Raw genomic sequence first — 279,920 nt, 5'->3', positions numbered from 1 at the left:
TTATTATAAGAAACACAACACAACTTTAACAGCCAATGACATTTCCAGCTGGGGAGACTCAACTGATTTTCTACAGTTTAGTGTTAATCACCATCTAACTCAACCAGTCAAGAGCTACATTTAGCCTTAGATGTTATATGAATATGGTCCCTGAAGCATAGGTTTTATTAGCTGACAATAATAATAAACAAATAAACATTATAGGCACAAATACAAATGTACTTTTAGAAATTAGAAATGGTGTTATTGTTTTGGCAAGTTTAAATTTAAACATCTATGAAAACTTAACATTAACATTTTAGTAGAATATTTTTTAGAATAAAATGTAGAATAAAATATTTTTTAAGAATATTTTACTGTGCAATTTCTTACATAATTTCTTTGAGTTAGACCAATCTTTTATTTAGTGGGTTGTAGAGGGTTGAGTTTCTGTGTTTTTTAATAAACTATTATTATTATTAGCTGTTAGGCCTACTTGAAGTGTAGCATATTCTACTGTGCAATGGTACTATATTTCTGTTCAAATTTCTTCAAGTTATACCTAGATTTTATTCTGACAGGTTGTCGTAAAGACATTGCAGTTTCTGTCTGTGTATACGATACGAATGAATGACAATAGTTTTATCAAATGTAATGGTGAAATCCTCTCCTAGCGCGCTGGCGTGCACATGTGTAGCCTACATTAGTGGTTCCCAACCTTTTTCAACTCACAGCCCACACAACCACTTACACATGGTGACTACAAATCTCAGTTTACTAGCCATCACAAATGACGACTTCAGGTTTATGAAAGTGACTATAAAATGCATCAGGGATCTCGTCTGTTTTTCCATTGTTTTTCAGCTGAAGTGATTAAAGGTGTTGTTCAGTACATTAATTAAACTGAACAGCACACAGTAAGATGCCTGTCTTATAATTTCTCATCACTGTCCCGTTCCCCTGCCATCATCTACTCCAACCACTGTCTTTAACCCTGCTGATTACTGAAATCCTTTCATCCTGGTCCCTCTCCTGTTCATCATCTTATTCCCCCTACAATTCTCCTGCTCAGCAACCAACAGCCAGGAGGATATGTCTCCACGCAGCCACCTGACAGCTCTTTGATTCCGGTCTCATCCTGTCTGCAACAAGCTATTTGCCTTCAATCTTGCTTGTCCCATTTTCCAAACACCATCTTTGTTGATTTGTTTGTCTCACACAATAAGCAAGCTCCCTGGGGTAATCTTGATTTTTTTTTTTGGCATAAAATAAACATGTCTACAGTCCAAGTGGCAGTAAAACATGAAGTATTGATTTTGTTAAAGTCTGAACAAATGGCCTAAGATAGTCTTCAAACTAAATAGTTTGCTTTTGGCTTCATATTGTGATGAGACGAGATGAAAACAGAGACAGGAGCAGAGCATGGAGTTTTTATTGTATTGTATTTTTCTTCTTAAATTTACTAAAGTTTGCATCCCTTTACATGATTTATGTCATGTCAAATGAGTATTGTCTTTTGAGAAATTGAGATTGATTTGATACATTTAAAAATTCTCTTCTCCACTTTACTAAGATGTGCTACTTGTCTTGACAAATTACGAAGTGAAGAGAACTCTTTAATATCCACTATGTTTGACACTCCTTCAGCTGCAAATTAAAAGGATAATATAGCATTTACTCACCCTCATGTCATGCCAAGCCAGTATGACAGAAATTCCATTTTTGAGTGAACTATTTCATCCCATCCGTTCTGCAAACTGCTTGTCCTTTGTAGGATAACAAGAATGTTAGAGCCTATTCATCCTTGCTTTAATATTTATTGATTTGACAGGACTTTTATTCATAGCAACTGAAAGTGTGTCTGTCTGTACATCTCATCAGCATGCCTATGTGTTCCCTCAAATCCATGATTTTTTAATAGATTTGAATCCTTTTTCATGGTCATCTCTGCTTTCTATTTTCTTTGCTTTTATGCACAATTGGTTGTCTTGAGGTATGTCGGACAACATTTTGTTCAGAATGCCTAGGTTTCTTTTTTTGTGGGCTGTTTGCTTTATTTTGGAAAGGACAGTGAAGTGGATGTAAAGATAAGAAAAAAAAAAACGCTTTGACATGAGCTCAAAGTAGACAAGGGCTATGCACTACCCTATGGTGACATGGTTCTGACACCCCTTGTTTTCTTACACATTACATTCCCTCACATTTTTTACAGGTTTTCTTCATGTTTTTACTGTTCACTGTGAGCTTCACTTTTAAAAATAAAGATAACAGAAAGAACCAAAAAGGTTATTTAAAACCTTTAGTTGCCCAAGGAATCTTTTAGTCATACCTTCTTGAAAGAACCATTTTTTCCAACTCTTAAAAAGGTTCTTCATTGGCATTCCATGAAGAAATTATTTAGCATTTTTTAAAATGTTGCTGATTCTTTCTGGTAGCCACTAAAAGAATACTGTGCAAGTGAAATGTTTTATTATTGTTAAAGGTTCTTCTTGGAACTGTAATGCCAAAAATAACACTTATATTTATCAGTTTATTATTTATTGTTAATATTAAACTGTTGCATGTCATTTCTGCTTGTAGATTGCCATCGTGGATGTTAGACTTGACAGATCCTAAATAAGCATCTTAGTCTGTCAAAACCAACCCCACAGCTTTCCTTATCCTACATAAAGCTCCAATTGCAAGGGAGAAAATATTTTATTCTTTAATTTCTGTAAATCAGTTTCAGTATTGACTATTCAATATGTACAGTAAATGACTGTAAAATGCTACACTATCACTATAGTGCAGATCCATTCTGAGGACACTACACATAAAGAGCAGCATTTAACATACACAATCCCACAGCTTCAATGCAAATTTTATGCCCCAAGTGCTTCCTCCATTTTACATCACAGCTGCGATTGCAAAAGATCAGGCCATGGCTCTTTGATGTCTCCATCCTGAGACACCCACCCTCCACTCAGAAGTATAATAGGGAAGCTGCTTGAGCATTGCCTTAGGAGAAGAATGAATCACCACTACTGCAGCTCACTCACTTTCAGGGTCCTGCTGCCAGAGTCCTGCTCTGTGTAATTGAAATCGCACAAGAATGACCAAGTGTCAGTTGTAGGAATTGAAAGGGTCCCAGAATCAAAAGTACAATGTCACATTTTATGAAATGTTAGTGTCATTTAACATTTTATTTTCTTCACAAAACTAAAAAGAAAAGAACATTGGTAAATGTATTTGTCTTGGTTGCTTTGTAAGTGAAAGCAGAAAACACTGCACGAGTGAAAAGCAGACTGTTCCATCATATTTAATTTCAGCAGTTGAAAATAACACCAGAGGGAGGACTGAAGGGAAGGTGGGAGGGAGAAGGTGGACGGAGGTCAGCGTTGGTTTGGCAACAGCAATTTCATTTGAACGTGGGACCTAAAGCTGTGAAGATTATGATATAAAATTTTGCTCCAGGTTATTTTGTTGGATAAATTTTGGATGTGAGCACTAAATTATTAACAACAGACTGCATAGTTTGTACAGCTATTTTAAGAGGAAAGGCAACCATTTAAATGCTACAGTACATGAAAACCTCATGATGAAGGTACTGTAGGCCTACTCTATGCCTTCTGCAGACTAAACTTCGGTTTATGAGCTTGATCTAAGTTATCAGAAACTTCTTGTAAGTAGGGTAAAGCTTACTGTTGTCAAAAACAAAGTAAAAAAAAAATAAGCAAACAATCAGATGTGTCCAGAATTCCATAACTTGGACTATTTTTGAAATACATTGAAATACACATGGGCTATGAATTCTCTCAGCAACTAGATAAATATACACCGACTGTTTGATCTTGCTTTTTCTGATTTTGTTGAATAACATCCATGTCCATGAGACCATTGCCTATCCAGTGTTTTGCTTTGTTGTGCAATGAATGTGCACTTCATAAGTTTTTAGAGGTGAAAATTGCTATGTTTTCTAATGGAGTAGGTACTGGCAGTTTATACTTGCTCAGGTAATGTTTTTCACATACAAGTCTTTTAGGGATGGCTTTTCTTCATAATGTCATTGGGTCTTGGTGTAGAATGACAGATCTGCTCTGACATGGTTATCAAGGGCTAACATTCGATTACCTCAAACCACCAGATTTATGTAATTTAATATATATATAATTACAAAAAAAAACGTTCAACCACAGATGCTGAAAAAAAAAAGCCAAAGTTCGGTTGTGCATCTTTATAAAATGCTTATAATCATACATCATGCATCACTATGTTATATGATGCATATACTAATGTAACACTCTAAAGCAGTACATTTTACATAAAAAATAAATAAACATTTCAAATAGAATAGTAAAATTTAATGTTTGTGAGTAAATAAAATTATAATTGAATGTCACCACAGTATGTAATACTGCAGTTTTTCTGCATTTATGCAATTATGAAACAAGATAGATACTTGATTAAGGGATGGCTTCTCATTCACTCTAGACTTGACGCTTTACCAGGAGACAAGTGGATGGCGGGGAGGTCTTCCTAGATCTTACTAGGCTGTTTTAAAGTGATTGTGTATTGTAGAATTTATGTGTATAACCCTCTGAGGTCTGGCATTTTGAAATGAAGGATGGTTTTAGTGCTGAGGCCTGAAATGCAAATTGCCCTTTGAAGAGGCATCTGGGGTATTTCATTACTATGGCAAAGATAAACAGTTCTCTCCCTCTCACTGTATCAAGTGACCTGAACCTCAGAGTCCTTCACAAGGTCACATGCAGTGGTTGTTTACCAGAGTTTTGACATTTTTGTCTCACGTCGGTTGTAATTATACTGGGATGCATCAAAGTTGTAATTAAAAGTCTGAAGTGCTGCTATTACTCCATGCAATCAGTTCCAGTGTTACTCTAATTGTGTGCTTAATTTAACACAATGAGGCATGTTAAAACATCTTCAAACACTGCACTTACCTGTCATTCCTGCTTTGATTTATGGTTATACATCACGTGTAGTCTCTTTCATCTTGAAAGAACTAAAACACAACATTTGTAGTTTTCAGATTGTTTCAGAAAATATCACACTATCATGTAGGGTTGGGTATGGATTGTGTTTTTTTTGTTTATTTATGATACCGATGCCAAATCGATATATTTAAAAAAAGTAATTGTGCCTGAACCAATACTTAAGAAAAAACAAGAGCCCAAAATAGACAAATATACATAGCATTCACATGCTCTCATTTCCCGAGTTGTGCTTCCCTTACTCTAAGGCTAATAAATGTATTTCAAAATCTGGGTCATTATGTAATACAAAAAAATGTTTAATACAAACCCTTAGAGTAACAATGTTTAATACAAAATGTTTCTGCTGTAACTTAGCTCTGGGAATGCCTGTATGGTATGCCACATGCACTGTAATATGTTTTATATTAAGTATTACATTTTCAAAAGAAAACATGATCGTTTCATATTTTATTGACACCTGGAACTTGCAAAAAACTTCAAAGGAAAAACTTGCCCAAAATCCAACTTGATGGCTAGATGACAACATGTAATGGCTTCTTTCTTGAGTTTTTAACCTTGTTAAATGTTTACCATGGTACAAAACCTGTTCAGAGCCACATAATCTTTCATGACAACCAGAAGATACCAATAACACCAATCTTTCATTGTATTCCTTTTGATGATTTGTCTTTTGGAAGGGTTAAAGTCCCTTACCAATTTCAATGTAAATATTTAATGAGATGTTAATATAGTGTACAGGATATAGAAATGATTCTGCTGGCAAATTACAGGCCTCAAGCATAATTTCTCTCTCATCTTTTACTATGAGATCTCAACTAGGTATTTTTTTTTTCTTCTCTATGGCTGCATCAGTGTAAAACATTAAAGTCAGAGTTATGGTAATGTGTAATGACATAACACCCTCATGTTTTTACACAGCACATTATCATCTTTTGTTCCAGTGAAAATTCTCACATTTTAATTTTATTTATTTATTTATTTTTCTCATTAAAGGGGGAAATGGATGGGATCTGTGTGGAGTACATTTGCTGTGTTTTGACTTTAACTTTAACTGCAGTGACCATAATATCATATCCTATCATCTGCCCTTCTAAACTTTCTTTTTCTCCCTCTAGCCTAAAAAATCAGCTGTGTGTCCAGTGAACCAATAGGAAAAACAAGATGATTGGAATGATGTCAGACAAGCTGTGATCAGCTTGCCCAGGATTTTCTGCCTCCCTTTCTCTCCTTCTTTTACTCTGTTGTCTTACTCTCTACTTGACTGCAATAGAAGATTGAAGATCCTCTTAAAGTCAGCCTTTAGACATCCCAAACCCTTCCTCTTCCTCCCAGCCTCCTCTACAGCAGCTCTCTTCCTCAGACTCAGAATCTCTTGAGGAGATGTGACTTCATCCAGTGATGCCCATCTGATACTTATTCTGTTATCACACCTGAAGTTTATAAAGCTAATCTCAGTCAGTTGTTGTGTGCATGACTGAATACTACAACCCGAAATCCGGAAAAGTTGGGACGTTTTTTAAATTTTAATAAAATGAAAACTAAAAGACTTTCAAATCACATGAGCCAATATTTTATTCACAATAGAACATAGATAACATAGCAAATGTTTAAACTGAGAAAGTTTACAATTTTATGCACAAAATGAGCTCATTTCAATTTTGATTTCTGCTACAGGTCTCAAAATAGTTGGGACGGGGCATGTTTACCATGGTGTAGCATCTCCTTTTCTTTTCAAAACAGTTTGAAGACGTCTGGGCATTGAGGCTATGAGTTGCTGGAGTTTTGCTGTTGGAATTTGGTCCCATTCTTGCCTTATATAGATTTCCAGCTGCTGAAGAGTTCGTGGTCGTCTTTGACGTATTTTTCATTTAATGATGCGCCAAATGTTCTCTATAGGTGAAAGATCTGGACTGCTGGCAGGCCAGGTTAGCACCCGGACTCTTCTACGACGAAGCCATGCTGTTGTTATAGCTGCAGTATGTGGTTTTGCATTGTCCTGCTGAAATAAACAAGGCCTTCCCTGAAATAGACGTTGTTTGGAGGGAAGCATATGTTGCTCTAAAACCTTTATATACCTTTCAGCATTCACAGAGCCTTCCAAAACATGCAAGCTGCCCATACCGTATGCACTTATGCACCCCCATACCATCAGAGATGCTGGCTTTTGAACTGAACGCTGATAACATGCTGGAAGGTCTCCCTCCTCTTTAGCCCGGAGGACACGGCGTCCGTGATTTCCAACAAGAATGTCAAATTTGGACTCGTCTGACCATAAAACACTATTCCACTTTGAAATAGTCCATTTTAAATGAGCCTTGGCCCACAGGACACGACGGCGCTTCTGGACCATGTTCACATATGGCTTCCTTTTTGCATGATAGAGCTTTAGTTGGCATCTGCTGATGGCACGGCGGATTGTGTTTACCGACAGTGGTTTCTGAAAGTATTCCTGGGCCCATTTAGTAATGTCATTGACACAATCATGCCGATGAGTGAAGCAGTGTCGTCTGAGAGCCCGAAGACCACGGGCATCCAATAAAGGTCTCTGGCCTTGTCCCTTACGCACAGAGATTTCTCCAGTTTCTCTGAATCTTTTGATGATGTTATGCACTGTAGATGATGAGATTTGCAAAGCTTTTGCAATTTGACGTTGAGGAACATTGTTTTTAAAGTTTTCCACAATTTTTTTACGCAGTCTTTCACAGATTGGAGAGCCTCTGCCCATCTTTACTTCTGAGAGACTCTGCTTCTCTAAGACAAAGCTTTTATAGCTAATCATGTTACAGACCTGATATCAATTAACTTAATTAATCACTAGATGTTCTCCCAACTGAATCTTTTCAAAACTGCTTGCTTTTTTAGCCATTTGTTGCCCCCGTGCCAACTTTTTTGAGACCTGTAGCAGGCATTAAATTTTAAATGAGCTAATTAAGTGGATAAAAGTGTAAAATTTCTCAGTTTAAACATTTGCTACGTTATCTATGTTCTATTGTGAATAAAATATTGGCTCATGTGATTTGAAATTCCTTTAGTTTTCATTTTATTAAAATTTAAAAAACGTCCCAACTTTTCCGGAATTCGGGTTGTACTTGTTGTCACTTTCTCAGCTAAGCAATATTTGTCCAAAATCTGCCAAATTAATAGTTATAATCATAAACATTAACATAAAAAGAGAATGCACTCTATAGAAGTTCTATAAACTCTATAGTCCACCTTTATTTTTATGTCTCTCATTTTTAATGCCCTGTTTGTTGTTTGTGTGCAAACAATACACGTTATACAAATACCTGTGATTTTTGCCTGAAAATATGGGCATTTGGGGCAGGGTCCTATGGAAACAAAATGTATTAACCCCTTAACTGTCACCCCGTCCCGTAGACGGGGTGCCTACGTTAACTTCACTAAATCTTTATCTAATCATGACAAACTATATATCGTTGGAAAGGTCTAAGACTCCTAAATAGATATTTTACCAATCTTTTTTGTAAAAAATTATGTAGGAAAAGTAATAGATTAATTTATGCCAAGAGTGCACCTCAAAAATCTACATAATAACATGAGTTCTGACCTTTGTCAAAAAAAGTTGTCTTTGTTGCCTTTTTCTCTATCACACTTTAGAAATCATCAGAAATTATATATCACTTCAAAACTCAAAATCTCAAAATCTTCTCATCCTTTGAAACCTTTCAAACATTGCATTACCATGAAAATGGTAAATCAAAATCATGTAACAAAATGTTTTCAGTCATGAATTATAACAATTTACATCTACTATCTAAACTATCTTCAAAAATGTGAGTTACAGTTAAGGGGTTAAATGTGTTTATTGTATGTATGTGTGAAATGTATATAGCTGTTTGATGAATGGGTATTTGAGAATATTTGTAAGCTAATATGAGCCTATTCAAATTTCTGGTCTGGTTTTTATTACATTTTTAATGTTTTGAACAGAATGAAGTTATAAATGTCTTCAGAAGAAGATCGGAAAACAGATCAAGCAGCTAATCCTTCATACAGTTGTTCATCGGTTATTTTATATGCCTGTTTCCTTTTACATGTCACAGTGAAAATTAGAAGGTGTGTACAAATTTACTGTAATAATGTTTTTCGATAATATTCTAAAAATACTTAAAAATATATTATTTAAAAAGGTATTTTAAAAGATAATATAGTTAGTGAGTGATCATTATTCATTTACACTACCTGTAGTTATATTTGTTTAAAAAGTAACAATTTGAAGGTTTACTTAAAAATTTAATTTATGACTTTGATTGCACAGCTCTTTAAAAATACTTCATTCTGATTGGTCAATGTTTGTATTCCAATGTCAAATATTTCTGCATACTGCCCAAACGCCTACTCATCCAGGTTTTCTTTGCTCTATGATCTTGATCTATTTCTCTGTTGTCTCTACAAGTGAGCTAATAGAGTCATTTCAACCCAGATCAACTAAAAAATATGTATGCTAATGTAAGTACAGTTACATCATCATCTCAAAACAAGCTCCTTTTAAGGGGACATCGGACGTAATTGTCACTTTTTTTGTGTTTTTTATTTATTTATTGCATTTATTTAGGTTTCTGGCATGTCTGCCAGTTAGAAAAGCTGAAATGAAAACACACAGCCAATTTGTTATGGGCTGTCTCAGTTTGAAACTTTGTCTTCCAGCAAGAGGTAAAAATGGTGTTGTTTTAAATGACCACTGAGGAATTTTAACGAAATGTTACATACATTTCATGACGACCATAAATAATTAAACTTACTTGTGAAAAATGGGCATCCGATTTCCGCTTTAAAGTGATACAAAGACAGGGTTACATTTTTCGTGATAATGGTTGACTGCCCATCATCCCTTCCTTGTTTTACTCTTTATAGAAAGATGTCAATGTTTATTCCTTCATACAAGCAAGAAATAGAAAATTTTTAAATTACTCATAAAGTGAAGAAACAGTTAATCAAAGCCAGATCTCTAGATCAAAACGGAACATATTTAGTAGGATGTGATCGGTCCTAATATATATAAAGATTTTAATATATACAAATCACAATTCAGTGCACAAGTAATCTCCGGAGCTCCGTCACAAAGATGGAAGTATCCATTTATGCATAGTTTCATTGGAACTAGTGTGTGTTTGTGTTTGTGATCTTGGTCATGTGATCAACTGTGTCTGAAACAAAATAAAAGGCACTTCAAATTATCACATTTGCATTGTCTTGATTTCTACCTTCATCAGGGTGTTTACAGTAGATATGCTTTTACAGTAGATATCACTAGCGTAGCCAGAAAAGAGACTCTGAAAAACTTGGTGTGCCACATTTATTGATGGATAAATGTGCAAAAAAAACCTGACTCTGGGTGTCAATAATGATACAGAATAGACTGGGCTGATGTGTAAAACTATACTTGGGCTCGCCACATAACCATAAAACTATGTAAATATAAATATACATTACACTCATTGCCAACAACATTGTCACTGCCTTTAATAATGCTGTAACAATATAGCCTATGAATGAATGAAAATGCATATTTTTAATTAAAGAGAACTTTAATGGTGCTTATTTTTTTTTCTGCTTCAATAATGGGATCTAAGTTAAAATTTTAAAAATGTGTATTTTTTTCTTACTTACAATAGTGAAAAACTTCTTCCCTTAGGTAGATGCATGTAACATGCATGTATTATTGCCTATAGCTGGATGTTGTGCTCATGATCAGTAATCATGTTGCATTCACCCAAACTAATTTGCCGAAATCAAAATGTAGACGGTGAAGGAAACTGCCGTTAGCGCGAGTACCATTCGCTGCGAATCGGGAGTGACCATCCGGCAGAGGATTCCGCTTGGTCTTAAAGCCTTTCTCGAAAATCTGTGTTTGCAAATGAAACAATGACTACTTATCAGTTGTTATCCAAATGGTCTGGTGGTCATACAGCATATGCCAGTGAATACAAAAAACAAACTGCTCTACCGAATGCTTTTTTGATACGGGATGATTCCGTATTATACGGAATGGTTGGCAACACTACCTGTTGATGCTGGGCCAAGGCAGGGAAAAACATCTTCATCAGGGGAAACGTACAGTAAGGCCTTGTGTCCGGCTGTCCATCAAGTAGATTTTTTACTAAAGAATTTAAGCCGGGAGCTCAGCGACATATTGCTATCTAGCAAAGTTTAGTCAAAGATTTAGTCTCTATCATTTAGAATGCGTGCCAAACGTCTTGGCAGTCCAAATGTCGGCAGAGGTTTGTAATTCACTCTGTTGGGAGTACAAGTCTTCATCAAATATAATTAACATTCAGACATTCCATTTCTGACACTAATTAAGTTGCAGAATGACATAAAATTGCCTGCCAGAATCCCACTATGCTTCCAATACTTCACCTTAGATAATAAAAAATATATACTATCCTCCTTTTCCTCTTCAAAGGACCGATATTCAGACAACCATGTTTATTCCAAGCACCTCTCCACATTCAGTCTCTCTGCGAGTCAAAGCTATTTATTTCATAATGAACTTTTCTAATGAAACGTTCCAATGCTGTGCCCCCTTTCATGCATTCTGACCCATAGAGATAGATTATTCTAATTAAGTGATGCCGGCAATGGCGGCACCTCATCAGATGGCCTGAGTCATTAATTCTGCCCATGAGGAAATTTAAATAATGGAATGTAAATGGGGAGTTCTCCCAAAAGCGAGCTGACTGTGTGGAGATGTTAATGTGGGCAAATGACAGTGTGTAATAAAGCAGCTCTGTCCATCTCAAATGAGTCCAGTGACTGGCCTGAAAAAACTCATCCCTAAGTTCAATGTGAAAGCTTTGATGTGCTTTTAGTCTCACAGGTGTTCTTATAGAATGGCAGAGCTATCTACGTCTGCCTGATTGTTATTTTTGGTATACAGGTAAGTGCCTTTTAGGACCAATAGCCCACAGCTCACCAGAACCATAAATAGTCTATTCCTCTAAACCTCTGTTGTTTATCCTTGCAGTGAAAAATAATATCTATGGGTATCTGTTTTTCCACATTAGTGTTTGCAAAGGATATCCACTTTGTGGAGAGCTACAAAGATCGGGAAAGCAAGCCAACAGTGGATGTACAGTACATAACATGAAAAATCGTCCAAAACCATAGCATGTTTTTTCACTACTAAAAAACTGCATATGAGCATGCAGTATGAAACCATGACCGAAAGTGTCTTGCTGGGGCACAGCTCAACAATAAGAATGGCCTGAGGCTCCAGCTGATAGAATAGTCACGTGTGATTATGAATTCATGGAGTTACATTACAGCTTTGTACTTTTCACAACACAATATTGAAAAAAAAAATTTATATATATATATATATATATATATATATATATATATTTCTAGCAAATATATATATTGCAAAAAAATAAATATAGATTATTCATTTGTCATATAGGGCAAGTAAAAATTAGGAATTACTGGCTCAACTGGTTAGCAGGAAAAATAAATACATACAGTACATACTTGCTAAATAAATAATACTTGCTAAATATTGTCTCCACTGTACATTTCATTTCTATTTAAAAATGTTATGCTATTATAATTCCCTTTTTAAACAGATTTTGAGTATTACATTACAACCCATCGGAAATTAACATGAATCAGTTTTTAATTATGCATTAATGTTTTTTTTTTTTTTCCTCTTTCTGCATAAATTCTGGTGTGGTGGGGTGGGTGCTTGTGAGGAACTGCAGGGTTTGAAAAGATGAAAAGCTAATAATTAATGAAATCATAAAAATGTCAAATTAAAATAAATAAAATCATTCAAAATAAAACAATTATTAAATATTATTAAATATAATTTAAAAATTAACCACGTCATTTGAAAAATAAAATGTGAGCATGGAACAGTTTGGAGTTTGGAAATCCCTGCTCTGAGGCATTTCACTGTACATGAAGAAAATTCACCAGCACAATATCACAAAAACATAGTTTTGGATAATCGCCTACATAGTAAGAAACATAATTGGTCCAATCAGATGAAGACTCAAACTTACCCACATCCACATCTCATCCAGAGAAACTGGTTTTGATTGTTCCTACACAGAAGCAGCAACAAATCATGATTAACAGCTAACCCCTAATGCTCATACACAGTCACAGAACATAAATGGAATGAGTCATTTAGAGTAGGTTTATGAATGAAGAGAGTGGAATAGATTAGCTGCTGTCTGTTTCAGTTAGCTCTAGCATGACTGAAGCCCTGGTTTTAGCCATTGGGAGGCACCCAGGTTGTCAAGGTACATCCATCTGGACCATCTCCCACATTGCCCCTGTGCGTGTCTATCCGTTGCAGCGGTAGTGTCACTTTAATAATTAGCATTAATAATCTTTTTTAATGCTCCACCAGATCACAATTTATTCAGGATGAAATGCTCTACATGGCAACATTATTAAGCTGATTTAAACAGAATTATTAAATTAGGCAACTGAAGAACTGGCCATGTGTTCACTTGCTACAAGACTTGCTACAAGATTTGCTTTTCAAATTTGAAATGTTTGCATTTCAAATTTGTTTGTTTTGATACAATACTTAAAATGACACAGTATAAATTAATTAGTTTCAGTCCTAAATACATTTAATATAGAAAATAATCTTTGCAGCCTTAAATGAAGACGAAAACCATTTTTGATTTATCTAGTATTTACTTGGTGCAACTTATAACATCCAAGTAAAAGCTATAACACCAATATGTCAGGAAAAAAAATACAAAACAGAATCATTGAGTTGGAAAAAGGATCACCCCCTTGTGTCAGTATTGAAGTTGAGTTGAACCACCAATATTTGCCGACTTTTCTTTGCAGAAATGCTCAAGTTCAGTTAAGTGAGCGTTTGTGACCTGTAGTCTTCAAGTCATTCCAGAGATTTTCACTGGGGTTTAAGTCTGGGCTTTGACTAGCTACTGGTGGCCGTTCGTGCAATATTTACGGGACACATCGTGTCCAGGATTTCTATACTTGGCTTTGTTTTCCTGTTTTCAAAGTTGCTGAAGGTAATGACGGAAAAGTAGCTTGCCCAATAACGTGCAGGCATTGTACATAATTGACCAATCATGGCACATGATTAGTAACGGTGGAGTTAATGAGAATGCGCGACACCTGTGCCACTCCCCAGTCTCGAATCCCACGGAGGAGCTCCGGAAGGATAAAAGGAGGAGTGTCACCTGATCATGTTGTAGTTACATTTTCAAGTTGATTATTCAAACATTGAAAATCGGTCAAATGTTCTGAAAAAAAACTTTAGATCTTATTTTTTTGCCATATCATTCAGCCTTACCTCCCATACAAGCCAAATGTGGAGAATTTGTGATCTTCTTGTTACATGCACACAATGACTGCTCTTTATAATAAATTCCTGCATCTGCTTCAGAGTTGCTGTAGGACTCTTAGTCGCCTCTCTGACCTCCCGCTCTTTCATCCAGTTCAGAGTGAAGTCCTGATCCAGGGAGGGTCTGTGTTGTACCAAACAGCATCCACTTTTTAATAGACTTCACTGTGCTTCTAGGCATTGATTAAGCCTTTGAAAAAAAATCCAGCCATCCCCTGACTTGTGCCTGTCCACAACTTTATCCCAGAGGTCTTTTGACAATGTCTTGCCACCCTTAGATGATTGCTTGTTTCAGGTCCACTACCAAGGACTGAAATTCTCCAGGAAAGTGCTTTTCATGCTGAACTAATCAAAATGACCAGAGCTAATCACAATTAAAAGACAAATGGCTTTGTGTGGGTTACATCAACATGGCTTGGATTTGCACAAAACAAAAATTCTGGAATAAACCACTATAGCTAACTAAAATTGCTTATTTTGTTGATTCTTCTTACTTTAAACTATTGTTGTATATGAAAATATTTTTAATTAAATAGTTTTCAACTTGGTCAACATGGTTTCATCATTTAATTTTAGCATACGGTAGTAGTAACTGGTTGTAATGATAAAACCTTTCATATTCATCCAGAAGAAGGAGGCGGGAACCGGCGGACAATCAAAACAACATTTTAATAAAGCAAAATAAACACAAAACAGCGCACCAGCCCCTCACGGACGACTGGTGCGCGCAAATAAAAACCAAAACACAACTAAAAGCCCAGGCCTGGTCCTCTCTCGTCCTTCACTGTCGTCGCTCCAGTTTTATATCCTTCCATCTCCTCCGTGGGCCTCGAGACCGGCGGGTCGAAAAGGTGTAGCTCATCTCCAATCACTCCACCGGCCTCGCTCCCATGTCCCTCGGCCCCGCCCCACTCGTCACACTGGTTCAAAAATGTTGCTGTACAAACCAAACTATGTTGGCAGTCCACAAAATTTCACTACTAATTAGGTTTACTACTAATTAACTTTATAAATAAGAACATTACTAATTAGAAATGGGTGCAAACCCCAAAACATTCTTTCCTTTTTACTGACTTCATAACACACATTACTCATTCATAATCACTAAGTGAAAAACATTCAGCTTAGTCTATGAAACTTTTTTTCAAGCTTTAGGGAATAAATATCCATTCATCCATTATTCATTTGTTCAAAGGCAGGCAGCTACTCCAGTGTGCAGCTGCTCTTCCTTCTCCTCAATCCCCTTTCCATCATCCCTGTTGGATCAGTCTTACACGAACTCAAGCTGCAGTGGGTCTCCTGTATAATATAACCCAGTTCATTTCAGGTCTAACTGAAGAAGAACACAAGACATCTCACAAGCTGTTATTGCAGCAATATAATAACGAGAGTTCTGAAAAGAGGACTAGAGTCTTTCAAATCAAGGTCAAGCTTAATCTGTCAATCTGTCTGCTTAAGTATTCCATTGTTAGCATTCAAGAACAGATTCACCTAAAAGTAAATGGAATCACAATCTTTAATTTTTCTGAAGGCCATAATTCTGCACTGCATCCAATGTCTAACGTGCAAGTTTCAGCTGTCAGCTCGAGCTGCTTGTACCATGCTAGTGTTGAGAACATCTAAATGTGTAGCCTATATTTTTCTTCTACCTTTCTTCACCACTTTAATCCATCCACCATGTGTTAAGATGAACATCGAGCATAGAGTAACAAATGTTTTATGTATGTTCTCTAGACTTTCAACAACTTTTCAACAATTTACTCATATGCCTTAAATCATGCATTTCTGAGACACAATGAATCATTCTTTCACAAGCAAAGTGAAGGTCTACTTACATCAGACAAATGCTTTGATATGCACACATATCCAGCCCATCAATCCTTAAAGAAACAGTTCACCAAAAAAAATTATAATTGCTGAAAAGTGTCGCCTTCAAGCCATCAAGGATTTAGATGAGTTTGTTTCTTCATACAGTAGGAACAAATTTAGAGAAATTATGCATTACATCACTTGCTCACCAGTTGATCCTCCAGTCCATCAATTAACGTTTGAAACATATACATAAGGAAGTTTTTAACTTCAATTGTTAATTGTCAATTGTTAATTCTGGCTAAAATACTAGTCTTCTATCAGTAACATTGCCTTCTCCATTGAAAAAGTTTACAAGCAAAAACAAACCAAAACAGTTCTAAAAAAAAATGTAAATGTATAAATATATGTATATATTATATGTATATATATTATATGTATATATAATATATATATATATATATATATATATATATATATATATATATATATATGTATATATATAAATGTATATATATATATATAAGTTTTTTTTTTAGTTTAGTTTTTTTTTACTGGAAAATGACTAATTAAATAGAGTGTGTGTAAGAGCTCCTCTGGAAAGGTTGTTTGTAGGCGGCCCAGACAGAGCTATGTAACATTTGTGTGGGATGTTTTTAACATACATAAATTGGATAGGGTATAATAGAATAGGCATATCATGCACATATATAAATGAATAATGTAAAATGATCTTTGTCTTATTGCTCTTTATAGAGGGCCTTTGACCCTCTATCACAGCTGAGGGACATTTTCAGTTCATTGTAAATCAGACCCTTTAACCTGGCTCTGTCAAGTATCAGGTGGTCTTTAGATGTGAGGAGACAAGACAAGCACCGACCCTTATTAACTTTGCTACATTACAATGATGAGGCCCAGGTTCAAACAGAACCAGTTGCTGGATCTAATTGCAGGTGAAACTAAATATCAGATTCAGCTGAATGTTCAGGCAGTGTCAAGTTACAATGTATCATAAATGTACAATTATTCTTGCTGTTTTCAAAAACAAGAACTTGTTCAAGAACTCAAATAATAGTAAAATTATACTATTATTTGATAATCCCAGAAAAGGCTCATGCATGCTCATGCACTACAAATCATCTTGCACTGTTCCCCAGCCAGCTGCTTGACTTACAATGTTTATCTTTACACATGTACGGTACTATGTGAAGCATTCGTATAGTCTATATATATATATATTATAGCCAAAGACTGTCAGTAGGTTAGTTGTATATAGGTTTATACTTTTTCACTTCATTGTTATATGTCTGTATTTATGTAGCACTGTGGTCCTGTAAGGCATGGCGTTTCGTTCCATTGTATGTCCACACATGTAGCGGAATGACAACAAAGCTAAACTTGAACTAACTTGAACTTGAACAGATCAGACACAATTAGGCCAGGGGTTTTCAAATGTTTTGATGCCAAGTATCCTTAAATAAGAAGGCATGTACTAAAATATAAAGGCAGCACATATGTGAGAAAAATTTGAGTGTGATATTATAGAATGTTTTTTTGTAAAATGTTTAAATATTATATCCATTGACTGTAGATGTAATAAAAGGTTAAACCCAGTACTACTGTATCAGTTACAGACAGCCACACACTTCTGACCATTGATTTCAAAGCCTGGTCTCGTTGGTATGTAAAGTTTACAAGCAAAAAAAGTACAATTTTGTACATTTTGAGTGATGCTTTTTTTTTCTTCCACTGTCTATAATTGAAACGTACAATTTGTATGTATTACAACATTAAAAAAATTAAAATGATTTTTATTTACAGATAAAAAAAAGAAAATTATTTATGAATTTGAATCATATGAATCATTAAGATATTTGTATCAATTCATTTTTTTTTCAATAAGCGAATTCGATTTTAAGAGCCCTGAACCTTCCCCCAAACCTAAACCTACCCATTTTATAGCAAAAAAAAAGACATAAAACGTTAATTGACCAAAATATGGAGGGAAATTACCATTTTAGTAACAATATAGCATTAAAAATATTTTTTTTTATAGTCGCTAATCCCACTCCTACCTCTAAACCCAACCATGACTATTTATTAAAAATATGTACAGTATAAAGACAAAAATGACAGACAGATAAGTGCAAACACAATAATTTACTTATTGCATAAATGTCCAAAGACGTACCAAAAGCAAGGATGAGGAGTAAATCAGGATTTAAATTATTATTCACTGAAAACATTATCCAGATTATTATCCTGGTCCGCTCCGTGGAGGCGTGCATTTCTCATTCAAACATACCTCACTAGAAATACCACTGCACAAATACTTGATTTGGTTGTTTGTTGGTTTCAAACATCCTTCAGTCAAACAATCATCAGTATTATTATTTTTATTATCCTTCCAACTAAAATTCCACATGTCACTTCCATCTGTCCATCTGTAATATCTGCCATTGGCATGCATTCAGGCAAGAGACATAAAAGAGTTATAATGATTATAAGCTTATATTTATTTTCCTGAAGAGAAAATTGAAAAAACTTCCATCAAAAAATCTGGTCTTCTCATAACAATAAAAGAGCTGCTGGCCCTAGGGATGCTGTTATGCAATGGGTCACACAGTAGCTGGTCAGGGCCACTCAGCCACTCCTAGCTCTATTTGAGATGAAGGTTGCTTCAGTAATTGTTTACAATGACATTTATGTCAGCCTTTCCTTTACACAGCAGCTCAGGCAGTTTTGTGCCAGGAAAAGATTGTTAAAATGAGCTATAATTCCAGGAAGCTAGGATGTGCCATTGTGGTGGTTATATGACATAGGTGGGCCCCCCACGTGCTCGTAGAGGGTGAAGTGAAGCTTTTCTATTTGTGATGATGAGACAGAGGTGAAGAAAGAGTCAAATATGGACTTTCACTTTCTTATGTTCCTCCTGCACATCACAACAAAAGGAAACTATATATATATATATATTTTACCATGTTTTACTTGATTATGTAACTGAAACCAATTAATGTTCCAGTAAATCTCTACTTATTTAAAATGACTCATCTGGCCAATGTAAACACAAACTGATTTATGACGGAGAGTTCGCAGACACTTTTCTCTGCTTCTGGCAGCTTAGAAGAAGCAGTGCAGTGATAATAAATGAGACGAAGCTAGAGAGACACTTTATTTGGAAGCAGACAATTCCATGAATCAAATCTGAGATCAATCAGTGCTGAACACAGACCGATCAGATGACAGCAGCTGAATGATTCAGCAATTACTACAGTGTAAATTACCCTTTAAAACACATTATGAAACAAATTGGATGTTTCTTATCTTGTCTGAGCACTAGATTTCACTGACTGGCAGCATGTGGCACAGAATACTACTACTACAAAAAGTAAATAAATAAGGCGATTTAAATAATCAAACCTCTTTCCTTCTTAGTTTTGCTTTTCCAAGCCTCAGTAACAAGTTCTCTCAAGTGGCCTTGTTGGGGAGGTTTTGCTTCTCTTTCCAGTCTCATAGTGGAATCACTTGACATTTGGGATTTGACCATTCCTTGCACCCAATTCCTTCCTGCTGGCAGATAATTGCATCAAATATTCATGATGACCTATACAAGCAGGCTGCATTGAGGGCATGGCACAGCTGATCCACACACTTCAGCTTCACTCTGAGCCATAACTGGGATGGATTCATATTCAGAGCATGGAGACTGCTCATACTGGAACCAAAAAACTAGGGAAAGATTGGCACACTGATGCTTTTGTTATTGATATCACTCTAGGAGTCTGGACCACAATGGATTACCTCAAAAACTAACAATATTTTGTTATAGCTCAAGATTTTTTTTTCAAGGATGAAAAATATCTTTACAAAAAAAATGATTTAATTTTACAGTGAAAAATAAAATAAATACAGTACACTATATTTTATATATAGCAATTATGAATATGTGCTGTTAAATTATGCACCATAATTTAAGACAAAAGAGAGACAAAACCTATTATTGTTCTACAAATTTAATCCGCAAACTATAAAGGCAGAAATGGCTCACTGTCAGAACTGTCAGGTGTAATATAATCTATACTCTCTTTCCTTGTGCAACAAAAGCTCATCTGAAGTTAAATCTCTCTCTGTGTGATCTCAATGGCAAATATTGTGCTAATCAAGCAGAAAGGCTCTTGCATTTTTAATTAAGTGGAGAACGCAGAGAAAATCAGTAATTACAACTTCTAAATTAGTCCTAAATTTAGATAGCTGTTTCTTTGCTGTGACAAAAAACTATCCCCCTGCTGGTTTAAATGCAGTTTTGTTTGAGAACTGTGTGCAATATCTTGAAAACCTGAACTGTGGAAAACGTGAATAGGTGATGTGGAGCAGTGATCTGTTTTTGTGATCTCTTTAAGAGCAGGGTTTTCTTGGGAACTTGGGAGCATTTTGCTGCTGGGATCACTGACATCAACACGGGAGATTAATTTAGAAATAGTTTTGAAGGACTGCTGAAATTACAGTAGGCTATACATGCAGCAAGATCAGCTGATACAGGTAAGCATATGCTCTTACAATTGTACTGAACTTTATAGATATATTAATGCCTGAATATCTTCGTTTAGAAGGCAAGACCAAAGATGTCTCTGAGTACGGAAAATCCTCTGGGACTCTACAGTGCACCTGCACTGACCTTTAAAAAGTCACGGCTGAAGAAGTCCTGTTTAAGGACTGTTTCCATTACCTACAGTACAACCCATCATTTCCTCATCCAGTTTTAGTCTTAAAACTTAAATTCACCTAATGCTAATTTATACTACATAAAAAAAACCTAAGTACACATACAATTAATTTTAAAGTAGTTCAGTATGGTGCTACTGTTCTACAATTTAGGATTACCTTTTCAGAGCTGACAATCAAGTTTTACAAAGCAGGGAAGTTTAAGTGTGTGACCCACTAGAAACAGTAAGTGTGTGCAGACTGAAATAAAAAATAGCCTAAATCAAATTTAAATGAAATGCTTTTAAAACAAAAGCAAAAATAAAATGCAAGACATTGAATGTAAAGTCATATTCTGCTGTGCTGTTAGTCTTGGGGTACAGGCCGATATTTCTTTCATTTCTTTCTTCCAGTATGGGAGAGGAAGGAGTGGGGTTATTAAATTCTAACAGGGCTGTGCTGATACCCACATATCAGAGCTTTCACTTCAAAGGCTGCAACTTAAAACACCTTTCCATTGATCTCAAGGCCTAAGCAATTGAAATACAATTATACATGCTGACGGGGAAATTAATAAAGGAAACAGCATTTAAATGCACTCTCTGAGAACATGAAGGGAAAGAAGACTGCTGACCCTGACAAAAATCATCTTAATTTAGTTTGGTCAACCAGCCCCAAAGAAAGACTGACTGACTGAACTCCATGGCTATGACTTGACCAACCCAACACCAGTATTAACTAGCACAAACCATCCTGGTCTAAACTGGTCTTTTCAATAAGATTCTTCAAACTTCTGACTTGCTGTTTAAATGTTAATATTATCTCCAGTATAAATAGGAGGTTGAAGAGAGTGCACTTCTTAAAGGGATACTCCAACCCAAAATGAAAATGTTGTCTGACACAGAAGAGCGTACTTTGCCTGCGTACAGCTCAGATTCACCAAAATGGCGCTACGATTATGTGGAGTGACACAGAGGAGACAAATTGTTGAATAAAAGTCATTAATTTTGCTTTATTCACAAACAACAAGTATTGTCGTTGCTCCATAACGTTACAGTTGAACCACTGATGGCAGATGGACTTTTCTGACAATGCTTTTCATACTTCTCTGGACATGGACAGTGTATTTCACTTTGCAGTCTATGGGACAGTCACAAGCCTCCGTGTTTCCATCCAAAATATCTTAAATTGTGTTCTGAAGACGAATAAAGCTATACGGGTTTGGAACAACATGGGGGTAAGTGATTCATAACAGAATTTTCATTTTGGGGTGGAGTATCCCTTTAATGTAGATGAAACCACATGCACCAATAGAAAAAAGAGAAATATGGATCAGCTAATAACATTAAGTCCATGTGAGTGAATTATAAACAGACATTAAAGAGAATGTTCAGTCAGACCCCTTTTGATGCCAGTAGCCCCCTGATTATATATTCCTGAGGACAGCATATTCAATGAGGAACAGTCCAGTTTCCTTTAAAGACTTTGTGTTTGATCACTTACTAGTCATATACATTACTCAGTAGTGAAGAGATAACTCCATTTAATTTGCTTGTTTAGGCATTTCATTTTTTGTAGCCTCCCAAAAATAGTACTTCACAAGAATAATGATTGGGTGGGTACTGGGGTTCTTACTCGGACTGTGAAATTAATAATTGCAGTGAGAGAGAAGAAGAAAGGCAGGGAAACTGCAGTGCAGATCAAGATGAGAAATGTTGTGTCACATGTATCCTAATCAAGTTTTGAAGATTCAGCATAATCTAGCAGCAAAGAGGAAATGTGGGTGTTGGTCTACACTATTTCACCATTGCTTGACTCATAGTTCTGGGAATAACGTCTTCTGCTTTTAAATGCATGATAGACAAATTTTCTTTTCAGTTGGTTTTGTTTTACACAGTTTATTACCATCTCAATGAGTGTGAGAGAGAATAAATGTAGTTTGCTGGGCTATAAAATCCATGAAACAGGACCAGTGATATTAAAATCATTCATTAACCACATTCCATGCACCATATTAGAGATTTACAGGTACACATACACACAATATGATACTTGTCAATATTTCAAGCAGGCATGTACTATAAAAATAACTTGATAGGTAACCTAAAAAGTTTTTCACCTTTCGTGTATTTCAAAATTCTTTAATATGACCATATTAACCCAATTACAATAATCCACACTCATGAAAGTCCTTTCTAATGGTTAGACTGGTTAGAAAAAGCTCCTGGACAATTGCACAGTTTGAGGGAGATGTACATTTTAACAAGCAGGGAAAAGTGTTTCCTTTCTATTTTTCTACTGCATAGTAGCAAAATTCCTGTCATGTTACGCATCCTGTAAATAAATCTTGTTGAAAGTTAAACATCCAAAAGTAATAAAAATGTGTGTGGTGTGTTAGCATCTTCCCTCCCCCTACATAGAGACAATTGATTTGTGGCTTTTCAAAATTTGAATAATGGATGGATCTGGCAGTCAACAGTGCATGGCCATTAATCTTGATTTATGTGCTGAAGGGGCCCATCTGGCACATTATTCTCAGTGGAACCAACTGAACAGAGCATTTTACACTAACTCTAAAAGTGCCAGCAGGGCCAGAACATCATGCCCATTCAAACTGACTTTTGAGCCAAGTGGATTTTAAATGCAACTTCCAAAAAAAAAAAAAAAAAAATTCTAAGTTAAGTTGAATGATTATTGTAATATTATTATATTATTACAAAATTATTTATAATTTATTAGTATAAAAATCCAAGAAAAAAAATGTATATACGTGGTCAGTCAATAATATTTTACACTTAAAATTCATCTACACACCCCCATGTCACCCTCAATCTTGACTTTTTACCCATGGTTTACATGCAGTTTTGCTTGAAATATCGAATAAAAGTGAATGGGAGTAAAACATAATATAATTGAATGAAATAAAACAAAATAAACTAAAATGGAATGGAATAAAATGGTATAAGGGAGAAAGAAAAAAGAAAGAAGTCTAAATTTGACTGGTCAATAACATTTTTGTACTAAATATTCTGTTATCACCCACCCACCTTCATGTCACCCTCAATTCATATGTTTTTAAGCTTGTGAAAAAAAAATGACAAAAGTCAGTTCTGCCCCTTCCATGTTACCAGAATCCATTATAATCATTGGCTGTCAAGTTTAGTTAGAATTTTGCTTTGATTATTGAATAAAATTAAATAAAATAGAATATAGTGGATAATAGAATGTATAATATGCAATAGAATGAAATCAAATCAAATCAAATGGAATAAATGGAAACTCTTTTTCTCATACAGACAGTTTCAGCACATCTTCAGTAAGCTAATTTATTCAGATACATTTTGACTTCAAATCTATTTGAATTACTTTCTTCTCTGTGCCACAGTTTATGATCCTTATATAGATGCTCAAATTCATTTCTATCTAATAACATAATGTGCACTTCATTCTCTTGAATACAAATGTGGTTCACTCACTCATATACTGCATCACAGCAACAATTTTTCTTTTTTCTGCAGTGACGAGGATAAATACAATGACAAAGTATTGATCTGCTGTGAACACTTGATCTGCTGTCAGTCAAGAGGTCAAAAAACTGTGACGGAAGACCTTTGACACCATCATACATGCTAATGCTATTCATCATGTAGCTAGTTTTACAACAGAAAACCAAAGTTTTTTTTCAAAAGCAACACAGAATCTTTGGGTTCTGTTTGTTCCTCTACAGCTATGAATACTACACAAAACAAGGCATCTCTCAGACAGATTGTGAATAATATATTGCACAGGACTTGCAGGTGAAATTCAACAACATGTCACGCAGTTAGTGAAAGTAGTGTGCAAGCAAAAGGTGAGGATTTTAGACATTTAGAGTGAACTACTTTCTTTTCCGCTGAGATTTGCTGTCTTGACAATGTTTTCTTGTTTTGTTGCCTCTGGGCTGCCTGAAATGTTGTACCACAAACTAATACACAGGAGAGGTACAAGCAAACAGTGTTTCTATAATGATTTAGTGTTTACGCTTTATTTGCTACTCATGATGACTTAGACTTAATACAGCTACTGTCACAGACATTTCGGAAATACACAGTGAAATGGTGCAACTGAAAATGAGAAGACAACTACAGTGTTACACACTGCTATAGTAACTATGCACTGACCTGACTTTTCTTTTAGCTTTCAGAAATCCAATATAGCCCATCCTGTTTCTGAGGTTATAAGTAAATAATCTAAATTTTGACTTGTTTTGGGCAAAAATACAAATCATTCTCGTTCAATTATTATTGTTAAACAGAAATTTCAGGCATGATCACCACAAGCTTAAGTCTAGCCTGAGGAAAAGAAAGAAAAAAAAAACTATTTCCAGCATTAACACGGCAGAGAAAGATCTTGAGACTTCCTTTTGATCTTATCCTGGTATTCTGCATCTGAAACTAAATCCTCTTATTTTTATAATTAATCAACAGGGGACTAGATTATTATCTGAAACATTATTCCCCCAGCTCTATGCAAACTGAACCAAGTGTTCATCTGCCTCCCTGGTGATGGTTTTTAATAGTCAAGAGGGAAAATCAGAAAGTTAAACTAATGTATAGATGAATTAATGATTACTGTTATAATTAATCAAGAGGAGACTAGAGTATTATCTGAAACATTACATTATCCCTCTACACTATGTGCAAACTACATTCTTCTACCGATCTATAGCCACTTTTTACCTGCAGAAGTGACGATCAACAGGGAAAATCAGGATGTTATGCTAATGAACAGGTGAATGGATAAATAAACAGACAGCCATTTTATATTCACCCCACATCCCTGTGTGAGGTTTGATTGAGTTTCATGTTTTAGAGCAAGCTCTCCCCACAAGAAATACACTGCAATTACAGTATATACTGTATTCAAGCCATTTACTGCTGTTCCACTCTCAGATGCATGTATGCTTCATGCCTGGCTTACATTTATGAATTTTACAGACACTTTTATCCAAAACTCATGGCTAAAAGCTGACGGTTGTCAGACCCTGAAGAATATATGTTGACCTTGTTGCATTTGCTCTCATGCAGAAATACTGTCCATCATGGTGCTAAAAGTTGAACCAGAGGAAATTATTAGGTGCATTTGTTTCATTTAAATATAAATATTTTATATCAATCAAAAAAAAAGAAAATTTGCATATTTTGTTCTGACATGAAAATACAAAGTTTAAAGCACGTTTACTTTAATGTCATAATGTGTACTACATTATACATTTTGGGATTAGTAGAGTTTTTAATGTTTTAGAAATAAGTCTCTTACTTGCACCCAGGCTGCATTTATTTATTTAGTAATACATTAAAAAGAAAATTACTTTGAAACATTATTACAACATAAAATGTCATTTTCTTAAAAAAAAACAAAAAAAACAATGTAGTATATAAAATTGTGCATGGTATATATAGCATTCATGCAAATGTAAATATATATAGGTATAAAAACAAATTCATCACTTTGTAGAAACTAGTCATCCTCTTGATCCTTAAAAACATTAAAAATAAGCAAGGTAAAAAAAAAAGAAAACATAACCTAGATTATTAAATACAGGGTCGCTTGCAACAAGGATTTTTATTTTTATTTTTTATTTTTTTGTTAATATAAAATCTGGGTCCTGAAGCAAAACTTTCGAGAGTCATTGGTTTTGGTTGTCTGAGCTGGGGGCATCAAAAAGACAACCCTTAAAAGTCACAGCATAATTCTTCCATTGCTGTTCAGTCATTAATTGTTGTCATTTGGCCACTTATGCAGTCATGTTATCTCAATAGTTTTGAGCAGAGAGAGAATGTAAGTGGAAGCGAGATGTGGGAGGTTTTAGAGTGCTGGCCTGATTAGGTGACCTGGACCACGGGGAGGATGTACAATTATGTCTCGTTGCTGAGGGCAAATGAAGCTGAGGTTAATGGTAGGAGACAGATGGACTGGGGGTTGAAGGGCTGCATTACTGAAGTGCTGGGAGTGAGCTGGGGTCAAACTGAAAGATGGATAAAACTTCTGTTTATGTTACTATGATGTGTCGACTGGATTTTTTACATTAAATGTTAAGTGACCTTCATCTCCTTCTTCTTTTTCTGCCCTAAAAATATCTCAGGGCGTCACAGCATGTAAAGCACAGAGAAGCAAACTGGGTAGGGTGATCCAAAATCCAATGCACTACTTTGATAACGAGTGGGTGCATTCACATTTTCCAGACACTAGGAGACGCTATAAAAGGCAAAATTATATTTTCACGGCTTTGTCTAGAAGGGATACAGCAAAAACCCTAAGTTAACAATAAATTGAACTTTCTAACTATTAACATAATCCTTACAATAATGCAAAAAAATGTAATTGTAGTACAATGCAAAATAAAAAGATATGTTGATGTGCACATGTCCAGTATCTCTTGCTGTATGCCATCTAGCCACTATATTAATAATATTTGTTAGAATATATATATATATATATATATATATATATATATATATATATATATATATAATAAATCTGTGATTGAGTGTGCCAAGGTCTACAGGCAACAATTTCATTTTTTTAATTATTTTTTACCAATGTTCCCTTGGATTTTCAGCCAGAACAAAACTAGTGTAGCCACTTTGTTAATAATGATTAAAAACATGTTACCTTTTTAAATACATATGCATCCCCAGCAACTACTCTATCAAGCATGGCCTAATTAATTTAAATGGCTATAACTCCTGAAAGGACTTATATTAAAGGATTAATTTGTATGACATCTGGGATAAATACTGCACAGTCAAACTGAAATGTCAAAGCTTCATCTAACAGGAGCGTGGTTACCAGCCAAACCCTGACCCCTTGATCTGACACCGCTTCACCACAAGATAGTAGTATCATAAACAACATCAACAGCGGTTTATCACAAAGTGCATTGATTTCAATTCTAGTCAGAAATTATCTTGTGAAAGAGAATGTTATACCTCCTTCTGAATATTTGTTATTATTATTTTACAACCAAAACAAAAAAAGTTACTCTATACAATAAGAGAGCTTCAAAAAGGTGAAAACTGAGGATACAGTTACAGTACTGCAGCATTTTTTATCAGTTATCATTTTTATAAAAAAAAAATCTTGCTTTTTAAAAAAAAAGTGTACAAGAATAGAAAATGGGTAAACATTTTTCATATAATATACTGTACATATTGATGCAAAATTGGTCTGTTTTACTGATCATCCACTAGATGGCTCCCCTGACCATTTCCCAAAAGGAGTCAAGAAGCAACTAATGTTCTTTCATTTGTTTGCAGTCAGAACAAATAAGTCTGCACAGTACAGCAGAACAAAAGAACAGAATGCTACACTGGTTATCACTGACTGACAATGACACAAAAACACTCATCAGCATTCAGGACCATGGGATTCATGTCAATAAGATGAAAGATCAGCCTTATTTTGGACGGCATGCAAAATAAACGACTTCCCTGGTTTTTTTTCTGTTTGTGTACACTCAAAGCACATTTAGAAAGCACATGCCTAACCTGAGCTTAGTGCTTATTCTTTCTTTCTCTTCACACACAAACACACACACACACACACACACACACACACACACACACACACATACACAAACACAGAAATGTATTCAAACAAACTGGATGCTCTTAGCAGACGCCACGTGCCTGGCTGGCCTTCTACAAGCAGTCTACATAAACAAATAGCATTTGTATTTTTGGCACACTCACTTGGATAGGCTAAATCAAAACAGATGAATAGTCGATAAATAATCTGAATATCCTATTTTTGGCTTTTACTATATCAAAGCCACTCACTTTCATGAAACAATCTTTCTTTACACACTCTCTAAAGGACTTGAGATGACTTTGTTTGTTTGGTTTGTGTGGAGTTCAGTTTAGCACATGAACTTGTTGTTATTGTTGTTGTTGTTTTTGTAATGTATAGTCATTATCTTAAATTATTTTGCCCTTTTGATCAAAGACATGCTTCCCCAACCAAATTCTACCTGAAATCAGTTCAGTTACTCTGTACATTTAATCAATTATGAAAACAAGTTCAGTTCACCTGTAAACAGCTCTACTGAAGACCGTCAATACTCAGCTTGACTCAGCTGTGTTGATTCCGTCTGGTCAAGTCAATTCATATTCATACAAGCTTGATTTAGTTTAAGTTTTGTTCTCATCCGATAATTAATAATAATACTGAACAATGACTTTTAAAGTCAGAGGTTATATGCCAAACCAGCTAAATCAGATTCCAGTAGGAATGCAGAGAAAGGCTGAAGTAAGGATGAGTGTTAAGGTGACCTAAAGCTTCAGTCATGAGCAGATTACACTAGCATAGAGGAGATTGGAAGAAATCTACAAGCTGGACTGTCTCACAATTTACACTTATATAACAGATTCCATGATGTTTCTTATTCAGGTGTTACATCAAACAGTCAGAAAAGTATCAAAAGCAGTTTGTTTGTATGCTGCTGTATTTAACATGCTCAGCGCAGCACAGGTTGGGTGTGAAGTGGAGTTGACAGTGCACGGCTTGGATAGCTGAGCTGCTTATTAGCTTTAGATACCAGGCAGCAGAATTAAGCCCATGTGCTCTACTCTTGCCGGCCTGATGTGGCTTAAGCTGAACAGGTTTGAGACCGGTTATTTCACAGGCCCAGAGCACATGCACTCACTTATACTATGGGTGCTGCCCAGAAAAACACAGCCAGATGTGTTGGATCTCAGATGGCTCTAAAAATGTTACTAGGTGGTTAGGGCTGCGTCTGCTGTTTTGACACTTGATCATTTCAGTGTGGTCTTTTCTGTTGATGTTATGTATTATAATAGAAGTCAGCACAAGGTTTTGTTATGCTGGAACCCTTCCCAAGTACTAAACAAAAAGTAAACTTCAACAAGGCACTGCAGACTTATGCAACCAGTAATGTTAAATGATAGTGAAGGTAAGTTCTGTTTATGAAAAGTTCTGTTCTGTATGAAAAACAAAAACAAAAAACATGGCCAAATTAGTAAAAAAAAATAAAAATAAAAAAAAAAGGTTTATTTGAGACATGATGTGTGAAATCTTCATATAATTAACGACATTTAGTGCATGTGCTCATTTTTTTAACTAATAATATCATCCAGTTATATTATTATTATTTATTTACTATTATAATTTTTATTCATGTTTTGAATTTGCTTTTATTTTTCATATTTTTTGTTTAAATGTATAATTTTTGTTTAATTTTTAGGAAATTTGTTGTGTGCTTTTGTCATTTTTATTATTTTTTTAAATTGTTAAAATTTATTTTTATTTTTGTGTTAATTCAGTTTTGCTTTTATTTCAGTTGTAATTTTAGTACTTCAACATTTCTATCATTTATATATTATGATATCATTTATATATAAGATATTTTTAATATTTTTAATTTTTTGTACATTTTTTTGCCGTGTCCATTGCTGTGCACATCTCAAGTAATGGAAAAACTTATCTGAAAAAATCTTTTACACATTTCACGATACGAGTAAAAAAAAAAAAAAGCAAGGTACTGGAAGTTTTCATCCAGGACATTATTTGCTAAGTTTATGGACATTTCCTTTAACCCTAAAAGCACAGCACAATGTATAATTCTAAATACACTGAAAAGACCTGTGAAAAAAAAAAAAAAAAGGAAAATAACAGACTTTTCTTAAAGGATACCCAAAAATCTGCTTACCCCCAGGGCATCCAAGATGTACGTGATTTCTTCAGTAGAACACAAACTGAGATTTTTAACTCGAACTGTTGCAGTCTTTTAGACGTTAAAAAAAAAAAAAAAACAATATAAATACTGTTTAGGTTTCTTGCACAGACCGATTGATAGTAAACCAATGCAACTTAGACTGCATTCAAAATATACATTTTATCAGTTCTCTCATTCCATGGGAATTGAGCCCATGACTTTGATACAGTGCACTGCTCTTCTGTTTGTGGTACAGTAAAGCAAAATGAAGAAATCAAATGTATATTTACCCCAGAACTTAACCTTCACAGTATTGTCAAACAGTGGCTCTGTTTGGTTGAAAATGTAATCTAGTTTGACCTGTCTGAGCCATGGCTTCAAGATGTTCTATTCCAGTAATAAATACAAGAATTTGGTCAGCTGGTGCCAATTTAGGTCACATTGTTTTATCTATGCCCCTGATGTGACCTGGTTCACTTCCCACTGGTTTCCCAATCTAACCCTCCCCACTGCAGTGGTCATTCTTCCATCGAGTGGCCTCCTTGTCCTGCCAGGTGTCACCATCATCACCCAAACTACTACAGCATCCATCTCATCTTTTGCATTCATTCCCCTTCTCTTACTCGTTTCTCTTCTCCCTCCCCCCTCTCTCTTTGGACTGATTTTACTTTCTGAGAATAAACACAGAAACAGTGATAAAAAGCCCAAATGGATAGAATAAGCTAAATAGTCAAAGAATCCCCAAAAGAGCCCATAATGTTTCTTAAAATATCACAATTTATATAAATGACAAAAACAACTTGCAAACACAGACAGAAGATTCCGGAAAGTGAGGGGAGTGAGAGTTTATAGAGAAGAGTCACTCAGAACCAGTATCAACACAGATTAGATCTTTGCGACGACACACTGAGGAAACAGCCGAGCACTTCACAAAGGCAAGCTCACAATAGCTGACAATTTATGAAAGATTTTTTTTCGCGATGTTATCATAATGGCTTCACCTGAGTCTGCAACAATGAGTCCTCCCCATGACTGTGCGATAACATCATGTATAGGAAGTTAAGAGCATTTGCAGGGCCTCATAGTGTCGCAAGATTAAACTGGAATAAGGTGACAACGCCAGGCTCCTTACACTTCCTACCCAGTCGTTGGAAGGTTCAAACACTGTAAATTAGGATCTTATCAGCACCTGCTTCTCTTATCATTGTCCTGTCTTAAACTCTACAGAAAGCAGCTATTGTTTGTAGTTTTACAGAAGTCCCACCATAAATAATGAGAAAACTTTGTATTAGACAAGATCTTGATACTGGAAATCATTTATATTTTTCACATTTACATATTTCAGGTTAAGTGTTGAATGTTGCACCCAGATATAACATTGAAACACACCTATACTAAAATTATGTGTGCCGATATCAATACAGGTTGGAGTCATTATGCATAAATAAGAGGTGTCTTTTTTGTTTTGTTTTCTGAGGAACCTCTTTAAAAATATATATCAGATATATATTTTATTTTAAAAGCACAATTAATCCATTAACTAACATTAAATAACAATAAGCAACAAATCTGTTACATTATATAGTAATTTTTTGTAAGTTAGTTGTAACTGTTCATTGTAAGTTAGCTCAGGTCTATAGATACAACTTTTGATTATACTTATGTATTAGTAAATATAAGTAAACAAATGGAAAAATTATTTTACAAAAACTTCATTTTGTAATGTTTGTTTTATTATTTTGTTGGACACACAACAAAAAGCTCTACAGAAAAAGAAAAAAAAAGGTAGAAAATGACTCAAATAATTGCAGGTAACTTTCTCTAGGTTTCCACTAATGCTTGCACAAGATGTTATGCAATATAGACATGCCATATCATAAATGAGAGGGTCACAATAAGTCACCTGAATAAGTGTGATTTCTAAAGCTGCTTCCTCAGACATATAGATGACTGTAGTGTGAAGCCAGATGTACTATGAACTATGTATTATGTACCAGGGTCCCCAGACAACGCTCGAATCATTGAACACAGCCACGTAACAAGCGCCAAACTACAGCCTCTCTGATTTGTATAATGTTGATGCTATGTAAATGAAGACATCTGTGATTTAACCAGGATTCTATAGTATTGCAAGTTACTGAGATCTCTAAGAGGCTCTGAAATTCCCAAAAATGTCAGTCCAAAAATTAAACCATCCATCACATTTAATACCATCCACACCTTCTAACTAAGCCAAAATTCACTGGCACAGTGTATAGACACAGAATATAGACTTAGTGACGACTCCAAGAGTTCACAAATCTTTATATCCGTGTGGTTGACACAGTGCACTTTGCTAACAACCAAAGCTTAAAAGTCTTTAAAAGATTAACACAACAGCAGTCTGACGACATTTCGCCTGTCATCAGTTTTCAACAGACTGTTACCTCATTCGCCCTTGATGAAACACTGAAACACTCTGTGAAGTAGTTAACTACACTCACTCATTCTGTGTAATAAGGGCTAAGCCCAGATGAATAATATTATCAAGAGCTGTTACATCACAGGTGATTTCTTCAGGTCTTCATGAAAAGAGACTAAACCATCAAATAGGCAAAGGGAGAGAAATTGAAAAGATTTAAAGAGTTAGAAAAGATTAGCTAATAATGTCTTCCTGTAGAAAAAAAAATTCTTTTCTTAAAAGAAACATCTAGGGATGTACCAACATGGAAATTTTACACACACACACACACACACACACACACACACACACACACATACACACACATCAATTATGTTAATTAACAATTGTATTATTAAATAATAAGGCTAACTGACTAGAAATAAATGCATTTGTTTAAATATATCAGCCTATTTTATTTAGTGGACCAATACCGTTAACATTAAAAAGTAACATTTATTGGTTTGTCTATATGAAAAAAAAAAGTTATCTAAATTGTAGCCAATTTTATTATAAATAAATATTTTTCTTGCACTTTTGAGAATATTTACTGTTCTTTATTTTTCTAAAAAAAAGCTGATTCTGAGAAACGCACAAGAATTCCAATTTACCTGTACTGTGATGCACCTGTGCAAATGGCAATAAATCTCTAAATTTGCAACATATGACAAACTGTATACAAAAAGTTGCCAGCCACTCTATATTAAATAAATATAGTTTTAGCAAATTATTATTAAATCACAATCAACAGCACTCCAAAAATACCCACGAGAATAAATAAATAAGTAGAGAAATGGATATATAAATAGGAAAGCTGTTCTGCCATTGTGTGGTATCAAGAGGGCTTCCTTCTCAACACCTGCAGAGAAAAAGTAGGACATAGGGAGTGGGGAGAGAGGTGGAGAGGGGTGCAGGACAAAGGAGAGGAGGGTTTGAACAATGGCAAGGCCGGTCAGTGGAACTGTAACGAGACAGAGAGTCTGCAGGCTGCGACAGCCGCCCTGCTCCGGGGCAGCCGAAAGAGCCACACAGGAAGAGGCTTCACTCCTCTCTCCAGAACATATACGACAGTGAAAGAACAATAGAGAGGAGATTCCCTCCAGAGAGAACACGTGATGACGGAGTCTATCCAAGGTCATACAGGAACACAAGGTCAAAGTGCAATACAGGCCAATGAATTTAATTGCATGCTGCAAATGATGGCCTTCTTTCAGATTTACCTAGAACATATTAAATCACTTTCTTTCCATGTTACATTTTTTATTTTATTTCTAAACTTAGATTTAAAATCAAAAATATATATTTTGTGCTTAAGCACAATCTGAAGATTATTTTCCATAATTTTTCGTCACAGTAGTAATTCATTTCTATATTTCATATTTTTTAGAGTCAAATCCTTTTTATATTTCATATTGCTTAAAAGACTATTATTATTAACAGTGTTGGAAATATTTTTGTGGAAAAATAATTCTAACTCACTTAATTTTCTTTACTCATCCCAGACACTTGAATGATATAGTGTAGATCAGGGGTCAACAAACTCGGTCCTGGAGGGCCGGTGTCCTGCAGAGATCAGCTCTAACCCTAATCAAACTCACCTGAACCAGCTAATCAAGCTCTTACTAGGTATACTTGAAACCTCCAGGCAGGTGTGTTGAGGCAAGTTGAAAACTCTGTAGGAGACCGGCCCCCGAGGACCGAGTTTGGTGACCCCTGATGTAGATGCATAGATAGGATTTAGACTGATTAATAATGAACTCTGTGAAGTTAAAATATGCGTGTCACTTAAACTGTGTCTTTCTTTCTTAAAAAACTTGTACACATTTTTTATTTTCAATCTTACATTTTTATTTATCCACAGGAAATATCAAATAATCAGTAGTAATGGAGATATGTGTACAGGAAATTGCAGAAATATGTCTGAAATGTCCAAAATATTTTGCTTGGGATGTGAACTTTGTGTCAAAGAGTAAGCATAGCTGGTCTCGAGTGACGTCCGTCTGTAGGCGTCAGATGCAATGTACAATGCTGATATACCACAGATACACACAAATGCAGACATACACATACAAACAAAATAAAGAAGTGATTCATCCATTGGTAACAATGGGCTTTTCATCACCATTGTGAGCCATTTCTCACCCAGTGCCATCAAGGCTTGAAGTGATTTACAAATAAAGTATGTGATTTAAGGAAACAGAAAGTTATGTCTGCATGCATAGTGGAAAGCAGTCTGAACACACCACTTAACACCTGTCACACTTGTAATTCCTTTCCTGTAAAGCAGACATTTCTCATCCTGCCTGATGTTTGTTGGACGGCTGTAGTGTGGTGGAAGTTTCCCTATCACCACCATCACTGTCATTACTATCCGATGAGAATAGAGGAACGTGGTCACAGTGGGTATGAATGAGCATTCGTTTGTAGAGAATTCTGTCAGCAGCTGAGTTGGACTGGTGACATGACCGGTATAAAAACTAGACTTCTAACTAGTCAGCTGAGGAAAACTTGTTTACGGAAGCATCTGAGTGATGACATTGAAAAGCTTTCTGTTTCTGCTTTTGTGACAACTACACTTGCTTTTGAAGACATAAATCACTTTTATATTGCAACACTGCACAAAAAAAACAACTTTTAATTCAATGAGATCCTTGACATTTATTTGTAATTAACTGTGAAATGTACTAATGTGCGGAAATTTTTTTAAACATTTATTTTCAGCGTAAAATGAAAAATATGGTTGTTAGCAAGAAAGAATTTTAATTTAAAGAATTAATTTCTCAGCCTATAAAGGCACCAAAATGTAAGGTGCAGAAATCCACTGAACCCTGGAGGACAATAAACGCCTTATGATCACACTGTCCACAAAATTTATTATATGGGTTAAACTGGTGGTAATTGTGCAGACTAATTAAAATGACCTGTTTTAGAACATATTAGGGTTAGGGTCAAATCAAAATGAATTAAAATATTATATATATATATATATATATATATATATATATATCAGATTAATTTTCATCAATTAAACAGTCAGCTTGTTTAAAAAACAAATGTTTGAAAATTAGGTTTAAATACATAATACGCTAATATGAAAATAGTTCCACATTCCTTTAATCTGGAAACTATGTTCCACATGCCACTAGAATTTATTTTCTTGTTTACCTAAATTAACTTTTGTTCCTCAATTCCGATGCAACACCACAAGCAGTTTTAGTTCCTTTATCAGTTGTCAGTCTCTGAACTGGTTTGTACCAGATTGGCCTGAGTCCTGTGTAAACTGATAAAAGCAGCATTGCTGTCAGTTATACCTTGCTCTGTCTGTCACTATAGAAACACACACACACACACATTGCTTCCACACAATCTGTTCACTTCAAAGTTCCCTGTCCTGAACACAGTGAAAGACAGGAAATGGGTGGGAGAGAGAAGACAATCCTGAGTCAAGCATATCATACAGCTCACAAGACAGGCAGCACAATTGACTTAAATATTTTAGCCATAGTAGACCTAAATAAGCATGTTACTGTTAAAGGGAAAAAAACATGGAAATGAAAGCTGACAGACAAAAAATAAATAAATAAATTGTGGCTTAAACGGAAAGTTGGATGCAAACTGACAGCAAATGACTCAAACATTATACTGCAGTGTCTGTCTTTTAACAATTATCATGTTGCATGTCTTTATGTTACTAAGCTCCCACAGCTGATCTAGTTCAAAGGTTTTAATAATAGCTCACACTCCACATTTAAGTGTGTGTGTGTGTGTGTGTGTGTGTGTGTGTGTGTGTGTGTGTGTGTGTGTGTGTGTGTGTGTGTGTGTGTGTGTGTGTCCATCATTGGCAGGTGAATGTTTACATAGTACATTCCCTCTTGGCAGCGATGAAGAATTGGGTTCTGACCACCAGGTAGTCAGATGACGCATTTCCAGTCCATCAGAACTGAGCCAGTACAGTGACCGATCAGAGCATTCAGATTAACAGGCATCCACTGATCTTCCTCTCTGCCAGACCTAATCCTAAACCATGCCAAAAAACTGTCAAAACATCTGAATGCACAAAATTACTTATTGCTATAAAACTGACTCAGTGCAGGATCTAAAGAGATGAGCACTTGGTAAAGCATCTTATCGACGCACCACAGTAATATAATACCTTTAACAAACATGGCTGAATCAAACAGAAACTGGTTCATGCCAGTCTGGTAATCTGACAAGCCTGAATGAAAGTTAACCAGACCACATGGTGAGCGACAGGTGTGACCATCCTGCAAACAGCACAAAAAGTGAAAGATAAAAAAACAAATACTCCTGAGATGATGTAATAAACTCACAGTATGACTGCTGAAATGATGGGTTTGTGGGTTACACTTAACTGTAGCTAGTTTTGTAGATTAAACACAACAGCAATGTCACACTTGTTTCTATTGAGATAGGACCTTAACATTTCTAGTGTGAACAAGACACTCTCAGAAAAAAAGGTACCAAAGTTGTCAAAAGACACCTTTGTACCTTATTTAGCCCAAAAGGGTACATACTGGTTCCTTACAAGTAAATATTGGTAACTAAATAGTACAAATAGTACCATTTTTTTTTCCTTAGTGTGAAAGGTGAAATCAGTTCTAGGGACCCATGGGTCCAGGAGAACCCACAATTTCTACATTTTATTTAAAAAAATAGGAGGTGTCCAAAATAATTTTTCAATTAAGCAGGCAAGAGTCCTAACTGTAAATCACCCAACTCCATCCCAGTCATTGTATATTTATACAAATATAAAGTAAAGAAAGAGAAAAGAGTCAGAATGTTTAGTTAATAATTTATTATACAAAGAATGAAAAAGAATATTGTTAAAAATGCATAACAGGTGTCATAACATTGTGACAAATAAATAGGTGGCCAAAATGTGTTACAAAACATATCACAATATTAAACAGGCACAGAGACAATGCATTATGTTTAGGCAATTTTCAGGCAATACAATTTCTGTCTCCAGTCATAGTTCTTGTGCACCAACAAATACACCTATAAGGTGCAGAAAATTGTGATAAAGTCCATTTTTAAAATGCATAGAGTTCACGAGACACATTTCCGCGCGTCTTCATGTTGTGATGCACCAGGGGCTCCGCGTGCGCGAGCCGCGGGTTTCCTTCACACTGAGCGCCTCAACAGCTACGGTGCGTCCCGAGCTTCATGTCTTTTATCAAAGGGCTCGTGTCAGTTACGAGACTTTCCTTCATCTTGGTGTTACTTTTCGACCACTCTGGACATGTCCGTTATCGCCAGGTTGTAAATGTCACCGGCAGTCTGAAACGAACGACCACGCAGCCGCGGGTCATCGCGTGAAAACGCTCAACGCAGCTTCAGAAAGTGTCGCACCATCCCGGCGATCCGCAGGAACTTGTCTTTCTTCCTCTGCTTGAGGGCCATCAGAGCTTTGGCCGTCTCTTCGGGGTCGTGCGTGAAGGAGAAGATGCTTCTCACTCTCTCCTCGGCTTTCATGTCCCCAGTTTTCTGGAAGAGTCTCATAAGCGCGTCCTGGTTGACGCGCTCGAAGATGTTCGCTACCGCCCGCTTGCGGTTCGCCGTGTCAAACTTGTTGCCGTGGATCGAAGGGCAGACCCGGCGAGATTCTGAGTACATGTCGGTCGACATCTTGCAGCTTTCGTGTTGTTTAGCAGTGTTGGAGTAGCCAACTCGATCAAGCTGAGCCTCTTTGGTGGCTGTGAGACGAGTGAGGAGTTTTACAGTCACTGCTAGCTCTTTATAGCTCTCGCTTACGTAGATGACAACATCCGACTGCCGGGAACGCCTTCCCGTTTTCAGCCAACTTCGCCAACTTCAGTTTCGCCAACATGCCTCGAGCTTTGCAAATGGCAATAATTATGGATCAAAGCGCTGACAACATGAGTGCTCAACATAGAGGGTGCATTTGCAACCCATTGACTTTTTCTATTGATCTTAACTATAAGAAATATTAGATTACAGCTGTTAATTTAGATTTGAACACATAAAACACATTTTGTAGGAATGTGGGATTTTGGAGATGTGGGAACCCTAAAATCCAAACTATGCAAGTGACCTCTAAAAACATACACCACCATTCAAACGTTTTGGGGTCAGTAAGTTTTTTTTGTTCGTTTGTTTTTTAAGACATTTTATGTATCAGCAAGGACTAGTCATTTGATACATAGTGTACTCTGCAAAAAAATTCCAAACTAGCCTACTGTAATGTATCTTCGTGACAAGAACTCACTTGACTGTCATCATAGCATTCTGAATAATTATATTGTCATCACATTGGTGTTCTATTTTGGTGTCATTAACTATATTAACCTGTATAGCCAATTCTTTACTAATTATGTCATGGATGATGTCATATTTATTTGTATGTTTGAAAGACTAATGCAAGTCTCTGAAACAAAAATCAATATTAATATGTTGTCTATGGTGTAGTTATACAACTGTTAAGCTTGAAAATGGACAGCAGAACCCAACTTGTCTTTTTAAATATAGTAGCGCCCTTCAAAACGGCTTTACTTGATATGATTGCAAGATAAGTTTAAACTAACCGGGAGCTTTAAAAATTAAAAGTAATTTGAGTGAATATAGCTGACAACAAATAGCAACATTCTACTTTTTTGATAATTGCTAAATTGCTGCATGGAGACATTTCAGATAACACAGCTAGGAACTCATTTTGCATGCTGTGAGCAACTCCCTATAAACAAAACTCACATTTTATTCTCTGTCTGGTTTGTTTTAGAGCAATTCTCTTTGAACCTTCATCGCAGTCTTGGTGGAAAACAAGCAAGTCACAAAGGAATTTTTCTAAATACAGGTTCTGCAGCTACATTTTATTTGGCCTCCAAAGACTGCCAAAAAATGTGCCATTGTTGCAATAATCTTGTGGAATGCCCGTTAGTTGGCATCTATTGTGAGTCCGTTGCGAAACAGGATACTCAGGTTGGCATAAGTTATGAATGGAGTCAAGGAGGATGGGAAATATGCAGAAAGTGACGCCAGGAACATGTCATTAACATAAGCAGAGACTTTTCTGGAGTCTTGCACAGAGAGCACAATATGACCTTTTGACACGGTAAAGGAAACATTGGATTGAAAGCCTGGTCCTGCCCTCTCAAACACAATCTTAGTGTACTTCATCAATCCTAACAATGGGAAAACTAAATTTAACGTGGGTCAAAGGTCACGTCAGCTGGTCTGCCTGAAGGTTAAGTAGTTCCCTCCCCTGCACACGCCTGGAGCCAGTAGCTGATCAAAAGAATAAACCCAATTCTCCCTAACATTGAGGACCCGTACTTGATTTTGTGCACATACATGATACAGTAAATATATATAAAACAATATTTTAAAGTTTTAATTCAATGTTGTAACAAACAATATACGGTTTTGCATGATTATAAAGTGCATGTTTTTAATGAAAACAAATTCAATTTAAATTAAATCGATTTTAAATAACAATACTAATATATAAATAAGTAAAAATTTAAATAAATAAGCCAGCTTTTAAAATATAAACCACAGAGATCAAACTTGTAAAATATAATCCATAGAGATGAACGTCCATCAGTTTCTGATTATACTGCAGTCTGTTATCGGCTGTCCATATTCAAGCCCATAAAACTTCAAAGCAGAAGAGAAGCAAGCAAACACTGTGAGCAATAAAGAAGATGAAAATGAAGTAGTTTTACACATTTCATTTACTTTTCTGTTTCCACTGACGTTATGCAATTTGCAGACCAACACAATAAATGTGATTAGGATTGCCATGTTCACAGGTAATAATATTCATTCTGGCTCAAATGCAATTGTCTATAGAATCATGACTTCATTATTTACTATTTTATAAAACCACCTTTCAGCTTTCATTTCTGAGAGAATGACGTCATGCAACAAAACAATCTGTGACACAATGTTCACTATGTAATTATTGCTGCACAGTAAAAATCGAAGGAAGCAGCTGTGAAGATGTTTTAAAAAAATAGCATTTACCTCAGTGTGCTGCATGAAGTAGAGAATGTTGTTCTTTGTTTTTCGTCCCTTCCTGCATGCTTTGCTGAACTAAGCACCATAGGGGACCAGAGTCTTCAGCTTGTCAGATATGACAACATTTGTCCCTAGCAAATGACTCGATCTTCTGCAGTAGACCTATAGAAAATGACCAAACTTCATAAAAAATTTTAACTCGGACAATGAATTATTGATCAAATGTTGTAATGCTGTCATCATCATTTTATTTTTGCCAATGGAAATAATTCTGAAACAAGAAAACCCTTTGACATAAGACAAACATGTGGCATGGACTTTTTTTTAATTTATAGTGTGTAATAAATGGTCAAGACTTATTTGCAAAATAAACAGTGGAAATTAGCAATAATACCATATGCTTGCATTTTAATTTGATAAGTCTGTTTATTTTAAAATCAATGTTTCATCATTTATCAAACTGTGTTTCTGTATTGTGCAAATTGTAACCGAATAAACTATAATATAAAAATTCTCAGAAGCATAAGCACTGTTGCTATAATGACATCAGGGCACTGCAGTCAAATATGTCAAATCTTATAGTATCATTTGCATCAGAGTGTAGAGATTAAATATTTGAACATACTGTCAAAGTCAGGGCATTGATTTTTTTCCAAGGACTTTCATCCACAATGACAAACTTTAAGAGGTATTATTTAAATTAAATTAAAAAAAAAAAAAAAAAAACTTTTTAAAGACAGATTTCATGTCATATTATACAACCACTAGAACTGAATTTATTGAACTTACCACCATTCAAATCACAGGCCTCAGTCATCCAAACCCACAGCTATGCAGCTTAAGATAATAACTCAGCATTTGTTAGTTCACACACTCACAAATAGCACCTTTAAATCATGTCTGCTGCAGGCCACTTACAGGAAGATGGGAGGTTAACGGTAATCATCTTTTATGACAGCCTGATTCCGGGACTCAAGTCCTGTGCTTTGCAATGACAGTTTTGGCACTGAGCTTTATGTATTTACAATAAAAGAGAAAGAGTTGGCGTCTAACAGTTTTTAAAACCGCCATATACTTCTATTTATGTCTTGGCCTGAACCTGAACCATCATTAACAGTAAAACCAGAGTTAGATCTGCATGGAAGAGCAGCTTCTTAAGAAATAGCAATTAATCAAACACCAAAGGCACTATGTTCTGGTAGCCTTCCAGTTCTGCTAAATCTTGGCCCAAATACTATTCCCATTCCACTGTTGCTGTTGCCTGGCTGAGATTCAGGCCAAAATCACTACGGAAGGAAGTATCCTGGCCATATTAGGAGAGAAACGCCACAGGAGGTGATATTACTCAAACATGAACAATATCTTAATAAACTGTTTCACATAAACTCGATTCCTTTCAAAATGCCTAAACATCACTGAAGGATGTCTATTACAAAAAAAAAAAAAAAAAAAGCCTACGAGTTGCCTATTTTACTATTTTACGTGATGTACATTTTGTTTATATTTGATTTTAATGGTTAATATAATAATAATAATTAAAAATAATTATTATGATTATAACTATTACTACAGAAACAATATGTACAAAGTGCCCCTTAGGTAAGAGAAATGTATGTAAGCTTATTTCCACCTCATAGGAAAAAAAATCTTGTTTTTGTAAATCATAATTATTACTTAAAAATACACTATTATGAGATAAATAATAATTATACTTTTAAAAAATCAAAACTGGCATAAAAAGTAAAAAAAAATCGGACTTTTCATATTTCCACCTTTCATGTCAATTTTGCATGATTTAAACTTTATATCTCATAAATTTGAACTTTTACATTATAATTTTGACTCATTTGACTTGTATGTCATAAATTTGACATTTTATTTCATATTTAGATTTTTCTATCTCTTGGCAATTGATTTAATCATTAAATGCGTTTGTTAAAATGAATGACAATTAAACCATACACATTATGTATGCAAGCAGGGTCAATTTTGATATCATGGTGATTTATGAGAGAACCAAATTAATATCAGAGGGACAGCCATATTATGTTGGAGAAAGCTTCAAATGTTTCTGGAATAATCCATAATGATTTTTAGACAAAAAAAGTAATTATATTAATAAAAACTACAATAATAACTAAATAATCCTCTTTTCTCAGAGTTTTGCATAACCCAGTCATAACTAGAAAGGGTGTATAATTGGTCAATAAGGGCACAGAACACACTAGAGTGGACGCTGGCACACTTTCAAGACTGACAGCTTGTGTTTTCCCATACTTCCTCACATACGCTCAGCATCCAGGGACAAGCCCAAGCATGTGGATTACATGAGTCATCAAGCACTGCTTCCACGCAAACCCCCAGGCAGCATTACGCACTAAACTAGACAGAACCAGATAAAGCACCACCCATTCCCTATCTGACAGCGCCTTGCCCTCGGTTTATGTTTCCATATCTCTTTCATTCTTTCAACTTCTCTTTTCATTAAGCGTGATATCTCAAAATCATATGAAAGCCAGACCCCATGTGTCCTCACAAGCCGATCTGAGTTACAGTAGCACCGTGAGCCATAGCTTTACTAAGGTCTCAGTGACCGGCACAGACAACTCTCTCTCTTTCTCCCTGAGTGCTTTCAGTGTCCTATTCCACAAAGCCCCTCACTTGCTTAATATTTCACACCACAAGCCGCTTGCTCTGTACTGACCGTTCTGAACGCCTTTCTAATTACTCTGGATCATGAAGTGGTTAAAGGTGGATATGTGCTTCAGGACAACAATGTTAACGTAGTACAATATATGTTTATTAGGTCACCCTGTCCTGGAGCAAATTGTTCTAATCTAATTGTGCGTACTCACAAATAACAATAAAACTCACAGGAATATTTTAGGTTAAGCTCCATTTACAGCATCTGTGATATCATTGTCAATTCCCACAGACAATCATTTTAACATCACCAGTCAGTGTTACAATTAGTGTAGTGTTTGTAGGACAGTCATTATAAAAGAATAAACTAGGGATACCCATAAGCTGATAATTATTTTCACATTATGGCCAAAAACCAATTAAAGAATAACAACTCAATAATCATTTTACACTGCCTCTTTAAATTGGTGCTATATTATTTCAATCTTAAAATATAAGTAAATACATTACAAAAACTCAGATATTCGCCACATAACTGATATGGTACCATGGTATGTTGTGCATCTCTAGGATAGAGTTAAAAATCATTTTGATAATTGTTTGAATGTTTTTGAATGACGTCTCTTATCTTTATCTAGGCTGCATTTATTTGACCAAAAATATAGCAAAAATATTAATATTGAGAAATATTACAATTTTAAATGTCTTTATTTTAATACATTTTTATTATTATCAATGTTAAAAATTGTTTTGTTGCTTTGTGCGTGTTTGTGGGAAGCTTGATACATTGATGTTTAGGATTTTAGGATTCTTTGACAAGAAAGTTCTCATAAACATAACAACATTTATCTGAAATAGAAATCTTAACATTATACATGTCTTTATTGTCACTTTTAAACAATTTAAAGTGTCCTTGCTGAATAAAAGTTTCTTTAATAATTAATAAAAATGTATTTCTGTAAAAAAATTAGCTGACCTCCAAATTGTTGAACGGAATTGTATATATATATATATATATATATATATATATATATTTTTTTTTTTTTTTTTTTTTTTTTAATCTTTGGTGCATCGTAACTGCTGCTGTTTCTTATCACTGCTTTGGAGACTAATTCTGTTGTAAACACTACCAGGAATGTTCACAATGTATATGGTTACCGAAGAGCGTTGCCATGGTGTCTGGTCTGAGTAAGATATTGTCCCCATGACAGTGTAAAAGTGGGAGAGTGGAAGCACTGCCCAAATACAACTTAGCTAAAGCATGTGTTGACTTTGAAAACAGTTTGGCGCACTCTTAAAAAAATATTCTGAATCTGTGCTCTTAAATTACAAATGGGAAACTCACATGAACGTAACAGTTAATCACAGTAACAAACTTAAGCAGAGCGTGATTCGAAAGCAAACTGCGTCATCGCACTGCCACTATGACAAACATTCTCCAAATGACCCATTAGCAATGAGTAAACTGTGACTCCTTCGTGAAGCCACGTTAGCTAAACTAAGATTAGCGCTAGCCTATCGCTGAGGGCCTAGTCGTGTTTGTCTTCAAATGGTTGTCCAAACAGGAAAGAGAATTTCTTTTCAAACCTTGTGGTAGAGTTTACAGTATCTATTTTCGTCTGCTTACGAGAACCAACAAGAGGCAAACACATTGAGCTAATACAGTGGTTCCCGAGAATCTGATTCCTGTGTGAACACAAGTCTTGCTTAATTTAGATGGAAATCTAAACTGTTGTTTTGTTGATTCCTCAGATTCCTTAACTATAATTACTAAAACTGAAACTAAAATGTATAAAAGCTAGTAATAGAAATAAAATCATAATTAAAGTTTTAACTAAAATAAAACTGAAAGGTAAAGCGTTAAATAAACAATAAAAACTGAACATGAAAAACTATAATAGACTTTATAGTTTATTAGTATTCTTCAGTGGTTCAAGGCTAATATCCCAAAACCTGTCAGTCTGTCTCACTCTCTGTCTGTCTCTCTCCCATGACCTGACCATGACGGACAGAATCTCTTTGGAGGACCTCAGCCAAAAAAGAAAGAGAAAGAAGAGTCTGGAGCCTGCATACCGACATGTTATTGTTCATCCTGGCCGGGGAACAAGGTCGAGGAAGGCTGCAATTCCCTGCCTGCCAAAAAGCTTTGACCAACAATCCACACCCCCTCAGACGTTTCCTATGTTACTTAATAATAACAGGCCCATGCCAAAACACTAGTTTGGATAAACAGACAATAGGGCCTTTGTCAAATGGTTAAAAGCCCTTTGTTTTAATGCTCTTCAAATATTACAGACCTAACCAGGTCAAAAGCTGGCAGAGGGGATTTACATGTAACCAGTTCAATATTTAATAATAATAATAATAATAATAAAGAAAAGTGTATAGAAAGGAATTTAAGAGATCAGTTCGACTTAACTCGACCTAAACAAGTGTAACTCACTCTCTCTCTCTCTCTCTCTCTCTCTCTCTCTCTATATATATATATATATATATATATATATACATAAATAAGTAAACTGGTGGACAAAAAAGGAAAATGTTGCCAAGATTTATACCACAAAGTATTTCTTAAAAATAAAATAAAAATGGCAATGTATTCAATTTTTGGAACAGAAAAAAAAACCTATTTTCTTACTGGAAGTTACAGTTCATATTTCACATCTAGATGTATAAGATATGTACAGAAATCAGTTAAATCTAAGGTTATGAACCTCTTTTCCACATTGCAGAATTTAGGGAAAGAGAAAACAGCACTTGAGTCATCCAGGATGCAGAAACTGAAACTTCAATAACATCTGTATAAGACGCTCATAAAGAAGAAGCATAGCCAAATGCTAGGACATCAAAAATGCGCTTTAAGGATGTCCGAGAGACAGATATGAGTTCAGAGCCCCTTAAGTTTCACTCAACCCCAAAAAAAGGACAGGAAAATTAACTGTAATTAACCCCTATTCCCTCCACTGCATTATTGCAACATCCAATAACCCTTCTCAAATTAGCTTGAGAAAGCTTGGTTTAATTGGGTTTAATATGAATGCCTGGAACAGGCACTGTGCAGTGAGAGGCAAACAAGGCCTGGTAAGAATGTCAGCAGCCTTAAACCAGTCACCAAGAAAGTAATCAGACTTGCGGATGGTTTAACTCACCAGAAAAGCATTGGATACTCATCAGAAGCACAGATAATGGGGGAAGCAGAATGTTACCACTGAGGTAATATCAGAACTACAATATAAGAAATACCCACAACAAAGTAATTCAATTAAAGGCTGCAAGCTTAATTAAACCCAAATCCACAACCAAAGCACGACCTACTTACATACAAACTCGAGGTATAAAGAGTCACATCAGTCAATCATAGCATCTGCTGTGGCTGGAGCTGATCATTTATCCCTAGTACAAAAGGCACTATTTTGGCTTGCTGTTGTTCTGTTTCATATAGGCCTATGCTAATTTTCTTGTGTGTGCACAGTGTGCCACACTTGAATGAAAACACGTTTTCCTTACAGACAAGAACAGAATAATACACTGAATATGGACTGCATTATATATCAAAATATGACCATTGTTCCTAAAACAGAAACACATGGAAAATCCTTTAACATAAAGAGAAATATACAGCACATCATATTGCACAGATTAAACAAACAATAACAACACTTTCCCCACATAGACAGTGAATGAGACATTTGGACTGCATTATGAATAAAACCAGCCGCAGACATCACATTAATACATTTAAAAGCAATTACATCATCCAAAAGCTGACATCTGTGAGATGAGATCTCCATTACTTAATCTCTATAAAACTTAAAAGAGAAAAGGCTAAACAAATCATGTACAAAATCTGCCAGTCTCTTTTTCTCTTTATATAGGCGAAGTTCTTTCATCAGTGACAATGCAGGGTGATGCAGAATGACTAAAACAGATTAAGAAATTAAACACAACTGTTTCCGCAGGAGAACTGAGAAGTGAATTTCATAGATTTCCCATGATGTAAGAGAATTATTTTATATATTGAAATAGCATCTACAGTTTGCATAAAATTTAGCATTCACTCAGCGGTCATAGAAAGCCCTCTTGTGGCCGCAGCTGTTTCTGTTTTCAGGATTTAACAACAAAACACATCATTCATAGGTACCCAGGCACCCTTAAAAACAGTTATGTAAACACTTATGAAAAAAAATCATAACAATGAAAAGGGAGATACATCTAGATGAGAAATTTTATTTTAAATAAATCTCAAAAAGTACTATTAGGACTATTATGCTTACAACTTGGCTTTGAACAGGTTGGGGACATTGCCACCAAGTGGTCAGAAATTATAATTACACTCACAAGATATCTCTCTAAAAATATTTACACTAAACCTAAAATAGTCATCAGCAAAGTGAAGGTAAGGCAATATATTTTTAGTCATCCTATGAGGATTATAGAGGCTTTATGTATTTTGTCTATCCTTTTATCTACAAATGCAGGCAATACACTTTCTATATTCATTCAGTGACATTTTGAAATGTAAACATTACATTTCAACCAATGTATATCTGTCCAAAGCATTCTTTGCCAATTTAAGGTGTACTTGAATAAATCATGTAAAAAAACTATTTTTAAATAAAGGGTCAAAATAATACGAAATAACTTGGGAACATAAATGTTATACGTGAAAGAAAGTAGTTAGATTTTCTGACTGTTATTAGGGTGGCAAACTATTTACATATCACTGTAACAAAAATTTTGAAAAAGGAAACGTAGAATTAGATTGTGCTTGAATCGTGTTCAGTGGTGTGAGATAACAACCAAGGTGCTTGACCGCCTTGCTCAGGAAGTTTAACCATCAACATTTACCTCATTGTTTGTATGGATAATTGCATTTTTTTTTTTATGTGTGTGTGTGTGTTTGTTTGTGTGTATGTGTGTGTGTGTGTTTGACCAACAAATGTTAAAAGGCTTTTAAGAACACATAAGTGAAGATTTGCTTAGAGTGATCAATTTATATTGATCACTTTTTTGGAGCAGTTAAGGCCACTGAACACTCATAAGTGACCTCTAGTGCTTGTCCTCACTAAGTGCAAGTATTGTAACATCACGAACTTATTTGACACTTTCAAGGGCGTGTGCAATCATGTCAGTAATATTCTGTGTCACTTCCTGTAAGTGCACATGAAGAGCCAAAACAACACTTCAGCTGAACTATAAAACTTTGCTTAGCCAAACGATCCTGTTTCAGTTGTTCTGTACACTGACAATGGCCAAAAGACATCTGATGTTGTGGATCTTCGCTCTGTGTGTTTCACTCAATCCCTCAGGTAAGATACTGGATACACTAGTGCCTCTGCTTCACAATAACTGATTAACCTATCTCTGCACTGCTGTGGACTTTAATACTAGGGGAGGGCGCGGTCGAAAGTAACGTGGGACGAAAGTAACAAAGCGATTTTCTCCGAGCCTATTACTGCATTTGCATGCCAAGCTATGACGACATGTTCAACACGCAACCCTTCACAGAGCTGAGAAATATCACGTGATTTCATTTCCCGCAGTTAGGTCCATGAAACTGTTTTCGAGTACAAAAAGTAAATTATTGAAGGGATAATTTTTTTAATTAGTTGTGTTGTTTTTCTTGTTTCATGTGTCACAGTAATGATCAATCTAAAGGTTATTTAGTGCTTTAACACATCCTAAAGTTTGCATTATGAAAGTTTTTTAGTATAATAGTAAATCAGGTTTAAATGTCGGGAGTTTCTGGTTACTTTTGTCCCGCTACAGTGACAAGAAGTATTTATTTTGTTCCGGTACATGCTATTCTGTGAATTTCTGTGTCTTGCATCATTTATTAAAATGTTAATGTCATATTACACCAAAAGAATATGTCTGAGTGAAGGTCAGAAAGACAAACAGAGGTATGGTTTTATCCAGATGTTCCCTTTCGAGAGTACTCTCGTACTGCGTAAGCTAGCTTACGCTATGGGAAAAGGTCCCCTTTTCTCGAGAATATGAAGCCAAAAATTATCCTTAATTTTTTAATAATGTAAAACGCAGTGCTGCAGCACAGCAGACCTAAGCGAAGCGGCTCACGCGCTTATTGGCTGTGCTGTGGCAACTGCAGCAACCTATGGTGAGGCGGCGGAGAGGAACGAACCAATAGGGGCGCTATGCGCCCATTGGACGTCAGAGCGCGCCAAAATATGCATGGCTGGAACTATATAAGCCACCGCTTCGCCATAGGGATCAGAATTCATCTCCTTCAGCGATCTCACCTGCACTTCGCTGTCTTCTCCGGAGAAGCCTCTACACGCCGTCGAAAAGCCTCAGCGGGATAGCACTGCAACGCAGATCTGAGGACGTCGGCTCGTGCTTCATCTCGACGCCGCCTTCAGCACTCGCTTCCTGCTGCGCCATCCGGCGTGACTATATCCTTTATAAAGCTAGTGTGTTTGCCGCTGCATCACACTTTTTTCTCCAAAGTTCGAGGCGTTGTTTCAAATGCCTCGGGCCTGCGCTTCCTGCCGAGGCCCTCTGCCCAGCGAGGACCGCCACATCCTCTGTGTCTCCTGCCTGGGCCGCGAGCATGCTGAGAACGCACTCTCCAAGGGCGGCTGCCCTGAGTGCGACAACATGGCTATATCGACCCTGCGGGCTCGATTAGCTCAAACCAGCCACGATGCTCCACCCGCTCCGCCTCTTCTCTCTCAAGTGCCGCGTAAGAAACGCCGCGATCAGAGAATGCCTGAGCACACTGCTACACGCGAGCTCACGCCGGAACACTCCCCGCGTGCCTCGCCCGCTCTCTCTCCTTCGCCTGTCCTCTTCGTGGACAAGCAGCGCCAGTCTCTGCTCACCAGCGCCCCCTTCTCCTTCGGAGCGCCTGAGGCGGAAGAGGACAGACACGACAGCCTTTCTCTCGCCGCGTCCAGTAGTGAGGAATGGTCGGGCTCCATTGCGGACCACCCCCCCCCCCCCTACAGCCCCCAGCTGCACCGGACAACGCGCTGATATCGACGCGGAGCTTACTCGCGTGCTTACAAGGGCTGTCAGCGACCTTCAGCTCAACTGGTCTCCTCCAGACGAGCCCGCTAAAAGCAGGCTGGACGAATGGTTCTTGCAGGGGCGCCCTTCGGCCCCTCCGCAAAGAAACGCCCCTTCTTCCCGGAAGTTCACGATGAACTCACGAAGTCGTGGAAAGCCCCATTCTCCGCACGCTTGAAAACTTCTGTCTCGTCAGCGCTCTCCTCTGTCGACGGCGCCCGAGACCATGGTTACGAGAGCCTCCCCCCTCTCGAGGAGGCAATTGCTGCACACCTCTGCCCGCCCTCAGCCGCAGGATGGAGGTCGAAGCCTGTGCATCCATCCAAACCGTGCCGCACCACCTCAGCTCTCGCTGGCCGAGCATACACCTCCGCTGGTCAAGCTGCTTCGGCTCTACACACCATGGCTGTGCTGCAGGTTTTTCAGGCCAGACTTCTCCGTAACCTGGACGAGTCTGCCCCAGATACCTATGACTTTAAAGATCTCCGCAGCGCTACTGATCTAGCCCTGCGTGCGACAAAGACCACAGCACAAGCGATCGGCCGAAGCATGGCAAGCCTCGCTGTTTTAGAGCGACACCTCTGGCTCACGCTCACGGAGATGAAAGACGCCGACAAATCCGCCTTTCTTGACTCTCCTATCTCGCCTTCCGGCCTCTTTGGCCAGTCGGTTAAGGGTTTCGCTGAACGCTTCACTGAGGCTCAGAAGACGTCACAAGCAATGAGACACTTCCTGCCGAAACGCTCTAGCTCTGCTGCGGGACGCCGTAGAAATGCGCCGCCCCCTCAGACCTCGAAGCCATCGCAGCCAGACTTACAGTCTCGCCCAGCGACCAAAACCCAGCACCGCTCTCGCTCTACGAGCCGCAAACCGCCAGAGAGACGGGGACCTCGGCCCAGGATTGTGCTGAACCCCGAGCCTCCGAAGCCCTCCTGACCTTCGTGCTGAAAAGACCGTGGTTAAGTCCCGCTGCGGCCGGACCACCACACAAGAAACCTCGCATACTTCCTCCAATCCCCTCACTAAAGGCGGTTGGAGATGTCTATACTGCAGTAAACGAGCCTGTTACAATGCACGCACGCCTGCACACAAACGCTGTTTTCACGGCAACCTCAATAAAGCACAAAAAGAGCTTTTTCTATGTAGGCAGTGTGCCCACTACACAGTACGCACCCCTACATGTATACACACTCCCCCAAGTGTCACAAAAACACACTCGGGTTCCCTTTCATGCCCACCTTCCCGCTCGCGCCGGAGGTGCTCTAAATGTAGCGCGTGTGCCCACTTCTCAGTGCGCAACCCTACAAATAAGCGCTGTCACCACAGTGTCCCAAGCACAGCATACTCGAGCTACTGGTCCCCTCATAACAGGCGGCCAGTGCCCGAAGCACATTCAACCCATAGCCGCACGAGCCGCTGCATGGCAGGCCATCCCCGGCATATCAAATTGGGTTTTGAATATAATAAAACGAGGTTACTCGCTCCAGTTCGCTCGCAGACCGCCGTGCTTTCGCGCCGTGGTCGAAACGAAAGTGAAAAGCGAAATGACACACATCCTTCGCGCCGAACTGATAAACCTTCTTGCAAAAGGGGCGATAGAAACTGTCCCCCCTGCGCAGCGCGAGTCAGGCTTTTACAGCCGCTACTTCCTCGTACCAAAAAAGGATGGCGGTCTCAGACCCATCCTAGATCTCAGACGTTTGAACAAAGCGCTTATGGCGCGATCGTTCAAAATGTTAACTACCAAACAAATACTCGCGCAAATTCGCCCGAGGGATTGGTTTTTCTCAGTGGATCTGAAAGACGCTTACTTTCACATTCAAATAGCACCTCATCACAGTGAGGTGCGAGTATTGAACTACCTCGACGACTGGCTAGTTTTAGCCCATTCCGAGGAACTACTGACGACACACAGTTCCTGGATCCTCAGCCATTTAGAATGCCTGGGTCTCACGATCAACACTGTCAAGAGCGCTCTGTCTCCCAGCCAGAGGATTTCCTTTTTGGGGATAGACATAGACTCTGTGACGTGTACAGCGCGTCTGACGTCACAGCGCGCTCTCACTATTCAGCATCTAGCCGTGTCGTTCAAAGCCGGGTCTCTTTACCCGCTCAAACGATTTCAAGAAATGCTAGGTCTGATGGCATCAGCCTCTGCGGTTCTCAAACTGGGCCTGCTGCGCATGCGCCCACTACAACGCTGGCTGAGAGACCGTGTTCCAGCGCGCGCCTGGATTTCCGGCCGCGCGCGCATCAAGGTGACCCACGGCTGCATCACAGCTCTGGCCCCTTGGAAAATAGCCAACTGGTATCAGTTAGGCGTAAGCACGGGCGCTGTCTCGAAATGGAAAGTAGTCTCGACAGATGCATCCAACCTCGGTTGGGGCGCCCTGTACGAGGGCAGGTCTGCCTCCGGCCTCTGGTCGAGCTCGGAGCGACTGTTACACATAAACTGTCTGGAGATGATAGCGGTCGAACTATCCCTGAAAGCTTTCCTCCCATTTTTAAAGGGCCACCACGTTCTGGTCAGATCAGACAGCATGTCAGTGGTGGCCTACATAAATCGCCAGGGTGGTGTCAGGTCAAAAACCTTGCACACCCTGACCGAACGTCTTCTGACATGGGCACATTACAATCTGCGCTCGCTAAAGGCAGCGCATGTACCTGGCATCCTGAACCGGGGCCCGGACATGCTTTCCAGGGCGAATGTTCCCCCTGGGGAGTGGTCTCTTCACCCACAAACGGTTCAGTTGATGTGGAGCATCTTCGGCAGGGCAGAGGTCGACCTCTTCGCCTCAGAAGACAACACTCATTGCCCAATATATTTTTCAAAGAGCAGGGACGCGCTGGCCCTCGATTGGCCCAGACGCCCGCTTTATGCCTTCCCACCGGTCGCGATGCTACCGCAGGTCATCGATCGGGTCAGGAAGAGCAGATGTGCTATGCTGCTAGTAGCCCCACTCTGGATGACCCAACCTTGGTTCTCCGAGCTGATGCAGCTGTCCAGTACAGCCCCATGGCCAATACCGCTGCGGAAAGATCTCCTCACGCAGCTGAAGGGCGCGCTCTGGCATCCCCACCCCGAACTTTGGGCTCTTCATGTATGGCCCCTCAACGGGTACCCGGGAACCTCCCCGAGGGAGTGTTAAAGACCATTACGGAAGCCAGAGCGCCCTCAACCAGGCGCCTTTACGCGCAGAAATGGTCAGTGTTCTCCACCTGGTGCGGGACACGGAACCTAGACCCTCACTTATGTGACGTGACGGAGATACTCTCCTTCCTACAGGAGCGTTTAGATGCGGGCAGATCCCCGTCTACGCTCAAAGTGTATGTGGCAGCCATTGCAGCTTCTCATGCTCCGGTGGCCGGCCTATCACTGGGAAAAAACGAACTGGTCATTCGTTTTCTTAAGGGAGCTCGTCGGATGAACCCTCCCCGACCCCCTTCAATCCCTTCCTGGGACCTGTCTACGGTCCTAGAGGCCTTAAAGGGCCCCCCTTTTGAACCGCTTCAGTCTGTCGATATGAAGCTTCTTTCGTTCAAAACCGCTTTTCTACTGGCTCTGGCCTCAGTCAAGCGAGTGGGGGATTTACATGCGCTATCTGTAAGCGCTGACTGTCTCGAGTTTGGGCCTAATGACTCCAGAGTCATTCTCAGACCAAGACACGGCTATGTCCCCAAGGTGCTCTCAACACCGTTCAGAGCACAGGTCATCTCACTGTCAGCCCTTTCCTCGCAAAGCGACGAAAGCAACGCGAGCTTCATCTGCCCCGTCAGGGCTCTCAAAACCTATATTGCGCGCTCCGCCTCATTCAGGAGGTCGGACCAGCTCTTCATATGCTTTGGTGGGCGCACCCGAGGTCTCGCCACCACGAAGCAGAGCCTATCGCGATGGATAGTAGACACTATCTCGCTGGCTTACAAATCTAAAGGCCTTCACTGCCCGTTCGGCATCAGAGCCCATTCCACCCGAGGTATGGCCTCGTCATGGGCGTGGTCCTGCGGGATACCACTGGATGATATCTGTGCGGCGGCAGGCTGGGCCTCTCCGTCCACATTTATTAGATTCTATAATCTGCAAGTCCCTGCCCTGCAGGCCAGGGTACTTTCTATATAGACGTGCTAAGCCTTATCACGTCCCCCTTTTTTCGTTCCCTATATAAAGCTCACTAAGGTTGGCTGTTGGGACTGGGATTTCTCCTGCTATAAAGCCCCGGGCTCTCGCCTCGGGCTGTGACAGGTCGAAGTTCCCGAGCACGTACTCGGTTACTAACGTAACCTCGGTTCCCTGAGATGAGGGAACGAGTACTGCGTAACCTGCCGTGCTATGTGCTCGGACCGGGTGATCGCTTCAGTCGATTTAAAACCTGATCCCTATGGCGAAGCGGTGGCTTATATAGTTCCAGCCACGCCTATTTTGGCGCGCTCTGACATCCAATGGGCGCGAAGCGCCCCCATTGGTTCGTTCCTCTCCGCCGCCTCACCATAGGTTGCTGCAGTTGCCACAGCACAGCCAATAAGCGCGCGAGCCGCTTCGCTTAGGTCTGCTGTGCTGCAGCACTGCGTTTTACATTATTTAAAAATTAAGGATAATTTTTGGCTTCATATTCTCGAGAAAAGGGGACCTTTTCCCATAGCGTAAGCTAGCTTACGCAGTACTCGTTCCCTCATCTCAGGGAACCGAGGTTACGTTAGTAACCGAGTACGTTTATGAGAGAGCGTTTCTGGACATAGAGGAACATCTGGGCAGCTCCTACCTCGCATTTACCTTAGTTATGTTTAGGTTTTAGCCATATCTTAGCCTTTACACCTCCACCTATGAATTTGCAGTGTTTACAGATGTTTTAATGCACATTTTGAATTTATGCATAAAAACAACTGGATGAAAACATGAATAGGCCTACTGTTACATTATGTTTAGAATTTATATTATGCTAATGTAATTTAATTATTATATTGTTAATTATAAAAAAAATATATAAAAAAATCAAGTTTGTACAGTCGTGTTTTGAGACATTTGATGAAACTTAAATTTAAAATAAAAATATAAAAATGTAATTTAATATTTTTTTTGCACAAATAAAGGTCAAAATATGTTTGCAGTTACATATTAACAAGGCCATAGTCAGGTTTACTTAATAAAAATATGAGTAACAGAAAAAAATCTAGCTTATATTGTTGTGTTACTTTTGACCCACCTTTGTGTTACTTTTGTCCCAACCGATGGGGTCGAAAGTAACAATGTACAACTTATGTTCAAAGTGAAATTATACTGAAGTCTTTCTACATTTCTACAAAATACCACCTGGTATTGTTAGACCACACTTCTGAGTTACTGACCACAGCATAAATATATCTCTGTTTACAACATTATCTTTTAAAATTATGTTTTTCTGAAAAATGGTACTTTCACCCCTGCTCTCCCCTACACTGCAGTGCCATGGCTGCACTGCAAGAGTTCACGTAATGAAGGGTGTCTGATTTTAGAATAAAAGTATGAGATATTTTTATTTGTACAGATCCTAGATTTACTAAGGGTCAGGGAAAATTTACAACAAATTTACTGTTTGTATTATTTTATTGTATTATATGTTGAATGTTTGATGAATGTTTTATATAATTTATATAATATAATTTTGTATGAAACCACTGGTTACACATTAGATTGTAGTGTATTACATGTAAATGTAACAAAATATGACTGTAACTAAAAGGTGCATTCACAAGCAGATTTACACCAAACTCCATATTAATTTTATTCAGTACTTAAATATAATATAAAGTGTTGTCAGTTCACTGTCTTTTAATCTTCCTGTCACTTTTTGGTCAATAGCATTGTGCATATTATATTATTTGATTATATAAAAGGGATGCACCACACTTTTAGAAAAAAAAAATGTACAAAAGCTGTCACTGAGGCAGTATCTTTTTCTTTTTTTTACCTATTAACTGTCACCTGGCTCCTCGGTGGGCCCCCTACGTTTACTTCACTATATTACAATTAAATCCTAATCTAATCATGACAAACTATATATCGTTGGAAAGGTCTTTTCTGTTAAAATTATGTAGGAAAAGTAATAGATTAATTTATGGCAAGAGTGCACCTCAAAAACCTACATCATAACAAGAGTTCTGACCTTTGTCAAAAAAGTCGTCTTTGTTGCCTTTTTCTCTATCACACTTTAGAAATCATCAGAAATTATATATCACTTGAAAACTTGAAATCTTAAAAATTCATCCTTTGAAACCTTTCAAACATTGCATTAACATGAAAATTGTATCAAAATTATGTAACAAAATGTTTTCACTCATGAATTATAAAAATTTTGGTTTGGTTCATGCACTTTCAAGTCTATATTCAAAAAAGGTGAGTGACAGTTAACAGGTTAAGTACACCTTTGTAAGGGTTTTTAAAGGTACATATTAGAACCTAAAATTTACATATTAGTTTGGTACATGATTGTACCCTTTGAAAAGATAACGCCCCATTTACAGCTTTTATTTGGGGGTGGAGGGGGCATTAAGATTAGACTATCAGGTAGCAATTTAAAATGAGGGGGTGCATAACCTGCCAGGGGTGCAGAATTTGCCATAACACCGCAAGTTAAAACAATGAATTAAAATTCTGTACGTATTAGATTTATTAACGTTTACACCTACCCCAAACCTAAACCTACCCCTTACAATGATGCAAATACAGTAATTGTTGTTCAGCATGACAAAACCCGTAAAAAACTAAAATAAATCCAGCATTTGGGTTAAAAAAAAGCAACTAACATAACTAAAGACTATATTAAAAAAAAAATAATAATCATTACTGTATTTCTGTACTTTCTGCCTAATCTGTGCTTCAGTGTCTTTAATTCCCTCTGTTTGTCAATCTGCTATAGTTGGTCACATTCCTGAACTAGATGGAAAAAAGATTTATGAGATTGTTCGACCAATCAGATTACATGCCCTACAAAAAAGACATTTAAAGGTCAGTTCTCGTCTACCCATCACTAAATGTCATTTGTAAATATTTTAATCAAACTAAATAATTTCTTTCCTTGCAGTCAAGACCTGACACAGTGAAATACGCTATGAAACTAGGTGGTCGAGACATTAAAATGCATCTCCAGAAAAATGAGTAAGCTTGTCTGTCAGTTACTCCTTTTCATCATTTTGTGTGTGTGTGTATGTATGTGTGTGTGTGTGTGTGTGTGTGTGTGTGTGTGTGTGTATCTTGGGATACTTAAAATCTGCATGTTGCAATTTAGAAAAGTTTCTCATAGACAAACATCTGTTCGTATTAAAACGGCAGTTACCACAGTACACATTTTGATTTGTCAATTTGTCCCTTTTTGGTGACTGATCTGAGAAATGTGTGTTAATCAACAGTGGGATGCTGACTAAAGACTATAGCGAAACTTACTACACAAAAGATGGGATGCTTGTCACAACTACACCTAAAGATCTGGTATGCTACAACTAGTATTACTAACATATGACATATATAACATACATGTTACAAGCTAATCAACTATAAATCATTATTGTAATGTGATCCATAAAGTGAAATACCCTTTTCTTGCACAGGATTTATGCTATTATCATGGGAAAATAGTCAATGACAGTAAATCGTCGGTTAGCATGAGCACCTGTGATGGTTTACGGTAGGGAAAAACAATTTTTAAAGAGGTTTCTTTTGAACTTTTTCACAATGCATATATAACATATACACATAACATATTAACCCCCCCGCCCCCCCCCAAACACACACACAATCTCTACTGCTGTTTTTACACTAACTATTGCTGCATACTGCAATGCAAGTTTGTTGCCTAAAGTGTGTTTTATGAAATTAAAGGAAGCTACAGTGTGACTTGTGTTTTCTACTTAGATAAATGAGAAACATAAATTACACATGGTTTCCCAATCACCCTTGATCCCATGCCAGATGCCTTTATTTCTTTGTAACCAGGCCGAAAGACCCTACAAATGACATTGTGCCTATTACGTGAAATCTCTTCACAGAGGTTATTTCCAAACAGAGGAGCAGAGATTTCTGATTGAGCCGTTGTCTGAGGATGGTGATGGTGACCATGGTGTCTTTAAGTATGAAGATGTAAATGAAAAGAAGCCTAGGATGTGTGGAGTCAACAACACTAGCTGGGACGAGAGTGAGAAAATTGCTCCTCCACGCATTGTCAAAAGTCGTTCTCATTCCTCAGTAAGATTGTCTATTCATTTTACGTTAGCATTAAAAAAAAGCAGCAAATCACAATATGGTTAAGAATTAACCATATTCTGGCTTGGTTGTCTTAAAGTCTTATGTGTTGTTCTGCAATGTCAAGACAACCATCACAATAAATTGCAGAAGTCGAAATTGCAAAAAAAAAAACAAGAAAAAAAAAACAAGTCCCCGATTAACCTTATCCTGTACATTGTAATGTAGGGTAGATAATATTGTTTTCAAATTGATTTCACTGAAGAATTATTATATTGGCAGTTCTGTAATTTCAGCCTATTTCTTTTTGTCTTGATCAGGGGCCAACTTTTTTCCACCAACAAAAATACATTGAGTTCTTCGTTGTGGCAGACAACAGTGAAGTAAGAGTGAAGTAACAGATCTAAAACATTAATAAAGATAAAGCATAACAGATCTAAAAAAATAAATAAAGATAAAGTTTTTTCATTATTATTTATGTGTATATATATATATATATATATATATATATATAGTTGATATCTGATGTTCTAACACTAAAAAACCCTTACTGGGTTAGAGCAATATGTGGGATTTTGTGCTTGTTCAGCATTTCTGTTTTTATAGAATCAAACTGTTCTCACAGTAAATTTAAAATCACTGATGCTAACAGATTTCAGAAAGTGTGTCCAAATACCAGTGTGACTAATTAGTGACAAAATGCTTCGATTCATGATTCATTTGTTTTTGTTTTGTTTCCCCCTCAGTACAAGAAGTTAGACAGCAGCCATGAGAAGCTGAGAAAGAGAATATTTGAGATCATCAATTACATGAATAATGTGAGTCAATGATGACATATATTTTATTCAAAAGTTCCAGCATGCCAACATTTATGGATCATACAGGATATTACAACTAGGACCTGTGATAACAAGGATCCTTGAATGTGTTAATTAATCACATGACTAGATACAGATCTATGCCATCTACAGATCTTCTGATGAATACTGGTTTAGTACTTTAGTTAAACTATTTATGGCGACCCAATATGTTTTTGTCACACTAGAACAAAACACATATACAGTGGAATCCAAAAATCGTAAGACCTGTGATTTAAACTCCATTTAAAAGGTTGATTCAAGAGTGATTTAAAACAAAGGAACCTAATGGCATAAAATGAGTTAAAACATTTAAGATTATGCATTTCTATATATAGGTTTTTTTGTGACAAGCCCCATGACATCCTTGCTTCCATGAAAGCACACAAGATCATCCTGAATAACATTGTTCAGATTTTACCACAAGCTTGTGAGTCAGTTTCATCGAAAAGGGTAAAATGATAATTGTAATTGGATATACTAATACTAACTGTAACAACCTTTGATGAATAGTGTACTGTAGGTTGTTTGTCAGTTGAAAGAAGAATAAGTGTACTAAATGCATAGATTTACTAATTCTGTATTTGAGGAAATAATATATCTTTTTTTAATAATACAGTATGTTATTTAAAAAGGTATTCAATCAGAAAAAAAAATTGCTAATGGTTTCAGACTTTTGGACACAGATTTACACAATATACAGTAACATACAATACTCATCCTTTACTTTTTTTTTTTTCTGTGCAGGTATATAAAGAAATCAACACATTTGTAGCTCTAACTGGATTTGAAGTCTGGACAGATAGTGATAAGATAACAGTGTCTTCTGTTGCTAAAGATACCTTGAACGCATTTTCCCAGTGGAGCAACACCGATCTCATCAAAAGACAGAAACATGACAGTGCCCATCTCCTCAGGTCAGCTCACATGTGGCGAAAAAATGACAAACCTGATTCCAAAAAAGTTGGCACGCTGTACAAATTGTGAATAAAAAAAATGCAATGATATGAAAGTTTCACATTTCAATATTTTATTCAGAATACAACATCCATGACATATCAAATGTTTATAATTTTAAGGGAAAAATAAGTTGATTTTAAATTTCATGACATCAACACATCTCAAAAAAGTTGGGACAAGGCCATGTTTACCACTGTGTGGTATCCCCTCTTCTTTTTATAACAGTCTGCAAATGTCTGGGGACAGAGGAGACAAGTTGCTCAAGTTTAGGAATAGGAATGTTGTCCCATTCTTGTCTAATACAGGCTTCTAGTTGCTCAACTCTCTTAGGTCTTCTTTGTCGCATCTTCCTCTTTATGATGTACCAAATGTTTTCTATGGTTGAAAGATCTGGACTGTAGGCTGGCCATTTCAGTACCCAGATCCTTATTCTACGCAGCCATGACGTTGTAATTGATGCAGTATGTGGTCTGGCATTGTCATGTTTGAAAATGCAAGGTCTTCCCTGAAAGAGACGACGTCTGGATGGGAGCATATGTTGTTCTAGAACTTGGATATACCTTTCAGCATTGATGGTGCCTTTTTCAGATGTGTAAGCTGCCCATGCCACACGCACTCATGCAACCCCATACCATCAGAGATGCAGACTTCTGAACGGAGCGCTGATAACAACTTGGGTTGTCCTTTTCCTTTTTAGTCCGGATGACATGGCGTCCCAGTTTTCCAAAAAGAACTTCAAATTTTGATTCGTCTGACCACAGAAGAGTTTTTTACTTTGCCACAGTCCGTTTTAATTGAGCCTTGGCCCAGAGAAAATGCCTGTGCTTTCTCTTTATAAATGGCTTCTTTTTTGACCTATAGAGTTTTAGCCGGAAACGGCGAATGGCACGGTGGATTGTGTGCACTGACAATGTTTTCTGGAAGTATTCCTGAGCCCATGTTGTGATTTCCATTACAGTAGCATTCCTGTATGTGATTCAGTGCCGTCTAAGGGCCCGAAGATCACGGTCATCCAGTATGGTTTTCCGGCATTGACCCTTACGCACAGAGATTGTTCCAGATTCTCAGAATATTTGGATGATATTATGCACTGTTGATGATGATACCTTCAAACTCTTTGCAATTTTTCTCTGAGTAATCCTCTCTAATATTTCTCCACTATTTTTCGCTCCAGAATTGGGGGAATTGGTGATCCTCTGCCCATCTTGACTTCTGAGAGACACTGCCACTCTGAGAGGCCCTTTTTATACTCAAATTATGTTGCCAGTTGACCAAATAAGTTTCAAATTGGTCCTCGAGCTGTTCCTTATATGAACATTTTTTTTTTTAGCTTTTCCGGCCTCTTATTGTTACTTGTCCCAACTTTTTTGGAATGTGTAGCTCTCTTGCCATGAAATCCAAAATGAGCCAATATTTGGCATGACATTTCAAAATGTCTCACTTTCAGCATTTGATATGATATCTATATTCTATTGTGAATAAAATATAAGTTTATGAGATCTGTAAATTATTCCATTCCTTTTTTACTCACAAGTTTGTACAGTGCCCCAACTTTTTTGGAATCGGGTTTGTATATAGTATATAATCAATACTTTGTCTGCTCCAAGTTGCGTTATTTTGTGTTCTGCTTTGAAATGGTTAAGGAACTGAAACAGGAAGGAAACAAACTTTAACCACTAACTGATTGTAATCGAGCAGGATTCGTTGAATTTGGATTAAACATTGATTTATGTCATTCTCTCAGTGCACTTGACCTTGATGGATCAACTGTAGGTCTGGCTAACATTGGAGACATGTGTTATGGTCTTTCAACAGGGATTGTGCAGGTAATAATATTATCGCATAAAAAGTCACAAACATATTTGCCAAAAATATGTAGTGAAACTAACATGAATGAAAATAAATGATCTAATATGATCACAATAAAGCATAGTGATATAAGTAGAAAGCCAGTATGGACATGGTTTAGGGGTGTTTTATTAATTCATTCATCCACTGCAGTAAAATTATGAACAAATACATTAGCATGTATTGCAAAAAACCTTGAAGTGAATAATTTCACAATAATGGAAGAAGAGGAAATATTTTCCATTACAGCATATGATGACTCACCATGGTCTTGACTGTGGTGTTTTGCTTATTGTTGCAATGCCTTTATGCCGCCCTTAGTCACAATGCGAAGGCTGAGGTTCCTTTCTCACAGATGTTTAATGCACTCATCGATATAGATGCCAAACATAGACTGCAACATCAACAGTTACATGTAAAACAGGCATATAACATTAAACTCATAAATAAACAGAAAATACATCCACAAACCTTTGCCTGCTTGTGAGTAGAGTTGGTTATAGTATGAATTTTATCGATTCCAATTCAGATTCTGCTTATCGATTCCGATTCTTATCGATTCCTTGTTTTGATTCCAATAAGATAAAAAAATCCAATATAAAAAATTTAAGTCAAACATTTAGATGTCAAACATGTATTCTGTCTTTTTACAAAGCATTGTGTTGCAGATGAATAACATGAGCAAAAATCAGCAGCCTACAAAACACTGCAAGAGGAATTTTGACTGTGCTTAAAAAAAATACCATAGCAAAAACAGCTAAATTAATATAAATGTCAAATATCAAAGTGTTAAAGACAAATAAACATTAAGTAATAAGATACATGTAGGAACAAAAAAATCAATTAGTAATATCATAAATAAATACAATTGAACAAAATTTAAGGTACAGAATCTAATTAAAAGTTTTAAAACACTGCATAGTGTTTTTATAAATAAAATAAAGATTAACCAATTAAAGTATTGAGTCAAGGTCAGTGAATGATTTTCTTTTGTTCTTTGATTAACATTAATGACAGGCAGCGCGTTTATTAGGCTAATGGGCTCGGTGCACAAGATGGCGCGGGTGAGCTTCTGCAACGCGAGTGTGTGCATACCTACTTCCGGTCTTGCGATGCTGCATTTACTGCAAGGGAAACTTACATACGAAACTTGGCTAGATGTATATAATTAACGATTTTCAAATTTAACAGCGGATAGTGGTATATCAAAGACATGGGGAAACATCCTCCCTACATTTTTGCGTACCTCTGTGTGGAAATTCATCAAGATACAATGCGGAGATTGCTTTATTGTTCTGTTGATTATGGCGGATCAGAGTCAGCGTCAGGTTAATCAGTCCACAGGGATTTCTTCTTTCAAACACAAACCACTCAAATATGCAATACTTTACATTTTCGAAGAGCTGATTTTGTTCTGACTGTTAGGTCATGTTTCTGACTGTCAAACGAGACGCACAGAGATTTCTGATAAAAGCATGTTTTATTAACTTTATTTGATAACATATTTTATAAGTGTAACTGTACAATTAAACTTAATGTAATTATAGTAGGTTTGCATTAATTAAAATATCGCTTGCATTCATGTGTGTTTTTAACAATGTTTATTTGTTTTGTGAAAGATCTGCAGCATGAATCATTTGTCTATGAACAGCACATGTATATTGTTATTCTTTTGCAATAATTATCAGATAAAACGGATATTAAAATTAGTCATGTATTACTTTACTGTGTAAAATAATAAAATAGGTTGTGAAAATGATGAAACAAACTGATGTGTGCACAATTGAGAAATGGATACTTATGAAGATAATTCGCAGCCCACGAGGTAAATATTTTATTTAAAAAAAATCAATGTAATACAAACATTTTCGAGAAATTAGTTATTTGTACATTTAAATAATTGCTTAGATAAAAATACATTATGTAGCTGTGTATACACACCATGAGTTCAACTTTCATTTTGTGAATAGTATCATTCACCGGACCTAAACATATGTTTCAAATGAACTGGCTCAGTTAACATTTTATAGTAGCAGTGTATATCTTATTTGCATTTGAAGTGATATTATAAATCCTGTAAACATATAAAAGGTAATATTTGGATTTCTACGGTTCCCTCTCGAGGCGGTAACTCAACATTACATCAGCTAAGACTTATATGGGAACTCCTCCCTTCTCCACTTACGTTGAAATCTTATTGGCTAACGCCAGCTGGGGACAGCTGGCCAATTGACACGAAGCATGCAAATACTGACAGGTCAGCGGGCAGTATAAAATGCATGGGCGCGAAAATTACGTCAGAATCTCTTTCTTCACGTTAGAAGTCTTATCTAAGTCATCATGGAAGTTGCAATAGAGGACTACTCACCCCGTTTTCCTCTCCGCATCCGATGGCTGCTACTGCTAGATTCGGACCTTCACCAGTTCTGTGTGACCTGTCGGGGAGCCTCACACGGACCACACATGCGTCCACTGTGCCGAGCTGCCAGTGCGCGCCCTCAGAGCCAGAGTGGCTCGGAAAACAGTGGGAATGAGGCCCACTGCCGCCAGCGAGCCGCTGGTGGGCCCTCCCCCGCCCGAAGATGAGTTCGATGTCGGCTTGGTGGACGATAGCTTCTGCCCCGCGAACTTCGTTCTCTTCGGAGTTAGCGAGGAAAACGACTCCATGTCGCTTTCGACGTCGGAAAAGGTTTGGGCGTCTCAGTCGGACCGCCCCGACCAAGAGGGCCCTGCAGACCTCCAGGAGGAGCGAAATTTCCCCTCAGATCGAGCGGAATGCGCATGTTGAATTATCTGGAAGATTGGCTGATTTTAGCCCACTCAAGAGATGTGCTGATCAGTCATGTGGAAACAATGCTTCGCCATTTGGATACGCTGGGACTGCATGTGAATATGCAGAAGAGCGTGTTTTTACCGAGTCGGACTGTAACATATCTGGGAATATGTTTGGACTCAATGGCGATGCGAGCCCATCTCTCTCTAGAGCATTTCATCGACTCTGCGCTGTTTCAGACCGGGCAGGTCGTTTTCACTGAGGGAATTTCAGAGGCTTCTGTGACTGATGGCGGCGGCTTCTTCAGTGTGCCATCTGGGTTTGCTACATTTGCGGCCGCTATAGTTTTGGCTGTAACTCGAGTTCCGCGGTGTCCTTAGCCCTGCAAGCCTTTCGGTCGAAATTGGAGCGGCAATTACTACAGCACAGTATGGATAGCGGGAGTTTGCCATCCACGCTGAAGGTGTATGTGAGTGCTATTGCCGCTTTTCGTTCCCCGGTTGATGGGCAAACGATGGGTAAGCACGCTCTGGTAATCCGTTTTCTCAGGGGAGCAAGGAGATTGTGTACTTCATGGCCGCCCTCCGTGCCGCCATGGGATTTAGCTCTAGTTTTGAGGGCTCTATCTCTACTACCGTTCGAGTCCTTAGCTTCGATTGCAGTTAATGAGCTTCCCTGAAGTCTGCTTTGCTTCTTGCTCTCGCCTCGGCAAAGCACCATGGAGACTTTCATGAGTTTTTGGTGAATGATATTGCATCTGTTTCGGACCTGGCGACTGCAATGTCACTCTCTGGCCGAGACCGGGTTTCGTTCCGAAGTCACTCAATACACCGTTTTGTTTCCCTGCCCGCCTTATCTGCTGAGCCGTCAGCCTCGCGTGATGCTGATGCTCAGAGCGCCGGGACCCTGTTAGGGTTTTACGGATGTATATGGATCGCTCAGCCGCCTTTCGTCAGTCGGACCAGCTGTCCGTGTGTTTGGTCATCAGAGCTCATTCTGCGAGAACTATATAAATGCTTCCTCATGGGCCTGGTCTAGAGGTATGTCTATCCAGTATTTATGTTTTGCTTCTGGCTGGTCTTCCCAGAACACATTCGCCAGGTTTTACAAGCTGGATGTACCCTCTGTAACGTCACATGTACTTTCGGTGAGTTAAGTTTTATTCATTCTGTTATAACCAGCTATACAGTAGTTACCATGGCTGCTAACTCTGTGTTATGGTTTAAATGGTTTATGCAGTTGTCACCGCAAATGCCGTCGACTCTGTTTAACTCTCATGCTTGAGTGCTTATTGCGTTGTGTCTGCCCTGGTTAGTGCAGACTTCGATTTATTGCTTGAAGTTATGCAAATTTTGTTAGGGTCGGAGCAGATGTCTCATTGGTCTAGTTCCGCCTATCAGATGCAAGCACTCTTAGCGACACGGCCATTGGCTAGAACTGTCCTGCTTATGTGTGAGGGTGATTGACTCCGTTCAGGGCTTATCTTCACTGCTCTCACGGCGGGATTTTATACAGTTCCCATATACCTCTTAGCTGACGTAATGTTGAGTTACCGCCTCGAGAGGGAACGTCTCCGGTTACTATCCTAACCTTGGTTCCCTGAGAGGCGGGAACGAGACATTATGTTAGCCGCCGTGGTCGCTGTTTGATCAGCTGTGCTAGCGTTCAGTCGTGATTCTGAAGTAATTTTCACCCATGCATTTTATACTGCCCGCTGACCTTTCAGTATTTGCATGCTTCGCGTCAATTGGCCAGCTGTTCCCAGCTGTCGTTAGCCAATAAGATTTCAGCGAAAGTGGAGAAGGGAGGAGTTCCCATATACGTCTTAGCTGACGTAATGTCTCGTTCACGCCTCTCAGGGAACCGAGGTTACGATAGTAACCGGAGACGTTCTCTGCACTGACGTTTAGCACAACCAGAAGTATCTTTCATAGACTGAAAAAGAAAGGTATCTTTGCACATACTGGCAAGACCGGAAATCCAAGATGGCGGAGATATGCAACTAGCCCATTGTCTTATTTGTATGGTATTTTCTGTATATTGGTTGACAAATATGAGAAGTCATTTTCTACAGTGGAAATACACGGAATGCTCCGAGAACGGACACAAACTGGGAACCCGCAGCACGTGCGCGACCACTGATATCTGTGCACGCGCTTGCGCTTGCGATTCATGTGCGCTGCACACATACAGGGCGCAAATTCTTTCTGTTCCTGCACTTAATCGTTTTTATTCAAATTGAAATGCGAACGCAGGTATAAGAAGAATCGAAATGCAGGCGTCTTCAAATTCCCGGTTCCTCGAAATTTGGAACCAGTTTTCGATACCCAACCCTACTTGTGAGCTAAGAAAGGGGATAATATCTTGAAGATTCCTGATTGGATGACTTATGATTTTAGAGAAAAACACCTTTTAATTTTGCGATGATTAATTACATCGTCCCATTTTTCGTGCGGATGACAAAACAGGAAGTGACATACAAAAGCACATTGGGTATAAAGTAAATATAATCAAGAAACACTTAGAAAGATTCAGTCTTGCTTAAATAAACAACAGTTGAGTATAGAAATCACAATAAGTATGATAAACTAAAACAAAATAAAAAATTATACAAATTTAACTAATCAAATGTATATTAAATAAATGAGTGCTGAAGTACACAAGCGCCATCTAGAGGAAATATATCAACTCCCTTTGTGACAGGAAATAGAAACTTCTCAACTTTGCAAGTACACCTGGCTGCAGCCTGCAGATCAAGGCGGTTGCATGTGCAGCCCCGCCCCACACCTACTCTGATTGGTTCGATCGTCTTTCAAAGACTTACATGATAGGAAATGTGTGTGTAGTTGGTGTAGGACGGAGAATGCTGTTTAAAAAGCTAAAAACGCTGTACAGTTTTACAAAGCCTTTACTATAATGCAGTTTTTTATTGTTAACTTGACTCACTATGTCTGATTTATTGAATCAAGAGATGTTAAATGCTGCAAGTTTATTCTTCTTGACCAGATTAATTCACAAATGAATAATTGGGACATTCTAAAAGCACGCTTAACGTGAAAGTACATGGCTTTATGCATTAAAACAGTGTTTTAAAAAGACCAAACTCAGTAAACAAATTATTAATAAAGCATTCTATTCACAGACAAGCAGATATGAGCACAGAATACGAACAGCGTTTAATTTCCACCCATAACCTGCTTGTCTGTAAATAAAATGTGTTATTAAAAATGTTTACTGAGTTTGGTCTTTTTAAAACATGCATTACGCCACGTTACGCGTTTTCCTTTTATCTAATCGTTTTCTATGGGAGGAAAACGCTTAACACGTAATTAAACACATTGCATTCTTATTCTGGACTCATCTGCCTGTCAGTGAATAGAATGCTTTATTATTAATTTGTTTACTGAGTTTGGTCTTTTAAAGACACTGTTTTAATGCATTAAGCCACATTAAACATAGAATGTCCCGAATCATTCCAGCTGATTGAAAAGAATCGGCTCAATGGTCACAAAATGGATATCGGGGAAGATACCAATTTAATATAAATAGATGATACTTTATAAAGTTTATCTCAATATTTGACAGTGGCTGTGAGACTGCACTAAAATAAGAGCAAAAATTTAAATATGTTCGTTACTATAGCAACGGTTTACAGGTATGTCCTTTCAGAATCATCACTGGCCGATATAAATAAAAGTTTATCGATTTCTTCACTTTCAAATAACGAGGAGCAGCATATTGTCCTGAAATAAAGGGGAGAAAAAGTCTATGTTTTGCAATGTAGTAGTTTCATAAAAATTTAATTGGCAGACACATTAGGCTATTGCAGTGTCATTTATCAACTGCATGACGGATAATTATATGTAACAATAATTGTCTTGTCATGCTATATAAATTAAAACAGTAATGACACACCCCTTTCATTTTCCTTTCTCATACTCTGATGATATGAAATAATCATATTTTCTAAAATTATTTAATTCATAATTAATTTTTCTATCTGAAGACCTGATCGTCTTACTGTGGATAATCAACCCAATTAATTTACTATATTCGTATGTTAGCCTAAAGATCAGCTTAATTTAACAAAAATTTTTAAACAAATTTTTAAACAAAAACTTTGAGGCAGAAATTACAGTGTTGTTCTTTCTCCCAAATCATCTTAATACTTAATCATAATATAGACTAAATAAACATTTGAATGAAAAAAAATAAAAAATCTTTATTAAGCCTGCACTTATAGTATAAGTACTAACTGATTTTTCCAATTCAAAGGATCACAACTCTAAGGCTATATTGGTGGGGGCTACAATGGCCCATGAAATGGGGCACAATCTGGGCATGGATCATGACAGCAACACATGTGTTTGTTCTGATGACGCTTGCATTATGACAGCTGCCCTCAGGTACTTAATGCTTATAATTGTTGAACTCGATTAGTTTATTAAAATGTGAAATCTGCCATTTCTACTGTAAAGTTTTATTTTGAAGCTTATGGAGAGCCTAAAAAATGGTTCTGAACAAATACCACTGCTCCATGTCTCCGCAGCTATTTTATCCCACAACACTTCAGCAGCTGCAGTACTAATAGCTATGTGAACTACCTGGACAACCAAAACCCAAAATGTCTTCTGAATAGGCCCAAACCAAAAGAACTGATTCAGCCACCTATATGTGGAAATGGAGTTTTGGAGATGGGAGAAGAATGTGACTGTGGAACGGTACAGATAAGCAGAGGGTTTCCTAAATGTGACAATTCAATGATCTGGAAAAAAGTTTTTTGCTAGAAATATAAAAGCAAAGAACTTTACTTGGATGTTCATTCATTCATTGCTTGAAGAAGTAGAGCTTTTCTAGATACTCAGAAATGGTATTTAAAAATACAGTTTATTGTGTGCCCAGAACAAATACAGCTAAAACGCTAAGATATCTTAAGACATGCTCATTGTCTTTATTTCAAAACCTGTTTCTACATAGGAGTGTATAAACCCATGCTGCAATGCAATCACCTGCAAGCTGACAGAGGGCTCACAATGTGCAACAGGAGAATGTTGTGAGAATTGTAAGGTAAAATTCAAAGAGTCTGGGGCATTTTAATCAGATCATGAAAGTATCAGATTAACACAGCCGATTTATGATAGCCTACTACTGCATACACTCACACTCCATGCATTTCAACATTTCTTAAACCACTAAAGCCCATATATTTGTCAAAATCTTTATAACTGATGAATCAAGGGGAGTTCCCTCTCATGTATATTGATTGGAATAAAATTAAACCTCTGTTTGCACGGGATGAAACGAAATAGTTCAAAATATATCACCTTAATTATAAATAAAGTGTCTTTGTTATCAAGAATTTGAAACCGATATGTCAACATCTCAAAAAATTTATTTTATCATATGGTTCCATTCATTTATACTGGGAACTACCAACAAGCTTCTAACCTTTAAAGTATGCAGCCATGTTTTTCATTCCTCCCCATCAGATCATGTCAGCCACACATGTGTGTCGTCCAAAAAATGATGACTGTGATTTGCCCGAGTCATGTACTGGAAAATCAGCCTGGTGTCCTGAAGATGTCTTTACAGTCAATGGAATCCCTTGTGAGAATGGTAAAGGCTATTGCTACAATGGCCATTGCCCACAGAGAGAGGAGCAGTGCATTAAAATGTGGGGTCCAAGTGAGTACAATAATATATTGTAGCAACACAATAATAGTGAAAAATAATCTGTATTGAGCCCATATGACTGTTGAGCCTATTTTTTCTTTTTATTAAAATAAATAAAGCTGCTGTGGTAGCTCAAGAATATTGCTACCAACAAAACACAAAATCAGAATCATACGCCCACTGCAAACGTAGCGGCGATAAATATATTGCATGCCATGGAAAGTAAGTTTTTTCATCAATCTGTCCATTCATTAATCTCTTCTAATATCATACTGGTTCAATTACTATTTTTGTCCCAGCTGATCAAACACCAATCTTATCTGTCTGTCTACAGAGATGTGATGTGTGGAAAACTGTTCTGTTACCATGGCAATGGAAATCCCAATTATGGATTGCTGGTACAATTCCTTGAATGTAAAGCCACATTCTACAGCCATCCTGAAAATGATCATGGCCAAGTTGAAATTGGCACCAAATGTGGGGAAGGGATGGTAAGACTGGTCTCTCGCCAGTTATACACAAGCTTCCTTGTAGTTTAATAACTATATGCTCCTTTAATCACCTCTAATGGAAGAAAAATGAAAACATTGTAGGTTTGCTACAGTTGTGACATTCAAGTCATTTACGAATGACGTGTTTGTTTTTTTCAGGTTTGTTACCAGAATGAGTGTGTTGACCTAGAGACAGTTTATAAAGCAGCAAACTGCTCAGCCAAGTGCCAAGGCCATGCGGTATGACCCAAAATCTTTGACCATTTCAGGTCCTTCACAAGTTACAGGTGCATCAGAATTTGTAACTCGATTTTGAAGAATTAATGTAAGTGTATATGTTAAAGGTTTGTGACCACAGAATGGAGTGCAGATGTGAACCTGGATGGCTGCCGCCAGATTGTGAAACACCAGCAAGTGATGGATTGTCTAAAGGTAGTACCACAGATATTGCACTCAAAATATTTTCATATTCTTTTAGTTTTGAGGATCACGAATGCAATTTTTTTTTCTTTTGCCTTTGCATTTCAAGGTGTGAAAACAGCCATTATTATGTTCGTCTGTGTCCTGTTTGGGATATTTATATCCGGACTGGCCGTCTCCTTTTACAAGCACAGAAAGAGCGCACCTTATTCATTCCGGTAAGAGAATAGCAAACCAACACTTAAACACTGGGGAAAGTCAATGAAACGAGTGTATTTAATACTGCTGTTTTCTCAATAGCCCTCCAAGGCAGCAGAAAGTTCATGTAGTCGACATCCCTGACTACAGATTTCAGTCGACACCAAATCAGAAGCCATCTCCGGTAACTAGTCACATCTGTCTTTATTCCATAATTTAATTTATTTACCTAGCAAATGGTGAAAGCGTGATCAGGACTTTGTGATCTCTTCATTTTAGGCAATAAGGCCCAAAGTACCTCCTCCACCTCCATCAGTCCAGTCCAGAGTTCTACATCATGACTTTATAAATGCACGACAGGTAGCAAAGCTTGCTCTATATAATGTGTAATGATGACTGATGTTCACATCAGTATTTAAAGGAATAGCTCAACCCAAAATGAAAATTCTGTCATCATTTACTCACTCTCATGTTGTTTCAAACCAATTATGACTTACCTCTGCAGAATCCAAATATTTAGCACTTGTGCTGCTCTTGTAATATTCAACATCGACTGAAGAAGTGTGATATCTGTGTGTGAATGAAAAAAAAAATGACAGAAATATTTTCACTGAATTAAATCAAAGTCCTTTTAAGTCATGTCACTCGGCGTCCATCTTTGAATTGCCTCTCGGGCATGCGAGTGCAACTCCTATCTCTTTGAACGGGGAAACATCAAATTCTCCAAAACTGTTCACTAAGCTTACAATTACATTTCATATTTCTCTGTCACCATTCTCTGTATTATATTCTGCTATAAAAACTAAGAAGAACTGAATAAATATGGACGGAATTTTGGGTGTAGCTACCAGTGATGCGCAGGTCAATGTATAAACAACCCGCACCCATCCGACGTTTTCGACTAACCCGCCCGCAACTCGGACCGCAAGAAAATAAAAATAAAATACTTTACCCGACCTGCATTTTTTTAAAGTAGTAAATGCTCATTGTATAGCGTCATTGGGCCATAGACGTATGAACTAGGCAAAAAACAATTACAAACAAAACTTAATATATTCTAATTTTGTCAAGAATGATAAAAAAAAAATTGTCAATAAGCTCATAATTTGTACTAAAATAGTCTAGTTTGTCTATTTTGATGTTTCTGCAAGTTCAGCAGACTTGTTCGGGTTTGTTCCAATCAGAGCTCGTGAGCGGAGAGCGCATTTCTGAATATTCCGCTCCGCTCACTCATTCTGTGGGGTAGCTCTTTATTTGTTTAGTAATAAACTGTTGTTTTCTGTGTCGCTGTGACAATGTGGACTCGCCATGAACGCCAGAGAGAAACATTTCATATGGCTTACATCAGAGAGTAGCCTATTTATTTTGGTTTGAATATTTTCTTTTAAAATAGACATTTCAACCTTTCTGTAATATAGCCTATATTTCTAAAATCTGTGAGGCACAAGCTGAGTTTTGGCACCCTCCAGTTCACATGCAATGCAAGTGATCGTGTCGGTGCCTTATTACATTGACTGCTATATATTTGCTTCTTATATATTAAATACAGGCAACTGATTGATAAAACATTGATAAAAATTAAGATACAATTTATACAAAACGAAAATCTTTTAAAAAGTTTTCTATAAAACAAAACTTAATGAATTCGTCAAAATCATGTTTTACCAAAAACAGCGCCGTTGCTCCCCAGTCTTCACCTTTTCTCTTGCTGCCTCCTGCAGACTGAGCTTGTGAGTCATCTTCGTGCCAGTTATTCAGGCAATTAAGTGTAGCCCTATGTATTTCAAAATTGTATCTAGTACTATATAAATTACAAAGGTTTAATTGGCATTTTTATTTCAAATGACGCGACCGACCGCGACCCGAATATCATAAAAAATATTTTTGGATGTCTCGTAACCGCGGGTGACCGCAGGCACCCGCTCATTTTGGATCAACCCGCGCATCACTGGTAGCTACTATACCTTCACGCTCCCAGTCACTGAGTCCAAGAACATTTTGATAAAAAGATTCTGACAAGTTTATAATTCTCCCCATCATAGGCTCTTAGACCACCTCCTCCAAGGGTGTGATGTCTAGCAAGAAGTGGAACCATGCAGCAGACTGGAATGGTCAGTCACTCCAGAACCTGCAGAAGGGTTGCAAGTGTGTTAGAAGACTGAGGCTTAGTAAAATCTTCAAGAATAATCAAATGTCTGTGAAAGTAAGCGACATGATTAGCATAAATATGAGATAGCTATTTCTTCATTGCAATGTCAGCTAAGGTAAAAAAATGTTTTTTTTTAACACACACGTATATATTTAAATTGTTGCAATGCACTTTCAAGATATGTCAAACAAAACTGCTTAGAAAATAAAAAATTTTGTGTTTACTTAGTTTTGTATTAATGAAAATGAAGTAGAAGTATAGATACTAGGATTTTAAAAGACTTCTGTAGAAGTTGAAGTATCAACTCAAGCTTTTTACTTAAGTAAAAGTGTAAAAGTACTAGTTTCAAATCTACTTTAACGTATAAAAGTAATGGAAAAAAAAAGTCATTAAGAACAAACAAAAGTTTAGTCCGCACCACAGTGGCCTATAGTGCACTACCCCACCTCCTCAATGTTTTTTCTAAAGGCCACAATGACTATAATGTTATATTAAAATGTTAATGTTGAAAAATTTGGGATGTACTACGCTACCTGTTTCAGCCGCATATATGCCCATTGAAAATGAACGCATTTTAGTACAATGCAAATACATTAAAGAACCATATGTGAGATACTGTGCCTGAATTTGTTTCATGGAGCTGAAGATAACTAGTTGCCTATAAGTATTGTAATGGTGCAAAGTCAAATTTCAGAGGCATTTTATCAATAACCTTTATTGGAATATATTGGTAGCTTAGCTGCAGGAATCTGAAGGCAACAGACAAGAAATTTGGTGTAACTGGTCACATTTAACAACGTCACATTTAACTAGACGATGTAAAACACTTTGAACTCAATCCTGTATGTTCAACAACAGAGTTTAAGCACAGAACATGCAAACAAGATTTACCAATAGGCTTGGTTCAGTCGCAAAAGCAGCTGGTTCTCAGTTTTTGATGCAATGCATGCAACACTAAACAGTCTTTCACAGGCTGCTGAGGCAGGGAGTGCTGTATTAAGCTTAAGTGATAGCTGGCACACAGCTGGGAAGGACTTCAGTACCTCTACAGTGTCTCCTGGGCACCCCAGGTACGCATCCAACTGCTGGGTCGTTTCAGGAGGGCCAGTTTTCTTCAAGGAGGAAAAGAAGTCCTCTTCCTCAGATTACTGGGAGCGCTCCTCACTAATGGGATTCTCGGCCTGACATTCCAAATGGCTTCTGATATATTCAAAGCCTATGGTTAATAAAAAATGTAAAAAAATATTCAGAACAATTTAGGCCATATGACAGTATTGTAATTGTGTATTGGGGATATATATATATATATATATATATACACACACACACGTGTGTGTGTGTGTGTCATTAAATGTCATTTTAAACTCATTTCACTGTCTCCCTAGAAATTACATGCATTAAGGGGAAGTTGAGAAGTGAGACACTTACCAAGTTTGAGGATATTTTCGTCACTCGTCCAGCAGGTCTTAAATTTGGAAACTAGTATGGCGGCGGCTATCAGCTCTGGATCTGCAAGCATCTCTCCGAAGCGTTTTTCAAGGCCTGAAAGTAGTGCAACAATCAAAGGTTCACAGAACTTGGAGGTGACGTGAAGGTGCTGGAGCTTGGTCCTTAGTAGAGTTATGGTGGGGACCAACCATCCCATCTGCACACTGTTTTCTCCCTGAAGAACATCCAAGGCCATTGCAACTGGGCTCATTGTCTTTGCATATTCTGCAAGAAATGCAAGTTCCACTGGAGTAAACCTGTACAAAGAAAAGAAAAACAACATGGAACATTTAGCCTACTTGATGTAGCACCTTTAACTGGAGGAACTGATAATTCAAAAGGAAAAATATTGTCATCTGATACTTTTAGAAATGTAGTTGTTGCTACAAATCACATCCATAGTAAATATGGGGACTGCATACTGGCAGTGCGCATAAAAGTGTTCTACATTTTTCAAAGTATAAAACTATGACTTAATCTATTGTTAATCACTTAATTAACTGAAAGGCAGAAAAACAAGCACTTACTTTGGTGTATCTAGTTCACTGCAGACAGCTGCAAGGGCTGCTTCACCTTGTTCTCTTGTTATCCTCACTATTCTTTCTATGGCTGAGAAGAGTGAATTCCACCTGGTAGCAACAGGCCTTACGAGTTGTAGTTTGCAGTGGTCTTCGATTACTTCAGATGCGATGGTGGATCTTGAACTTTTGTTCCACAGGCTAGAGCATTTGGCAAATGCGGACCTTGACACACGTTTGTACAATGGGTTGGCCTCTGCTTTTGTTGCATCAACTGTGGACACTAAATTGAGGAGGTGGCAGGCACAGCGATGGTGCTTGGGTAGCTGGTATTCCAAGTAGTCATCTTCGTCCAACAGGGCTCCGGCATCAACAAATTCAACACCCTCAGTGCTTTCCTCTTCTTCACTGTAATCATCATTTTGACCATCATCCTCTTCTCCATCACCCTCTCCTACAGGTTCAGGATTGTTGTTCTCATCAGTCTGCCCAAAAACTCTGAAGGCTTTCAGGAAGTTAGATCCGTTGTCAGTTGTAGTACGAACGATTTTCTCTCTGATATTGAATTCTGTGTGAATATCATTTAGGGCACCAGCCAGGGCAGAAAATGTATGGGACCCTTTAAGTTGCTTGCATGCCAGGGCAGCACAGGATCTCTGCATGGTCTGGGGGTTAAACCAGTGCGCAGTGACACCAATGAAACCACGACGATGTGCGGTCCAGCAGTCTGTTGTTGTTGCAATGAACTCAATTTCACTAAGGGCAGCTTTCAGTTTTCTTTTCATTTCAACAGAGGCCTTTGTGACTTTGTTTACAACAGTATTGCGTGTCATGACATTTGTATTTGGCTGAAGATGTTTCACAAGATCAATGAAGCCCTGCTGCTGAACAATGTGTGGTGGGTGCAAGCCTTGGACAATGAATTTGAGGACTACTTTATCCACACTTGCCTGGGACACTCGTCGAGTCTCCCACAGCTTGGTTTGTTTGAAAGGTGGGGCCAAAGAACCTTCAGTGGATGACTTCCTTTTGAGGGCTGCTGAAGTAAGTTGCGTGTACCTCTCTAGATGAATGGGGTGTTTCTTCTGTGGAGAAAATAAATGCACAGGCACAGATTGAGATTCATATTATTTCAGACTATCTAGGACTTCCACACTGTATTAAAAGTCATGCTTGGAAGTTCATGAATGACGGTCAGATTACAAGTTAGAGAGCAGTTTCACTGGTCTATGCAATCATGTTGAGCAGACCAGAATAGCACTTAAAGCTGGGAAAAATATCTAATTGCGATTATTCTGGTTAAAATTGCAATTTAAAATGTTATTGTTTTTTATTATTATTGCTAAAAAAAAAATAGCAAAATAAGAAATACTACTAGTACAATAACATTGTCATTATTAAAAATAGGAGTATTTAAGAATAAATATAAGAATATAATGGTAATAATAATAATAATTATTATTATTATTATAATTTACAGAAAACTAGTTTTACAAAAAACTCCACATTTACCTCAGAGAAGTAATAGTTTTGAGTTTTCAGGAAATCCCTAAGCTCCTGCTGTAGGCTGAATAAAAAGATAGAAACGCTTTGACTGATTAAACAACGACAATAAACAAACAACTGTATCTGGTGTATTTGAGTTCAAGCCTTCTCGGGTATTTTCATAATATTAAAGTATATTACAATGCAGTGCTGATTGACAGACTTTAAACACTGTTAATGCTATAAAATAAATGCATTGTCTTCATCATTCTGTGATAAGCCACATCGGCTCAAACACTCGATTGACTATATGAAGGGAGTTAAAACGTGTTGATAAACGTATTTTGTTGGACAACAGGTTTATGAACACTTAACATACTAGATTGTGAAGATGTTTGACACGTGTTATTTTTTTTTCAAAAGTTTACTCCTGATCACAGAACCGCTCTTCACTGACACGCTGGGCATTTATTAATTTCATTAAAATCGCACATAAACCAAATCTCGATTGCGGTTCCATTTCAATTAATCGTGCAGCCCTAGGCATGTAACATTAGTATGTTCCCTTCCTATACTGTAGGTTTAGGTTACTACAATTTTATTGTTAAAACAAAAAAAAAGATAAAAAAAAACCTTTCAGCTTACCTCAATATGCTTTTTCAAATTAGACGGGGAGTTTTTGAAAGCCATTAGCTCGTGGTACTTGGGTGCGCAGAGCTTGCAGCGCTTTCGAAATGTATGGGGTTAGAATTGTTGCTTTATTCCAAATAAATAGATTATGATCCACAAATAAATGTAACAAGATTCACAAAAATATATCAAATTCACAAATAAATGTACAGAGTTTAAAAAAAATATATAAAACTCACAAATAAATAAAATCAGATTTGCAAATAAAAATATATATATTTACAAATGTGTTTAATGTCACAAACACAACTCTACCTGGTATTTATTTGTGAACCGCTGTCTGTGCATTTGTAAATCACTGCACGCATTTGTGGATCGGTTCCTGTGCATTTGTGGATTTGAAACACTTCTAGCGTCGACGTGCAGATAAATCCACAAATAAGTGGACTCCACCCACCGTTTACTCAAGCCAATCAAATAACGGCCACATTGAGCTGACCAATCGTAGCACGTTATCGCTTCAACCAATCACGTTTTGGCTTAAATCCAGGGGGGGGGGGCGTCTTGCCTGATCGGCCATGTTATGCGTACTTGTCTGTAACGTTACTTGTGGACTTGTGAAATGTCATCAGTCGCTGCCCAAGTACTGTTTCCCTTTTCAAAGTTCACATCTAGCCAAGTCCAGTTCAAATCCCCGGATGTGTTCTTGCTCCGCTCCTTTTACCGAGGATGCATGGAGAGGTGACTTGTGCGGACTTGATACGGGCCATAACCCAGAATTCAGCTCGAACCAGGTTAGCATCAATGGCGGAGGAGAAAACTCACAACTGTAAGTTATACATTTCGAAATACTATTGTTGTTTTATCACAAAATGTAACGTAGTTCTAAGAGTTTTGATGCCAGAATGTTGTTTAAACTTCAAAGCTACCGTCGAATTTTAAGGAACTATTTGAAAATTTGCTCAGACGATTTCGTTACGAGTTGAAAAGTAGCCTAACCCTCGACAAGTCCTCCAAAAAAGTAGCTAGGCCCTGTAACATTTTGTAAAATATGGGGCTGCCTGTGTTGATTCTGTAGTGGATAAACATTTGATATATTTTGCTTTGGGTATATCTAATGGGCAATTGTTTTGCCTGAGGGAAAAGTTTCCTAACTAACGTTTGCCTAACGATACTTATATCAAATGCAAACCTTATTTTAGAGTGCTCTTGTCATTTTAACCAAATAGTTTGCTTGTCTTTATTTAAATTTTTTTTACAAGTTCTTTTATAATTGTATTATTTTTCATCAACTTAAATTAAGCATTATTTTTTATCAAGGGACTGCTGAGGAAACTCGGGCCTTGATAGAGTGGCGGGCGGCCAACGAAAGGCTTTTCACCGGGAGGCGCAATTCCTCCAAAAGTTGATGGGAGTGAGTATTCATTTTGAGTGCTTGTATAATTCCCTGCATGTCTGAAGGTTTGGAGCTAGATTTGGACAGTCTTCATCCATAAGAATGAATACGTTATTGAAGTGGAATCATGTAAATCTTTATGGGTTTGTTTTGCCTATAGGCATTTTGTTCCACTTCTGGTTTGGCCATAACTGCCAAACAGGCAAAGAAAAAATTGAATAACCTAAAAGATAAATACAAGGTAATCTGCCTGTTTCTCTACTTTCTGTTACTGAAAGAGGCTTACCAAGATGTGTGTAAAGACTTTCCGGTCATATTTGAAACCTAACATAGATGCATTGGCCCTTACATTTTATTTTGTAAAATGTAGTTTACTCCGTTTACATTGTTTACTCTAAGACTGTAAAAAGAATAGTTCACCCCAAAATGAACATTCTGCCATTCACCTACAATTTTAAGTTGTTTCACACCTGTATACACTATTTATTTATTCTTTTTTTTTTTTTTTTTTGCTTTACACAAAGGAAGAATATTTGTAACCTAAGAGTTCTGGGGCACCACTGACATGTGTAATTTTTTGGTGCCTCAAACTGTTAGGTTACAAAAATTCTTAAGAATATCTTTCTCTGTGTAGAGCAAAAATAAAAAATGTCTAAAAGTGTGGAACAACGTGAGGTGAGAACATGACAGCATTTTGCTTTATTTCAGGAGCTTAGGGACCCACCCACAGGAAAAGGGGTAGAGGCCGGTAGTGTGACTGCTGCCACCTGGCAGTGGTACACTGCAATGGATGCTGCACTCCAAGGGCAGCACTCGGTTACTATGCCCGTAGTTGTTGCATCAAACCCACTGCCACTACAGGTGGCTCAGTCAGCACACCAGGTTCTACCCCTTCTGTGGAAGCCAGGAGTAGCCAGCAGTCAAGAAAGAGGCGACGGGACAGCCAGGCTCTTCTTGAGTTTCTAAAAGAACAGGCAGAGAGGGAAGAGAAGAGGGAGAGAGAAGCATTGGCGAGAGAAGAGGAGAGAGAGAGGGCAGCAACAGCCAGAGCAGAGACATATCTGTCTCTGTTTGAAAAACTTAATAAATTCTAAATTAATGTTGTATTTAATGATAAATGATTTTATATAGATTATTTGAATAAAAAAAAAAAAAAAATGAATGTTTCAATTTCAACCCTGGCAAATCATTGTTATAGCAACAGTGTATTCTTTATATTTACAACAAAAACACAAATAATATAAAATAATGTAATATCCAATGTCTATAGTGGTATACAATTATTTACAATCATGCAGTTAAATCTCAAGAAGAACATACCAAAATTAAGAAAACGTATAAATGTATCTGTACCCATCTACTTGCACATTTATTCATACCTATCTTTCTAATTAATGTCATAGCTATTTCAACTGTTTATGTTGCTCTTTTAATGAACATGACAACATCTGGAAAGGTTTACTGTCTAGATGTAGTACTGTTCAGTTAGACACCCAGGCAGTTCCACGGGAGAAGAAAGCTGCGCAGCCAGACGTCCTCGGAGATGGTTCCCTGATAGGTCCCTCTCACCCACTGCTGCATTCTCACCATCCTCGCGGTCTTTTTGTCCTTGGCTTTCCTCCTCCTCCTCCAAGAGATCACCTCCCATCACACAGATGTTGTGGAGGATACAACAGGCACCAATCACCTTTGGGGCGAACAGTGGCCTGATCTCCAGGGCCCGCAAGAAAATTGCACGCCAGTGAGTTTTTAACATCCCAATCATCGAGTATATATATCCCATCATCGAGTGCGCTCGATGATGTTCCGTGCTTGTGCATAATGCCTGTTGTATCGGGCTTCAACTTGGCCTGTTAATCAAAAATCGTGTAGAAAATGTGTAGTGTATTGCAAATTCATAACAGTAAAAATTTGGTTTATCGTGTGTGTCTGTCTGTCTGTCTGACATAAAAAAAGTGTTCTTACTTGCGACAGGCTGGCGGTATGGGGTCATGATTGCAATAGGATGCTGCAAGCAAGGGTATCCCCCATCTCCCAAAAGATAGTATCCAGCTGGTGAATACAGAGCCTGCTGGTACATTGGTGATCTGCGCAGCACAAGGGCATCGTGTACAGAGCCTGGATTGCCAATATACACATCTATAAATATGCCTTTAGCATCACAGGTGCACTGTAGAATGATGGAAGGGGAGATCTTTCTATTTATGTAGCATCTTTTTTGTGGCATTGCAGGAGGAACATTCCTGATGTGGCACCAGCAGCACAGCGGAATGCCTCATGGCCAGCAAGGTGAGCAAAGCCACCCCCCACCTCATCCATTTCCTCTGCTTTTGGAAAATGAATAATTTTGTGGAGGATGGTCATCATCTCCTCCACAACATTGTGAACAGTCCTACAAACTGTTGAAAGTGGCATGCTGAAGTCATCTGATGTGACCCTGTAGGATGCTCCACAGGCAAGCCAATAAACCGTAACAAGTACTTCAATTTCACGGCTCCATCCATGGGCTTTTTGACGGGGCAGCATCTGTACCAGCATGTTGATGCTGTTCCTGGAGAGCCTGAAAGCTGGCTTTAAATCCTCTCCAGAAAAAAACTTGACCAGGATTGGTACCTGGTCATTGATCTGTGAATACCTGCGAGTGGGACTTTGTTCCTGTTAAAATATATAGATAATATATTAAGAATGTTTTTACTTTTGTTGTATTATGTATTTGTTATATGTATTGCTTTTAAAAAGTTGTTACTATATGTACTGTCGTTGCATTGTATTTATTATATTTTTGGATTTAATGTAAGCTATATACTCAGTTGTTTTAAGGATTTTGTCTCAAATTTACTAAAATCTGCCATAATTAAATCTCCCTCTAACATTTGCTCTTTTCGTGAAGTATTTCTTTATACTCTATTTCGGTTTCATTCATTTATTGATAAGCTCTAGCACAACATTCATCCCAGAGTCTAAAAGTTGTAGCCTATATGATTATTATAGATATTAAATTGTCCTGTTTGTGTTAATGCAGTAATATGATGTGCACCTAGCTATATAAAGATGATAAACTATAAACTTATTTGAGCACCACAAAGACAAATAAAAGGTGTGTGAAGTGTAAGCTAGTTAATTTAAATGTTATCAACTGTCAAACCTATTGTACTTGTCAGTTTATTTGGTATACTGAAAAATCTAATGTAGTCTCATTACATCCCTGCAATAGTTTACATAACTTTTTGTGAGATAGTACTTTGTAGTCTGTAAATAGGGTGCCTATATGATACATTATAATACATTTTTATTATGACTTTTCATTTGGATATACCTAACTAAGTCCACATAAGTATATGGGCAGTTTATGAAGAAAGAATAATTAGAAAAACATACAATGCTAGAGAGACATGCTAATATGGCACCTCTCTTCGCCATCCTCCGCTGCATCCTGGCTTTTCTTTGAAGGATTCGTCTCCTCCGTTCGGCAGCCTCCTCTTCAGCATCTTGATAAATAGCAATTGCAATGGCAATCCTAAGCTGTTCCATTTTGATTTACACTTATTTACAATTGATTTACACCTTTCAACCGTTTTTCCCGCTTTTTTATTTAAATTGTAGCTGAGTGGGTTTATTGCTAGATTGTTCTTAATGAAAAGAGGCAGTTGTTTCCACATATTTTATTTATTTTGAACGACGTAAATATAATCACAGTATTGATGTTACCTGAACCACATATTAATGTTTAATAGTTTTTAAAATAAAAAAGAGACAGTCGTTTAATATTATATTCAATTTCATTATAAATATAAAGTGAAAATAATCAGAGTAGGTACATATTAGTTTTTTAATACTAATATATTTAATATATTGAAAATAAAAAAGAAGTTAATTCAAGTAAAACATGCATGCTGAGTGAAGCTATCAAGTACGCTGCCGTTCCATTTGTAGAATGACTGGACTCGCGTCCTCCCGTCCTCGAGAGTTCGTTCTTCTGAGTCCAACTTGGCATGTCCAAACTCGGAAGGACGGAAGTCCAGACTCTGCGAACTTGGTATTGAGAAATGCCCTGACTGTCTGTTGTTGGTCTCAAGTTCGGTGTCTATTCCCGCAGTTCCCCTGGCTGTAAGCCAAAACGTGATTGGTTGAAGCGATAACGTGCTACGATTGGTCAGCTCAATGTGGCCGTTATTTGATTGGCTTGAGTAAACGGTGGGTGGAGTCCACTTATTTGTGGATTTATCTGCATGTCGACGCTAGAAGTGTTTCAAATCCACAAATGCACAGGAACCGATCCACAAATGCGTGCAGTGATTTACAAATGCACAGACAGCGGTTCACAAATAAATACCAGGTAGAGTTGTGTTTGTGACATTAAACACATTTGTAAATATATATATTTTTATTTGCAAATTTGATTTTATTTATTTGTGAGTTTTAAATTTTTTTGTGAAACTCTTTATATTAATTTGTGAATTTGATATATTTTTGTGAATCTCGTTACATTTATTTGTGGATCATAATCTATTTATTTGGAATAATGCAACAATTCTAACCCCATAAAATGAGTTGTTTTTGCATCCACCCATTTCGAAAAATTCTTCCAGGTACGGCCAGGGATGTATAAGGGTTGGCTGGTCTTCCTGTCTACCAACATCCTCGCTGGTGCTTGGTTGGCAAATTTCGCTCGAATTCTCTTCTTGAGTCTCTGCCACAGACATCATCATACTTGGCTACAGACAGTACACACATATGTCCTTGCTTGAGTGATGAGTGTGACGTGATTTGATCATGTGCAGGTGCGATGGATCGCGTACAAGCCAATAGGGTGTCGGCATGTTGTATGTTTATACTTCTCATCCAACCACAATCAAATTCACTCTCTCCGGATGGCGCGATTTATCTGGATAGGTTTTTTTTTTTTTTTGACAAGCCGGAATGAAAACAAGCCGAAATGAAATAGGAGTAACGAGGCTATTTTTAAAATGTAAGGAGTAGAAAGTACAGATAATTGCCTGAAAATGTAAGGAGTAGAAGTAAAAAGTAGGCTGAAAAATTATTACTCCAGTAAAGTATAGATACCCAAAATTTCTACTTAAGTAAGGTAACGAAGTATTTGTACTTCGTTACTTGACACCTCTGGTAAATATACACTGTAAAACATTTTAAGCTGGTTAAACTTTAAAAAAAAAGTTCACCTGCTGCCTAAAAAATGTTAACTTAACTTAAAGATACTCTTTGTTCCTACTCAAGAAGTTAAGTTTTACAGTTTATTAAACTAATGTTCATTTGTTGTTTCAACTTGATGCTCTGAGTCAAAACAACTTACTATGTTTTTTTACTGAAATAAATTCAAGCAATTATCTCTGTGTTTCTGCCACCACAATGCACACGCAGCTGCTAGTGATGTAACTGTGACATCTACACGACATTGGTCTATAACCCAAATAATTTATATGAACTTACTTTTCATCTTTAACTCAATTTGTTATTTTAAGTTTTGGATATTGAAGTTTATATGTTATTGAACATTATACAAAGTAATACGTTGTCTTGACTAGTTTTGTCTGGCTTGTAAGAGTTCATTTAACTAATGTCTGTAAGTTATATGTTGGGCGAGTGGAGATACATGGGACTGCGGTTCTCCAACTTGGTAGATGGTGCTTTCACAAACAACTAAGGTCCTAGAAATACGTTTCTGAAAGTGCGGCCTCCGGTATTGCAGACAGATAATATTGGATATAGGCCTTAACTCAAAAGAATGACAAAAGAGAGTTGTTTTTTCTTATCAGTATTGTGAGCTATAATCTCAGAATTGCGAGAATAAAGTCAGAATTTTGAAATATTGAAAATTGTAACACTGCTGCCACTGCCATGCAATGTGTGTAAAACAACAAACTGACAATTTACATGCTTAATTATATGTAATTACATTGTTATAAGTAATTGTGGCTGGAATAGTAGCTGTAAAAACAGTTGCCTGCTGAAATTGAAATATGTGTATCTTTATGACTAAACAGTGAATTTGTCTTTACTATACACGTTAGATGTGAGTCAATCAACCGAAGGGAATCCTGTCAGATCGTCTATCCTTTGAGTTAAAGCATGTGCGGGTCGGCCAATCTGGTTTCGTCCATTAAAGTTAACCTTTTCAAATAACAATCGTGGTCCCGGACATTGAGTGACCTTACATATGCAGGTAAAATTTAACCGCAATTTCTCCAGTTATTGATAAAAAAAAAAAAACAAGCTAACAGACTTCATAGCTAACGTTAGTGAAGTGGTCAGAGAGATCTTAGTTTTTGCCACCACCTAAGCTTCGCCCACAGAAAAATGGCACAATGTTTACTAGCATAAAAAGTGACTATAGCGTTTTAGTGTATGAATGAAATATATTTTAATGTTGAATCACATTTAGGTGACTGCTTTTAAAAGAAAATACGACCAAACATGAGGTCCACATTATTTCAGTTTTTATTTGTCGTCATAACTGATACATCTACATAATATCAAGCACTTGATAAAATGGTTGTTCAATGAAATCCCCACATAGTATTTTTAATTATGCTATAGTTGTGCATAAACACTTCTACACATTCCCACAGATGTGTTTCAGGGACTTCATTGAATCTCTGAGCCTGTGAAGGCCTAATACTCAACATTTCATTGCAAACAGAAACTTAAGAGATTCAAACTTCCTCTTTCTTCCACTAAAGAAATTCAGGTTGCCAGTACACCAAGACTAGCCCACACGCTGTTTAAATTTTCAAGGTAAACTGTATACCTGATAATCTCAGTACTTCCATTGGTATCATTCGAAATACATGCAAATAAATGTAGCAAATTTTCCCTTTGGAGTCCACAGACATACTGCACTAGTTTGATCATGCAAAACACACATACACACTTCAAGAAATGCTGTATGCTGGAAGGTCGCACTGCAATCACATATTTATTTCTCATTAAAGCTGAATTCATACACCTAAAGATGAGCTTGACATATTAGTCAGTATTATAAGATTTGAATGCTTTTGGGATGAAAAAATTAACTCTTTTTAAATCAGTCTCATGTGAAGAACTGGTTCTGTATTTAAAAAAATAAAATCCACACACGCAAATACATTTTACAAAATTAACTGTTGTCTAAAATGTACATTTCAAATGCTTTCAGAAAATGGGGTGCATTGCTCGTGCATAGCATCAGACATTTAACACCATCGCAAAATCAAAAAACTAAAAACCTGCTTTAAAACCAGATGAACCTTCTTCTCCTGTTCAAATGAATAAAACATGCATTAAAAGGCTTAATGCTCTTCCTCCATAGTCTCTTAAAGTCCTGTATCTCAACAGTAGGTGGACACACACCACAATTTTCCCTAAACTTGTTTAAAAAAGCAGCGTTAAAAAAAAAAAACCTCCACAATACCTCACATAGTGTTACAGCTCAAACCACCAAGTCAGTTTGTGACACATTTATCAAACTCAACATGCTTTGTTAATGTCTCGAGCAAAAACTGGATGAAATCGAGTCTGTACGAGCAGTCTCTCAGTGAAAGATGAATACTTTGCATTAAGCCTGGAGGACATTCTTTAAAGAGAGAACAGGACTTCCTGCTTTTTACGTGTTACGTATAGGTGTTCTCTATTTACAATGACTTGCATTTAGTGCAATATTCTTCAGACTGTTCCCATTACCTCCTCATAATTCCCTTAAATGGGAAATGGGGTTGGATAGAGCTCTGGCAGCGAACTCATCACAGCACAAAAAAAGACTTTGGCTTTTGAGTCGATCAAAGCAACTTCACGTGTCCCACGTTGGCTGTTATACGTGTACATGAGCTTATAGGCATGCTAACAAATTTCACTGTATATTTTAACAAATAAAACTGGTTTGTTGCGTGGCAATCTCAACTATAATCTTTTTTAAGAAACAGTAATAAGATAAGTGTTGCAGACATGAAATAAGGAAAAGTCAGTCTGAAAGTTAGCCCAATGATCGTTTCATAAGAGACGAAAAGTTGCAGAAGTTTGATTATGTGATTGTAACAGTGCTTTCAAAAGACATGCTTTGCTTTTGCTTTTTTCGTTCATGCAAGTAAAATCAAACAACTCCTATTTAAGATCAATGTTATGGCTACTTACATGTGGTGTGTCATCTGGCTGTAATTGGACAAGAATTTATATAAATGCTAGTTTTTCCATGTAGAAATAGACATGTGGAACCCAAAGCAGCTAATATGTTCATTTAGTCTGAATCTTAATTGAACAGGTATATAAAATATTTTTCAGTAGCACTTATTTCCTTTAAGTTTGTTTTGTCTTAATAGATCCCTTACAGACATTTCTTGATAAGATACATCAGTATATTCAAACCATCCCTTGCCAAATACATTGTGACATAAAATATTATAAAACTGGGATTAACTAGATCTTCTGATCTGTACATCATCTTGAACCCATATCTCTGTTCTCGAGTTGCAAAACTGTAGTTGAACTTTAAAGGTTGACACATCGTGACTGTATACCTGTTTTTTTGCACACTTTCAAATGTTCACTCGTCTTTAAAATGTTGCTATCTAGTACATCTAATACATTTCATTCAATAAATAAAATCTCATGTTTGTACTTAGTTGTAAGTGATTTCTCTCTCTGTCTTGTGGAATGATTCCTCTCCACATCTCAGGCCCTCCTCTGCAGGATCCGGCAGTTGAGGGGTCTATCTTGTGGAGAACGTGGCAGAGAAAGAGAAAATGCTATGGAGCAGAGGAAGAGTGCAAAATCTCCCCTTACACATTGCCATCAGTGCCGTTTTTCTCGTTGGTGGCGTTAACTGTGGTACCGTCAGGTTGCTGGCCGTCCCTCCGAGGAGGCATCCGTTCGTTTATTCGGTCCAGGCCACGAGCTTCTTCGAAGTTGCGGATTTTCCTTGTAGGAGAGAAGCCTTGGATGGCTACCAGGAAAAAAAAGAAAAGAAAAAAATAAATGAAAATGAGGTAGTTAGGAAAATGTGCATGAAGATTTTTGATAACTTCAGTGTTAATAAAAAATAAAAATAAAATTGAGACCATGATCAAGTTGTACTAGCATACGATATGTCATTTACGGAAATAATTTAACCTTTGGGCATTTGCGTTGACCAAAAAGTCTATTCCTTGAATGATTTAACCATGAAGCATATGCAACTGTGGAGCTTTTTAAAATGAACTAAACTTTAAAAATCAAACATACATGTCACATGATACACAACACCAAGTGTCTACCTCATGTCTTTTTCTGTGTACACTACAGTTCAAAGGTTTGGGACTGGGACTTTTTTTTTCAAGTATCTTATGCTCACCAAGGTTGCATTTATTTGATTAAAAATCATCAAAACAGTAATTTTGTAAAATATTAGAATTTTAAATAGCTCAGTTTTTTTCCAAGTTAAAATGTAATTAACTGATGTCATGGCAAGCAGAACTTACAGCAGCCATTACTCCAGTCTTCACTGTCACACATATGCTGATTTGGTGACGTTTATATGAATTGAAAAGTCAAACGTACAGCATTTATTTGAAATAAAAATCTTTATTAACTTCTTTACTTCAACATTAATGTCTTTACTGCCACCTTTGATCAATTTAATGCATCTTTGTTAAAGTATTACTTAATTTAACAGATGCCAAACTTTTCAACAGTAGTGTACAGTATGTCTAGTAAATTAGTATAGCGATGTTTCAGCTACAGGAAATAGACCATAATATAGAAAAAAAATAAAAAACTGTAAAAACAAAGTCTTAGTAAAAAATGGTGGCAACAACTGCAATTTTACTATTATGAGATGCAGTTAAATATCTTTTTACATAAATAAAATCAGGTCATATGTAACATTGTACACATTTTATATTGTGCAAATACAGAGAGAAAAAAAAATAGTAAATTGGGACTGAGTGTATTATTTACAGCACTAAAAAAAATGGGGATTGTGTGCCAATCCATTTGAATATTCTGATGGAATATGACGTCTCATATCACTCATACTTTAAACCACAAAAAGAGCTGAACACGTATCCAACCAACCAACATGCACGAACAGGAAAGCTGATTCTTGCACTACTAACAGGCTCATTGTGTCCTATAGCATTTTTGAAAACACTGCCAAGGTGAATCATGACTGGTTACAGTTGACAATGCAAACACAGGATACCTAAGCAACACCAGTAAAAACGGAGTAGCAGCTGAACTTATAAAATCAGGTCAGCAACTCAACAGCAAGAGTGTCTCGCTCTGGCACACTTAACATTTCATGCCAGTGTGTTTATTTGTGCTTGCTTGCACAATAGCTTAGAGCCTCTGTACATTACAGCAGCAGACAAGAGGCCTTAGGCAAGAGTGTTACACGTGAACAGGAACAGACAGTCTTAGGAGCGCAGAGTCATAACGAGATTATAATCTTAAATTGCTTGGTGGAGGGAGGTCTTGTCCTCCCCGCCAATCGCATGGCAGGATGGGAATTAGCACGCTCTAGCCAGGGCCCGGAACTAACCAGCAAACTCATCTGGTCAACAGGAAACAGCTAATTAATGAGGTGAAGCAGAGCTGGCACTGAAAGCCTCATTCCTTCACTGCATGGACGGCTTCAAGTGTCCGCATCCACCATTTATCATTAAAAATGTTGACCTGGAGTAATCTCTGGATTTTTTGTAAAATCTGATTCTCATATGGGAAAGAAATGCCTTTATGGAACGCGAACCGCTTTGTTAGGCTGCTTTTGATTTTATTCACAAAAATATGGTGGTGCAAGAATACAGATTTTCCATGATTCATTTGAGACACACAGACAGAGGTTGAGGTGAACTGCAAGGCACAAAACGACACAAAGGAGAAAGAAGAAAGCACAGTATGTAGGGGCAGGATATGACACAGTACTGCCAGCGTACCTCGACCCTCCTTTGCTTCTATGGCTGCTGCATTAGCAAGCGCAGCAGGAAGTAGCCCAAAATGAATGGAGAGAGAAGTTATATCAGAGTGATTACATTACAACCCAAGCATGTTAAACCCCACACACCACAGCAATGCAGTAATATTCGCAGTTAAAGAACCCAACAGTAATATAAACAGTGCAAAGAGCAGTTAGTGAGAGAAAAGGCAGTAAGTTCTTTACAACCAGAGTGACTGTTTGGCCATTTGTAATTCACTGATTGTTCAGTAGTAGGGCAAAACAGGCTACAAAACTAAATAAATCAAAGTTTAGGCATCACTGAAATACTTGTTCAGATGTTTTAACATGAATTACAATACTCAAATAATGTGTTGAACATTATAAATACTGACACATACGAGTCAATGAATTGAACATTATTTAATTAAACAGACTACAGGACTGGACTCAAATTAATTTATAGTGCCATCTCTTGAATTATCACCACTTTCACACAGAAAACCTTAAATGCAGTAGACATTTAATGAAATTAGCTTTAGATCTCATACAATTTCTTTATCATTTCGACATAGACAACTTGACACATCATGCCTATGAGCACAATCCAAAATAATGAATTAAACTATATTGATATGTATATATTAAACTTAAACAAACAAACAAAAAAAACTATTATTATTATAAAATTTCAAAACTAGCCCTATAAACTCAGAAAGATGTAAAGAGGACCATAAGCATAAATGCTGCTTTTTAAATATCTGACATTCTTGACAAAAAGTAGGCCCACAGTTTATTTTTATTTGATTTATAAAATGTGTTAATAACACAAGACTAAACATTTAAATATATGAATATAAATATTTCAATATTTCAACTTAAGTATTTTAATCTTAATATTAATTTTAACACTAAATACAGAGATCTTGAATACAAAATATTATTTATATTAAAAATATGTAAATTGATCTCTGATTTGGAGGTTTTCTACAGGCAAGAAATTCAGGCAGACACAACCATTCAATGCTGTGTCGGCTGAAGTGAGAGCGTGGTAGTCAGAAAACCAAACCTTCTCCTAACATATTATTTTCTATATAACATAACTATATGCTTATAGCTGGAAATGTCCTATTGTCCTAAGGTCTTGTAGTACGATCAGGCTAACCTCTTAGTTTCTTTAATACTCCTCTCTGTTCTGCAGGTCTAGCTGGCTTGATGTCTGACCCATACAGACAATGAAGCCAGCCTCTTAAAGGTCACTGAATTTTCTATATGTACTTCGAATAGTGACATCCACCCTCTGTCTCCCTCTGATTTCCCTTTCTCACTCCATCACTGCTCACTTGTACAAAGTTCCCTACGCTACTGGCCTTTAATGACCTTTAGTCCTGGACACCTCGCCAACAGATTCGCCTACTCAGAGTGGACAGGTCAATCCGGAGTCATGATGCAGCTCTCATGACAATCAGCCTCAGAGAATCAGAGTCTCTGTAGCGCAGGTGGCTAAATCACATGGTTTAACATGAGTCTACAAAGGAAGGGCTTTACACTGCACACAGACAAATAATCAGTGTAAACATTACATTAGTTCATAGGTGGAAGACAGGATATAACAGGTGTTCATAGTGCAGATAAAAGCTCTACTGTGCTGTTTGTATAATTGTGATAATAGACAATTGAATTTGAGACACTATTTTCCTGACAATAAACCAAATTTTATAATAATAAAATGACTGATAATGAATGATAACCACGAGACTGATATGAGTAATGACTGCTAAAAATTTAAAGGAATAAACTACATTTTAAACTACTGTAATAAAAAAATAATAATAATATTTCACAGTAAGCTATATCACATACATGATCCTTTTGAATTTCTTTTGAAGTTTAAAATGCTTTAAACTTCCATTAAAGAAAGAAAAACAATGCAGATTTTCATTTTTGGGAGAAAATTAATAGTTGTGATGTCCAAATAAGGTCCAAATGCAAATATATATATATAACATTCCTAAAAGTAGTTTCCTTTTCTTTGTATAAAACATTGATTTTAGGATGGTTTTTGACCCAGACGGATTCATGAGATTTACTCATTTGAAAGACCAACAATATGGATCTGTGCACCGCAAAGTTGCTAAGAAGTGAATTAAGCAGCTGGATACAGCCCAGGAAAGCTCACGCGATGGAGATGGAGAGCACAGCCCTCACCAGTATGCCACTATGAGCCCTGATGCATTTCAGCACGAGGAGGTGAGGCAGATCATCATTATCATTAGCATCTCACATGCCAAAGCTTGTTCTAGCTGCTGCATACTGGTACTTTCTGCTTCTGTAAGAGGGTGATGAGAGCAGTGCTGGGTCACATGTGGCGATGATGATGATGATGATCCAGTACGGCTTCCGTGGTTGGATGAGAGAGGCCTGCAAACCCACTTTACAAACTTACCATTACAAAACCACAAACATGCTCACTTACCATTCTGTAAGGTCTGCTTGCCTCCAGACAACACTCCTAGAGGTAGCGTTCCGGTTGGGGTGAGCCCTTTGAGGGTCAGTACACTCTCGCTCTCTTCCCTGAGACATAACACACACACACACACACACACACACACACACACAAGGTATTAAGAGTTGTGTTCAAAGAACTAAATGGAACATAATCAATTAGGTTGGGGTGGGGGAGAAAGAGGAAATATATGGTAATTTGAAAACCAAAGACAAAAGACTTCAAGCTGTCCTCTGTTCCTCCATTATCTATGGCATTGTTCATCTGGAATAATGTCTAATATAATTAGACCGCTACTCCACATGATGACTCACTGACGCCAGCTCATTAATCCTAATGGAGGAAAGTGTGTGAGTGTGTGGTCGGTGTTAAAACAAAACTTCATTGTACATGGAAGGTTTTCCCAGCATTTTACACAATTTTTTTTTCTTTTTGATAAACTGTAATGATAATTACCAAGCAGCACAGGGAATATATATATATATATATATATATATATATATATATATATATATATATATATTTACATATATATATTTACACACACACACACAAAATTGCGTGCAGACTGACCTGAGAACAGAAAAGACTCTGGCCATTTTCCCAATGGCACGAATCTTATTTCTGATCACCTCCTTACGGACAGCTGGAGTTCCACCTGCACCAACACAAAACCAGCATCAAAACACTGTTAGACCTTATGATCTTTGACCCACAAAAAGCTAAGGAGGGAAGAACCAAAAACGTGGAGACGCTGAGAATCAGACTGACATCCTGAGCAATAACTGACCAACCAGTAAGCCCTGCTCCCCTTAGTTACTGTTGCTAACTCAGTAGGGCTGCACGATGTGTCGCTTAAGCATCAATATCGCGAAGTACAAATCCACGATAGTCACATCGCAGGATGTGCGATGTAGGCTGTCTTAGTTGATCTGTTATTCATTAACCGTACGGCTGCCAGCTGCTCCTCGGCCCTTGACGAATGTTTTTCGCGGATTAATTGCACAGCTTCATCATAGAGTGAAAGTTTATCATTTGAAAGGGTTTTTAAGTACTTTCAGTTTAACAGGGCGCATATAAGAATGAGCAGAGAGAGAGAGAGAGAGAGAGAGAGAGAGAGAGAGAGCCCCAGCTGCGCGCGAACGCTCACCTTCACCGTCTTCAAACAACACGAGAACTCTCTTGCTCTCTCTCCCTCGCGCATATTAATCAATTGACACGATGGTGTCAAAAAAAAAAAAAAAACTATCTAGTGATGAAATCTTTTCTGTGTTGTCAAATCTTGTGCGATACCCTAAAGTGCAGAGATAATTACACAATGGGACTGGCACGTAAACGTCTGATTCGCGAACTAATGATTCCTTTGAACCGATTTAATTTAATGAATGGTTTAAACAACTGACCTGTCCAACACTTAACTCACGAGACGTCTGAATTGGTGTATAAAAAAAATCTGTAACACTTTACAATAATGTTCTATTTATTAAACTATTTAACTACATTATTTAACATTTACTATTACTAAACTGCACTTCTACAACATTGTTAATTTCAACATTTAGGCTATAGCCTTCATTGTTGAAATCAAAAGTTGTACAGTATTTTTTAACATAGTTAATGCACTGTGAAGTAACATTACCAAACAATGAACAGCTGTGTTTTTATAAACTAAGATAAACAAAGATTATATATAGTTTTGCTCGTGGTTAACAATTCAAACCATAACCTAAAGTTACAAACAAACAAATAATTTACTATAATTTAAATAATAATCTGATGTTTAAAATGAGAATGTAAGTGTGCTCACCCCATTTTTGTTTGTAAGAAAAAATTAGATTAGATTTCATATCGCAATATATAATCGCAGAAAAATAAAATATCTCAATGTCATTTTTTCACAATATCTTGCAGCCCTATAACTCAGACAAACAAACAGAGTCTTACAATGACAGCTGTCAGTGTGAGAACCTTGTCCCAGGATGTTTTGGAATTTAGGACACAGAAGGACCATCACCATTCAAGCAGGACTTAAATATGCCATGGAGGGATATATATAAAAGACTTGAAAATAAATATTAACAAGATTAATTTGGAAGCGAGGGTTTACAGATCAAAATGCAAGCGGGAGAAATCTCATTTCGGTCGTCACAATCGCAGATGACAACATCCAGGATTCATGTACCGCAGGGTAAAATTTAATTAATTTACATTTAACCAGTTTATTATGGAGAGGCACTGAAATGTAGACCTTTGTTTATGTGTTTTTGACCTACACTGTACATGACGTGAGAACAGTTAGTTATTTAGGTTTGTACATTAGCATGGACTCACTAACGTTAATTTTAGCTAGTTTTAGCCAGAGATACCTTGCTAAAGCACAAGATGACATCAACATTCTGCTTGAGCAGATTAAAACTGTAACTTAATGAGAGTGACAACCAGAAAGTGAACGTTTTCATCTTCATTGGGATTGGGGTTCAATGCTTTATGTTTGGGTTTAGGAAACAGAATAAAATAAATTCCGTGGCCCATCCTCTCAGGATACCTGGAATCAGTGTTACAAGTACCCCAGGCACATCCTTTTTCCATTTTTTCCATCTTGTAAACACCATCAAACCAATGAAAGCTTTGGATCTTCCAATGTTTCTCTATGGTGCTGAAACTTAAAGCGTCTGCCATTGGCTCATCTGTGTGGCTCTACTCTTTAGTATGTACATCTTTCCACTTTGTCAATTACTACAATCTCTCAACCTTAACTATCACTTTTATGCTGATGATACACAGATTTATATCCATACTAGACCGGGTCAGCAAGTGAATAACTTGGGCATCTTTCTAACTGTATTGCTGAGATAAAGATTTGGATGTCCAATAATTTTCTGTCTCTAAATGGCTCAAAAACAGAAGTCATGCTCCTTGGATCTCCAAATCAACTGCGAAAGGTTGGGTCTCCTACTCTATCTGTTGATGGCGTTGCACTGGAGTTTAAGTCCAAATTAAAAAATCTGGGTGTCATATTTGACGCCACACTGTCATTTGAGCCTTTTGTCCAGAATACAGTTAAGACATCATTTAATCACCTCAGAAATATAGCCCGGCTACGTCCTATGTTATCCTTTTCGGTAGCTGAGAAGTTGATTAACTCTTTTGTCTTTTCGCGCATTGACTACTGCAATGGTCTTCTAGCTGGGGTATCTAAATCATCACTGGATAAATTGCAATATCTTCAAAATTCAGCTGCTAGAGTACTATGTGGGGTCAGGGCCAGGGACCATATAACCCCGGTCTTGGAGTCCCTGCACTGGCTACCTGTTAGGTATCATATTGATTTTAAAATCCTTATGCTGGCCTATAAATCTCTGCACAATCTGGCACCTGAGTATTTGACTGACTTATTAATCCCCTACACACCACGTCGCAATCTGCGCTCCTCTCAGAGTGGTCTTTTGGTTGTTCCGAAGACACGGCTTCATAGGTGGGGTGACCGAGCATTTTCTGTCTATGCTCCTAAACTCTGACATCAGGGAAGCAAATACATTAGTGACTTTTAAATCTCTTCTTAAAACATTTTATTTTAGGATTGCTTTTACATGAACTTGATTTTATGTATTTATTTTCTTGTATTTACATTGTGTTTATTCATTTGCTGTTATGCTTGTCTGTAAAGTGCTTTGAGAAAGCTACTTTTAAAGGCGCTATACAAAATAAATATATTATTATTATTAATACATCTAAAAATATATTAAAATAGAAAATAGTTTAGTATTGTGAAATATTGGAAGAATATTCTACAATACTAATGTTTTTATATAAGAGTGCACCATCATGTGAATTCTCCTCTCAACAACAGACTAAGCAGGAAGTATCAAGGGACAACATAAGCAGACATCAGACCTCCAGGGAAAAGCATCTTAGACAGCCAGAATGACATTCGGATACTTCTGTGGACCTGCTGTCTACACTGATGATGACCAGACAGACAGACACTCTCTCTCTCTCTCTCTCTCACACACACACACACACACACACACACACACACACACACACAGGCAAGCACATTCAAGCTGTTCTGCATTAAATTGTCACTGATTGTGAAGCAAGGGCAAATAATAAGTAAATAAAGTGGTTGTCAGCTTACCAAACTTTAAGTAATCTCAATTATATTATACATGCATTTGTGAACAACTTTACCTTCACATAAGTCGTCTCCCTCTGACATGAGTTCATCATCAGAGCAGATGTTTAAGACATTCACCAACATCTCAGTAACTGTTACAAAAAAAAAACATTGTTAGATCTACAATATAAGCTGACATTTTACAAGACATTGTCTGTGCAGTTCTTTATCTAGTGGTCCAATGTTCCTAGAGCTTCTCTTTAAAATTCCATTCTAAGTTCTATAACAAAATATGTGTGGCTTACAGCCATTTACACTTTAAACAAAACAAAAAAAAGATGGAAAGGCTCAGGAGGTTTCAAATGATTTTGTAAAAGGTGACCTTGAACACGCTCGCAAAAATATGACATTTTAGGTTCGAGTTTTTCTGTATTCTTCCCACTGAGAGGACACAGTCAGCCACCAAAGACACGCCATCAACAAGGTCGTTCTTGCCTCTCCTCCACATAACCGGTCAAATACTACGAACCACCTCAGTCTCACAGTCCCTAGAAATCACAGTCCTAGCTTCAGGTCTGAGTTTGGACACCTACCTTTCTCACCCACAAAGGGCAGCGACCACGTAAACACATCCATAAAGTTGGGTAACCAGTACGGGTGAGGAGAGCAGTTGAACTGCCTAATGTTCATGACATTGTTTTCATATTTCAATACAGCCGCTGAGGAGGAAAACATGGGGAGAAGTCATGCACAGTCATTTAAACCAACAGAAAACAAAAAAGAAAGGTTCACGAACTGTCTAGATTTTTAGACAATTTAGAGTCAGTATATGGCAACAATTACAGCAGAGTTGCAGTGTATATTTTTTCTTTGCACTGCTGGCAATTATTGCATTATCCTTCAGCAATCCAACAGTCCAACAATAAATATATGATATCAGCGGTCACAGTCCAACAATAAATATATGAAATCAGTAGTTTATCATAAATTATTTACATGTATAAATAAAAACTCATTCTTATTAGCTGAGATTATGGGACTGCTAAGTTGATTGTGCATTCAATGACATCACTCACAGGTGCTACGATTTAAGTTTCCAGAGTAATAATGGCGTTGGGGTTTTGAGGGTCTGAGAACAGTTTGAGGTTATGAAAAAAAAAAAAAAAAGTTTGCGAAAACCTGAACGAAATATGGCCTATATACTTAAACATACTTAAACATAACCTAACATACCTTTGTTGTTATAGACATCTAGGTAATTTGGTGCTGAGAAAATGGTAATTAATGAAGGGAAGCCTGTTGTCTGACTTTTTCTGTACATCCTGTACCTGAAACAGAAACACACACAAACCTCTTAAGATGTATATTAGCTCAGCGTGCCAAAAATGCATCTAGTGTAGATCAATCCAGGAAGTGCTCTCAGTCATTGTTAGATAATCTGCTCTTATACTCTGTTGCAGATGGGATTTTTCTTTAACTGGCAGACACAGATGGATTTAAATTAAATTGGCAAAAGATCATATTATCACAGAAAGCAAAACTTTTTCAATCTCACGTTCATGAAACATCATAATCAATACTTACCCTGCGTCCTGTGCTTCATGTGCTCTAATCACTGACAACAGGTTGTTGTTTGTCAGAAAGTCACAGACTGCTGCATAACTGTCAAACAAGAGAAAGACAAACTTCTGAGGGTCTCATAATGACAGACCACAAGCAAGCTTCCAGCCTTTTAAACATCTCAACCCCTCTTGCTCATACTTAACGAAGCACAGGCCAATGTACTGGATTATTTTCTGAATACGGCTTTTTGGGGTTCTCTTCAAGTCTCAACACAGTGAACTCTCAAGCTAACAGACCACCACCTGCACTTTGTTAGCATTCAGCTGGCGTGGCACAAACAAATGCCAGCTGGACAAGCAAACAGTGAATAAACACACTTATATATATACACCCAGAACGAAACCAGCTGGGTGACACCGATCAGGTTATTTCCAGGAGTTTCTGCATCGACTCACAGATTCCTGAATGACTCAGTTACACGTTTATGAGGCAAAGAAGTACAAAGAATCTGGTCAAAGAAAAACGCAAAAGAAAAAGGTTTTACAGTAATATTCCATGCATCTTTTTTCCTCAATACAATAAGGGCTTGAGTTTTATTTTTTATGGTTGTTAAAAAATAAATTAATAAAGTAATTGATTGCTGATGTAAACGTTACATAACTAATAAGTGTTTCAAAATAAGCGATCTTCAACCAATGATTTTTATTTGCGTAAATTACAACAATATGTATAAATGAAAATATAATTTGCATTACAAATTTCTATTTTGTTTTTATATGAAGATAACTTTTTTATTATTATTATTATTATTATGCCTTCAATATTTATTTTTCATACTTTTCAATTGTCTTATGTATAGAAAAAAATGGATATACAAAATGTATCATGAAACATTAATTATTATCAAATGTATTAGGTGTGAATAGAATGTGAGTGATGTTGAATAAATCTGTAATTTTCTCAAAAATCCGGGAGATCTAACCCATTGAACAAAGCTCAGCTCCAGTACCTGAAGAAATAGGAGCAGCCTCTGACTGAGTTGTGGTTAAAATGCTCTGCCGTCTTCTCACTGCCGTAGTCCTCTCCCGGGTCGGCCCAGATCAAATCACACATAGGCCCAAATGCCGGGGGCTCTTTAAACCTGTCTAACTGCAAAACACAGCAGACAAAGAAAGACAGAGGCATGAACACATCTTGTTTTCTTATAAAAAAAAGGCTGGAAGGAAAAGGACAGAACATAAACAGCTGCTTACTTTCCTAATGTCATCTAAGCAGTTGATTTCTGGTGAGAGGCCACCATGTACACAGAGGAACTGCTGGTTTAGAAGAGCTGCAAGAGGCAAGCAGTCAAAGGCCTCCATACATGCGTCATAAACCCTCTCTGAATACTTGATTTTACCTGTAGGGAAACAAAGACAGACAAGTATGACTACATTAAGAGTTCAGAGCACAGACGTCAAGAAAACCCCGGAGAGACCAATTTCTCCTTCCCTCAGCGTATCGCTGAAGAACAGATATGATACACTGAGCTGTACAGTTGCTTTTATTTCATTAAATAAATAATACTACATATAATAATAATAATAATACACAGCTTGAACATGAAGCAATCGATATTACAACATATTACATCGTCCGTTATATGGGCAGTATGTCAATCATTCAGTAACATTTTTATCATAGGTTGACCTTGACATTTAAACAAGCAATTAATGTAAGAAAAACAGATAAAGATCATAGGCTGTTTATGATAGGTAGGACATATCGTCACCATTTTTTGCCATGGCCGATTTTGTCCCAACCACTTTATGGAATAACCTTCAAAAAGGATGTGTCTAAATACATCTAATTAAAAGTGTGAATATTTGAGTTGAAAGTTCAATTCACTGGTTTTTGATTCAGTACAAAAGCAAAACGATTCAATTTGATTTCCACACACAATCCAACACAAACAAATGCATTTTTTTATTTTTCAATATTTGAATAATCTTTTGCTCACAAAGGCTATTTATTTGAAAGTACAGTAAAAGTACAGTAAAACAGGAACACTGAAATATTTTTACAATTTAAAATAACTGTTATCTATTTTTATTGATTTTAAACTTTCATTTATTCCTGTGACAGCTCAATAAACATTTCCATGGATCCATGATTTTTATCTTTTTTTTTTATCATAAAGTTCAAAAGAGCAATATTTATTTGAAAAAGACATGTTTTGTAAGATCGTAACATTTTTGATCTAATTCGTCCATGCTCCAAATAAAAATTATTTTCTTTAAAAAACAATTTACAGCTCCCAACCTCATAACAGTACCTGGAATACAAAATACAAAAACAAAACAAAACCTAAAAAATGTATTCCAGTATATTGCTTACAAAAAATGTATGTTATTAATGAATTTATCAAAGCTCTATGTGCTGCTGTTTAAATGAGTTTTGTACATTTCTCAATTGTATTATTTACAATTCTGTTTTACAATATCAAAGTCAATACAAAGTTATCATTATCAAGACCATGTTAAATTACTTGTGCATAATAATATTCCATGATGTCACATGCAGTCACACAGTAATAACTACACCTAAAGCGACAAACCCTGCCTGCCAGCAGACACAAAAGAAGCAGGGACTATTCAATTAAATTCAAATGAGCCTAATTAGTGCAATGTGAATCCTTAATTCAGCTGCTGATTAAGCTTATTAATACTTCAGTATCTGGACTGAAGTAGTCTCATTAGTCTTGTCTTCTGGTTTCCACTAAATACAGCCGGGTTATTCTACAAACCATATTACACATTCGCTCCTCGAACGAGGTCACATGGAGAGCACTTGGGCTTCCACTGAACATTCAGCCATGAAACCACCTCCATCTTTGTTATGCAGAGCACAATAGCAATGCTATTATGAGCTTAAGAGCAAACAGTGCTCATTTCAAGCACAACAGACTGAAGTGGTACCACTTAAATCGGGGATTTAATCAGACCTTCAAAAGAACCTTAATTTAATTTAATCTGGATTTTACCAAGAAGCAAAAGTATAAAACAATATAGCATAATATAATATGATCTGCTATTATATTAACAAAGATACAAAAAGGCTGGTATAATCTTGCAAAAAGAAAAAAAAAAACATTGAATGTGCTTCTGATTAGAGCCCTGCGCGGGACTGTTTTCTTCATCCCGCTCCCGCCCGCGTCCGCTGAATTTCTGACCATTACCGCCCGCTCCCGCAACGTATGTGTTACACTCCCGGCCGCTCCCGCAATATGTATGTCCACTCCCGCCCGCACCCGCAAAACTCTGAGAATTTATTCCCGCACAATAATAGAGATGCATTGATTTTGTGTCTTCTCCCGTCCCGCAGAAAAAAAAACACGTATTTGTATTGATATTATTAAAGAGATTCATGGGGTTGTTTGTTTCGTTTCCCTGGCCTGCATGTAAAAAAAAAAAAAAAAAGACAAAACGCACAATACATTCAAATATAATTTCGTTTTTATCAAAAACTTTGCACATAAAAATAGACTGCTTTGCAAAAAAAATATACATAATATGATAAACTATGCTACATGAAAAACAGCAGTTTTACAATTATTAGCCAAGTGTCGCAGGTATTCTGTTTGAAAAATACATATAAGAATAAAAACATTCAAACTAAGGCAGCCTGCTCAATAACACTGGCATCATCACGCCTCTTGATGGCAACAAGGGGCTGTGCTCAAAAAACAACACTAATAAATAACATAAAATAAACAACGTTAACGAATGAATTTAACAAATGAATCGCTTTGCAATATTGCTGTCAGGCAACCTCCCTATCCCGCGGTGGGTTTTTTTTAGCCTCACATTCCCGCCCGCAGCAAAACTCAAACCGCCTGCTCCCGCGAGATTTGCGTTGGGTCCCGCGGGACCCGGCGGGACTCAATCCCAATGCAGCCCTCTACTTCTGGTAGCAGTTGCAAGTAATCTATTAATGAAATCAAATTTAAATTATTGTTTTGATAATCTTAAAATATAATTTATAATAATTTTAATAGTCTCATACAATTGTATAACCATGTGCTTTAGGGGTGGCACGGTTTGCCGAACAGTTCGGTTTTTTTTTCAGGGAACCGTGCCACCCCTATTGTGCTTTGCAAAACTACGTTTTAAAATAATATAATTAAAGTAATATATTTTAAATGTACTTAAATATGACATCCAAGTTTAGAACAGATATTAAAGAATAATAATTGTAAACCACAAATGCTTCTCAAAACACTGAACACTTAAAAAAATAAATAAATAAAAAATAGAAGCAATCATGACATTACAAAGAAATTTAAATGGGTCAGAATAAGCACTCTAAAGCACTCTCACTCTGCATGTGAAAGCATTAAAGCATTCAGTTTGCACTTCAGTATTCTTTTATATTAGGACTCCAGACAAACAAAATGCATAAAAGGAACCCAATTATTTTTTTAAGTGCCACAAAATAAACACGTTTTATTTACTTTTTTAGCACTTTAACATTTCAGTCATATTGTCATGCGTTTATGCCTCATCTTTTAGTCTTTAGCCTCTAGTCTTTATCAGCATTTTAACCCATCTTGTAGACGCCCTGGGAGCTAAGGTTCACTTAAAGTGGGAACTAAACATCTTTTCCAACATGAAAAAATATACAATCACAAAGAATGGTGTATTATACAAAATCTGTGCCAATATCACGGACCATAACTAAATCAGCATCACTTGGCCATTGAGTGTAGTTTGAGCTCCTCCTACATGCATCCTATAAATGTTGACACATCCAGTCAAGACCAGTTCCTTCATTAGTAACATGCAATTATATAGGAGGTGTTAAATCTTATCTTTAGTTTCTTGCATTCTTTCTTCGTCGACAACAGGTTAAGTACAAATATACAGCGCCTAAATTTAGCAGATGCTCCTATTTATAGTTATTTCTAGCTTTCTAGATGAGCTTATGAACGGCAAATGGTTATTCTGAGGTAAATGGTTTGTGGCATTGTTTACAAGTTTTACTCATCTTCCGCAGTTTAAATCACTTAATGATTGATTACACGAGACATTTCAGTAAACTGTACTGCAGGCTAACTTATAATCTATCTTTTGATGTCCATTCAGCTTTATTTTGTACTATAGTAGTAAAGAGAAAAAACGACAGGTTTATGTGCCGCTTGAACTGATACTTGAGCACAAAGCTTATTGTGATTTTTTTTGGATGGAAAGTGTGCTTCAAATAATATAAGGTCACGCATTAACAGAACACATCACATAAACTAAAAATGTTATGACAAGAAGCCATATTAGTATTGGTTATAAATGAGAACTCAATGATATTGCTAATATCCACACAATTGATATTTACCTGTTGTAGTTTGTTCAAGTTGTGCACAACTGCACAATCTGTGGCTAAGACCATGTATTTAACCAAATACAAACCTATAAACTAAACAAAGATGTGACACTAGTTAATGGTAGCACACTAGCTGATATATTCCAGGTGACAAGCAGTTCAAAATGAAATAATAAAAAAAAAGTGGCTGCCGCTGCTATGACATAAAGGGTAAGGGCATGAACACTTCAGGTGTCAACAGCTGAAAATAAGTCCAGGTTGGTCATGTGATCTCATAACAGTGGCTTTAGGAGTCCTGTCATAACCTCCTGGCAGATGGGTTCTGGGCTCAGCAGATGCAAACCTGGCTCCACTACATCAGATGAGAGGAGAGAGAAGAATTCCTTATGTAGGAGTATTCTTTCGGATAACAAATACGTCTTTGCAAGCAACTGCAGCGTAAATAAATCCAAGCCTGAAAAGAAGCAAAACAGCTTCTTATGCCTCCATTCGAGATCCTGGCTGGTCATGCTGCATTGAATTAAGGCTTTAAATAAATTATTGTAAAAGAATGCTAATGAGAGGCTTCACAATGAAAAGACATTACCTCTCCTGATTTATGAGAGATTAATGCTGCATGTAGTGTACAGCGGATCATCGGGTTTGTCTCTTTGTGAACCAGATGAGCCCCGGCCACTTCACTATGCAGCATACTAATAACTCACACCTGGACACTTTCTGGCAGCAGACATGGTGCTCCTACAAACCTAACTCTAATAGAGCCGTCTGCTAGCCCGTTTTCTCAGAGGGACAAAGTACTGTTTGCAGAAAACAGAGCACGTAAAGTCCGTAAAACAAAGACAAGACCTCTTTATGAACTGCCTTTCACAGAAGTGGGAATATTCATTTGGTCTTTAAAAGGTTGCTCTAGATCTTAGGGAGAGTAGACACCAATTTCAGACAGTAAGAGACAGAAGTCTTAAGGTCCTAAAAGTGTCTGATTTTCCCAAACCATTGACATCCACTGGAAATATGTGGACAGATATTAATATATTAAAACTAAATATATTAAAATAATACAATAAGAAATATTAAAGTATTACTAAAACCACAAAGCCCGTGATTTAATTACATAAACATAAATGTGTTCTGGGAACACAACATGAGCCAATCTTCCAAAACATGAAGTGCTTATAAACAAAAAAGAAGCAAAACAAAACGATGGTTTAACATTTGAAAATAAAGAAATCGAGACTATACATTTTAGTATTGTAATTTCTTAAAAAAACAATTGCAGTAAAGCCAATAATATTTATTTTGTTTCAAATATTTATTTTAGTAATAATAATATTTACAATACAAATAATGATAATTATTATTATTATTATAGTCCTTGATATATAAATCACAAAACCTGTGTGCAAATTATGCAGCCCTACAAACAAGCATAGCAAGCCTGGAATTTGTAAACTGCATTTTAAATTGCAATTTTTTATTCAGAATTTTTTTATCTTCTTGGAAGATTGCTAAATTCAATCCAAAACTGTCAACAATGGCGCCACCAGGCAGTGAGCATATTGTGTGAATCTGGCATGCTGGGAGATTGAAACAGTAAATATGTTCCAGCCAAACTTGATGTAATAATACATTTCACAGCGTGAGCAGCTGCCTTGTGTAGTTTTAACCCACATTAAGTGAAAAATAATTATTCAAATCATTTAAACAACTATTGCTATTTTGCTGAAGTGGTTCTCTCAGGCATCAAGAAAAATGAGACCATACAGGCCCTCCAACTCCAACAGAACTGATGTGATGTTAGCCATAAGCAAAGCAGTAAACAGAAGTTACAGTCATGGAGTCATACAGTCATAAAGTCATGACACTAGCAGCTGGCCTAGTATACAAATCTGGTGCAGTTATATCAAGCAAATATACTTTAAGAAACACTGCAGTACGGAGTCCGCTCTAATAAAGCAAATCAATTTTGACCGCTTAACTGCTGGAGTAATTTTATACTGTTTGCACAGTAAACAAAAGTGCTAGCTGGTGACAGCTGGCTGAAAATGCAGCTTTCCAGACATCAAAGAAGCCTAAGGCTAAGGCTAGCCAACACATCACTTAGCTCTCAGCACCCCTAGATGCTTCATTCCCACAGCACTCACATTCCTGTTTGAAGGTGAAGTATTCTGTGAGGTGCCGACACTCATGGTTGCCTCTGAGGAGGAAGAGGGTGTTGGGGTGGTTGATCTTCAGAGTCCACAGGAACAGCACACACTACAGAGACACAGAGAGAGAGACATTGATTATTAATGTCAGTTGGCACAGCTATGAGAGGAAAATAAAGTCTTTTACATCAACAAACTAGGGAAAACATCCCATTTTAATAAAATAAAAACAGATAAATGAAAATATCACTTCTATACAATCTTACATTTTCGTATTTGATTAAAAAAAATAATAATAATAAAATGCAACATTTTCCCCAAGAGAAAACGTTAACAAAATGTTTATTGGTGTAATTTCTGAGTAATATAATATATCTCCTAATATAATTTATAGCAAGACACTTTAATGCATTTACATTTATGCATTTAGCAGATGCTTTTATCCAGAGATACTTACAGTGTATTCAGGCTAAACATTTTTTTTTAATTAGTATGTGTGTTACCTGGGAATTAAACCCACAACCTGTTGCGCTGCTAATGCAATGCTCTACAACTGAGCCACAGGAACCAGAAAAAATAATCAAATGTAATTATTGTAAATCTTCCTTTATTGTAAAAGAAAGGCAATTTTTCTATTGCATATTAAGGTAATCTGACGGTTTTCAATGCCCAAAGGCAAGATTATGGCACAATTACTGTCCTTTCAATGTTTGGTGCTCAACAGATGGCCAACTGGGTGCACGAGGGACTGCGTAATTGGGAGTGAGTGGTCACATGGTAATTATTCCCAATGACACATTATTCTAAACAACAGGTTTGTTTCGTTCATTTACACATCTAAAATTCACACTAAAGTATAGAACGTGCTTGGCAGCAAACAACAAAAAAACCTTGGCAATACACTCATCGTTTAAGTGAGATGCCTGATCGTCTAAGTACAGTACAGAGTACATGCACACACTCTTTTCAGCCTCATTAAAATCTATTTATCTTAATCCCCCCACCCCCTTACTTTTCATTTGCATGCAAAATCCTAGACACCACTCAATGTTGGGAGAACAGGACACCAAGGTAACCACGGACGACAGGTGTGCATTTAAATGACATGTGAAATAATAGACACGGAGGAGGGTGCGAGCGGGAGGTGGGATGCAACAGTGCCGAGAGCTGGAACCAGAGCCTACGCAAGAGGAATAATGTGCTGAAAATTGCAGGTAATCGTGGCTATGAGAAGAGGACCTGAACAAAGGTTATTTATCATTGCCGAATAGCAGATAACATTTTTTTCTATGTCGTTTCAAATGGGAGGAATTCACAGAATTCTGAGAACTAGGGGGTTTTTACACCTGGATAGATCGATTGCTTTGTTCCGAAACTGGGGGTTAAATCGCTACAATGTTGCAATTTCATTTTGGTTCCATTCGCATTCACAAGGCCATATTTACAAACAGACCAAACTTCGTTAATACAAGGCACATGAAAGTGAACTCTCCTTTGATTGTTCAGAGTGCATCTTTTTATTTTCCGGGATTCCGCTCAAAGTTGTCAACCATCAGGATGGACAGACAGCAGTGTTCACGGGATTATTGTGGCTTTTTTGGTCACTGATGTTGGTCACCATTATTTTGAGCAGGAATCAAAACTTAGGCGAAACAGCCTAATGTACCTATTGCGGAGAAGAGCAATTAGAATGCTGTTTGGCAATGTGTTCGCCTGACCAAAATTGGATTGGGTTGCTTTCACACTTAAAGCGAACTGCTACTGAGATCGTATGCAATCGGGCCGAGACCACCTCGTTCAGGCAGTATCAGAGCGATTGTTTTGGTGCGGATCCGAGTGCAATTGTCGTGTTCACATATGCCTAAATGAACTAAACCAAGGGAGAAAACACACCAGGTTCCGAAACAGATGCTCAGGTGTGAAAACACCCTTATTCAATAGAGCTCCAGTATGTTAATGTTGTGAATTAAGACAATTCAGACTTTAAACAACCTGAATAGAAACTGTTTTCTATTTTATTATATTTAAAAATAGCTAAATTGCAAAAAATATTTCTGTTTTTACTGTATTTTTTTATTTTTAATCGTTTTTAAAAAACCTTATCGACCCAAATTTTGAATGTTACTACACACATACCTTGTGTGTGTGTATATATATATATATATATATATATATATATATATATATATATAAAGATATATAAAATAAATGTTGCAATATATATTATTTTGTTGAGCAGAGCTACACTTATTTAAAAAAAGACAGGACTGACTCTTTTGAATAAAGTTCAGCTCTGCTCATGTCACTGGAAGTTTGTTAATGACAATAAATAACTGCATGCAAGTCACTGCGTGAATGACCCTTAATGTCCAACTAATAAACTCCTCCCAGGATCAAAGTGTGAGTGGTCAGTGACATCAGTCATGTCAGCGGAGACTCGCAACAAGCAGAGTGTTCCACGCTTTAATGCTCTATGACTCATCTCTTTTGAAAGGGTACAGAGTCTGGCAGGTTATCAAATAGCTCCAGTCAGACAACTCCTCCAGTGACACATCCAAATGAGACAGACTGAGAAAGAGAGGTCATTTACCATACAGCTTAACAAGGTCTCGGATACCTCTGTTCTCAATTCTTAAGCATCCACAGCTCCTGCATTTTCATGTTTTCTCTTTTAAGAGTGACATTTAGTGAACTTACACAGCCTGCATTTTAGGGCTGAAACTATTCCTCGAGTAACTCGTTACAAAAAATGATCGAGGCAAATTCCTCTGCCTTGAAGCCTCTTTTAATTTATTTTAAATCTCACGTCAGGTTCTTTCGCAATGATTTTTTTAATGTGACAATGCGTTTACGTTACCCACAAAGCGGAAGGAGACACAAGGAGTCAGCAGTGTTTTGATTTGAGGGCGCGGGCAAACGTAAAGAGAACGTCGTGGCGTGTGTCCATTGCAAGATAGAGCTGGCATACCACAACTAGGGCCCATGAACAACATCTCCAGAACTGCTCTGACAGTCACTTCATGAGCATTTGACCGATTGATTTGAGTAAAAATAGCGTCACATCGCATACACAGAACTGTAAAGGTACAAAAATAAATGTCCGGTTAAAGAGTATTGTTCAGCAGAATGTACATAGCCTACAAAAAAAAAAAAAAAAAAAAAAAAAAAAAATTCTTCCATGTTTTATTTTTAATAGTAAATCCCCTTTGTTTACCAAAAAGTTAAGTTAATTTTCAATAATTAAAAGATAAATTTAATTAATGTTTTGTGTGTTTAATGTTTAATGTGCATCTCAGAAAATGCTTTATTTAAAACCCCAACTGAATGGCACGTAAATGCACTTAATTAATCTGTCAACTTTATTGTCATTGTTCACAGTACAAGTACAGACAGAGAAACAATGGGCAATAATGAAATGTTTATTTTTGATGTATGCATTGCATTCTATGCATTTAAAAATAAAATTGTTATTTTTTCTAAAAAAGGAAACTTAGTTGTTCATTTAAAAGACCCAGGAGTCTTATTTTCTCTTGCATAATTAATATTGCACTTTAAGCAAAAACATTTTATCCGATTACTCGAAGGAATTTTTGGTAGAATACTCGATTACTAAAATATTCGATAGTTACAGCCCTACTACATTTACCAAAACCAACCAAACACATGAAAAGTAGCGGCTTGAGTAAACTGGGAGATTCAAAATGGACCTTTTTTTTTTACATTATGCAATGCAATGGTTTTTGGTTAATTAGAATATTATTTTATTATTCTTATTATATAACAACAATATCATATGCACACATATAAAGATAAATCCCCAGCTGCCACACTCAACACACTTCAACTCAATAGGGCTGGGAAATTATTTGTTGATCAAGAGGCATTAGGAATCATTCATCACACCCAAAGAAAAACTGCAGTGCTTAACAACTATAGGACAGCAAGAGCTAAATAAACTTATCACTGCATCTAAACAAACAACATGCCTGTTAGATCCTGTACACACTAAATTACTGAAAGAGGTGTTGCCTTCAGCAGTTTCACTTACTGTGTTTTACTGTGGTAAATACGTGCCCAAGTCGCTTTTGTTCTCGCGTTTGACTATCGCGGGACTCTCCAGTTTCGGTTTGCTATATAGTAAGGTGTGGCCAAAGCCTTAACTTGTTGTAGTCCCTACCAGCCATTTTTGTAGGAATTTTCCAGAATTTTAAAAGACAGATATCTCTGTTTGCACTGAACTTTCAGCTTTGTAAGTTTGCAGATAGTGTTATGCTCAAACAGTAACACAACATTACACACTAAATAAAGTAAAAAAAAAGGGAAGAAGAAAGTCATATACACCTAGGATGCCTCGAGGGTGAATAAAACACAAGCAAATTTTCATTTTTGGGTGAATTAACACTTTAATTGATTCTTCCGTACATTTCTGCCATATGTACATTAACTGACAGTCACCACTCATAAGCTCCTACTAAATATTGTAGAAACAAAATTTTCTGTAAAGTTGCTTCGAGACCATTTGTGCCGTGATAAGTGCTATACAAATAAACTTGAACAGAATTGAAGAATGTATTGCAAAGCTCAGAATCTCAGAATTATAAGGCTAATAGTGATGGGAAGTCTATCTGAAAAACGTTTCTTTCAGATTGTTTAAATAAACCGGTAAAATATACACATACAGTAGCCATTCTTTTACGTTATTGTGTCAACAACTCAGTGTGATGGTATGTCACACTGTAACATTCAATATTGCTGATTATTACCTTTTATTCACTTAAGTTAGAGATGTTAATTGTCTCCATTTCTTTCTGTGATCCTGCATGTAGAATAGTATACGACAAATTTAGATTAGCTTACGCAGGGTTTCTGCAGGATTTTAACGTCCAAACGTAAGACTTAAGTCCTTTTTTTAAAACCTGCACAGATAAAATTAATACAATATAGGCAGGGAAGGACATTATCTATGGTAACATTAAACTGTAAAATTATTGTAAAAAGCATGATTTACAGTTCAAATACAGGTTCACAAAAACACAAAGTTTAATGATCATGACCTTCACATTTCAGCCTTTAAACCATTTTTAAGAAAACGGAAGGGGAACTATTGTTACCCAGGGCTGGGGGGTGGGGGGTACGTGCAGACAAAGGAGTCTCGAGAGTGAATTTCAAGGGGGAGGGAGTGACATTCCAGTTCCAACTGGTTAGATTGTTTAACCATTTAAATAATTTAATCTTTATATTCATAAATGTATTTAAAATATAGGTCAACTATGTTCCTGGGGACCCAATGTCCTGCAAAGTTTATTTCCAACCTGCTTCAGCACACCTGGCCTGCGACTTTTCAAGTGATCTTGAAGACCTTGACTAGCTGTTTCAGGTGTTTGATTAGGGTGGGAGCTGAACTCTGCAGGACAGTGGGTCCCCAGGAGTAGGGCTGAAGACCTATGATTATGATAAAACATTTATCAGATAACATTGTTATAATGAATTTAAATGCTTTCATGACACCTCTAAGCCTCATTAAACAGTCTGTAAATATACCTAAATACCACCTTTGTGTTCTTCTGTGCCACCTCTGTAGTACAAAGAATTTTTTTTTTTTGATATTGAGTTAAATTATTTGGTACCTTATGCTTCCTGATTGTGTCTTATTATACTAATTGAAAGTATTGCTATAATTAAAAGCAAAATAAAATTTTATAAATATAACTACACAGGGTGCCTTTGATCTTGATACCTAAAAAGTATATGGTTTAGAACAAACATGAAATCAGTTTAATGTTATAGATTATAAAGTTTTTTATAATGAAATTAATCTGAAAGGTGGTCTAAAAGTTACCCCAACTTAGAGCTCCCCCAGTGATTTTTTGGCCATTTCCACCACTGACAATAACCATAGTTTACAAACATGAATTTGTTCTAGATGTCTAAAGTATATAAAAAGAATAAACCATGCTCTGCTGTTCACAAGGGAACATTTTAAGCTCTGGACTACACAATAGACATAATATGTGTTTATAAGAAACACTGAATACTAAGGAAGTTTAAAAGCAAGTAAGCCTTCATATCATGAAGCCACAGTGTGAAGTGAACATGTTTCTCCAATCTTTAAAAATAGAAAAAGAATCAAAAACAACACTAAAGAATTGACTCCAGTGTTGATGCTAGAGCCAGGAATCAAGGAGTCGATAAAAAAAAAAATGGAATTGAACAGCCCTACAACTCAGCTTTTTCCCTCGATCTGCTCAATGTTACAAAGGCATGCTTATTCCACGTTAAGGCAAAGCAAATCATAATACCTCATCTTTTCTGACCAGCCACTGTAACTATGGAAAAGATGACAGTTTCCCCCCCAAAAAAGTCTAGAAACTACACAACTAAATGCAATTGTTGACCAGCAAATCTTTACTGGAGATATTATGGTATAATCTGCTTTACCTCTCTTTTGTGCTTATGTGTGGCAGTTGATGCACTGTTGGTAATGTGGCAGTGTAGCCAGTGATAATGCCTTAACAGATGGTTCAGAGAAGATGTCAGATTCTCAGCCAAGTAAGAATGAACCCAGCCTTGCATGCAAATACATATCCCCACTGGAACTATCACAAATAACTCAAGTATCAGGAAAAACACTGGTGTTAGGGTAAGGATATTGTTAAACTGTGCATAGACTGAACAAGAATAATACTCTTACTAAGCGGCCTAGATAGAATATGCACTGATACACTAGCTTTCAAGGTTTGAGGTCGGTAAGTTTTTTTTTTTTAAAGAAATTATTCAGCAATGACACATGAAATCAAAAGTGATCGTAAAGGCATTTATTTAATAATGTTAAAAGGATTTTTTTTATCAGTGCTGCTCATTTGAACTTTGTTCATCAAGCAACCGTGACAAAAACTTGCCACAGTTTCAAAACAAATACTAAAGGTGCACTAAGCGATTTTTGAAAAACACTTTTGACTAGTGTCGGACCAAGCCCCAAAACAAACTCACAGCCAATCAGCAGTAAGGGGTGTGTCTAGTTATGATAAGGAGAAGAGAGAGCTCAGTGGGGGCGAGGTCCTGTTGTGGTATGGGCATGTTTGTTTTGGTGCTTTCAAATATCAACATCGTTTGGCAAAAATCGTTTGGTGCTCTTTTAAGCAACACAACTGTTGTCAACTTTGATAATAATAAGACATGTTTCTTGAGCACCAAATCAAATTTTTTACTGTATTTTTGAACAAATAAATGCAGCCTTGGTTTTTTCTTTTTCTTTCAAAATCATTCAAAAAGTTTTTCCATGGCAGTATATTGGCAAGAAATCAAAAACAATGCGTTTAAAGCTGAGGGTACTACACACTTAGGCGCTAAGAGGCTAAATACATCAACATATTAGCCTAAATATTAAAAAATAAACAAATAATTGCACAAAGGACTGTGGACATGTAGAAATCTTTAAATAACAGGGTTTCAGTGTCCAGACGGAAACTGTGAAGCGGATTTCTACAGGTGCAGATTCTATGTGGGCCTCTTATTTGTAGATCATTTAAGAACACGCACTCACCTCAATACTGAAGTATCCTCTGTCCACATAATCGCCCAGGAAGAGATAGCGCGTGTTGTCAGGGGAACCACCAACTTCAAAGAGCTTCATGAGGTCGAAGAACTGTCCGTGAACATCACCACATACTACAGGAAAAAAGGAAGCACAACAAAAGCTTAACATGATACATCACTTTCAGTGAGTGATACTCAATGCCTGCCTCATACTGAAATCAATGGCAACTGTAAGCAAAGTAAAACGATAAAAGGTTTTTTGTATCACGTCACATTAAAAACAAATGCCATGGAGATAATGGACTGGATGGAGACCAAACACTTCACTTAAATTCATCCTACCTGCATCATCTAGCCAGCAACGGCCACATGTACAAGACTGCACTGTCACTTAGCAACAACGACACTATATCTGAAAATACAGAGGCTGGATCCATTTATAAAACAGGCTGTATCTAGAGCCAGAGGGGTTTGTGACATCTATTCATTTGTGTTCAAAGGCAGCAATATCTGTAGAGGACAGATGAGCTCTAATTTATCAGCATCATAAAATACTGTGACATGACACACACATCTCGAAGAATTAAACCTTGAAGCACAACATCTTCATCAAATAATTGAGTATGTTTAACAGGCTCTGTTTGTCACTGATAAGACCCATCTGAATTTAAGATTACCCAGATGCGATGCAGATTCTTGAGTATAATCAGTAAATTCCCATTATACGATTTCCTGTCACTCTCTTCTATCTATCTGTCAAATAAAAGCCAATAACTAATTTACTATTATGCAATTTCTCAAAAACCAGTGACCAGATTGGTCAAAACGGTTGAGTAGTTTTCCAACAAATAAGCAAATATTGAGGTTGACTGATTTATAGATCCTAGACTTTCCTTATATATCAGTGTCTTTAATTAGTGTGCTTCTAAAATCTAATTTAAAATTATTACTACTACAATTATAGGAGATATCACAAATTTTTTTCATGTAAATTTAAAACTAAGGCAAAACTAAAGCTAGAGGTGAATTAAGGCAATACAAATTTACAGTACGAAAAGTATATGTAGTATGAAAAAACTAGTGCTGTCAAATCGATTAATCGCATCCAAAATAAAATTATTTACCTAATATATGTGTGTGTACTGTGTATATTTAAATACACACACACATACATGTATATATTTAAGAAATATGTTTATTCAATATAATATAAATGCACATTATACATACAGTAATATAATATTATACATAATATAAATTTAATAGGTTTATTATACATAAATAATATATATTTCTTAAATAGGCATGTATAAACAGTACACGCACACATATTATGTAAACACAAACTTTTATACCGGATGCAATTAATCGATTTGACAACACTAGAAAAAAACTGAAATTCATTTTAAGGTTTGTTTAAATTACATTTAACAGTGTTCTTATATCAGTAGTGTTTTAAAAAAAGTTAACTTTAGATGACAACAAAGGTATATAGGGGGAATGAGCATGCACAATTTAATATCTTATATTGCCCGACTGATAGAAAACCAATCGATCAATTATAAATCTATTTAAAAGCTGCAACCCTTAAATCATTCATCCCTAATATTTTAATAGTAAAGTTGAATGTAAACAGTAAAGTGGCAGGTGCACTCAAAACCAAACATAATATGAAAGTCTTCCTTTAGAGGTTTTGCACATCCCTCTAGAGTCCACTGAAGAATCACAGACCACATTCTGCTGCAGAATCCTAGACTGTTTCCTGTGCTGCGCTCCACTGATCTGCAGACAGTATCTCCAAATAAGTTTGCCACAGCTGATTCTCCACAGTGACGGTTTGTAACAATAAATCAGGTTTTCTCTGCAAAGAACTCAACAGCAATGCCAATATAGTGTGCCTGATGAAAACTCTTCACAGATGCAGTACGGGCCTACTTGAAAGTTACTTATCAACCAAACCAATCGTTTTATGATTTATTATTTTATTGTTGGCTAAAGGTACACACACTGATGCCAATGAAGTGTAATAATGAATATCTGAAATGTTGCATGAAGTTTCCATGAGGAAAAACACCTTCTTTTTTGGAGCATTTTTTCTTAGGAATCTTAGCAAAACAAAACCAAAGTCAGGTCATCTCCCTAAAGCTGTCCTAAAGATGCTCTTGCTTTCTTACCAGTGATTGGTGCCTCCACCTCTAGCATGCACTTCTCCTGCCTAAGGATGTTGGCACCCTCGTTTATGATGCGCAGCGCAACGTCCTCCTCCACTCGTCCCTCTTTGATCAAATGGTTCTTCAGTATCTCAGCATTGGGTTTACCATCCACAAATAGGTCCTTCACTGTCAGCCGCTGGTGAGGGGGCAGTGGGACTGCTGTAGGTACAATAAGAGCAAAATATCAGTTGACAATATGGGCCATTTTTACAAAATTAACAAGGCAGCTGCTAGTATGGAAAACAAGCTTCAGTCATAGCGCAAAAGAGTAGGTACAAAGTATGCCCACTACGAGTGATAAAGAGCCAATATAAAAGAGATAAGGAATAAAAGGTCATTTAATTATTCAAACAATATTAATAACATACACTCCATTTCACAAGTTTGGAATGTATATCACTTGGATGTATATCACAATACAAAAACGATCTGTCGTTTTACTGCGACTAACTGCATTTTAAAACAAAATATAAAATTTTTAATAATTTATCAAAAAAAAAACTTTACAAGTTATACAAAATGGTACATTATTAGCCATTTATAAGTTATTAGTCATAACAAGAAAGTAATAATCAGTTATTTCCTAAAACCACTGCACATGTTTGTTGATGAAAACATTAATGACTCTTGCTCCAAAGGATGCACCTTTGGGGGGGGGGGCTTAGTGTATTTCATATCTGCTCTTTATTAGTTTGAGCTGCTCTCTGGAGCATCATGACATTTGCTGCTGCTGGGGCTAATAAGACAAGTTATGGTATCGTGAGGATTCTATCGATTCAGCTCTCAGGTTTAACCTTCACAGACGTGAGAGGATCCTGAGATGTCTCGCAGTAATCCCTCACCTGTGCTGAACTGCCAGGTAATCTAACTTCACCAAATCCCTCAGCAAAAGTGCAAAGGCTGCCATAGAGAAGGGCTGTGGCTCAAGATGTGTTCAATAATGAGAATTCTGGATGATTCATGGTTCCTTAGAAGCTTAAGAACTTCTAGATGATGTATACAGATGTTTTTAAAAATAAAAAACATACATTTATCAAGAGTACAGCATGCTGCTAATATCGGTCTTTTCTGTCTCTGTTCCCTCTGAAGGGTTCATTACTGAATGAAGTGAGGAATGTGTTGAAGTTCTCAAACACCATGAAGAGAAAACAGGAAGCTGTGTGAACAGCCAGGGTCACTGGCACAGTCTTTTCCCCCCCAAGTCTGTCACAAAAGCTACGGTTGATGCTGCTGGTTCCACCGCGACCCCATTTGCATGCAACTGTCATAGTGTATTTTGGCTGCTCAGCCTCCGGCTCCAAATGTCTGCTTGATCGATAGCCAGTGAGAGCCCATATGTTTCAAAAGAAGTCAGAGCTAAACTTAATTTTATGGAAAGTGGGTTTTAAAACTATGGTGTGATTGGTGACGCTGAAGGACATGTAACTTAAGACATCTGCAAAGCATTCAGAGGGAACAGTAGCTGTCTGGCGGAAGTGCAAGGTGCACCGAGTCAGACTTTGACAACGCTCCCATTAATCTGGTGGTTCTATTAAACGTGCCCGGAATGCCAGAGCAAATGTCTGAGCCCTCAACCATTAGGGATTCCAATCAAGCCACTGGATCCCACAACCAATCAGTAGCGTATCTGTACGAGGACACTGAAATGTCTCATTAAAACAGATCAAACTTTTCCTGTTCACAGATGAAAATTCCCAGCATTCCAAAACAGTTTATGAAGGATCTCTTCATATGGCCAAAGTTCAGCCTTTATCTCTATTATGTGGCAACCAAGCGGCAACTTTCCGGTCTTTCTCTTGAAACCAACATAGAAGTGACTTAGGCTGCAATTCATAGACTTGCCCCAAAAGGAAGTCAATTTCACAGACCCCCCCCCCCCTAAAATTCCCAAATTTACAGTAGAAAAAAATAATTTACAGCCTGGTACAAAAAATTATCATCCATTTAAATTATATTAAGCCTTAAAGTTCTGCAAAGTTCTGCTTAATTAATTGTGTGGCCACTTGTGTGACAGGTGGATTGGCACAGCTGTCACCACCGTCGATCTAGGTGGGCGTGGTTTCAGTGACCAGCTCCACCCACCCACATGAAGTATTTCAGTTCAAACTGAATCAATGACATATCAATCAGTTCGAAGACGTTCTAATTAGGCTTTTCCAGTCTTCAGTTCAGTGTCACATGATCCTTCAGAAACCATTCTAATATTCTGATCTGGTGCTCAAAATGTGTTATTATCAATGCTGAAAAACAGTTGTGTTGCCTAATATTTTTGCAGAAACTGTGAGCAAGAAACAAGAAAGTAATAATCAACTTTTGAAAACTCTTGCATGAAAAGATGATACAATAGAAGTGAAAGTTTTTTCACTTAAATAATTGAGCCAAAATAAAGTGAGTGAGTGAGTGAAAGTGACATGACTTTCAGCCAAGTATGGTGACCCATACTCAGAATTCGTGCTCTGTATTTAACCCATCCAAAGTGCACACACACAGAGCAGTGAACACACACACACACACTGTGAACACACACCCGGAGCAGTGGGCAGCCATTTATTCTGCGTTGCCCGGGGAGCAGTTGGGGGTTCGGTGCCTTGCTCAAGGGCACCTAAGTCGTGGTATTGACGGCCCGAGATTCGAACCCACAACCCGAGGGTTAGGAGTCAAACTCTCTAAGCACTAGGCCACAACTTCCCCCTAAATATACTAAATTGATGGGATCTCATTTACTTCAAATGCATTTTTGCTTTAGATAGAAATATCTGTCAAAAGAGTTTATTGTGATTTAAGAAGAAATGATAACTAAAGACTATGGAGGAAGAAAATCTAACACTTCCGCTTCTGGCATGAAGACATAACCCAAACATTAAATTCATTATGATATCCTCTGTCAGGAGTAAGCATGATGGCTCCCACAGGCATAAAAAAAGAAAGTTGTGCTATCATGACGCAAGGCTGAACACAGTTGAACTTAGCACAACACAGCAGATTTACAGTCAAAAAACATTTTCAGCTCATGTTCAGTAGGTCACACTTCTCCACACTAAATAAAATACTGTAAGCAGTAAGGAGATAACACGGAGAGAGGGGTGAGAGCGGATGACTCCAACTGACCTGAGTTAAGGATATGTACAATACGAGCTCACTGTCATAATGAACATTATCTATACTCTGACTACTGAGGAGTATATAAATAAACCGTAAGCAGCCCTGGGTCCACAACACAGCCTGGGAATAGTGACGGTAAGCTGGGTACGAGCACTAAGAACAGATTAGGCAAAGCCTTAATTAGCCAGGGATTCCAGGTTCAGAGGCTGTTTATTTAGGGAGTCCTCCTACTGCAAACAAGATCCTGACCCTAAAGTTCAAAAGAGAGGGTGGAGGGTTAAGGCCAGTGTGGAGAAACATCAAATACAAAATTCTGTAGGATGCTTTAAACCTTCATAGTGGCATAAAACATACTGAGAAAGACAGATATGTGGCTAGAAGGGTTAGACAAAATCTAATCTCAATCTAAGTTTACACATTTGCATATGACAGTTCTGAACCAAACGCTTTGCATTTCAGTGTTACCAAGAACAGGCTCTGCCTCCGCTTTTTCAGCCCTGCATAAAACTAGACACTAGGCAGGCTACAAGTGTTCACTCTAGACCTGAATATTTGAAAGGCAAACTGGTTCCTGTGCTAATCTACTAACGTGCTATTAGTGTCTCTATTTTTTTCTTACTTCTCAACGCAACAAAATACTCTTTTCAAACCCATGTGAAAGCATGAAGCAAAAGGCGGACGTAAAACAGAAGATAAAAAAACAGAGAATAGAAACTAGTCACAATTTTTCAGCTTCTGTAACACTAGTCTTGGGTAACATCTGGGGATCAATGACTCAAATATGAGAAATGCCAACAGAAAGTGTACAGTTCTGATGTTAGTGAGCCCAGAGGTCTTATCAAATGTCATTTGGCTTAGTTTACTTGGTTTGACCTTATTGGGTAAACTGGTTACCTAGTAAAAATGAAGCATGCATACAGTGAGTCTTATTTAGATTATCACTATTAAAAAGCAAAAACAAATTTTCTCTCACAAAGCCAGAAATGTATGTCATCACAGATGGATCTAACCGAAAACAATGTCTGAAATCAGTTTCAAATTAAAAAAAAGGTGTTTGATGAAACAGGATTTAATTGTTCACAAAAAATTTAAACATAATTGGAAGTGACAGATAAAGATTCCAGTAAAGATTTGAACCTCACTGTTGCTCATTCAAATGGCGCGTTATTACAGAAAATATGTCTTTCCAAAGAATTCCTGGTGACAAACCTCTAGAAATACGTGTTGTGAAAACTATACAGTATTGCTTAGAATATAAGTCTATCCCTCACTGCCTCATTTTCATTCAATATATATAAACTACATAAAACATATTTAATATTACATATTAAATAAAATAAGAAAATATGAAATGTTTAATAAATATTTATATTAAATCAGTTAAATAACCCTGCTAGTGAAACATTATCTGATATTAAGAGCTACAGGAGGTTTGTGCCTTGAACTCCCTTTAAAAAGCACCAGTGCATGCTAATTCACATAGTTTTCTCCAGGAAAGTTCTCAAAGCTGATCCAAGCAGGTAATGTGAAGCATGTGTGGTTCAATTTACCCCATATTACTTATACCACAAATAATGCTAGGACCCTGCAAAGAATGGCTGACAGGAGCACAATGATGGGGAAAAAAAGCACTATAACCACTGATAACAATGCAATGATTATGACCTCATACACCAGGTGTGTAGACAGAAATATTCATATTTCATATTTTACATAACATGAGCCAGAATCAAGGGTCACTCCCGCCTTCATACTCACAGGCATGGCTGATCAATTTGATCAATTAACAGTTGAAAAGTAATCCGTTGTATATTAATATTTACAATATAAATTAGGTGTGCAGGTAGATAAAATTATGCCCTAACTTGAGTTGAAATGGGTGCACATCGTGAAAGAGTAATGGGACCATTTGTTGTCAATTCAGAAGGACTTGTGCCAAGATTACAAAATAATCTTTATTCAATTTAATTGCATAGTTGCATTAACTGGATGTCAGAATAAACCTGCAATTTCCAAGATGTTATTGTGATTTACAGTGCAGGCGATCAACAAAACCTGGAAATTATTCAATGAATCAAATGATTCACCAAAATACCAGAGTGGGAATCCATTAGAATCAGTAGTAATTACCTGTCTGGACACTGCATGAAATACAAACCGAAATGAACTTACTTTTAATAATTCGTTCAGTGGTCGACAGCTTTTCTTTCGGCTCTTTGGTCGACATCTTCTCAGTTCAGTTGGGATTTATTAGCCAGTAAATAACCAAATATATCCTCCCTGTTTGCTGGGGCCAGTCCGAGAAACAAGAGATCGCAAAGTGGCCAGAGATTCCAGAGGGTCCGAGAACAGTTCAAATTCAGACCAGCAGGCAGCTTTAACACTCTAACACAGCTAATTTAGTCAACGCTGACCAACAGTTGGGTACACGGGTCACAGGGTAACAGGGTAGCATAATAACATCGCCAGCTTGCCCTCGCTGACAGAAACACAACCACCGATCGTCGTTGACAAGCTAATGTTAGTAGAATCGAGCCAGGTCTTGGTGTTTTCCTGCTGACATTGATCTATCTATCAAGCGATCAGCCTTTCTCTTCCAGATATCTTGGGCTCGTGGCAGCGGGAGCCAGCGACACAAGATGATTAGGGTTTGGTGCGCAATCTTCAACGTTAATCCGATTTTCCACTTTTCAGAGTCAGAATGTCAACTCGTCAGTTTAGCTAGACACTCATAAGAGAGTTCGGCAAAATAATAACGTGCCGAAACGCGCCGATTTGTCTTCATAAACATATGTCCTGTCGTGTGAGAACAGCGATTGCGCGATCCACCCGCCCACTCGAGCTAACCATATGGCTAGCAGTACCTTCCAATCATACTTTCGTTCCCAGCTCCTCAGTTTAAACGCTAATCTCTAAACCTCAGACGGATTTCCTGCAATATGGCGGAGCTGTGGCTCTCGACGCGTTGGCGTGACGTAGCACGTAAAACAGACGCATAAGTGGGTCGTGCTGGAGGTCCCTCGGCGGTGCTCTGGAGAGAAAAGCAGAAATACTGCAAAGAGAAAGTAGTCCGTTAAAGTTAATGTGACGAGGATGTTTTAAACCCACACTGTAGGCCTGTTGCCACAAAGGATAAACTTTTAAGGAGCACCCTTTTCTTTTCTAAAGTTAGTCTAGCTAAACTGGTCAAGTGCAATAATTATGTGTTTTTATTTTGAACAATTTTTTGTCATGTTTATAAAAAAATATAGGAAATTGTTATTCTCATATTTTCCACATAATATTTTAGAGAATTATGTTTCAGCGTTAGCAAAAGCTGTAAATGATAAAATCATTTATCTACCGTATATGCATAGTGGTTACTAAATATAATGCAAAACCACTAAATTTGTTGTATAAACACTTGTTGTTTTGTATAATTAATTAGTTATAATTGATTATAAACTCTCAATGTGTGCAAAAATCAGCTATTTAACTGGTAAACAATATTTCAGCACCGTTTCCTCTATCCTAAGAGCATTAAAATATTCATAAAATGGTAAGATTCACATTAACTGCACAATGTTGCTTCTCTAAGGCCAACCGGGTGGTCTGAGCAACCTTTCTGCTGTATAATGAATGATGACAAATTATTAAATTATTATAAATATTCTCAGATAATCTATCTCTTCTGATAATAAAAAGATAAGAAAACAAGCAGCTTTGTCATAATTACAGCAGGAAAACCAAGTCGAAAAGGTTCAGAGAGGATGACACTACTTTCTGTACTCACTTGCATCCACTAGGGGGAGTCAAATTCTTTGTTAGATTTATACGTGGAACTAAAAATGAAAAAGAACATAACCCTCATTCCTGAATAAAAGATATGGAGTCTGAACTCACAACAAAGTGATGGGATATCGTTTATTATCTTTAAAATAGAGATTTCAGTTCCATTTACCATGTCTACCACTTTTGGAAGACATTACCTAGCACTTAGTCTGCATATTTTATATTAGAAAAAAGTACAAAGCACTATTTTATTTCCAGCAAACGCATACAGCCGAGTTAACTTTTACAGGCCTAGCGATCAGTATCATTTCTAAGAAAAGAAAGACCATGTTGATACATAAACAATTTTTAAGGGTGCACGCTTGTTTTTCCAGATTGTGTGCATTCCTGCCATAGTACATAATAGTTTTCACAGGTATTTAGTAAATGTCTAAACATAATACAGCCTGATTCATGAGGGACCCAGATAATTCCCTCTCTCGATCTGGTGCTCATAAGCATCAACATAATAAAGCAGATATCCAAACATGGAGTGATTTAATTCAAACAGAGCGTGCATATTAACATCATCTGGGTTCAGCTCATTAAATGTAGTAGCACCAGTGATTAAAGAGAGGACTTCCTGCAAACAATGTTTCTATCAGGTCAACTTCCTGAATTTGAAGCAACCTAATTATGGCTCTAACTGGTTAATCATGAACAACTGATATTTAGGTAAAGGGCACTTGAACAGACACTGAAAACAGATCCAGGGTGAAATCAAAAGGCACGAATAAAAGGTTATACTACATATTAAGGATAGAGATATGATATGTAACAGACCAGATGGTGTAGGTAAGTCCAATTTTACCACTAAAATTATGAGGGGGAAAAAGTAATATGGTATGGCTATATTAGTTTGAATACAATAAATATCATTTAAAATGTGGGAGCTTATGGAAAGGAAACACATGTCCAATTAACATCTTCACGCCAGATGGCAAAAATAAACACAAGGAGGATTATGGTGTTAGATATAAACATTAAAATGGTCAATTATGCATCAGCGACAGTTTAAGTATGCATGGTAATGACATTATAAGCACGTATGCTTCACAAATGTTCACATTCAATCTTTAAAAAAAAAAAGAGATTTGCTAATTTTTTCCACACATACTACCATTCACTTTCACGCCTTTCAAATTCTAGCCAATAAGCTCCATCCGTTAGTGCGTATTAGCTCGTATATGAGACATAAAGCCCCTCTTCATCACCCAGTCTCATTCACCACATCAGTACTAAATGACTTCACCCACATTTAACTCAGATTTGTATTAAATATGTTTGACTGCCACCAGCACAAAACTGGATCCACTGGTAAAACAAAGAGCATCTTTGGCTGCAGGTTTGAGAAAACCTGAAGAGCAAAAAATGGTTTTGTTTCTTCCCCCCAAAAAAGCTCAGCACAGTTCGGTCTCAGTATGTTTGCATAGGCACTACTTTTTTGTTAAAGCAGCTTTTTCCGGTATGAAATGTCAGAAGATGTTAAAGTGGTTGAACTGACATAATAGCATGGTCAAACAGAAATTAAAACATCAAATCGTAACTCTTCATATCTGTCTAGATGGCCTCACAGAACGCCTATTCTTGATCTTCATTAAGTATGTAGGCCCCTGATGCTCATGTCAACTTTTTAACTTGCTCTAACACCACTGAGAAGGGCAGAACGGTAACAGCATGACTCCATAACCAGTCATGACTGATCAAATACGAAAGTAGTCTAAAGTGCAAATTGAAGATCCTGTTGCAGATGCCCCTTTGATTGCAGAAATGTCTTGTTATTTTACACATGACAAGACTTCAACTTGGCGCAAAATTTTATAACATGCAGCTTGAAGGACCTAAAAAAGGCTTGAATGAATGTCCAGTCTTCACTGTGCTTTTTCTCCATAGAGCTTAATGTCCCTTGCTCACTGAATGATGAAGCCTGGCTGGGGTGCCATACGTGGAGGGGGTCTCTGGGGCACGGGTGGGGCATATTGCTGCATGTACATGTTGTGGTATCCCTGGTTAAGAATGGGTGGTGTGTTTCCTACTCTAGGGGGAATAGGGGGGTATGGAGAAGTGGGAGTGAATGGAGAGGCTGAAGTGAATGGAGAGGTAGGAGTGTAGGAGACGTCTGCGGTGGGCTGAGCAGGAGGAGTTTGGGAGACTTTAACAGGGGGAAGAGGAGGAGCCCGCCGGGGCAGCGGCACGGGGGAAGCATTGACCTCTATATGGAGAGCGGCTGGCCTGGAGTGAAGGTCCTGAGAGCGAGAGGGCTGAGGTGCAACCGGGGCCATGTGGTGTCCTTTCAGCACCACTTCCTGGAGCTTCTCTATCTTGACTCTCCTTATGTGCGCCAGCTTCCTCTTACTCAGATACTCATCAATGAATGTGTCCAGGGGGGTCGCACCATCGAGGAGTGATTCGGCCATGTTCTGATTTGAAAAGGAGAGAAATAATATAATTGACTAATGAGTAAATCAGATGTTAAACAATCCTCAGCAGATATCTAGTGCAACTCTGAAAAAGGGACGAGGCTTTATGATAATGGAGGTACCTCGGTTTCTTCCTCGATTTTGGCCCCTTCTGCTTGTAGGAGTGCGAGCAATGTGTCCAAGGGAGTGTTTCCAGATCTGTCGTCTGTGATGGGACAGAAAGAAAAGTGAAATGTGTTATAATTAAGATTAAGAAAAATTATGACATTTAATCACTGCCTTCCAGTAGCTAAAGCAGTAGTGCATGGTGTTGGTAATGCCACGTTCATGGGTTCAATTCACTAAGAAAGAAAGAACACAAGAATTCAATGCAGGTCACTTTGGATAAATGCGTTTGCCAAATGCATTACAGTACATGTAAACAAGATATTATCTGATATTGAAATGACAATATAGGAATTCAGTAAACTAGTTTTAGTTTGAAAAGGTATATAGCATGTTGGGGATTAAGTAAAGTGGCATCATTTGGCCTTAGCCACAGGGCAACATGAAAGGCAGCAATATAAATGTGCCAACTCGATGTGCATGCCTTAAGTAAATTTGCCAAGGAATCTACAGGGTGTGTTTCACCTTTCAGTTCAGAAGCCGTGGCTTCAGATTTCACAGTACAACTGGACACGCCTGTCAGAAATTCTCAGAGGTCAACAGACACTTGCGTCAGAATTTTTTTTTTTAATGTATGCTTAAATTACACAACTTCTTACATTACAGCCATTTATTATCAAGAGAGGAATGTGTAATATTCTAAACCTAACAGATTTGTAAAGAAACAGCATTACTGAGCCGTGTGCAGTGTTGTAGTTCAGTTGTAATGTGGTAAACATGTTAAAAGCAGCCTGTTAAGTGGTTGGGCGACATTTAGAATTATGGATGATCTAATACCACAACAACAAAGGAGGAAACAAGGAGGAAAAATAATAAACCATATACCAGATCATAAACCAATAAATGTATACCTATATTGGAATGCATAAATACACACAACTAAGTAGTAAGTCTGCAGAATGAAAATCAATATAAGCTTTGATTCAATCATAGATTGAGACTGTCGGACATCACACACAGCACTTTGATAGCTTGTAATTCATAACCTATGGCCACTCCCTTTACCGATTTACATCTATTTACATTTATTTTCCTGACAGAGGCATCTTACTAAAGTGTCATTATGTATTGTTGTTGTTGTATTAGACTGTAACAATATACAAACTTCATATCCACGGGAAGGAGGAGGCGGGAACCAGCGGACAATCAAAATGAACTTTAATTACAAAATAAACAAAACATCGCACAAATAAAAATCAAACACAAAATAAAACCCAGGCCTGGTCCTCTCTCGTCCTTCACTGTCGTCGCTCCTTTTTTTGTATCCTTCCAATCTCCTCCGTTCCCATGGCTCTCGGCCCCACCCCACTCGTCACATAGACCATCCATAATTCTACATGTCGTCCAACCACTTAAAGGGATACTCCACCCCAAAATGAAAATTGTCATTAATCAATCACTTACCCCCATGTCGTCCCAAACCTGTAAAAGCTTTGTTCATCTTCAGAACACAATTTAAGATATTTTGGATGAAAACTGGGACTGGGACTATTGACTGCCAAATAAATAACAGAGTCAAGGTCCAGGGAAGTATGAAAGGCATCGTCAGAATAGTCCATCTGCCATCAGTGTTTCAACCATAACTTGGTTGATTCAAATCAAAGCTAAATACACGTAGAAACAGCGTATCCTTGAGGAGAAGCTGACACAGAAGAGCACAGGCAGCATACGGTGACATAAAAAGAGACAGAGGAGACTGTTGACAAAGGAGTTGATGAATAAAGTAGTTATTCAACAACAATTATTTTTGTTTTCTTAACCTACAAAAAGTGTTCTTGTTGCTTCATAACATACTTTTCTGGACCTTGACAGTGTAACTTATTTGCAGTCTATGGGACAGTCTCAAGCCTCTCATTTTTCATCCAAAATATCTTAAACTGTGTTCCAAAAATGAACTAAGCTTTTGGGGGTAAGTGATTAATGACAAAATCTTTATTTTGGAGTGGAGTATCCCTTTAACAGGCTGTTCTTGCCATGTTTACTACATTACTACCGAACTACAACACTGGTTACATACACAAAATAGACTTTTTGTTTTTTTGGTAGCAAACATTGTTTTTTTTTCAGTTTAAAAGTTCTGTAATTAATTACATTAGCCAGCACAAACTGCAAATGTTAATAATTCGAGTTCAAATATGTAAAAGACAAAATTTCAAACTGTAACTAATATTATTCTACATGCAGCTGACATTCAAAGAAAAGTCTTATACTTTTTTGAACTTCACTTCTCACCACAATCCAAGTAAAATTGTTTAGAATGGAATTAAATGTTGTTGTATGGTCTCTTGGACAATAACTGGTCTTTGAACACAACACAACAGAATCAGTTACATACTTATCAACTGTATGAATCTATGTACTCGAACAGAGATCTGCATGCTTTGACAACAAACTGAGATTGACAGTAAACACGACTGTTCCTCTTATGATGACAGATGAAAGGGGAGCAGGAAAGAAAGCGAGGGCAAGGCCTTTTAAAAAAATTGTTTGTGTTTAATACACCAATGCAATCACTAATGTCCTATTACTGTGGGATAACGTAACACACTAAACTCCGGATGAAACAGGTTCTAGATTTAATTTAGAGATAGGAAGGTGTGGCCACCTGAATGAGATCTGTTTTTCCAAGTTAACAAGTACCCACTTTATAACCTCTGCCCAGAATAAAACCGTTTTTATGCATAATGAATCATCAGTTTGCCTGTTCTCTTCCATTTCCCAATCAGACTTTGGTGAAGTGCACATGCACATAATACCATACTAAAACATACTACTTTCTAAAATGGGCACCATATGCAAATTTTCCTATTATATTTGCCTAAATGACCTATTATATTTGCCTAAATAAACATTATACAACAAAGCATACTGCAGAAGTAATGTATCCCGCAATGCAATGCTTGAACTTCATTGCAAACATCCCGTATATCATGAGACTGCTATCGGTCTACAGCCAGCCAGGCTTACTTTCTGCTCCATGCAAGTGTGTGTGTGTGTGTGTGTGTGTGTGTGTGTGTGTGTGTGTGTGTGTGTGTGTGTGTGTGTGTGAGAGAGCAGACAAAGAGAAAATACTGAATGTGTGTGTCCGTGTTTGTGTGGGCATACCCCCTCTCCAAGAGCTGTTTCTGACATTACTCAGGGCACAAAGCCACACTGTTACTCCAGAGATCAGCTCCACAGCAGAATCAGAATGAACCGTCACGCTGTTGTTATGGCTCAGCTTTGGGAATGGCGGTGATGTGGGTTAATGTACACACAGGATTCTCACCACGCAATTTAGCCTGAATACTAGGGCTTTTGTTTATCTGCATCAAGTGAATGGCTGACTGGCCAGCCTGCCGGCAACCCTGTCCAGATGCACTGACACTGCTGCTGTGACTGCTGCTATTGCTGCTCAGATTCAGTAAATCCTTATCTGGGACAGATAACCACCCCAGCCTGGGAAAGTGGGTAACCTACATTTCACCGAAGCCACTATCTTTCTTTTCATTTGTACACAGATGTCAGCTCATCATGTTTATTTAATCTACACAAAAATAACAAAAAGAGACAAAAAGTGAAAAGTGACAGATAAATGTAAACAAAAGTCAGTTTCACAGAAAACTCATCTCAATCTGAAATGTAATACTGCTACACTATAAGGCTCAGCCACATCTTTTAAATACTAATATTTATTTATCTATTGTGTAAAATATTTTTTGCCTTTTGACAACATTCTATATTCAACTTGGTATTTATCTACACAAAAATGCCCACATTCGAAGGACTACTATTTCAATTTAAATCAATACGTATTTGTTTATTATCTAAATATAATTTTTTTTTTGTCTTTTTACAATATTTGATATACATAGTGCTGGGCGGTATACCGGTTCATACCGAAAACCGATGTTTCAGACGGACCCTTTACAATGTTGCACTTTTAAGCAGCGACTGCGAGGCTTGCTGAGGGTAAACACAGCAGGCGCTGTGCTCTGGTGTTACGTTATAACGCCTGTTTCACACATACTCCATCTGCAGTGCGTATGCAGCAGTGCAGCGATTGTTAACGTACTGAGTCCATTTTGTACTCGCAAAATAAACCCCTTCAGGCTGATCAAGTTCTGATCACCCTGTCGGGGTTTATTCTGCGAGAACAGGCCTCATAACAGGCCCCGACTTCTCTATGTCTCTCGAGTCGGTCTTCGGCCCAATTTTCAATTCATTGTTCAGACACGGACCGGGCCTCCTGCCTGTTTTAAACTTCTCCTTACTTGTATATTTTAGACATCCATCACAAGACCGTGCTACCGCGACTGTCAAGAGCAACTCGACTGTGTTTATCGTCCCACCAGCAGCAGTAAGGTGCGTGCCGTCAGTGCAGCTGAACAGTTCTGCATTCAAATACATGCAATTGGCTCAAGCTTGCCGCAAAGCACCGGCAAAAATAATTACCATAAATTTGACGGGGAAATAATAGGAAGATTTTTGAATTATTTACTAATAAACTACTGTTTTCAGAGTCTGTGTGGCAACGATGAAGTTGCCAATCCTGACTCGCCATCTCCTCAAATTAGCCTTTATAGAGAAGTATCTCTTTTTGGATTATGATTATAATAAAGAGTTTTTGTTTGTTTACTTTCGTTAAGTATTCATTTAAAGCTTTCTATAGATATATTTATCATGTCTGTGAGGCACGTTTTCACTGAGTTTAGGTTCATTTTTGTACTCCTGTTAAAGGCGAGACAGCATAAGCGCATTTGTTTTCTTTATTTTATAAAAGCACAACGTTTTGTTGACATACAAATAAATAAAAGTAGACCCTTTGCAGTTACGAATTATGTATTACTCTTATCTTTAGGAGCAAAAATTACGGTGTATCCACTGAAAAAAAATGCAAGTGATCACGCTGTCGCCTCCATGTCCTGAAGTGTCTTCGCACACTATTGGATAACTATTGGATATAGCGCACATTTATCTAGGTTTAACGTTTAAAAACTGTTATATCCTTGAACTGTTTTATATCTATAGATTTTATTTTAGGCAAGTCGTGATGATTTGAGAAGGCTAAATTGATCAAACATGTCTGCTCACTGTCTGCCGCTGGCCACTTGGTCATTACTTTAACTAAAACTTATATTTAACAAACAAAAAAATGTTCCAAACATTCTTAATAAAATTCATAGAAAAACGTAACGAAATATAATCACTTTGCTATTACATAAAAAACTGAACTATTTTAGTAGCTAAAACAGTAGTATAAGCTGTTTAGGGACTGTTTAGCTCTTCAAATCAGACACTAGAACATCCCTTCATTCAGACACAGTGGAAGATCTGATCAGAATTAGTGTAGAAGGGCCAAGTCTGGAGGATTTTGATGCTAGAGAGAGTGTGGCCAGCTGGTTTAGCCAAGGCCAAAGATCAAGAAGGACAAACTACAGGAGTTGGCCATCCGAGGGGCATGAGACTGATAGTCCATAAGACATTGAGCCATGAGATGTTCAGTTTGAAGCCCTTAAAACACTCAATTTAGATTTTCTTTTTATTTCATTTATCTTGAGATGTGAGCAAGGCACCGAGCCCCCAACTGCTCCCCGGTCGCCGCAGCATAAATGGCTGCCCACTGCTCCGGGTGTGTGTTCACAGTTTGTGTGTGTTGACTGCTGTGTGTGTGCTCTTTGGATGGGTTAAATGCAGAGCACAAATTCTGAGTATGGGTCACCATACTTGGCCGAATGTCACTTCACTTGTTTTTGTTTTTTTTGACCAGATTGTTAGTTAATCATTTACAAATCAATATTGCCTATATGGACAGCAATAAAAAAAAAAAGAAAAAAAGTGAACTTGAAAAACTGCACTGTTAAATGTGATGCGGCCGAAAGTTTGGGTGCACCTAACTTTTGTGTTGGTACACCTAAGAAAAAAGTTAGGCGCACCAGTGCAACCAGTTAGTCTAGACCCCTGAATATTAAGCATCCTTTCTTAAAAATAAATAAATAAATACAAGATAAAATGTTTATGGTATTAATTTTTTTTTGCTGATGCCACACAAGTGTATAAACAAAGAAGGGATTGCAAAACTACGCTAATGACACTTCAGAAAACTTAAAATGGAAAAAATCATCACATTTTATATACAATGGATACTAAATTAATCCCCCAGTCTTGCTCTACACCACAGATCAAATACAAGATCCAGCTCAGAGGGAGTGGGAGACAGCAAAGCTTCCAACATGTACTTCAGTTACATCATACACCATAAGTCAAAGCATAAGCCAGGTGACACCAAGTGTACAGATGGTAAAATGAAACAAGTGTTAGTCCGCTGTTTGGAATCGGCTTCCAGGCAACCGCCGTGTCACAAAGGGTAATCAGTGACAGCGTTTTATTCATGAAAACCCGAACACACAATGCAGAGAGGCATGGATGGACACTGAATACCATTCCCTGTTCACAGAACCTTTTCAGCTCTGACAATCATCTGCAATCATTTAGTTCTGCCTTCTGTTTCCATGAAAAGAGAGAGACATATAGTGGTGCACAAAGCCTAAGAATTTTTGAAAATTACATGTGAAACCTGACAAACAGGCCCTTTAGGGAGTTATCTTATAGCTGGAACAGATGACTAAGTTCACACGCCACAACAACATAAACATGTTAAAGCCTAGAAGGAAGCTTCACACATTTACATTGCTTCCACTGCACATTTACATTGCTTCTAGGGCTGTCACTTTTGTGAAAAAATCATTTTCGATTTTTAAGACATAAGTGTTCATTTAATTTTCCGGTTCCGATTCCACCTAACGGTTCTGGTTCTGATTCCGGTTCCATTAAAATCATTAAACAATTATTAAGAAATAGTGGTAAGGAAAAATGCACATTACTCAACTACTCAATGCTCAATACTGTTTATTACTTACTGTCAACTTAATTTAAAGGTTTGCAATGTCAAAATGCAACATATATTATAGTGTGCAGATCTTCATAAGTAGGGTGGGGTTTTTTCTTTTAGAAATTTTCTGGTTCGGCTTCTGGTTTCATTTAAATGAACTATTATTATGTTTTTTACTATTTTACCTTCACTGAATGTAGCGTTGCTGGAAGGTAGTAAGTAATGTTGAGTAATGCTAGTCCATCAATCAGCATGTGTTTCAAAGTTGATGTTTTTTACACTATCAATAATGTTTTGCTTTTCAAGCAGGAATTAGCTTGTTGGCCAAAAAGTCCCTTGAGGGCTGAGACACTAGTTAATTTCCCTTAATTAATGAAATATAAACGGTTAAACTTAAACATGTATACACACTCTCCATAAAGTCCCTATTTTACAAATAATAATGCAGTCAGGAGATGATGTGATGCAATGAGGGGTTTCCACATTTTTAAACATTTAAAATGCATTAAAATAAATATTTGAAAATCGATAATTATTTATTTATTTTTTAAATTACATTTATATCTGAATTTATGTCAACCTATAGACTGTCAAACATCAAAATGTCACGAATTAATATGTATTTGTGTACAAAATGCTGCTTGTTAGTGAGTTTTGTTACATCTACATTTTTTAATTGTTTAATTATTTTAAAATTAATAGTGTACATATTTGGTTAAAATCGATTCCCTATTTTGATTTTCTAAACTTTTTTTGGTTGGTTGTGCAATCGATTTTCGAACTAAAAGTTACAGCCCTAATTGCTTCCACTGCAGCTTATCAAAGTTACATATGGTAGAAATAGTCCCAGTCACATAAATAAAGGACATAACCACAATATACAAAACAAGTTTGTAAGAGCTATTGTAAGGGACATATACTATACAGAAAGGCTGAGAAATTTTAATCTTAGTATTAAGTAAGCATTAAGTAGTAAGTATTTTACCTAGAGTGGACTTGCGCAGTTGATAGGCCTCAAACAGCTCCTGTAGGCTCCGGGACCGCCTGGTCAGTTCATTCTTTTGGTGGTCAAGTCTGGGTTGGAGTTTAAGGTTCTGCTCAGCAAGATGACGGTTACTAGCCAGGGTCATCTCCTTGTTCTGCTGTAGTCCTTTAATCTAAGAACACACAATGAAATTGTTACCCAATAAACAGTGAGTGTATATGTGTGTGTGTGTGTGTGTGTGTGTGTGTGTATGTATATATATATATATATATATATATATATATATATATATATATATATATGGATTTTGACATACGTTGTAGATTACCATTTCAAAGGTTTTGGTTAAGATTTTTTTTTTAACCTTCATTTCCCAAGAACTCATAACATTTATCAAAAATTACAGTTAAGACTTTTACATTTTTACAAATAAATGCTGTTCTTTGAAAATCAATGCTGAAAAAAAAGTTTTCAGCATTGCTATAATAATAATAATAATAATAATAATAATAAAAAGGTTTCTTGAGCACCAAACAGCATATTAGAATTAGGGATGCACTGAATCCAGGATTCGTATTCAGCTGAATACTGGGCTTTTTGACGGGGTTCGGTTTTTGTTTTTTTTCACCGAACCGAACCCTAGGCTTGCGCTACGCTGGTCGACGTCACGCGGCCGTTGATTGCGTGAAGGAGGAACAAGGCCCAACAGTTTGCTCTAAACTAAACTGTTCAGGAATCTTGAGCAGCTGGGACGATTTATACCATAGCAATACAGAGCCAGCCAGTCACATCGGGTGCTGACGTGGAGATAAGCGTTTTTTCGGTGAGCCTTTGATTCCTCTTAGAGAGAATCCTCTTCAGTGGTGGAAGACAAACCAGCAGCGATTTCCAATGCTGGCAAAAATCTACCTCTGTGCGCCAGTAAACCTCTGTGCCCAATGAAAGACTTTTCAGTACTGCTGGGGACATTCTTGGGGACGTCTTGTTTTTTTTTAATGAAACTCATTTCATGTGAAAGATTAGAGGTTTTACGTAAATTTAATTATTCTGCAGGAGATGTGTGTGTGATCTTCCGTAATATTTTTCGTAATATTTGGCTACTGTTCTAATCGTAGCCTATCCTTCTGTTATAAACGAAAACTAAACGGCCTACTATCCATGTTTGAGTTGATGTTCAATAACATTAATTTCAGTTAATTTAATTTAATTAACATTAATTTCAAAGTCACCAAACATATTGATTTTTAAAAAGAAAAGAAAAACACTTTTTTTTGCATTGCTGCACTTTTATTGAAAGGTTTTGGTCGTTTACTTGGGTAAGCATAAGCTTGGTAATTGTCAAAAAAGTTTTTCTCACTTGTCATCCTGGCATAATGTTGCCTATTCTTTTTTTTTTTTTACAGTTAAAATAAAATAAAATGAAAAATACAGTGCTGTGGACGTCGTTTACTTCATTAAAGTGTTTTACAGTTTTAATGAAATAACGATGAGAGTAGCATTCGGTATTCGGATTCGACCGAATCTTAAACAGTGGATTCGGTATTCGGCCGAACCCCAAAAATCTTGATTCGGTGCATCCCTAATTAGAATGATTTTTGGAGGGTCATCTGACACTGAAGAGCTTCGGCATCACAAGAATAATTTATATTTAAATACAGTTTTTATTTTAAATAGTAATATTATTTTACGATATTTCAGATTTTAGTGTATTTTTGATCAAATAAATGCAGACTTGATGAACATATGAGACTTCTAATAAAAATGCATACTGACCCCAACGGTAGTGTAAATTAACAATCAAAAAAATGTCAGAAGGAGAATTTCCAGTGTCATTAAAATAATATAGTAAGACCACCAGTTTGCAATATCAAGCAGCAAAACAAGCTGTTTTGTACAGCTAAAAATAGCTGGAAGTAAATGACAGACCCATTAAATTTACAAAAGGCCGCAGCCGTTCTTACAGGTAAAAGGTGGATATTGAATAATGTTGTTGAAATTAGTTATTTTTAGCTTTTTACACTAAGCTAATTGCTACACCAGCTTATGTAGCAAAAAAACTGATATATGTTTGTACAGCCCATTTCGACAGTTTTCAAATGTCAAAATAACTAAGTTTTGTAAACCCTCTCAAAGATTAAATTATCATCAGCTATTGCTGGCACTGGACTTTTCCCTCATATCATTACAAAAGTAAAAAGCATTGAATCCAAAAACACCACGGAACCAAAAAGTTGCATAAACCCAAAATTCGCACTCATATGTAATCATTCATTTAAATCCAAAACCACAACCATTAATAGGGAGTTGGTCCTCCATTTGCAGCAATAAAAATTCCCACTTGCAGGTAGATTTTCCAGTAGATGTTGAAACATGGATAGAGGGACTTTCTCCCACTGAGGCACGAGAGCATCAGTGAAGACAGGCACTAATGGTAGGTGATGGGTTCTGGTTCAGAGTTTACATCATCCCAAATAGGGCTGCATGATTAATCGCATGCGATTGTCATGCGTGTCTTGTTCACAACAAGGTCATGTGATAGGAAATCTCCAGTACGTGCTTTCAGATTGAGCAGCATTTACTACACAGAGCTGTAGGCTAGTTCACTGACAAGCTACTTAAAATTGCGTTCATAACTTCAGACGATTAAATTGCGCGATTATAAAATCGAAGAAATTGTTCTGCGACTACAAAAGCTGTTTGGGTAGCTTGTCAGTGAACTATGGCTCTGTGTAGTAAATGCTATTATTAATCATGTTGAATTAATGAAAGCAGTTAAATCTTCTGTTTATTCAGCAACCGCTATAGGGTTTCTTCTGCGAGGCTTATTTGGAGTTTCAGCATGAGAGCATCCTCTGGCCTACAGATGGAGATTTACAGCTGATCACAGAACCTTGCTTCCCTGAAAAATATGCATGACAATCGCAGCTTCTGCCTAACGGTGATTTATTGCCTTTGCTTTTAAATTTCGATTAATCATGCAGCCCTAATTTGGAGTAAGATGTGCTTTCAGATGGAGCAGCATTTACTACATACTTTACAGCTTTCATAATCGCAGAACGATTTCTTTGATTTCATAATCGCACAATTATATCATCTGCTGGAGATTTACTACTAATCACAGAACCGACTCTACTGACGAGATGCCCATGACAATCACATTCGATTAATCATGCAGTCCTAATATACATATAAAAAAGATTCACCATTGAGAAACAGTTAAGAGGCTTAAAACTAGTTATACCCAGATTGATTTGAATCAGCTGGCCTTCGATATATAGGTCACTCTACCTTAAGCCTCTCCTTGTACCAGATGATCAAAATGTACTTACTGCTGCCGCAGAGGCACGTTACAGCCCCAAAGAAGGAATTATTAATAACCAGAGTGCAAATGGTAAAGGTTTCAGGCTGTACACAATGCAGTCACACATCACAAAAAACCTCTTCAGAAATCACATCACATTTCCAAGAAGCTCATATAAAAAACAATACATTGCAACATGCTACCTCTAGTGACTCAATAACCTATGACTGCCATGAGGAACCCTGAACAGTATTTAACTGTCCTCCTCTTTCAACAGGTGCACTTTTGCAGTTTCAGTTTAGAGATCATGTGTCAAAGTGCATAACAGAAAGAGGTGGGAGATTTCACATGTTTCTCAAACGCCTGCCTATGTCAGCAGGCAGGTCAGGTAGCATTTATTCTTCTGAGCTTTTACACGGCCTGTGCTGGGATGTCCTGCATATTAAACTGGGTCAAAATAAATACCCAAACAAGCACTCAAAATATACAAGTCAGTGTCTAACACAAAGAACGCTGAAATCACCAGTCATTTCACATTAACGTTGACAGACAATACTGAATCCAGTTCTCTTAGTAATGAACCAACATTGCTTGTGAAAAGCAAATCATAGCTCATCACTGTTTACACAAGGCTAGTTGTCTCCAAATTTGACTAAAAAGGATAGGTCCATTCATCATTTAACATTCACAACGCTTTTTAAAAGACATGTAGACCACTAAACATGTAAAAACCAATGTTTTATGTGGCAGATAATTAGTCTACATATCAAATGTTACTATATATATATATATATATATATATATATATATATATATATATATATATATATATATATATATATATATATATATATATAAATGGCTTCAGTAGCACCCAGAGCCATATAGAGAGAGAGTTGCGACAACTCCATTGACTCCAATGGAACGCTTTTTTTACAGCAATGGCGGCTCGTGGAGCCTCTCAATAGTTCCCGGAAGTAACAGCAAACCGATGCCGCGCCGTAGAGATGCAGCAGAACAAACCGTTTGCGACGCACTTTTAAAAGGTAAGACGTTTAAATAATACGATTGTAAATTATTAGTACATCTTAATAACAATAAACTGTAAGTTAAAACCTTTTAGTAGATTATAACTCATTAAATGAGTAGATTTAAGGGATGTTATCAGATAACTAACAGACAGTGTTGGGAAGGTTACTTTGGAAATGTAATAGGTTACAGATTACAAGTTACCCTGTTAAAAATGTAATAGTAGTGTAACTTTTTCAATTACTTTATTAAAGTAATGTAACTAATTACTTTTGAGTACTTTTTGATTACTTTTCTAAATTTGTGAAAAGATAAATAAAGAATAATAAATAAAAGCATATACATCAACTTAAATACAGTTATCTAATAAGCATGTGACGTATTCTGTGTAATAAACTCCTAAACATTGGTGTTTTTGCTGTCTCTTTGTATATGATGATAGTTTTCTCAAAATAAGTAAAATGCACATGAAGTGACACAGAGCAGTTCTAGAAATTGTGTTTATGTGCTCGTTTACTCCTATATTGAGGCAGCAGAGGTTGAAAACACTGCGAGCTTCAGTAGGCCTCTGTGTAGTAAATGAAACCATGTCTTTGGAAATAAAAACCATGGAAAAAAATTCAGACTGGAAAATTCAAACTCATACAAACAAATTCATGGACCAAACTATTTTTTATTTTATCTATTTCGTCTATAATCGTTTATCTAACGATCTAATTTTAAATCTTTAATTTGGGGACATGCAAAATAATTAAAAGTTTTCTCCTTAACTGCACCTTCACTTCCATTTTTCTCTTCAGTCTCTTTATTTTGCCCTGTTATCCATCTCTCTCGTGACTTTAATACTCAAGATTGAACAAAACTATACTTTACAATACAATACTCTACAATACTACAATATCTTTATAGAAAAATCCTAATACTGTACACGAGTCATATTTTTCCCTTACAAAAATTAACCATGCTTTTATTAGCCTATATAAAAGTAAAATAACCTTGTTTAATTTTTTTTTTTTGCAAATGGATTTGTATTTATTTTTAAATAAATGCATTTGTAAAATAATTTTAAATTTTTGGTTATCACAGTTAAACAATAGTAACCATTTTCTCTGGATTTATAGATAAATATTAAAATGTTAATTTTCGTAAGGGTTGTGTTGTTGTCTGTCGTAGCTCCCCCTAAACCTATAAAAAAATCTGAATTTTTTTCAGCTAAATTACTACTGTAACATTACAACAGATAATAATGATGTCCTTTATATAGTATTTTGAGTGATGACTGATGAGCAACGTGCTGCTGCTTGATTAAATAAATAAAAAAACAAAGACAAAAAAGCATCTTTACAAATGAAACTGACCTGAAACCCTGAACAGGAGTTCTGCTTCTCTGCTCCAGCAGTCCACACTCACACTCACACTCACACTCACACTCACACTCACACTCACACTCACACTCACACTCTCTCTCTCTCTCTCTCTCTCTCTCTCTCTCTCTCTCTCTCTCTCTCTCTCTCTCTCTCTCTCTCTCTCTCACTCTCTCTCTCTCTCTCTCTCTCTCTCTCTCTCGCACTCTCTCTCTCTCTCTCTCGCACTCTCTCTCTCTCTCTCTCTCGCACTCTCTCTCTCTCTCTCTCTCTCGCACTCTCTCTCTCTCTCGCATTGATTACTCCGAGTCTGATCCAAACCGTTTGGCGGAGGCGCGGAGAGCGCGCGAGTCATGATTCACACTTCATGATTTATTAGAGATTTAATTCTCAAATGGCGGATTCGCAAATGATCGCTTTAGTACATTCGGCAGGCAATTATACAATAATGATATTAAATAGTGGGGCAAAATCAGCTGCCAGGCCACCGGGAATTGTCCCGGTTCTCCCGGTGTCCGGTCGGCGCCTGATTTCCACAGACACGCAGAATGTGCAAGTCATATATTGCATTTTTGTGGCTTAATATTCACAGACACTAGTCCATGTCATGTTTTGATTCAAGTGTACTGACCTACTTTTGATTTAGTCATCCAAAATGTGGCATATTCCGTCCGCGTTAGGCATTTCGTTTTTATGACTGGATTCTACGAACCAGACTGTATTTCAGCATCCCAGAAATTATTAGGGCGGTATGTCTCAGAATAGTCAGTGCAATTTGGGAAAGAAATCAGTTAAATCTGTATGTGGATGCGTGTAAACATTCAAATGTAATCCCCTTTGTAATCGTTAAAAATTTCATAAGTAACTGTAATTTAATTACTCATTTTTTCGTAGTAACTGTAACTAATTACAGTTACAATAATTTTGTAATTAAATTACGTAACGCCGTTACATGTAACTAGTTACTCCCCAACACTGCTAACAGATTAGGCTAGGATTGTAGCTGAATAAAGTTAGTAACGAACACCCTATTAATTGTAAAATCTGTTCTCTTAATTCAGTTTCATCCATCGTGTTTGGAATTAGAGAAAAGGAGTCTAAACATTTTTTTTTTGCTGGGTGGGGAAAGTTAGCTAACGTTACATAGCCTATTAGTTCAATATTAACAGTGTGACAGCGGTAACTGGAAGTGGTAAAATTAGGTTATAAAGTTTTTTCCTTATTACACGTATTAAACAATTAAATTCCTTAATAATAAAATGCACCCTATTGATATAAATTTAGAGTGAGTTGAGTTTGCAAAAACATGGGTGGAGTGTTTTTAGTCATTGTGATTCATTGACTATTACCTGTCTATATTATATAACCTATCTATATTATAATGCTACTGTATTATATACTTAAACTTGTTAGTGTATAAAAGTAACATACTGTAACATTCTGTGGGTGCTGGTAGGTGGAGGATTAGTGGTGCCACTGGACTGTTCTGTGATGGAGCATCAGTGAGGATGCAGGTCAGGAGTGCTGAGGGGACCATCTTTTTTTTAAAGCTGCATTTTCATTCTTTATTTTTCTTAGTGCTGCCTTTGCATTGTTTGATTTTTTTTTTCTTGTCTCTTTAATTTTTTTAATAGACCCAGGTAACTGGCTGATGGTTCACTGGAATGCTGACCCTGTCCCTGTCTCTCCTCTCTAGCCATGTCCTCTATTTCTTCACTGTCACTTTCCCTTCTCTAAGTGTCCTCATTCATTTTTTCCACAACCTTTGAAACTGATAGAGTCAGAATACATAATATTGCTAATTTTAAATATTGAAAATATCACATCACTTCAAAATTAGAAATACGAGTTTGTACTTATTATATATGTATCACCTGAAATAATATAGCTGTAATCAGCAGCGATTTGCTGTATGTTTACAGGTCTAGGGGTGCATCATGGAGCAGGGCACTCCTCTTTTGACCACAAAGGTTGTCGGAATAGCACCTGGTCTCAGCCTACTCTTTAATTTTTTGGTCATGACAAATTGGTTTTCCTCAAAATGTGCCTGCAGAGTGACTTGAGTTTAGTTTCCACACACAACTTTTTTTTTTTTTTTTTTCGTCTACCCACATATTAAATGCACAGTTATAGGTAACACTGATGACTCCCTGCAATGTCTCAGCTCCCTGGGTTTAAATAAATGTAAGTATAATTACCTAACAATTTTTTGTTGTTGTTGTAATTTTTATTTATATTTAGATTGCTGATGCTGACTTGATCCAACCATTATTTTCTCCTCTCCATGTCAGCGGGGAAGCCATACATTTGCACACCTTTCTCTGACCGAGTGGAGCATCCCCATGCAGCACAGCAAACCATGGTGGAGACTATGCAATGACAACATGAAAGAAAGGACACATACAAAATGCTTGGAATGCTATTAAATTTATTAAAAATGTATTCATGAATTGCTGTAAATAGTTAATTGCATTTATTTCAATAAAAATACAAAGAAAAAGTCATCTCGTAACATATAATTACAATTTAAAATAACTGTTTTCTATTTTAAAATGTAATATACGCATGTGATGCCAAGCTGAATTTTCAGGATCATTACTTTTGAATGGCAGTGTACATGTTTGTATACGAGTATGCCTGGATATATTGTGTATATGAATAAGTACATAATTATATTAATATATGTAATTGTAAGAATTGTAAACAATAAGCTTCATTTTACATTTACTTAAAATGCTATTGACTGCTGCTTACAGTATAGTGCAGTGCAAGCTGAAAATCAACTGTCACCAGCCTGTCTCTGTACTATCTGAAAGTCATCAATATGACATTAGTTAACATGAGATCAGTGAAAAAAAGAACAATATGTAACGTAAAAAGGCAACCGCAACCCGTGTTTATACAACTTAACGTTAGCCTGAAATAAGTTTTTAAAATAACGGTAAGTTAACTGAACACTAATCCTCAAAAATTACCTGATTTGATATTTTAAAAACAACATTGCTATAACTACATATTCATGCTACATACATATGTCGGTGTGTTGTATAAATATATAAAATAAATGCATTTATTGACTCCTTATTACCAGAAATCGCAGTTTTGTCACTCTATCAGTTTGAATGGCCGCCAACGCACTTCCTGGAACTATCTGAAGTCTACATGAATCACATGACAACCAAACATTTCGAACTTCCGTTGTCGCAACTCTCTCTCTCTATGGCTCTGGTAGCACCATTCCAGCACTAACCCATTTCTGTCAGTTACCAATTTCAGTGAAAGCCAATAGTTAAGAATGTGTACTTTTCAAAAAGATTTTTATTTGAACAGCCACAGATAAGCAGTTAAGAAAGTTCCTTATAAATACATTATTTGGCCTGGTAAATAAAAATCACCTTTTATAGCACTAAATTTGAATACTGCCGGATCAAACATGCTTCCACGACACTGATACTGATTCAAGGCTAACATTTTTCGATGAATTTGGAGGTCAAATCAACTCAAAACTGTGAACATGCTCGGGAATACTATTTAATTGGTGATATGCAAACACAACTGAGCAAACTTGAACTTGCACATTAAGTCAGAAAGGTACTGATATTGTGTGCATTGGCAAGTCTCAGCATGTTGTTTCATGAGATTTGAATGTTTATGGTTATGCATCAGCAATTATAATTCACATGTATCTTTGATTGAAAATCGAATTACCTGAAATCACCTGTCAATATGGTATTTTTAATGATAATAATAATAAAACACATTATGATCCTGAATTACTATAGTATCATTGTAAATAAAAACAACAAAAATAATGTTCATTTTTAAATAAAAATATACAAGTTAAATAATCAATAAATGTTTCCAGAAAACATTGCTAGTGCCTGGCATCATAGAAATAAAGATAAAAAAGATCATGCTCTGATTCCTCCAAAAAAATGACAGCGAAATATGTTTTTATAAAAGTAACAAAAAGTGAAGCTCTACAAAAACACTAATTACTAATAAAAATGTAAATTGCACATGACCAACGTCAGTAATGATTTCTGCAAAAGAGGATCACGACAAAATGACTTGCATCACTGACGGGACAAATGCACATTCCTAATATTTCATATTCCAGTTTCTGCTTCAGTGATAAGGTCACCCTGGCTTAAGTAACTGAAAATTTGTTGTTTAACAAATGACATCATAACACTGTAGTTAGTCATATTCCGCGACGTCTAAAACACACCAAACTGAAGTCACGCGCAGAAACGTTCAAATTTAAACCGTTCCCAATAAAATGTATTTTTAAAACAAGTTCAAGCCATTTAAAATAAATAAATAAACACGACCTACATCTGTATAAAATTGTGCTTTTTCAAATGCAAATCAACTCGTCACGATAACTTCGCGACGCTCTTCACGAGAAAAAGAAACTTACCTCTTCCGACTCGTCAATAAATTTGTTGAGTTTTTCGTCATCTTCGAGCAGTTCGTTTAACTGAGTTAAGGTGTAAGAACTCAACTTATTCACAAAGCCAGCCATGTCCGGCACAGCGGTGTCTTTCTCACTTCGAGCTCCGTGGATCGCGGTAGGTCCGGGCAGTGGGCAAAGCTGTTGTTATTTTCAGCCGGAAGACGACAGAAGATGCGTGACGTCAACCTGCACATCAACGTAAGGTCTTTCATTTGATGCTTACAAACTTTCTCCAAAATGATGATTACATTTCTACTGTCTTTCAAAATTTGTAAAACATAGCTACGCTTGTGCGTCACACTGCATAAAACTGCTAACATACTTTTTTTTATGAAATCTAAAATATATATTTTTTTTATATAAAAAGCTAAAATAAAATAATACAGATGAAAGGAAAAAAAATAAACAAAAATTAGAAATGAGAAAGCAGAAATTATATCAGTTTAAATAATAAAAATATAAAAAAGGGATAGAAATAGAAATATTAATACATAATATAAACTATATACTATTAACTGTATTAGTAGTATATGGGACAATAACATTTCTTTCCACTGTGCTCACTCTGTGGGCAATCACATTAAACGTTGTTCAGAGCCTTCTAAACCTAAAAACAAAGTAACAACACAAATGAAGTCTAATGCAAGACTGAAAAATGAGAATGCAAAGGTTTGTGATGAGAGCCTGAGCAATGGCAACTCTCTGTTTCTGCCCACCAGACAGCTGAGTGCCCTTCACTCCAACCCCTACAGCAGACAAAAGACAGAGCAGCAAGATGAATTATCAGCCAAGCTCTATTACAAACTCTTTTTCTGTTTTAGTACACATATCATGTCAAATAAAAATAATATTATTAAACAAATAAATACAAAAATATATAATATAATATAGCTCAAATCAACTATATAATATATAGAATATAATTAATATAATAACAAACCAGTTTCATAGCCTTTGGAGAGGTTGGTTATAAAGTCATGTGCATTGGCATTAATGGCAGCTCTAATGACCACTTCCATGGGAGTTTCAGGTACACCATAGGATATATTCATCTGAACAGTGCAGGCAAATAGAACAGGCTCCTGACTCACCAGTGCTACCTATTAAAACACAAAGTACTTTCATCTATAATTTGCTTTTGGTTAGACCACATAACCACTGCTCGCATTATCAGCAACTACTGCCCTATTAAGGTCACAAAATGTACTGATTGAAAACAATTCAAGTACAGATAAAATTCTAAAAGTGTATTTACAAAATAATGTAGCTATTCGAAATGCAGTATAACAGATCAGCCTCAGCATATATCCCACCTTTTTTTCACAGCTCGGCCATTCACTAGCACTTGGCCTTGCTGAGGGGCATAAAAGTTCTCCAGAAAACACACACAGGAGCTTTTTCCACCACCAGAGGGCCCTACCAGTGCACTTACTTGCCCGGGGCGAAGACTGAAGGATATATTCTGAGAAGTAAATGTGGGTATAGTTTTTCTTCTTGTGTCTAGGAATTCTGTTACAGCTTCACTGGCATTATCAGACAGAAAACAAATAAACAGAGCATTCAAATGCACTTGCAATACACTAGTTGCATCGCTGCTCCCCACTAAGATCAACCATAGCACAACTGTCATTAGGTATCTCAATAATTCTGTGGTTCTTATGTTACCCGGGTTCTTCTACCCGACGTTAATCAGGTGTTTAACCTTTGTGCTTTTAGCCAAAATCATTAACATTATTCAGCCCTTACACATAAATAGGAATGCAATGCAATGCAATAGGATTTCAGCAACAAGCTATTTATCTGTTCACGCTGAGTGTGACAGTGTGGCGCAATGTGAAAACATCACAGCCAATGAATCAGAACATATCTTATATGCTCAGAAACTAACAAAAATTTGTATTTGGAAAATTGCATTATGCATTTGCTATTAGTCAGTAACCAGTAATCTAAAGTCTACCTTCAGTAAAGAATACCTTTAATATATTCATTTTTTTAATTCCACCTGCCCTTCAAATGTCTCTTAGGTTTCCTGTCAATATATTCAAACACTTTCTCTGCAGTGCCAAAGCCTTGGAACAGACCTGTGTACACTGACGATATACTCTGTAAAAAGAACAGAGAGTAAGACTTTGTATGTCAGATTCATCATGAGTATCACTCACACGCATATTAAAGGAAAAACACCATACCTCCAGGGCCTCTCCGAGCTCCAGCTCATAGATGATAAAGGAAATAAGGGTCCCTTTGCTCAACTGATTTGTCACCACTAGGTGGCCTCCATAAAATAGGATTATTTATATAATAGGAATACTTGCAAGGCCAACTCAAGAGACCTAAAGATAAAAATGTTACCTCCCCAAAAAAGTATAAATGTTCAGACTGACACTGCTGATTTATTTTATTTATTTATTTTTTGATCTATAAGATGTTTCAAATGCCCCAAAAGAGAAATGTACTTATTTATTAGAAAAATTTGATTATATAACTGAGAATTGGGAGTACAAATATTAAGAGCTTCATAAAGCTTTCAAGATACCTACATAGCTGGACCACATGAAGCAGGCATAGGCAACAGCTTGCTTCTTATTAAGAATAAACATCTCCTGAAGTCTTCTGTAGTAAGAGTCTCCTTTCTGATCCTCCTTCCTGAACTTCACACCGTTCTCATGGCTGATATTCTTTCCTCTGCCACTTTATTGGCCTGAGCCAGTGCTGTCTGAACTTCTATGGTTAATTTCTGTTAAACATCAAAAATGTGGAATGTTAATATTTTTTGTATGTGTACATATTTTGTATCAATGCATTAAAATGCTATTATAATGTGAAATATAAAACAATATAGATTATGTGCTGCTATGAACTATAATACACCACTCGCCATTGTTTTTTATGCAATGCATTTGCATAAGTATTTGTATATGCATAACTTGCCTTGTAATACTCTCCATACAGCTTGGAGACCACAGCTATATATGGGAAACCCATAATGGTGAATACAGACAGCTTCCATGACATCCCAAACATCAATGAATGAATATCAAGATGCCCACAGCTCTCACAAAGCTGTGCAGGAACAGGTTGACATTCTGTGAGATGAGGTCTCTCACCTGACTATAGTGTCTGAGGTAAGTCTAGAGGTGATGTCACCTGTAATGCAAACCATTAAGAGCTGAATCATTAATGTCTTCTGTACCTCCACCGGTCCATAGAAGTCTTTGAAACAGTATTGTTAAAACACTACTTGATTTGAATTTCCTGAAGGCAGCAAAATAATAGTATTAAAGTATTAGGTTTTAATTGGAGCCATAACTTTACCTGTAGTTGGCATAAAAGAACCCAATCTCCTGATGCATTAGTGATCTGAAGAGAAAGTTTGAAGTCTAATGTTCAAACTGGCAAACGTAACAGAAAAGACACCTCCACGAAACCCAGTGGCTATGGACTACCAAAAAAAAAAAAAAAGAAAGAAAAAAACATAAATGATAACACTATGTAGGGTCTATAAAAAAACATGAATTGAACTGCTCACCTAACCAAAGCCAAAACAGTGAGACTAATCATTGGTTTGGCAAAATGATCCATGCGTTTCTGGATAACTATGCCATCTATTGCTTGCCCTTGTAATTAATTTTCACCTATAGGAAAATTAAACATTAACACTATGAGCTGATAAACACTATAGATGAGAACAATATGTTACAATATAATGTGCTAGATGTGCTACCATCCAATTATGACAAATCAAAGCATTCACGTATGTAATGACTAGAGTAAAGATTAGCTCAATCATAACACTTCAACGATTTGCAATCTGTAATTAGACCATTAGGTTTGGAAATCCACAACTACTGTTGTGAATATGATTAACATGTAACTTTTATTCACACTACTGTTCAGAAGTTTGAAGAAGAAAAAAAGAAATGCTGTTCTTTTGCAATTATATTCAAAAAACCTTGAAAAAATGTATCACGGTTTCCACAAAAATATTAAGCAATGTTTTCATCATTCATATAAAATAAAAAATGGCTTTCATCAAATCAGCATATTAGAATGCTTTCTGAAGGATCATATGACCCTGAAGACTGGAGAAATTATGCTAAAGAAAATTCAGCTTTGCCATCACAGTAATAAATTATATTTTAAATAATTTTAAAATAGAAACCATTATTTTTAAGTTGTAATAATACATAATATTATTGTTTTCCTTCATTTAAAAAAAAATCTAATTAATGCCTTGATGGGCATAAGATACTTTATGTAAAAAAAGAGAGTGAGAGATTGTGTTTTGATAACTATCTTTTAAAAATAAATTTTCTAAAAAAGAAATAAATAAAAAATCAATTCCAGTCCAAACTCTCAAAATCTATTGACATTAAATGTTAAATACATTTCATAGCACTTATGCAGTAACAATATTTAATGCATCATGTATCATGCTTCAGTTAGCTGTAAGTGTTAATTGTTAGTCCATTAAAAGCATTGTTGGTTTATGTTGATTATTGAATATTATTTATTGATGCTAATGTATACAATCATAATGTACATTTACTATACATTCCATGAGATTGTTTATTAAGAATGACTGCTGGGCCAACATTAGCATTACTTACTGTCACAAATGATAGATAAATAAAAGATTAACTCATGAAATTTCACTTAAGATGTTTACTCTTAGAATATTTAAGCCATAACTATGAGAGTGAACTTAAACACGGCAGAGAGAAGAAAGGAGAAAGCAATGGCCAGAAAACCAGAGTCCTTCGTACAGTACAAAAAGAAACAGCCAATTGTGGCCCCTGAATGGGCATGTAACATAGTAACACTATGCTGTCCTTATTTTATTAATAACCACACTTGAGGCTTTGAAGAACTTTTAATGACCAAATGGATTTCTATTGTGGCGTTGTTATCAGTGCGGTCTAAAGTTTAAAATAGGCGTTGGCAGCTCTAATAGGTTGGTGTTTATATATATATATATATATATATATATATATAAACAAACAAAAGTTATAGGAATGATAAAATATGAATTTAACATGGCATTTCAACACTAAATGGTATATTTCAGGCATGTTGCCACATGGTAGGCTGTCCAAACGATGACACCAGTAACAAGGTGACGTCAATCTTATTGCTGCTATCTGTGGTCACATTCTTGCACCTTTGTTTCAACCCTAGTTATTTCAAAGGCAAACAGGAAGATACAGGATGTGTCACATTGGCCACAGAGTAGCTGATTTAAACTGATTAACAGATCAATTTATTACAAATGAAAAGTGTAAATTGTTGGATAGCATTTATCATAATTTGAAACCTAATGGAGCAAAAAGTATTTACGACAAAGTCTGAAACTTTATAACTATTTAATGATATATAGAACCTTAACGTTTCCTTTCCACGCACATGGATGAATTACTTAAGTAAACAATGAAGCACTTTTAATGTCGTTTGCAAATTGTCGTTGGAAAAAATCAGTAATCTATCTATATACATCTATTTTCTGTGATAATGAACACTGAATATTACAATCTTCATAATGTTTACACAACATTCTTTCAGATAATACTGAATCTGTGTTCGTCAGATGACTAATCTAAAACAAATCCAGATAAAAAATGTCTTTTGGGACATTATTCAACCAAGCAAAGCAAACATCTACATCTTTTGGTGTGTAGTTCAGTCACTAAACAAAAAATCAGTGTCAGTGAATGCCTTGAGGTAAAATACAATCTTTTAATCTTGCTACATTGCATGCTGAAACAGAAAGTGAACATGAGTTCATCCGCTTGACCTGCTCTCTGTGGACCACTTACTGCAGATATCAAGTCTTCAAGCTGTAGTCTATGCTAATACACTTTGAGGATTGTGCTTTATGATTAGTCAAATAAAAAAAAAGATTTTCAGTGCACATCAGAGTCTGTTAGAGGATATTCTAGGCCGTTCTTCTTGGCTTCAGGTACATTCTGGACTGTGGTTAAGACTGTCTCCACTGGGAAAGACAGGTAGAGGCTTTCCTTAAGCTTTTTTGCTGTGGGTGTTTCCGCTGTGAACAATGGGTCCGTCACAGTGAGGGTGATTGAAGGCATATTTCTAGCCTTGCGTTTTGCATTTTTCTTTTCTTGTCTGTATGTGACATTCATATTTGTAACTACCTGTATAGAAAAAAGAACATTATCAGGAGAATGGTATGGAATTACAATTTCAAAGCACTAAAATCAGTGTTTCTAAGCTTGTATGCACTAAAATCATTGTTTTTTTTAGACATGCATTTTGAATATATGATAGTTGTTAAACGTGTACAATGGATCGCTAATTAAACTGATCTATTAGTACATTTGTTCTGTTGTATCTCTTATACATGCAAAAAGTGCAGAGTGGTGGTACGCAAGGACTGAAATTGAGAACGACTGTATAAGTAAATAACAGGACTAAGAAAATTTTAACTAAAACAAATGCCCAGACTTTACCATCTGTCTGATGTTATTCTGTTGCTCGTGCATGGAGGAAAGGAAAGCGTTTGTGTCTTCTTCATTAACAGTCTCATCCTCCTGGTCTTGATAGCAACTAAGGGGATCAAACTGTGTTTTAAAAAAAAAACAAGAAATTGATTATTAATAGCAATTCAGTCAGTGTACCTTCTCGCTTATTATCTTCTGTGTGACATGCATCAGCTCTGTACAGAGAGAGAGAGTGGGTTAAATCAAGGATGGTCTGCATATAGACCTATCCTATGATCACCTCCACTCACTCATTTTTGTGAGGATGATGGGTGTGACACACAGGACCCACAGGACACTTGTGTGTTTCAAGCTTTGTCTGGCTACCTGTTTTTCATCCGGTCAGCAACGTGCTTGTCTGAATGATAATTCTCACATAAAAATATTGATACCAAATTTTTGACTACACATTTTCTTATTAACTGTAAAAATGAATGCGCACAATAAACTTAGTTGGGGTAAAATGAAATTGACAGCTCTCATTAAAACAAAGGGAGCTAACACTGACAGTCTCTATATACAACACACTAAATTAAAGGCACAGCTAAATGTGGAATATACTACAATAGGTTTATGTGAAGAATGTTTTAAGTTGACTTTAATTAAAAGTTCTAATTTTTTGTAACGTTCTGTAACGGTTTAAGCTTATGCATGTTAAAATAATGGCACATATTTTACTGTAATGCAGAATGGCTGTATTTACTCAATTAGAAAATGAATCCATTTAACATAGATATCAGTACCAGTTTTGGAATCGTTGATACTTGCCTTCATTCATAGTAATTACAAGAGAGTATATGCCAAGTTGCCAATAAACAAATTTAAAATATACTGTCTTTATTTTGTTTCTACACTGAAGTGTGAAAATATATTTATGATTAAATTCTAATGTTAGGTGCAATTATTTACAGAACAATTTGTGATTATTATTATTTATTTTTTTATGGACTACTTTTTACAATAAAGCACACTACTTCTTACATTAAATCATTAATTCATATAGCAAAATGATCATATCTTAAAAGTTCATCTTCTTACCTCACTAGACATGCAGGCTTTTCGGTTAAACATTAAAAAGTGTGGTGTAAATTTTGTTGTAGGGTTGACTGATGTCCTGAAGGTGGCCAAAACTGAATCGAGAAAATCATCCCATTCCACCTGTTTCTCCACCACCATCTGTTTTATGGCATCTCTGAGCAGATTACTGCTGCGATCATACAGTGCGTTCCGCTGCGGCTGGTCTACGGACAACACTCTATGCACTATGTTCCACCGGTCACACAGGTGCTTTGTAACCTATAACAATGCATCAATAATAATACAATCAATAGCCTTTGCATAAAAGGTTGGTTTTTTGACAAAAACATTTTACCTCCTCACAGAAGTCAGCACTTTGAGAGCAAAATATGGTCTTTGCAGGGCCAAATCTGGAGGGGGAAAAAAAGCATTTTAGCAATAATCAGCATATTTATTCTTTATTAATGGTGCAATATTATCTCACCTGCAAACAGATGATGAAATGCACCGTGCAACACAGAGACCATCTTTCTTTTGTACAGGAAAGGCCTCTACCCATTTAGTGTAGTAATCTGTAATAATAACAATGTGTGTGTTCCCTCCATGTACAGTGCCTGGGAATGGACCTATTTGTAAAGACAAGATTTGGTTACTCCTTAGAAACGTGTTACAGATTAGGCTGCTTAAAAAGTCCCATATGAAATTTTACCAATTATTTCAACTGCCAAAATGTCCCAAGGACCATCCACTTTGATGGGTCGTACCGTTCTAGCCAGGTTTTTATTCTGCTCTGTGTGTTGACACGTTTCGCACACTTTAATCTGAAACAGACGATACGGTGACTTGTAGATGACTTACATGACGATACCAAAGCCCTCCATTCCTAAAAGTGTCAGATTGATGACATCCACTGCATACCCAATCCACAACATCCTTGACAATGCCAAGCCAGTAGTATTTACTCTGAATCCTATGGACGGTCTTCTTCTGTCCCAGGTGATGCCCGATGTCATTGAGGTGACACTCCAGGAATATCCGTCTCTTCCGCTCTGCCTCAATCACTACCTCTCGCTTTTCTTCTTTCTTCGGGCCCACATAATACAACCGGCCATCTATAGCATTTATCATAGAGAAATGTAAGAGATAATAAAACAAAGCACTAATCAACAAACAAACAAACAGATAATTAAATAAACAAATCTAAGTTATTGTTCATTTGTAATGTTCAAACCATTACCTTATTACATATACACAATAACACAGTTTATTGTTCGGCCTGTCAAAGTTAACATAGTTACATGAGAAATGAAAATAAAAAGCTTTATGTCTTTAAACAATGTTTTCAGGAAATACAAGAGAGATTAGTGACATTATAACGATTCTGAGATGAGCTCTTACCCTCAATCATAAATTTCTGAGCATATCTTTTAAGGTTTTTCTTGCGAATAGGATTCATGGTTTGAGGATAACAGCCTTCGGCAACAAACGTGTAGATATCCCCGAGTCTGTTCGAGCTGGACTCCACCACCTCCTCCTCCGCGACTGGCAACGAGTCCACACTCAGCATTCTGCTGCCAATATAAGCTCCCAGGCTTTAAATACATAACAGATGGAACGGCTAAATAACCATCCGATTTTAAATTCAAAACTACAAGCACGCCGATTTAGGGGAAAGTAAAACGTGTTTCTGAACAACTCGAGTTTTGCCTTGAACTTGCACGCTCACACACAATAACAGTCGGACGGAAGGAATTAAGAGACGTACCAGGATGTAAACGTTACTTTTATCACTCGGTATTTATTGCTCTTTTTAGATAGGGACTAGTGCAAGATGTGTCTTGAATATTTTCACTCATCTACACAGAAAAAAATTGCATAATTAAATCTGATTATTTTAATTATGTATTTATTTTAGCGACGCAGTTTGTTTCTTTACGGACATATTTCTGGTTGTTCCAAAACATTCACTGAGTGGGCGGAGTTCTGGAGAGATTGACAGTTTTGATCTGCGAGAGTTTTATAAATAGCGGTTAGACCTGTATAAATATATATCAGTGTGTAGTTAGAAATACTAAATCTGTATTAGTCAAATCAGAAAAAAAAAACTATGGAGCGATTTTACACGTGCAGTTGTTTTTTCAGTGATAATATTTTTCTTGAAGAATACAAGCTTCATGTGCGTTTCGTCTCAGAGAACCAGTTCAGGAAGGACTATCAAAATGTAAGTGATCTACAACAACAATGTCTAATGGCTTAATGTTAAATACTTAGCCATTTGTGTCTGAATACCAGTGACATTTGCTTAAGATCCTCAGATCCCTGGGTTGTGTGTCTGAATCTCAGTTCAGAGACGTGCTTGGAAAGGTGAGAGAGCAGAAATCATTCTTGTGGTAACGATGGACATCATGCCTGTAAGAGGGTGGTTATTTACTCAGTCGTTTATTTATAGATTCATGCCGAAATCGAGAGACGCCAGCATTATACATTGAAATCGGCAGAGAGAGCAGCTACCATAAAGGAGATTTATACACCTCTACATCAACATGTTTATTATTTGCAGGTAATTATATTCGGCAGTGCAGGTAGTCTATGATTCAGGATCGTTCACTGAAATAATATCATCTATCCCATGCAAGGAGTCATTCCTGGCCCCAGAGTTTTTACAGTTGGTAAAATACTGTACTTCTACTAATGCAACCATGGAAGGACTGATGAATCTCATCCAGACAGAGGCAGGTGAGCTGCTTCTTTCCTCAGTTTCCAAATTATGGAAATTATTCTGGAAGAAAAATTATGCCAACAAACTGTTTATTTTGAAGCACCAAGGGTCTTCCGATTCCCGGTGTTTCGAAAGGAATTCTGCAAGGACTTTATAGAAGAGCTTGAGCACTTTGAACAGTCGGACGCACCAAAGGGCCGGCCGAACACCATGAACAATTATGGAGTACATATTTTTATCATACACACTTAATCCAGATTGTGTGATTGATATTGCATTCAAAAGGCATACTAAAATTGTTCGTTTAATAATAATTTGACATCTCTCTCAATGAATACAGATTCTCCTCAATGAACTGGGCTTTGATGAGAGTTTCATCACCCCACTGAGGGAGGTCTATCTGCATCCACTCACGGCTCTGCTCTACAGCGACTGTGGAGGAAGCTGTCTGGACAGTCACAAGGCTTTCGTGGTCAAGTATGCTATGCGTGAAGACTTGGACCTTAGCTATCATTATGACAACGCTGAAGTCACGCTCAATGTATCATTGGGGAACGATTTCACAGAAGGAAACCTGTTCTTTGGAGACATGAGACAGGTGCTGTGAGTTATAGTTTATAATAGAGCTACATAATAATAATATAATAGAGTGGCCTTTTATTGTGGCCACCCTAAGACACACATGTGCAATAATCATGCTGTCTAATCAGCATCTTGATATGCCACACCTGTGAGGTGGATGGATTATCTCGGCAAAGGAGAAGTGCTCACTAACACAGATTTAGACAGATTTGTGAACCATATTTGAGAGAAATAGGCCTTTTGTGTAGATAGAAAAGGTAGATCTTAGATCTTTGAGTTCAGCTCATGAAAAATGGGGGAAAAAACAAAAGTGTTGCGTTTTTATAAATTTGTTCAGTGTATATAATATTATTTTAAAAAGGGGGAGTTCTTACTAAAGGGCCTTTGCATCAAGAAGTTTGGAAAAAACAGATTTAATGTATAATCTTTTGCTTAATGCATACAGTACAATCAGTTGAATAAAATAAAATGAAATATTATCACATTCACCATTTAACCCCCCTAAAAGCACACAAAGAGATTTTATTTCATAGTTATACAACACTTTAGTTCACTTTACGAAGACATTGACACTTTTGGGCAGCACAAGCATGCAGCCTAGTTATACATGTTAAAGGTCTATTTACAATGTCCTGATGATGTACGTTTGTTTTAGGTGCCTCTGAGTGAGACGGAGTGTGTGGAGGTGGAGCATCGCGTTACTGAAGGTCTGCTTCACAGAGGCCAGCACATGCACGGAGCTCTACCCATCTCCTCAGGCACACGCTGGAACCTCATCATATGGATGCGAGCTTCACGTGAGAGGAACAAACTCTGCCCTATGTGTGGTAAGAGACCCACACTAGTGGAGAGTGACGGATTCAGTGATGGCTTCACCATGGACCCTGACGACACTAGTAGTACATTCTCATGTCCTTTAACATGATGTTGTTCCATGCATATGGGTGCTGTTCTAAAGATTTCCATCAAAGTTATTGTACTTTGTTTAGTGGGTCAGCAATCAGGGTAAAATGATTTTGGTGCCTTCTTCAAAATCAGTTCTAAAGGGGTATAAGTGTTTATGTTTATTGGTAATTTTGACTGTAAATGACCTGATGATTGTAAATGTAGTGGTTTTAAACCTGCTATTGATGTTAGTCAATTTCTTATCTTAGGAAGAACTGTTAATATATACAAGGAATTTGAGATGTACAGTAAAATAAATAGACAAACAAAAAAAAAATAATAATAATTGGTATAAGGCTTATATGTACCAAAAACATTTCAGTAAATATTTTTAATCTGCCACCTTTACCAAAACTCAAGTTGCCAGAAAACTAAATTATTGCTTATAGCAATACTAACAGAATTATTATTTTAAAAAGTAATTTTTTTTCCTACAGAGGTTAAATTCATGTTGGCAAATATCCATCATTTGCAACCTTTCCATTTACACATATTCATATACAGAAAAAAACATCCAATGCACACTGACCACAAGTCACACAAATATTCTGAAACCTTCAAGTAAATAAAATTAAAGACCAAAATCTGTTTTGTTTGCTATTTCAGAGCTTGTTTTTGGTTGTTTCTTTTCCCCAACTTTAATTTCTGAGTGTTATAAGCAGGAAAAGATAGGGAAAGGAAGGAAAAGCATGAGTGTTCAGAGAAAGGCAACAGTGCTAGATCCAGAGGTACTGTACCAGTTACAGAAGAAAACAAAATCATAATTGTTTATCCCTGTAAACTTCATATCAAGGGTACTTGAATCTTGAATATAAAGTTGACCTGGTTTTCTAAAATGAAAGTACAAAAGGTTTTCACTGCATGCATATATATATAAAATTGGTTTTGTCTAAAATATATTCTCAAATATATATATAAAATATATATATAGTAAGAAAATAATATTTCTGCTTTCACATTATATATGGTGTTATATTGACTCCAAGTAATAAAATGTACTGTACTTGCAGCTGTTTTGGTTTTTAAAATAAGAAACAGTAATATGGTGTTTAATGTATTCATAGCATATCTCATACATTTCGGCTCAATGTTTGCCCTTTAAAATAACTCAACTTTATGCCACGTAACCATTATGTCTATTCATAAAATGTTGTCTGATCCATTCTGTATATCATAAGTGAACATGAAAGTGTGTGTTAGCGACACAGGATCTTCAAACATGCTGAGACGGAGTGTGCAGTGTTCCACACTGCACAACTGCAGATCCGACATTATAGCGTTGTTTCGCTGCTCATGTCCCTGTGATCTCGTTGTCTGCTTCTAGGGTTAATATCTGTGTCATCATAGTCCGACTCCATCTCAATCTTCACCTGGGGCATGGGGCAGGACATCCCTCTGGCCATTGGCATCGCCGGGGATGATGGACAGGAGATCTTCAGATGCAGAGTGATGCTGTGGAATGGCAACCTCCAGTTACAAGAGTGAGGAGGAGTAAGAGGCGAGAGCAATGACAGGAAGGAGGAACAACAGGCTGTATTAAGATGTTAGTGTTCCAGGGGAAAGAATGTGGATGAGGACACCTAAATCAGGAAGAAGGCTCAGTATGCTTGTCCTAGGATAAGCAGATTAATTCAAGTATTTAAATGTGATAAATACTAGGGCAACTTTTGTATACCTTAACAAGAAGGTTCTGCATTAACATTAGTTAATGCATTTGGAATCATGAAATAATTTTGGTTTTTGGTTAATGTTCATTTCTAGATCAGACATTTATAATATATATTTTAAACATTCCTGTTAAGAAATATACAGAATATATAATGTAATATATTACATTCTTAACAGGAATTTAAAAAAAGTTAATGCTCACCAAGGTTGATTTTATTTGATCAAAATATAGTAAAGACTAATACTGTGAAATATTATTACAACTTAAAATAACTGTTTTCTTTTTCAAAATATATTTCAAATATTATTTATTCCTGTGATGGAAAAGCTGTTTTTTTTCTCAGCAGCCTTGAGCCTTCAGAAATCATATTAGCTTATTTGTGTACATATTAAACAGTTGTGCTGCTGAATGTTTTAGGAAAATATATATAGATCGATATTTATCAAGATTCTATGATACATTTAAAGTTCAAAAGAAAAGCATTTTTTTTATAACAATGTGAAACTTTACTTTCACTTTTGATCAATTCAATTTGTTGTTGCTCAAAAAAGTATACATTTATCCTGAGTATAAAATCCTACTGACCTCCTGTATACAGAAAATATAAAATATAATATAAAGTAATAGTTTTATTATAAAATGTTGAATAATATATGAACATTAACATTTAGTATATGTAAAATCTATTACGATAATGGTCCAGTATGATGCCAAATGCAATAACTAATGTTAAAAAATTGAACCTTTGTTGAAGTGAACACTTCATCCAAACCATGCCCCTGAACAGCAACGCAGACATGAAACCCAGCAGACTTTACATCATTTCTACATCAGAGTGATACAGAGGCAGACATCTGAATAAGTATGGGTTGTGGATATAGTGTGTAGGGGGGTTGGGGGGGGGGGGGGGGGGGGTTGGAAAGCACAGAGTTATTCTGGATAAGCACTCTTATTGGAATCAGAATTATACAGGGAAAGAAACAACCAAAATTACATGACACACTTTATATATACTAAAAAAATATATATTTTAAAACCTTTCTCACTGCCATCTTTTCCAATAATTCAACGAAATAAACAAACTGTACTCGCATCTAATTATGGACGTTCAAAAATAATTATTAGTGTGTGTGTTGTTTCTTTAGGTGTGAAAATGTAAGCAAAAGAATATATATATATATATATATATATATATATATATATATATATATATATATATATATATATATGCATAATATAATAAATTACACATTTTCTATAATAGCATGCAGAGTAAAATACTTGTGGTTGCATGAAAACAATTCTATCTGCATTGGTTCAAAGCGCATGGCAAGGGCAATGAGAATATAGCAAAATACTGTATACGAGGTCTTGCATGACCTTAGCAGTTATACATTTAATATGCAGAACTACCTCTCAACTATGTCATCTAGTTCTACTGTAAGTATTAATGCCGTCTTTAGTATTATTAAATGTAGAGTGGATGTGTATTCAAGAGGAAATGCTCTCGCATTTTTAAAAAAGAATAAAGTCAGTATCAGTGGTAGTAACTGCCTGGTTGGCATCGTGCTGCCCACTCGGAGTTGGAGTCTGGCCCCCGTAAGAGGTCACGGTAGGGAACGTGTAGTTTGAGCACACAGTACCTGCGATCCAAGTCCGAATCACTGGGGGAGCAGTTTGCATAAGGGTTAGACTTGTCCTGTGGATCAAAGAACGATAAAGATGAGTTTATGCATGTGTAGAATTGGTCAAAGTTTGTTTTTGATGCTTTATTGTTATAAGCATGAGGCTCTTTTCCACCAGAAGGTGGCACTGGAGAAGCACAATACAATAACTTTGCCAAAAATGAAAGAGAATCTTTATATGACTTAAGTCAAGTCAAATAAAACTTCTCTCATTTAAATCCCAGCCATCTGGGTCTGTCTGTGAATAATCAGACTACTAAAACACTTACGTCTTCACTGTCATTCCCTCCTTTGCCTTTCTTTTTGTCCTTCTTGGTATTCTTCTTTTCATCCTCCTTTTTCTTCTTTTCCTTCTCTGGCAGGATATCGTCCAGCCATGCCAGATCATGTTGAGAGAAGACCATGTCCAACATCTTACGTATCACCATGAGACCAAGAATCTGAGGGAACGAGAAAACTATTTTTTGGTTTCCTTAACACATACCTAATATTTATTATCTTTAGGAACCTTGAATAACATACTAAATCACAGACTTCTGGAAATTCATCTCAATGTTTACAGCGTGATTTATCTACAAATTACAATCGTACAACATTTTAAAGTACAATTATCCCTTACCGAATAGATTACATGAAAACTAATATAGTTATGAATCATGATATACATTGCTGTTTGTGTGTGGCAATATAAAATATTCATACCATGACTGGGAAAATGATTGCGAGGAATGTGGATTTGAGGATCCAGAGAACAGCTAAGCACACAATCTGCACCAGTGTGAACAGGTGGACTCTTCTCAGCGGTACGTGGCGCAGGTATGAAAAATCTGGCTGGTGTTTCGCTGGCATCATAATCAGTTTGATCCTGTCCCAGAACTATAAAGGACAAAACGTCTGATTAGATACTCAGGGGAAAAATCTGTCATTATTTACTCACCCTCATTTCATTTCAAACCCAAAGGACTCATTTCCATCTAATGAAAGTGAACCAGGACCAGGTCTTTGCAGCCTTCAGCCCTTTTGATGAATACGCTGGTTCACTTCACAAAATCATTCAGTTGTTTGAATGATTTGAATAAACAGATTCCCTTTACAAAATGGTTCAGTCTTAATGGTTTGATCTGAATGATTTGTTCACAATTCGGACTGAGCAGGTTCTCAACTTACTCAGTGATCACTTCCATTGGCAACTTCCATTTTGATCATTTCCTCACGCAAAACTATCAGATGGCTTTAGAAAACTTGAAATGTATGGCACCACAGTCATGTGGACAACTTGTATGATGTTTTTATAATGCTATCATACTTTTTGAAGCTTGAGAGTGAGAAAATCAGAAACAACAGTCATTTTGTTTGAAATGGTTTGAAATGACTTAAACATTGACTTTCTATTGTTTTACCTCACTTATATAAGACAATCACAAATCTACATGCCCAAGCTTGACAAATACAGGTGCTGGTCATATAATTAGAATATCATCAGAAATATGATTTATTTCACTAATTCCATTCAAAAAGTGAAACTTGTAAATTATATTCATTCATCACACACAGACTGATATATTTCAGATATTTATTTCTTTTAATTTTGATGTTTATAACTGACAACTAAGGAAAATCCCAAATTTTAGAAATTAGAATATTGTGAAAAGGTTTAATATTGAAGACACCTGGTGCCACACGCTAATCAGCTAATTAACTCAAAACACCTGCAAAGATCTTTAAATGGTCTCTCAGTCTAGTTCTGTAGGCTACATAATCATGGGGAAGACTGCTGACTTGACAGTTGTCCAAAAGACGACCACTGACAGCTTGCACAAAGGAGGGCAAGACACAAAAGGTCATTGCAAAAGAGGCTGGCTGTTCACAGAGCTCTGTGTCCAAGCACATTAATGGAGAGGCAAAGGGAAGGAAAAGATGTGGTAGAAAAAAGTGTACAAGCAATAGGTATAACTGCACCCTGGAGAGGATTGTGAAACAAAACCCATTCAAAAATGTGGGGGAGATTCACAAAGTGTGGACTGCAGCTGGAGTCAGTGCTTCAAGAACCACTAAGCACAGACGTATGCAAGACATGGGTTTCAGCTGTCGCATTCTTTGTGTCAAACCACCTTTTGAACAACAGACAGCGTCAGAAGCGTCTTGCTTCAAAAAGGACTGGACTGCTGCTGAGTGGTCCAAAGTTATGTTCTCTAATTAAAGTAAATTTAGCATTTCCTTTGGATGTCAGGTTCCCAGAGTCTAGAGGAAGAGAGGACAGGCACACAATCCACGTTGCTTGAGGTTCAGTGTAAAGTTTCCACAGTCAGAGATGGTTTGGGGTGCCATGTCATCTGCTGGTGTTCGTCCACTGTGTTTTCTACCAGGAAGTTTTAGAGCACTTCATGCTTCCTGCTGCTGACCAACTTTATGGAGATGCAGATTTCATTTTCCAACAGGACTCGGCACATGCACACAGTGCAAAAGCTACCAGTACCTGGTTTAGGGACCATGGTATCCCTGTTCCTAATTGGCCAGCAAACTCGCCTGACCTTAACCACATAGAAAATCTATGGGGTATTGGGAAGAGGAAGATGCGATATGCCAGACCCAAGAATGCAGAAGAGCTGAAGGCCACTATCAGAGCAACCTGGGCTGTCATAACACCTGAGCAGTGCCACAGACTGATCGAATCCATGCCACACAGCATTGCTGGAGTAATTCAGGCAAAAGGAGCCCCAACTAAGTATTGAGTGCTGTACATGCTCATACTTTATACTTTTCATTTTTATACTTTTTTAGTTGGCCAAGATTTCTAAAAATACTTTCTTGGTATTGGTTTTAAGTTATATTCTAATTTTCTGAGATACTGAATTTAGGATTTTCCTTAGTTGTCAGTTATAATAATCAAAATTAAAAGAAATAAACCTCTGAAATATATCAGTCTGTGTGCAATGAATGAATATAATATACAAGTTTGACTTTTTGAATGGAATTAGTGAAATAAATCAAAAATAAGTCAAAATTATATGATCAGCACCTGTATAAAAGAAAACATTGCTATTTAGAATCAAACTCAGCTTTTAACCATTTAGCCTCAGAGAAGCGTGAACCAAAATGCATTTGTATTCTTTCAGAATATTGTAAACCTCTCCGCTTGAGGTCCATCTTTTTGCCTGTGTCCTCCTCTTGTTCTCTAATTGACATTAAAGTGGACTACTACTAGAGCAGCACAGAAAAGTAGCACACAAGAGGGTGGATTCTTACTCCAGTCTGACAGTCTCATCAAAATGCAGCTCAAAATTGCCTCAGTAAACCCAGCCGGCATGCAAATATCCATTCCCACAACACCACGCTCTTCCATCCCTGTACTGTCAAAGTGGGCAGAAATCACTCATTTCTAATCACTAAACACAGTTGCAGCGTGCATGCAAATGAGTGTTACCCTCTCACACAAAGTACAAGTTGTAAGGTTTTCTCTGTATGGTTTGAACATTTTCTATGAAATTAAAACATAGAAATGTCAAAAACAATTAAAGTACATCAGCCATCAGAACTGTTCCAAGCAGTTTGGTAATGGCTGTGAGGAGGAGGAGGGGTGGGGAAAAGGTTAGATCCCTAAAGGCACTTACTTGGATACCACTAAGAGAAGCAACACCCATGTAGAGGAAGACTCCATACAAGACCGGCATAGGAATGAACTACAAACAGAAAACAAATACATACACTTCAGCTGCCAAGGCAACAGCAGTTACATTTGAAGACAACATGAAGGCAAAACCAAATCTATTTCATTCTCTTAATAAACATGAACACATTTTCTAAGTCTCCATTCTGATATAAAGTATAACGCCCACTTTCCACCATCCACTCAATATTTCTGATGAATAAAACCTCCTACCCTTCTGAGAATAATCAGATCATGGAAGTGAAGTGACTTTCAGAGAAATATAACTGGAAGTGCTGATGAATCTTGCTTTTGCCCTTAATTTAAACAAAACAGCATATATATTTATTTATATATATATATATATATATATATATACATATATATATAATTTTTTTTTTTTTAAAGATCAGGCAAGTGCTTCTTCACCTTTTTTTTTTTTTGTGGTTGGTTTTCTAAGAATGTTTGACCTTTAAAAACACATTTCAACTGCATTTAAGGTCCCATGAATAATAATAATAATACATTTTCTTTTTGAAAGTCATGGCTTTAAGATGATTGCATCTGACCAATTGAAGATGACTTTCAGGCTGCTATCCTTTGTTTCCTTTACCTGTTTTAGAAATTCAGTTTAGTAAATACATAGCATTTAAATGTGCACAAGTAGTGGGTCAGCAAGATTTTTAAAAAGGAAAATAAAATGAAATGAAAGGAAAATAAATTAATACTTTTATTCACCAAGGATGCATTAAACTGAGAAGCAAACAGTAATGACCTTTATAATGTTATAAAATATTTATTTCTAATAAATGTTTTTCTTTTAACTTTCTTTTAGAAGCATCCTAAAAATATATCACAATTTCCACATAAATATAATAACAATAATAATTGCTTCGTATGTATCTAATCAGCATAACAGAATGATTTCTGCTGGATAGTAATGTATTCAATGAGCACCATGTATTCAAATATTTCAATTTTGTGATAATATTTCACAATATTACTTTTATTGTATTTTCAATCAAATAAATGCAGGCTTGTTGAACATAACTTAACAATAACATAACAAAAAGAAAAATCCTGCCCCCAGATTTTGATCAGTAGTGTACAGTACATAACATCTGTTTGTTCTTTCCCCATTCGAAATAGTACAGCTAGACAAGTAGATCAGATCATACAGATATCATCAAAGAACTTTTTTTATGATAATAATTGCTAATCTACCCTAAATAATAGGTCAGAGTCAGTATTAAGTATCTCTGTCATTTCAACAAGCTCACCTGCAGGATGGGGGCCAAGAAGATAGACACTCCTGTCAGCACAAAGACCAGGATTCCTGTCAGCCTTTGCTCTCTGTAATCAGAAGAGAAGCAGTAAGAGAGAGAGAAAAGAGACAATAGAATATGGAGAACTATTTGTATTTGTATAATTTGTGTTGAGCTATGATGCAACAAAGAAGCAAGTGCCCGACTCACACCAAAACACAGTGCACAAATGCATTTATTTCAGCATTTCAGCTGTATCCAGATGATTTAAGCAGTTTATAGCTACATTTTGAGGCTTGACATCTGTTCCATGTAGATTAATTACCATTTGGCTATAAATGTGGTCCGCCTCCTCACATAAATTGAATTTTATGACAATCAAGTTTGTAGTAAGTCTCAATAGCCCACTCTCAGTAAACGTTTTATAATTTATGGCTGTTATTAAAGGAAATGATTACATGGTAAGCTAAAAATCAACTTTCTTTTTCTGTACACAGCCAATCAGAAACACCATCAGTGGGAGCCCACAAAACACCTGTTATGGTTACTAAACAAGTTGTCCTTGTCTGTCTCACCTCACACCCAGAAACTGCGGCTGTTCCCCTGGAGCACTAGACTCGCTCTCCATCTTCAGTGAGTCAATGTGAGCAATGGAAATGACAGTGGCTGCCACGTACCACGGCAGGCCCATAAAAGAACAGGCTACCATCAGAAAGCCCACCCACATTAGATCCAGGTGATACCCACAACCTTTCTGTAACAAACAGAGCGAGAATTTGAGGAAATCAGTGGCGATGAAAAGAACAGGGGTGAGGAAAGATCTGCTCATTGCACAGGTACCTTTAGCTTGTTTTCCTTGCGGTTGACGATGACAGCACTGATCTGCTGGTCCATGAAGATGAGGATGGTGACGAGGAGCGCAGGGACGAAGCTTGCCAGGTAAACCCACCACGGATTCTTTCCAAATGGCATCACAAACCAACCCCGGTCGGCACGTGTGGGCTACGTGATTTGAAGAGGAAATACCCAATAAAACAATGAGGAAAAACCAAAGAAGAGCCTTTATTGAAAAGTCACAAACAAATCAAGATCAGTTTTATTCTCCAGCACGTGTGAGCTGAACATCATTTACTCTCACCTTGAACTCCGTGGGAACAATGAGTTTGGGAGTCTTCAAACCCATTAGCATGTCCAGTCCCACAAATGTCATGATGGACATGAAGATGGAGAAGTCACTAATCAACTTCCTTAGCTAGACAGAAAGAAAATAAATGTATATACTGTATATATATACATATATTTAAAAGAAGTGAATAAAACACGTAGTTGCAACAGCAGAATCACAGTGTTGTTGCAAAGCTACATAAAATATATTGAGCTGCAAACTAGCCATTATTCATTATTCAATTATTATTATAATTGCATACAGTTTTTTCTTTTTATTTGATCGAAAATAGAGTTAAAACATTTGAACCATTATTACAATTTAAAATAAAATAAAATCAATGTTTTCTACTTTAATATATTGTAAAATGTAATTTATTCCTGTAATGGAAAAGATTAATTTTTAGCATCCATTACTGCAGTCTTCAGTGTCACATGATCCTTCAGAAATGATTCTAATATGCTGATTTGGTGCTCAAGAAATGTTTCTTATTATTATCTGTTAAAAGTTTTCAGTTTTTTTCTCCTTTTTCCCCCTTTTTTTCTCAAAAAAGAATTATCATATACAGTATATCAAAAAGGTTCATAGCATAAATACACGCTTTAAAGAACCTTTAGTTAAAAAGTATTGTGCGTCACAAGCATGATTAAAACCACATGACCTTGTTTATCTTTCATGACTTTACAGGTACAAAGCTCTAACACTATCAAAGACCCTACTGAACTTACTAAATCCCATCAGCTATTAGGATCATGCAGAATTAAAGAATAGAGACAACTTTTATCTTAAACAAGATATAGTCAGTCAGATTTTGCAATAGCAGACAAAAACTTAAGGATGAAAGGACATGTCAAAGATACTAACAAGGTACAAGTGACTGATAGAAATTGCAAGTGTGAAAATCTGTTTTCGCAGGAGTTTGGTGAGAAAAAGGAAAAAGAAACTTCACTGGTCTTACCTTTGTGGGAAAGTAGCGACTGAATTTGAACTTCTTCAGGGTTACAGTCATAGTGTAGGTCCCGAAGAACAAAATGAAGGACATGAGAGCAAGATCTGGAACATACTTGCAGGAATTTCCTACCAGTGAGCCTCCGTACTTTACACACTCCTTCTTACTCAGCTGACTCCAGTCCAGAGCTGTTATATTCAACTGAGAAGATGGGACCAAGACAGAGGAAAAGGTAGAAATCAGGGACAGGAGGGAGGATTGTAGACAGGGCAGAGGATGGAAGGGTTGTGTGGTGGGTAAACAGAAAAAAAAGAGAGAGAAAAAGAAAGAATAAAACAGGAGAGGGCCAAAGACATACAGCAATACAGCAGACCTAGATCAGTAAGAATCAATTTGTAATAAATTAATTGGATTTATGTTGGATTGATATTTCCTTCATAATGAAATAATACAAAAACACAAAGTATCATTGTGGGTTATTAAATCAGTGATAGTTAGTGCAAATACAGTGGATTCAAAAGCTGTAATCTAATCTGAGCTCATGCTAACACAGATGTGAGTGAGGTGAAGACATGAGGCACTTACACCAAAGAGAGCAGAGGAATTATCTGGCACTGGGACTACAACATCGAAGATCATTGGTGCCACTGAACAAACAGAGAGAGGGAGAATCAGAGAGGAAAATGAGCAGAACAAATGGAAATCTCAAGAAACTTTGTTAGAAGGATTTATCCAGGATTAAAGCCAGCTTTGGCAGTTGTAAATGACTGCAGGCATTGCCAGTGGTAGAATTGTAAAAAAAAAATGCCAGTAGATGGAAGCAAGTCCCTGTTTTAATAAATTATTTATTGAAACATTGAGATCAAACGATTCGTACAAAACGGCGGATTCAATTAGAAACAATTAATCCATCAGAATGGCTCACTGGATTTGTTCAAAAACTAATTAATTCAAAAATCTAAATCGTGTTGTTATGAACTGTTGTATAACATTAATAGCACACGTGCTGTTATTCAAAAGAAGTACACTGCTTGTGCAACAAATATAAAAACAAAAACTCATACATGGGTGGGTGTTATAAGGCATCCTTATAATTCATAATTCATTCATGAATTATAAGGGCATTCTAATAGGCTTTATCATGCAGTAAATGCTTTCAATGGACTCTCAAGGCGTGTTTTTGTTTGGTTTTTGTTAAGTCCTATCTTCTCTCAATCCCTCCCAGTCACACATACAGCACGATATCATTGTCAAGGGAATGTGTTAAAAATCATACCTTTTATTTTGTCTTCTTTTTAAAGAACTTCAAAAGTTGCGCTTGAACCATTTTGCGTGAAAAATTAGGAAAACTTGCTTCCTCTTGTGCGCAGCTTGTTACAGAAACAAGTTCTGATTGGGCAATCGCCGTTATTTATTTCATGAATTATCATAAGAAGGCTAGAGAATTTTAACATTTTTATATAATAAACAGTAAAAATCTAAAGGGGATGGTAAGGGGGGATGGTGGTTCAACTGAGTGGGTGCTTTCGTAATTTTTTTTCAACCAGGGGGATGCCATCCCACCTCGATTAGAACCCGGTGTAGCTCTACTGAAATGTTCATTTGGTGTTTGAAACAATCCAGCACGCCTAAATTACTTTTAAAAGACCTCATTGCTAGTTTACATTCATTGCTGCAAGCCATATGATAAACACAAACATGCTAAAAACATGCTATTTGTCCAGTTTAAACTCATGTTTATGGAAAAGTACTCACATCAATCGGAGGCCATGTTTGGGGTTTGCAGCAAAAACAAACACAACACAAATAAGTTACACTAATCACATGCACTCAGCCAGTTCTTTTCAAACACCCAAAGCAACTTTGTTTAATCAAGAAATTAATATTGGGCATGTTAATTAATGCATACTGACAGTGCAGTGACTCCAAAGTGAAATTTATTCTGTAACACTGCACAACAGGGTTTGATTCATTACCATAAGTTAATAGTTAAAGTTTAATGAAAAAACAACAAATCATACTTCTACAGCATATTCATCCAGATTAATGTTCATTTTACAGCATGTAGGGTAAGATTTTTTAATGTCGCCTTTTATGCTCACAAAGGGTGCATTTGTTTGATCAAAATATGTGAAAATATTCCAATTTAATATAACTAAAATAGTTTTAAAATGCAGTTAATTCCTGTGATGGCAAAGCTGAATTTTCAGCTTTGGGGTAGACTAAATTTACTGGAGAAGTTAACAGAGATATGATATTTTGATAAACATTTAAAATAAATAAATAAATGTTGACTTTAAAGGCAGGGTATCAATCTTAAATGCTCTAAGTAAAACAAATAAGAAAACTAGAAAACGAGAACTAAAGAATTATTTAAAGCAAACACAACCTAAACAAAATGAAAGAATAAAATTAAAAATAAATGATTTATTTAAAAACTAAACAAATTTGATTAACATCAGTTAACCATAAGCATTAATAACATAAGTATTACAGCCAAATATGAGATAACATTGAACAGTAGCATATTTAGAAATGAACTGAGATTACTAGATTAATAAATGTTAGAAAATGTGTTGGTCATTGCTTGTTTATGATACCTAATGCACTAACTAATATAAACTAATTGCACCTTATTGTAAAGTGTTACCATTTCTTCTTAGTGCACAAATCCTGACGCACTAAATCAATGCAAATTTGCTCTATATCTAGTTCACAGTTACTTCTCCACCATTTCAAAACTGACGTGCTCTATGCCAAGAATGGACTTACTTGTGTCTGGTGCCAAACACTCGCACTTGTAGGCCGTAACATAGTCTGGTTTGAAGTCTGTGTTGATGGGATAGTATTTGAAAGCTCCCACCATCTTCTTGATGGCATCGGAGATGAAGATGAAGGAGATGAGGCTAGAGAAGCCTTCCTCGGTGAAACGCGTCATGTACTTTATGATGTAGCTGGCATCCACTGCGACTAGGAAAATGCACTGCACGCAGGAGTGTATTCCGATCCACAGTCGAAGCTCCATGTAATCAATCCCATTATTTCTGAGGGGGAAAAAGTTTAAAGAAACAATAAAGAGAGATAAATACAAAAGCAGTGATCACTAGAGAGCAAGAGAGAAGTCACTTATTTGCATCAGTGAAGAGAGATGACTTATGAGTGTCTTTTAAGGGTTTGATGAAAGTGAGCATGGAAGGCTCTTCTGTATTGTCCACAATAATCGACTGTGAAATTATGATGTATTGGTGCAGAGGACTCTCTCACTTGCTGAATTCATAAAGCAGTTTCTCAAAGATGAGGATGGGGCCCGTTGAGCTGAGAATAATGAGCGGTTGACCGCCAAACAAGCAGAATACTGTTCCTGCTAGAGCAGTGCCCAAAAAACTCTCCATCACACCCTGACAGAGAGTTAAACAGGGATAGAGACATGGAAACAAGGTGAAAAACGAGAGAGACAAAAAGAAGACAGCTATAGATGAAGCTACTGTCACAAGCATAAGAAAAGAAGATATACAACTTTAAACAAACTATCATGTTCTGTGTCAAGTATAGAAAACTGCGAGGTGTACCTGGTAATTGTCTGTGGCATCCCCTAGAAGGCCCCCAAAGGTGATTGCATTGGTAATGCAGCCCAGGTAAATGAAGAGCACTGCAGAGATGGACTGAATGTGGAAGCCTTCATAAAAGTCGCTCGGGTACCAGGGGAGCTTCCTCTTTATGTCAAGGAAAAGGCCGCCACAGAACCTGTCCCGTAAACGTAGATGTTTAATCCATAATTCAACAAAGACTTGTCCTCTTTAGCTTGTGTTAGACAGACAGAGGTGAGCTCTATCTTGATTATTAGCACTGAGTACTGGCCCCCATTTTCTATCTCTAAGTCCTCAAAAGCCCTTGAGCGAGAGTGCCAAAAAGTGCATTAAATTTTCCTTTTCTGACATATTGATTAAGATATGAACTCTCCTGAACCTCAGAGCTCTAAGACATCTTTCAATTATTTGTAAAGACAGATAAGGCAAGAACACTTCGAGCTCCTGAAACTTTACTCCAAAAATTTACAGCCGAAGTGTTTTAGAGGCTCTGCAAGGTTGAAGTACTAGAACTTCAGGTCCTGGAGATCAGCAGATGAATGCTCAGTCAGCAGGGCTGTAATCATTCAGAACTTATTTGCATATGTAATTTCAATTTCCATAAACTAATGGAGGTGACAAACAGGAGGCAAAATTGACATTTGAATGTAAGGAAGTAGATTTAAAATGAATAAAAAAGTTTGCAGAGAAAACGTATTTGAAGAAATGTTTAAAGTCTGCATTAAATCAAAATCTGTGCAAGTTAATCCACATTAAAATCTGAAAATTAGCTTCCAGTCTGGAATGGCGTTCTTTCAAGTTGCACTGAGTAAATGCAGCTGGATAAATGTCTGGTTTGTATGTCTTATGGATAGAAGAAAAGAAATACATAACTTTAGGTGGATGGATGGATGGATGACGCAATGGACCCACCTCCCTGTATATGCCAACTCTTCACCAAGCTCATGTGGAACAGGCATCTCCTCATCCTCACTAACAGGCCCTCCACCGACTGCTGTCCCATTCATCTGACCCAGCTCATTGAGGGAAAAAACAGACTTCCTTCTCAGAGAAAACAAAGAGAATGTCAAGATGGGAAACTTATGGGCCAACCAAAGCTACAAAATAATAAGTTTTACCTTTGGTCCGCTGAGGGAATTTTTTTGGGGGGTTCTATGCGAATTTTGGGGTCCCATTCTCCAGGTGGAAGCACAATCACCTCGTCCAAAAACTCATCAATGCCAGCGATCAGATCCTCTCGGTCCCTGGCTTTATATGCTACATCACTGAAGAGCTATAGGTAAAACAGAGGAAATCAGTCTTGGATCTCTTTAAATGTACGTCACGAGTTTATCTTTTTTTTTTTTTTTTACCCAAGATTATTTGGATGAATCCCACATTACTGTATACTGTATTACAAATATGAATTGGATAACAAACAAACAAAACAATCAAACTTACATCATCCACCATGAGCGTGGCGATGGCACGTCCAATCTCGTTGTAAGATTTGGCTTTGCCAGGAGGCCCAAGTAGCACAAACAAGAATCTGTCCATTAAGACAAAACATATTCGAAACTTAATTTTAGTTAATTAAACTTCCATCATTTTTCTAAAGACATATTTTGAGTTTTTAATGTGCTAAACCGTTACCTGGTGGGCACTGGGACTTCTGTCAGACCTCCAAGAGTGGTGGCCTGAGACAGCCGAACGAAGGCAACAAAGGGTTTTTCCAAGAAATCCACTTCTCCAACCAGAACATTTGATGCCTCTGCATCTCTGGGGATTTTTTTCATAAACTTGTTCTTCAGCTGAAATAAAAGTGAACAAAGAAAATAAAAAAACAAACATTTGATAGGTACAGTAGGGTCCTTATGTTGTCTTTTACCCTTCTGTTCCATCATAGGACCCTTATGTTTTCATTAAACCCCTATGCTCCATCACAGGACCCTTAGGTTTCAATTTAATCCTTCTGTTCCATCAAAAGACATTTATGATGTAATTTAACCCTTCTGTTGCATTACAGAAACCTTATATTATCATGTAAACCTTCAGTTTCATCACAAGCTGCTTATGTTGTTATTTGATCATTTTGTTCCATCTTCTGATGATTACATTGTCATTTAACCCTTTAGTTCCATCATAGATCCATTACTTTGTCATTTAGATTAGATTCAACTTAATTGTCATTGCACATGTAAGGTACAAGGCAATGAAATGCAATAAGCAGTAAGTACAGGATATACAGTGTCTACAATATGTTTTAACCCTTCTATTCCATTATAGGACCCTTTTGTTGTCCTTTAACCCTTCTGTCCCACCACAGGACCTTTATATTGTCATTGAACCCTTCTGTTCTATCATAGGACCCTTATAGTGTCATTTAACTGTGTGCTGCTTTTTATTATTGAAAGGTTTTATATAAATAAAATGTTATATTATTTAATTATGTATATCTTGTGCTCTTTATATGTGCCAATAATCTGGAACTGCACATTTAAACACAAAAGTTGATTTATTGCTATTTACCATCTGTGAAAATTTTACATCTGTGAAAATATTTTAAACTTTATTACTAAAATGTCTGCAGCCTTTCTCACTTTGAAGACAACAATTCCATCTGAAGCCTTTGAGTAAAGTGCAGTCTGGATTTATATTAATCTCTCTGCTTTCCTCTTTTTTTCTCTCTCTCTGACGAATCATAAACCAAGCATATATCCACTGGCGTTACGACATTCATGTAGAAGAATTCTATCTCAACTTCACATTGTGTGTCAGGGATGTAAGAATGGAGTTCAGAAAGGCTACGCTGATTTATCTGGCACACGAAGCTCAATGTGTTTCTATGTTGGCCTATTCTAAAAACCAATATATCTCACTTCTTTGGATAACAGTTCAGAGTTCCTCCATACAATGCTTTACATTTTCCCATCTCTATAGACAACACAAAATGGTTTTGGAAGTTCTATACAATTTATACTGAGAGCCTTTTGAGGGGAAGTCTAGATATAAATGTTCAATTATTTTTTCAATGATTTACACCATCATTCAAAACTTTTGGTTTTTAATGAAAGAAGTCTCGTATAAAGTCTTCTTTGAAAGAAGTCTCTTATGCTTACCAAGGCTGATTAATATTGAAGAATGCGGTAAAAACAGTATTAATGTCACATAATATTAAAAAAAAAAAAAAAATAGTTTTATATTTTAATATATCTTTTAAAATGTATTTTATTCCTGTGATGACAAAGCTGAACTCCAGTCTTTATAGAGTCACATGATACTTCAGAAAACATTCTAACATGCTAATTACTTGGTGCTCAAGAAAAAAATTTTTTTTCTAATTGTCAATGTGATATATGTGTTTAGGGTTCTATGATAAATAGAAAAATTATCTTTTTCTATTTTTCTATCAAATAGAAAAGGAACAGCACTTATTTGGAATTGAATATTTTATATAGCATTATAAATCTTTGTCACTTATTATCAATTGAATGCATCCTTGCTTAATGAAAATATGCATTTCTTTTTAACGAATCTTACTAACCTCAACTTACTATTCGCTAACCTAAACTTTTAAGCAGTAGTCTACATGTTTAAATCAAGTGTTTTTGTGTTGTATAAATATGCTCATATAAAGATGTGTATTATACTCGAATACTCATTCAGTTTTTATAAATTTCAGTTCAGTGGCAGTATGTCAGTATGACTGTTCAGTGTTTTCTGATTTCCTTGATATATAGTGTTAGGGTCAAAATCATGTTGTTTTTGTCCAGCTAATGGAAGCTTGTTGCTCAGGCACACAAGACTAACAATTTAAAGGTAAAAATTATGAAAACTTTGCTGTTACAATATATCTTCATGAAGAAAAGCAGGACAGTAAGAAATGAGTGTCATGACTGGTGGCTATATATGTTGTGTGCCCCTGGACAAAATTTGTGACACCATTTTCCAGGGAGATCAGACCTCAGATCCCGAGTATCTCTCTGCATGTGGGAGCTCAGCACGAGGACCACACACTCAGATGGTCCATTTCCCCAATGGCAGATCAATACCAACCCAGACACCAGGCTACGGCAAAGCATAGCACATCAGATCAGCAGCACAACACACAATCACAGCAAGCTCCTCATAACAACATACCATCAAATACATCAATACAATTATGTTAATGGAACAAATTATACAATGCAAAATATCTATTTATTAAAAGGAATGGCAGGAGTTTCTCATTTCTGTCATTTTCAGTTGAATTTTGTAACCTCAAAAACAGTGTTCTTGTAGCTGTAGCTAAGAGTATATATTTAAAAAGTGTTACTCCACCCCAAAATGATAATTCTGTTTTCCAAAATGGTGCTACGGTAATGCCGAGAGAGGAGAGGAGACGAATTGTTGAATAAAGTCATTATTTTAGTTTTCTTCGTGTACAAAAAATATTTTTGCCGCTTCATAACATTGCGATTAAACCACTGATGGCACAGTCACAAGCATCCCGGTTTTCATCCAAAATATCTTAAATGGTGTTCCGAAGGCAAACGATGCTTTTATGGGTTTGGAACGACATGGGGGTAAGTGATTAATGAAAAATTTTTATTTTTAGGGTGGAGTAACCCTTAAAGAAAAAAAAAAGTTATTTCAGTTATACAAATTCCAATATAATGATGCTAGAGAAAAGACATTTAGTTAAAACGTCTAGAATCTTTCTTGCTTGAATTTGTCAGTGGAGTCAGTCTGGAAAATTGTTCACGGCAGATACAAATAGCTTCAAAGCAAATACAAAAGATCCGTGCAGCTGCTATTGTGAACTATAAAAAGGCTGTTGTGCCTGGACAGACTGTGGCTTTCTACATTTGCACAGATAAAGACACTGTGATACCATGTGACTCACCTGGTCTGTGCTTGGTGTGTCTGCAATGTCATTCATACTCCTGCTCTGAGCTAGGCCTGCAGACACACAGGCACAAATATACACAGGAATGTCATTACAAATATTTAATCAGAATGATAAATATTAATTAAGCCTTATTCCATCAGCTAGCTATTTGACAACTAATCTGACATCACTCACTAACTAATTAAAAACTCTTGCCAGGCAGCTTTAATGGAAAAGCTTTATATGAAATTGCTAATTAAAATAGACTTACGTAGCCGGCCATAGTTGGCTGCTTGTTTGCTTCGAAGATCTTCTGTAGAACGGTTAAAATTTGCTCCAGCAGCAGGGGATCGGGCTGGGCTCCGAGCTTTGAGACACACGCAACATTACTTTTTAAACGAACTATTAAGCAGACAATGTTCTGGATGAACTGTCATTTTATGAAAACAAGCAATTAGGTTGCATTGTACCTGAAGATTCACACATGGAATCTACAAACTGACAAGAGAATGCTGCAGTTCCAATGCAGTGCACTGGTTTAGTCATTGTTCATTTATTCCTTCATTTTTCAACCTATAGTGCAGAATACAGTATGTGTAGGGATGGATGGAGATGAAGATTGAACACTCACTGACTCCAGACCCAGACTTGCCCAGATCTGCAAGGGAGCGATGGATGGGTTTCTTTGTCTGGTGCCTGTGCTTTCTCAACAGAACAAAGCTGATTTTATCTCTCAGCTCAGGACCAATCAACCCTTCCTCTATCTGACGTTCGATGATGTCATCTACAGGAGACAAAAGTTAGATGTGAAAGTACACTGGTATGATAGCAAAACTTTACAATGCATGACAAAAGTAATGAAAAAAGAAACATTTTTTAAGCTACACTTCAGTATGCAAGACAATATCTGTTGTACAAAGATTTTGATGGTTCAGAAAACATCAGTAGCCCCCCGTTAGATGACAAGCACCGAGAATAAAGAGCTTGGTTGCTGACCAACTATCTGTGGTAGTGAATATCCCTCCAGGTCCAGCAGCACGGTGCCTGTCTGTAGGCATGTCCGCAGTTCAAACAGGCTGTGCAGGGAGAGCGTAGAAACGTGGGGTTTGCTCCATCTCTCACCACCTTCCTCAACCTTTTCCTCAAACTTCACCCACCTGCAGATATGCACAGTCACACACACACACACACACACACACACACACACACACACACACACACACACACACACACACACACACACACACACACACAAAGTTGAAGTCAAGCAGAGAAAAGGAACATTAAGTTTCTAATGTTGATGTTGTTCTGGCCCAGATGCTGTTTATTTTAAGATGAAATGTGAAATGTCTGTCTCACTAGAGCAGAAGTTCCCAAACCTTGAAGGGCCATAAATCAAACTTGATATGAGTCAGATTTTTGGTCACAAGCTGAAAATAAATGTTGCCTTATATCCAGCCATATCACATTAAAAAAATTACACGTTTTTATATGAAATTCATTTATATTTTCTACAATTTAATGCAAATGTGTTCATTTTGTAACATTTAAGATAAAGTAGACATGTAAATATGCTTTAATGGCATTTTTTTTCTGCCCAAATCAATTTTGGCATTTACCATTTATATATGGTAAAAATTACAAATATTTGCGCATTCTGATGAAATAAACATCAACATGCATTTTTTATTTTTAGTTTTCATTGCGTTTAAATTCTTTGCAATTTGTTTGTGTCATTTTTATTTTTATTACCATTTAGTTTTAAGTTGTAATTCAACTATTTAACTTCAATTATAATTCGACTTAAATGTATTTCAATTTTCTAATATTTAGATCTTATTATACAAACCCGATTCCGAAAAAGTTGGGACACTGTACAAATTGTGAGTAAAAAATAGAATGCAATGATGTGGAAGTTTCAAATTTCAATATTTTATTCAGAATACAACATAGATGACAAATCAAATGTTTAAACTGAGAACATTTATCATTTTAAGGGAAAAATAAGTTGATTTTAAATTTCAAGGCATCAATACATCTCAAAAAAGTTGAGAAATGCCATGTTTACCACTGTGTGGCATCCCCTCTTCTTTTTATAACAGTCTGCAAACGTCTGGGGACTGAGGAGACAAGTTGCTCAAGTTTAGGAATAGGAATGTTGTCCCATTCTTGTCTAATACAGGCTTCTTGTTGCTCAACTGACTTAGGTCTTCTTTGTCGCATCTTCCTCTTTATGATCCGCCAAATGTTTTCTATGGGTGAAAGATCTGGACTGCAGGCTGTCCATTTCAGTACCCAGATCCTTCTTCTACGCAGCCATGATGTTGTAATTGATGCAGTATGTGGTCGATAAGGGTCTGGCTGCAGACTTGCATTTGTAGTCTCAGACTTGCACTCTCAGACTTGCACTCTCAGACTTTCACTCTCAGACACTTGTGCTTCCGCTAGCAACGTCACTTGCAGTCTTTATTTTTATTTTGTTCTATTTATTGATAACTTTTTGTTTGAATCTCTCAACATTTTACAACAGTAGCCAGGTGGTGAAGACAAGAAAAAAAAACTAAATTACTATGTCACTTGCAATCACTATTAACTACAAGTAGCGATTGCAAGTGACATTGTAATTTAGTTTCTTTTTTTCTTGTCTTCCCCACCTGGCTACTGTTATAAAATGTTGGGAAATTCAAACAAAAAGTAATTAAACAAAATAAAATATAAAGACTGCAAGTGATGTCACTAGCAGAAGCAAGAGGGTCTGGCTGCAGACTTGCACTTGCACCAAGAGACATGCCACTTCGTCAATCCTCAATACAACTACATAAGGAAAACCCGTAACGGCAAAGATGGCGGTTGTGTGCACATGTCCCGCCCCTCCCGCTGGAAATCCAATCAACTGCTTTTAACAGTCAAGCCGTGAAAACATTTAAGCCTATCGTCTGGTTCCACTGACGTATGCGCACAGTTGAGGAACCCTTGCGCATGCGTAGTAAAGGTATAACCTGTGGGGAAAAAGGGAAAACTCATCAAAATTTTTCTGCGATTTTTATCATATTTCACTGCTATTTCTATACAAGCTGTTTTTATGTCCCGTTGACCAGTGAAAGTGCAGTTCTGACTCTCTGTCCATTCATTTAGATAAGAGCTGGTCTTGTTATTCTGAAATAGCTCCCCGGAGGCGTTGCCAAGATGGCGGTCGAGTGGCACGACTTGCATGAAAGGACTTGCACTCTCAGACTTGCATTCTCAGACTTGCACTCTCAGACACTTGCACTTCCGCTAGTGACATCACTTGCAGTCTTTATTTTTTATTTTGATTAATTTTTTATAACTTCTTGTTTGAATTTCCCAACATTTTATAACAGTAGCCAGGTGGTGAAGACAAGAACAAAAAAAAACTAAATTACAATGTCACTTGCAATCACTACTTGCACTCTCTGCTACCTGCGACACTTGCAATCGACACAAATCTTGCGTGTTGCCAATGGAGACAAGAAGCTGTGGTGGTGATTAAATGATTAAACCTAATTTAGTACTATAATGTACAGGATCCTGCAAGAAAAAGACAAGACCGGCAAATCCGTGACCAGAAAACCAGAATATGAATTAACGCTTGTGCAAAGTCTCTCGTTAAGCTTTTTCCTCCTGTAGAAAAAAACAAACACTTAACATGGCTTAATTTATTAAGATGCTATTAAAATATCAAATTAAATCTACAGTTCATTATTTTAATGAAAATATATATTTTCCTCACATACCACAAAATGTGGCATAATGGACTAAGATGATAAAGGCCAAACTCAATATGCTTCTCTACATTATTAAAAGACATAACTAATATTTACAGGCATGCAGGTGAGCGCAAAGTTTCGCATTAAGCATTTTTCCATATAAAATATACTGTCTACAACTCGTTTATATCACTGTCTTTGTCCATTAATCTACATTATGTGTTTTATTTATAATGATTTTCTATAGGAGGAAAACGTTTAATGTAAAATTTAACGCACTGCGTTATGTACTCGTCTGCTTGCCTGTACGGAGTTGATCCTTTTAAAGTGACGTCACAGGTAGCAGAGAGTGCAAGTGGCGATTACAAGTGACATTGTAATTTAGTTTCTTTTTTCTTGTCTTCACGACCTGGCTACTGTTGTAAAATGTTGAGAGATTCAAACAAAAAGTTATCAATAAATAGAACAAAATAAAAAAATAAAAAGACTGCAAGTGACGTCGCTAGTGGAAGCACAAGTGTCTGAGAATGCAAGTCTGAGAGTGCAAGTGCAAGTCTGCAGCCAGACCCTTCTCCCCTCTTGATGTGGTCTGGCATTGTCATGTTTGAAAATGCAAGGTCTTCCCTGAAAGAGACGACGTCTCGATGGGAGCATATGTTGTTCTAGAACTTGGATATACCTTTCAGCATTGATGGTGCATTTCCAGATGTGTAAGCTGTTGGAATTTGGTCCCATTCTTGCCTTATATAGATTTCCAGCTGCTGAAGAGTTCGTGGTCGTCTTTGACGTATTTTTCGTTTAATGATGCGCCAAATGTTCTCTATAGGTGAAAGATCTGGACTGCAGGCAGGCCAGGTTAGCACCCGGACTCTTCTACGACGAAGCCATGCTGTTGTTATAGCTGCAGTATGTGGTTTTGCATTGTCCTGCTGAAATAAACAAGGCCTTCCCTGAAATAGACGTTGTTTGGAGGGAAGCATATGTTGCTCTAAAACCTTTATATACCTTTCAGCATTCACAGAGCCTTCCAAAACATGCAAGCTGCCCATACCGTATGCACTTATGCACCCCCATACCATCAGAGATGCTGGCTTTTGAACTGAACGCTGATAACATGCTGGAAGGTCTCCCTCCTCTTTACCCCGGAGGACACGGCGTCCGTGATTTCCAACAAGAATGTCAAATTTGGACTCGTCTGACCATAAAACACTATTCCACTTTGAAATAGTCCATTTTAAATGAGCCTTGGCCCACGGGACACGACGGCGCTTCTGGACCATGTTCACATATGGCTTCCTTTTTGCATGATAGAGCTTTAGTTGGCATCTGCTGATGGCACGGCGGATTGTGTTTACCGACAGTGGTTTCTGAAAGTATTCCTGGGCCCATTTAGTAATGTCATTGACACAATCATGCCGATGAGTGATGCAGTGTCGTCTGAGAGCCCGAAGACCACGGGCATCCAATAAAGGTCTCCGGCCTTGTCCCTTACGCACAGAGATTTCTCCAGTTTCTCTGAATCTTTTGATGATGTTATGCACTGTAGATGATGAGATTTGCAAAGCCTTTGCAATTTGACGTTGAGGAACATTGTTTTTAAAGTTTTCCACAATTTTTTTACGCAGTCTTTCACAGATTGGAGAGCCTCTGCCCATCTTTACTTCTGAGAGACTCTGCTTCTCTAAGACAAAGCTTTTATAGCTAATCATGTTACAGACCTGATATCAATTAACTTAATTAATCACTAGATGTTCTTCCAGCTGAATCTTTTCAAAACTCCTTGCTTTTTTAGCCATTTGTTGCCCCCGTGCCAACTTTTTTGAGACCTGTAGCAGGCATTAAATTTTAAATGAGCTAATTAAGTGGATAAAAGTGTAAAATTTCTCAGTTTAAACATTTGCTACGTTATCTATGTTCTATTGTGAATAAAATATTGGCTCATGTGATTTGAAATTCCTTTAGTTTTCATTTTATTAAAATTTAAAAAACGTCCCAACTTTTCCGGAATTCGGGTTGTACACTATAGATGTTGATAACTTCAAACTCTTTGCAATTTTTCTCTGAGAAACTCCTTTCTGATATTGCTCCACTTTTTTTCACCGCAGCATTGGGGGAATTGGTGATCCTCTGCCCACCTTGACTTCTGAGAGACACTGCCACTCTAAAATGCTCTTTTTATACCCAATCATGTTGCCAATTGACCTAATAAATTGCAAATTGGTCCACCAGCTGTTACTTATATGTACACTTAACTTTTCCGGCCTCGTATTGCTACCTGTCCCTAAATTTTTGGAATTTGTAGCTCTCATGAATTTCAAAATGTCTCACTTTCAACATTTGATATGTTATCTATATTCTATTGTGAATAAAATTTAAGTTTATGATATTTGTAAATTATTCCTTTCCTTTTTTGACTTAGCAACTAACGGAAATAAAGTAAGTTTAAGTATTAAAAATACTAAAATTATATAAAAAAGAAAGCTAAATATTAAAAACAAAAAGCACATGAAAATTCTAAAACAAGCTCAATTTAAATTGCAAACTGGAAATATACAAATAAAAGCTAATTCACTAATTAACTACTATAATAGTATATAAATATAATTTAAAAAAATAACACGTTAGCATCTAAAAAACACAGCCACTTAAAAATTCATGTTTGAGGTGTAATTGTATATCCTAAAAAAAAAAAAAGTTTTCTTCATAAATCAAAACCCACCTCTCTAAAAACCCATTCGAAATTCCTTAGAAAATCCATGGCTATTTCTAATCTTCACTGGGATTACTGATCAGATCTATTCTGAATGTAATCAGAACTCATTAATAATCTTATTTAGCATGGGATTTTGTTTTGACATAAATTTGGCCCATCATTTAGCATAAAAGTGACAAATGAAAACTGTTTTCTTTGAACGTGTGTTTATTTCTCTATTCAGTGCTGACTGCAAACTTTGATGCCTCGCAAGTAGTTTTTTCCCCAACTTTTTTGGAATCGGGTCTGTATTTCAGCCTTACAAATTTTTCATTACAGTGATTTTGAATTTGCAATAGGTATAAGACTATTGATGCCATTTGTGTTTTGCATTGGTGTGTATGTTTTTATACCTAGCTGATTCTCTCCACTCCAGCTCATCGCCCTCGTGTTGCAGTGTGTCCATCTCAGTGAAGAGTGTGGGTGTGGGCATGGTTTCCTCATCATCCCCCAAAATGTAGCGCAGCCGCTCTGCTGCTGGCGAGACTTTGAGATAAACAGGAAGAGAAGTGATTGAAAACTTGCCTGTTTGGATTTCACTCAGTCAGATAGCAGAATGAGATGGCCTTTATAAATAAAAAGTGCACTGCATGGAGCAGCAACACACAGTGTAAGTATTTGCCCAAAAGTTGAGAAGAAACAACGCGGACACCCACTGTGTATGTTTGATCCCGTGTTATGATGGCAGACTGTGCCTGGAGGAACACAGAGGCAGTGTAAGCCATTGTTCATTGATTTTGTGTGTGAGGAATAAAGCTGTGACTGAACCTGGATGTGAAGCCACACTGTGCTTTTTTTTTCATGACCATGTCAGGAAGTATGTGGTGACGTCTGGGTCGTACTGTTCTTTATTTGTTCTTATTTCTCAGCTCTAACACCTGTTAGGTGCATCTTTATTCCCATCTACGGTTTGATCAAGTCTCCCTTTTTAATCCTCCATCCAAATGGGCCACACACAAGGTTCCTGAGGACTAAAGATATGGCTCAGGAAGACACGTGGAGAATAGAAGCCCATAGATGTCAATTTGTGAATGAGATGCAAGCATAATAAAGAGCCAACAAAGAGTTTTGTGTCCGATGTGTCTGCGTGTAAGACAAATTCACAAGTGAGAGAAGGGTCCTAAAACCTCCAGTCCATTATATGTGAAGAGAAGCATGTTAGATTAAACACTGAGAACACAGCTGACAGAGAAACTGACAGCTTTATAAAAAGGGCAAGAGGCAAAAATTCTAATTGTGCTACTGTCATGGACGCTTCAACTATCATAATTCAGCAATATGAAACGTGAAAGTGATTACTAAGAAGCTGCTGATTAGATTGAAGTCAAACGCAGAACTATTGAAAAGTTAATTAACGCATGAATCCAGCATTGATTTCAGTAATGAAAGATTTCTTTTTAAAAATGTACTGTTACAAATGGTGGTCTGTCTATTGAAGCTGAAGTGCGATGACGTGTAATTACTCACAGCTGAGAGTAAGAAAGGGAAAGAAGATCAATAACATTTAGTTCCATGTCAGCTGCAAAGGAGGTTATGGCCTTTTTTTAGTCCATGGCATTAGTGCTGAAAATCTGAAAGGTTTTCAGGCACAGAGCTTAGACTGCTTAGTCATGATGTTCATTTTTAGTCCAACCAGGAAGGCTAATTTGCCATGGGTTCCCTTAATATCCTATGGATCTTAATTTTTTAAATAATGAATAATAAAAAAAGTTCTATCCTCAAATGTATTTGAAAAAACATGCATGTTATGTTTCAAGAAATTTTATTATGTATCTTAATTAATCAAGTGTGATTTCTTTTTAACGTAAGCTGCTAACAAGTAGCATAGACTTACACAGTTGTCTGGTACGACAAGAGCATAAAAAAAACATTATATAATTTTTTGCCACTTTTTAACAATTTGTTAGCATCAGTGTTGCTATTGTTAACTAAGAATAAAAGAAACATTGTCTTAGCAACTAACTGAAATAAAGTAAGTTTAAGTATTAAAAATACTAAAATTATATAAAAAAGAAAGCTAAATATTAAATATTAAAAACAAAAAGCACATGAAAATTCTAAAACAAGCTCAATTTAAATTGCAAACTGGAAATATACAAATAAAAGCTAATTCACTAATTAACTACTATAATAGTATATAAATATAATTTAAAAAAATAACACATGTTAGCATCTAAAAAACACAGCCACTTCAAAATTAATGTTTGAGGTGTAATTGTATATCCTAAAAAAAAAGTTTTCTTCATAAATCAAAACCCACCTCTCTAAAAACCCATTCGAAATTCCCTAGAAAATCCATGGCTATTTCTAATCTTCACTGGGATTACTGATCAGATCTATTCTGAATGTAATCAGAACTCATTAATAATCTTATTTAGCATGGGATTTTGTTTTGACATAAATTTGGCCCATCATTTAGCATAAAAGTGACAAATGAAAGCTGTTTTCTTTGAACGTGTGTTTATTTCTCTATTCAGTGCTGACTGCAAACTTTGATGCCTTGCAAGTAGTTTATTCTCAAGCGTTCAGAGACGCATCACCATAATTGTTTTTCATGGTCTTCTTTTCTGCAGTGACGGCTCTATCCTGCCCTCGGCACATCACGATATTGAGAGTGAGGGTGCGGGGTGTATCTGATAAACCGAGCGCAACTCTATTTCACACACACAAACAAAGAAATGTATGGCAGTTTTGCTCCCTATAGTCCCCTTGAATTTGCATTCTCACTTTCAGATACATTACCTTGAGTCTATTGCCTTTTTTTATCACTAGTCTGTTGACTATAAAGAAGTGTGTGGAAAGTTCTGTGCTAGTAAAGTTTTACATTTATATCCTAAGTCACAAGACATAATCATACGATGATGATACACACTTTACAAATCACTAATATGAATGACTTTAAGCTCTTTTCGGTACTGATTAAGGACTCACTGGTTCTGTTGATTTCTGGTGGCAGATTGTGTTCTGGCTGATCCAGGCCTTCTGCTTCGAGATCGTACCGGTCTCTGTCATCACAGTCATAGTGTTCGTGTCTCTGATGATCATGTCTAAGTCTTCGTTCTACATCTGCATCACGACTCAACATGGACGAACGTCTCCTCCTGCGTTTGCGACGGTAACCTTGGGGCACTGGCACACCAATGTAGACAGACTGATGATCTGTGGAAGGCGCAACACGTTTTAATATGAAGATTAATAACATATAGTTCAATATCTTAGATGTCATTGATTTTGGAAAGTAATTTCATGCTCCATAGAAAATGTTCTGCCCACTCAAGCAAATCAATAAATCAGTATCAGAATCAATAAATGGCCTATATTCGTCTGCAATAAAATCTTCAAGCTTCCAGTTCTTTCAAAGTATAAATACTACATAAAAGCAAATGACTTCGCAAAATGTAAGTTTACTATTTAAATTCACTCTTAACTGGTAATAAATCTTATTATTATAGCAAACAATTGTTGGAAACAATTCCATTCCACACAAATGTAACTGTTCAAGATTGATAATGATAAAAACAAGTTTCTTAAGCAGCAACTTAGCATATTAGAATGATTTCTGAAGGATCTTGTGACGCTGAAGACTAATTAATATTGTACTCAAAAACATAATAATAAAAAAATAAAATCATAAAGGCTTCAATTTTTTCCCCTTATGGAACTGTTACTTTCTATAACTATGATTATCCCTCTGCTTATTTTATGTTTTATGAGATGTGAAGTGGAGGAGGAAAAACTGTCTGGTTAATTGTGAAAGTGAGAGGAAATGTGAAAAACATTTTTAGCTGCTGGCACAGTAATAATAACTTATCTCATTTGGACACAAAATGCTTTGTGTGATGTTAAATTTTTTGTCTCATTGAGATGGCAGAATAGTAGGAGGTGTGTGACACTTTATTTCCTGAATTGGCTCTGTCAAATCTTGATGAGATAATGGAAAGAACAGGTGAGTGAAGCAAAAAGCCTGTTTCTGGTTCAGATTTTGCTGTAATCATATTTAGGAGCTGCTCAGTTAATATTAGGAGCTGCTGAAGGGTAACCATAAAACACAAACCAATATAAAGCTATTGCCATAGTCTAGAAGTCCTGACTTCTCGAACAAGAAAGAATATAGAGAGCGGGACTTGATTTTGTCAATCAGTGGATCACTGTTATTTGTTATTGCTGCAATTTCACTTGAGAAATTTAAGTTATAAGTTGTTCAACTAACTGTAGGGGTCTCCGAAGTGACAAAAACACACAAAACTACATACAGTTGCTTTAATATTTAATGACCTCATTTTGTTTGTAACTTTATCTAATGTGGCAAAATCTGTTCATTAAAAGATATAATGTATATATTTTTAAATAATAGCTTTAATTGTATTATTTGTTTAACATTTCACTTTACGTTTGTCTTCTATGAGTTAGGGCAAAATGTCCTAAATTAGCTCAACATGTAATTACTCTCATCCTGATTACCTGATTAACCATTCAACCATTCAGGGTTTCATGCCTAAGGTTACTCACCCTCCTCCTCCTCATAACAGTAACGACTGTTGCCCATGACTCGATCATGATCCATCCTGAGATGATAAAAAAGAAGATCATTTCATATTTATAAATTTGTCAAAGAAAGAATGTAAAAAGTATTCCAACTAAATGTGTGTTTCTTTAACATCTCGAAAATGTGTCATATCAGAATCTCTTGTTATGAGTTTTGATCATGCATGACAGAAGGTCAGGGGCATGACTGGCGGCAATGGCACACACTGGGCATTGAGCTGTTTGCTGAATCTCTGCCAACAGCAGATCAATAGTGAAATAATTAACAGAACAAATGACCGATGGAAAGATACATAATTACACGAGCAGAGGAAAACTCATGCAGTCCAACTGCAAGGCCAGAGGCTTCACTATAAAGCCACTAGAAATGTTAAACTAGTTATGATTTTGATATGCATCTACCATTATTGAGCACAAATGAAACTGCTACATATTAAGAGCTGAATTACTGTGATTTAACGGTCAAATTGAATTTGAACTGCCTCAGGCTTTTACACATATTCTGGATACAATTCAATAAATGTGCAATATACTTTTTTTGAACACTGCATTATGCAAATTGTTTATTGTTCTAAATCCGTCTCCTGTGCAATTTGAAATAAAATCTATTATTATATTTTGAAATTAAAAATTGTATAAAGAAAGAATGCATTAAACTGATCAAAAGTGACAGTGGAGACACTTATAATGTTACAAAAGGTTTATTTATAATAAATGCTGTTCTTTTGAACTTTGTTTTCATAATGAAAAATCATGAAATCCGCAAAAAAAAAATAATAAAAATTATTAAGCAGCACAACCATTTTCATTATTGATAATAATAAATAATGTTATGTGACCCACTTATTAGAATGATTTCTGAAGGATCATGTGATGCTGAAAACTGGAATAATGGCTGCTGAAAATTTCATAGAAATAAATGACATTTAAAAATACATACAGTTTTTACTGTAGTTTTGATCAAATTAATGCAGTGAGCATAAGTGACTTAAAAAAACAAACAACAACAAAAAAACATAACCAACCCCAAACTTTTGAATGGTATACATAAATGCATACACTATTAAAATCAACATGATCATTTCTATTGATCGAGGTCCTCTAAAGTAATCAATCCAGTTAATATATTACTGTATGCCCCATAATTAAATTTTTCTTCCAAATGTTTCTTCTACTCTAAAATGTATTCATAGGATTGCTCTATATAGTTCTAGCTCAGGTGAGGAATCATAAACTTGTAGATGATAATAAGGATGCCTGGAGCTGCATCTGATTAGCTCTGCTGGGTTCCAAACGGGATAACTAGTTGTCACATTGGCGTCCTTTACACCCAATGGCCAGCAGAGCAAGAGAGAAAGAACAATGGGGGAAAGAGGGAGAAAGAGAAATGCTGTCGGCCATTCTCACTCACAGGCTCAATCAATGGGTCCCCATTTGTACTCAAACCACTTCCAGCACTGGCCCAGTGTCCTCTATCTCTTCCTGCATTGTCGCTCTACTCTCTTTCTGCTAACCTCCCTACGTCAGGCACTCTGTCTATATTGACCCACAATGACAAAAATTAATTGGTAATTTTACTTCACACTGTTTCAGTTGCTCATTAGTTTAGGAGCAACACTCAGATTTTTAGTATTGTCAGTGTTAATTCTCCATGAACATTTAACTTTTTATTGCCAGCATGGGCTGAAGACATTAAAATAAACATCTCACTGAAGCTTGCAGTGTCAATCAGCGATTAAAATACTTGAAATAGGCCTTATTCATAGGACCCCCTAAATAAGATATACAGTGACAGCCATCAACAAGAAACATGAATATATTAATCATGTTAAATTAAATCTAATTCAGTAATAATAAGTGTTTTATTTGAGCAAATCTGTGGATTATGTCATGCATTAAAATGAGTGCATAGATATCATTGCTCATCACTGCATGACATTTTTCATTGTTTGCTTCTGCTTCTTACATTTATCCTACACACACTACCATTTAAAGTTTGGGGTTGGTAAGATTTTTTTATGATTTTGAAAGACGTCACCATGGCTGCGTTTAGTTGATCAAAAAATAGTAATTTAAAATAGCTGATTTCAAATAACTGCATTTAAAAATTTAATTTATTTCCTGCAAAGATTAATTTTTAGCAGCCATTCCTCCAGTTTTCAGTGTCAGCTTCATTTTTTTGTAACATTGTAAAAAGATTCTAAAAAAACAACTGCATTTGAAGCTTCCTTGAGCCATGGTAATATCTGTAAAATGGCATTTTTGTGATGTAATTTTACCTCAAAAACACAACACATTAAAGACTAAAAGTTCAAACAATGATTTACACGGGCAGCAGAGACACTCAAACAACCAAAATGCAGAAGAGAAAAAAAAAAGAACAAAAAACATTTATAGCAGTGTCACATGACCCTAACACCAAATGTCATGCTGTTCAATGGATCACCCCGTTATCCGCTATAAAAAAGAATTACTACACAAAGCAAGTTTTGTTTTCATACTCAAAAATACATGCTTGGTAAAAAAGTCCTACCTGATCTCAGTAGCGGTGCACGGATGGAGAGGAGAGAAGCTAATCAAAAAGACTCATCAATACAGGAAATCACTGAGGAGAACAACTCTATGGAACACAGGACAAAAACTGCATGTTACAGAATGAATCTGTAACCTTCTTCCAGATAATCACCCTCACATGCACAGACACACCCATTCATGCTAACACATCCACAAAGTGTGAGTCAATGTATGGACTGGTGACAAGGTCGATAAGTAGATAACTGGGACTCAGGCAAGTGGACCACTGAGGGGGCATTACTGACTCACTGTGTACTCTCATCATGTCCACATCTGTTCACTTCACCAGACTATTCACTTATGCCTATTAAATCCAAAACGTTTTCAATTGGTTGTGTCAGAATGCTGGAAGAAGTCAAGTCTTTCACTGACTTTAAGTCGTTTGTCTGAATCGGCCATAACAAACAAATTAACGTTGACTACAAACATTTCAGAACTGACAATACTTACACAGTTGCTTTTCTTTTTCACTCCGTGAATTCTCTCCTACAGCTGGTATACACAATTCTGTGGCCTTAAGCAAAAAAATAAATAAAATAAATAATAATAATAATATATTCTTTTTCAAACACAAATGACAGGATAATGTCAGGATATGTGCTTTTGACATAATGTTGACTACCAAGAAAAATCGAATGCATAGCAGATGCTGAACTGAGTCCATCAAAACACACAAACACATACAAAATTATTAATAAGTTTTGGAGCCAGCCTCTAGCGGCCAGTCAAAGAATTGTAGTTTTAGACACTTCCGTGTTGGTTTCACGAGAGAGACCGGAAGGTCACTCTTTCATCATCCACACAAGGTTCTATATCAGGGACACATTCCATAACTCCAGCAGAAACCCACTCATCATCCAACAGCCAGCGCTCTATCATTTGTGCGAACCAAATATTTCAAGAGGAAATGGCATGTTGACGCATATGAAAAGCCATTTTCTTCGTATGGCATTCTGGACAGAATCCATTCCACTTCTTGCATTGCATTTGTGTGAGTAATCAGGGACACTCAATGATATTCATTGGCAAGATTGGATTCATTCTGCCGTCTGGAGCATGGCAGTCCCAGTCTGATTTGTTCGTTGATAACACCATATGGGTTTTTTGTCAGAAGATGATGAGATGAGGTGAGTAGGTGTGCATTACCTCAGGGATGATAGCAAGGCAAGGCACAGTGCATAGCCATTATCACGTCTAGTAAACTTCCAATGAATGAATGCCAGAAAAAACAAAGTCTGAAATGTAAAATGAAAACTCCAAATATTAACACTTTGGATGATGTTTGCACCAGCTATAACACTAAATTCTGCAATGATTGATTCAAATATTTTGACCTTAAGATGCAGGTTATGCAAAAACAAGATGTAAGAAATTTGGCTATTTTACTGAGAAAACCAGCACTGTAATTTTGAACCCATTTTCTATCATTTACAGTTTACACAGTACCCTTATTATCTTATTTAAGAAATACCCTTTTGGTTGCACATGCACATATTAAAAGTTCCTTCTGGGTACAGGCCAGTGATTCACATTACAACCACCCTGGGCCCTACCCTTTAGTCATTTCACTGATGACAGAACAAACTGAATGCCCTGCAGCTTTTTAATGTATAATATGCTCTCTTGATGTTTAAGGTGTTTATTTCAAAGACGCCGTTCTCAGATCAACACTGATATATCTTCATCCAGATTTTAACCAAACCTCCAAACCCCTATTGTAGAGCAAACACTTTTTCCTTTGAACTGCCACAATCCCCACAGAGATAGATGTGCTGGGTTCATTACTTAGATAAGAGACAAAGCATTTTAAGCTGCAGCCGAAATGAGCCATATTCCCTCTCTCTTGGACACAAACAAACAGCTCTGGCCTTTTAATATTGTATTTCACTTTCAAGGAGTTGAATAGAGTTAAATGTCAATTTTAACCACATCAGAATCTTGGAGAGGGGATAAAACTATATTTTTTCCTCCATATTGCGACTAAAACTGATCTTTTCTCCCCTTGCTGGCTTCCTGCAGTGCCTCTATTTAACTAATAAAGTAAAAGTTTTCTTTCTGGCCATCCAAAATGTAGATGACTTTTTTTAGTGTTTGGAACCAATTTTAAGCAATTTAGCATTACATCAATTGCTCACCGATGAGCTCCTTGAATGGGTGCCGTCAGAATGAGAGCCATTTGATGTAAATGTCTCCAAATGAAGAAACAAACTTATGGCCTTTGAATTGAATATTAATTTTGGGGTAAAGTATTCCAATGAGGTTTTCTTACATTCTTCTGAAGAACTTTAATGTTTGGATTTTACACTAAACAATAAACTGAAAACAAAATTACTACAAAAATGCAGTAAGACTTTTAAATTGTCTCAACAATACTGCTTTCAGCCAACCTAAATTTGTTTGTTCATGCAATGATGATTGTCTTGTTTTGTTAATTTTCTTGTCCCAGCAACTGAAATAACAATTACTGTTTCCTGGATGAAAAAAATAGAATGTGTAAAAAACCATTACCACTTTAAATGTCTATTTACGAATGATAAACATGGACTTGCTCCTTTATCAGCTTATTCCAGTAAAATTATAATGATGGTATCAAGAACATTCTTAAATGTTATAAAAACCATAATGCACAACACTGTTTTTGTTTGTATAGTATCTTACAAGACTAAGATAGTCAGGATTTAGATTTAAGTTGAAGATACTCTAGGCCTCAATACTTGACCCACAAACCTCAAGAACGGTGGCAATCAACAAACGCAAAAAAAAAAAAAAGACAAGCTCTTTAAATCACTGCACAACAAACAATAATGACAAAACAAAAACGAAAAAGTTTAAATGAAGTCAGCAAAACAAGTCAAAACAGGTCTGACGGGTTTTTATGTAGTTTCGAGAAAACTGCATTTCTTAGTATTTGAGACTCAAAAGGTTTCGTTAGCTGGAAAATATTTCAGTTGAATTTTTTTTTTAAAAGTGTACTCTCGCCTCATTCCAGCCCCCATCAGCTTTTCCAGAATCCCAGATGGGGCAAAAAAAAAAAAAAAACCATCTACCTGAGTATTGACTATTAATCTGCAGTGCATCACTCAGTCTCCTTGCCTCATCCTCTTTTCATGCACTCATTCATCTGACAAAACCGAGAACCCATCCTTGAGCCTCAATCAAGTCAGCAATTGTTAATTACTGTTATTAATGCTGTTATTATTATCATAATTACACTAGTGTGAGTGCATTTTGTTCCCTGCACAAAGTGTTATTTTCAGTGCTGAGGTTCATTTAATCCTATTGAGACAACAGCTATAATTATTCCACATGCAGCCTCTTGATAGCCATCATCATGAAGGGGAAATCATGCAACATCTACTCCCCCGAACCACTAAAAAGGTGTGATTATGCACTAGAAAACGTCTTATGCATTCAAGAGTTCAGACGGCCAGCTTCCATGAATCCACAAGCCCAGCTCCTTAGAAGTTTTCACACCTCCATGTATCACTCCACTGAAAAGCTTGAGACTTTGGGGCTTTATTCAACACTGCAGAATAAACCTGAGAGACATGTTTAAAAGGTTAATTCAAGCAAATTTTATTGCAAGTCACATTAACGTTTCTACAAAACCAGAGCTACATTTGATGGAGCGCAGCAGTCCATCTTTAGCAACACCCTGAAAAGCTCTATTAGCAAAGAGGTGTGATTGTGAGGCATTTCAAAATGACTGCTGACAACTAAAAGGGTTTATGAAAAGGGTAATTATGACAACTCTCAAGCTAAACTTTTTTTTTCAATCTTTCCAAACAGTAATAAAGGTGAAACATGAACTACACATTTAAAACAGCAGTTTATGACAGCTAAATGTTAATTATGAACATTAAAGACAAATGAAACTTGAAGTACTGTTAAACACTAGGCCAGGTATCCCTTCGTTTTAAAAGAATCCCACCTACAAATGAATGGGGCTATTCCAGAATAGCCTGAGGTACTCCGGGTAAAAAAAGCTTCTGTTGTAATTAAGGCATTTCATTGGTACTTACAGTATTGCCGTTAAGAAAGAACATCAGCATTACTCAATCCACATGCCCTTTTAAAATAGAAAGCAGATCCATAATAATCCTACGTGTTCCTTTTTTTTTTGAAAGTTGCATTCATGACATTAGTTTAATATAAAACAATAAAAAATGTGCATAAAACGTTTTAGAAACAATCTATACTAGATATGAATACCCAGCTTCATTTGCCAGTCACAATATTGATAATCTTTGACGAATTGCAAAGCTATGAATTTCCCTCAACTCATTGTAATATATATCCCTAAATTAAATATTAAAATCATAAAAAAAAACATTTAAAAACCTGATTGCCAACAATTAGTTCATAAAATCCTTTCTATGCACCTCATGAACTATTACATATAACAAAATGACGAATAAAACAAGCTCCCTTAATCCCATAAGACACAAAATGGATTAAATGGTGAAAAACGATGGACTGTGTAAACAGCATTTAAAGTGATGTTATAAAAAGTTTGATAAATACAAGCATGTGGAGATCTACTACCTTGATATAACCAAACATTTTATACAAACTTCTCCTTTTTTCATGCGTAAAAACATTTGTATCAACAGGTAGTGCAACAGGCTTTATCTTAACACATTGTGAAAGGGTAAACTTTTTATATACAAAAATCACAATTAAATTAATAAATATACATATTTAAGATGCTGCTTCTTTTTCTTTGTGGTTCTTAAGCTCGATTGTCCACTTCATCCATTCCCATACCTGATTGTGCTCCTTGGCTCCCCAGCTGGGAAAATGGAAGGGCTATTTTGGGCTGTTCTTGTTCCAGGTCAAAAGGGATGGGGTCTGGAGCCCAGGTGTCAGGCTCTGCTACAGGAACCGGCAGGTAGCCTCCGTCACGAGGTAGACACATACACCATCCAGCTCCCACGAGGTCCAGTTCGCTGTACTTAAAACTGATCTTAAAGTCCACCACGTCTTGAAACTCACTCATCTCCACCAAAAGATTCCAGAAGACACAGCTCAGAAGAATACCAAGAAGCTAAAAGAAACATTAAAGTTGTGAAGTGTCAAGAGATTGTTTTTTTTGGATATGGATCACAAAGAACTCTTTACACCTAGAGTTATTATTGTATGCTGAAAGTGCAAAAAAAAAATACTCTTACATTAAGAACTTGGCAATACTTATTCAGCAAACATACGTTTAAAGTACTGTTAAAAAAGATTTATATTTTAAACTTTTTTTTTTAATTTTTAAATTTTTTTTTTTGCTTTCTATCAAGTTGTGATTTCCACAAAATATTAAGCAGCGCAACTGTTATGCAGATGGGTGCATCAGGACAGATTAGCTATTACACTATTGTAATTTGCATTTTCAGAGACCTCCACATATGGACTGAGAGTATATATTCAATCTAATTCTAAATTGAACTATTTTTGAAGTAGAGTTGCAGATCCAATCTAGACAATCTTTTTTCTTTTTTTCTTTTTTAAACGCACAGCATATGATAAAATATACAGTAATACTGTGCATAGACAGGAGCAGGTCATTAATCCAAACATACTGTGATTTACTAGACAGCTGCTTTGTCACACACTCCATCATATCTGTGCAAGTGGACTATTCCTCTGTTCTAATTAGAGGATTATTTCATTAATGGAAGAATGTGACAGCACGGCCATGTGGCTGCATTTAATGTGACCTCTTCCCTCACCTCAGCAAGGGGCGAGATGAGACTGAAAAATAGAGAGACACATATGCAGGCTAGTTGTTTTAGAAAAAAGTTTTCAAGTTTGTGCTTTAGCAAGACTGGACAGTAGTTTCTCCGAGAGTCATTCACCCCTCGTTTTCTAAAATGTATTGTTTGCCAGAAGATTCTCTAATGAGGGAAGAGTCAAACTGAAAAGATAGTAGGCTATCAAAATTGAAATGTGGAATGCCAGGGGAGATAAAACGTACAGAGGGAAAATGACAGGATAAAGAGATACAAACATTGATGATATAAGTAATAAACAGTAAGCACAAGAAGGGAAGGATGATCACAAAACCTGTGGTAGTCCAACCGCACAGCAAATTCCAATAGTAGCTCCAATATTGTCCCCCATCCACAGGTTCACAGCATGGATGCAGCCACGGACATGAATTATTCCATCTAAAGTTTCACGCTTTAATACAGAAGAGAGAAAGAAATCAAATTCGGTACAGGTGGTAGGTAAAACTCTGATTCTATGACGGAAACAAGGTTAAAATATCACAAATAGTGTCCATCGTAATGGCATAATAGAGGTGGTGCTTGTAATGGCTCTGATGTGATTTGTGGGGTTTTCATCTATGGAACAAACAACTGAATGAAGCCACCATTACAGATGATTGCATTTGAAATGGTTATTGGAGGTTTCTGTTTTCCTGCCACAGCTTCTCCTTTAAATATAATCTCACGTGTCAAGGTCTGGTAAATTATTCTTTCCATATGCATCACTGGATATGACAGTGAGTATTACGTAAAATGATGCAAGTCATTTAAAGGGTTAGTTCACCCAGATAGCAAATTTATGTAATTAATAACTTACCCTGATGTTGTTTCAAACCCGTAAAACCTCAGTTTATCTTTGGAACACAGTTTAAGATATTTTAGATTTAGTCCGAGAGCTCTCAGTCCCTCCATTGAAGCTGTGTGTACAGTATACTGTCCATGTCCAGAAAGGTAAGAAAAACATCATCAAAGTAGTCCATGTGACATCAGAGGGTCGGTTAGAATTTTTTGAAGCATCGAAAATACATTTTGGTCCAAAAATAGCAAAAACGACGACTTTATTCAGCATTGTCTTCTCTTCCGTGTCTGTTGTGAGAGAGAGTTCAAAACAAAGCAGCTGGATATCCGGTTCGCGAACGAATCATTCAGTTCACCAAATCGAACTGAATCGTTTTAAATGGTTCGCTTCTCTAATACGTATTAATCCACAAATGACTTAAGCTGTTAACTTTTTTAATGTGGCTGACACTCCATCTGAGTTCAAACAAACCAATATCCGGGAGTAATGCATGCACTCAAACAGTACACTGACTGAACTGCTGTGAAGAGAGAACTGAAGAGGAACACCGAGCCGAGCCAGATAGCGAACAATAGACTGACTCGTTTACGAGTGAAGAACTGGTTGCATCGGTTTTCGGATCACCATAAGTTCTTTCGGACAGATCGATTCAATAAACCGGTTGAAGAAAACGGTTCACCGGTTCTTTTGTGCTCGACGTATAATGGCGTCATTTGCGATGATTGCCCTTGATTCAAGCCTTCGGTTTACCCGCGCTCATAACACTAGCACAGAATCAGTTCAGAATCAATCACCAAAAGAATCAGTTCAGTTCAGACGCTCTGTGTGTCGGTCTGCTTCACGCTGAATCACACATGCGAAGTATCATCAGCTCCTCGGTTCACGAATCGGACGCGTCTGACAGAAACGGTTCTTGACTAATGAATGAGTCAATGTTTTGTTCATTATCTGGCTCGGCTCGGTGTTCATCTTCAGTTCTCTCTTCACAGCAGTTCAGTCAGTGTACTGTTTGAGTGCATGCATTACTCCGGGATATTGGGTTGTTTGAACTCAGAAGGAGTGTCAGCCACATTAAAAAAAGTTAACAGCTTAAGTCATTTGTGGATTAATGCGTATTAGAGATGTGAACCATTTAAAACGATTCAGTTCGATTTGGTGAACTGAATGATTCGTTCGCGAACTGGATATCCAGACTGCTTTGATTTGAACTCTCTCTCACAACAGACACGGAAGAGAAGACAATGCTGAATAAAGTCGTCGTTTTTGCTATTTTTGGACCAAAATGTATTTTCGATGCTTCAAAAAATTCTAACTGACCCTCTGATGTCACATGGACTACTTTGATGATGTTTTTCTTACCTTTCTGGACATGGACAGTATACCGTACACACCGCTTCAATGGAGGGACTGAGAGCTCTCGGACTAAATCTAAAATTTTTTAAACTGTGTTCCAAAGATAAACGGAGGTCTAACGGGTTTGAAACAACATGAGGGTAAGTTATTAATTACATAAATTTGCTATCTGGGTGAACTAACCCTTTAATATCAGTCAGTGATGGCAGGCCATTGTAAGAATGTGGACTTGAAAACCTCAGAGAGAGCTCAATTTCACCTGCTGGTTGAGAGTTTTGTAGCCACAGAGTGTGTTCACAACTTCTCCAACCTGATAGAAATAAACACACAAGACAACTCATTAGTAAAATTGTAGTATTTGTAAACCATGTCAAGTGACTTTTGGTCAATGTGATGCTGTTGCAGGTGCAGAAGAATGTTGGCTAACTGTAAAAGTTGTGTTTTGATGACCTTTGACCCTTGAAATGAATTACATATTACAGAATTCCATATTGAATTCCAACACGCATTTATAACCATGTTGATGTGATCTTTAAAGCAGAGGGTCATTGCAGTGATGGAATCTTTAATAGGACTAATGAGCAGGGAGCCCATCTGATCAGATTACAAGTAGATCATAAATCTGCCTGCTCCCAAAAGCCCGGTCCAATTCCTCTTATACAATCTATTCATACCAATGTGACCCTTCACCCCATCTTAAAAAATATAAAAAAAGATAAGTCGGCATCAGCTATAAGATGCCATGTTTGAGATGACGTGGTGTGAAATAGATGGAAAATGCTTTCGATAATAGGAGTAAAAGGTGAAGAAAACGACTTTTTGGTACCCAAATGGACAGTACATTAGAAAGTTCAACAGATTTTCACTGAATTTTAAGCCTCATTATGCCATGCATAATTTGGATAACTGGATTATGCTTTCAGCAGCCAATAAGAGCACAGTAAATGCTACAAAAATCAGCAGATTACTGAGTGTCTGCATTTAGTTCATTTACTAAATTACCTTTATTTACTAATATTTTATTTTATTTTTGCTATTAGGATTACACTAGATAAGGGAACATGTGAAGACAAATATCTGAAATACAGATTAATGATCTAAAGCCTTGCTCATGCTTGTGTAGCCTGTGCTCTCTCACTGCATAGTGAGCTGTCATACCAAAAGAAGAGCAGTGCATTAGTGCCCAATCGACATTTATTAAATCAGAGAGAAAGAGAGAGAGAGGCACTCATAAACAGTAGAGGAGACTCTATGCAGCACAGGGCAGGCAAATTAAATTCTCTCCGTCATGATGCACTCTCCACTGGCTCATGGAGAACAGCATTTACTAGAAAGCTCTCTAAACCCACCAGAAAAAAAGATCAGAAATCAGCTCCCTGTACTCACAGACCTGTGGGTCAGACTGCTTCCATTGCAAAAAAAACAAACAAAAAAACACATTCTCTTCAGCGAGAAAAGATTACTGGTGAATTCGTGAAAAACACCGGATGACATATGCACTGATTAATGTATCACGACTGGGAGAAGTGCAGGGAATGACTAACACTTTGACGGATGCAGCAGGTGTAGGGAACACCGCAGGCCAACGCACTCGTGCCATTGCAGAAGTGATACTGGTTTACTTCCCAATCCTTGTATTCATCGCCTCCACAACAAGAAAACTGAAAAGACAAAGACGAGATTGAGATCAAAGAGCAGCCTAAAAGAGGAATTTGAATTAAGTCTTCAGTCTTCAGTGTCACATGATCCTCCAAAAATTATTCTAATATGCTGCTTTGGTGCTGAAAAAACATTTCTTTTCGAAAACTGCTGTGCTGCTCAATTGTCTGAATCATCTGTGATGTACATTTTTCATCATTCTTTGATGAATAGATAGAACAGACAGCAAATGTGACATTATAGTCTTTACTGTTACTTTGGATCAATTTAATGTGTCCATTGTCATTTTTAGGTGTATGAATGGGACTGTAATTGACAAACTCTATATTTACACTTGAAAGCTGTACATTATTTATGGCTGAAGTTTATTAAGCAGTGTATATTTCACTAAGCTTGCTTTAATAAACTAGTTAAACAACCTTTTTTTGCACGTAGTCCAATATGTTCTTGAAGTCCAGGTCATCATAGTAGTGCTTGATTCCTTCTCGTATACTATTCTGAAACAATTTGATTGTCTAAAAACAGGAAAATTAAACTCATTGACAACAAAGCATACAGCATAGCATTGCCTCTGCTCTTAATGTTTCTTCAAGTCTTACCGTCTTTTCAAAAATCAGGGCAATGATGAGGGCAAGAGCCTGGAGAGCCAGCAGAACACACACCACGCACAGGAACTGCACAAAAAGTCCATTTTAAGTCACAGCACAAAAAATCCATCTGTAACATGGTAGAACATACACGCATGTGCCCAGACAAGCAACACTCACCATGTGCAGCAGAGTCTTGTTGTCCCTGAGGGATCCCACCATACCCATCACAGACACTGTGAACATGACGAGACCCAGCAGTATAAGAACCACAGCAGGAGCCAAAAACACCCCCTCCAGGGTGCGATTCTTCTGTCTCTCCACTTCTGCATACACTCCGATACAGAGCACACACAGACCGAGCAGCTGAGGGGACAGGGGCAGTGGTAGGTCTGGTAAAACATCTCTACAAGTCACATCAGATTACATAATTTCATAACATCACTTTACATAACTAAATCAGACATACAGCAAATATGAAGATGAAATCAATGTTTTAATGTACAACCAAGTCATGCACATTAGTCATGTGATGGAAAACCAAACAATGAATCATTTGTGTTCCTCGCATTAATCCCTAAAAGAAGACCGATGTAATTCTCAGAGTGCTGAGCTAAAACGCACCAGCAATGTAAACGAAATGACGCAAATCATTAAGAAGATTGATGTAGATTGATGTAGTCATCCTAATATCAATTTGTATCCTAACAAAATAATTGATTAGCGTTCTAATTGAAAACCACTTCATTCCCAATTTTCTTCCCAGACTCTTCTTCCTGGAAAGTTAATTTAATAAATCTTGTTGGATGATTAACTTTGTCATCTGTCAATTTCAGATTATGACATCTTCAGTTATTTACTTCAGTTATTTAGTTTTAGTGATGGCTGATAAAGTAAGTGTCATGGCTATGAGCCTACCTTAAAGGATAAGGCAACCAAAAATGAAAATTCTGTCACAAAATAATATATTTTGAAGAATGTTGGTGACCAAACAGATTCGGTTCGCCAACATTATTCAAACTATCTTTTTCTGCATTCCACAGAAAAAAAGACATATAGGTTTGGAATGACATGATGGTGAGTAAGAGATGAGCAAATTGTAATTTTTGAGTAGATTGTTCCTTTAAGAGTAGAGACTGAAAGGGGGAGAGAAAAGATGGAAAGAGATTTGAAGCTTTTCTGCTTGTATCATCATGTTCCAAAAACCCTAAATCAAGATATTCCCATAAGGCACTGACATATTGCATTTCCTGTGAAAAAACAAACAAAAAACTGAACACTAGTGACTCGTAAGTCAAGCAATTTACAAATTCTAATCATACATCTGATCATACAATAAATACAGTAAAAAATACAGTAAATAAAACTAAAATAGTTTTAAAATAGTAGTAATTAAGTAAAAGTTAATTCAGGCACTACAACATTGCAATATCTGTATCTGAATGTTATGTGCCCATGTAACAATGCACAAACATTTAATTTTTGAATGAAAGTATGACAACCTTTAGTAATTTATACAATAAAATGTGCATGAACTCTGTTATACATTTTTGCCATAACCTACTGTACCACTCACGCTTTGCATTAAGATTTGCTTATATGATTATTTTCATCTTAAAAAAGAAGAAAAAAAAATTTAGACTCAGTGTTGGACAATTAATATCCAATATTTAATACATAGTTCCAAAAAAAAAAAAAAAAAACATTATTGTATGCATCCCCGACACTTCTATATATATATATATATATATATATATATATATATATATATATATATATATATATATATATATATATATATATATATATATATATATAATATTTGGATCTATATTATATAGAGAGAAGATGAGAAAGTCTTCATTCGTATAATTTCAATATTATTACAGTTACCAACAACTTACAGGAACCAAATAAGTATGTAAGTAAGTGGCGCATTTACAGAAACGATAACAACGTCCTGCGCCTTTAAATCTGTCAGCGACGCTGGTCAATTGTCTTTACTGAGCCACGGAGCTCATCTGTGAAATGTTAAAGTGAAACTGTCAAGTATCTCAAAGTAACTTGATATGATATTTGATATTTAACATGATATTTATACTGCCTATATACGTTCAAAACACAGACACTTTAGCTTATTCATTCAGGGCGAGTGTGTGTGTTCATGTGAGGGTGAAACAAATTAATAGGACAGCATTCGTTTTAAAAGTATACTTACCGAGAACAGCATTGAATAGACATTTAAAGAGAATTTAACGAAATAATAGAAGTGATTGGTTTTTCTCCATTCTTCGTAAGACGGCATGGTGACAGCATTAAATAGTGTCAGTTAGCCTGAGATTTCCATGCATTCAGATGTTAGCCGATGCCGCTAAGACTCAATGAGCCTTTGTTCTTTATAGAGACGGCAGTCTGTTTAAAAGACCCCTAACACCCGTCTAAATGAATAACGAGAACTTCCATCAAGTGTTCAGCTTAGCTGTAGACTCCTCTGAATTATTTTGAAAGGAAAAGCACATCAGCAGCTGCAAGGTGTAACTTTCATCCCAATAACAACTTCCGCCCCGCCACACATCTTGCTGCACAAACCTTAAAGGGCCAGCACAGGTGACATACAACCATAGATAGAGAGACAGTAGATAGATAGACACATATAGACAGACAGACAGACATACAGACAGGCTAGATAGATAGATAGATAGATAGATAGATAGATAGATAGATAGATAGATAGATAGATAGATAGATAGATAGATAGATAGATACAGGGTTCGAAATGAGGGGGGTCTGGGGGGGTCCCGGACCCTCCATAAGTCATTAGGCATTCGATTGTGTTTATATCTCCATAATTGCTTATAGTGTAGAAGAGTACGTTTGTCAACGTTTCTTGCTAACTGTAACTTGTGTGTATGAAGCCAAACGATCTGCCAGCTAACAGCAGAACGAGCAGCTAGACTATCAAAGCTAGCTTAACAATCTACTTGTCCAGTCAGTGATTACGAAAGATAACCAGGACTTAATTCAAGTCTGTGAGTTGATTAAAGTGAATGTGATTTGAGCATGAATGTACATGAGAGCTTGGTAAAGAAGCTAATATTATTTTTTAATTTGGAATCCTGCACATGGAGAGAAAAAGAGGAAAAAGAAAGATCACCGACTTTTTTCAAGGGTAAATTGTGCTTAGGTGATAACATGGCTGTTGTTGGTGGAAATTGTAGATATCAGGGATGCAAAAACAGCGCGCTTTTCAGCGCCTCCCGCCTAGTGTTTCTTTTTTACTCTCTATGGTATCTGCAACTGCATCAAATTCTCATCAAATTCTGCTTAAAAAAAACTCCCTGTCAATACAGAACGAAATATGCTGTTTGCCGTCAATACTGCCGACGTTGTCTTTGCTGTATCAGTAGGTTATATATTTATGTTAAACATCCAAATGTAGACTGGTCTGTCTGTCGGCGCACAGAGCCACGCAGTCGCAGACAGCACGTGAAGTTCGTGAATACCGAATTCCCTTGTCTTTCTTATCAATTTGTGTTTGAACGAAAAAAAATGAACGATGTGCTGGAAAAAATAAGTCAAAGTGTCCGTTTCAACGAGTTTCCGCAGTCAGAGAAAGAAAACAGATGCGTGTCATTACCTGTATTAGATACATGCATTCGTCTTAAAGGGACAGCAACCCAATATACCTGCAGCTGTTTGTGTCACCAAAGTTAATCAAAAAACAAAAGAGAAAGAGAAAAAAACATTTTTGTACCATATTGAACCATATTTAATGTATACAGTGAAGGCAGTGTTATTTTACATTTGATTATTCAATGTCTGTAACTTAATACAGTTAATTTACCTCAGAAACCAAAAGCACTGCTTTATTTCACATGTATTTTGTTCTATTGCATTTATATATGCTTGTACTTTGTTTATTATTTTCTATGCAGAGGCACTAGGCCTACCCTAAAATTACCCCAATCATCCTAGAACTTTACAAAAAGAGCTACTCAAATCATCAGGTGAAATTGTTTTCAGGAAGAAGAGGAAGGAGTAGTAAAGCAAGAAGAAGTGATAGTTTTTCAGAATTTCATTTTAAACCATGTGCCTATAGGGGTGGGATGCCAGGGGTTGGTGGCAATGTAAGTATCTAGATATTTGCAGCGGGGCAAGGGAAAACATCCAAAGACCATTATCCCACCTTCAACACTGGTCCATATAATTTTGCCTACAGTATATTGTGTAGCAAGGTAGTCTTCAGAACCTTTAATAATTAAATTTTAGGGGACCCCCCCAAGAGTCCTAAGTCATTTCGAACCCTGGATAGATAGATAGATAGATAGATAGATAGATAGATAGATAGATAGATAGATAGATAGATAGATAGATAGATAGATAGATAGATAGATAGATAGATATGCTCTAAACTAACAAAGAGACATGCAAATATGCTTGAGTGCAATTCTGTTTACATATTTTCCATCTGGAGATTTTGACATAAATGAGAATCCCCTCAAACATGCAACCTCTTGTCATATCCTTTGACTTTATAAGCCCATGCCAGCCAGTTGATAATCTGATTTATAAAAGATGCCCAGGAAAGAAAACATCTCTTTAAGATGTGTCACAATAGTTTTAATCTTCAGAAGTAGGCTACTTGTTGTTCACTTCTTTTGGCAATATATCAGTGGTTCACAGAAAATCCCATTTTCTTCCATTCATGCTCACAAACATTGATTATCTCTCTCAAGTAGCTTGTGGTTGTAATTACATCTTTCAAAAGTCTTTTTCTTCCCAGTCCTGCTTAAACACTACAGCTTTTTACTTCAGGGCAAACTCTCAGATGGTCTTTTTAAAATACATTTAAAATAAAAGTCTCTACCATATCATTGGCATATTTCTTACGCATGCCTAAATGAATTCTATCTACACTCTTATTAAATGTAGTCAAAATCTCAAGATGGAAAGTATGTAAACTGAATTGCACTCAAGCATGTCTGTCTGTCTGTCTGTCTGTCATCTGTGCTGGCCCTTTAAAAGGTTTGTGCAGCATGTTGTGCAGCATAATGTATATCAATATATATTGTCAGTGCTCTGTTGTTGTTTAATGTTTCTCTGTTTGTGTTGTGTTTGAGCACATGGCTCTGTCTTTGTTTGTGATGTGCCATGTGCTCCTCATGTCCTGCCTCGTTGGTTCCCATTGCCAGCCCCCCTTGTTTAGTCCTTGTTGGGTCCTCGTTTGTCTGAGTGTTGTCACCTGTTCCTCATGCCATGTGTTGTAGTTCATCATACTAACTATCTTTGAGCTACTGTGCATCCTCTGTTGCTTTGGTTTGTAGAGTCAGCTTCTTGTAGTTCTACCAGTTTATTCTAGTTTTGTTCAGTCTTTTGTTCCTGAGTATCCATTCCATTGTTTGGTTTTATTCTCTTTTAGTTTTTTCTTTATTTTGCCACTGTAGTTGGCTTGATGCTTCTTTTTTTTCCCTTACTAGTTCTTTAGTTTAGTTTAGTTCTATTGGTGGTTGTGCATTTGTCTTTGCTTTCTGTTTCGTCTGCAGCATCGGTTCTGTTCTGTGAGCCTGAGCATCTCTGGCCGATCTCTGTTCTTGCCTAGCAGCAAGACCTGTGCGGTGCTTGAGTTACCGCGCGTGTTCAGGCCCTTAGCTCGTGTGCTAGAGTTTCTGTCAGAGCTTCGTTGCTACCTACTGGTCTTGCTCTGCCTTGTCTTTACTGCTGACCTGAATGCTATCATCTTGGTCTGGACTCAGCAACCACTTTCTCAGTCTGCCTGTCAATGAGCCTTATCAGACTAATTTTGGGCTGTGTTCACTCTCCTCCTGCTTTGTCAGTTGCCTGTGAATTAACCTGTTAATACTTGGTCTGCATTTTGAGTCCTCTCTCCTTGATTTAATGGTGTTGTTAATGTGAGGATTTGAGTTGTATGTTTGGCCTCAATGATTGATTTGTGCTTATCATTTCTTGCAGGTTTATCAGAAGTGCGACTTTTTCCACATGACACCAGCCCTCCTCATCTGGCCTTCATCCTCACCTTCTTTCTTTGTTAAACTTCTTTCTTTGTTCTACTGTGTTGTGTAAGTTTGTATTTTACCTATACATTTTTGCATGATTTTTTATTATTAATTATAAATTAATTAGTCGTGTTTAAAAACAGATTTTTATTGTTGCATTGTCATAATTATTTCAATTATTAATTATAAATTGTTAGTTAGTCTTGTTTTTTAAAACATATTTTATTGTTGTATTATATGCTATTATTATTACTAATGTATTGTTCTGGGATTTTAATTATTTTTTTATAAATGGTTAGTCTTGTTTTTTTAAACATATTTTATTGTATTATTTGCTATTATTATCACTATTGTATTGTTCTGTGATTTTAATGATTAATCATAAATTGTTAGTCTTTTAATTAGTTAGTTAGATTTTTATTATGTCATTATTTTTACTAATGTATTGTTTAAAATTGTTAAATAAACTGTTTTTGTGCAATTAAAGCTTCAATTGTTATTTTTCCTATATCCCATCAGCAGTTGAAATAAAATGAAATTCTAAAAGTTATACAGTAACACTATAAAAAATTAAAATATAATTTCATAACTGTTTAATATTGAAAATCAACAGTATGATACTGTACTTTGACAGTAAAAAATACAGTAAAATGATGGATTCTATATTACAGTAAGGTAAACACTACTGTAGTTAGTGTTACAGTAATTTTACTGTTGAATGAAATACACCATCTACTGGATAATTGTTGCCAGTAAGTTACTGTTAATTTGACAATAAATGTTTTACAGTGTTATTAATTTAACTTTACACCTCAGTCAGGTTAGATGCCATATTGAATTGAACATTTTTGTCTAAAAGGTTTTTTGTTTTTGTATTTTAAGACTTTTTGCCTACTGAACCATCGGTATATTAAACAACAGTATAGTCCGATGAATGCATTCACCTCTATCCCTCACAGCCTCATTTTGATTACTGTCTAAAATAAGGCACTACCCTGAGCAAGATCAACTGACAAAATAATGTTTCATAGTTTGAGAAAATAAGCAAAACATTAACACTCAAAACTCTGAAAAATGTCTATTTCTCTCTCTGTTAGCAGTTATTTTATATAAAATTACTGCTCAACAACGCTGTTATTCCACATTCTTTTATAGCTTCATTTCACTGTTGCAAAACTGGATAGACAATTATAAACCACTTTTCATTTTTACTGAAAGTACTAAATTCACTTCCACACAAGTCCAGATGCATTGAGAGGCTTATAAGGGTCGGGATATTTTTTAGATGAATGAAGTTGGGCAGATTGTGACCCAAATATTTTCTCTCAAGGTACATTAAATGTGACCCATGAGAATGACAGTTGATGAGTGAAATTACATTTCTGATTTCGTTCTTGTCAACAACCAGTAGCCATGCTAAATCTTGATTTGTTGAGCAGAGCTCCTTTCCAGAAGATATTATGTAGTTATATTTAAAAGTTAGAGTAAATACAAGACTTAAAAGACACGAGCATTAAAGCTACATTGTTTGCATTGCATACAATCTTTTGAGTGATCCAGTTTATCAAGATAATCTTGATGGTTTCATAAAAGAAAATATCTTATTCAACCATAAATAAATAAATAAATAATAATAATAATAAAAAAGAAGGAAATTAAAATATGCCCATATGAAATTAGATGTCTGCAAATCAGATGCTTTGTAGTGTTGGTTGACAGAGTGATTCACTAAAATGTTAAAAAAAAATTGCTTTGTAAAGGGCAGTTCCCTGGGTTTACTCTGAATCATCTAGCATAAAAACATCCTTTGTTGCAGAACATGGAAACATACATTGTGAATGATGATAGTAAAATGATGGCCAAAAGAATGAGAAAACCATCGACAAAGCATGTCCATAATTTGCTTTGTCTGATACTGAAGAATTTGAAAGGCCTCCACAGAGCCTTTCCCCAAAACCCCAGGAAATTTTTTTAGATTGCATGTCACAACATCAGTGCCTGGCCTTACTGATTCTCATTTTGAACACATAAAACATGCCAATAAAGAAATAAATGAATAAATAAAAAACATTAATCCCTTCCTTTGCAGCCATAACAGCTTACACTATTCTGGGAAGGCTTGCAACTAAATGTTGGAACATGATTGGGATTTGTGCCCATTCAAGGCATCAGTGATGTGACGTCGGGAAAACGCTGGCTTGCAGTCAGTGTTCCAAACTGATACTGAGGCTGCCCAAATACAACTTATCAGAAAAATAATACAAATTGTATTTACTTTATAGCATTGTCTATCATGCATTGTCTTAACCACCGGGCAGATTGAGTTTAAATTGAACGCGAATTGAGATGAAACCACCAGGTGGAGACCGTGAGCTTTTACTGAATTACTTGTGTCAAATTGAAATCAGTAAGAATATAATAATAAGCGGTTTAATGTGGAAAGGAACTGGCAAAAAGCATCATACCAAATAATTTACATCGTCATCCAAAAATGTGAAGACCTATATTAACCTTTTCTGTACAACCCGAAAGAACCACACAGCATCTTCCAATTTAAATAAAAGGTAAGCTCTGAATTTCAAATTTAAAAAAAAGAAATAGATTTCCAATGACGGGTTTATTCTTTTTTGTTTCATTATCTCGTGCTCGTACAGCATCTGAGCCCGACCAAACATCATTTTCCAACCTGCGTGGCACACCTGGCGAGCTGTGAATCACATATGCAGATTACTCAAATCTCGTATTAAAAAGAGAGAACTGTATGTGAGAGGACGCGTCCCTTCGGTCTCTCTCAGAAGCGTGTTCACAGCATCTGCTGGTGTGCGCGCGCGCTGCGCACTTGGCAGCGACGCTCAGAGGAGTGAGGTGGTGGAACCGAGAGCTAAAATTGGTTTCGTGATGAGGAAAAGTGAAGGAGCAGGGCGTTACGATCTGTAGTCGTGTCTTCTTTGTAAAAAACAGGGATCATCATTCCTTATATCACTGAATACAACTGACTTGAGGGATACGAATCGGAACACTTTTTGCGTCATGAAACTCAATAATTTGACTTTTTCTCAAGGAGACATGGTCGATTGAACATTAATACAACATCCAGCCAAAAACAAAACAAACAAACAAGAAAAAAAAAAAACCTTAACATTTTAACAAAATTGCACATTTTTCCCCAATAGGTATGGATTCGTCCATCACTTCCATTGACTTCCAAAGTAACTGGACAAACACCACGGCACAGAATGAAACCGAGATATACTGGAACCAGTTTGTGCAACCGGTTTGGAGAATAGTGCTCTGGGCAGTGGCTTACAGCACAATTGTCATCGTCTCCGTTGTGGGCAATATCACGGTGATATGGATCATTTTGGCGCACAAACGCATGAGGACCGTGACGAATTATTTCCTCGTCAACTTGGCTTTCGCTGAAGCGTCAATGTCCGCATTCAACACCGTTATAAACTTTGTCTACTCGGTGCACAATGAGTGGTATTTCGGACTCTATTACTGCCGGTTCCACAACTTCTTCCCTATAGCCGCCGTCTTCGCTTCTATATACTCAATGACCGCGATTGCACTCGACAGGTAAGTTCGTTCGTTTCTATTGTGGCACCGTGGCACGCGCCATTCGCGCGGATCTCAGCAGTGCGCGTGAGGAAACGTTAGGTTTCTTTGCATGTTTTTTGTTAAAAATGAACAAAATATAAACTACATTAATGTATATAAAATATAAAAGTGCACAACATTAAAATAATTAGTTCGTTTCGTTCTTTAAACAGCCCCCTATAAAAATAGCCATGGTTTCCTAACGACTGTAGAAAATAACTGGTAACTTGATATTAGCCACCCCTGGTAAAAAATAGAAAAGATTGTGCTTTTCTGATGCTTCTTTCACTGATTAATAATTTGCATACTAATTTATTATGGTTTTACAGCAGTAACTGTAACTACAGTATGTATGATAAGATAAAATGGAGGAAGATTTACTTTATAATTTTAACATATTTAGACATATGTCCAGTATGATGATGCATAAGCCAATGTGTTATTAAAAGAAAATAAAAATAACAAAAAAGGCTGATTAGTTGTCATAGCACAAAATGTAAAATTATTCAAAGGCATCTTACCCCAAAGGTTTAATTGTATCGTTTCAATTCTATATATATATATATATATATATATATATATATGTAAATCATTCTACAAAATTAAAAACATTAATGTGTCCAAAATCTCTCATTAAGAAAGACACACGCACACACACACACACACACTCACAAAACTTTGGTATTCAACATAATACAATGTCACAGATCACTATTTTATCAGTTGGCATTCACATAAAATTACAAAATTAATTAATTGTTATTTTGAAAAAAAAATAAGATGGGAGGGGGGCATCTTACTCTACTGTTGACAGAACTATGGTTATTATGGATGTGTAATAGTAATGCTAGTTATTATTGCTAATAGTGAAATGTTTAGCAGCGATTAGTACTGCCATCACAATACAAACACAAGTATAATGTTCTAGCTCTTTTCAGGTCCATATTAGGAATTATCTGTCATTTGTCTGTGACATCATATGATAGATGATGGTTATTTATCATCCCACTCATAACCTTCCATAGTCATTGTTTAGAAACCTTAATTTCTTTAGTGTGTGTGGTTGAGTGGTGACGAGGTAATTGTAAGAGTGCTGTGTCTGCCTTGTTTCTTCATTCAATTACCATGTGTGGCATATGAGGTATTATTTACAAGAGGGCCCAGATTTCAGGTAATATCTGACCTTTCATCACCCTGTTCTAATTCTAAGATGTCATTTCTTCCAACCTTTTGACACAGCACATCTAATGCTCAAAAAACAGTGCCTGCTTTCATCTATCTACATGCAGTAACATGAACTTCTTTAAAATTCTATTACCTGAGAGACCCATGGGGGAGATGGAGGGTGGGCTTCAGGGAAATACTGTGCTGTGCTTTCAGGTCCTTATAGAGGAAATACTTGTTGGAGAACTAATTGGTTATTTATCCTAGGAAGACTCTTTGGAAAAAAAAGAAGAAGAAGAAGAAAAAAGCCAGCCACGATTACATTCTCTCTAAACATATTTGTAATCATACACAGCAAATTAATCATGAGTTTACAAACAAAGCAAATGCCTTGATTTTTCTTGTAAAGAAGAAATGTACAGAGCCTAGAGCTTTTCAATAAGCACTCTGGGTACTTCTGTGGATAGAATGTTTCAGTAGAATTTTAGCCTGTTTTATCTTCTGCCAGTTTTAAGTGATTTCTGTCAGGCAGTGATTTGATTACTATCAACTAATGGGCAATAGGAGGATTGATAATTGAATTATGCCCAAAGATGTAATGTAGAAGTATGTCCGTATGAAAATGAACCCTATACCTGTTTTCTAAATAAAGTCTGTATGAAATGAAAATGCAGAGGCTGTCACCTCTGTGCAGACAGATCACTTAGGTTGAGCTGTAGTGTGTGACATAATTGTCTTGAGTGCTTTAGTAGCAATAAACGATTGCGTCTAAATATAATATTTCACATTCTCACTTGTCTCCCTTATCAGCTGTTTTTACTTCCTTATATCATTTCTTGCATTTAAAAACATATAAAGGTGCTGACAAGCACACACTCCTCAAAGCCGAGTCGTGACGGCATGCTAAAGAGCAGTGTGTGTGCTGGTGAAAGGACACACAGCTCGGAGGTTCGTGTGTGGCAGGAATAAGATTCCTAATCAAATTATCAGACAGAAGCTAAATTTGAAAGAAAAGCACTGCAAGCATCAAATTGTGTATCTGCACTGTCCATCTCTACTCCCTCTAGCATGTTGTCGTTATTGATTTAGCCCTGGTGCTGTTCAGACTGATGATCTGTTGCCCTGAGCTCCACTTATGTCAAACAGATGTGCTTGAATGCATGTTGGTGCTGCGTCTGACCTCTTCAACCACAGGAGACTCTTCCATGAGTCTATTGTCAGTTCCTCATTGCTCACTCATCTTTTCTGGCACTGTATGTAATCATATTGTCCTTCAGGACATCACTTTAACTGAGCATGACTGGAGAGGCTGAAAACAAATTCATGGAAAAATATCTGGTTGTTCGTCACTTATAAGCTTGTGTGTGTGTTTGTATGCCTATACTTAACCATAAATTGGGTAAAAAAAATTTTTTACCCAAAAGTGATCTAAACCTGACCAAATCTAAAAAAAAACCTCCATTTGTGGATGTTCTCACTTGTAAAACTTGTATAAAAATAAACAGTGTTTTTTTAATTGTAAAAATGCAGAAAGTTTCCTGTGAGGGGTTTAGGTGTAGGGCAATATAATATACAGTTTGAACAGTATAAAACCATTAAGCCTATGGCATGACCCATTTAGATAGTTAAAGTGAAAAAAGTGAAAGTGAAGTGACATTCAGCCAAGTACGGTGACCCATACTCAGAATTTGTGCTCTGCATTTTAACCCATCCGAAGTGCACACACACAGAGCAGTGAACACACACACACACACACACTGTGAGCACACACCCGGAGCAGTGGTGGGGTAGGGTTAGTTCACCCAGATAGCAAATTTATGTAATTAATAACTTACCCTCATGTTGTTTCAAACCCGTTAGACCTCCGTTTATCTTTGGAACACAGTTTAAGATATTTTAGATTTAGTCCGAGAGCTCTCAGTCCCTCCATTGAAGCTGTGTGTACGGTATACTGTCCATGTCCAGAAAGGTAAGAAAAACATCATCAAAGTAGTCCATGTGACATCAGAGGGTCGGTTAGAATTTTTTGAAGCATCGAAAATACATTTCGGACCAAAAATAGCAAAAATGACGACTTTATTCAGCATTGTCTTCTCTTCCGTGTCTGTTGTGTGAGAGAGTTCAAATCAAAGCAGTCTGGATATCCAGTTCGCGAACGAATCATTCAGTTCACCAAATCGAACTGAATCGTTTTAAACTGTTCGCATCTCTAATACGCATTAATCCACAAATGACTTAAGCTGTTAACTTTTTTAATGTGGCTGACACTCCCTGGACATGGACAGTAGACCGTACACACCGCTTCAATGGAGGGACTGAGAGCTCTCGGACTAAATCTAAAATATCTTAAACTGTGTTCCAAAGATAAACGGAGGTTTTACGGGTTTGAAACAACATGAGGGTAAGTTATTAATTACATAAATTTGCTATCTGGGTGAACTAACCCTTTAAGTAAACGTGTGTTTGTGTGTGTGTGTGTGTGTGTGTGTCAGTGCACTTGTGTGTGTGTGTGTGTGTGTGTGTGTTGGTGCCTGCTGGTGGTTTAACTGTAAGTTTTTTCATGTGGTGCAATATTTGCTACAAGTGCTACAGTGGAACTATAAATTAAATCTGTTCTTCACACAGAGCTGTCATATTGCTTCAGAAGTTATTTTTAATGATGCTAATATCTTGATTTTTTTTTGTAATTTGAAGCCAATCTTTCTGCTTTCACTTTTCTTATGTGCTTTCCCACATACTAAAAGTTAAAGGGGAAAGATTTGTATTCATATTCACTTTTCTGTGTACCACAGAAGAAAGTCTGTCATATTGGTTTAGAACAAAAATAAAGGTAAGTAAATGGTGACAGACTTTTCATTTCAATGTCACATTGGTTTTCTTAAAAAAGAAAAAAGAAAAAAAAAGATAAAAGGCAGAAATTATTAATAATGCATAAGTATTCAGTCCATGCAGGGCCCTAAATTTACCCAGAAGAAAAACATTTGTCTTAATAAGGACACAACTGCCTAACAATTGGCCTGAACCTATTTATTAAAATAAATTGATCATTATTCAGGTTTTGAATCTAAAGGACAGTTGTGAATATTAAGACTAGATCATTGCAGGAAGTTAGAGACTAATTAAAAACAAGTTTAATCAGGAGAAGGAAAGAAAAGTACAAAACAAAGTTGGAATTTCCTGTGGGTATAATTTGTTCCTATCTGGACAATCTGGATAAGGAGACTTATTAATAAAGTAACTGAGAGAGGCCGGTAGTCACTTTAAAGGAGACACAGAGTCAATATTCTAAAAAGGAAAGAAAAGGGAACTAGTCAACCTAATCAAGAGCTCTGCTTGTAGGGAGGGTGTCAAAGAAGCCACCATTACTGCCATGCCTGGAGTTAATATAGTAAACCAGATCATAGTCAGAGGAGACCTATAGAAATTTTCATTACCTGAACACTGAGTGGTAATATTGAGTGATTTTCATCTCTTTGATTGATAACACATATTGTATTTGCCTGATTTAGAAACACTCCAGTACAAAAAAATATATATACCTAGAGGATTTGAACCTTCTGGGGATTCTTAGAGCATTCTAATGAATGATTCGTTGTAATTAAATTGGGAGATTAGCACAACCTCATGATTTGAAATGATTTGTTTCAGTGTTTTTTAGTGAAACTTCCCCAGACCAGATGTACCTCCCATAATCTCAAATGCAGGTGGATTGGTTGAACTTTCCAACGTTTTCAAATGGTGTAGAAAAAAACGCATCATCATTATCATCATCAGTGAGACACATTTGGATCTTGGAAGCACTTTGGTTTTAGTGAAGTGGAATATAATGCCACAGTACAATGATTATATCAAGATCTAAACAGTGTGCTATGCTGTGTTTGGGCTTGTTTGAATTGAGAACACCTACTTTACATAAATGTATGTGACCTACTGTATTAGGGTTTACTAATGTTTGCTGAAGCTACAAACCAAAACGTGGCCCAAAAGCCGCATGTGTATACTGTTTACATGTAATTGATGTTGTTTGGTCCATGTGAAACAATTAACCTTTTCAAGGATTTATGACACAAGATATCTGATGTGTATAACAGATCACATTTTCAAGTAAAGTCACATTTTTATTTTCAGATTAGGCTTATATTTTTGGCTTGTATTTTTGACCTTTTTCTCTTTCAACTGTCGAAATTTATATCCCTGTTTTTATCTTATGTAAAATAATTTACTTTATTTTGAGAGTAGGTACTCAAGCTAATTTCACAAAGGTCCTACCCCTTAAAATGTCTGGCGTCGCCACTGAATTGCAGTTTAGTAAATCAGTCAGATTTAATGAGAAACTGTTCAAAATGTATAAATGTTTGTGATTCACTAAGATTAAACATCTCGTTAGAGTCATTCGCACAAGAATCAGACTTCACTGGTCACACTGTATGTTTCACGTTGAGAACCAGTAACAGAATCGAACACCATGAAAATCTTGGTTCTAAACTCTAGTAGAGACCACACACTGCACACAACTTCTGAGGAAAACAAAGCAATTTTATACTCTTCAGATAAAATGCTGACACATTCTGGCCTTTAATTCCATCTCACAGTCTGAAAGTGGTACATGAGTTAAATAAATCCTGTCACAAGTGTATTCACTGTCCATATAACTGATAACTGGAACAGATCTTCTTTATTATTGTAGAGCTCATATTATCACAATGATACACTAGCCTGTTGTATTAGAGCTTGAAACCCATAACTAAAAATTCCACAAATCAACTATTGTATACGCTCAGTAGATTTGTAAGCTGTGTTTGGGAGATTTACTCTCTGGACATTTTCATTCTGTTTCATAATGATAAAGCTCCATATTGGAGCAAATGATTTAAGAGGATTTCTTTTAGATAACACTGAGATTTTTGTGAGCTGTACAGTGTGTGTGTGTGTGTGTGTGTGTGTGGATGTGATGAAGTCACTTGATGTGACAGCTTACCTTGTTGAGAGTGCAGAGCAGTACAATCTCATGCTTTCAAGCACAACCTAAGCTGCAAAGTATCAATGAAGATCACAGCAGGGAAATAAGAGTGTGAAATGAGAGTCAAATCCACAAGCAGACATATTTTAATTAACAAATGCTATTTAATGAGACTTATAATTAAGACTCGAAAGAACTCAATTAACATCAAATTAACGCATGCATTTCAGACTTTAATTTATTTGATGACATAAAATACATTCTCCCTAAGCAGAACGAAAACATTTAGTACAGACAATATTTACTGAACCAAAAAAGTGCATTAAAAGAATAGTTTACCCAAAAACGAAAATTTGCTACCACAAGTGGCAAATTTTCTTAGGAAATCCAAGATGTAGATGACATTGTTTCTCCTGTTCAACCAGAAATAAGTTAAAGTAAATAAAATTAATAAAATAATAATAATTTAAATATCTCTGTATACAACAGATGGGGAGCTTTCAGCACATCTGTCTTTTTTCTTACACAGATATATGGCCATCATTCATCCCCTGCAGCAGAGGATGTCTGCAACTCAGACGAAGCTGGTCATCGGGGTCATCTGGGTTCTGGCTCTCCTGCTGGCCTTCCCCCAATACTATTATTCCGACACAGACCAGTTGCCTGGCAGGGTGGTCTGCTACATCGACTGGCCTGAGTACACTGTCCTGGACTTCAAAACGATGTAAACATCTCACTTTTAACTAATTAGCATGCATACTGTCTCATGACGCTATTTGCTGATATTGGAAAACGTTTAGGTTGAATATTTGCTTCATAAATGTAGATTTATGGCTGTAGGTGCAGAGAACTCCTTTTCCAGATTAAATTTCACCAATGTTTACAGATATTACTGAAAATATTACCTTTATTAGTCTTGGACATAGGCAGAAATCCTGTGGTGGTGTGTGTGTGTGTGTGTGTGGTGGGGGGGGGACCCCATCTGAGGGTTGTCTCCCTAAAATATGATTATATGATTAAGAACCACACTGTGTATTGTGAATAAAGTTGTTATACTTTAACTAACTTTGTAAGTAGTAAAACAACACAAACGCAAACGGGGAAAAAATGCGTTTTAACTTTGAAAACATTTTGAGGTTCCCCTCCCTTGCCTCACAGTGCTTTAGTCCAATTTTGCTTGCTTTCCTTTTTTACATCTCCTCAGTGTTGCCAAGTCCACAGTTTTCCTATTGTCCGCAAGTTGACGCGACCCCAATAAGACATGTGAATTTTACCGGAGGAACCCCGCTGAAAAAAAATTATTTTACCCCCACAGCATGATTTAGTTTTTTACCGGGGAACCCCCCTTGAAATGCGATTGGGCTAGTTTTAGGATAGTTTTGAGTAGCAACTGGGCAGTTTTTGTTGCAAAAACCTAGCAACACTGCATCACCTACATACACACAGTGTGGTGAGTGAGAACAATGTCTATAGTTGTGGAACTCCAAGGCTGTCAAAGCTATTTTATTCAATTAATAAAGTGATGATTCTAGTGTTTTTTCGTTGAGTCTGCTAAGTTAGAAATAATAATGAAACCTGCTTGATGGATAGTAACATCTACAACGGACACAAGGGCATTCACAGCGTGACCAAAACAGCTTTAAGTTGTCTAATTTGACACAGTCTCCCCGTTACACTAATAGTAGTAAGGCTTTCTTCTGTGTAAACTTTTCCTTTCAAGTACAATTTTAGCTGTATCATTTATGTCTCCTTCAAAAATTGCTTTTGAGAAATGTTATGTTTATTGTTCCCCACTACTGTAAGAAGAAATTTACGCCCCTGCTCATGGAGTAATCAAAAACCAGTGCTACCTTTTCCCTTTAAATGCGGCTTATGTAACAACAGAGAGGAGCTTCATTACAAAGAAAACAGTAAACACAGGAAAGCCATGGTCCTAAGAGAGCGAAAAGACATGAGTGCAAGACTATTAAAGCAAATATAATTGGAAATATTGCCCAAAGGTAAATACAACGGCCTTACAAGAGCAGACGCCAATAATTATTAGGCTACTCCTCCGTATTGTGGTTATTAACTCTCAAAAAGTTGGCTGAGGTATAATGTCAAGTGCTGTGAAAATGGTGTACAAAGCCATCGTCCGGTAGGGTTCAGTACATTGAGTCCATTAGAAGCCGAGATCATTCTGCAAAGAGTTTTCATGGGCGTCACTTTTTTTTACATGGTGAGGCCAGTTGCAGGGGAGGGGGTGCACAGATGTGCCAGCTGTGATGTCACAAAACCGCTTAACTCCTGAAATCTGATTTTACACAAATAACTTTACACAAATAACAGTGAACTGTTTCGACAAAAAGTGTATGTGACGTACTGATCCGGATATCAGGTATCTATTGTGGAGTATTTGCTCATTTCCAAGCTGCAAAAAGAAATGTTCAAAAGCTCTTCTGATATGTTATTGCAATAGAAACATGGTAGCATTTTTGGTGAGCATGTATCTGAGAAATGTGTGCTGAAGAGAACATTGCTGCCATTGCTTATTAATAAACAATTACAGTCAGCACTTAGGAAAACAATACAAATAATTACTTATTACTTATTAACACACTTGAACATACTAAACCTAAATCAAAACTTCTTCTTAACAAGATTCTTCTTCTTGATTATATGTATCACTGCTATTATCTTTGTAGAGAAAGACACCAGAGAAAAGTGGGGTTACTATTTATCACCCTGTGCCTTAAAAGCCTCTCTACACCCCTTCTGTCTGTATTATTTTCTTTGTTGGATGACCTCTGTATATTTCGATCACCTGTTTCTGCCTCTCCCTCTCATTCTGTTTCGTACAACTTAGGTGTACTTGTTCTTTTCGTCTTTCTGTCTGTCTTTACTTCTGTGAGTGAGAAGGGCTGGTCTTTATTTTTTTTAGTTAGTGAAGGAGTCAGCTTTCTAAGGCACACAAGGTGTTCCCTTTTAAGCACCCCACTGTCTCTCTCTTACTCACTATAACTCATTTCACATTTTTCCCCAAACTCTCTCTTCCATTACCGAGTCTTTCACACCACAGTTGAGCTGTGATATAAAACTTTTTTGCTGGTGTTTCTACCAGCTAACACATAATTTTTTTTCTACTGCACAGTATATTTCTTTATAATTAAAATTCACTGCAAGAAACAAATATAACTTAATAAAAAGATAAATAAAACTTAATAGCTTATATTCATTACAGTTTGCAGAAGAAGAAAAAAAGATAGATGTAAATGTGAAAAGTAAATGTGGAAAAATAACTTTTCTGTGGAAACATAACTCATCTAGCCTAACTCCTCGGGCTGACAAACTGAAATGTTTTAATTATTATTAATCTTTTTATTTTCATTTAATATATAATTTGATATACTTATCATTAATAAAGGCAAATAAGAAAAAAAATTCCTTAGTACCAGGATCTAACTGGTGTGCCTTCTTTAGTAAATGTCATACTGTAAGGGATCCTAAATATAATTGGAAATGAAGAAAAGGGGGAGCAAAGTTTTAAAGTTTAATATCCATACACAAATTTGCTTCTCAAGTACTTTTATGTTGCTTTAAGAAAGACAGATATTTTGAAGTCCAAAAATACTGAGTAAGAATGATTTGCTGTGCACTGTACTCCAGTAACGTCTAACAGCATCTTGATTCTGACAAGCATGCATGCACAGGAAGTAAAAACTGAACGCAAGCATCTTCAGCTCCATATGAGATTGGATATTAGATATTGGATATGAGATTAAGACAAACCGAGATGAGACCGGTCTCACATTAACATAACAGATGATTCTGATTAGAAATGACACCAGGTCTGTTTTATAGCACATGAACTGGATTAGAAGTGTTGCACGGCACACTGTGTGGCTCTTATTCATGGCTTTGCCGTGCTTGGTGTTATAATAGACTGTAGACACATGCCAGAGTATAAATAGTCCGGTGTTGTGAAAGCTCACATGCGACATACCTGACATGAGCTCATGCTTATGTTTGAGTGCTGACAAATTATCTGTATGCTACTCAGATAACATTCACACAGGTTTACGTATATAATACTTCTCTCACATACACACTCAGACCACCCAGATTACTTTTTTTTTTGGTTATGTTTCATTTAAAGAGATAGTTCACCTAAAAATTACAGATCTGTATTCATTTACTCATCCTCATGTCCCAGGTGCCAAATAGCCTGATTTTCTTTCTTCTCAGAAAACAAAAGAAGACAGGCTGTAAGATTAATTTTAATATTGCGATTTGGGTTGGTGTGATTATCAAATCACAAAAGCTGTGATTTAATTAAATATATGTGTTGCTTGTTTCAGAATGAAGTGCGGCACTGTGCTCATTTATATGCAAGAAGCTCATGATTCAGTGTTTTCAGGATCTCGATTTACAGTAAATGCTGCTCCACACAAATTAATCTCTGAATTTGCTCTGAATCTGGGTTGTTTATAACGTGCAATTGAAAATGCAACATGCACCAACCATCTTCCCATACTTATAAACAAAAGAGATGCTTAAGGCTCCCTGCAGTTTTCTGACAAAACAAAATCTTGATGGTTTAATGTTTGAAAATGAAGAAATTAAAGAAATTTAAAAAATATTGTAGTATTTTATAGTATATTATTTTGCTTTCTTTCTTCAAAGAGAGTTCAACACATAATCTAAAAAGGGGCATCACAGTTTATCAAAGGTCCTAAAAGAACCAATGAGTGACAGTCAAATTGTTTTCCAATTTAATGCAAGCAAACACCTCTTTCAGCCATGTATCAAAGTAGGGGTGAGGCATGTTTCCATTTTAAATAATGAGATGTATCGTTTACAAAGTAGTAAAAGTTAAAGCCTTTTGAACCCTCATTGAAAGGTCAAGCTGAAAATGGCCAAAAGTGGATTTGGATCAAGATCTATGGCTTCCTTCAGAATTTTTCAATATTTCGATCCATTAATCAAATACACAGAATATGAATAAGATCCACTGGTGAATTCCTACACCGGTTACATGCATCACTGACAGAAGGATATATTTTAGCAAATTTAGCATCAGTATAGTAAACCCTAAAATCTTACACTGTATCAAGCTATGTCTTGCACAAATGGATGATGTATGAAGTCCAAAAATACTGAGTCCCTCTCCCAGTCCCATCTAATTTGGAGAGCCTGGATTAATATTATGAATCAGGTTATAAATGACAGAAGTACAATGTTTTGATTGTGGTTCAAGCTTTAAGAAGTCATGCAATGGGGATTCAGGGGGGCGATTCAGGAAATTAGGGAATCATTTTTGAACAAAGTGCTTATTGATAGAAACGAAATAAGTGGAAATTAGGTAGGTCAAATCTCTTTAAAAGATTATTAAAAGATGACAAGACTACTAAATTTGAACTAATGTTGGCAGGTAATGGTAGCTGAGAGCAGATAACAGAGTGCAGAGAGAGGCTCGCTGAGGATTTTTCCAGGTAGGCCGACAACAAAGGAGTTCAGAATTCAAATTATTCCTCCAATATAAAATTGTCTGGCTATTGCAAGCCCAATATTAGTGCAAGAAATCTGGCAGTGCAAGGCCTCCTTTATTTTATTCATCATTTAAATAAACAGTCAAACCTGATGAAGCATTTGTAAACACAGTGTACATTATGAATGTACAACAGGCAGTCCAGCTAAAGTAGCTAGATAGCACATTAATTTGCTCAAGAAAAAAAAGTTCTAACAATTGAATTCTGTGTGACTACAAAAAGTACAGAAATGTATGATGTTATCTCAGCACCCCACCACTGATCTGAGCCTTTCATCATGTTCTCTGGCTCTGTTTGATAGTGGTTCACAGATAACACATTAATCTACCATCCCTACCTAAAAACTGATAGCTCACTAACAGTATGTGGTCAGTCTTTTTCAATTTGCCTAGCCTGGAACTTAGATGTCTTTTTGGGCGACCCACAGGCTTCATCTCTCTCTTCCTCTGTCTCTCTTTCCTTCTCAGCTCTTGCGAGAAAAGGGGGAAATTGAGCTTTCCTCAATCTGGATCTGACAGGGTGCACTCCATGCGTCATTGATTTCTGCAAATTGCTATGAAACTCAACCAGAAGAACTGGCAGTGCAGCTAGTTTGATTTTGTCCAGAGATTACAGACACAAAATACTCCACAAATATGAGCTATAATGAATTATTCGTTCTAATGAGGTGACTAAAGACTGAACAGACAACAAAAGACACATCAGGTAGCTGTTATAGAAATGTATATAGCAGAGATCTGCAGAAGTGCCAAGTGTGCAAAAAAGGGGTCAAATAGCCAACATTTCAATAACATATAAATATGTGCTTTTGAAATAAGAAATACCCATTTTTACAAGATAGAAAAACATTATAAATGTTTTTGTCACTTTTGATAAATTTAAAACACAATGCAACATTATTTTCAGGATACTTTGATGAATACAGTAGTTGTTCGTTAGGCAGTCATGGCCTAATGGTTAGAGAGTCTGACTAATAATCAAAGGCCATGGGTTTGAGTCTCAGTATTTTCCTTACACTTGTACTCATAAAATTTCTCCACCATTAGCTATGCCACTGACCACATAATTTTGTTACAAAGTAATTTGAGCATTTCCATAATAGGTCAAACATTTGGTGGTAGCGATATGATGTAAAGTAAAGCTAAATAAGGAATGATTGCCCTCTCCAAAACTTGTAAACCATATCAGATGTTCCAGTCTCTCTCACTTCCTGTTATTCCGATATTTGACTGATGTTTCCAAATCCTGAAAGAACAAATTCACAGATTGTTTTTGCAAATGTTTGACCCAAACTCAGAGATCCAGGGAAGTTTTAGTGGAGAAGCTAGAGGACATACAGAGGTGAGAATGAGGAAAAGCAACCTTTGTTTTATAATTAGGGTTAAATCTAGATTCATTGCATACTTTTGCAAATTATTGGGCTCGATTCAAATTAAATAATTGCCAGTTTCTCCCTCCATTACAAATGTCCTCCACTATAAGCTGAGGCTGTTTTTTTTATTTTACTTTATTTTATTTTTGTATGACAAAAGCCATAAAACGTTTTTCGAAAAAGGTGTCGAAAAAGCAAACATTGTTAGTATGTATCATTAATTACTCAAACCACTCTTGCGTGAGAATGAAGTTGATAACATGTACTGTGATGTTCTTTATGCTCCTTTTACCTATATTTTGCTGCTGGAACAAAACAGTGACGTAGCATTTTAGATATCATTAGTGAGTTACTGCTGCATGACAGTTCCTCGCGCTGTTCGCTCATGGAAAAAACAGACACTCCAAATCTGAAAGGTGTAAACCAAATTGGGAGTGTGATACTGAGCCATCGCTTTTAACTGGCAGACAGATTTTATTTATTTATTTATTTTTTTAACACCGTTCTGTCAGGCACTTTGCCATAGTGAAAGTAGAAAGTCTTGGCTTTGACACTGAAAGTCTAGCTGGCATATTGCTGCATCTCTTCATTACCTGTGACTGTGAATTGACCAATTGTTCTGACATATGGCATTCTAATATACTCAATGAATTAAGACCGCGATTCGCCACTTAACTACGATTATATTTCATACAGGAAATTCTCAGTAATGTTGATGAAATTTCCATATCCACAGATGAAAAATCACTTTCTTTCTGGATTTTTACCTTGCTAGTCTAAATGTACTGGAATGCATGCAAGTGCGTACGTGGTGTCAAATGAGTTTTAGAGTGGGTCGGGACAAGATGGATGGGTTGTGGTAAAACTATTTGGCACAACCTGAGCTTAATGATATTAATTAACTCTTTATGTTGTTTGGTAATCTGAAACCATCCAGCTACATTACGTAATGGATCTTAATGAGCAAACCTTTGTACTCTTCAGAAATCGATGTTCTGTGCAGATGTGCTGCAGTCATATGGTCTTGTGTGTAAATGTTCTATGCAGAGATGTAATGTGAAGCAAGTTTTATGTTTGCTCAGATATTTTACATTACATTTTATTTACCTGACCTTCTCTCATAAAGATTATACAGTATTCTGATGAATATTGAAACTGTTTTTGTCCATACAATGAAAGTGTATGGTGTACAAACTAACATTAGACCCCACTGTCATTGTTTATAGAAAAAATACAGAGACAATTTTTCAAAATATCTACTTTTGTGCTCCACAGAAGAAATTCATATGAGTTTGGAACAAGATGAGAATAGCAGTAATTGATGACATTTTTTTGAGTGAACTATCTCTTTACATTTTAAAAACTAAAATGTCAACAATTTAATATCAAGATGCAATAAGTAAAAATAACTATCAATAGTGCACTGATTGCAATAAATATGAATTTGGTTTCCTGAAATGAGTGATTAGATTTTTTATTTTAACTCTTTAAAGTAACATCAGAATCAAAACTGGAAAAATAAATGTTAAGCTTTCTTTCTCAATCTCTCGCCTTCTCTTTTGCTTCTCTCAACATCTGTTTTCCTGATTGCAGTTAGTTGCAAGTGAAATGGTGAGCGAGGTATAAGCTGTGGTCAGTGAGAGGTGACTTAACTGCCTCATCAGAGTTCCTTTGTGCCGTACCTGGTTCAGTCATCTTTCCTGGTCACATTCTTTAACATCAGCCATGGAGAAGCTGTTAGCATAGAAAGGGGGCAGGTGAATGGAGCCAAGTCCAAGACTCCTGATGACAGCATTCCATCTGTGTCACTAAGGAATACGAAACAATGGAAGTATAATTAATCATGGCTTAATTTTAAACTCCTTCACGGAGGGAATCACTGGAAGCAACAACATTAAAGAGAACCCTGTGTTGTCTTCAGATTGCCAGGTTGCATTCCTGATATCAGTATCTCTCAGTCTGGCCCTCATTTTATGGAAAAAGCAGTTAAATAAGCGCAGTCACATAACCCAAGCTGAAATTGGTTTGTCTGATGAATATCGATTACAACATGAATGGATGGTTTAATATTACTTTAAAACAGAGCTAATTCATATTCATGTGTTACAATATTTATGATAATATTATTCACAAAATATTCAAAAATGTTCATTCATATTTGTAATTTTTCATCTGTGGATGTGGAAACCTCAACATTATTAAGCTACTTTTAAGAAAATATACACTATTGTCATTTGGCCATGGGTTTTCCAGTCAGCACTGTGCATTTTAAAAGAGTAAGATTGTAAACTAAAGGAGAACGTGATGCAATTTAGTTAGCTTTTTTCCCTGTGTTACAGGTTTATTTAATAATTCACACATTAAGAGGTCTAGTTCACTTTGTAATTGCTTTTGAGAGATTAATTTGAGATTATATAATCATCTTTGGTATCATCTTTGATATGTGACCACATGTCTGGAATACTGTGTTTGATTCATGATCTTTGCTAGATCCAATGCATTAGGCTTAAGAAATGAGCTGTGCCTAGATTGACAGGCAATTTGACTCTGAGACTGACAGTCTGACAGAGATTTGGCAAGGCTAAAATGTTTTGAGAACAGATAAAAATCGGTGCAATTGTACATTACAGTCTGAAGAGTGTGGGGGATTTCACCTATTGTTTCTTTGCTCCCTTCATATGAATGCATTTATGAGATTAAATAATTGAAATAAACCATTTTATGGAGATCCTCGGCAGGAACAAATGGACATACTGACTTGTAGTCACGTTTTATTAAAGAGTTTCCTCGTTAGGATAGTTCACCTCAAAAATGAAAATACTGTCATTAATTACATACCCTTATGTCGTTCCAAACCATACAACCATTGTAATCTTCGGAACACAAACTATGATATTTTTGATGAAATCTGAAAGCTTTCTGACCTTGCATAGTCAGCAACACCTACACAACTACCACATTCTAGGCCCAGAAACATAGTAAGGACATCAATAAAAAAAGATCCATGTGACATCATTAGATCAGCCGTAATTTTAAGAAGCTACAAGAATACTTTTTGTGCGCATTAATTAATGACAGAATTTTTGAGTGAACTATCCCTTTAAACAATGTCCATATTGTACTCATTTTAATTTAGTAAAATTGTGTAACAAATTCTTAATTCATGGCCACAATATATTGTTTTTTGCTGCTTATGTTATGTCATAACCTTTAGTCTTATAATATGAGATAAACAAAATATCGGGAATGAGAGTTAAAAAATTTAACCAATAAATAAATGAAATAATAAAATAGATGGATAAAATATTACCTATTTGCATGAAAACCAGGAAATTAAAACAGCAAATGGTGTGACTAAGAATGCTGAATTTACATGCACATTTAATTATTAATACTTCTAAAAAAATTATTGAGTTACAAAAATGTTAAAATCTAAATTCTTTCTTTCTTTATCTATCTATCCTTTTGAAGGTATTTTGTGTGTGTAGCAGTGCTGATTTACTTCCTCCCTCTGCTGGTGATGGGCTGTGCTTACCTGGTGGTGGGACTGACTCTGTGGGCCAGTGAGATCCCAGGAGATTCATCTGACCGTTACCAAGAGCAGCTGACCGCCAAACGCAAGGTCTTCATCACACCATCCTCTTGCTCCTCCTTTTTTCATCATCATTTAAGCCCATGACATTTGACTACACACAGTCCGGGTCCGACACCAAACTCAGAGTTAACAAGCAGACAGGGTTCACACACAAGGGGAGGAGGGTCAGACAAGGCCACATGAAATAATCACTATGAAACTCACCCGCAGTAGGTCCATCTGCTTCTCGTGTGTGTGTGTGTCTGCCTAATTCACCACACTTAAAGGAAATGAAGTCTCCCATATCTATTTTACATACCACTGCTATCATTTAATCTTTCCATCTTCCTCTACTTCCTCACACAAAATATTTGTATCTCTTTTTTGAGCACACATCGTTAGTACTTATGTTGACACAATGTGACTTATTACCTCTGAGTGCCTGTATGTCCCTGTCTTCTGTTTAAGCTTCATAAACATCAATGAGCCTCTGACAGTCTGCTGGTAACTGAGGGACTGAGGGCTACTACATGCTCTGGCTTCTGGCAATGTGTCAATGGGGTTTTTAATGCTGATTTCATGCCCACTTCAAGCTGAATGTAGATCAGGAATCTCCTGTGTTGTAGAACGAGAGTAGGTTAAGGCAACTGACCTACCTTTCACATACAAATAAAAAATACTCCAGTATACACTCAGTATATTTTTATGTAATAAGTATTGTAATTATTTCAATATTTTTTTTTTATAAATAATGCAATTAAATAATGATTACTAATTACTGATTTTTTTCAAATGTTTCAAATATGCAGGGTTGACCTGACTTATTAAGATTATAATAATTATAATAAGATTTTAATAATTTAATTTTAAAGCACAGATGCCACAAAATCAGACTGCCTACTGTGGCGGAGACGAGGAGATGAAGGAGTGGAGACAAAGAGGATTAACATGAAATCTTTATTTATCCCAATAAAGAACACACAGACAGGAACTCACATGTACTGTAGGACGAGGGGTTGACGATCAATTCCAGACAAACACAGACTGCACAGACTCGAACTTAAAGGGGTCCTATTATGCTTTTTCACTTTTTCAACTTTAGTTAGTCTGTATTCTTGCTGTTTGAGCATAATAGAGATCTGTAAAGTTGCAAAGCTCATGGTCAACTTCAAAAGGAGATATTTTATTTAACAAAAATCACTTTTCAAAAACTACAACGAACGACTCGTTTGGACTACAACGTGTATTTTCTGGTATTTGTGGTATTCTGGTATTTATATCTCAAATAATGACAAATGGTACGAGACCTGGTTGAGCTGCACTAGAGAAGACAATGAGTGTTATCACTATGTCACTAGCATGCTAGCTTTTCCAAGGCAGGTGAACTTAGAGTGGTTACAATCATCTGGATTTAAATCACGCTCAAATTTATTTGCTTTAAAGCAGTATTTACACTGAAGCTCGCAGGTGGCAATGGTAAGGGCATGCCATTTCCCAACCACGCCGAGTGCTGCCAATCACAACACACACTAGGCCAGCTAACCAATCACAGCACACTTCATATTTCAGAAGGCGGGGCTTCATTTGATACAGGAACTATTCAAGCCGTGCATGCCAAACTGGGGAAGAGAGTTGTTTTAATAATGTAAAATATGTGACAAATAATGTGTTTTTTTAACAACCTAGTATGAGAGCCTGTTCTAGTACACCCCTAAAACAAAATCAAAACATTGTAAAAGAGCATAATAGGACCCCTTTAAATACACAGCGAAATTGGAATAATAACTAAACACACCTGTAACCAACAGGAAGGACCAAATAAGGGCATGGAAGCACATGGGACGCAAAACACACACAAAACAAGTAACAGAGCCTGACACAGACATTAGCACCTCTTTTTACTTTGAGATCATTCTGAGGTTAAATACAGATTAAAATCATATCAAAATAAATAGTTTAAAAGCTATGATGACAACATCATATGATAACAATGCCTTGGGGAAAAAAAACTGGTAATCTTAAAAGATAAAGAATGTTTTTAGAGTAGTCAATGCAATTTTATTAAAGAAATCAATTAGAGGGCACATACCATACACAGTTTCCAATCTCATGTTAATCTTGAGTACTCCAGAGTATTCCTTACTCAAGGCATTGATTAAACCAACGTGTCTAAGTTGGGCTGACACAAATCATTACACTTTTTAAAGGGGAATTAAATTGTTTCTAAATTACAGTAAGCTGGGATAGAAGAACATTGTATCATAGAAACCTTTAAATATAATCAATGTAATTTACGCTTGCTTTCTATTTGCTGGTGGTAAATTAAGCTCATTGAACCACCTAAAAGATGTCAAGAAACTATTAGGGAACAATATGTCTGTCAGCATTCTGCAAGTTGTCATACAATGTGGGCAGCATGCAAAGCCTAAGAAATCAGTTTGAAGGACAGATATTGAATTTATAAGAATAAAGTATAACCAATCCTTTTCTGTTCTTTGTTCAACCTTCAGGTGGTGAAGATGATGATTGTGGTGGTATGTACATTCGCTGTTTGCTGGCTCCCCTATCACGTCTATTTCCTGATTTACCAGTTCTACCCGCACCTGTTCGAGCATCCCTTCATTCAGCAGGTCTATCTGACTATCATGTGGCTGGCAATGAGCTCCACTATGTACAACCCCATTATCTACTGCTGCCTCAATGACAGGTAATTTCACCTGGAGAGAAAACACAGTAATTGACGCACACACAGGAACATCTAGCTCTTTCCAGAGTCCCTGTAATATTCGCTATAATATCATTATTGTTCAAAATGATCCATCTTTTTGTGCCATAAATACAGTCCAATGCTGTGATGTATTATCCTCTAATGTATCCTGGTTTTACTGCCTCACTCAGATACTGAAAATCCATCCCAAAAGCCTTTGAAAGACAACAAAGCTTTAATATCCTCTAGTCAATTTTCAACTTTAAACACAAATCATTATCTGTCTATTCATCTATTACACTTCGAAACATTTCCTCAGGTTCCGTGCCGGATTTAAGCAAGCATTCCACTGGTGTCCGTGCATCCCTGAGGGATCCTACGAGGGTCTAGAGCTCAAGTCCACCCGGTACCATCTAACCCAGACTAGTTTATACAGGGCCAGTCGAATGGAGACCGCCGTGTCCTGCGTGATGCAGGATGGCCAAAAGGTCATGTTTGGGAGCATCAGAGGGTCTGCAGGGAGACCGGCAGTTCACAGCCCCTCCAGGGAGTTCCCCTCCAATGGCTTGTCCTCTCGCAGCATCTCCAAAACCATGTCAGAGACCACCAGCTTTTACTCCAGTAATAACCTACAAGAATGAGAGTGCAGAAGCTCGATTCAAGGAGACCGAATGCCACTACCTCTGCGGAGATGTAATCATTTGAAGAATCCTCATCTCCCCCTCCCAAGTGTGTAAAACCTGAGGATTACCTTGAGTGTGTGCAGATGTGTGTTTTAGTTGGTTAAGTACACACACGCTAAGTGTTTTTAATTTCAAACGATCCTTCATCTTTCATGCATGCCTCGTTCTATTCATGAGGTTTATAATTATGATTAGAGGAACATTTACATTGATTCTTTGGGAAAGGTTTCCTTACCGTAGTGATGTAAATGACATATTGCATTGTGCTGACTTAAATGAGAGCCTGATTGTTTGATCCTGCAATCAATAATTGACACTTTAAAAGTTTATATTAATGGACATGTAATGCCGTGGAAAAGTCTGTCAGTATACTGTGAATACTGAATATGACCGCTTATACTGGTCTCTCATTTGGCTAACAACAACCCGACTATAATAGAAATTGGAATAAGTTAAGAAATATCAATAAAAGTGCCCCTCTTAATCCGTGGAGTCTCTAACAATGGCTCACTTGGGTCAAATGATACCTGAGCACATGTGATTCCTTTAGTGCTTTATCTGCAGGTGGGAGATTACTGCAGACTTCACAGCAGATTTTTTTTCTGTAAGCATAAACTGCCTTTAAAATCTCTAAATTGGCTGAGACTGAACAAAAACACATAGGGCAGAGATTATACTATTGCAAATGCCTCGGTGTCTTCTCGGTCAGTTAGAGCCACGATCCGGGCGGTCAAATTCAGTTGCCAATATCTACACCTTGTAGCTACACAGGAAAATATAAAGAACGTTATTAAATGACTTTTCAAGGTGTGCCTGGAAACACAAATGCATGGTGGTGAAAGCCTTGAATGCCTATCCTGATTTTGTGTGCTCTGAAGAATAGCTGTGGGGGGAAAATATGATGTGCGGAGAATTTTTGTAGGCTTCTTTTGACTTCTTTTTTTTCTCCCTGTCTGCTTACCTTCATTTTGTTTGTATTAGGTTTTTTTTTTATAATTGACCCTTCACTAAGCCCTGCCCTACAGGTACCAGTTGTAGTTTTGGTGGCCCATTTCGAGCCTATATGTCTCTGGATGGACACAACAGTTTCTGAAAATGGTCAGTAGGCGGGGCTTAGTCTAGTGCCAATTCTGTAGTTATTCTGTTGTACAATCATTCACTCTTGCACACACGACCCCTCGTACTGAACAAGGCCAGAGTAAAATTAGCTCTTCAGGCACCTCCCTTGATACAGTCACAGCAATATGATACAGGATTATGGGACAAAAGGGGAGGATGAGAGATGTTGGGCTGAAGTGACCACCTGCTGCTGTTCTTGACTGAGGTTGTGACAGTGGTGTCCATTTTCCAAAACAAAGGCCCATGCGACTGGCATGTTTGTGGGCTGAGCTTTCATTTTTTCAAGCAGCAGGCTTGTTAAGATGCCGTATGTTCAGAATATTTTGGACGGTAAATGACTGTGAACTGAAAGTGTCTCACTGTTTGGCAGGTGCAGACAGCTCATTCCAGGAATAAATGAACCACACTACTCTGTTCCTGAAATTCTGAACACTCTGTGATGCTTCTGCTGAATTGGATCTTCCTTGCATGTGCCACACTATATTAATATACAATCATTTTAATGTTTTTTTTTTTTAAAGAATTATCTTATGATCACCAAAGTTGCACCAAATCAGTATTTTAGATTTCTGAAGGATCAGTTGACACCGAAGACTGGAGAAAAATTCAGCTTTGCCATTGCATGTAAAAATATTAAACAGTTTGTTTAAATTGTAACAATAGTACTGTTTTTATTGTATGCTTTGTCAAAACACATGCAGCCTTGGTGAGCATAAGAGACTTCTTTCAAAAACATGAAAATATTTTATTCCACTATCTTTCTTTAATTGTGACCAGTAGTAGCCTATACATATCTGCACCCAAAAGGGAACATTTTGTCAGTGTTGATGTTTATGTCATTCCAAACCTTTATGAAATTGAAACCTTTATGGTTTCTTCTGTTGAACTGAAAATAAGATACTTTGAAGAATGTTTCAGCTGTTTTTGCCCATACAAATAAATGTCTTAACACTAGAACCCCATTTTTTATAATATTTTAGTTTGTGATCCCCAGATAAAAAGTCATACAGGTTTGGAACAGCATTAGGGCAAGTAAACGAAGATTGATTTGTAATTTTTGGTAAGCGATCCCTTTAAGATGAACATGAAGAATGTCTGATGATCGCATACAAAAAAAATAGATTTTTGTTCATCTGTCAGACTGGGTTTTGTAACACCTCTATGGACCATATTTATCTATGTGAGTGTGAGCACAAGAGGATTTGCTTTCTTCAGCTCTATCTCTCTATAATCAGAGTAATTACCCTAGAGAAGAGAACACAGAGGGGAGGACAACAGCTGTGTATGAAAGCATTCACACACAGACTCATCCACCCTCCAGCATTCCTCACATCCCTCCCAAGGCCATCCTGCATGGCCGCTTAATTTCACTCAAAGTTATTATTCATGTTCGTATGTAAACATAGTGAGTGTGAGTAAGTGTGTGCATGTTTTAACATACCTCTACATGAGTCCAGCTGGTATAGTTCATCAGTTATTCAGAAAAAAAAGTGCTTTGATTTCCATCCAGCACAGGAGGCCTGGGCTGTTGGTTTCACTGACATGAAATGTCCTATACGACTCTGATCTCAAGAACTCTTGGCAACACTTTCACTAGTTACATTAATGGGGTCATAACATTATTTTATATATATATATATAAATGTCAGTTTTTTGTGTCTTGCATCAAGCGCAGTCATAATTTACTTATGACAATCTTCTACCTTCTCTCTGACATTTTGAATTTATCAAGCAATTTTGCAGCTGTATCTTTAGGTTTTCTGTATAAGGGCTTCTGTATATTCCTCTTCTTTTTTTTTTATTGGTGAAAAGAGTACCAGCGCTTACTTGTGTGTTGGGGATTTGTTGTCTCCATTTTACAGTAAAACTCTGTTAGCAAAGCCTGCATTACAATGTGACAGGTTCACAAAACAACATCTGCGCTCTTATAAGTAAGGTCATACTGAAATGATTGGACCTTGGTAAAATATAACTTCAGTTCCTTTAGAAGGCCATGCAGAATCTCAGATGCCACCTCACATCTTTTATCATACAGTTTATGCCTTTTATCATTCATTTTTTATGCTTTTAGTTACTTTCAACATCAAATGTTTTAATTAAATAGATCAAGAACAATTTGACCCCTATAACAGACATTATTATATAACAAAGGGGGGTACAGCTCATTATTTTATGTTATGTAAAGAGTTAAAAATGTAATTAAACTTTAACTCATATATTCTTATTCCTGTTTGAAAGTACATCAATGGATCTTTTAAGAATATAATTGTTAATGACTCATTCATAAAATTTTAACCTTATGTTGGCTATTAATGAGTTTACCAGGCTAAATAGTATTATGTAAATATTTCCTATATGCTTTTGGCAGTGGTTTCTCAAATATGTGTTTTTTTATTATTATTATATTCTAAAGGAGTTACTTTATTATGTTGTATGACTGAACATGCATCAACAAAATGAACCAGATATGGCTAAACCAAACATTCAGTGCCAATAGGCCAAGTTGTAACTAAAATAATAGCCATCCACCTTTGCTTTCAGTGTTGAGCTGGGTTTGTTCTTACATATGTTTTTGTAAATGATTTTGTATGCATATGCTTCTGTATACTTTGTCTAAAATATCTGTATTCAGGCCTGGTGTGCTCTGAAGGGAAGAATTTGAACATCTCTATATGGCATTAGAAGTCATGGAGCAAATCAAGCAGGTACAGCTAGTTAAAAGAGATTGCATTAATCATTTGTGACACAAAATGAGCCATTGAAGTTAATAAGCAGAGAGAAAGACAAAAGTCTGTGTCTCAGAGTAAAAGGTTAGAACTATCAGTGCCTTGTTGAAATTCCACTCAGTTTGTCTGGTCAAATGTTGAGTTGTGCCCCGTCTTCAGAACAGGGTGGATCTTTGTTGCTCCTACGAAAGCTGTCAAAAAGAGTTTGTCTAAAACAATCTGTTTTGCTGCCCTCTTTCTTAAGAAGTTTTTGGAGTCTGGAGAATTCATTATGTATTCAGTGCTGTAGTTGACTTTGTGTTCTGCTTAAATGATTCATTTTAAATATACGTTTTAAAGTTTTATTTAGTATTATATTTGTATTATTTTAAAATAAATGGTTTCTACATGTTTATTGAATAAATCACATTTCTAATTCAGTTTTTAGGGATGCACAGTATATTTACATTTCAAAAATTAATGTAATCTTTAGAAAACTTCAAAATGAATATTGATTTTTCATATTATATATTATAATGTTGTGGAATTTATATATATATATATATATATATATATATATATATACATATATATATAAAAGCTACTTCTAGGATCTGTCATTTATCAGTTTTTAGCCATATAACAAAGTAATCATTGGCTTTTCTTTATTAGTATTTTAATATCACTGCATCCATACTAATTTTATGCATTAAGCTAAGAACTTCTTGGAAATTATTAGAGACGACAGAAATGTTATTACTTAGTTGAGAAAAAAGTTTTAGCATGTGAGGAAAAGCAATGAGACTGAGAAAACCAAAACAAAATAAATAGCTCAGACTTGATAGACGGTAAAAACAGACTAAATGAAACAATCAATGGACCAAATCATTGAGTGAGTGAGCGAGAAAGATAAAATAGAAATAGAGATCACTTGAGACTTTACAAAGATGAATCAAAGTCTAAGTATTAAGCCTGGTTTTTACTTCTTATTGAAGCAGTACAGGTACAAAGGGTAAGATTGACAGCCAGACTACAAGATGATGCATGTGATGTTCTGCTAATAATAATGAACTCAAAGACTTCAGAGGATCTTGAAGCAAGTCAGGGACTTCAGATGAGGATTTTTCTTGCAATTCATTGAGGTTGCCACTTCAAGGATGGTTCTGGACTCTAACAGTGTTTACATTCTTTTACCTGATCATTTTGTGGAATAGCAAGGACGGTGGTCTTCCACTAGAGTTTTTCCAACCCTCACAGCCTTGTAAACAGAAAAAACAAAAACAAAAAGAAAACATGGATTTTAAATCCAAGCAGAACAGGTCTAGGCATGTCAACATCTTTCAAGATAACACACACACACACAAAATAAAAAATAAATAAATAAAATAAAAAATGTGAGTCTCATTTTGAGTGAATTCCTCTTTTATAAAGATAAAATGTGTACAATGACCCTTAAAATAGAAGAGGTCTTGAAATGTTTGTGAACTCACACTTTCAAATCAGTGCCTGAATACAAACTGTCTTTCTAAAGCCTGTCTACATAGTTGTTAAATTGTGAAATGTGTAGTTGTTCAATTTAAATATGTTACAATTCATCACTGAATTCATACTGCTATTATTTCCCTCAGTAGAATGTTTGTATTGGAAAACCAGTCGCTTATGTCCCTTTAAGTTGTTTAGTCAAGTCATATAGAAATGATATTGTAAGTCAAAGTGTAAATATGTAACCTGCATTTAAAGAATAAACACAACCCACTATTAATTGTTTTGTTTTGTTTTGTTTTTAAATCTAAAGAAGCAGTCTCCTTTGTTTTTGTGAGATCCAAACTGATCATCATAAAGCCATCCTCTTTTTGTGTGTTATGCCTAGAAACGAAATATCAGATGAATGTATGTGTGCTGTGTTTTATGTTTGTATACTGAAATGTTTCTCTTCTGTCTCTTCTCTTTCTCACAAATTGAAGCATGCTGAATCAGTGCTGAGGCTAGAGGCTCCAGTGACCATGTCAATTTGAGGAGTGAACATGCATCAGGTTTAAAAACACGCATAAGACCATCCAAACATTGAGCAATTGCATTTTAAACATATATAACGTATATTGAACCACTTACTCATAACTACAAAATATTTAACATGCATTTAAGTTATTATATCTCATAGGGTACTATGACTAAATAAATCCAGAGCAGACCAGAGCAGAGCTATAGAGCAGCCTTCGAAGACGTGGTTCAAACCCTCCAGACACCGGGTTTGTCAGAAGTGAAATGGCAGGAGGGAAAAAAAACAAAAAAGACTCGAGCTGCCCCTCTGGTTTCTCCTTCCTGACATCCTTTTTCTTCAGTTTCCCATCAAGCTCTCCACACGTGATTAAATAATAACAACAATGATGTGCTTGGCCTGCAGCAAACACATTGGATTTGACAAATTAAATTGCTTCTTGTTGACAGAGCTTGTGGAATAAGGAGGAGTGTGCTGGTGATTTGTCTGTTGTAGACGTAACAATAGCCGTTTCCCTGTTTTATATTATGGAGTTGTTTCTCTATCCCCCTTCATCCTCCTTTCATATCTGTAGTAGATTTCATGTCCCAAATTGCACTGCCCTTGGTATTGCACCGTTAATCTCTCACTCATCTGGATTCAAACAGCATTTCTATATTTAATCTAATGCTAACATCCTGTTGTGGGGAAATTTAAAGGTCAATCTGAAATTCTGCAACAAACAGGAGCTTGGTAATCAATCTCATCATTAGAAAAGAAATGAAATAATTATTTTTCATCTTCAGTGCATTTTATGAATAGATATAATACATCATCCAAAATGGATTCAGGTTCAGCATCATTTTATATTTAGACTTCGAAGGGTTGTTCCAAGACCGTATTGCCATTTTAAGGGAACTTCATTAAAATTAAGTGACGATCTAAAGCAAGAAACTGCTGATGCTCAAAGCTAGTTTCACACATGTTCCAGAACAGCTAATGAGCTGCATCCATAGGCATCGTATACTGTACACTGCAACGACAAAAAGACTGTTCCGAATGGTAATCTACCCTCAGACAGCTTGTTTGGCCAAAATGTAAGGCAGCAGGGAATGTATTCTTCAGAAAAAAAGGCAATCCTAAAATGCAATTCATTAATGTCTGTGAAAAACAGAAAATAATGCTAATTACAAATATATGGATTTATGAAATATAATAAAAATACAAATATATTTAATAAAATATTACGTTTGTCTGTATATATATATATATATATAGATAGATAGATAGATAGATAGATAGATATATAGATATTTATAATATATATATATATATATATATATATATATATATATATATACATACATACATACATATATATATATATATATATATATATATATATATATATATATATATATATATATACACACACACATACATATATCTATACATACATACACGTAATTACGTTTTTACTTATTTTATTGTTCATATATAATAAGTCAAAAATAAATAATAATAAACTCTTCTAAAAACTGTGATAAGAAATTTGTTTTGAGCACCAAATCAGTATATTAGAATGATTTCTGACAGATCATGTGACACTGAAGACTTGAGTAAAGGCTATACTTAAAATTCAGCTTTGTCATCACTGGAATAAATTGCATATTGAAATGTGTGCAATTAGATAACGGTTATTTTAAATTGTAATAACATTTCACAGTATTGCTATTCTACTGTATTTTCGATTAAATGAATGCAGCCTGGGTGAGCATGCGAAATGTAAGAGTAAAATCTTGTGCTCACTGTGTTTTGGAAAAGAACCACTTATCGTGTCCAATCTCATTTGAGACTTGAGTGAATGCAGCGGCCTTAGCCAGCGTAGACAGATTTCACCTGCTCATGACAAAGACTAAAGGTCTCTCCTTCCTCTCTATTCAGTCTAATGGGAAGCAGTAAGGGATTGACATTCTCTCCTCGCATTCATCCTCCTTCTGTCCCCTTCTATCTATCTCTCATTTGCTCTGCAGGAGGGGATGTTGACATTCCAGTATGGAGGAGGGTGGGATAACCCCCACCAAGACCATGACCCTTAGTAGAGGGGCACAGGATGAGAAACGCCCGCATTAGCCTCATCCTGCTTCCCCTGCCAATTATAATTTCTCAACATGGTGAAACCACCATGCCAAAATCTCCCAGTGAGGCAGTTTGGTGGGTACCATGCAAAGAAAAAAAAAAGAAAAAATACAGTGTTTTTTTAGAAGCATTTTGAAACCCAAACTTATGCATTATACACCATCCTCTGTTTCAATACATTACTTGAAACACAGTGAGAGCCTGTAATGGTTTTAACTACCACACTGATGGGTGCAGGTGCATTATGTCCTGTTCCACAGCTGTAGATATAAACACCATATTAACTGCACCAAGTACCTTTTACGCATTGAAATGCTCTGTTATAATGGAAACTAAAAGCTGCAAATACTGCATAAACTCTATCATTAGCACTGCAATTTTACTACACGCCTGATGAATTACTAGTGTAGTACATTTGCATCCACTATTAGAGTATATATCGAGAATATAATACAGTAAGTGTTATAATAGAATACGTGATCTAACAGCAAATGTGAAGGCGAGGTTAAACTGTTGTCTTGAGTGAGTGGTTTCCTCTGACTTAATCTATGGCCTTGAAGACAGCTTGAGTCCTATTGCATGTAGCGAGCCAATGGTTGTTAATATAACAGATATGACACATTGACGGAGGGCCTGTATCTATGTGTGCATTTCACCCTTCCTTTACTAATGGAATTAAAAGACTATGCTAGATCCCAGCCAGCTGGACGCTGCATACAGAAAACAGCTTTGACATTCACGAAGATATACGCATGCACATGTACGTATGCATACACAAATATGCATGGAAACATTAAGGCCTTTTTGCTCCAGGCAGGAGCATGCTCACTGTTTTCACAGCATTACACTGAAAAATAAAAACTTTTCAATGCATTATAATACATTTGTCTGCTGTTTATTGTTTTATTTTACATTATGAAACGGACCCTGAAACTTAACTCTCTGAATGATTTCTGCTTATTTTACTCCTACTAGCTTTCAAAATTTTTTAAAAACTTTTTAAAAGAAGTCTCTTATGCTCACCAAGGTGGAATTTATTTGAACAAAATACAGTTAAAACAGCAATAGCCTACTGAGAAATATTATTGCAACTATTTTCAATTTTAATACATTTCAAAATGTAATTTATTTTGGCAATTGGAAAGCTGAATTTTAGACGTTTAACGTGATGCTTCAGAAATTGTTCTAATATGCTGATTTCAGTGTTAAAAACAGTTGGACTTCTTAATATTTTTGTAGAAGCCAATACCTTTTTTAGGATTCTTTGATGAATAGAAAGTTCAAAAGAACAGTTTACAAAAAAAAAAAAAGTATTTATAATCAATTTGAGGTATTATTACTGAATAAAAGTACATATCTTTAGGGGGGGGGGGGGATAATATTTACCACCAACCTTTTGAACCATAGTGTACAAAATTATTGGAGAGGCAAAACCTACTTAAAGGGTCACAATAAGATAATTGCAAGATGTTTGTAAGGAGCTGTCAGTTGGGTTGAGATCCATTTGCAGATTTATTAAAAAGGTTCATCAGAGTGCAAACAGGCAGGGTCAATCTCTAGCAAAGCAATATAGGCTACAAGACAAAACAGTTTCAAAGTCAGTAGACAGGCAATAGGACAGGCCAGGCAGCTCAACAATCACAAACAATGTCCAGGCAAAAACAACAGGCAGGCAGCAGAGAATCAATAGTGAGAAAACAGTCGAGGATCATACACGAGAAAGGCAAACCAAATAAAGAACACTCCGAGTTGTCAGCCGTGGCAAGAACAAGACTTCACGATAAACAAGCTAAAGTGCACCACTTAAATAGTCCCGGTAGTTTATAGAAGTTTAAATCCATGAAACAATTAAGGTTTTATAAGTCGTAGGCACGTAATAATGAATGACACTTATAATATTGGTGATATTCATCACATCATCTTGCTCTTTCTCCTTCTGTATATCTTCATGAACAGAGTGTTTATATCCATACATCTTTAACCACTAGCAAAATAGAGTTTAATGTAGTGGAATAAAATCAACACCTTCCATCCACTGCAACAAAGTGGGAACTTTTTTAAAACTTTCCCCGACTAAATTTAGACCAAAGGCATGATTTCTCAGTGATGTGCGCGCACACACACACACACACACACACACACACACACACACACACACACACACACACACACACACAAATGTGTGAGGAACAGCTGATGTTCTTCTAAATATTTCCCCCACATTCACACCTATTTTTGCACTCGAACATGTGCTCATGGTTTCTCTCTCCCTGTGCATTTATTTACTTTTTAAGTAAATTTAAGTTTAATTTACTGAATCACATTATTTTATGAATCACAGTTGTATTTATCTCGAAACTTTGTTTTTTTTAAACAGAAAATGAATTCTTGACCTCCAGTCAACACTGGCAGTGGCTAAAAAACTTCTCAGAGTAAGGAGGCAACCTTACAAGGGGTTTAAATTATGTAGACTGGGAAGGAGTAGACTTGAAAGCCATTTTCAGTAAGAAGGTGCACAGCAAAACACTCCACTGTTGTAGTGGCATTATAGCCAACAATAAATAAATCACTCTTCTAAACTGTTCATTCTGGCAGCTCATTAAGCCAGTTCAAAAAACAAATAGGTTTTCATTACCTATTTGAGTATTTTAGTTTTTATTTAAAGTAAACATTTAGTTAAATGCTGCTATTCAAGACTATGTTTTAGACTAAAAGTGTATTCTTTTTTGCTACCTGGTCTCATGAGTAATTCTGTCCTGTTGGTCATTATAAAATGCAGCTTGTATCTTGGAAGGTTACATTTTCAAAGTAGCTTCAGTGCACAGTGTGATCTGGTGACAATTGGGGTCAACCAGAGTCTGTCATGGGGAGTCTACGTAACTATGATGACGACATGCTTGGTGGGAAACACACAGATGAGCAGTGAGAACAAGCTAATGAGAGCAGGTGGTCCGGGGTCAGGTAGGCTGGATACGGCAGACCTTCCATAGCTAATGAGGATCTTGGGGCCAAGGAAGAACTGGGAGAATATGGATTAGTAATGAGAAAGCAAAGTTGTTAGTTAATCTATTCTTTTGAAAACTGAAAACACTTGTAAAAACCTGTGAAAATATATAAGTATTTGAAAAAAAATAAACATGGAAAGGTATATTATTTAATAAAGAATACATTACTTAGTCGATCCTCTGCAATCAATGGGTGCCGTCCGAAGGAGAGTTCAAAAAGCTGATAAAAGCATCTCAATAACCCACACGGCTATCACATGTCCATCAATTAACATCTTGAGAAGTGAAAAGTTGTGTGTTTGTAAGATAGAAATGCATCATTAAAGTGTTTTAACTTTAAATATAACTTCTTGCCACAATGCAAGTCCATAATCCTTAATAACACTTCCTCCAGCAAAAAAGTCCATCCAATTTGTGTCCTCTCACATCAAAATCCACTGACATAGGTTAATGATAAATTTCTCCAGATTTGTTCCAATGAAGAAAAAACTCATAAACTATATGTCTTGGACGGCCTTTTTAATGAGTATGAGATTTTCAGCAGATTGTCATTTTAGGGTGAACTGCTTCTTTAAGCGCATCCAAGAGCAAGCATTTTACTTCAGGGAATTTAGGAGGAAATATATTATACACGCTGACTCTTTCTTGACCCAAGGAACTATATAAAAAATGCATTCTCATTAAATTGCAGCCATAGGATAAGAGATACAGTCATAGAAATGCCAAGCTTGAGAGGAGAATATGAGTCTGTACAAGTTTCCCACTAACATCTTGGAAAACTTTGTTTTTTTTAATGCCTAAGCTAAGACGCTACGGGAAAAGTCTCTTTTATATTGAAGAAAAAATTATCCTTAATTTTGTATTTTTGTAAAGCGCATTTGCAGCAGTACACAGCCGCAGGCGAGACGGCTCGCTCGCTCATTGGCTTGATCTGCGGCAACTGCACAGCCTATCGAGCGCAGGCTGATGCAACATCAGACTTCCCGCCGAAACGGGTGTGGCCCAACCTATAAAAGGAGCTCGAAAAGGCTGACTCACCTGATTTATTTAATCGCCGAAGCGAACCAGAGTGAATCGTACGCACGGCAGAGAACGCAGTACTCGTTCGCTCTTCTAGAGAGAACCGAGGTTACGTTTAGTAACCGAGTACGTTCTCTTACGAGAGCTCTCTCGTACTGCGTCTTAGCTAAGATGCTACGGGAACCCAATGTAAAACGCCGTGCGCGCAGGGATCACACACCAATAAACCTGAAGCAACGCCCAGGATTTACAGTGCACAGTCACCTGAGGGACTCACAGAGAGCCCAGGACGGGAAGGGGGGAAGCCCTCCGTCCCATATCTAGCAACATCCGTAGATGCGACAATATGACATCACATAGCCGAGGCAAGGCCTGACCAATGTGGCAATGCGGGACTTACGCAATACTGCCCATATAACAGTCGGCAGCGCATAGCGCTCATGAACTCAGAATTCCCCTCAGGGCCCTGATTCGACTATACCGACAGCAGCCTTGCTTGCAAGGCGGGAACCTCCAGGTTATAGAACCTGATAAATGTAGACGGCGAGGCCCAACCTGCCGCCATACATATATCCTGCAAGGAGATCCCAGTAGACCACGCCCACGACGAGGCGACGCCCCTTGTGGAGTGTGCTCTGACGCCCAACGGGCACTGAAGGCCCCTGGAAGCGTAAGCTAACGCTATGGCGTCAATTATCCATCTGGATAGAGTCTGTCTCGAAACAGCCATTCCCTTGGAACGTCCACCGAACGAGACAAACAGCTGCTCCGTCTGCCGAAAGGCAGCAGAGCGAGACACATAAGCTCTTAAAACCCTGACAGGGCAAAGAAGACTCGAGTCTCTATCCTCTCCTGACAACGGCAGGGCAGACAGGGCAATAACCTGAGCCCGAAACGGCGTGTTGAGGGATTTCGGCACATAACCGTGCCTAGGTTTGAGTATGACCCTTGAGTAATTAGGCCCAAACTCCAAGCACGACTGGCTCACCGAGAGCGCGTGCAGATCACCCACACGCTTCACTGAAGCAAGAGCCAACAAGAATACTGTCTTGAACGACAGATGCTGAAGGCTAACTGATTGGATAGGCTCAAAAGGGGGACCCTTCATGGCCTTCAAAACCGCCGCGAGGTCCCACATAGGGACTGACGGAGGTCTGGGAGGATTCAGCCTCCTAGCTCCTCTAAGGAACCGGATGACCAAATCATTCCTTCCTATTGACTGACCGAGTGCTGTTTCAGAAAACGCTGCGATGGCCGCCACATAAACTTTGAGCGTTGATGGGGCTCTGCCCTTATCCAACAGCTCCTGTAGGAAGGAGAGAACCTCCGTCACCTCACAACTAAGGGGTGAACATCCTCGAGCTGTGCACCAGCTGGAGAACACCGACCACTTCGAGGCATACAGACGTCGTGTCGACGGAGCTCTAGCCTGAGTGATGGTATTTAGCACTCCCACTGCGAGATCAGCGGGTAACCGTTGAGCGCCCACACATGGAGGGACCACAACTCCGGTTGAGGGTGCCAAATCAAACCCCTGGCCTGTGAGAGGAGGTCCCTCCTCAACGGTACTGGCCACGGGGCGACATCTGCTAACTGCATCAAATCTGGGAACCATGGTTGGTTCTTCCAAAGAGGTGCTACAAGCAGTATTGAACATCTCGTTTCTCTCACCCGTTCTATCACCTGCGGAAGGAGGGAGACGGGAGGGAAAGCATAAAGCGGGCAGCACGACCATTTCCGTGACAGCGCGCTTTCGTTCTTGGAAAAGAACGCGGGGCAGTGAGCGTTTTCGTGGGACGCGAAGAGGTCCACCTCCGTCCTGCCAAATCTCTCCCACAACAGCCGGACTGTTTGCGGGTGTAGAGACCATTCGCCCGTAGGAACATTGCCTCTGGACAGCCTGTCTGGACCCAGATTCTGTAGCCCAGGCACATGCACTGCCCTCAGCGAACGCACATTGCGCTGAGCCCAAACCAGGAGGCGTTCCGCCAGCCTGTACAGGTTTCGGGACCCGAGACCGCCCTGGCGATTTATGTAGGACACCACAGACATGTTGTCCGAACGGACTAAGACGTGGTGGTCCTTGATTTGGGGACAAAAGCGCATCAGCGCGTTCTCTTCTCCAGCATTTCCAGACAGTTGATATGATGGAGCTTTTCCCGTTCTGACCATAGGCCAAAGGACGGTCTGCCCTCAAGCAGCGCTCACCATCCCGAAGTGGATCTTCACATTCGGGGAAGTCCCCAGGCTTACACCTGATCGGTACCAGCCGTTCGCTGTCCAGGGTGCCAGAGCTGTGACACAGCTCTGATTGACCTTGAGATGCATCCGGCCAGACGCCCACGCTCTGCGCGGCACCCGCGCCTTCAGTCAGAACTGCAGGGGGCGCATGCGGAGCAGGCCCAGCTGCAGAGCCGGAGATGCTGAGGCCATGAGGCCCAGCATCTTCTGACAGTGTTTAAGCGACATGGTCGCGCCGCAGCGGAAAGAACTCGCTGTGCGCTGAATGCCCAACACGCGCTGTGGTGACAGCCGCGCCGTCATGGAACACAAGTTCAGAACTATACCCAAAAACAGAATCGTCTGACTGGGGTTCAGCGAACTCTTCGCCCAATTGACACTGAGGCCGAGCATCTCGAGGTGATCGAGTAAAACGGCCCTGTGCTCCACGAGCTCCGCTCGTGATCGGGCCATAACCAGCCAGTCGTCCAAATAATTCAGCACTCGCATGCCTCGCATGCCTCATGAGTCTGAGAGGAGCGAGCGCTGCATCCATGCACCTCGTAAACGTACGAGGAGCCACGGACAAGCCGAACGGCAGGACTGTAAACTGGTATGCCTGGCCCTCGAAGGCGAATCTCAAATATCGCCTGTGGTTTGACGCTATCTGTATTTGAAAATACGCGTCCTTCAGATCTATTGACATGAACCAGTCCCCTCTGCGAATCTGCGCGAGGAGCTTCCTGGTCGTAAGCATTTTGAAACTGCGTTTCATCAATGCCTTGTTCAGCTGTCTTAGATCCAGTATGGGCCTGAGACCCCCGTCTCTCTTGGGCACCAGAAAGTATCTGCTGTACAGCCCCCCCTCGCTTTGAGCTTGAGACACAGGCTCTACAGCCCCTTTGCTCAACAGTTTTGATATTTCGGCCTGAAGTATGTGTGCTACTTCTGTTTTGACCGTAGTTTCGACGCGCGCTAAAAAGCGCGGAGGGCGTCGAAAAAACTGTAGCGAGTAGCCTCTCTTTATAATGCCTAGCACCCAATCCGAAACCCCTGGAAGCGCTGCCCATGCATCTGCATGAATGGCTAAGGGCTGAATGCGAAGCGCGCTCTGTTGACTGGGCAACGGCGGCGCTCGGGTGTGCTGCGCATTTGAGGCGGGGAGCGCGCTGATCACAGCGGGCAGATCGCTCCTCCTCGACCCCGTCCCGGTGCTTAACCGACTGGGGGAAGGCTGAGCAGGTCCCGTGGGACTCGATATGTCTGCGAGTAACTGTGGGCTACATATATACACATTTACCACTTTCAACTCGCTGTCTGCCTGTGCAGAGCATACGTGCACGGGCCTCGTTCTTACAGAAGCCACGCGCCGTATGCGACATAGTGTATGTGGGCACTGGGGAGTGGGCACGTTTACTATGCGGCGCGCTGGACCGATCTGTGTCGATCTTATGTGCGCGAGCCCTGTGTGCATATGGGCACTGAGGAGTGGGCATCGTCACTGCATTTATAGCACCATCGGCCGTGGCCGGACGAGCGTGCACGGGTTTTGTTTTTACAGAAACCACATGACGCGTGTGACATAGTAATTGTGGGCACTGAGGGGTGGGCATGCTTACTATGCAGTGCGCGCGATCGACTTGAGTCGTTTTTATGGGCGCAGGCCCTGTGTGCAGGGCTGTGCTTACATGTGGAGATGGGCACTGAGGAGTGGGCATCGTCACTACATTTATAGCACCATCGGCCGTGGCCAGAACACCAGAAATAACACTCTTTTCGTGAAACATCTGGGTAGCCGTAATAATGGCTTTTGTGTGCAGGCAAGCGGGCACTCGTGCAGGCTTGCGCATTGCAGAAGACGCTGAGGCAGTCACAACTCTTGGAACTGCAACAGCGGCGCGCTTGGGTGAGAGCTCGGCCGCAGCGGAACTCGTACACCGGCGCTTTCCCAGCAGTGCTAGGATGTTTTCGGGGCTTCTGGCTTCACCGCAATCCTCTGCCGCGGCTCCCGCGGCGCGGGGCGACGGCTTGAAGAGCGAGAACGGGGTACCGAGCTGCGTTGCTGACGCTGTCGCGATGACGCAGCTGGAGGCGGTGGGCGTGACTAAGAGGTCTGTGGGGCCGGTCTAGAGCGGCTAGCTGCAGAACCGGAGCGCTTCGGCAAGAAGTGCTTGAACGCCTGCGGAGCTTTCTGGTCCTCGGCGAATCTCTCCACAAACTCGTTGACAGATGATCCGAAGAGGCCAGCAGGAGTCAGCGGTGCGTCGAGGAACGCAGCACGCTCAGACTCCTTGATGTCAGAAAGCGTCAGCAACAAATGCCTCTCAGCCACCGTAGCGGAAGCCATAACCCGTCCCATGGCCTGTGCAGCGGACTTAGTAGCGCGGAGGGAGAGATCCGAAGCACTCCTCAGATCCGCGAGACAGATCGCTTCAGGTCCCATCTCATCCAGTTTGTGGAGGAGATCGCCCTGGAAAATCTGCAGCGTGGCCATGGTGTGTAGCGCAGACGCAGCCTGCCCAGCAGCAGAGAAGATCCGTGCGAGCAACGATGACGTCATGCGGCAGGCTTTGGATGGCAACGCCACCTTAGTCCGCAGTCCAGCAGAGGGCGGGCAAAGGTGCGCTGCTATAGCCTGTTCCACCGGCGGAAGTGACAGGTAGCCTCTGTTTTTAGCACCGTCCAGTGTGGAGAATGCTGGCGAAACAGATGAACGGACTCTCGCCGAAAATGGAGCGTTCCAAGCTTTCGCCACTTCTTCATGAAGCTCAGGAAGAAAGGGGGCGTGCTTTGAGCTTGAAGAAGAACGCTCATCCGAGAGATAGCTACCATCCAGCCGGGAACGTGAAGGGGGCGCTGGTGCAGACCACTCGCATCAGTTCCTTATCGATATCCCCCCGTCTGCTGGGCCTCTGAGCAGAGGGCGCGAGATCCACGGAGCTCGCCCAACCCTCACTGCCCGAAGCAAGCAGAGAGCACGTGTCCTCTTCCTCCGACGCGGGCCTGAGATCCATAACATAACAAATCCATAACAAATACAGTGGAATACATTGATGTTTATATATTTTCTTCTGGCATCATCTCTCCAATAAACTAATTTTTGGCAGTAACCTCTCCGTTTAATTCTTTCCACCCTCAATACCACGACTGAGGTGAGACCCTTGAACAAGGCACCAAAACCTGCTCCCGGGCACCACAGCAGAAATGGCTGCCCACTGCTCTGTGTGTGTGTTCATGGTCTGTGTGTGTGTTCAAGTCCTTTCATGAGTCTGTATCATCCCTTAACACCATTTGCACTGAGGTTGCATCCAGCCTTCTCTGTTTTAGAATTCCAAATAAAATTATCTGCATAGAGATTAATTATCTGCCTCTCTAGAGGCTTTTCAGGCAAAGCCATCATCTCTAGATTGTCATGGGCACTATGCTATTATACAGACTACTGAGTGTGCCATGTGGTGGAGTAATAAAGGAATGTACAAACTCTTAGATTTCTGTGACATTTCTCCTACAAAACAATAAAAAATAAATACAAATAAACTTAAATTTAATATTTTTTTTGTGTGGTTGGGACAGTATATGTTCAGGAGAAACCAGCAAAAGAGTAGGAGCAAATGGGGTGAACAAAAAGACAGCATCATGGTTGGATGGTTGGATGACTAGATGTTTGATTGCAGCAGGTGTTCTCTCAAAGTGCTGCATAGAAAGAAAGAAATGTTACTGTAACTCCACGAAAGTCCCCATTCATCACCGTCTCTCTGTTTCTCTTTTACTTTCTTTGCACCATTTGTTTATTTGACTGCAAAAGCCAAATCCCTACTTTCTTATTTTCCATTTCCCTCCGGCTGATTGTAACTGCTTAATCAGATAGCAATTCAAACCTGTCTCTGTGCCATAATACCAGTGCCAGTTTACTTAAAGCATGAGTCTCATTCACTGGGTGCAGGTGTATAATATTCGCAAACATATATACAAAATCTCCATAGAACTTTTAATGTGCACGTATTATTGAGCTGAAAGATTTATTGCTTTCTGAGGAGAATGAAGATAACAAAACACCTTGAAGATGAAGTTCCTCATCTGTGCACGCACAAACATAATGTGCTATAACTGTAAATCTGCATGAAAGATTAATAGACAGCACAGACTCAACTGGTGATAAAAACCGAACAAAATTAATTAAAACCCAGAATGGCATAAAAAAAAAGCTGATTCAAAGCCCACATTCAAAGCTATTCAAAAACAGCCAGTAAAGCAACACTGGTTATTATGACTACTATTTAATGCAGGTATTTACTAATTTATTGATATGTTTACCAGCTGTCATTGTTTGTATTGATAAAATATTAAAGATAAAGCACTTATATATCATGCTAAAAACATTGCAGAGTTTAAACAAACATTTTTATAAACCTTGTGTTTTAACAGTGATGATTTCCAAGAGGATGGAAAACAAAGAGATAAAGAGAAGCATAAAATTAAACAAGGAATCATAGCAACCAAATATTATCTAAAAAACAAGCCATAAATCTTGATGTTTATCTTAAAAGATCTTGTGTCTTATAGGGCTTGATTGATGTCCGCAGTCTTCATTGTTATGCTCACATTTACATTTATGTTTGCAAAAGACCTAAAACGGAATTATGTTTATTTGGCTTCCATATTTGCCTGCATTTTAAAGATCGTACTAAAAGTCATGAGAAACCCCAGATCCACCTTGACATGTCACTGCATTAATCAATAGACTGAGCAGGACTTATTTGTTTAGATTTTACTTTGGGGAGCCGGTTTTGGTGGATGATATATAAATGCTTTCAAAGGCTCCTTCACATGAAGGATTGGATCAATCGCATCCAAACCTGAGCTAAAACAAGAAGCATGCGTGTTAAAGTGCAACAGAGGAACTCTTACTGCAAAAGCAAATAGTCTCCAAATTACAATTTCAGGATGGAAAATTAGGATGCTAAGCCTGGTCCTGTTGCCTAGGTGATTTTTTTGGGGAGCTTGCTTTTGGATTTTGCAGGTGTTTGGCAGATATAAGTTGGCAGTGTGTCTGTGATTCCCAGAAAGCTTAGCGTGTCTCCTCACAGTGTCCTTGCCATCCATCGGTATTCATCTGCTCTGAACTTCTGCAAAGCACTTACTGAGCTATCGGTCAAGGGCAGGAGCGGGATAGGGTGACCCCTAAGATGTAGGGCATTCTCTCAGTGAGTCTCAAGTAATGCATTCCTTTAATCTCTAACCCTTACATGCAATTAGTTTGTAGAATTACATAATTGCTTTCACTATGGGCACATTAATTATTAAAATAAAATACTGTGTAAAGGACATGAGGTAATTGTAGTAATTTAGGCCTTAAAACAAGAAATTAAAGAAACTCTTTGTGTGTGTGTGTGTGTGGTCTTGGTTTTCTCTTCTTTATGGAGACCGAATATCATCACAAGCATAGTAAATACCTTTTTTTCATTCCCCTTGAGGAAACTAGCTTATTAATTATACAGAATTAAGTTTTCTGAAAATCTAAAATAGAAAGTTTAGTGTGAGGGGTAGGTTTGTGGTAAAGGGATAGAAAATACAGTTTGTAAAGCAAAAAAACCCCACAAAAAACACAAAAATTACATCTATGGAATGTCCACATAAAACATGAAAAGCCAACATATATGTGTGTGTGTTCGCGCACACGCATGTGTACAAACAACCAAAATCTACAGATATTACAAACCTATAAACATCTAAAAACCTATGAAATATGAATATGTAATAAAATAAAAACACAATGTTTAGAGAGACTATTTCACATCCTTTTAATTTCTTTTGCGGTATCTGTTAAATGTACCAGGAAAATTAATAAAAGGCATCTGGTGTGTAGGTGTAAATGTTGCATTATTTCCAAAATCTTCAAGCCATATAGAAAAGAAAAGCTGAATAGTCACGTAAAATGAAAGAAAGATATTCAAAGAGGTAAAAGGTGGTGGAAGAAAATTACAATTAATAATATAATTGCTTGCTTATGGACATACTTTCTTCTGCTGCTTTTTTACAGAACACTCACTGAATAAAACAGCATGCAATAACACAAGTAAACACACAGCAGATCATTTGAAATTGTAGTGCAAGGATTAAACTTAAAGGTTTAAAATGATCTGATAAAAAGGGACAAAGAGGAGAGGTGTGGGGACGAAATGAAAAAGATGGGGCGGATGACAACAGATGAAGTGATTGCAGAGGAGGCCTACATGTCTCGAATTTAGTTGCAATATTCTGACTTTAATAACTGGACCCACATTATGAATCCATAATGAGATAAGCAGCAAAGAGTGTGAACAAGAGATTAAGAGAAGTATGTCTGGACAGAAAGGACATTTCTTGTACTCTAACTTAGCCTTGAATAGAACTGTGCTCATATATGTCTGCATATGTCATTCCGTCCCAAAAAGCACAACCCATCCCCTCAACCTACCCCTTCATAGGTCAAGAAGACATTGCACAGAGAGATCCTCCCTCAAACTGGATTTCTATTACTTAAAACTGAATGCAATTTTCTTTGAATAAAGTGAAAATGAGAGCAAGATGACAGCTGAAAGAACCTGAATTACTGTCCTCCCAAAACGTACAAAAGCCGACGGAAATAACTGACAATTAGGTGAAGCATTTCTAAGATTTTTCTAAGGTTTTCTCACAGTAAATCACAGTCAGTCAAAAAACACTACTTTAAAATAAATAAATGAAAATAAAATCTATCAACAAGTATATTTCACATAAAAATAAAGCTAGAAAAACTATTCTGTGCCATAATACGGTCCAATAAAATCAAGCTGAGATGACCAAATTGTCAGATATAAACTTCATCTTGCTGGTTGGTGGGGACACAAGCAGCACAATGATATTTCTTTCTCTCAGACTCCCACTTAATTAACTCTGCACACAGCAGAAGAACCTGTCTAAATCTAAATGTAACCCCTCACCTGAGAGGAAACTCACTGATGAGAAACCTCCAGAGCTTTTACACACTGTAAAAAAAGAAAAGTTGACTTAACTTAAAATTAAGGTAATTTGCTGCACAGCTTTTTTGAGTTTACTGAACTTTTAAACGAATTAGTTCACTTAACTCGATTCACTGAGTAAGGTCACATGTCTCCCAACTTAAGATCTTTTGTTCAGCTGATTGAGTTTTTATAGTTAAAAAAACTTTTGTTATGTAATTTTAACTTTTAATGTTATTTTCACTTGACTTAATAAAGTGCGTTCAGTTGACTAAAAATGTGTTTTAAACAGCATCACAAGGTTAAAAAAAACTAATACATGCTTGATATTTTGGTCCAGGTTAGACAGCAGCAACACATTTGTAACTTTAGCCATACTCATTCTTAAAAAAAGTAATTAAATGAGTATAGGCAGAAAAAAAAAACTTCAAAGTGAGATCTCTGAAATCTCATTCAACCGGTCCTAAATACTTTAAATGTTCTATGTTTAACATTTTTAATTGTTAACACAAAACATGTTACAAAACGAGCAATTTAAGTGCAAGTTAAAGGAGTACGCTGACTTTTTGGGACTTTTGCTTATTCACCGTATCCACCACAGTTAGGGTGAGGCTCCTTTGTCTGTTCGGTGTTGGCGTGCTTCATTGCACATGCGCCAATTTCATGGTCATTACAGTGCGCATGCTCCAACCTCCAACCCAACTTGTATGCTTGTTAACTTGAACTTACAATGTAAGTAAAAACGCTGTTGTATTCTTTTTCATAGTAAAGACTTCATTCAAAGTCATGCAGATCACAATCAACATACTTAACATACTTACAAAGAAAACATTGTCAAATGAGATGAATGAAGCCTGTCCACCACACTTTTTATTTAGGTATATATATATATTGATATAGCTCATAAAACAACTGTATATGATAATTTATCCAAAGTAATTCAGTCAAGCCTATCCTTTTTTTTCCCCCAGAAACTTGTCAGGGGAAAAAGAGTACATGACCAAACTAGTAGAGCAGGAAATTAGGAAATTACTGAAGCCACAATGAAAACAACAACAATGTAATAAATATATTTTATGTAATTGATATAAGGTTTGCAGCAAGTCTTAGAATGTTCCATCGTATTTTCAAACTTTTTGTCCTCAACTCTACATATATAGAACAGTGTGTCTGTGTTTTTAAGTATAAATTGGCACTGTGCCAAGACATAAGAAGGGGATATTAAGATATTTACAACAGGCTAAACACATGGATGCCAAGATATTTCATTTGATTAAGACTTCAAATACCAAAATACTTCAAATACCAAATTCAAGGCCATCTCGCTCTCTTCCTGGACTAACTGAAGGCAGTGTCAGGAGAAGATGATGCCAATCATAAACAATTCTGAAATGTCTTTTATGCGGTTCTCACCTTAAACCACAGGCTTACTCCACTAGATCTGTGTAATAAATAAATAAATTCCTGTCTGCTGTTACTTGGGAGTTCAACGCCTTCATCTTCTCCTTCTACCTGTTGTGAATGGCTTTAATTTTGTTTCTATCACTCTAAAGTGGCTACATTTTAACACTGCGAAAAACCTTGTGGTCCTTGATTCACCCTGTAAATCTTTGGAGGTCTCATTATCAGCTCCTGCATTAATAGATTAGCAGTGTGGATCCTTAGAGATTTGCTGTAGCAACATATGCAGTATAATGAATATGTCAATCATAAGACTGACCAGAGGTCGTCACACAGCTGACTCAGAAAGGAAAGACCTTCAGGCACATTCCTTCCTCAAGCTATTCACAGTCCAAATAAAAATCAATGTGTATCTTTATCTGCAGGACTGCAGGAGCTGGGTCTCTGTGGCGTGAAACGGTGCTGCCTCCAGAGTCAATGTTAGCAGGCTCATACTTTGCTTTAGTACACATCAGTTGATTTTAAGGTTAAAATAAGCTCCTTAACCCACTAGCTCACAGGAAAAAGAGTATATATGAGATTATATGGTTCTGTGTCAAGGAAGGAAGAAAGAAAGTGGACGGAAACAACAAAGACAGAGTAGCTGAAGATAAAAAAAAAAACAAGCACGGAAAGAAAAGCCAAATAAGCATTAATTCACAATGTGTTTATGTTCATATTGCAGTCAGTAGTCCCATACAGCTATATCATCAGCAAATTCATTCACGATCAATCCCACCAGCTAGCCTTACTGACATTTAACGTGGGTAAATGCCATAGTTAATGATATACACAGGCCATGTGCGCACTTGTTCCCTCTCTAGCCTGTTTGGTTTTTTTCAGGATTGGAGGAAGATATTCTCTTGATAGTTCGATTGAATCCTCAAGCAATCCATTTAAAATATATCACAGTAACCACACTGCAGGTATTTGCCTCTTATCCAGGCAGGTTACCAATGCAGACCTCAAGGTGCAATATAGCAGATAAAGCCCTTTTATATAGTGCACTGTTAAATAGAGGTAAACGAAGGAATTTTGCTTTTATCTGTGACTCCAATCCAATAAAAATGTCAAGATGAAAATTCAATTTTATATTTATCACCTTAACACAACTGTTCTTTTAAATCAAATCTTTGAGGTCACTTCAGAAGGTGTCTATCACGCCAATAACCATCATTCATTTATTGAAAAATTAAAGGCTTAAACTAAATGATAGTTTTACAAGATTCATAATATAATATAATATAGGGTAAGATGCAATTTTTTTCCTATCTGTAGATGGCACAAAATCTAATCGCAACACTTCTGATTAATGGCTATTTTGCTAATTCATCATAATGTCAACATTTGTGATATTTAGTCAGTCAAAACAGTTTTGAGGTTAATCTAATTTTGTGTCTCTGGAAAATAGTGATCTATGATATTGTATTATACTCACTGATAGATCAGGGATTATACTGAATATTACAGGTTTTTGTGTCTACAGGTGCTTTTCTAAACAAGGATTTGTGGTCACATTTTAACATTTTGTGAAGTAAAAATTTTAGTTTTTATTTTAATATACAAACAATACATACATAGACCCTTGGGGTTAAATGTACCCCCAGAATTGGCACAGAAGTTCCCAAGTGGCATGTTGTTATTAGTGTTATTTTTTTATTTATTTAATACTTATTGTAAATAATGGGGTATATATATATATATATATATATATATATATATATATATATATATATGCTTTTCATTAAAACGTATAGGCTACTTAGCTAATTGAAATCATTCAATTTGCATTCATAGTGTTGCTATTATGACATGTCTTGAATTAATAAATGGGGAATTAGAAATTAATATTCACATGCCTGCACAGTTCGAATTACAAAGGGTACTGGGAATGAAGACCCAATACCCCCCAAAGGGACAGAAATATCAGGGTTTTTTTTGGGGGGGGGGGGGGGGGGGGGTCCAATGTTATTAAAATCGTTAATGAAAACGAACGAAAACTAGGTGGGAAAAAACATTGTCGTTAACTGAAATAAAAATAAAAACAAAAAAAAACATGCAAAAACATGTTGCACTTGGCGATCACGGTGAGGATTGATATGGTACTGAACCATGATGGTCATAGAGAAAGTGAAGGAGCAGTACCGCCCAATTATGGTGGGATAGAAGAAAAAGAAGAAACTAGCTGACCTTGTGGTAACCAGACTGTCAGACTGGAATCTTGCCGGGTTGACACTCTAATCATTAGGTTGAAATACTAGGAGTAATGGACAGTTCCGTTAGTTTTGTAGTTTAGGCCGGGCAACAATACGATGCTACAGAGGCTGGTATGATGCCGCTATCTCATATTGCATTATCTACTGAATTCCCGTATTACCTTCTTGAAATCTACAGAAATAGAATAAAGTTCATTATTCAATGGCATTACTTCAGATATGTTTATAATTCACGTTTACATTTTAACGCATACTAATTAAAGAAAATAAATAAAGGCTAATTTATAATCTAATTTATCTAATCAGATAAAATATGTATTGTACTGAGTTTGACCGTTATTGTGGAATAAAATGAAAGTATGCGTGCAATCCACTGATCTATAATATAGAACTGGATTGCTCATGACGTCATTAAAGTGAAGCCGCCGCGCCGCCATATTGGTAATCTGTGCGTCAATGTTCCATTGGATTAATAGGAATTTGTATGATTTTAATGAGAAAACATCACCTAACAAGTCAGCGTTTATAAATATGAAGTATCTCTATACATTATTACAATGCAAACACCCTAGGCATGTAAACGGTTATTTTTTAAATGTCGGGAACTACTTCCCCTACTTATTAAAAACCTACGTTAATTACAGTAGTGAGCATCAATGAACATGATAAACATCAGACGGACACGACCTCAAAACATATAACAAACGACAAAGTGTTCGTTCTGAAATCTGAATTTATTCAGAGAAATAATTGCCTATTTACAGTACGGATTTAAAGACATAAAGCTTTATTTTACCAGATAGTAAGTTAAGCTTTTCATTTCATTATAGATCAATATTAACAGCATAATTTTATTATTCATTGTAATATATTAAAATCCATTTCTGATACTAATACGTTCCTGTTTAATAATTCCTGAATAATTATGTTCACAAAGAAATAAGGTATATTTTGTGTTGGATCGATAGGCCTACCTGTCTCATCAGTGCGCAGCAGACACACCCACCTAAACAATTTAAATATATCGCGTATCCTGCCCCAAAAGACCATAAACACGGCAGATAACATCTGAAGTAAGCATTAATTTATTAGACATAACATAAAAACGAGTCCCGTTTGACTGATTTGATTCAAATCGTGTTATTTTAGGACAGCAGTTTGAATGTAAATCGATGGTGCTCTCTGCTGGTAGGGATTAGTAAAATCCCTACAAAATCCATAGATATCTTATTCAACCTGCATAAAACTTTCTACTGAAAATGTGAGTTGATATTCATGTACGCTGCATTTACTGATTTCCTGTTTTGTGTGCATCTGAAGTGCAGCAGGACTATGACTTGTTGCCTTACCTTTGCAGAAAATTACCACAAAGAATGCATTTGGTCTACACCTCATTGATTACATGGCAGACATTCTCAGACAGAAAGACTCAGAGCTCAACTTCAAGTTAGAAACTAATTGAATTTGTGTTAAACACAAGTTTACATGCTTTATTTGAAACAATATAGCAGCTGTGTTTGTGGGTTGATCTAGGTGGCAGCGGGGACCCTGGATGCCAGCACAAAAATCTATGCAGTGAGGGTGGATGCGGTCCACGCTGATGCTTACAGAGTCCTGGGAGGCTTATCTGAGACCAAACCAAAAGAGAGTGGGTATTTATCTATGTCATGGGTTTGCTTGAATATTGCAATAATGTAGAAAACACAAGACTTTTTTTTTTTTTTGGCTTTTTCTTTAGGTCAGAGAGGTGACTGTTGTCTTTCTGGAGGATGAATATTGTCATACTCTGTCCTAGGACCCTGCACACTATTACTCAGAGGTGGGTAGTAACAAGTTACATTTACTTCGTTATATTTACTTGAGTAAATTTTTTGGGTAACTAATACTTTTTGGAGTATATTTAAAGATGGGTACTTTTACTCTTACTTCAGTAATTTTTTTGGGAAAAATATGTACTTTTACTTCGTTACTGTGGGCCACGCTCCTCTCCTTACTTTATCTTAAGGCAATAAATGTTATAAATGCTTCAGTTTGATCCAAACGCGCCGTCTACTTTTCTCTGGGCAATGAGCGATGCCCATTCGCGAATGATTCATGCTTTTGAGTCAATTCAAAGGCTTGTTCAAACCAGTTGGCTAGCCATTGAATTGGTTCATGAATCAGTTTGAATGATGGGTCCAGTATCCTGCCGCGCGCGCTGAGCGTTTGAAACTGTTCACTCAGAGTTGTAACGTTTAAGAAACAGAAAGAGCGTTGAAGACGTGGCTTGATCTGCACTGAATTGAAAGCAAATCTGCAATGGCTATTATTTGCTTGCGATGAAGATCTGTATTGGATGAACACCGCGTGCGCTGTCTACGGTTCAACAGGAATAACTTGGGCTACACTCGATTACAATACACGATACCACTATGACATGTGTTTGTTGTACGTGTAACTTATAACAGAGGGGAACCAAGTTGAATGCAGCTTCCAAAAGAGAAAAAATAGCCGATTCATATTTTCTATATTAGATACAATCACACCGGCGTGAGAACTCAGCGAGTCATATCATTAGCTGCTAAATTCAGATCTGTGTTCGCTCGCTGGCGGTGAGCCAGAGACAGACGCGTTTTTACAGCAGTGCGCATTATAACCAATCACACAAGATTCTGTTAAGCTTATTAAAGCATTGGCCAATCAGAGGTGTTCCAATGAGTCATCGCTGAAAGGCTGGTGCTTCCTTCACTTGCTTACTGACGGAATACCTCTTTCTGGCGAATTCTCTCAATTCGTATTAAAAATATGTTATGGCATGAGTCATGACACCTATATTACTTAAGTAAACAGACAGGTTTTTATAATAAATTACATAGTTAGGCTACTTTGACCATCGCATATTATAATTATTAACAATTTATGAAAAGTGAGAATCCAGATATTTAATTATATAGTTCATGCTTCTGGGAATGTTTCTAATAAAAATGAAAAAAAAAAAAATATTATTCTTAATAATAATTTGCCAATGTGCTGTGGCTGCTGTGTGTCACATGACGACCCCCCTATGCCTAGACACAATTAATAATGATTTCCACAATATTTACGCTTGCAGAAATATACATTTGTTTACATTTTGCAGAACAGATGAAAGAAGATCCGTCAATGTGCATTTGGTTCGTTATGTTCAGATGTTTTATATATATATATATATATATTGTTTTACTGCATGTATGCATTAAAATAACAAGAAATACCAGTTTGCAATATCGAGCAGCATAACCTGCTGCTTTGTCCAGCTAAAAATAACTAAAATAGGATGCCTCGCACATTCAGGTTACAAATGGCCGCTCCCACTCTTGCGTTAAAAAGAAGGTAAATAATAACCAAGTAGTTGAGAATTCATAACAATCAAGTAGTTGAGAATTCCTGTACAGTACATATACTGAAAAGTGTCCGAAAAATTTCTTGGGTTTATTTCTTAAATGTTAACTTGTTGTGGGATCCCCAAGCATTTTTGAAGGTGGCATAATCTACAGGAATCCCTGAAACATTCTTTGCGCAGGTCTACCCCATGTTCCAGCGCATATCTGCTTCCTTCGATGAGAACAGTACAGCAGGAGTGTTCCTCTCTGTGCTGTTCAGTGAAGACCGTCGCTGTGAGCTGCACTTTCCTTCACATATGACCTTGCTGAAGTCACAGCTGCCACCTGTGCAGGTGCCCCATCAACATGTTCCTGCCTCAACGTTTATAGATAAATCAGCTTTGAACATCACAGAGTGTTCAAAGTCATGGGACAGTTTACTTTTGTGTTTACTAAGTAATATTCTGTATTCATAGCTTAAATGTTTCTACATGTGTTGTGAGCTACAACCACACTGAGTTGTTTGACAACATGAGTGAATGTAATCATGCCTTTTTGATTCTTCCAGGTCATCTAAAGACACTAGAGGACAGGCCAGTTTGTCCATCTTTAAATGATTTCTCCTTTACTAGATGGACTCCTGAGCAGGTGAACATTTTTTGAATGTTTTATTGTTGTTGTTTTTTTTCTTTCAGAATTATTTGAAATTCAAAAGCATTTTTTTTTGTAATCTTTTGTAGAAATCCTTATTTAGAAATATTTTGTAACATTATGAATGTCTAAACTCTCACTTTTTATCAGTTTAATGTGTCCTTGCTGGAAAAAGTACAACCCGAATTCCGGAAAAGTTGGGACGTTTTTTAAATTTTAATAAAATGAAAATTAAAGGAATTTCAAATCACATGAGCCAATATTTTATTCACAATAGAACATAGATAACGTAGCAAATGTTTAAACTGAGAAATTTTACACTTTTATTTACTTAATTAGCTCATTTAAAATTTAATGTGTGCTACAGGTCTCAAAAAAGTTGGCACGGGGGCAACAAATGGCTAAAAAAGCAAGCAGTTTTGAAAAAATTCAGCTGGAAGAACATCTAGTGATTAATTAAGTTAATTGATATCAGGTCTGTAACATGATTAGCTATAAAAGCTTTGTCTTAGAGAAGCAGAGTCTCTCAGAAGTAAAGATGGGCAGAGGCTCTCCAATCTGTGAAAGACTGCGTAAAAAAATTGTGGAAAACTTTAAAAACAATGTTCCTCAACGTCAAATTGCAAAGGCTTTGCAAATCTCATCATCTACAGTGCATAACATCATCAAAAGATTCAGAGAAACTGGAGAAATCTCTGTGCGTAAGGGACAAGGCCGGATACCTTTATTGGATGCCCGTGGTCTTCGGGCTCTCAGACGACACTGCATCACTCATCGGCATGATTGTGTCAATGACATTACTAAATGGGCCCAGGAATACTTTCAGAAACCACTGTCGGTAAACACAATCCGCCGCGCCATCAGCAGATGCCAACTAAAGCTCTATCATGCAAAAAGGAAGCCATATGTGAACATGGTCCAGAAGCGCCGTCGTGTCCTGTGAGCCAAGGCTCATTTAAATTGTACTATTTCGAAGTGGAATAGTGTTTTATGGTCAGACGAGTCCAAATTTGACATTCTTGTTGGAAATCACGGACGCCGTGTCCTCCGGGCTAAAGAGGAGGGAGACCTTCCAGCATGTTATCAGCGTTCAGTTCAAAAGCCAGCATCTCTGATGGTATGGGGGTGCATAACAAGTGCATACGGTATGGGCAGCTTGCATGTTTTGGAAGGCTCTGTGAATGCTGAAAGGTATATAAAGGTTTTAGAGCAACATATGCTTCCCTCCAAACAACGTCTATTTCAGGGAAGGCCTTGTTTATTTCAGCAGGACAATGCAAAACCACATACTGCAGCTATAACAACAGCATGGCTTCGTCGTAGAAGAGTCCGGGTGCTAACCTGGCCTGCCTGCAGTCCAGATCTTTCACCTATAGAGAACATTTGGCGCATCATTAAATGAAAAATACGTCAAAGATGACCACGAACTCTTCAGCAGCTGGAAATCTATATAAGGCAAGAATGGGACCAAATTCCAACAGCAAAACTCCAGCAACTCATAGCCTCAATGCCCAGACGTCTTCAAACTGTTTTGAAAAGAAAAGGAGATGCTACACCATGGTAAACATGCCCCGTCCCAACTATTTTGAGACCTGTAGCAGAAATCAAAATTGAAATGAGCTCATTTTGTGCATAAAATTGTAAACTTTCTCAGTTTAAACATTTGCTATGTTATCTATGTTCTATTGTGAATAAAATATTGGCTCATGTGATTTGAAAGTCTTTTAGTTTTCATTTTATTAAAATGTAAAAAACGTCCCAACTTTTCCGGAATTCGGGTTGTATTAAATTATTAAAGTAGTGTAAGTGTGATTTCAAGTGTTTTATATTGTTGTGATTCTCTTTCATATTGTCAATATAGAGCACAAACCTCAACCAGCTGCTTGTGAAGATGAAGCAGGGAGAGCATGCATTCGATGTCAATGCAGACATTGAGCCAGATGAGGATGAGGGTCCAGATTTTGGGGATAATTTTGATGCAGATGTAGACGTGGAGGAGGGCAGACAAGGAGACTGTGAGGAGTTTAAGGAACACAGAGAAGCTTATTCAAAAAGCCCTCAGAAAGGGTTAGTACTTACATGTATGGCACCAAAGTGTTTGCTAATTTCTGCATTGCAAACAGACTGTTTCACACTCTGTTGAATACTTATGGCTCAATATTGTAAATTTTCACTTATTTAGACTTCACTCCGAAGACTGTCAATCCTAAGCTTGACCTGACCTTAGCTGCTACACTGTCATGTTGTATTTTATATCTCTGACTATTTAGAATAACCCATTTTATTTGCATCAAAATATCTTCTGTGCTGTTTTGTTGTCCATTCACTGTGAGGTGTATTTGCGTTATTAACAGAGGCGTTATTCCTATTGGCAAGGTGGATATTGCCACCATGTGTCAACAGTTGTCTGATCAGCCCAGAGAATATTCGTACTTCAGTCCCAGGACCATGGCCACCTGGGTCGGGCCTGGTTACTGGCTCTTCAAACCTGGACATAGACGTAAGTCATAGATTACCCTTTGAGTGTATATATCCTATTGTTGATTTTATCACTTTCTTATTTTTTTTTATTTTTTTTTTTTTATACACAATTTCTAATTTATCCTGTCTAGAGGATCACAAAGAACGGAAGCAAGCACCAAAGAATCCTCTCATAATTGACTTTAAAGGAGATATCAACTTTCATAATTACTTCATAATTACTTCATAAGTACGTTTGCATTTGTTAATTCTCATATATTTTCATGACAAAAGCTTTATAATGGCAATTCATACAATGCTATTTAATCCCTATAGACTTTTTTTAAGCTTTTAAAAGTAAGCAGCAGATTACGAAAAAAAAAAAAACTGACAATGACATTCTTGTTATTTCCAGGCAGCTACCACTATTAGTAAATCAGCTTTGAACAGCAGCAATAAGAAAACCACGCTTCCAGCTGACTTCCAATATCCACCCAGTAATCTGTCACAGCTCAGCCTCAAACCCTCCAACACAGTAAATTCATGAATGTTTAATATTCCTGTCTGCATTAATGTGAACACTTCAGAATATTGGTTGTGGCAAATTTAAAACAACATTAGAAGAAGGCTGCAAAGGAGTTTGACTGGCAGATTGGTTCATTTTAGTTATCTTTCTAATATGTCTATGATTATTTTCTCACTCCAGCTCAGTGCAAAGGGAAAGAAGAGATTATCGGGAGAGCTGGGTGATGACATAGGAGAATATGACTACAACAACGCCAATGAAACTGCCAACTTCTGTCCTGGTCTTCAGGTACACCACACAGTACTTCTACATGTCATTATGTAGTCATGAAGATGGTCTGTTTAACAGTTAGTATTTTTCTGTTAACAGGAAGGGCACAGTGAGGATGCTGAAGGCTTTGGAGGATCCAATGAATCCCAAACTGACCAACAGAACCCTTTCTCTCTGGACACAGATGACATCTCTACATACGGAGAGGACTGTCTCGTCCCCGAGCCTCACAAGGTAAGATGAGAGTAGAGATGTTGGGCTACTTCACTACACTACACTATACAGTTGTTATTATTAGCTCTTATTTCAGTTGTTTTGGATGGACAATGCATTCATTAATTGTATTTGTTATTTGCTCTAGGTAAACATTATTGAGATAAACTATGCCAAGATGGCCAAGCAGATGGACATGAAGAAGCTGAAGACCACTATGTGGGGTCTCTTAAAAGAGAGTCCTGAAAAAACAGCAAAGGTTTGTAAGTGTAACTCTCTGAGCTTAGTAAAGCCGAGTTCAGACTGCACGATTTTCAAAGTAGTCGGATCACTGTTCTTTTCACACTGCATGACTATCTTAGCCAGCATTCATTCACTGCTGTGTTCACACTGCACGATGGATCGGCGACAGAAGGTTTCACACTGAATGACTTTACAATAGGAAGAATCGCAAACAACTCTGTTTGGAACGCAAACTACATTTCGAAACTACCATCCGTCACTGGGCGCCGTTTTAGACCAAACCAGAGCCGTTAAATATGTTTTTCAACGGCTCTGGACCAAACGCTTGCGCTCCATGGCGTCTGTCGTTGCTATGCAACCAAACTGCGCTCTCCATGATGACGACGAAGAAGTATCAGCAAAGGATTAATTGATTTCTAGCCTCACCTCGGCTCGCATTAGCTTTACTACTAGATATATTTCTGGAGATGAGAAGGAAAAACCCGCCTGGAAAAAGTAGCGCACCACGTTGCTTCCATTATGAGCGTGCTCACCGCGGCCGCGCACCTACGATTGAAATAAAGACCTTGAGCGCGAAAAAGATGCGATATGTGAACGGCCCCTAGAAGCAGACGTCTGAAATGAAAGGCAAGAAAAGTATTTTTTAGCTTTAGACTTTTACATGAAAATTTAAAAATGAAATGTCATAATTATAATGTTTTGAGAGTTTAATTATGTAATTGTTGCATTAGGCTATGAATTAATAAATGTTTATTGATAAGATCTAGCTATTTCATATCTCTTCATTTACAGTAGCTAACAAATTAGGGTCTAACCTCCTGAGGAGAGGCCTTAAGGAATTGAATTTGTCAAATAAATGAATTACATTTTTATTTGCGTTTGTGTATGTGATATTATATTTGGCGACACATCGTTTGTGTATGTGATATATATGACGACATGCATTTTAAATGTATTATTCGCCCTTCCCCCCTGCCCCTCAAATACTTAGTTACGTCCCTGATTCAAACGTGCAGAGCGGCGTTCGCTCAGTCTGGCTCATACACACAGCGAGTCTGCTTCGGTGCGGTGGCCCTGCAACCAGAGACTGAGCTGCCCCGGACAGATCCTCTGAAGGTGAAGTGAGTTTCCCCAGGTGTAGTTTAAACACACGTTTAACTTAAAGTTACATTTGTAATGAATGTATTGTATGCTAAAGACGATTCAGCATCAGCAAAAAGAGCGAGTCTATTACGTTAGGCAAAATCAGCGGTCAAATCGCTCCCTCGTGATTTGTAAGAGCACTCTTCTCTTTGATTAGCCTGATTTTGATTTTAGCAAAGACAAGAACAGCTTAATAAAAAATATAAAATATTGAGGGGCAGCGCTAGGGCTGGGCTAATGGGGCTTAAGCCCCGAAAGTTTTTAGTAAAGCCCCGAATATTTTGTTAAATTGTCTTTCTCACAGAGCAAAACAATTCATCAGAAAAACAAATGTGAATAAGATTACAGCGGCCGCGATTAACTAATCATGAACAGTGCATATTACATTTTTATTTATATTTTTCCCTTTGCATTAAAGGTACTTTTGACGTGCTTTTGCAACGTTGAGCATTGTAGCCAATCACAGACATGTCTGTTGATCACATCGGCCAATCAGAGGCGTTTAAATGAGTCGCTGTGCTGAAGATGTGTTTTGCGCGAGCTCACCGAGTTCACGTTTGCAAACCTGTCATTATTATTGGCAATAAACTTAAGATGCAGATAAGAGATTCACTTGATATTATTATTGATGCTGCTCTGATGCACTACATTACGCAACGCTCTGTTTGTTGTTAGGAAGACTAAAAGTTCAGCAGTCTAGCTCATCAATGTCAAAATTATTAAATAAGTTAACAAATGCCTGGTAAAATGTAAGTAGATAATTTAATATTTGACTGTTTTACAATAGAAAAGTTCAACTTTTTTTATTTATTTATTAAATTTTGCCTTTTTGAATTGAAAATATGCTATAATTTTCTTGATTCATTTATGTAAATTAAAAATAAAATATTAGTTGCAAATAGTTACAATTATTTCACTAATACAACAAGCCTTTCTTTTTCTTTATTCCCTTAAATCGCTTTAATAATTAATTAATTACTTTAAATAAAAATACCCAATTTTAGTTTGGGCTGTTACGTTACAACACACAATACAGTGCCAGTTAGGAGATCTATCATTTGATTAGCTAAGCCTAAGCAGTCCTATTAAATCCAATTCCTCTAAGATATCACAGCAATGAAACCAGGTTACAACTGGGGAAATAACAAATACAATAGAATTAAGTAGTCTAAACATAACTGGTGTGTGTGTTGTGAATTAAAAAACGTTGTAGTGTGTAAGGGCATGATTAAACAATAACTACTGTAGTTTAAAAGTGTTTTTTTTTAAAGCAATTCATATATAGGGATTCCATGTACCCCTGCCACCCTGCCAAGACCTCTTGCCACCCCTTTGCCCCCCCATGCAAAATTTTCTAGATCCGCCACTGCTTGCTGATATTGTGGTCTATAGACTCCACTCCTCCCCGAACTCCCGCTGCTCTGTATCTTGCTCTCTCATTGGCTGTCGGTCATCACTGATGTAGTTTTCAGTCGGAACACTTTTCAGACAGCATGATTTTGAATCGCCGACAGTTCGGCGATTTTCTCAGAACGCGTCTTTGCTCATTCACACTGCGTGATTGTCACTCACGTGAACGAGCACAGATTTGCCTGTGATTTCGGGCATTTGTCGGCGATTTCTCAAAACCAAAAACTGGGCTAAAATCGTGCAGTCTGAACTTGGCTTAAAGCTCTTGTATTTTTCAGTGTGTTTTTAGTTAACTTTAGAAGTCACCCTTTTTTTTCTTAATTATTGCACATTTATTTTGACTAGTTGATTTATGTTTTTTTACATTAAATACTTAAATGACCATTTCGAGCAGGTGGACAGTGAGGACACAGCAGAAGTACCTAGAGAAAAATCATTCAGCCAGTCTGTCAGGAATCTTGTACAAAGGTACAGTTTTTCAAAATTTGGCACCATGTATCTTTTCACTGTTCCTGCTCGCATGGAAGAAATACTAAGGATCTAAAAAAAAATGTATCCGTATTCTGTACATACATTTCTCTTTTCTCTTTTTTCCTCCAGGCTTCCCTCCACCATGGCTAGCAATCTCTCAGTTCCTTTGGCTTTTGTGGCCCTTCTGCACTTGGCTAAAGAGAAAGTGGGTATTTTCTGCTATATATGATTCCAAAAACTAATGTAGATGGAGGTCTGTTTAAATTTAAGTGTGAATTTAATATTAGCATGTTGTCTGTTGTTTCTGATTATTTGTCTTGCATTACTATGCATTAAATGTTTTGTAGCTTACAAGAGGAAACATGTTTTAGGGGTGGAACGGTAGACAGATGTCATGGTTTGGTATGTACCTTGGTTCAGGAGTCATGGTTTGATACAATTCCAGTACAACAGAAAGAAAAACAACAAATTTACTATGCTCGGTTTCATTTATTTTGAACAGACAGTAATATAAATTAAAAATTTCATTTATGTGCAAAAATACTAAATATTATTACATTGTTATATATATATATATATATATATATATATATACAGTACAGACCAAAAGTTTGGACACAAACTTTCTTTATATTCATGACTATGAAAATTGTAGAGTCACACTGAAGGCATCAAGGGCTATTTGACCAAGAAGGAGAGTGATGGGGTGCTGCGCCAGATGACCTGGCCTCCACAGTCACCAGACCTGAACCCAATCGAGATGGTTTAGGGGTGAGCTGGACCGCAGACAGAAGGCAAAAGGGCCAACAAGTGCTAAGCATCTCTGGGAACTCCTTCAAGACTGTTGGAAGACCATTTCAGGTGACTACCTCTTGAAGCTCATCAAGAGAATGCCAAGAGTGTGCAAAGCAGTAATCAAAGCAAAAGGTGGCTACTTTGAAGAACCTAGAATATGACATATTTTCAGTTGTTTCACACTTTTTTGTTATGTATATAATTCCATATATAATTCCACATGTGTTAATTCATAGTTTTGATGCCTTCAGTGTGAATCTACAAATTTCATAGTCATGAAAATAAAGAAAACTCTTTGAATGAGAAGGTGTGTCCAAACTTTTGGTCTGTACTATATATATATATATATATATATATATATATATATATATATATATCTGCAGTACATATATAATCATATATATCTGCAGTACATATATAAATACAGGGAATAAATTCTTAAAATATATTTTATTTCGTTTACAGATAAACAAGGGGGAAAAAACAGTGTGACACATAGGGCTGGGTCGATTTAGCAAAAAAAATGTAAATCTAGATTTTCCCTGAATGTTTGACAATTTTATTTTTTTTTACGATTTTTTGTCAAATAAAAAACTAGTCAAAATACTAGTCAAATAAAAAAATGCTATAACATGATTCAGGTTACTTTTAAGTTAAAGAAAATTCTGTTCCAAGTGCACCATACATGAAGTTGTCAACATGATGTAAATGCTAAACAAATCACTTGCTAAATATCTTTGCAAAAAGATGCAAAAACTACAACTACATATTGTACAAACTTACTTGTCTTATACATATTATGTGTTCAGATATAATAAGAGGAAAATTATTTTAGAAAATCTCAAAAGTCAAGATAATTCAAAATGACTGAAGGTATACAGTAAAACCAGTAGACTTTTATCAACTATAAATGTTCTTTTAAAAACAGCAGCTTTCAGCCTGTCACCATGATGCAAACGTAATATAAGACATACAGTAGTAGTTCTTTAGAGGTTTTTATTAATTTTTTATTTTTTTATTCAATTGCACTGCTTTAATATAGTTTTCTTCTGTGTAACCATGGATGTTTGACTGTTGTGCATTACGTCTCTTGCAGCATCTCATGCATGAAACTCCATTCTAAAAACATGGCGCTCAAGTAAAAAAAAAGTTCACTCCAATCTTCTTGCATGCTTTACCTTTTCCACTGCCTTGTTGCATCTTTTTCAACACAAAAACACATTCTGTGTGAATGGCACTTAGTGCTATATTTCTGGTCCTCACAAAGCACGTCACACGTTTTTTTCTAACGATTCCTTGATTTCTAAAAAATAAAATAATGGCAAAACAATGAATTCTAATTAATCGATAAAATCTGGAAAATCACCCAGCCCTTTATTTTACAAAAGCACAATGTTTTGTTTTCATTGTGAGTGTACACAAATAAAAGCAGACCTTTATATGGTGATGCATTATTAAGAAAATAAGTGTTTAAAGTTGATTCTGCAGGTTTAAGGAAAGACATGAAGTGATCGCGCAGACACACACACACACACACACACACACACACATAGAAAACATATCAGTTCCAGCACTGCTAACTTGACAGCACAGTTGGTACTTTATCAAAATAAAATACAGTGAACCAAACATCAGCTTGTGCCCCTTGTGTCATCACTGGAACACGACTGAAATACAAAGCCTACAATTTACATAATAGATAATTGTTTGGCATTCAGATACATTACATTGCAAATATGGAAATATTATGGAATATTTTGATTTGTGCCGAATCAGAGAGGCAGGATACATGAGCACAAAGCTCCATTTCAGAAACAGTTGAGTGCACAAGCCTTTAAAGTATACATACAGTAATCAACATTTGAAGTGGCAAGTGTCAAGAAAGTTAATCAAAGTTGTCCTAAGACAAGAACACATTTTGATTTTAGGTTTTAGGACAACTTTGATGAAAGGTTTTGATCCACTTCAAATGTTGACTAGTGTACTCCTTTGCCAGTCTGTGAGAGATGCATTCAGAGTCAGCACATGGTGATTGTTTAGAGGGCTTTCTTATCAAGTGCTCAACTCGTGGCATTTGCTGTTCTTCTGCTGGCAGCCGGTTATCAAATAGAGTTGCATTGCTTCGGGCGCCCCTTTCTGGATTGGTGGTGAATTACCTGTATTCCTTGTAAGACCTCATGCACCGATACCGAGATGTCCGTACTGTGATGGTTCAATACAAATACATGTATCATTCCACCCCTATTTACGTATTTGTGATCTCCTGAATTATCACAACATTTGATTGTTGTAAATCTAAAAGCTTTTATTTCCATCAACAGAACTTGGAGCTGCACAAGATTGACGACATGACAGATATCATCATTAAACAAGGCCACTGAAAACTGATACAGATATTTTATACAAAAATCTTTTTGTATCAAATTGTAAATGCAGATTCATATGTTCTTCATGTCATGTAAAATACCTACAGTATGTGTGGCCAAAACAGTTTCTTCTCCTTTCAAGAGAAGGATGATGTCAGTATTATGTTAAAAATGTTGTACAGGGAACTAGATCAATTTTTTTTTTCTGAGTGAAGCTGAAAGTTGTCAAGCATGTACTAGAAAAAACAAAAAGAAAACAGGGTGCAGTGCATGAATAATGATTGCTTTGATGTTTGGCCTGTTTTAATAACTTTTTTTAGTTGATTTGGTAACAGTCAGAGGTGGAAAGAGTACAAAAATATTCTACTCAAGTAAAAGTACCATTACATTAATGAAATTTTACTTAAGTACAAGTAAAAGTACCAGTCTAAAAATCTACTCAAGTAAAAGTAAAAAGTAGCTCATTTAAACTTTACTCAGAGTAAAAATTACTTAGTTACATTTTAACAGTGGGAGGGAGTCAAAATGGGACAGGCCAAGAGTGTCAAACTCAGTTCCTGGAGGGCCACAGTCCTGCACAGTTTAGATTTAACCCTAATTAAACACACCTGATCCAGCTAATCTAATCATTTAGGTTTATTTGAAAACTACAGGATATGTGTGCTGGAGCAGGGTTAGAACTAAACTCTGCAGGGCTACGGCCCTCCAGGAACTGAGTTTGACACCCCTGGGATAGGTCTATTAATCTCAAACTAGTTTTTAATTAAAGGAATCAGTTATTTAGAATAATAAAACATTTGGGCTGTTACCAGGCAAATCAGTATCAACAAACTCATCTTTTAATGCAGAGGAAATGAAGAAGATTCATTGGAAGTGGCATTTAGATGTATTACACTGTTTAGTGCAGGACAAGAATGCATTTAACCTGCAGTTACAAATGCATGAATAATGTTTTGATATACAAGACATAAAATGTTGAATACTCATTTGAAATGATAAGAAATTAATTATTTAAAAAAATCAAAAGATACTTTAAATGTGAAATTAAAATGGCCAGTATGTGTCAGCAAGTCACTGTTAATAAGTGAGTCATTGCGATTGAACCGAATCATTTAAACGGTTGATTCATTCAGGAACGAAACACTGTCACGTTGCTCAGAGACGCAAAACTGTGCTTTGGTGGCTGTGTTTGGAATTATTTTCTGTTGTAGAAATAGAGCTAAAAAGGCAATATGGTTTCTAAAACGCAAGTCTCTTAATTAACTTGTTTACTGAACTGTTATATATATATATATATATATGTATGTATATATTCATGATGATTTTGGGAGGAAACGATGGCATTCTTTGTGTGATTTTGATTTAATATATGAAATTATATAAATATGTGAATTTTCTGCCCCTATATCTTCAATTTTGTGATCATTCTAAATGCATTTTAGGAGACTGAATCACACAGTGAAAGAACGCAAATGCGCGCGGACATCATTAAAACAAAAATAGCACACTCCTCACCACTGTCTTTTTAGCTAATTTGTGCAAAACCTCTTGCTAAAATGTCAAAGCTTCATTTTAACCACCAATGCAACGATGCAATTATTTAGCTTACCTCTACATTCTTGCGAATGGTTGATGTCTTGTCGAGATTTTATAAGCTGCTAGTTTGGTCTTCCTAGGCAAATACAGCTTACACTGCATAATAGAGCATACATATGGCCAGGGTTCACTTCATTTCCTTCGAGTTCAACTTCAGAATATGACGGGGTTTCGTTTTCAGCGGTGTCTGCACCACTAACGCCTGTTTTGTCCGTCTGCATCTTTCTTGTGATTTTAGCGCCAGTTTGCCCTCCCCATAATTTACTGACGTAGTTTCCAGGGAGCGATTTTTTTCTTTCTTTTTTTTTTTTTACTCAGTAATTAATGTGTTTTAAAATGTAGCGAAGTACAATACTTCAAACAAAATATACTTAAGTAAAAGTAAAATTACAGATTTAAAAAATTACTTTAAAAAGTATTAGTACACAAAAAAGCTACTCAATTACAGTAACGCGAGTAAATGTAATTCGTTACTTTCCACCTCTGGTAACAGTAAATATGAAGTTACTGTTTTTCAGTGACTAATTATCGTTATTTTTTATTTAAATCGTAAAACTTCTTTTTGGAACTTGAGGTTTCTTTTATATGTATGTTATACATGTGATTTTGAAAGATAAAAGTTATCAAAGTATTGTTTGATAATTATCTGTATATGTATTGTTTTGTGTGTAGTGTTGTAGTTTTGAAATGCTATAGTGCTCGAGATGACTACATGTAATGCTCGAGGCATTTAGGTGGAGCCAATTCTTACATTGGCGGAAGAAAAGAGTTTAGTTTCGATCATAAACGTCGAATCATTTAACCCTAATAATGTTAAGACTACAGTACTTTGAAAACAAACTTTCATGACATGAACACTGGGGTGGTAATAACATAAGCATTTTAATTGAATTTACTTATTTTTTCTTTAAAAAAGTTAGTGACTCGCTGGCCTGTCTGGCCATAGGAGAACAATCACGTGCAAAACATGTTGACGGCTTGATGATAGTGCGTGTGCGCTCTCACCTTACAGGTGTTTATATGTCATCAATCCAGCGCCCTCTTGAGGATGTTATGGGAAGTGGCGCTACAGAGGTGGACCTATTGAAATCCTTCGCTGGAGGAATAGGCTGAATTAGAGACCAGGAAGTGTTGACGCGGTTTACATCTGTCGGTCATTCGAAGAAAGTTACAAACACTTTAACTTTAAAGGATAAAGCGTTAAAAAAATATCCCGTGGAGTAAATTAAAACACCAATCAGTGAAATCATGGGGTTGGCTGATCCAAATAGTACGGTAAGTTAAGAAATGAACGCCTTTCAGCAGCAGGTGTGTGTTTGTTGTTGCATCGCTCATTGAATTTAAAACGAACTACTGTGTAAATACGGTTCCTATATGTGTACGTGTAAATCAAATTATTTTTAATGGTATAAAAGTTTCGAGCAGGTGGGTATTTTTTATATTTTAGTTGTACCTGTCGGTGTGAGTTGGCGCACTCAAAACAGGGCGAAGCTTGTTTTTCAAGTTATAGCCTTAGTTTATGCTTTACTGTTGTGGGTTAACGTCGCTAATTAGGTTAGGATTTCTAAAACAAATATGCGGATTAGGTAGTTAATACTTTAATACTTAACCTTCGTCCAGTTTGCATTGCAACTTTCTTGTAACGTTACAGATTTGTTTACACAGATGGATTGATTTTACCTTGAGTTGTGAAGCATAACCGGTTTACGAGACACAACCGACTGTTGTTTAGCTAATGGTTGATTAATTTTAGATGGTTACTTAATTTAGACATGTTTTAACGGCAGTTTACAAATAGGCTGATCACATCACACGTTGAATCGAATCAAAATTGAGATCCGCGTGATAGGTTGCTTCAAATGAAGCAATTGTTTTAAATAATAATTTAAAAAGTACCACAATAAAATACATCTTTTCTGGTTAAAATAACGTTCGACTGGACGTGTAAAATTGTGATGTTTGTTTTTGAAAACATTGGGATGCTATTAAAGGGACTTTATAAGGAAGATGGATATATTTTGACTTTTTATTGTGTTGTTACCATCACATTATAGCTATAGATACCACATGGCCCCATTTTGCCACAGTAATGGTACTTCAGGCTGCCAGTATCTGTTACCTAATAGCTTTCTGCCATTTGAAGGCCTTGTGATACCAGCCCGTGACTTGAATAGAAAGGGTAGGACAGGTAGTGACGCAGTATTGCGTTTGGTTTCTTGGTAACACCTTTGTTTATGAAGTTTCAGCTGTGAGAGAGAACGTGTTTGACGTGGCTAAAAAACACAATTTACAGTCCTGATTACCATAATGCCAAAAGGAACTGATTTTACCAGTGTTACAGTGCTTTCTTGGTATTTTGATGTGTGATTGTGGTAAAGCTATCTTGTCACATCGCTGATGTCAATATCATTTGTGTAATCTCACATCTAAAGGCATTACTGAGTTTTTTATTTAATGTAGTTTATTGCAGTTCTTTTAAATGAGATTATTTTATTGAATATAGAAATGGGCAGCACTGTATAACAGTAATTACTGAATGTTGTTAATAGCATAAATAAATAATTTTCTTATATCAGAATGATTAAATGTAGCTCTACGTATATTCATATGCATGTAAAAATCACACAATTTGATGTTAATGCACACTTTGTGTATGTAAATGAGTGTATATTATGCTGTGTTTCACACATACAAACATTATTTATGTCATATTTTAGTTCTCTTCATACCCTAAAACTCAAGAACCACTCCGGTCAATAAAATAATTTAAAATAACTTTTTTGAGAACTAGTCTTAGTTTAATTGATCAACCTCAGCAAAACCAGTGTATTACAAATCTCTGGATTCCCTAGATAAATAATTTAACTTTGACATTTTGGTGAATATAACTGGGTAAGTAATTTTATGCACATTATATCTTATGATTATGGGCTTTTGCATTACAGAACCTTTTACAAACTTTCCAGATTTTCATAACTAAGTATGACTGGAGCCATTTTGGTTTTTAATTCCTCTCAATGCAGGAGCCAAGAGAAGGAGAGGCTTCCCAGGCGGTGGATCCAGTTAAAGCTCTGCAGTCTCAAGTGGATGGGGTCAAGGATATTATGACCCAGAATGTAGATCGGATCCTGGCCCGAGGAGAAAGACTAGATGATCTGATGGACAAATCTGAAGACCTGCAAGCTGGGGTGTGTCTTTCAAACAGCATTTATTCATAATCTTTTGTAACATTTTGCGATCAATTCAATGTGTCCTTGCTGAATGTTACTTTCCCCAGACTTTTAACTGATAGGTTAATGTATGCAGCTATAGTCCCACACTAGCTGACATTGTACTGGTCTTTTGTCCTGCTTTTTAGGCCCAGAACTTCAAGCACACCTCTCAGAAGGTTGCACGTGCCTACTGGTGGAAGAACGTGAAGCTGATTGTGGTTATTATTGTGATAGTCCTCATCATTGTACTGATTGTCATATTCCTTGCTACTGGTGTGATCCCGACCAGTTCACCTGCACCCAAACCTCCCACTGTGAGACCACCATAGGATTTCTATCAGTTACAAATGCTCACACATACAGATATATATAACCATGTCCACACACTAAAACAAGTCATGATTTCTGGAATTCACACACACATACCTTTTATTTGCACATTTTGCTCATGTACCTTCATATCTCATGGTATCACACCACCTAATAATGAATAGCTTCCATAATGACAGCTTCGAAACCTTGAAGAGGAGGATTCTAAAAAGTACTTCTACTTCTCTCCTCCTGAAAAACCATCCTAGTGGCCACTTCAGCTGTCTTTATGGTTCCCTAAAGCATGATAAAGTGCCACAACTGTAAAAGAAATGGCAATATTGTTCATAGTGAAGGAACCCTTGAAATAGTCATATAATGGCATTGATCCAACGAAGGTAATGGGTGAAAGTTCTGTCTATTGAATTATGAAGTATATTTAAGACTGTTCTATTAGATTATAAGATGTTAATTGTAATTATGGAATACTTTTAGAACTTCAAGTGTCTTGTATTTGATGGGTCACTGTCTTTGTGCTTTTGTCTACAATTATGTTACTTGAATAAGGTCAAACCAGAATGTGTTCTTACAGCTGTTGCATTACCCAAACACACCATTTCGTTGAGGAAATTATAAACTTGTAAAATGTTTGCATTCATTTCCCTGTCTTAAACATTTACTGAAAATTGGCAATGCCCCAAACTTCAAAACAGGGACAGATTTATTGTCCTATATAAGGAATTAGAATTTTTAAATGTAACAAGAGCACCTGAACAAGGTCATTTAGATTAGAAATTTTGATAGGGAATGATGGGTATTTTCTGTGTCCTCATAAATCACTGCATTGTATTTTACATGCAGTGTAACGCACTGTACGGCATGCAGTTAGTACTGTAATCAGAATTTGAGTGTACTGCATCAAAAGTTTGGCCTTGCACTGTGGGAGCTCAGTGAAACCCAAGATGCATAACTTTGTTCCTGTTTCGATAACAGGAGGAATGTTTAAGAGTCCATACTGTAATTTTCAGTTTGCAGTTTTTATTGATAAACACTACCACTTTTTCAGCCAATGAAAATTAGTTCTCTGAATGTTCTTGTTGGCTGATCTTAAATTAGTCTGCTAATTGCTAGCTTTATGCATTTTGCTTGGGAGAGGTCAAGGCACTGGATGTCTATATGTAGTCAGAATGACTTGACTGTTCGAATGTTTGTAAACCTGAGTTTTATTATGCTGGATTAACCCGAGTCTTATTATGATGGATTTCTTGTTGCTTCCATTATCACTTTACTGTATGTAAAAATAGGAGGTGTTTAAGCATTTTGTTATTATAAACAAACCATTTAATCAAAGAAAAATAATTTTGATCAAGACATTGATTTTTTTTTTAATCATCTACTGCAAATACTAATCAAAAACCCTTTAAGTGCCTTGAATTTGAGTCTTACTAGCATAAACAACCTGTATGATCTGGGAAACCTGATAATTTGTAAATAAATATTTGATCTCAGTAAAACAGAGTATGACATTTTTGATCTTCCTCTCATTTGTTGTTATCATGATATTGCACTAATGGTAAATTATTTTCTAATATTGCATGGGATTGTATTAATTTAGTATATTCACCAATTAGCATTAAATCTCTATAGAGGGACAAAAAGCAAGTTTTGACCTTAACTGTTAAGAAAACCAATAAGTGGTGTACACAGCAATAGGAAAATTGTGTTTTTATAGTTAGTTAGTTAGGTTTGTGTATTGTGTATTCTAGATTCTTATACACATTTCTCCATGGTTAGAGAAGAGCAAAATTGTTAGTAAAAGGCAAAGTACAGCCAGGCCTCGGCACATGTTTCCCCCAGCTGTGATTTCATCATTTTAACCCACACAATCTAAAACAAACGTTTCCCTCCAGATTTCCGCGGTATGTTTCACGATTTGTGAAACAACTTCTCCCTCCGTGTTTAATGGTTGTTGGAATCCAAAAAGTTTTATTACTGTCACCTACAGCCCTTTAACTTGTTACTTCATAATTAACCTTACCTAGACCTGATTGTAAAAACTGTCCAGTCCAGCTCTCCTTTTAAAAAGTGTGAATCGGTTCAACTGATTCTTTAAAAAGGTTCGATTCACAAAAAGCAGTGATTAGTAGTATTCGCGAATCGGACACCGCCATTTTGAGTTAGCTTGATTTGCTTTTTGTGAATATATAACAAATAATGTCGTGCACTCATTTTAAAATGCACATTCTTGTCCACGGCCAAGAACAATAGCATACGTACACAGTCAGGCAGCGTGACGCAGCTGCGCAGTGAGAGTGACGCCCAGCAGATAAAGGCAGACGCTTCCTTCTAGCAGCAGAAGAGCAGACGATTAAAGTTGTGTAACGACGCGCATGAAGTTTCAAGATACCGAGCTTGGGTTATTTTCCCGTTATCAGCCGCTGGTTTCTCTTTCAGATGCAGTATATTCGGTGACAGTTTCTGGTGTATTAAAAACGACAGATTAAAACAATGGTAAGTTGTTTTGTCTTTGAAGCTTTTTATTTATTTATTTTGTGTTGGAAGTTTGTTACGCTGTCATTAGTTATTCAACTAAAAATATGGACATGTGAGGACAGAAGAATTTTTAAAGGCAAACGGTTTAGACAAACTTAAAAGCAGACATTTAACTATATGCAAACATTTGCTTTATCTATTATCTATGCATTTTTTTTAATTTTATGGTCCAAACAGGTTTAGTTTCATCATCTATATTTTTATATCATGCCTCTTTGCATTATGAAAGTAAAATGATACTTTGATTTTGATGACTAGACGATTATTGCTTTGACAGTCTATATATAGAATAGCAGCTCAAACGTAATTTGAGGATTGTGATACAGTTCTAGGACTACTTGATTAGCATTGATTGCTCAAGTCAGACAACATTTCATTTTTAATGAGTTGTTTGGATTTTTTTCTCCCATGTTAAAAGTAATCTTGAATGTCATCTTGAAGGTCATTAACCCTTACTGTTGGTTCATCTCCGGTGGCTTGAGATGACAACAAGAAGTGTTTAGTTGAAACACACAAGGGGACTTTTCCCAGTCTCAAGGAAATTCCATATTCATTATAACAGCCAAAATGAGAAAGGAAGGAAGGAGGCAAAGAAAGGATGTAAAAAGAGATATGTATCCTGTTCATAATATGCGACGAGTGATGAAAAACTGATTATTAACATGTTCTTCGGTTATAAGTTTTTGTTTTTATACTTTGTGCTTCTACTGTTTTTAAAAGGGGAAGATTTCCATACTATATCTCAATATTACAATTGTATTTATTTACATATTTCTTTATATATGCAATGGCCCATTTCATGGTCGTATTTAACTAAAATCTTGTTTCCCAAACTTCTTTACTCTGATCCATAAGATCTATATCATCGTTTTGCTTTAGCACAGATATTTACGTATTAATTATACACCAATATTTATTTATTTGTACAGTGTGTGTGTTTAATCCATTTTATGTTTGTATTTTATGACATTCTTATCAGTTGTTTTTGTCGATTCATATCAATTTGTCACTGGTTTAGCTTTAGTATCCTAATGTGGTTATTTTTATATATATACAACAGATATTTATACACAGATATTTATTAAATTTTTTTATTTTTTTATTTTTTTAAATATGCTCACTGCCCTACTGAAAAAAAGTGAAAATTCATGTGAAGCTCTACAAAACAATATATGGGTTTCTCCTTCCTTGTAAAATATTTATTTTGATATTCCAAACACAATTCTAATGTTAGTTGCAATTTACTATTTACTAGTTTTAACCTCGCTATTCCTATTAAAACAGACTTGTGACCTACTTTTCGGCCGTGACACACCAGTTGAGAACCACTGTTCTATTGTGTACAGCTCTCACGTAAGATGGCATGAATAATAAGGGGTATTTCCTGTAAAATGAATAATTTCATTGATCATTGTGTGACCGTTTCCTATCTATGATGGGCCACTCATCAACTAATCCTTGACCTCAAGTCACATTTGCATCCTTCTGAGCACAAAGAGAGGAATTAACATTCTGACTATATATATATATATATGTATATATATATATATATATATATATATATATATATACATACAATGCTCTTGTCAGGGAGGTCACGATCTCTAAATGGTTCTCATGGGTTTTGTGGACCTCAGCCATGTTGTTTTCACAAAGGCCTCATTGTGGGGTTTGATGCAATAACTTGTTGAGATGCACAGTTTCTCTGTCTCTCCCCTGAGCTGATCCATGTGAAACTTTGAGAGCAGAGGCACTGTTCCAGAATTCCATTCCCAGTGCTTGTTGTAAACAGAACTCTAAGCCCAAAATCATGGAAGGTGTCCAGGAAGTCGTCATTGCCATTTTTGTTTTTAAAGAGTCATTGATTGCATTTCTCTTCTGTTAAACATCTAATAGGACAATTTAGTCCCTCATAGGGAATATTATGTCATTGCAGAAATGAATTGATGATAATGTATGTTGTGTAAAGGTCATTCTCTGCTTCCCAATATATCTATTTCATCTCTCTACAGGAGAATGGGCAAAGCCGCCTCCATCAGGCACACCAGGATGTGGAGGATATCAAAGGTATCATGCTTAATAACATAGAAAAGGCTGACGAGCGTGCAGGAAAACTCGGGGAGCTTGAGGACAGAGCTGATAAACTCCTTGAAAAGGTGGATCTTTTGTGACGGCTGTTTTCCTTGATAGTATATATTATCCTTTAATACATATTTATTTTATGCATTTATAACTGCTTGACAAAAAGCATGCCCACTTATTTATGCGTTCTGTGGTCTTATGGTCCTGTTTTCATGGTTTGAGTTTTCGGATGACCATAAACTGGGTTTCTAGGGAAAGCAAGGGCATGTCAAAGTCTATAAATAGTGTCTAGGTGGGGTGTACGGAAAACCTGAGTTTAGTTTACCTCGTTAATTATAGAAAGCCATTTCCTTTTGTTATGAAATGAACAAAACTTGTGTAATAGCAAGTTCACTTTGGTTTCCTGTTTTATCACATGTAATATTAAATAATTTTAATGTTTGTACTTTTTCAGAGTGAACAATTCTCAAAGACCTCGACTAAGGTGAAACAGAAGAAGCGCTGGGAGAATATTAAGTACAAAGTGATCATAGCAGCAGTTGTAGCTGCAGTGTTCCTCATCATTATTGTAGCTTTGACTGTGAGCTTAAGCAGAGAGGACAGTAAAAACACACTTGAAGACACGTCGGCAATACAAGGAGATGGCTAGAAGATAAGCAGTCAGATAAGAAGATGAGTGAACATAAGTTGTGTTTGAAATTCTTCAAAATACCCCCTTGAAAGTCTTGCTTCTAATACTTTTGTAAAAGTAAAGAAGAGGGACGTTTTATAGATTGATAAATGAACAAACTAAATCTGTCATGCTCCTTTTTTTTCAAGAGGATGCTAAAAAATAATGTGGTTGATAAAAATGGTACCATGGTGTCACTATAATTTATTAAATTATAATACTTTGATTTTTAAATTGTAATACACATTAGTATGTGACATTAATGGTAACAGTTTACATGCATTCTTTTTGGACTAAACATTAGCCATAAATTAGATAAATCAGTGCCAACCACGGAAAGTGTAGCAGGGAAAAATATGTTAGATGGCGTAGACTTTTTCAGGGAGTAGAGCATTGTTTATTAATCTTGTTCTTGAAAAAAAAAAAAAAAACTTTCTTCATTCCTTTTTTCATCAGTGAATAGTGTGTGTGATGATCTCAAAATCAAAAAAATGTCTGAGTTTGGTCTTTCTCAAATTATTTACAGAAGAATAAAAGCCTGTTTTCCAGCCTTGGTTCCCACAGCAATACATATTTTGGATGTCTTTATATGATAGACCCATTTCAGGTCTCTGAGTTTCTACTTATGAGCTGATGAGTTTAATCAGATGTGTTTGATTAAGGAGACATACAAAATGTGCATTATTGGGAGTAATCCAGATCCTGATTTGGGACATATATTGTGTGACTTTGGCAGGTTTGTGCTAAAATTTATCTAAAGGTTGTAAAATGTTGTTATGATTATTATGACTTTAACCACCATAGAAATTGAGGAGGGCATATTCCCTCAGAATTCATATTTATCAGAGAACTATTTCTGTGATTTTTTTATTCAATATCCAGTTCTTAAAATATTACATTTTGGTCCCCCTCAATCTTGAATAATTCCATCCTTGGCCATTACGATTTTAAAGCAGATTACTGTAAAAGTAGTCATGACTTGATATCCAAATTTTGCTGTTAAAAACAGCTTTCTATATATATATATATATATATATGTATGTGTGTGTGTGTGTGTGTGTGTGTATAAATATAAATGTTCCTTATGAAAATATACTGTATCTGACTTTTTTTTCTCATTGTGTCTTATTTATTTATGGATTATATTTGTTTCGTTTTTTATAATGACTTAGTGTGTTCACAGTGACAGACAGACAGGAAGCAAAACAGGAAGCAAGTTATGAGTATAATGTAATGAAACTAAGTTGATTATCATTTTAAAAATTATAAATGATCGATTTAACCATTTCCATGTGTACTGTATAACTAAATTAATATGAAGCTTGAGTTATAAAGTTATAAGAGAACATTTAAGCTACAGCTTGTACGAAAAAGCAAATACACCTGTAAAAAAATGGCATGGGTCTAATTACATTAACCACGGTTTTGAAAATTAAAATATATATGATTTTATATCTACTTTTTGCAGCGTGACTTAAATGTTAATTATGCAGAACATAAAAATACATTATGATATATTTTATATAATATAAAATACATTTTCTCTGATTCTAACAACCAGTGTGATTAAGAATAAAATTCTTTAAAATAAAAAACGTTTTATTACCCCCCCCCTCCTCAAAAAAAAAAAAAAAAAAAAAAAATATATATATATATATATATATATAAAACATAGATTTTCCAGATTCACTGTCAATAATTGCTGGCACATAAGTGAAGAATAAACATACTATAGTGTTTTTTTTTTACGATTTTCTTCAGAGGTGCTGTCATCATGTTAACAGCTGTAAGCGCAAGATAGATTAAAGTGACTATTACATTTTGAATATGGATATTGTTCTTACAAAAACGCATCGATTCGCTACAGCAGGCTTTTTTTCACCCCCTGGAGTCGTGTGAGACACCTATTTTAATGGATGAGTTTTTTATTGAACTTCTCAAGGACTGATGCAGTGCAATACCCACCGAGTGCCATTAAACACTTTTACAAAAGAAAGTCATTTGCCTAATTTATGGCTTAATTTTCATTTTTGGATTAACTAACCCTTTAATGTCCAGAGCGATGTTTTCTTTAATCCCACTCCCACTGAATTTCTGGCCTACTCCCACAAACATTCTAATATTGAATATAATTTATTTTCATGAAGCCATCATCAATGTGGAGTATTTAGTGAAAGTGAAGTGACATTCAGCCAAGTATGGTGACCCATACTCAGAATTTGTGCTCTGCATTTAACCCATCCGAAGTACACACACACAGAGCAGTGAACACACACACACACACTGTGAGCACACACCCGGAGCAGTGGGCAGCCATTTATGCTACGGCACCCGGGGAGCAGTTGGGGGTTCAATGCCTTGCTCAAGGGCACCTAAGTCATGGTATTGAAGGTGGAGAGAGAACTGTACATGCACTCCCCCCACCCACAATTCCTGCCGGCCCGGGACTCGAACTCATAACCTTTCGATTGGGAGTCCGACTCTCTAACCATTAGGCCACGACTTCCCATTTACAGGTGCATCTCAATAAATTAGAATGTAGTGAAAAAGTTCATTTATTTCAGTAATTTAACTCAAATTGTGAAACTCGTGTATTAAATAAATTCAATTCACACAGACTGAAGTAGTTTAAATCTTGGTTGTTTTAATTGTGTTGATTTTGGCTCACATTTAACAGAAGCCCACCTATTATGGCCAGTGCGCTACTTTGGGCACAACTTTAACCACCAACCAACCACGGCATAGCCCCCCGGCCCCGCCCCGCACCGCTGTCCTCTTTTTCGAAAACTAAAATTTGGTTACCCTATTTTGCACCGCGCAGGTTTACCGAATGCAGCGCTCACATGAAACGCTTTAACGGCGCGCGTGATGTTGCTAGCTACCCCACTGAAATGATGGTCTTTGCTCCTTGACTGATGTTTCCAAAAATGTTTAATATGTTGACATTCAAGTAGACACCGTAAGAACTACAAACACACAAACAAAACAACAATACAAAACCTGACATTATATTATGCATCTTACAAATTTACAAAATCATTTACCTTATTACCCTTTTCAGTGAGACGCACAAGTACAATAAAAAAGGAAGAGAAAGGGGCCGTTCACATATCGCGCCTAAAAACGCGTGGAAAACGCTAGGCTTGCCCCTTTCTCCTCCAAGCGCTCGGGCAGTTGCGCTACTGAGGCATCTGTCGTTGCTAAGCAACCATGACCCGCTCTCTCCATGAAGACGCGAAAATTTTAGCAAAGA

The 279,920-nt window shown here is 36.9% G+C and overlaps 12 protein-coding genes, 1 long non-coding RNA gene and 2 pseudogenes across 18 annotated transcripts in view; 8 read left to right on the top strand and 7 right to left on the bottom strand.

Moving 5' to 3' along the window:
• The window catches only part of LOC132130980 (zinc finger matrin-type protein 4-like), a 106,006-nt gene extending 99,554 nt beyond the window's left edge, over positions 1-6,452 (top strand). The window contains exon 7 of the mRNA XM_059542906.1: positions 6,089-6,452. Coding sequence (XP_059398889.1) covers positions 6,089-6,116 — 28 coding nt within the window. The 3' untranslated portion in view covers positions 6,117-6,452. The remainder of the gene's footprint in view (positions 1-6,088) is intronic.
• Positions 6,453-37,794: 31,342 nt separating this feature from the next.
• Positions 37,795-38,742, bottom strand: LOC132139742 (transcriptional and immune response regulator-like). Its single transcript, XM_059548336.1, has one exon. It carries the CDS (start codon positions 38,640-38,642, stop codon positions 38,340-38,342), a length of 303 nt encoding a protein of 100 aa, XP_059404319.1. The 5' UTR covers positions 38,643-38,742; the 3' UTR covers positions 37,795-38,339.
• A 10,046-nt stretch (positions 38,743-48,788) lies between these two features.
• Positions 48,789-72,689, top strand: LOC132139741 (zinc metalloproteinase-disintegrin-like batroxstatin-1). 2 transcript variants are annotated; one of them, XM_059548335.1, is made up of 21 exons: positions 48,789-48,946; positions 57,557-57,645; positions 57,722-57,795; positions 58,047-58,125; positions 58,245-58,321; positions 58,683-58,878; positions 59,196-59,258; positions 59,622-59,693; positions 60,480-60,649; positions 62,437-62,518; positions 69,589-69,719; positions 69,863-70,034; positions 70,291-70,380; positions 70,803-70,998; positions 71,106-71,208; positions 71,321-71,477; positions 71,637-71,717; positions 71,822-71,909; positions 72,007-72,115; positions 72,198-72,279; positions 72,375-72,689. In XM_059548335.1, the coding sequence occupies exons 1-21, from the start codon at positions 48,886-48,888 to the stop codon at positions 72,483-72,485; spliced, it is 2,283 nt and encodes a 760-aa protein (XP_059404318.1). In that variant the 5' UTR covers positions 48,789-48,885; the 3' UTR covers positions 72,486-72,689. The 2 variants fall into 2 exon arrangements, with proteins under 2 accessions (XP_059404318.1, XP_059404317.1); XM_059548334.1 differs by having other exon boundaries at positions 69,863-70,040.
• Positions 72,690-86,199: 13,510 nt separating this feature from the next.
• Positions 86,200-122,170, bottom strand: ppp3cca (protein phosphatase 3, catalytic subunit, gamma isozyme, a). 2 transcript variants are annotated; one of them, XM_059548332.1, is made up of 14 exons: positions 121,370-122,170; positions 116,057-116,254; positions 113,890-114,014; positions 106,344-106,455; positions 100,101-100,246; positions 99,857-99,996; positions 98,869-98,946; positions 98,518-98,612; positions 97,878-98,003; positions 97,359-97,436; positions 93,741-93,825; positions 93,138-93,235; positions 90,663-90,689; positions 86,200-88,693 (listed from the first exon to the last, which is right to left on the bottom strand). In XM_059548332.1, exons 1-14 carry the CDS (start codon positions 121,422-121,424, stop codon positions 88,530-88,532), a joined length of 1,527 nt encoding a protein of 508 aa, XP_059404315.1. In that variant the 5' UTR covers positions 121,425-122,170; the 3' UTR covers positions 86,200-88,529. The 2 variants fall into 2 exon arrangements, with proteins under 2 accessions (XP_059404315.1, XP_059404316.1); XM_059548333.1 differs by lacking the exon at positions 90,663-90,689 and having other exon boundaries at positions 121,370-122,169.
• A 916-nt stretch (positions 122,171-123,086) lies between these two features.
• LOC132139739 (vacuolar protein sorting-associated protein 37B-like) lies at positions 123,087-143,796 on the bottom strand. Its single transcript, XM_059548331.1, has 4 exons — positions 143,566-143,796; positions 133,449-133,620; positions 125,550-125,632; positions 123,087-125,427 (listed from the first exon to the last, which is right to left on the bottom strand). The coding sequence occupies exons 1-4, from the start codon at positions 143,668-143,670 to the stop codon at positions 124,918-124,920; spliced, it is 870 nt and encodes a 289-aa protein (XP_059404314.1). The 5' UTR covers positions 143,671-143,796; the 3' UTR covers positions 123,087-124,917.
• On the top strand, positions 137,623-140,818 carry LOC132130975 (uncharacterized). Its single transcript, XR_009428823.1, has 3 exons — positions 137,623-137,795; positions 140,599-140,656; positions 140,777-140,818. It is a non-coding gene; the product is annotated as an uncharacterized LOC132130975 (long non-coding RNA).
• Positions 143,797-145,593: 1,797 nt separating the features above from the next.
• Positions 145,594-148,162, bottom strand: LOC132135531 (ABC-type oligopeptide transporter ABCB9-like; annotated as a pseudogene).
• Positions 148,163-149,314: 1,152 nt separating this feature from the next.
• Positions 149,315-152,850, bottom strand: zgc:113436 (uncharacterized protein LOC503528 homolog). Its single transcript, XM_059548327.1, has 8 exons — positions 152,514-152,850; positions 152,034-152,227; positions 151,825-151,936; positions 151,600-151,741; positions 151,471-151,525; positions 151,137-151,394; positions 150,069-150,179; positions 149,315-149,753 (listed from the first exon to the last, which is right to left on the bottom strand). Exons 1-8 carry the CDS (start codon positions 152,680-152,682, stop codon positions 149,502-149,504), a joined length of 1,293 nt encoding a protein of 430 aa, XP_059404310.1. The 5' UTR covers positions 152,683-152,850; the 3' UTR covers positions 149,315-149,501.
• A 155-nt stretch (positions 152,851-153,005) lies between these two features.
• Positions 153,006-155,662, top strand: ogfod2 (2-oxoglutarate and iron-dependent oxygenase domain containing 2). 2 transcript variants are annotated; one of them, XM_059548330.1, is made up of 7 exons: positions 153,006-153,336; positions 153,431-153,479; positions 153,565-153,675; positions 153,752-153,851; positions 153,935-154,059; positions 154,175-154,432; positions 155,072-155,662. In XM_059548330.1, the coding sequence occupies exons 1-7, from the start codon at positions 153,290-153,292 to the stop codon at positions 155,339-155,341; spliced, it is 960 nt and encodes a 319-aa protein (XP_059404313.1). In that variant the 5' UTR covers positions 153,006-153,289; the 3' UTR covers positions 155,342-155,662. The 2 variants fall into 2 exon arrangements, with proteins under 2 accessions (XP_059404313.1, XP_059404312.1); XM_059548329.1 differs by having other exon boundaries at positions 153,423-153,479; positions 155,072-155,661.
• Positions 155,663-156,290: 628 nt separating this feature from the next.
• On the bottom strand, positions 156,291-183,831 carry LOC132139736 (electrogenic sodium bicarbonate cotransporter 4-like). Of its 3 annotated transcripts, none has more exons than XM_059548324.1 (24): positions 183,588-183,831; positions 181,010-181,142; positions 175,173-175,333; positions 174,808-174,960; positions 174,448-174,543; positions 174,192-174,247; positions 170,960-171,117; positions 170,768-170,855; positions 170,446-170,600; positions 170,240-170,368; positions 169,310-169,484; positions 169,005-169,138; positions 168,513-168,784; positions 166,326-166,360; positions 165,750-165,941; positions 164,765-164,878; positions 164,467-164,628; positions 164,202-164,380; positions 163,642-163,714; positions 162,327-162,395; positions 159,418-159,591; positions 158,985-159,155; positions 158,674-158,729; positions 156,291-156,813 (listed from the first exon to the last, which is right to left on the bottom strand). In XM_059548324.1, exons 1-24 carry the CDS (start codon positions 183,739-183,741, stop codon positions 156,633-156,635), a joined length of 3,270 nt encoding a protein of 1,089 aa, XP_059404307.1. In that variant the 5' UTR covers positions 183,742-183,831; the 3' UTR covers positions 156,291-156,632. The 3 variants fall into 3 exon arrangements, with proteins under 3 accessions (XP_059404307.1, XP_059404308.1, XP_059404309.1); XM_059548325.1 differs by having other exon boundaries at positions 166,326-166,387; positions 183,588-183,810; XM_059548326.1 differs by lacking the exon at positions 166,326-166,360 and having other exon boundaries at positions 165,750-165,928; positions 183,588-183,810.
• A 7,495-nt stretch (positions 183,832-191,326) lies between these two features.
• LOC132139735 (tetraspanin-15-like) lies at positions 191,327-200,516 on the bottom strand. Its single transcript, XM_059548323.1, has 8 exons — positions 200,151-200,516; positions 198,113-198,298; positions 197,945-198,019; positions 197,765-197,860; positions 197,231-197,347; positions 195,946-195,996; positions 193,830-193,946; positions 191,327-192,822 (listed from the first exon to the last, which is right to left on the bottom strand). Exons 1-8 carry the CDS (start codon positions 200,235-200,237, stop codon positions 192,508-192,510), a joined length of 1,044 nt encoding a protein of 347 aa, XP_059404306.1. The 5' UTR covers positions 200,238-200,516; the 3' UTR covers positions 191,327-192,507.
• A 6,317-nt stretch (positions 200,517-206,833) lies between these two features.
• Positions 206,834-231,909, top strand: LOC132139734 (substance-P receptor-like). The gene is made up of 5 exons (XM_059548322.1): positions 206,834-207,525; positions 214,200-214,394; positions 224,042-224,192; positions 226,655-226,851; positions 227,171-231,909. The coding sequence occupies exons 1-5, from the start codon at positions 207,122-207,124 to the stop codon at positions 227,490-227,492; spliced, it is 1,269 nt and encodes a 422-aa protein (XP_059404305.1). The 5' UTR covers positions 206,834-207,121; the 3' UTR covers positions 227,493-231,909.
• Positions 231,910-252,255: 20,346 nt separating this feature from the next.
• On the top strand, positions 252,256-266,528 carry LOC132135515 (condensin complex subunit 2-like; annotated as a pseudogene).
• Positions 266,529-268,906: 2,378 nt separating this feature from the next.
• Positions 268,907-272,594, top strand: LOC132139733 (vesicle-associated membrane protein 8-like). The gene is made up of 3 exons (XM_059548321.1): positions 268,907-269,116; positions 270,865-271,029; positions 271,200-272,594. Exons 1-3 carry the CDS (start codon positions 269,090-269,092, stop codon positions 271,380-271,382), a joined length of 375 nt encoding a protein of 124 aa, XP_059404304.1. The 5' UTR covers positions 268,907-269,089; the 3' UTR covers positions 271,383-272,594.
• Positions 272,595-273,712: 1,118 nt separating this feature from the next.
• Positions 273,713-276,742, top strand: LOC132130971 (vesicle-associated membrane protein 5-like). The gene is made up of 3 exons (XM_059542875.1): positions 273,713-273,873; positions 275,928-276,071; positions 276,452-276,742. The coding sequence occupies exons 1-3, from the start codon at positions 273,871-273,873 to the stop codon at positions 276,644-276,646; spliced, it is 342 nt and encodes a 113-aa protein (XP_059398858.1). The 5' UTR covers positions 273,713-273,870; the 3' UTR covers positions 276,647-276,742.
• The last annotated feature ends 3,178 nt before the right edge of the window (positions 276,743-279,920 follow it).

The sequence above is a fragment of the Carassius carassius genome, chromosome 4 (genome assembly GCF_963082965.1).
Source record: "Carassius carassius chromosome 4, fCarCar2.1, whole genome shotgun sequence".
Taxonomy (NCBI): Eukaryota; Metazoa; Chordata; class Actinopteri; order Cypriniformes; family Cyprinidae; genus Carassius; species Carassius carassius.
This window is presented reverse-complemented; position numbering and strand designations above follow the sequence as displayed.

Coding starts and splice junctions, on each gene's coding strand:
- LOC132139734 (XM_059548322.1), top strand. CDS start 207,122: ATGGATTCGTCCATCACTTCCATTGACTTCCAAAGTAACTGGACAAAC. Junction 224,193..226,654: donor AGCTGACCGCCAAACGCAAG/GTCTTCATCACA, acceptor TTCAACCTTCAG/GTGGTGAAGATGATGATTGT. Junction 226,852..227,170: donor TACTGCTGCCTCAATGACAG/GTAATTTCACCT, acceptor ACATTTCCTCAG/GTTCCGTGCCGGATTTAAGC.
- LOC132130971 (XM_059542875.1), top strand. Junction 276,072..276,451: donor CTGATAAACTCCTTGAAAAG/GTGGATCTTTTG, acceptor GTACTTTTTCAG/AGTGAACAATTCTCAAAGAC.
- LOC132139736 (XM_059548325.1), bottom strand. CDS start 183,741: ATGTTGAGTCGTGATGCAGATGTAGAACGAAGACTTAGACATGATCAT. Junction 174,961..175,172: donor TTCACTACCACAGATAGTTG/GTCAGCAACCAA, acceptor TGTCTCCTGTAG/ATGACATCATCGAACGTCAG. Junction 158,730..158,984: donor GAGGGAATGACAGTGAAGAC/GTAAGTGTTTTA, acceptor TTTGATCCACAG/GACAAGTCTAACCCTTATGC.
- ogfod2 (XM_059548329.1), top strand. CDS start 153,223: ATGGAGCGATTTTACACGTGCAGTTGTTTTTTCAGTGATAATATTTTT. Junction 153,852..153,934: donor TCTCATCCAGACAGAGGCAG/GTGAGCTGCTTC, acceptor TTTATTTTGAAG/CACCAAGGGTCTTCCGATTC. Junction 154,433..155,071: donor TCTTTGGAGACATGAGACAG/GTGCTGTGAGTT, acceptor CGTTTGTTTTAG/GTGCCTCTGAGTGAGACGGA.
- LOC132139735 (XM_059548323.1), bottom strand. CDS start 200,237: ATGCCGTCTTACGAAGAATGGAGAAAAACCAATCACTTCTATTATTTC. Junction 198,299..200,150: donor TCTATTCAATGCTGTTCTCG/GTAAGTATACTT, acceptor CTGTCCCCTCAG/CTGCTCGGTCTGTGTGTGCT. Junction 197,348..197,764: donor TGGACTACGTGCAAAAAAAG/GTTGTTTAACTA, acceptor TTGTCTTTTCAG/TTTTCTTGTTGTGGAGGCGA.
- LOC132139739 (XM_059548331.1), bottom strand. CDS start 143,670: ATGGCTGGCTTTGTGAATAAGTTGAGTTCTTACACCTTAACTCAGTTA. Junction 133,621..143,565: donor TTATTGACGAGTCGGAAGAG/GTAAGTTTCTTT, acceptor GTGTGTTCTTAG/ATTAAAGGACTACAGCAGAA. Junction 125,428..125,549: donor AAATCGAGGAAGAAACCGAG/GTACCTCCATTA, acceptor TTTTCAAATCAG/AACATGGCCGAATCACTCCT.
- LOC132139733 (XM_059548321.1), top strand. CDS start 269,090: ATGGGGTTGGCTGATCCAAATAGTACG. Junction 269,117..270,864: donor TGGCTGATCCAAATAGTACG/GTAAGTTAAGAA, acceptor CTCTCAATGCAG/GAGCCAAGAGAAGGAGAGGC. Junction 271,030..271,199: donor CTGAAGACCTGCAAGCTGGG/GTGTGTCTTTCA, acceptor CCTGCTTTTTAG/GCCCAGAACTTCAAGCACAC.
- ppp3cca (XM_059548332.1), bottom strand. CDS start 121,424: ATGTCGACCAAAGAGCCGAAAGAAAAGCTGTCGACCACTGAACGAATT. Junction 99,997..100,100: donor GCTTAGATGACATTAGGAAA/GTAAGCAGCTGT, acceptor TGTGTTTTGCAG/TTAGACAGGTTTAAAGAGCC. Junction 88,694..90,662: donor AGAAGCAAAGGAGGGTCGAG/GTACGCTGGCAG, acceptor TTTTCCTGGTAG/CCATCCAAGGCTTCTCTCCT.
- LOC132139742 (XM_059548336.1), bottom strand. CDS start 38,642: ATGTCGACCGACATGTACTCAGAATCTCGCCGGGTCTGCCCTTCGATC.
- zgc:113436 (XM_059548327.1), bottom strand. CDS start 152,682: ATGCTGAGTGTGGACTCGTTGCCAGTCGCGGAGGAGGAGGTGGTGGAG. Junction 151,937..152,033: donor TCAAGGATGTTGTGGATTGG/GTATGCAGTGGA, acceptor CGTCTGTTTCAG/ATTAAAGTGTGCGAAACGTG. Junction 150,180..151,136: donor AAGCCTGCATGTCTAGTGAG/GTAAGAAGATGA, acceptor TTTAAAACACAG/TTTGATCCCCTTAGTTGCTA.
- LOC132139741 (XM_059548334.1), top strand. CDS start 48,886: ATGGCCAAAAGACATCTGATGTTGTGGATCTTCGCTCTGTGTGTTTCA. Junction 71,478..71,636: donor CCAAATGTGGGGAAGGGATG/GTAAGACTGGTC, acceptor TGTTTTTTTCAG/GTTTGTTACCAGAATGAGTG. Junction 72,280..72,374: donor CAAATCAGAAGCCATCTCCG/GTAACTAGTCAC, acceptor TCTTCATTTTAG/GCAATAAGGCCCAAAGTACC.